At 52.3% G+C, this 268,940-nt stretch overlaps 41 protein-coding genes across 41 annotated transcripts in view; 21 read left to right on the top strand and 20 right to left on the bottom strand.

Annotated features, from left to right (window-relative positions):
• Nucleotides 1-2,839, bottom strand: part of TGME49_226890 (hypothetical protein) — a 7,804-nt gene extending 4,965 nt beyond the window's left edge. The window contains exon 1 of the mRNA XM_002366301.2: nt 1-2,839. This exon is cut by the window's left edge and continues 2,289 nt beyond it. Coding sequence (XP_002366342.1) covers nt 1-2,089 — 2,089 coding nt within the window. The 5' untranslated portion in view covers nt 2,090-2,839.
• A 2,734-nt stretch (nt 2,840-5,573) lies between these two features.
• On the top strand, nt 5,574-12,107 carry TGME49_226900 (hypothetical protein). Its single transcript, XM_002366302.2, has 5 exons — nt 5,574-8,280; nt 8,553-8,633; nt 9,002-9,149; nt 9,834-9,926; nt 10,345-12,107. Exons 1-5 carry the CDS (start codon nt 6,982-6,984, stop codon nt 11,202-11,204), a joined length of 2,481 nt encoding a protein of 826 aa, XP_002366343.1. The 5' UTR covers nt 5,574-6,981; the 3' UTR covers nt 11,205-12,107.
• A 498-nt stretch (nt 12,108-12,605) lies between these two features.
• Nucleotides 12,606-32,526, top strand: TGME49_226910 (Amylo-alpha-1,6-glucosidase). Its single transcript, XM_002366303.2, has 19 exons — nt 12,606-16,101; nt 16,369-16,521; nt 16,926-17,157; nt 17,851-17,946; nt 18,532-18,810; nt 19,346-19,664; nt 20,746-21,167; nt 21,915-22,044; nt 23,149-24,274; nt 24,814-25,025; nt 25,541-26,703; nt 27,127-27,259; nt 27,707-27,862; nt 28,511-28,675; nt 29,382-29,520; nt 29,915-30,147; nt 30,861-31,025; nt 31,450-31,673; nt 32,352-32,526. Exons 1-19 carry the CDS (start codon nt 15,942-15,944, stop codon nt 32,491-32,493), a joined length of 5,649 nt encoding a protein of 1,882 aa, XP_002366344.1. The 5' UTR covers nt 12,606-15,941; the 3' UTR covers nt 32,494-32,526.
• A 242-nt stretch (nt 32,527-32,768) lies between these two features.
• TGME49_226920 (hypothetical protein) lies at nt 32,769-37,974 on the bottom strand. Its single transcript, XM_002366304.2, has 2 exons — nt 34,998-37,974; nt 32,769-34,349 (listed from the first exon to the last, which is right to left on the bottom strand). The coding sequence occupies exons 1-2, from the start codon at nt 37,390-37,392 to the stop codon at nt 33,778-33,780; spliced, it is 2,967 nt and encodes a 988-aa protein (XP_002366345.1). The 5' UTR covers nt 37,393-37,974; the 3' UTR covers nt 32,769-33,777.
• A 27-nt stretch (nt 37,975-38,001) lies between these two features.
• On the bottom strand, nt 38,002-40,494 carry TGME49_226925 (hypothetical protein; the record flags this gene model as incomplete). Its single annotated transcript, XM_018780155.1, has 5 exons — nt 38,002-38,060; nt 38,597-38,638; nt 38,829-39,060; nt 39,834-39,923; nt 40,441-40,494. The coding sequence occupies 5 exons, from the start codon at nt 40,492-40,494 to the stop codon at nt 38,002-38,004; spliced, it is 477 nt and encodes a 158-aa protein (XP_018636050.1).
• A 936-nt stretch (nt 40,495-41,430) lies between these two features.
• TGME49_226930 (hypothetical protein) lies at nt 41,431-42,271 on the bottom strand (the record flags this gene model as incomplete). Its single annotated transcript, XM_002366305.2, has 1 exon — nt 41,431-42,271. The coding sequence occupies one exon, from the start codon at nt 42,269-42,271 to the stop codon at nt 41,798-41,800; it is 474 nt and encodes a 157-aa protein (XP_002366346.1). The 3' UTR covers nt 41,431-41,797.
• On the top strand, nt 41,988-47,830 carry TGME49_226940 (ubiquitin carboxyl-terminal hydrolase). The gene is made up of 3 exons (XM_002366306.2): nt 41,988-43,591; nt 44,309-46,038; nt 46,637-47,830. The coding sequence occupies exons 1-3, from the start codon at nt 42,429-42,431 to the stop codon at nt 46,840-46,842; spliced, it is 3,099 nt and encodes a 1,032-aa protein (XP_002366347.2). The 5' UTR covers nt 41,988-42,428; the 3' UTR covers nt 46,843-47,830.
• Nucleotides 47,831-48,781: 951 nt separating this feature from the next.
• Nucleotides 48,782-62,131, bottom strand: TGME49_226950 (IgA-specific metalloendopeptidase). Its single transcript, XM_018780156.1, has 9 exons — nt 61,384-62,131; nt 59,893-60,862; nt 58,680-59,416; nt 57,050-57,984; nt 55,990-56,765; nt 54,943-55,632; nt 51,230-54,425; nt 50,726-50,834; nt 48,782-49,873 (listed from the first exon to the last, which is right to left on the bottom strand). Exons 1-9 carry the CDS (start codon nt 61,559-61,561, stop codon nt 49,356-49,358), a joined length of 8,109 nt encoding a protein of 2,702 aa, XP_018636051.1. The 5' UTR covers nt 61,562-62,131; the 3' UTR covers nt 48,782-49,355.
• A 466-nt stretch (nt 62,132-62,597) lies between these two features.
• Nucleotides 62,598-75,332, top strand: PFKII (phosphofructokinase PFKII). Its single transcript, XM_002366308.2, has 19 exons — nt 62,598-63,231; nt 64,061-64,234; nt 64,693-64,794; nt 65,373-65,594; nt 66,129-66,398; nt 66,839-66,992; nt 67,167-67,262; nt 67,520-67,659; nt 68,044-68,199; nt 68,638-68,832; nt 69,391-69,576; nt 69,820-70,410; nt 70,701-70,941; nt 71,396-71,494; nt 71,944-72,104; nt 72,626-72,718; nt 73,037-73,285; nt 73,605-73,688; nt 74,012-75,332. Exons 2-19 carry the CDS (start codon nt 64,085-64,087, stop codon nt 74,498-74,500), a joined length of 3,678 nt encoding a protein of 1,225 aa, XP_002366349.1. The 5' UTR covers nt 62,598-63,231; nt 64,061-64,084; the 3' UTR covers nt 74,501-75,332.
• A 947-nt stretch (nt 75,333-76,279) lies between these two features.
• On the top strand, nt 76,280-81,035 carry RPS11 (ribosomal protein RPS11). The gene is made up of 4 exons (XM_002366309.2): nt 76,280-77,854; nt 78,771-78,863; nt 79,498-79,778; nt 80,619-81,035. The coding sequence occupies exons 1-4, from the start codon at nt 77,834-77,836 to the stop codon at nt 80,707-80,709; spliced, it is 486 nt and encodes a 161-aa protein (XP_002366350.1). The 5' UTR covers nt 76,280-77,833; the 3' UTR covers nt 80,710-81,035.
• A 2,667-nt stretch (nt 81,036-83,702) lies between these two features.
• Nucleotides 83,703-89,014, top strand: TGME49_226980 (hypothetical protein). The gene is made up of 8 exons (XM_002366310.2): nt 83,703-84,430; nt 85,148-85,246; nt 85,669-85,741; nt 86,521-86,657; nt 87,025-87,119; nt 87,514-87,585; nt 87,965-88,123; nt 88,621-89,014. The coding sequence occupies exons 1-8, from the start codon at nt 84,418-84,420 to the stop codon at nt 88,654-88,656; spliced, it is 684 nt and encodes a 227-aa protein (XP_002366351.1). The 5' UTR covers nt 83,703-84,417; the 3' UTR covers nt 88,657-89,014.
• Nucleotides 89,015-90,585: 1,571 nt separating this feature from the next.
• TGME49_226985 (hypothetical protein) lies at nt 90,586-92,041 on the bottom strand (the record flags this gene model as incomplete). Its single annotated transcript, XM_018780157.1, has 2 exons — nt 91,223-92,041; nt 90,586-90,749 (listed from the first exon to the last, which is right to left on the bottom strand). Exons 1-2 carry the CDS (start codon nt 91,449-91,451, stop codon nt 90,586-90,588), a joined length of 393 nt encoding a protein of 130 aa, XP_018636052.1. The 5' UTR covers nt 91,452-92,041.
• Nucleotides 92,042-98,088: 6,047 nt separating this feature from the next.
• TGME49_226990 (hypothetical protein) lies at nt 98,089-100,233 on the top strand (the record flags this gene model as incomplete). Its single annotated transcript, XM_018780158.1, has 1 exon — nt 98,089-100,233. The coding sequence occupies one exon, from the start codon at nt 98,089-98,091 to the stop codon at nt 100,117-100,119; it is 2,031 nt and encodes a 676-aa protein (XP_018636053.1). The 3' UTR covers nt 100,120-100,233.
• A 4,471-nt stretch (nt 100,234-104,704) lies between these two features.
• TGME49_227000 (hypothetical protein) lies at nt 104,705-117,604 on the bottom strand. Its single transcript, XM_018780159.1, has 16 exons — nt 116,046-117,604; nt 113,940-115,516; nt 113,547-113,734; nt 112,673-112,892; nt 111,898-111,990; nt 111,178-111,243; nt 110,513-110,607; nt 109,804-109,948; nt 109,148-109,456; nt 108,627-108,665; nt 107,920-108,009; nt 107,490-107,528; nt 107,127-107,252; nt 106,475-106,597; nt 106,118-106,156; nt 104,705-105,770 (listed from the first exon to the last, which is right to left on the bottom strand). The coding sequence occupies exons 1-16, from the start codon at nt 116,113-116,115 to the stop codon at nt 105,741-105,743; spliced, it is 3,249 nt and encodes a 1,082-aa protein (XP_018636054.1). The 5' UTR covers nt 116,116-117,604; the 3' UTR covers nt 104,705-105,740.
• A 1,382-nt stretch (nt 117,605-118,986) lies between these two features.
• ROP30 (rhoptry kinase family protein ROP30) lies at nt 118,987-122,837 on the bottom strand. Its single transcript, XM_018780160.1, has 3 exons — nt 121,909-122,837; nt 120,553-121,535; nt 118,987-120,434 (listed from the first exon to the last, which is right to left on the bottom strand). Exons 1-3 carry the CDS (start codon nt 122,306-122,308, stop codon nt 120,405-120,407), a joined length of 1,413 nt encoding a protein of 470 aa, XP_018636055.1. The 5' UTR covers nt 122,309-122,837; the 3' UTR covers nt 118,987-120,404.
• Nucleotides 122,838-122,904: 67 nt separating this feature from the next.
• On the bottom strand, nt 122,905-124,547 carry TGME49_227015 (hypothetical protein; the record flags this gene model as incomplete). Its single annotated transcript, XM_018780161.1, has 3 exons — nt 122,905-123,143; nt 123,819-123,912; nt 124,530-124,547. 3 exons carry the CDS (start codon nt 124,545-124,547, stop codon nt 122,905-122,907), a joined length of 351 nt encoding a protein of 116 aa, XP_018636056.1.
• Nucleotides 124,548-124,597: 50 nt separating this feature from the next.
• On the top strand, nt 124,598-129,845 carry SIR2 (histone deacetylase SIR2). Its single transcript, XM_002366314.2, has 7 exons — nt 124,598-126,181; nt 126,488-126,574; nt 127,053-127,290; nt 127,931-128,017; nt 128,325-128,516; nt 128,904-128,962; nt 129,460-129,845. Exons 1-7 carry the CDS (start codon nt 125,808-125,810, stop codon nt 129,503-129,505), a joined length of 1,083 nt encoding a protein of 360 aa, XP_002366355.1. The 5' UTR covers nt 124,598-125,807; the 3' UTR covers nt 129,506-129,845.
• On the bottom strand, nt 129,777-132,307 carry TGME49_227030 (hypothetical protein). The gene is made up of 3 exons (XM_002366315.1): nt 131,902-132,307; nt 131,085-131,244; nt 129,777-130,681 (listed from the first exon to the last, which is right to left on the bottom strand). The coding sequence occupies exons 1-3, from the start codon at nt 132,006-132,008 to the stop codon at nt 130,436-130,438; spliced, it is 513 nt and encodes a 170-aa protein (XP_002366356.1). The 5' UTR covers nt 132,009-132,307; the 3' UTR covers nt 129,777-130,435.
• TGME49_227050 (ATPase/histidine kinase/DNA gyrase B/HSP90 domain-containing protein) lies at nt 132,075-140,248 on the top strand. The gene is made up of 2 exons (XM_018780162.1): nt 132,075-132,773; nt 132,830-140,248. Exon 2 carries the CDS (start codon nt 136,290-136,292, stop codon nt 139,428-139,430), a length of 3,141 nt encoding a protein of 1,046 aa, XP_018636057.1. The 5' UTR covers nt 132,075-132,773; nt 132,830-136,289; the 3' UTR covers nt 139,431-140,248.
• TGME49_227040 (hypothetical protein) lies at nt 135,709-136,597 on the bottom strand (the record flags this gene model as incomplete). The annotated part of the gene is made up of 1 exon (XM_002366316.2): nt 135,709-136,597. Exon 1 carries the CDS (start codon nt 136,435-136,437, stop codon nt 135,709-135,711), a length of 729 nt encoding a protein of 242 aa, XP_002366357.1. The 5' UTR covers nt 136,438-136,597.
• Nucleotides 140,249-141,670: 1,422 nt separating the features above from the next.
• On the bottom strand, nt 141,671-155,238 carry TGME49_227060 (hypothetical protein). Its single transcript, XM_002366318.2, has 14 exons — nt 154,728-155,238; nt 153,478-153,975; nt 151,262-152,271; nt 150,159-150,535; nt 149,431-149,683; nt 148,383-148,585; nt 147,372-147,478; nt 146,706-146,810; nt 146,474-146,554; nt 145,532-145,623; nt 144,801-144,996; nt 144,351-144,442; nt 143,648-143,739; nt 141,671-142,985 (listed from the first exon to the last, which is right to left on the bottom strand). The coding sequence occupies exons 1-14, from the start codon at nt 154,970-154,972 to the stop codon at nt 142,515-142,517; spliced, it is 3,822 nt and encodes a 1,273-aa protein (XP_002366359.1). The 5' UTR covers nt 154,973-155,238; the 3' UTR covers nt 141,671-142,514.
• Nucleotides 155,239-155,999: 761 nt separating this feature from the next.
• Nucleotides 156,000-157,612, top strand: TGME49_227070 (hypothetical protein). The gene is made up of 7 exons (XM_018780163.1): nt 156,000-156,086; nt 156,140-156,233; nt 156,292-156,442; nt 156,494-156,643; nt 156,699-156,847; nt 156,904-157,035; nt 157,097-157,612. Exons 1-7 carry the CDS (start codon nt 156,037-156,039, stop codon nt 157,271-157,273), a joined length of 903 nt encoding a protein of 300 aa, XP_018636058.1. The 5' UTR covers nt 156,000-156,036; the 3' UTR covers nt 157,274-157,612.
• A 495-nt stretch (nt 157,613-158,107) lies between these two features.
• On the top strand, nt 158,108-161,086 carry TGME49_227080 (hypothetical protein). The gene has a single exon (XM_002366320.2). It carries the CDS (start codon nt 158,634-158,636, stop codon nt 160,800-160,802), a length of 2,169 nt encoding a protein of 722 aa, XP_002366361.1. The 5' UTR covers nt 158,108-158,633; the 3' UTR covers nt 160,803-161,086.
• A 1,243-nt stretch (nt 161,087-162,329) lies between these two features.
• Nucleotides 162,330-170,468, top strand: TGME49_227090 (aspartokinase). Its single transcript, XM_018780164.1, has 10 exons — nt 162,330-163,344; nt 163,975-164,178; nt 164,701-164,887; nt 165,389-165,574; nt 166,003-166,188; nt 166,501-166,614; nt 167,048-167,241; nt 167,928-168,041; nt 168,582-168,669; nt 169,109-170,468. The coding sequence occupies exons 1-10, from the start codon at nt 163,342-163,344 to the stop codon at nt 169,270-169,272; spliced, it is 1,440 nt and encodes a 479-aa protein (XP_018636059.1). The 5' UTR covers nt 162,330-163,341; the 3' UTR covers nt 169,273-170,468.
• A 1,021-nt stretch (nt 170,469-171,489) lies between these two features.
• On the bottom strand, nt 171,490-173,591 carry TGME49_227100 (hypothetical protein). The gene is made up of 4 exons (XM_002366322.2): nt 173,215-173,591; nt 173,034-173,094; nt 172,793-172,909; nt 171,490-172,431 (listed from the first exon to the last, which is right to left on the bottom strand). The coding sequence occupies exons 1-4, from the start codon at nt 173,301-173,303 to the stop codon at nt 172,360-172,362; spliced, it is 339 nt and encodes a 112-aa protein (XP_002366363.1). The 5' UTR covers nt 173,304-173,591; the 3' UTR covers nt 171,490-172,359.
• A 1,284-nt stretch (nt 173,592-174,875) lies between these two features.
• On the bottom strand, nt 174,876-180,904 carry TGME49_227115 (hypothetical protein). The gene is made up of 5 exons (XM_002366323.2): nt 178,030-180,904; nt 177,370-177,414; nt 176,809-176,934; nt 175,970-175,999; nt 174,876-175,403 (listed from the first exon to the last, which is right to left on the bottom strand). The coding sequence occupies exons 1-5, from the start codon at nt 180,283-180,285 to the stop codon at nt 175,281-175,283; spliced, it is 2,580 nt and encodes an 859-aa protein (XP_002366364.2). The 5' UTR covers nt 180,286-180,904; the 3' UTR covers nt 174,876-175,280.
• On the top strand, nt 180,905-181,471 carry TGME49_227130 (hypothetical protein; the record flags this gene model as incomplete). The annotated part of the gene is made up of 1 exon (XM_002366325.1): nt 180,905-181,471. One exon carries the CDS (start codon nt 180,905-180,907, stop codon nt 181,469-181,471), a length of 567 nt encoding a protein of 188 aa, XP_002366366.1.
• Nucleotides 181,472-181,516: 45 nt separating this feature from the next.
• TGME49_227140 (hypothetical protein) lies at nt 181,517-189,518 on the top strand. Its single transcript, XM_018780165.1, has 7 exons — nt 181,517-183,647; nt 184,543-185,222; nt 186,315-186,452; nt 186,928-187,048; nt 187,466-187,877; nt 188,312-188,593; nt 189,176-189,518. The coding sequence occupies exons 1-7, from the start codon at nt 182,057-182,059 to the stop codon at nt 189,234-189,236; spliced, it is 3,285 nt and encodes a 1,094-aa protein (XP_018636060.1). The 5' UTR covers nt 181,517-182,056; the 3' UTR covers nt 189,237-189,518.
• Nucleotides 189,519-190,322: 804 nt separating this feature from the next.
• On the bottom strand, nt 190,323-195,553 carry TGME49_227150 (glutaredoxin, putative). The gene is made up of 4 exons (XM_002366327.2): nt 194,009-195,553; nt 193,536-193,596; nt 192,936-193,064; nt 190,323-192,779 (listed from the first exon to the last, which is right to left on the bottom strand). The coding sequence occupies exons 1-4, from the start codon at nt 194,755-194,757 to the stop codon at nt 192,720-192,722; spliced, it is 999 nt and encodes a 332-aa protein (XP_002366368.1). The 5' UTR covers nt 194,758-195,553; the 3' UTR covers nt 190,323-192,719.
• A 140-nt stretch (nt 195,554-195,693) lies between these two features.
• On the top strand, nt 195,694-204,452 carry TGME49_227260 (RIO1 family protein). Its single transcript, XM_018780166.1, has 7 exons — nt 195,694-197,205; nt 198,008-198,219; nt 199,834-199,975; nt 200,855-200,975; nt 201,538-201,856; nt 202,004-203,243; nt 203,963-204,452. The coding sequence occupies exons 1-6, from the start codon at nt 196,830-196,832 to the stop codon at nt 202,352-202,354; spliced, it is 1,521 nt and encodes a 506-aa protein (XP_018636061.1). The 5' UTR covers nt 195,694-196,829; the 3' UTR covers nt 202,355-203,243; nt 203,963-204,452.
• Nucleotides 204,453-204,905: 453 nt separating this feature from the next.
• On the bottom strand, nt 204,906-207,944 carry TGME49_227270 (hypothetical protein; the record flags this gene model as incomplete). Its single annotated transcript, XM_002366329.2, has 4 exons — nt 204,906-205,408; nt 205,566-205,707; nt 206,048-206,112; nt 206,604-207,944. 4 exons carry the CDS (start codon nt 207,942-207,944, stop codon nt 205,301-205,303), a joined length of 1,656 nt encoding a protein of 551 aa, XP_002366370.1. The 3' UTR covers nt 204,906-205,300.
• A 9-nt stretch (nt 207,945-207,953) lies between these two features.
• Nucleotides 207,954-208,953, bottom strand: TGME49_227275 (hypothetical protein; the record flags this gene model as incomplete). Its single annotated transcript, XM_018780167.1, has 2 exons — nt 207,954-208,339; nt 208,885-208,953. 2 exons carry the CDS (start codon nt 208,951-208,953, stop codon nt 207,956-207,958), a joined length of 453 nt encoding a protein of 150 aa, XP_018636062.1. The 3' UTR covers nt 207,954-207,955.
• GRA3 (dense granule protein GRA3) lies at nt 208,772-213,827 on the top strand. The gene has a single exon (XM_002366330.2). It carries the CDS (start codon nt 211,206-211,208, stop codon nt 211,866-211,868), a length of 663 nt encoding a protein of 220 aa, XP_002366371.1. The 5' UTR covers nt 208,772-211,205; the 3' UTR covers nt 211,869-213,827.
• Nucleotides 213,828-213,862: 35 nt separating this feature from the next.
• HDAC3 (histone deacetylase HDAC3) lies at nt 213,863-219,364 on the top strand. Its single transcript, XM_002366331.2, has 3 exons — nt 213,863-214,678; nt 215,417-215,612; nt 216,045-219,364. Exons 1-3 carry the CDS (start codon nt 214,529-214,531, stop codon nt 217,052-217,054), a joined length of 1,356 nt encoding a protein of 451 aa, XP_002366372.1. The 5' UTR covers nt 213,863-214,528; the 3' UTR covers nt 217,055-219,364.
• A 60-nt stretch (nt 219,365-219,424) lies between these two features.
• TGME49_227300 (hypothetical protein) lies at nt 219,425-227,077 on the bottom strand. The gene has a single exon (XM_002366332.2). It carries the CDS (start codon nt 227,016-227,018, stop codon nt 219,645-219,647), a length of 7,374 nt encoding a protein of 2,457 aa, XP_002366373.1. The 5' UTR covers nt 227,019-227,077; the 3' UTR covers nt 219,425-219,644.
• Nucleotides 227,078-227,121: 44 nt separating this feature from the next.
• TGME49_227310 (hypothetical protein) lies at nt 227,122-230,243 on the top strand. The gene has a single exon (XM_002366333.2). It carries the CDS (start codon nt 228,567-228,569, stop codon nt 229,110-229,112), a length of 546 nt encoding a protein of 181 aa, XP_002366374.1. The 5' UTR covers nt 227,122-228,566; the 3' UTR covers nt 229,113-230,243.
• A 1,601-nt stretch (nt 230,244-231,844) lies between these two features.
• Nucleotides 231,845-241,408, top strand: TGME49_227320 (hypothetical protein). The gene is made up of 10 exons (XM_018780168.1): nt 231,845-232,744; nt 233,754-234,082; nt 234,576-235,158; nt 235,679-235,768; nt 236,006-236,128; nt 236,761-236,801; nt 237,299-237,841; nt 238,223-238,423; nt 239,244-239,417; nt 239,918-241,408. Exons 1-10 carry the CDS (start codon nt 232,427-232,429, stop codon nt 241,209-241,211), a joined length of 3,696 nt encoding a protein of 1,231 aa, XP_018636063.1. The 5' UTR covers nt 231,845-232,426; the 3' UTR covers nt 241,212-241,408.
• Nucleotides 241,409-243,804: 2,396 nt separating this feature from the next.
• Nucleotides 243,805-244,275, top strand: TGME49_227330 (hypothetical protein; the record flags this gene model as incomplete). Its single annotated transcript, XM_002366335.1, has 1 exon — nt 243,805-244,275. The coding sequence occupies one exon, from the start codon at nt 243,805-243,807 to the stop codon at nt 244,273-244,275; it is 471 nt and encodes a 156-aa protein (XP_002366376.1).
• A 320-nt stretch (nt 244,276-244,595) lies between these two features.
• TGME49_227335 (hypothetical protein) lies at nt 244,596-245,694 on the bottom strand. The gene is made up of 2 exons (XM_018780169.1): nt 245,440-245,694; nt 244,596-245,100 (listed from the first exon to the last, which is right to left on the bottom strand). The coding sequence occupies exons 1-2, from the start codon at nt 245,474-245,476 to the stop codon at nt 244,775-244,777; spliced, it is 363 nt and encodes a 120-aa protein (XP_018636064.1). The 5' UTR covers nt 245,477-245,694; the 3' UTR covers nt 244,596-244,774.
• A 2,996-nt stretch (nt 245,695-248,690) lies between these two features.
• Nucleotides 248,691-260,920, bottom strand: TGME49_227350 (hypothetical protein; the record flags this gene model as incomplete). The annotated part of the gene is made up of 10 exons (XM_018780170.1): nt 248,691-248,955; nt 249,453-249,711; nt 250,119-250,308; nt 250,983-251,158; nt 251,562-251,806; nt 252,449-252,518; nt 253,009-253,282; nt 253,637-257,207; nt 257,685-257,780; nt 258,493-260,920. 10 exons carry the CDS (start codon nt 260,918-260,920, stop codon nt 248,795-248,797), a joined length of 7,470 nt encoding a protein of 2,489 aa, XP_018636065.1. The 3' UTR covers nt 248,691-248,794.
• Nucleotides 260,921-263,264: 2,344 nt separating this feature from the next.
• Nucleotides 263,265-268,104, top strand: RPL3 (ribosomal protein RPL3). Its single transcript, XM_002366338.2, has 5 exons — nt 263,265-264,229; nt 264,935-265,045; nt 265,372-265,745; nt 265,947-266,028; nt 266,321-268,104. Exons 1-5 carry the CDS (start codon nt 264,145-264,147, stop codon nt 266,836-266,838), a joined length of 1,170 nt encoding a protein of 389 aa, XP_002366379.1. The 5' UTR covers nt 263,265-264,144; the 3' UTR covers nt 266,839-268,104.
• Nucleotides 268,105-268,940: the final 836 nt, after the last annotated feature.

Raw genomic sequence — 268,940 nt, 5'->3', positions numbered from 1 at the left:
CCTCGTCGCTGCTACCCCAGAGTTCCTTCATCTGTTTCTGTCTGCGAGTCTTGGCACGACGCAGACTGCCTTCCTCGAGCAAGGTGTCGACGCCAAGTTTGTCGCGGCGTCCCCGGGATTTCGTCATTCTCCCGTTTTCTGGAAAAATGTTCAGGCCCCGCCACCACACTTCCAGTTTCTCGCAAATTCCGTCGAAGCGCTTTGCAGCCAACAAGCTGCTGTCTCCTGGGAGACTTGAGCCGTCTCCTTCTTCTTCTCCTGTCCCCGCAGGAAACAGCGGAGCCTCGCCCTTGGGGTCGAGCCGCGGAAAGAGCAGACCTTCGAGCGACTTGCTGTACGTACACTGCGCCTTGGGCGAGACGCTCCACGCCCCCGCAGTCGAGATGTCTTCGTGGGATAGCGCCGCGGATAGGAGGGGGAAGAACGCTTCCTCCATCTGTTCACTGACAGTCGAAAAGAGCGAGTGAGCCGCCTCTGCGTCTGCGCGAGAGGCGCGGGAGCCGCGCTGCGAGTCGGGGGCGAAAGGCAGAACTAACGAGTTTTTTCCTGACTGCGAAAGCGCACAACAAGCCATGCTCGTCAGCTGCTGGTAAATGGACTGGACCGCGGCCGCCAGGCACGAACACTCAGAGGCGCGAAGGACGGCGGCCCGGAAGAAGAAGACGCCGTCCTGTCTTTCCGACGCGTCTTCGTCCCTGCGGCTTCTGCGAACCGTCTTCTCTCCAGCGCTGTCCTCGTCGCTTGCCTCCGAAGCCTTTCTCGAGAGCAACTGCCGCCTTCGCCATCTCCTCCAGCTGAGGCGGCTCCGGCGCATGCACTCAAAGTTCAGCAGCTGCACAGCAAGTCGGTGGTCTCCCGCGTCGACCCCGGCCGCCGCCACCACGACAGGAAGGAAGTCGAAGACATCGCCCCGCCGGCCTCGAAAGAAGACGTTCCCTCGTTGGCTCGTAAACGTCTCCGGTCTCGTCTTCTCCGCGAAAGGAGAGAGAGGACTCGCGCCGCCGCCTCCATCCAGTGAAAAGGGAGAAAAAGAGGAGGGGAAGGGAGAAGAAGAGGAAGAGAGAACAGGAGAAGAGAAGAGAGACGGAGAAGCACCATGTCCGTTCAGATCAAAACCGTGTAGACCGAAGGACTCAGGGAGGTCACCCGAGAGCCTGGCCTCTATTTCGTTGGAAGCGGAGGCGTGGAGATCCGCGGCTGCGGCGAGTGCATGCACTTGAATGATGCTCGCCAAGTTCGCTGCATGCGGTTGAACAGCTCGATACACCGCAGCCGCGAGAGCCCGTAGGAGGCGCCGGTGCTGCAGTTCTGCTGCACGACAGCGAAGGGCAGAAGACGCCAGCTCCGACTGAAGTGCCGTGGCTGACCGCTGCGGGGTCGCCGGAGAGGAGAAGAACGGCGGAATCAGAAGAGACGGCGGTTGCGGACTGCTCGCATACTGCAGCAGTGGAGCGAATCGGGCGGTGTTGTGATGAGAGACACCAGACGGAGGAGAAGAAGAGACACTTGACGAACATGTTGAAGAAGAAGGCGCGCCGGAAGACGATGTCCAGGAAGAAGACGCATTAGAAGAGGAGGTCAGTGCTGACTTCGAGACGCGAGGAGACACCGGAGTCTTCGCAGATCGGAGTCTCCTGCGAGTCTCTGTCGGGGTGTCGAGACACTTGGTGGGCGAGTCAGAGGCGGGCGCGCGAGCCCCACACGCTTCGCGTGCTCCCTCGGAAGCAGCGCATGCAGAGGAGCCTGGCAAGGCAGCCGCGGAGATCAGAGAAGAACTGTCGGACGCGGAGCTGTGTTCTTCCGGGGGAAGGAGAGAAGCCAGCTGCTGAGGCAGAGGGATGGAATTGTCGAGCAGGTGGCGAACGAGAGGAGGGTGGTGCCGAGAGGCGGCACAAGCTCCTTGGGAGACAACCGGATGTGGAGCGCGAGAAGAGAGCGGTGGAATCGTCGCAGACAGGGGAGGAAGAATGCGGTACGCTAGAAACGACGGGGCATTCTCCTTCGGTTCCCTCTCGCTCTGCGAGGCGTCCGGAAAACGCTCTTCGCCCGCGGAAGCGAAAAATACGCCAAACGGTGGAGCAGGCGCCATTTGCCCTCACGGGAATCAAACGCACAAAAAACAGGAAGGAAACATCAAGCTAGTCGTAACAATATAAACAGAGTTATGCACATACAAACATACATACATATACAAATGTGTGTGTGTGTACCGATGTAATACTTTTGTGTAACGCTGACGGACGGAGACCTTCAGGGAGGAACGCGACTTTCACTGTGACTCACTGAAGATCGCCGGAAAGCAGGCTGGAGACGGAGAGACGACAGCTGCGGGTGGGTGTACGTACACCCGAGAGGTGTTGAAGAGAGTGTCACTTCTGGCCCGGCGGGTGCGTTCTTTCTTCTCTCCTGAGGGTCTCTCTCCTCGAGTAGCCGTGAAAAATCTCTGGCAGAGCGAGTCCGCCCCTGGATGGATGGGGGAGGACTATCCCGGAACGCGGCGAAGAAGCCGCAGGCGTTGTTTTTAGCAAAGCAGAAACCGTGGAAGGGCAGAAGGCACTCACGGACGGACGGGGGCGGGTGATAACGCGTTGTGTGTGCGGCGAGAGAGCCTTGCGGAAACAGAGGGTTGCGTTTCCTTTTCCCTCGTCGGCAAGTTTTCACGATCACTCCGAAAAAAGGCAAGAGGGTCCAGAGAAAGTGCACAAACACAGCGCGGAGACACCGCTCTCAGCGCTTTTGCCTGCAGAAACAACGGTGACGCGAGAGAGACATGCAGCAGAGATCAAACGAAGAGCGAGCACACGGAGGGACCATGCCGTCTTCCTCCCCAGTATGCAAGTCTCTGCAGAAAGGCAGAAAGGCCTGGCGTTCCTCCCGAACCATAGAAAAATGCTTTCTTCAAAAGAAAATGCTCTTTTCAGGCAATCCCCCTCTCTGCGGAACAAGACAACGGAGACGTGGACTCCACGTCGCTCTCCCGCGGGGGGTGCATGCAGTCGAAGTGGTGGCTACCGCATCTCTCGCTTTTTTGCCGAAGTGCATGCAGAAAAACGCAGAATCAACAGGATACCTACACACAGTTGTACGAAGATGCAAGTTCCGAGAAGTGCGACCATCACTGTGGAGGACGGGGTCTTAGTTGTAGTAGGAGGAGTCGGGGATGTACACGAGGCAGGACTGCGCAAGCGCGAGCTCGAAGGGAGAAAAAAAGCGCTGCCCGAGGGACGAGCAAAGTGAGTGCAACTAGCCAAGGCAATGGACGACGTGAACCTTTCAACAAGTGACACACAGCAGAAGACACCCTTGTTCATCTGTTCTTCAAAAGTTCTTCAAAGCAAGCGAAGGAAGACTATAGATGCGTATACACGTGAGTGGGTACGTATACATGCGTATAGGCGTATGTAAGTCTCCAAAACTATATAAATATATATATATATATATATATATTATATATATATATAAACAGAGATGTGATTGTACATTACTATGTGGCGAAGCCGACTGATCAATCAATTTTTTTCAATTTTTTTGAAGGAGGGACATTTTCATGGAATTAATTTTCAAGCATGGATCGTTCAGTCTGCGACCAGGAGGGTGGCGTGTGGTTTCTGCTGGGGTTGTGCAATCCGAAAATGCTCCTGCTTGCCAGAGGAGACGAACTTGGTAGAGGATGTTTTGGGGACAGGAAACTCATCAGGTCTCGTTTCGGAGAACAAGCTACATCGGCGTTAGGATGGACGGTCTCCTGTGTGTCCCCCACGAGCAAAGGACTTCTCTCTCTTCGCACTTGCTGTCATCGCTTTTTCCTGTCAGCGCTTCATGTTTCGCCTCTTTTCGTCGGCACGAGGGTCAATTGTATGTCTCCCTTCTTTCTACGCAGCTGGATACGGACTTCGCGACTCACAGCATGGCCTTGGGCCGTCCTTGAAGTTCGTCTTTGTTTCTGGACACAGAACCGTTGCTTTCCCCAGCCGCGCTCTCCATGTTGCATGTTCTTCTGAACGGTCCTTCCTGAGATGTTCCACAGCTCTCCTTCCTTGCTGCGCAGAAACAACAGTCTGTCGGTCGTGTGTGTCAGGTGAGGTTCGAGATTGCATGTCAGGTGTGCGCTCTTGAGGTGTCCAGAGCAGCGGCGTTCGTCTCAGGGTTCAAACCCTGTCCCGAGAGCATGTAGCCTCTACTGTTTCGCTGATTTCTCACTTCCGGTCTTTCTGGCAACATCCGTTTCTGCCGACTTTCTTTGGATCCAGTGATTCACTCCTCCCCCTTTGAGAACAGGAAAGGAGAGCGACGGAAACAAACATACCCTCTGCTGACAGAACCATGAAAACGAGCTCCCAACCGCTTCCGTCGAGGACCCGAGAGTCCACAGTTGCTTTGGGACCTTCCCTCACGCACACGATTTGTCAGGAAAATGCTCGCTTTGTTCCTTTGGAAAGTCCAGGAAAGCTCGAAAAATGGTTTCTGACAGTCAGAAGAGTCGCAGGTGTGTGCGACGCATTCACAACGTCAACTGTCGGCGTCGAATGCCCGAATGTTTTCAGCGGAGGTCCGGTGTCCCCGACCTCTCAAGACTTTCCCTCAACACAGCAAACCCCAGCTGTCGATACACCAGACTGAAGGTTCGTTCGCAGTCACGTTGTTTTCTGTGTTTTCCGATCAACAAGTGTCGACGCAAAAGGCGAACCAGCGTCATTTACTTCCTACATCTTCTTGGAAAGTCTCCGCAAAACAGAAAGCTTCAGCTGCCTCTGTTTCCCCACCAAAACACTCTCGAAATACGGAAAACGACTCTCGCCGAGACTTCCACTGGGAAAGGTCCAGCCACATTGTCTTGCTTGCACCTCCACGCACTCCCCTCGGTGACGAGGTAACCTGTCCCTGCGACGTCGGGGTCACGACTCGCCGGAACGTCTTTTGTAGAATGACGGAACTTCATCCCAGGAAGAAACGCACGCGTTCGACTACTGGTTAAGAGCTCCCGGGTGTCCACCTGCCGGAGAAGGAATAGACGTTAAACTCGGTGACGCAGCAGCAGCGCTAGGTTTCAAGAGTTCTGCAGAAGAGACTTCCACACGCTGTTGGTCAGAGTGCCTTAAGAGACACCGCAGACCACATTCAAGGTGCAACGCTAGAGTGTCACAAAGAGCCGGATCCTCGCCTGCATTCTTGAGAACTGCTCGAGCTGTACCTGGTAGCTTAAACTTCTGAATCATCCGTTTCTCTCACTTCAGTGGGATGACGTTGAACCTTCCATTTGGTGGGTCTTGTTTGCTGGCTTCTATAAACGACCTCTGTCTGGTAAGCATGCACTGGGAGTAGTTGAACTCCCCGTTTACACCTTGAGTCTCTTTGTGTACAAGGTCCGCGTTTTATTCTGCGAGAACGCGTTTGAGAGCCTTCAGCATATCTATGAATCTACAAACTTCCGGCAAAGAACTCTTCGGCAACGCGAAAGCTACGTTTTCGGTGGAAGCTTGAAAGCTCTTGGAGAGAGTGAAGTGTTCCCAGTTTCGTTTCACTTGACGAACGCCAACGAGAACTCTGGCAACTAGCGAAACCAGATTCCAGAGCCGCTCAAAGTGGTGACAGATATGAAGCGCATGGACACAAGAGAGAATTGCACCGTAGTCTGTGTGTGCAGGTTTCACTTGAGTTGCATAAGTTTCACTTGAGAACTGTTAAGCAACTGCCGTCCCTGAAGCTGTTTAGCGACCAGCGAAGAAAGCACTTAACAAGAGATGCTCCATTAACAACGAAACTGAAGACATGCCCAGTTCGGAAAAGAGACGAGCGCGTTTTCCAGCACAGACTGTACAGAGCCAAACAAGCGGCGAAACTCCCTAAAAGTAAAACGATAGCGAAGCTTGCGTGTTCGATTGTGACTGAAATCCGAGTCTCAGCCACAGTGCGCGGAGAGAATTTTCGTTTTTCCTCTCTGCTCTGAAGCTGACGGTCAAGAACGTGCTGATCCACACACATGCAGGTGAACAGAAAGGGATTTCTGCCACGAAAAAACTCGAGAAGCGAACCTCGTCGCGAGGTTATCTGCCGCCGAAGCAGCGCGCGCGCGAGAGAGAGCACACTCGAGCACTCGAGCTCGGGAGAGAACACCCGGAAGAGCATGTTGTCGAGAAGTGATCGCATGCGCGCCCGTTTTGCGTTTTCGTCACTTGCTTCTTTTATCTTTGTCCTTCCAGACCCATCTTGCTCTGAATTTTCGCTTTCTCTGCATGCTCCTCTGAGGTCGAGAAAGCTCTTACTTGTTGAGGTGTCTGTACACCCCAGCTTCTCCGTTTCCGGCTCTCGCCTTCTTTTCCTGTTCTCGTGCTGCCGTCCGAGGGAGAGTCCACACGCATCTCTGTGAGTTCTCTCCCGCGGTTTTCCCATTTGGATTTCCCGCTCTCTTCTGCTCCAATTTCCTTCCTCTTCTCTGTCAGAGAACGGAGACTGCAGATAGTGCAGGTGCCATGAAAGACAGAGAAGAGAGCTCGACTTGCGCTGAATGAGCAGCGAATTCGAGAGGCTGTGTCTTCCTCCACTTTTTAAACGAGCTTTTGATGCTTACGTCAAATCACCCGGAACTCGCTGCGGACATCCCTTCCCCGCCGAAATTCTCCTCGCAAGCTGAATGCTCCGGCACACTTCCTCTCCCTCGCCATCCCCCCTCCTACTCTGACCGTGAAACTTCAAGTTTCGCTGACACCCGTCAACACCGCAAGGGTGCTCGTGGTCTCTAAAGGAGCTCTCTCTGCTGCGCAATGGGCGCTCAAGCTGCTCTTTTCAAAGGCTCTCTGTAGATGTATATCAAAATATTGGCAGACAGAGCAACTCGATTTTGTGGTGAAGTGTGTCAGGTATCTCCCTCACTGTTTGTGTACCGTGTCTGTACGCGAATTGATTTGCGTTTCTGGACACGATGGACTTCGCCTGAAACGGAACCGCTTAGCTTTACAGATCCCCCTTTTTTCGTCTGCAAGAATGGCGACACTGGAAGACATTGACGCCTTCTTCGATGCCCTCGTCGACGGCGGAGAAGAGCAGTCTTCAGCAGACGCTGCGGCATCCCCAGAAAGCAAATCAAAGACCGAGGGAGATGCAGCGGACTCCGTGGAAAGCGCTCTGGAAGCAACCGTGCGTGAGTCCTCAAAAGACCCCGATGGCAACTTTGTCGCTCAAGAGGCGCCAAATAGAAGGGAAACTCCGGTTCTCACCAACGACCTCTCTTTCTGCGCTGAGGAGGGAACTGCGGGGGTGCACCCAAGCTCGCGGTTGGGTTTACATACAGCCGGAAGCGAGGACGCGGCGCGTCTCAACGCGGCGCAGACAGATGAGCAGCTTGTCTGTCCTCCAGTCCCGACCTCCTTGTCCGCTCCTGCTTCTTCTGGGGGGTCGACGGCGTCGGTTGGGGTGTATGTACACGGAGTTAATACGGTGCGCCACCAAGAAACAGGCGTCCAGCCCGTGGTGTCTCTCCTTCCAACTTTGGCTGGTTCTGCCTCGAGAGGCGAAGGTGACGCCTCCCTTGGGGCTCCAAGCCTTCCCGCCAAGCGCGCCACAGACAAAGAACAGCCCAGGAGCCCAACTAGCGGTCGCGGCGGCACCACGGCGCTGGTGCCGGCTCCGCCGGTTTGCCCCGCTTCCGCCGCAGAGCCTGGGAAGCCAAGCGAGGCACCTAGTCACCACACACCAACTGGACCTTTTCTTTCCTCTGCTCCGTCTCTTTCCTCATCTTCTCTGGCTTCTTCGTCGCATCTGACTTCGTCTCCTTCTCTTCCTTCTCCCGCACATCTGCCTGCTCTCTGCTCGTCCACACACCCTTCTTCTCTCTCTTCTTCTCCACAGTCTTCTTCTCTCTCATCGGCTGTGCACCCACAGGGGGTTCCGGGTGTCTCTGCAGTTGCGGCACCGAGTTTCAGGTCTTCGCAGCCGCAGGCGCCTGGGCCACAGCACCCCGCGAGTGTCTCTGCCTCTTTGGAACTTCCGTCTGTTCCCCACTCGGCGACTCCGTCTCCACCCTTCCCTCTGCATGACCGGGCCTTTCCGGGCATCAGCGGCGCGCCTCAGTTTCTTCTTCAGAACTCAACTGCATGCGCGAAGGACATCCCCCGCATGTCTGCGTCGCCTCCGGAGTACTTTGTCGACCCGCCGCTGCACTCGGCTTCTGGAGATTCAGTGCAGGAGGAAATGGCATTCTGCGCGGAGACAGTGTCCAGGTTGATCGAAGCGAAGCTTCTGGAGAACGACCAGATGCTCTTCGCGGTCCATGAGAACCTCGCGGTGAGAAGACGAGAGGAAACGGGAAGAAGGGAGGAGAGGCGAAAGCGAGAGACCCTCGTTTTCTCGCTGCTAGAAGAGAGGGAGCGGCGGCGCGTCGGAACGCACCTGCATCCAGGGTCGGGGATCAGATCCGATTCTCTGCCTCGAGTTCTGGTGTTTTGCGCTTTGCTTCTTCGAGATGTTTGAATGGAATCAAGGCGCTGTGTTTGAGCCTTCTTTCGCGGCTGTGTGCCCATCGGTCGACTTGTCTTGGTGCTCTGACTTGGCCGCAGAGTGGACGGTACGACGAGGCTGTGTGTTTCTTCGAGAGGCTTCAGCAGAACCTGTTCTTTCTCGCAATGCTGGCAGACCAGGTGAGAGCAGAGTTTCCAAGAGAAACAGAGAAACGCGGTTTCGCTCTGCTCGGGTGTCTCCAGCTTTCAAATTCGTTCGCTCGTCGCCGGGTACTCCCTTCCGTTTCTTTGACCTGTCCTCCGGTGTCTCGTTTCTCGACACAGTCGTCGGCCGCGCATCTGCGCTCGCGTTTTGCGCTCTCTGCTACGGTGTCTATACTCCGGCAGGTGCATGTGGCGTCCCAGGTCGTTCCACCCCCGCGTACACACTTCGAACGCAGTGCACTCGAAAAAGTTCAAGAGATGTACGCGTCGCCTCTGGCTTGTTCTCTGCTTCTTTGTCTCCTCGTTCGCCTCATCTTGTGTCGTTGCCGCTTGTCGCTTTCTAGCAACCGGCTCCAAGTCGGCAAGCTGCGTTTGCGAAAGACACGGCGGAGGAGGTCTCTCAGGTTGAACAGAGATTTCGAAGCAATACCGACTTCTGGTCACACGAAGAACTGCAGCGTCTCCACCACGCTCTGAGGACGCCGAACTTAGGTCAGAACACAAACAGCTGGAGAACGCGGATGCAACCTGCAGACCCCAACACAACAGGGTGGAAAGAGCAGGGGAAAGACGTATGCGCTTTGGAGAGGAAACGACATGTAGCGTCTAATAGATGCGAATGGTGGAGTTTACGCGTGGTTTGATTTATTCTTGCGCTCAGACGTAAGGGGATCTAAGGGAGGAACAGTGCACCTGCGACGTCGAACGGCCTGTTAGCAGACGAGACCCGAACCGTCGAGCTCCGTGTCGGGCCTCGGTTGAAACTGTCATGAAACCTGGCTCTGTCGACGGCCATGCGATATCGTTCTCCATCTAACGCGGTTCACAGACATGTTCAACTGTGCCTGCAGCTGCTCCTTCACCCGCTCTCACAGTCGCGTGGTTCTCGGCTTATATGCGGGTCTTCTGGGCCGCTAGAAAGGGCCCAGGTCGACTCATTTCCCCACTCGCGTTTGTTTCACTGCCTCTCTATGTCGTCATGCGTATGCACATACATAATCATACAGATAAATATCTATATGTACAGACCTGTTGTTGTTTGCGTAGGTTCACGGATCTGCGTATCTTTACATCTCCCTGAGGAGCGCTAACGGAGGCGTTGCCTGCTTCTGACAAATGATAGCAGAAATGTTTGAGTGGTGCGTATGCCTCTTGTCTGTCATTTTGCCGCGCTAGATCTCCGGCAACTCTCGGCTGCGGTGTGCACAAAGACGCCTCAGCAGATTTTCGTGTACCTCACCAAGGTGGTGGATCGCCATGTGAAAGCGCGTAAGTCTCACGAAAGAAGATCTAAAATTGAATGTGTGTATACTTGTGCCTATGCATCAAGTGAGGCAACCATAAACATCCACGTTCATGTTTCTGCGTCGATGTATACCTACAGGTCTATAGTGTACATACACCTCAAGGCGTTTCGAGTCTCTTTAACAACGGAGCCTTTCGCCTGGATCATGCGCCCTCAACCCCCTTTTCCCCGTTCTTTGCGTATTTCTTCTCTCTGTTCTCCTGGCGTGTCTCACCCTGTTTCTCCCGTTCTCTCTCCCTGACTTTCTTGATAGACTAGATATCTCTCGAAACCTCTGATATTAGCTTTTTAGGATGGTGTTATGAACAAAGTTTCGAGACATTGGATTCTTTCCCCAGATCTGTCTATGCTCTGCGTTTCTGCCCTTTTTGCTTCCCTCAGCTCCACATCCACCGAAGCCTGCGCCGAAGAAGGAAAACGAGGAGGCCTCTGCGCCGCCCAGGAGCGGACCTGTCCATACACCGGGAGCAGCCTTAGAGACGACTGGCGCGCCGCCCCAATCTGGAAGGCCACCGGCAAGCGGACTTGCGCCTTTGCAGGCCTGTGCCGCTGTCCCCTCGACAGCAACTCCACCCACCGCTGCTTTGAATTCGTCTGCTGCTCCTTCCGGGTCTTGCCCAGTTCCAAGGATGCCACCAGCGTCAGCTGTGCGACCTCCCGGCGGACCCGGGCAACTGAGTTCAGAGACACCCCCGGAGCAACCTTGCCCTGTCGCATTTTTGCCTGGGTTTGCAGACCACAGCAAAGCATCTTCGTCTCGAGTAGATCCTGCCTTTCAGGCGCCCCAGGCGTTCTCTCACGGCCCGCCTTCGGGTGTACGTACACCCGGGGAGGGGGGTGATGCACTAAGTGCACTCAAGCCGTTGGCCGCCCAGAAGACCGCAGACACGCAGTTCAGCGCCAGTGCGGCTTATCCCTCCTCAGCTGCGCTGGCACCGCCCGTGCCTCCTCACTCTTCTGGCGCTCTTCTTTCCCTCGAGAATGCTTCGCTGCTTTCTACGCTGCCCTTGTCTCACGCCTCGCTTCCTCCGGCATCGCTTCCTGGGGTCTTGGGAGGTGTGCCTCAGCCGTCTCCCCAGACTGCACAGGGTCACGCGCCGCCCTTGGGAGTTTTGACTGAACAGCCTGCGCAGGCTGGCGGTCTCTCTCAACGTCTCGGCCAGACGCACGGAAACTTCATCCCCTTCACGCATGCATCCTTCAGCGGCGCTGCGGTGTCAGGGCCTTATCAAAGCCGATAGCTCGAGCAAGCAAGTGGAAAATCTCCTGGGTCACGAAAGGAGACACCCGGGACGGAGAACGAGACAGCAGGAAGGAAAGGGGGATCACGAAGAACTGGGGGAGAGAGTGGAGGAAAAAAAAGAACGAGTGCGGCGGCAGTTACGCGGAGACACGGAAGAGAGGAAGGCCGTTCCAGAGAAGGCGCATGAAACGATGAAGCAGAGACACGGCGAAAGCGGCGACAAGAGACAGAGAGGAGACAAGTCGGGGAGCCTGAGAGACGTGAACTAGTTTGTGCATGGGCGATGATGGGCGATGGCGGTCGGCACCACGAAGGGCCTTGCCGAGACAAAGAGAGACGCACACACGGGGAGGGCTTGTTCGGCCGAAATTGTGAAGTGTCTGTACAGTCTGCACACCACAAGTTGTTGTAGTTCTTGGCCCATTTGTCTTTGCTCCCGAAACCTCAACGTAAAAGAACTGGGAGCGCGTGCTGGTCGACGGAACACTGATATTTCCTGCGAAGACGCCTTACCTTCGTGCTTGGCCAAAAGAGGCTTGGCTGTTCCTCCTCGATCTTCAGCTGCTCTAACAGGCGACGCTTACAACTACTCAGCGTTGGACCACGAATTTCATAACGTTTGCAAACGAAAGAGACTGCTTATCGAATCTAGGAAAACGAGCCGGATGCTGAGATGACCTGCACTCGGCTCCTTACAATTCGCGTGCTTAACTTCGGGCTCCACCGAGGCGTTGAAACTAGATGTACAACTCCTGTTCCTGGCAAAAAGAAAACTTTCTAGATCTTCAGAGCAAAAACTTGCTTTTATGAGATCCCTGTTTTCGCGTGAAGACAAGGATACTCGTGCCGCCAATTGCACCTGCAGCCTATTGACCGCCCAGCTGCATAAAACGGCTCCTCACTAATGCTTCTTCGGAAGGACATATATATATATATATATATATATATATATATATATATATATATATATATATATATATATAACGATCACATAGGTATGCATCCATATACATATACGTGTACGTATGTATTTCAATATGAATTCCAAAGAATTCCAGGCGTCGACGTTGTTGCGACACACGACAGACTTAAGTTTCGGGATGCATGAGCCTCCAAGGGCTGTATAGTGCCCCTTGATGCACGTATGAAGTAGGTGGATATAGGAACCAGAAACCTTCAAACAACTGGATTCGTAAATGGGCATAGACAAAAAACATTATCGGGACGCTTGCAGGAACAACTGTCAAACCAAGAGGCCTACAGAAATACTCACGTGCATGCAAGCCTTTATCTGTACATATATATATATATATATGTATATATATATATATATATATGTAATATGGACAAATACATAAAAGTGAATATATTTACATGAATATATTTATATATGTAGAAAGGGTGCCACTACACAAGCGTACAGAGATTTGTTACCATGTCACTCGAAAAAGTGCAAAAGAGGCTTTGACGCTTGTCGTATTGTCAGCGAGACAGTTGGGAGGCGCGGTGCTCGCCGCCGGGATACGAGCTGTCAGGTCCCGCCACGTCCGCACAGTTCCCCTAGTGCCCGATGTGTGCATGCGCGTATGTACATCTGTAAGTACGTGGAAGCATGTGGACATGAATGCAGTTTCGAAATGATGGAAACCAATCGGTGTCTAAATGCATGCTCGTCTGTGTGTCTCTGGTCGCCACGGCCATGCCTACGGTGACGCGACTGTGGCTGAAATCGTCAGCATGACGACTCATGCAGCCTCGGCTTCGGTGCTAGAGTGTATATTACGAAGTATCTATAGGTCCCCATCGAGTCATTTGCGTTGCTACAGACAGATCGGCCTACGTATTCTCCCGCAGGAACTTATTAGCGCAGGGACGCGATATGAAGAGAGAGCCTTGGAGGGGCGCGAAGAGTGTTGAGAAGCACTTGTTTTTGCGTACACCTCAGTGCCTCGGGTGTTCCCTGCTGAGGGGATTCCTGTGAGGAAGTTTCATCGATCGGAGTCGTCTATTCTTCGCCGTTGTTGAGCACGCGAATTTTTGCTGTCACGTGACGGAACGCGCGTTGAAGACTCGGGGAAACGAATTCCTCGTTCAGCGTCTACAAGCCGTCATTCGTGCGTTGTCGTTTCTGGAGGGAGAGGGACCGTTTGCAGATGGTACTTTGACACACGACAGTACCGATATGGAACAAATCCTGCTCTCTACTTATCCCTCTACACCTCCCTCAATTCTTTGTACAGAGACCACCAATGTTCTGTGTCGCCAGAGCTTCCCCTCACCGAGCGAAATAGACTGTCTCTCAAAACCTCTGAGCTTACATGCAGATTTGAAACGCAGGGACACACAGAAACACGCGTGTATGTAGAGCTATGCAAATACAGTTTTACGTATATCGATTCATACCTCCTACGCAAGTCCATTTCTATCTCTCTGTGCGTCTCTGTATAGCTGTGCAAGGACGTCCACGTACAAATATCAATGCATGTCCCTACAACGACGTTTATACTTTTATGCAAATATTTATGTACTTGTGAACAGGCACATGGGCATATCCGTGACCGTGGGGGTGCGGACATGTGCACAGGGGACCCGCCGATCTTGATGCGGCGACAAAGTTCCAGAGAGGGGGGTTTCTCGTCATGGAGAAACGAACTAGAATCCAAAGGAAAGCAAGGCTTCGCGTCTCTCTTTGTCTGGACTTTCATTTTATAGGTCGTCGTCAGCGGCTTTTCACCTTGCAGAAACTGTGTTTTCCTCGACCTCCCTCTCTCAAGAGGCCTCCGCAAGCGAGTGCGACTCGCGAAGTCGGCCGGACTCTCTCGCAGAGCAAATGCACACTTTTTGACTCTGGCCCTGGTGGAAAGGGTCCGCTCGCGCGTTGCCGCCGTTTGTTCCTGCCAGCAGAACTGTCGAAAACGCATTTGCTCCTTTTTCTTTCATCAGAACGCACGGATTTGCAGAAACGCGATTTCTCGAGTGTACATCCACCTCGGGCGCCGCTTGCGGTTCGTCGCTAGCCCGCCCCTGATGTAGGAGAAGAGCGTTTTCTCGCTTGTTTGCGGTGAACCTCTTTATTTTTTGAAGAGTTCTTCTTCCGTTCGTCTTCTGACCTCGTCGAAACTCGAATCCGGCGAGAGTTCGCGGCTCTCCCGCCGTTTTTGCAGCTGGCCACACTCCTTGTCTCATGGTTGTGTGCGGCCTGGCAGCTGTGCGGGTCGTGCGCCTTCACACTTCCCAGACGGCACTCTGTCGGCTCCAGCGATTTCTCCGAGACTTCTGCAAGTCTGGATGCACACCGATCCACTCGCGAGCAAGTGCTTGCCGGCTTCTCCGCAAGAAACGCTCCGGAAAAGCGCCCTTCACCAGGCTAGCGGGACTCTGCGGCTCGCCTCTCGCGCCGAGGAAACGGTGTGCGTTCACGACTTCGAAAGTCCGCGTCACTTGCCGTCTCCAAAAAGCGGAAGAAAAAAACGGGTCAACTGTGCGTCTGTCCGTCTGCCATTCCACCCTTTCTGTCGGCACCACACAGTTTTCTCAGCTGTCGCGACACACGCGGCTTCCTGTGCTTCGAACTCAAAGGCTGCAGCCACAGGGCACTCTTTCCCGGACTTCATTTAACCTCAATTTTCAACCGAGTGCTTTCTCCTCGATCGACGCGCAACTGCCCCGCGACTTGTGGACGCCTCTCAGTGACACAAAGTGCGGTCAAACTTCTGCTTTCCTGGAGAGGCGACGGCGACCGGGGCCTCCCAGCTGACGGCGACTCCGACTCGAAGCGAGAGTGGTGGAGACGGCAGCGACTGTCTGTTCCGCACAGAAACGCGAAGAAGTTGAGGAGACGCGGCGTGCTTCCGATTATTTTAGAGCTGCACCCGTTTCCAGGCTCTTCTTTTGTCTCTCTCTCTCTCCCCAGGAAGAGAAGCGACGCGTTTGCCTCCCTCTTTCTCTACACAGCGAGAAGGGCGCTTTGCTCTCGCGACACTTGCCTTGCGTATACCTTCCCTCTGTTCTTTTGATCGACGACTGGAGAAAAAAGACGCTTTCTTCAGCTGCGCATCGAACCTTGGAAACTCCGGAGACGCCACAGGACTGCATAGATAGATGCATCTAGATTCACCTGTAGACATGCTTTCAAAAGAGGTCCACATTTGAAGCGATCCCTCCGTTTGAACACCGAAAGATCCACGTTTCCATGTCTGCATGCACCCTCGCGCCTTCTGTTTTTTTCTCTCGGGAGAGCTGCGGAGTCCCAAGCTACTGAAAAGGACTCTTTCACACGAGACAGTGCACGAAACGGCTACCGTGAAACGAACTGGAGTTGACCTCGCTTCCTCGCTGTGCTTTCTCTTCAGTCACTCAAACTGTGTCGCTGGAAGAGTTATCGTTTCATTTCCCTACTCTCTTCATCGACCTTCCTGTTCAGTAATTTTTTTTCTGCTCCTCCGACTTGATACCTCGGTTTCTTCCTTCGCTTGCCTCCAGTCGCGTCCAGACGCCACCCCCGGTTCTCGTTGACAATCGTGCTGTCTTTCCTCGCCTCTTCTCTCCTCTCTCTCCCGGGCCTCTCCTCTGTCTCCTGTCTCCCCTCTCTCTGCGGATTGTCGCTTGCCAGGAGCGTCTGGAGCCAGATTCTGTCTCGCTGCTCCGTCTGCGTCTCCCCCCTTCCGGAGACCGCGCAGCTGTTGCTGTGTCGCTTCGACTTTCATCTCTTTTCTACTTCTCGAACGCTTGAAACATGTCAGTCAAGGCGTTGAATCCGAGGCGTCTGCCTCCGCCTGGGCAGGCTGCGACGGAGTTCTTCGGGGAGACTGTCGAGAAGTTCATCTCTTATTTCGACTCCGCAGGAGAACTCGAAGCCCCCAACAAGAACGCTGGAAATTTCCGTGTCTCCAAAGGTGCGTCTCAATACACTTGCGAACTAAGTGGTGTGTCTCTTCTCCCTGAAGCGTTCTTTCATTTCCCTCACTTTGCCTTTCTCTCTCACTTCACTGTGCTCGTCTGTCTCTTCATCCTCGCTCTGCGTCGCATCATATGTCTTCTTCTGTCCGACTGTGCTTTGTGGTCTGGCTGTCGTCTTTTTCAACTCTTGTGCTTTCAGTCCGGCTCCAAGTTGCCATCGTTTTCCTCACAGGTGTGCTGTTCTCGCCTTCTCTGTGTCTCAGGCGTGACGGTCGATTTGGTGGTGTTGAACGGCTCGCAGCGTCGCCCGGTCGTTGCATGCGTTGTGGAGACGCCGTTGGGAGAGGAGGACAAGCTGCCGAAGCGCACTGCAGACTTTGGTCATCTCGTCTTCACATTCAAGGCCGCTCTCGCCGGTGCGTGTCTGGCTCTGTCTCCCCGAGAGTCACAGATCCCGCCAACAACAGAGCCTTGCGAACGCGACGGAGGAATAGAAGGAACACAACGCGTCTCTTCGGAGTATCCGGAGGCTCCCAAGACCCTGCGACGCCTCTCTAAAGCGCCGCCCTCACACATGCATATGTTTGTATACACGTAACATACACCCGCAGATTCACCTATCTTTCTCTCTCTATCTATCTATATAGATAGATAGATATATAGATATAGCTATAGATACAAATGTAAACAGATGTCCATCTCTATCTCTCCCTATATATATATATATATATATATATAAAGATGGATATAGGCATCGAGATGTAGATGCGTGCGACTATTGTTGTGCGTACTGAGGGACTATTTTTGCGTCTTTGTTCAGGTCCTTACCGCATTCAGCTGGAGTACGGCCCCGTGGTCGCTTCTCAGTCGGGAGCAGCGGCGAACAACGAGGACAGAGTAATTGGAGAAAAGGACGCCGAAGCTTCTGCCTCGAGGTCGCCTGCCTCGGTCATCATCGTCGAGCCTTCGCTTAGCATCAACGGCGTCGCTCTCAAACAAGAAAGCATTTCCCTGCAGACTGTCCTCTCCAGGTGTCTGGGACCGTTCAGCGGGTACGCAGAGAGCGAAGAGAGAAAACGAAGAAGAAAAGCAGATGTGGAGAGGGAGGAGAGAGCGAGAGAGAGGAAGACAGCAAGAGGACGAGAGATGAAGAAAGAGAACGAAGAAGAAACGCAGATGTGGAGAGGGAGGAGAGAGCGAGAGAGAGGAAGACAGCAAGAGGACGAGAGATGAAGAAAGAGAGCGACGGGCGAGAGCGACGAGAAAGATATATCTGGGCAGAGAGAGAGACAGACGGGCATAAAGAGGAACGGACAAATGGGTGAGGCAGAACAAGAGAGACGAAGAGTGAGAACGAACCGGGGGGAGAGAAAGGGACATAAGGCATAGAGAGAAACTGGCACTGCTAGACACAGAGGCCAGGATGTATCTGTATACAAGGCCAGTGAAGTCGCTGGCACAGATTTACAGATACACATCTATTCATAAATCCGTATACATATATATATATATATATATATTGGATCTGGAGAGGTAGAGAAAAGTAGATTTAGATAGCCAAATACAGTAAGGTGGATACAGACAGACGTAAATAGATGTAGATACACAGATACGTCGATAGAAGGAAGGATATGGAATTACATGTATGTTTTTCCGGAGAGATGAGAGGCAGAAAATGGCGGAACGAAGAGTGCGTCTTCAAAGTGGATTGAGACAGGAAGACATCCTGTGTCTCCGTGTTTCAGATGGAAGCGCATGTTTACGCAGACTGCAGAGTTGGGCTACAACGTCATTCACTTCACACCTCTGCAGGCTCTCGGCGAGTCCGGTTCTTGCTACAGGTGAGTTGGGTGTCTTTAGAAATCGTGAAGCCATTCAAATCTGAAAATCACCTGTACCCGTACCATATATATATTTATATATACATCTCTATATACTCTTATAATATAAATATACTTATTTATATTTATTTTTATTCATATTCATATTTTTTTTATTTATTTATATTTATATTTATGTCTATGCTTACATGTATGTATATGTTTTACACGCCTGGCCTGTGAGCCGAGATCTGCTGTTGTACCTGCTGTGCGCGCTGCAGCCATGGAGATGAGTTCGAGTTGCTTGAACACTGCGAGGCGTCTGTGCGTCTCTCTTTCCCTGAAGTCTTTCCGCGTCTCTGTCTGTGGCGCTTTGTGAGTATTTCGCGCAGTTTCAGCTCGACGTACCGCTGAGTTCACCTGCATGGCTCTGTCCTTCTGTCTTGGCTTGTTTCGCGTTTCCTCTCCTTCGGGTGTCTGTGCGTCCAGTCGCCGCCCTCTTGCGTTCTGCACAGATGCGGAGAGTTCCGGACCTTGCTTTGCCTGCAACCATGCAGCCTCACGTTTCTCGCTGGCTGAGTTCTGTCCTTCCTTCTGCGCCTTCAGCATTGCGGACCAGTTGCACATCAGCGACTTCTTTCTCGAGGACAAGTCGCTGACGGGAGAGAGGGGACTGGAAGGAGACAGTTCTGGCGCGGGTCAAGCGGCGCCAGGCGCTGTGATGGCGCTGAGGAGAGCTGCGAGCAGCGACATTGTTGGCTTGGAAGAGCTGCAGGCAATTATTCGCATGATGGAGACCGACCTCGGACTCCTTAGCACCATCGACCTCGTCCTCAATCACACAGCCAGCAACAGTCCGTGGCTCCAGGACCATCCCGACAGTGGGTACGTTCAGGGTGTATCGTGCGTTTTCCATTTTCATCCTTTACATACTTTGGATGTTCACAGTTGCAAACATTTAAATATATATATATATATATATATATATTTAGTTGTAGAGAGAGAAGTTAAAACGAACGTCATGTATATGTATATATATATGTTTATTTATAAAGATATAAGGATATATACTTTCATGAATATTATATATATGTGTGGATATAGGCATCTTTCACAGTATCCAAGGATGTACATATCTCTCCCAGTGAATAGTTCTGCTGTGCGTCTTCATTGAAAGTACGCGAAGCCGAAGAGCGGACGTGGAGGTCTGTCGCACCTGAGAGAGGCACTGAACTTGCGTTTGCTTTAGAGACGATTGTGTGCAGAAACAATGCACGAGTAGCGTTTTCTTTCCTTTTCATCTGCGTTCACGGGTCGCTTCGCGTCCACTGAGATCGGCATGTGCAGCGCCTCCGAGAAGTCTCAGTATCCGTTTCCGAGGCGCGCCTCTCGGTGTCTTCGGTCTCTCGGCGGTGTGCAGATACAGCCCAGCGAACTCGCCGTGGCTCCGCGGGGCGTACGAACTCGACTGGAAGCTCCAGGAGTTCAGCCGGAGGATCGTGCGAGGCGAGTTCGCTGAGAAGTACGGAGCGACGAAGGAGATCAACGACGAAGGCCAGCTGCAAAATGTGATGCGCGCCTTCGACGAAGAGCTCCTGAAACCGTTCCGCATGTCTGAGTGGTTTCTCCTCCACGTCGACGACACAGTGAAGACGTGGAAGGACGCCTGCGCAGAAAACGCCGAAGAAAACCCGCTGAAGCTCGCCGACGGCGAACTCCAAGACCGCCTGTTCAACGAGGTACTTCAAAACAAAGACACATGTGAAGCTGCCGCTTCCGAGAAATACACTTATACACGCCGACCCAAGGATGCATATGTTTCTTATACGCATTGAGTATACACATACATACACACACATACGTTCTTGCAGTCATGTATATATATATATATATATATATATATTTACATACATACGTTTTTCTGTAGATGCATTGAGATGTACACAGACATGTGTACTTACAATTAGATACATATATAAATATATATTTACATATGTATGTATATACATGTGTATAAATGCATTTGAAAGTCTATTTATGTGAATATTGAGGACCACGCGTTGATGCATAAAAGTATTTGGACGTCGGTGGGAAGCGAGGCCAGCAGAGGACCGAAGAGATTGCAGATTCTGCAAGAAAGAGGATCTGGAGACAACGCGTCTGCGTTGAGAGATCTGCCATAACTCGCTCCACCGTTCGCCTGTGGTCTGCGCAACCGGACGAGGAAATCGGTTCGCGCAAAACGCCTCTCGACTCCCTTTAGATTCCAGCGTACCACCATCAAGACAGATATATCTTTTCAGGTTCGATGTCTTGTCCCGGTCCACTGCACAAGTCACAGACGGCGTTTGGCACTCTGGGAGAGTCCCTACGGCGAGGAGGGCAGTGCGTTTGAAAGCGAAAGGTTGCTTGGTTGAGGGTGGTAATGGGCATCTACAGGGGTGACGCCTAGAACGCAACTGAGATGGACTGAGCTGTTCTGCCTGCGTTGCTGCGTCGGTGGGAGAATCGGTGCGGCGCCCAGTGACATTTCTTATTTCAAGACGAGAGAGACTCGAGAAACGAATTGTTGAATCTTCTGCCTCGTGTGTTATTTCTGTCCGTCTTTCTTCCTTATGCGTTCGGCCGTCTCTTTGTCTTCGCCGACGGTGTCGGCGACATTCCTTCTGCTGTTTTCTCCCTTTTTCGTCTGCAAGGGTTGCGTTTTCCTGTTTCCTCTCTGAGTTCCTTTCTCCTTGCGGGGCTCCCGCGTCTCTCTTCGTTTCGAACTCCGTCGTGCGTCCACCGTGGCTCTGCGCTGCGTTTGTCGTCTTCGTGTAGGCGCTGAAGCAAGTCGGTGTGAAGCGCGGCGCGACCATTGTGATCTCAGGATCCGTGACTCGCCGGCTGTTCGCGCCGTCTGAAGAGGGCCGTCTGAGACAGGTGCTGAACAACGTAAACGGTCGACTTGCAGAGAAAGCAGAAGAGTCTGCGCGATTTGTGAGACAAGCGATCGAGGGCAACGCGCGCTGGGAGCGCCTTCAGTGCAAGCGCGGCGCGCTTGGCGAGAAGCACTGGGAAGCGCTCGCGCCGCGATACTTCACACCGTTGAACGAAGACGAACACGAAGTGACCGACCGCACAGTGCTCGCAAACAACGGCTGGGTGATGGGCTGGAAAGCCACTGAGGACTTTGCTGCTGCCGGCGCACTGGTCTATCTGCGGAGAGAGCTGGTCGTCTGGTCTGACTGCGTAAAACTCAGGTGAGAAAAAGAGGGGGGAAGGCAGAAGCAGGGAGAGGCGAGGGGACAGGCGGCCGATGGGGAGCGAAGACGCGGCACTGAATGGGCGGGAGAACGGAAGACGAAGAAAGAAAAGGCGAACGCCTACCGAGGAGGACCTTGTCACCAGCGGGGCGAGTCTCGTAACAGCGTGACTCTGCGTCCGAAGAAAGAAGCTCCGTCGATGGACAGAGGCGCAGCTGAATGCGGCTCTGTGAGGAAGCGCTGGCAATCCGTGGAAGATTCAGGCTCGACCTCCGACGCTGTGATGGAAAGGCCGGTTTCCATCTTCCACCTCGCTGACGACTCGTGGAGAAGAACTGAAAATCAAGGGAAAGAGCGGGAAGTGTAACACCGACGAACACCGCACAGACTCCGACGCCGCATGTAACAAGTGACGGAGAAGGAGTCTAAAAAACGATCTCGGAACCGTCGACAGGGCCATATGCTTTTCTCATAGTCTCTACAGCACTATAGCTCCACTGGAAGGCCTGACAGTTGACACAGTGCAGTCTGTACATTCTCGTTAGAGCCCACAGGGCATATCCGCAAGCATATCAGCAAGACAGCTGCATGAGGGTGGCGGGGACGCGTTCGCGCGCTTCTGTATGTGCGTCTCTCTGTGGAGGTCTCTGTATGCGTATGGGCGAGGATAACGTTGCCGTTTCTGTGTCTTCTGCTGAGGGCGTTTTGAGCGAAGGACGAGCGTGGTGGAGCGTTGGTGTTCAGGTACGGTGATAAACCTGAAGATTCGCCTTTTCTCTGGCGTCACATGACCGAGTATTGCCGGATCGCGGCGAAAGTCTTTCACGGCGTTCGCCTTGACAACTGTCACTCCACGCCCATCCACGTTGCTCAGGTAGGAGAGGAAAAAAGACGCGTTTGCATGTGCGTCGTCTTTCGCTCGAAACAAGAGAGCGGCGGCTTAGTCTTGACTGATACGGAAGCGAGTTTTTGTGAAATCAGAATCCGTTGAACATTTCGCAGTGTTGTGAATAGTGTGCTAACCTTGGACCCTGACCTGTGACATATGCGCAAGGTGTCACTACGCCTGCCATGCATGGATAAACGCGTCGACTCTCGCGCTCAGTTTCTCCACTGCAAAGGACGCTGTGGTAATCTTCGCGCGTTCTCAAAAGACTCGTGTTTCGCACAAAAAGGGATCTTAAATTGGGTTCTGAAAAGAATGTGGACTTCTCCTTCTGCAAAAAAACTCGACTCTTTTTCATTCGAAATCGGTGGAAACGAGACACACACACATCTTTCTCATGGACTCGCGGTACGCCCACCTCGGCAAATCTCTCGCTTTCTTGTCCAGGGGATGCGTGATCCACAGAGTCACGCTCCAGCTTTTTTCGCCTTCGCCATACTCTCTCGTCGAAGCGTTTGCGCGGTTCCGGCAGCTCTTTGTGTCTTCCACCATCGTTGCTTTTGCGACTCGGGTGCTCGCCTCTCTTCTGTTTTCCATTCCCCTTCTTGCTGCATTCCTCTGCTTTCCTCTCATCTCATCATCCTGTTGACTACACCCGTCATTATTTACCTTCTGATCTTCTACTCCCCCTCTGAGTGCAGCTCGATTGTCTTCCAATCTTTCTCCCCGTTACTCACTCCCCGTTGGCTCCTCCCAGTCTTCCGTTTCCCCTGTAAACCATTCCTTCTGTTCTCTTCTTTCCATCCACCGCCCATTAGTATTTCTCTATATCTCTGAACAGCCTTCACGTAGATCAACATGGACAACTACAGATGTCTGTCTGCATGTGTGGAGACCTGCAAGTGGAGTAGCGGGGCATACGAAGAGAGGGATAGGTACCGGTTTTGGTCGATATATTCGGACAAGGATAGCTGCGGGTCTCGACAGATAGACATAGATCTCCACAGGCTGATATGCAGATATGAGTAGACAGATGGGGACATATATCGGAAGCTGCGTTTCTCTGTTTCTGTCTGTTTTTTTTTCTCTCAGCACATGCTTCGCGAGTGTCGTCGCATTCGTCCAGATTTCTGGATTTTCGCGGAGCTTTTTACTGGGAGTCAAGCAGTGGATCTGCACTTTGAGCGTTGCCTAGGAATCAATGCACTGGTGCGCGAGGCAATGCAGACGCACGACGCAGGCGACCTGGTGAACCATTTGAAAAGATTCGGCATGCAGAGCGGCCTCGGCCAGCTGTCGCCTGTCGCCGCGATCGATCGGCGAGAAGCGCCGATGCGCGCAGCACCGAACGCGTCCGGCAACCTCTCCAGCCAAGCCTCGAAACGCCCTGCAGACGCTGCGTGTGTACGCGGCGAATCGAAGCGCGAAGACGCCGCCTTCGACGCCGACTCCACCGTCGAGTTGAATCAAGTCGACGAGCGAGGGAAGGCGAAGTCCTCTCCTTCTTCGTCGGGAACTGACTGTCGCGGAACTGACTGTCGGGGGACCGAGTGTCGAGGAGTTCCTCTCCGTCCTGTGCTCTGTCCGGCGCTCTTCTACGACTGCACACACGACAACGAAACGCCCGCGCAGAAGTTCACACCGGGAGCGTCGCTGCCGCTCTCGGTTCTCCTCGCAGGTGCAGGCTGCGCTGTGGGGTCGACGCGAGGCTACGACGAGTCAGTTCCGAGCACCCTTTCTGTCGTCTCGGAAGACCGCCTGTACGAAGACTACCACCGCGAGGTGCCTCTCGTGAATCCACTGAATCTGGTCGCGGAGAAGCGTCGGGCTGCACACACTGGCTCCGACACAGAGCGCCCCGAGAACCGGGAGGCTGCTGCTGCGCATGCACGCGAGAAACGCGTCCCCAACGAGATCAAGATCTCCTGGCCTCACGGCGGAAAGCGTGTGATTGTGCGAGGAAGCTGGGATGGGTGGCAGGCCGACGTCGCGGGGACGCGAGACGACGCCAGCGGACGCGTTGAAATTACTCTGAAAAAGGGAGTTCACTACGCGATCGGCCAGCCTCCCGAGGAAGACCGGCCGGAGAAACTCCACTTCAAATTCGTCGTCGATGGACACTGGACTGTGAACAACGAGTTGCCTTGTGAAAACGACGGGGGAAATGTGAACAACGTTCTCTGTACAGACAGCCGGGCTCCCGGCGGATGGACACCCGGTGAGAGATGCACGCAGGCGCGACGGGCATGCGGGAGGGCGACTGAGCAGAAACGCAGATTCAAGAAACTGGAGCGACAGGGATTCTCTCACGCATCAACGCGCGAGTCGATGAGCCTGGTGGGCTCCTCGCCGTGGTGAAGAGGGAGGGTGGAAGGCGTGGAATGGCGGACTGTCGTTCCCTGTGGTTTAACGGGGAACCTTTCTCAGAGGTTGGGCATGAAGCGTCTTTCAAGACTGGAAGTTGTGAATGTCCTGATTGCCCGCTTGCGCATGTCGGGCGTCTTCTTGGTGTCATTGGATGCTTTCCTTCCTCGTCTTCTCTTCCTCGTTCTCCGACCTCGTCCTTCTTCCTCCGTTTCACTTCCTCGCCTCCGTCGGCATCTGTGTCTCTTCTTCTGCTGCCTCGACTGCGTATTTCGCCCCTCCGCGCAAAGGACTTCTTGCGTCCAGTCTTCTGTCGCCTTGGCTCGTCTTCGCGCGTCCCTCTCCCTCTCTCGCACCGCCTGTCTGTGGCGCGGTCTGTGCGTGTCTCTCCAGGCGATGGCTTGCCGGGCATTTTGACGATTCGCCCAATCTTGAATGCGATGCATGTGAAGGCCGGACAGGAAGAGTTCAACCAGCTGTCTGCGGAGTGCAAGACAGACGACCTCGTCGTCGTCGTTCGACATCACCCTGTGACGCATGAGTGCATTTACTTCATTGCGCGATGTGCGTACGGCTGGCAGCGCGGCGACCCGCCTCTCCCTGAGGTAGGTTTCGGCTGAACGGCTTCTCCTCCAAAGTCGCTAGACGCTGGAAAGGACGTTTACGTTGACGGCGGACGCACGCAGTCAGTCCGAGCAAACGCAGTGGAAACAACGCTACATATGGCCCTCTCTGTTTCATTCCCAACAAGGACATAGAACAGAGGAACGTCTCCTCGACTCGCTTTCTGCTCTGCGTTTCCTCTTGGCGACACTCAAGTACACATTTGGTGCTCTGCTCTTCTTCCTCGACTCAGCTTCATGTACCCCAGCTCGCTACCTCCTTTCCATTCCTCTTCTGGCTCCTCGGCTCTCTTTCCCGCCCTCTCTCCCTCTCTCTCTCCCTCTCTCCCTCTCTCCTCTCTCTCCTGCTCGTCTTTTTTTCTCTCTCCTCCTCTCATTCCTCTGCCCTGCTTTTCTCTCGCTCCCTCCCTCATGTTCCTCTCGTAGGCGTTCCTGCGTTCCTGCACTTTGTCTCGCCGCTGACCGGCGTCTGTCGCTTGCGCCGCTCTTGTCTTCAGATCGTCTTGAGCGGGAGGATCAAGGAGGTCCCTCTGGCGGCAACTTTGTTTATCCCTGGAGATGCGCGAGAAAAGTTCAAACCGGCTCCCAGTCGCATCAACGGGCTGCCGTTCTCCGCGCAAGTTTTTCCGGACTTGGCCCACTTCGCGCCCAACGCGAAGTTCGACGCGTCGACGAATTCGACGACCCTTCGTCTGCAGAACTTCCCTCGCGGCTCGGCGTTGATCATCTGCACAGCTCCGGCTTCTGCGTTTCTGGATGCCTCCGCGGTCGCGCATGCGCGCGTCAAACACCCTGGCTTCTCGCGCGCAGCCGCCGCGCATTCGGCGCTGCGCGCCCATGCCTCTCGGCTTTCTCCGCTGCTGCGCGAGGTGTCTCTTACCGCAATGTCTGAGCTTCTCTACTCATGCAATCAAGAGGAACGAGACCGGGGACATGGACCGTACACCGTGGGGGGTTACGGCGAGCTCGTGTACGCCGGGCTCTGCGGCCCCGCTGCGCTTCTCGACCAAATTCGAATTCTCGACTTCGACAAACAGACCCAGCATCCGCTCCTCGAGAACCTCCGCCAAGGCTATTGGCTGCTGAGGTACTCCGTCGACCGGCTGACGCACCCATCGCTCGCGCCCGTCAAGCAGTGGCTCAAGGAGGCAGTGGACATCGTTGAGTGCGAGTTCCCCGTCTACGCATGGCTGAGACCTTTCTACGCCGACGCCATTCTTGCCCATGCGTACGCAACCTGCTGCAGCTTCGTCCTCGACAAGATGCCGCTTACGCGAAAGTCGCAGCTGCCCGCAGGCGTTCCAGAAGTCGCGCCTCTCTGTATGAAGAAGGCGAAGGGTGACATGCGTCGTGGGGAGGCGCGCGGCGCGCATGCAGTGAACGGAAAGAACGCCTGCGCTCGAGACCAAGTCGCAGTCCAGCGAGTCGAACCCAGCGCGGAGACCTTCGGCGAACGTTGCGGAGTCGTCGCAGACAAGTTGCTGGCGGAACTGCAAGTCGCAACGCTCCAGTTCTACTCCTTTGTCCCCTCTGCTCCTCTGATCTCTGGCACGACGCGGCCCAGCCTCAGCGCGGGGCTCCCCTTCTTCTCCTCTGGGTTCATGCGCGCCTGGGGCAGAGACACCTTCATTGCTCTTCGCGGCATTCTCTTGACCACAGGGTACGCGCTGCGAGGCGACGCGGAAGGGAGAGGACGCAGACTCTCGACTGCGGAGACCGCGAACACAACCGCAAGAGAGAGCGAGCAACGCAGAGGCGGAGAAAACAGTGGCGCGGCAGAGGTGCAGAGTGCAGAGAGAAAAAAAAAGGGAACGCGAGGCAGAACCAGAGAGAGGAAATCGGGTGGGAGGTCAAAGGCGAGATGCGAAACTAGGAAATGCATGCGCGACTGGAGATGACGGAAAGACCGGTACAAACAATGATGTCGCAAGGAGTGCAGCTGTGAAAAAGGGTGAGACAGTTGAAAAAGTTGAAACTGCACGCGGAGGTTTGAGCGGGCAGAAGGAGAGAGAGGATGTGTGGCTGTCGGCCGCGGACAAGTACATTCCTTTGTCTCTCTTTGTTCTTTCACTTTCTTGGTCAGGCGATATGAAGCAGCGAAAGCAGAAATTCTCGGCTTCGCGCGGGTGATGAGACATGGCCTCATCCCGAATCTCCTCGACTCGGGCAACAACCCTCGGTATAACGCCCGTGATGCTACATGGTTCTTCTGTCAGGTGAACAGCAGAAACGCGTCTCCTTTTTTCTGTCCATTTCGTTTTTCGTTCCTCTTCCTCTTTCTTGTGGCTTCAGTTCTGTCTTCTGCGTTCCGCGCTCCACCCCCCCGTCTTCTTTTCTCTCTCTCCTTTCGCCTATTTCTCGTTTTTCGCTCTTCCTTCGCTGCGCCTTCTTCTTTCCTCTCCCGCCTTGCTTCCGGTGTGGGCGCCCCGTCACTTGAAGAGCTTCTTTTGGCTCTCGCACTTGGTATGCGTTCTGGATTGCTTGCAAAGACCGCGATTCTCTTTTCGCTGCAACTCGTCTCAGTTGTGCAGACCGGTCAAACCTCCGGCCGTCTCTCTCCCACAGATCTGGAGCGTCTTGTCGCTTCGTCTATTTGCTGTTCCTCTTCTTCCGGTTCTACTCTCTTCCTCTCCACCGCGAGCTTTCTGTGTTGCTGTTTCCAGGCGATTCAAGACTATTCCCTCTGCGCCCCAGATGGCTTGCAGATCTTGAAGGAGCCAGTGGAAATGAAGTACGAAGGCAACGCGACGCAAGCCCCCGATTTGCCGATCAAAAATCTCGCCGATGTCCTCCACCACATCCTCCTCTCGCATGCAAAGGTAAGACTCTCTTCGCTTTATCCGTAAGGCGTTCCTCTGTGCGGATCTTGCCCTCTCTCTTTCTCGTCGTTGTCGCTCTCCTTGTTTGTTTCGTCTCTTGCTCAGTTCGCTTTCCGCTCCGCCTCAACACTGTTCCTTCTTCATCTCTCGTTTACCTCTCCATATGTCGTTCGTCTCTCACTGCCTGGGTCGCCTTTCTCCGTTGTTGGTTGCCTTCTCCCTCCCTGCGTTCGGGTGCCTCCTTCTTCATTTGTGTTTTCTCGTTTTTGCTCGCATTGCCTCCTCAGCGTCTTTGTCTCCATGCGCTGATTTCCACCCGGTTGCGCTCTTTGCCTCTGAGCTGGTCAGACCGGTAGGGGTGAACTATCTGTTTCACTGACGTCTCGCGCTGCCATCGCGAGAGAACAGGGAGAGTGGTACACCCAGCAGACTTGAGGCATGGCGTAGAATGGGAACGACACAGGCGCGGGCAAGTCGCACCAGTCTCTTCGTGAAACGGATTGTTCAGATCCCGCTCCAACGCCAATCCGTTGCCCCGATGCGACACACAGTGTGGAGGAGGACCAGACTTCGGCGGACAGTGGAGACTTGCAGCCGGCAAACGAAACGCTGTCGTTCGCATCCCTTCTCCGGGTCTGCTTTTCGCAGGGAATCGAGTTCCGCGAATGGAATGCAGGCCGCCAAATCGACGAACAGATGCGCGACGAAGGATTCAACGTCCGCGTATTCATGGATCCCTGCAGCGGCCTTATATTCGGAGGCAACCAATTCAACTGCGGCACTTGGATGGATAAAATGGGGTCCAGTGAAAAGGTGACGCACCGCAGCAGAGACACGCAAGCAACGGCGGGTGGAATCGATTCAACTCCATATATACATACAGCTGCAGATCCGTTTGTACAGACGCATATCCGTGTATACATCGCACGCGCGAGAGAGAGATAGAGCGACGTAGAGCGCGCTATAGAGAGGTAGAGAGAGGGAGAGGGAGAGGGAGAGAGGCAACAAGGAGAACGGGAGAACGGAGACGAAAAAATGGGGTGGACTACGAAATGGAGAGGCTGGCCTATTGGTCTGACTGTAGAACAATCCCTGTTCCGTTTTTCTCTGCCTTCTTTTCTTTTATCTCCTTCCGTTCGCCTCTGCGCTCTCACCTGTCTTCACGTTTCGGTCTCGTGACCTGTCGCATTGTTCTCGTCTCGTCTCGCTCTCAGTTTCTTCGATTTTCCACGCGTCAAAAAAACCTTGCGACTCCGCGCCCCTCCTGTTTTACTGCTCTGCGCTGCGCGCGCGCGGCCGCTTCTCGCTTCCCCGAGTTGTTTTCTTTCTCTTTCTGTTCTTCCCCCGCGGCTCTCGCCACTACCTTTGCTGGTTTGCCAAGCCTCTGCGCCTCTCCGGGAGAGGTAACCAACCAGAGGAGCCTCGCGGCGAACCGCCGAGGACCAGGCGCCTTCCAGTTCGTTTTTCTCCCCGACTGCCTCAACTCCAGCGGCGTTCGTTTTTCCTTGGCTGTCTGCAGGCTGGAAATCGTGGGTTGCCAGCGACCCCTCGCGACGGCGCAGCCATCGAAATTGTTGGACTGCTAAAGTCCACCCTGCGGTTCGTCACTCGCCTGCCGGAGTCAGTCTTTCCCTACAAGACTGTCACCACCTCGTCAGGTACAGTTTGATCCAGGAGTTCGTTCCTCACGCGCGGTGCGAGTTGCGGCGGCAGAGAAACACACAGTGTACGCCGCTGAGGGCGTTTCGCGGCTCAAGGATTCGCGCGTCGTGGAAGAAGGAGTACAACTGTTTTCACCTCAGTACTCTGCTCCTTGATGTTCGCCTGTCGCGCCTGCCTCACAGAGAGCAACGGCGGAGACGCTGCAGGGATGTAATCGTTAGGGTCTACAGTTTTTCGCCTCAGGTGTGACGTTCGGCGTTAGACACAAACCGGAGGCCTCCACAGAGCCTCGATGCGTTTCGCAGTGTCGCGTTTGTCAACGGTGTCACCCGAGAAACGGCAAGCCGAATCTCCAGCAAGTTTGTGTCTCGTTGTTGTCGTCGCATGCAGGGCAGGAGATGACGTACGTCCGGTGGAACTCGCTGCTGGAGGCGCGCGTCGAAACCTGTTTCTACGTCCCCAAAGACCCTCAGCAAGACGCAGAGTACTTTCTGGATGGGAAGCTCATCAATCGTCGAGGAATTTACAAAGACACGTACAAGGCCTCGGAGGCCTGGAGGGACTATCAACTCCGGCCGAATGCATGCGTCGCTCTCGCAGTGGCGCCTGAGCTCTTTGACCGCGTAAGGCCACCGCAAGAGGGCGTCTCCATGTCTTTCGAGGTCTTGACGTCTCCTCTCTGACACTGCCGACGCGAATCGACGCGATCGGGAACTGCGGATCTGCCTGGGGTCGGAAACGCATGCATGCGAGTTGCACCAAGCAGGCCTTCCACGTTGAAAGCGAGCAAGACGCTGTGAGGGGGGGGGGAAGCGGTGGAATTGTGTGCTGCGGCTCGAGAAAAAGCCGCGAAAATTGGAGCTCAGCGGAGTCACTCTTGGCAAGAGCGACCTGGGCGTCCTCGCATCTGGGCAGCTGTCTCCCTTCTCGGTGTTCTTACGCGGGGCAGTGCGTTCCCACAGAGACAGAGACGGGGGCGGAGGTCCCCGTTCAGTGGATCCCGTTTGTCCAGTTCTCCCAGTTAAACCGAGTAGTGGAGCAGGAGGAGGACTGGTAGTAGTGGTGGAGGTACAGCGCGAGACGCCGCTGTATGTAGACCACAGACGCCGAGAAGCGCAGCAAAGGGGAGAGAAAGGCGAGGGTGAAGAGGAACGGGAGACGGGAGGAAAGGGTGAGAAACGAGTGACGCGAGGCCCACGAACAAGGAAAAAGAAAAGAGAAGGCTGGGGAAGCAGACAAGGGCAACTGAACACAAGCCAGAGAAGGCAAAGGGACCGCATGTGGAGATCTGTGTGTGAGCTAAGAGAAAGGCGAAGCGACTGTGTTTCCTTTTCAGACGCATGCACGCGAATATCTGGACGCTGTCGAGAAGGCGCTGTGGGGACCAAAGCAACTGGGACTGAAGACCCTCGACCCGTCAGACTGGAATTACAGACCGGACTACGACAATGCCAACGACTCGACAGACTTCCATGTGGCGCATGGATACAATTACCATCAGGTACTTCAAAAAAAGCGTCTCTTGTCACCCTTTCTCTCCACTTTTCGAACTCCTCACGCATGCACGCTCGCCTCCCCTGTATATATATATATATATGTATATATATATATATATATGTATATATATATATATATCTATATATATATATATATGTATTCGGTGTTTCATGCAACCCTGCGTTTCGCGTTTCATATCTGTTGACTCCACATCCATGTAAAAGTACATACGTGTGTATATCTATGTATAGATCTATGGTTATGGATCTGTGAATATGTGAATGAACAGAGGGGCGGAGTGGGAAGAGAAAAAAAGAAGAACCGAGAAGGCCGTTGGTGTTTGCGACTGCCTTTTCGAGTGTGAAGGTTGGTGTGTAAGCGTGACTGGAACTCGCGGTCTGTCTGCGAATTCTCGTTTTTGCATGCAGGGTCCGGAGTGGGTCTGGCCGTTAGGATACTTTCTTCGAGCGAAGCTGATTTTCGCCGAGGAGTTCGATGAGGAGCCAGGCGCCGGCGGGAAGTCCGCAGGGCCGACCAAGCGCGCAAGTCTCAAGGTGCAAGAAGACTGCATGCGTTTCCTGCAGAACCACCGACACCATCTGCAGACAGACGTCTGGAAGTCGCTTCCAGAGTTGACGAACTCCAACGGGTCGTAAGGCAGCGAAGGATGAAGAATAAAACAGAAAAACGAAACGCGAGAAGCATTAAAAAAAGCACTGAAACCAGGCGGCGTGGCGGAAGAAACGTATGGCTCTTCTCAGCGCGTTTTACTGGTGGTATAGAGAGACTAACTCTGTAGTTCTTGCACCGCGACTGTGGTATAGAGAGACTAACTCTGTAGTTCTTGCACCACGACTGTGGTATAGAGAGACTAACTCTGTAGTTCTTGCACCGCGACTGCTGGTCCTTGAGAAGACTCGCGTCCGGCAGTCCTCTCGAGTCTGTCCGTGAGGCGTCGGCGCCTACTCCCAGAGTGTGTCTCGTACAAAGACTTTGATAGCGTTCGCCGAGAAAATACGCTTCGCTGACTTCCTTGTGCCGTCGTATATAGATAAGTACATGTACATTTACGTAGATCAACTTAGTCAAACGCTTGTCCACGTCAGAGGTAGCCATGAAAGAGTGCCGGTGCAGGGTCGCACGCACATTAATATGTATATATAAATATACATATATATATATATATATACATATATACATATATGTATACATGTATATATTTCCACACACACGTGTATATATAGGTTTTTGTGGACACGCATGGAGGTGCATGGAGACGCATCACGTTAGCAAGATCGCTCGAGTGTCTGTTCAACTTTTTTTTGTGCAGCTTCTGCAAGGACAGTTGCCAGGCACAGGCTTGGTCCGTCGCCACGCTTCTCGCCTTTCTCGGCGACCTGGTCTCCGACCCTGTCGATCTCCGCAAAGTCGGCCTGAAGGCCTCCCCGAACGCTGTGGAAGACGACGCGTGAAAAGCACCTAAATCTCACCCGGCGCACCCCAATACAAATGCATATCTATCTATCTATATGTCTATATATATCTATATATATGTCCATATATGTCTATGTATGTCTATATATATCTATATATATGTCCATATATGTCTATGTATGTCTATATATATCTATATATATGTCCATATATGTCTATGTATGTCTATATATATCTATATATATGTCCATATATGTCTATATATGTCTATATATATGTATATATATGTCCATATATGTGTATGTCTATATATGTCTATATATGTACAATTGTTTGTAGTTGTTTATATCTAGAAATGTGTGGGTATGTGCGGTATGTATGGCCGATGCAACCGGCACCAATGCCAGGCGTTTCGAGAGAAGTTCAGTGAAGCATTTCGTCGAGTCTCCACACGCGCCTGCAGCGCATTTGTGCAGCGTAGGAAGGAGCTCTTTTTCCGAGCTGAAATCGGTGAGTTGATAGCGCCGATTTCTGCGTATGTATCCGGTGAAGCTGCGCCCTCCTTCCTAACGAAAACAAGTCTGCTTGGGCAGACACAGCGTCGAGAGAGTGTGAAGCACTCCAGGCGTCGCCGGCAGCTGTGACATGTTTAAGCTTTTTCTGAGGAACAGCGGGCATCGCTCTGTGCAGAAACCGCGCATGCACCCATGCGTCGTCTGTCCCGCATGCACAGAGTTCTTCCAAGCAACCGCCAGAGCTCCGGGGCTTGGGTATGCGATTCCACAGAAGGACTTTTGGCGCAGACTCTGACAGAAAACGCACGCGCAGTCCTTCGCACTGAAACAGAAGAACTGGTTTTAAAAAGGAACATGACAGTTGGCGGCATTTACACGTTTGGCAGAAATGCCCATCGCGTTGTCTCAAGAAAGAGACGCTCTGAAATCCCTGGAAGCAAATCTGGATTGACAACACTCAGCTGGGACTTGAGTTTTTCAAAAAAGGCACACACGGCCGACAAGAGCATTGTTCAAAGACGCATGCGTCGGTGCCTCCACGGCAGCGTGGTATTGCGAGCGCGGGCCTGCCCGTTTCTCCCGCGTTCCACGCATTCGCCTAGGCGTATGATCATACAATGAAGAGCAACGAAACTGAACTCATTCAGCAAGAGCCCGAGGCCTGCGTATACGAAGTAGAGGTATACACACAGAGAGAAAGACAGAAAGAGAAAGAGACAGAAGGAGACTCCCCCACACTCTCGCCTGTTGTGTGGAGTCTGGTGCACCGCTTTCCAGTTTCGGTGCCTCGCTCGCATTTACAGCGTCTTACGGTTCTTCGAGTAAATCGAAAAGGTAGAGACTGGGGATGCAGGCCTTCACGACCATTTGCAGTGTCCGGCTCTCGCATCCTTCACGTCGCTTACTTTTCACCTGGAGAGGGTTCCTCCGTTGGTCGCCCCCGTCGTTTTCGCCTCCTCCTCCTCTCTCCTTTTCCTCGCGTGTCTCTGTCTCACGCGCCCGCGAGTTCTTCACTTGTCCATTCTTCGTTTGCTTCTCCTGTTTCTTGCCTCTTCCACTCGCCCCTGGAGCTCGCGCGGCCTGTTCCGCGTCTGCGGAGCCTGGTTGCGGGCTGGCGCCTCGAGCTCGCGAAGCTCTCTGTTCTTCTCTTGCGCCTTCCGCGGACTTGTCGGAGGCCGAAGCTCGCGACTGGAACAGCGACGACGACCGCCGCTTCTCCAGCTTCTTCCCGGCTCCTTTTCGCGCCGCAGATTCCGTCTCCGCAGGCGAACAGTACAACGAAGAAGTGCTCTGCGCGATGCCCAGAAGCTCGCCTGAAGCTGCGTGCACCACAGGCGCCCCGCTCGACCCTCTGGCGAAGTCTGCAGTGACTGCCAAGACTGAGTCAGACGACAACAACAGGAGGGGGAAAGTCGAAAAATGGAAAACGTCGATTCTCCTCACAAAGGTCCGATTCTGAGCTGTCAGAGCAGTCACGTGAAATGAGACGCAAAATGCTGTCGACGACCTGCGGAACGACAGAGAGGTCGAGCGCACTCGCGGAACCACGACACAGTGACTAGAGCGAGACTGAGGAAGTGCAGGCGGATATATAAACATATATATATATATATATAAACATATATATATATATATAACCTGTTAGAAAAAAACGAAACTCGTGGCGGGTACTGAAAAAACCAATTTCTCAGCGGAAACGGAACGCGCACTCTGTTGAGAGTGTTCTCCCAGACCTCAGCCACAAACTCGTTTTCACGCTGTTTTTTCTGCCTTTCCGTGTCGTTTTGATGCTTCTGGTTGAATTTCCGCATATTTCTCTTCTCTGCGCGCCCTCCAGCTCAGTCCTCTGTCTTTCTCTCTCGTTTCGTCAGCCTCAACTGTCTCGCACACTGGGTGTCTATGCACATAAAGAGGATTCCGGCTCCGCGGAGAGACTCTCCCCCGCCTTCTCGCGGCTCAGCTTTCGAGGTCCTCTTTCTTGCAGGTCACGCCCCCAACCGTGCAGCGCTCTGCTCTCGAAGTCTCACCTACGCTCGGGACCGCATGCTCCTGCGGCCTTGAGCCTCTCGAGTGTCTCACAAAGTAACGAGAGACGACGCCCTGCGTGAGCGAAAAGAAGCGCCCTGCCGGGTGACTCGGAATGAAAATTGCAGCCCCCTCGGCTGCAGGCAGTTGGGAGATCGGAAGCCATGCGACGTCGTCACTCTCTCCAAGTCCTTCTGACCAGACGTTTTCTTCTGGGTCGCCCCTCTCGCCTGTCCTCGCTTCGCTTGTGCTGAGGCCGTGACTCTTAGGATCCGCGGCTCCTCGAGCTTCAACGGGAGCGTCCGGTGTGCTGTCGAAACGCGCCTGGGGCAGTGGAGAAGCGCCCAGGGCGCCTGTCTCGGCGTTCTTGGTGGTGTGTGCATCAAAGAGAGAAGGACTGACAGAGAGATGGCCGGTGTGACGCCTGACTTGCGACTGCCGGGAGGAAGAAAGCGGAGAGGGAGGGTGAGAGACAGAGAGGCCTGTGGGAGCAATGGCAGAGCCGGCGGACGGGAGGCAGTCGGGCGACAGGGAAAACCCATCGAGGAGACCATTCCAGTCCACTTGAAGAAGCGCTAAATCCGTTCTCTCGTCCGCTGCCAGAACTTCTTTGATCGGCCAGCATCGGCCACGGCGATCCATGACAACAAACAGTTCTGGGGTCCTTGCTCGTTTTCCCGTTGACTTTCGAGCAAGGTGCTCTGTCGCTCGTGAGGCCCTCTGCAACCTCCCGCGGTTTCCTCCGGATTTCTCTGCGTCATCTCGCCCCTGTCTCTTCTTCTCGTTTGCGTGCTCATGTCGCGCTTCCAGTGCCTCTGTATTGCCTTCATGTCGTCCACGCGTTTCCTCTCCTTCTCCCTCTTCGTCTCCCTCTTCTTCTCCCTCTTCGTCTCCCTCTTCTTCTCCCTCTTTTTCTCCCTCCTCTTCTCCGTCTCGTTCTTCTCTTTCGTCTTCGCGCTCTTCGGCTGCCTCGAGGACGTGGAAGTTGGTGGCGAGGAGGCCGGACGGGTGAATGAAGACGCCCGACGCGGGGAACGCATGCCATACCTCCCGCGACGAAGCGCCTCCCCCGCAGGCTTGGCATTTGACGAGACGCGCGACAATCGCCGTCGACGCAGCAGCTCTCTGCGCCCCGCGAGCCGCTTCCAGCGCCGCCCACGAGGGAGTCGCGGACGCAGGCGATTCAGAAGAAGCGGAAGAAGAAGAGGAGGTGGAGAATGGCGCGGAAGAAGACGCTGAAGAGATGGAAGAGGAAGAAGAAGAAGCAGGAGAGAAGTGAGTGGCAGGTGAATGGGCTCCTGCAGAAGCAAGTGCAGAACTCATTGAGAGTGCGTTCTGCTTTTCAAAGAGATGAGGCGACTCAAGGAGAGCGCGGACGTCGGCGGGAGGCTTCCATTTTCGTCTTTCCCGCAGTTGCCTCTGCATAGTGTCCGAGTCGAAACGCTGAAGAAACGACAGTGCGTCGTCCTCGTCTTCCTCGCTCTTGGTTGCCTCTCCCTCTGTTTCTCCTTCTTCTGGACTGTCTCCTCGCGGGTCCACGTCCGATGCTCTCGCAAACGGTCTAAGGTCCGGCGAGCGCGAGAAGCAGGCAGACGGGAGACGCGTCCCTGCTGGGCTTCCCTGGCTCGTCTCTGTCTTTTCTTTAGCTACGAAGAAGGGCAGGAACCTCAGGGAAGGCTTCGACGACCAGATGGACGCATCGCGTCGTCCTCCCCTCCTTGGCTTCTCCTGCTCACCTTGTCTCGCGTCGCGTTCCTCCCCCTTCGTCAGGGCGAAGAGAGGGACGTGCCGCGCGAACGCAGCATCGTCGCGGTTTGCGTTTCTTTCGCAGTCCGGAACTTCAGCCTCCCGCGCTGCTCGACTCTTTTGCTCTTTGCCAGCAGTTCGTCCTCTTCGCATGCTCTGTCTCTGTCGGTTTCTCTCTCGCAGCGACCGAGAACGCTCCGGACTCGCGTAGATCCGGGCCGCAGACTCCAGCAGCGAGTGAACTCTGGCGTCGTCCAGGGCGGCGGCTTGGAGCAGGAGCTCACGCATGCGTCTTCCGTGAGAGGCGAGCTTGCTCGCGGCTTCTTCATTCTCACGAGAAGGAAAAGAAGAACAGAGAAGAGGACCGGAAGACGTCGAGAGAGGCAGACGCGAAGCCCCACAGTCGACGGGAGAAGACGTCAGACCCGGCAAAGGCGCGGCGGGAGACAGTAACGAAGAACAGGAGTGAGCAGCCGCAAGCGACGCCTCGAGATGGAGCGTTCGGACGGCCGACGAACGCCGCAGAGCGAGGGAGAAGATGCACAGCGCAGCGCAGAGGAGAAGGAAGACAAGGGCAAAGAGAGGAGAGCGCGTTCGAGATGTCAGGGGGGACAGACGGGGAAGGCGAGTTGAGAAGATTCGCTTCTCCATCCTTGCGCAGAGGGGGAGCTGCCGAGTGAGAAACCTAGAACAAAGACAAGCAGCAAATGCGTAGACGGCCTCGAAGCGCGTGAGGTTTTCGTACTTCGCGTTTCCACCAGAGTTCGAGCCGTGGAGACCTCGACTCGAAGTTTCCGCTTGTTCAGCTCGTAAAGGAATCCACCCGCGTCGCCTCCTCAAGGTCCACAGAGCTCTGAATGCAGCGTCATCTTGTGCGATTCTTCTGCTTTCTCGTCGTCTTCGAGTTTCCCCGTCGAGGTCGAAATTCGCTGCAGGTCACCTGAAGGACCGAGAGCGTCGACGGACTCAGGGCCTCCCCTCTCTGGAAGGGGAGACCGGAGTTAATGCATGGACTGACGGCGAACGCATACAGAAAAAGGATTCATACGGGACTCACTCACTCGCTGTCTTCACTCAAAGGGGAGAAAGGAATTTGTTCAGCGAGTTTTGGCCAGCCTCGACGGTCCTTGCAGGCTGCACGGTCTCGGCTGTCTGGCGTTTCGTCGCATTTTCTCCTTCGACAGCGCCTCTTTCGAAGCCCCAGCCTGCATTCTCGAGCTCGGACGAATTTGGACTAAAGGCTTTTTAAATCTCTACATTTTAGCGTGTTTCCTCGTGCCGTCTCCTCGCCCCCGTCGCGTCTCGCGGGTGGAGGGCATCTGCGCATGCAGCCAGGAAGGCAGAGAAGAAAAAAGGAATCCCTGGAAATCAGACGACTGCGGACTTCCTGAAAACAGTTGGTGCGTATTCGCGAGGTGCCCAGTTTCTCTGATTTCTCTGAAAGAGCAGTTTTTCGAGGAGGTGCAGGAAAAATAGTTTTCCCCCAAAGACCGTCACTCCAGGGATAATAGGGACGGCAGACACTCGGGGGCGGGTCCTCCCGTTTCGCTTCTTCAACTTCGGCAGAGAGAGACAGAAAGAGAGAAAGGAGAATGAAAAAGAGTTCCGTTGCTGCACGCGTTCTTTTGTCCCCTGCGCGGACTTTTTTTTCTCTTAGAGGAAACCTCTAGAGCGACAAGTAGGCGGAAGTCGCGACAAAAAGGACGTATAGTGTGCCTCGCCGAGCCAAGGCCTGCTGAGGTGTATCGGTGCTCTTTCTACTCGAATATCTCTGTGGACGAATTGCCGGTGTGGTGAATTCAATATCCTTTTCATCGTTTTAACGGCACTGCGGTCAAGCTCTCCGTGTCCGTACCTTTTCTCAGGGCGTGCAAGACCAGCCAGACACCAACTGCAGCTAGACAACGAACACCACACGATTTGTTTACACAAGAAATCCAGAGTTCTGCCTTCGAGCGAATCTCTCCTTCCTGTTCTGCCTGAGCCGTTGCGAGACTCTCTCGTTGGAGAACGAGCGACCGTTTCTCGTCCATGTAAGCGTGCAGAATCGCTGGCGAGCTGGGTGTCGACATTCGTTTTCTCCACACCTGCATGGCAACGCAAGAAAGACGCTTCTTTCTGTCCTTCTTCACGGGATGCTGTCTCGCTTGCGTCGGCCATTCCCTGTCGAGCTTGGCACTCTTTGTTGCTTCCTCCTTTCTGCTGCGTCTGAGTGCTGAACCGCCTCCTGGCCTTGTGCTTCCTGAATTCCTCAAAGGGTGACGTCCCTGCTTCTGTGCGAGCCGAAATCTGCTCTGCCACTGCGCTGCCGGGGGCTGTCTGTAGACCGGAGCATCGGAGACAACCGACGAAGAAGCGAGCACTCTTCATTTTGAGGAACGGATGTCAACGTTACTCGCGCAAGAGCGAACTCGGCAGGGAACCAAGGAAACAGAAGAGAGAAGGGGGAGAGGGTTAGATCGACACCGATAGATACACGCGAGAGACTAGACACACAGATAGATACAGAAGGAGAGATAGACAGATGGATAGATCTAGAAAGATAGATACATGTGGAGACACAGGGATACTAGCAAGAATGTCCTCGACTCAGACAGATGCCTGTTGCTGTCTCGAGGAGTATAAGTAGGTCGAACAAAAACGCGGGACGCAAAAAGGGAGAGCCAGTGTCACCGCGTCGCTTGCATGCGTGATCCGGCATTGAGAGAGTAAACATCATAGCAACGCGAGACTGCGTGGAAAAGCAATACCAAGAGAATGTGTGGCGTAGTGTAACATGCCTCCCTGCATGGCGCATAACTATGAGTGTTGTACCTCCTAGACCGAGAGAACGGTTTTCGTTGTTCCCGTTCCACAGAGATCTTCTGCCTTGGAACAGGGGCAGTTTTACAAACGTGCATCAAACAAGTTGGCATTTTTGAGGCTTTCTCCAGAGAAGTGGAGTGGTAGCTGGGCGGATACGCAGGAAATCGACCTTTCCTCTTTCTTATCTTAGATCTAAGACGGGAGCGAATGCGTTCTGTCGGACTTTGCTTCCGCTGTGGGCTTCTTCCGTCGCCCGGTTATTATTTCTCCAGCAAACGCCAACGAACCTGAGAAGGGTGCAGCAGTGCTGAACCGTAAGAGAAGGTTTCTCTGCATGCAAGAACCGAAGTCCTCAATCCCTTTCTGCGTCGAGCTATCTGAAGCCAGCACTGACACACAAACGCTTGTTGCATGTAAACAACTGGGCTCCTTAGTCACGCGTTTTGCGTCGAACGCACTCCCCTCGATTTGGTGTGTCGCTTGCTGTTTTTCCTTTTCCCTTATCGCGCTTCTTTCTTCGCCTTGTTTCTGCAGTTGTTTTCGGGAGTCTCTTTGCTCCGCATTTCTGGTGCACTTTGCGACTGTAAGCTTTACCTGAATTGGGGGGTTTTCAGAGTTTTAAAAGTACCTCATCATCAACCAAATGCACTTTGCTTTGAGTCTGACTGTTTGCCTGCTGTAAAAAGAAGGGACCTCTCTAAGGTGTGGTTAAATCAAACGCGAAGCGACGGCGGAAGCGAGTTGTTACAGTTCGTAAAATCAGTTGTATACGGTGATAATCTACCGTTTACACGGCATATAAAATACAGGAAGATATCGTGCAGGTACGACCCCAGTATATGTGACGTTAATGAAAGCAGGATGCCCTTTCTTGTTTTCCTCTTCAGTGTTTACCACCCACGACAACTGAAAAGTGAGTTGCGTTTTCTTCCCGAATTGGTTGTGCATTCGAAAGAAACCGAGAGCTTCTTATTCATAAGCTGGCCCCGGCTGGCCTCCTTCGAGAGAGTGCGAATGCCGTGGATTAACCCTCCCATTTAAAAAACGCAGAGCCTCTGCTTTAGCATTCTCTAAAGTTTCCAGGTCTTAGTTTTCTGGTTGGTTTTCCGCCTCACGTCTCCACCAGGTGTTGAGCTCATTTGCGGTAAACGCGCCTTCACGACATGCGTTCTTGCTTGTGCAGGATCCAGGGTGCTTTCTGTTGAATGCTGTTTCTCACGTTCGGCTCGTCAAAAGCGAGTCGCCCTTTCTCAAGTTAGTATGTGTCTGCCCCCCTTTCTTCCCCTTCTCTGGAACCCACCGAATGTGCGTCCTTTCCTCTCTTCTCTCCCCTTCTGTCTCGACTCGAACTGACAAGAACATGCTTTAACTCTTCCTCAGAGGTGCACTGCAACAATGACGCAAGGAGAACGGAGACACAGACTCTGTCGAGGCACAACCACCAAAAAAGGAAAGCGCAGTATTCAGACGGAGAAGCTGGGCGTCTGAACAGATCGATCTCTATCTCTAGCTCTACATATATATATATATATATATATATATAAGCAATTGAAGAGAAGAGAGTAGCGAGAGACCATACCGAAAATTGGAGGAGACAGCAACATTACAGAGAGGCTGAAGAAGCGAGTCAGAAGAAGGCGCTACGAACTCGACGAGAGACAAGAGGTGTGGAAGACAACGGCGACGAAGAGGCAAAAACCAAGAGAAGGTGTATAGCTGCGGTGTCCTGTGTGAGGGGCAATGAGACAGGTCGACCGAGCGTGTATATGTCAGCAGGTGAGTAGCGTTTCTGCGCTGTTTCGAACTTTGGAACTGGTCTCCAGCAGCCGTTTCGTCGCTCGTCGCGTTCGCTGGGCTCTTTTCAGAGCTTGGAGGGAAGCCCCGTGGATGAAAGACTCGCGAGCTTCGACGTTCGCCCTCCTCTCTCTCTCGGTCACTTCGCTGACTGCGGTCTGACTGGAGCTGTTTTTGCACTCTGTTCTTTGCTCCTGACACCTCTGCGGCGTTTTGTAGAGACGATCAGGAAAGAGGACGAAGTTGCTGTGCTCGCCATGCTCCACCTGCTCTTGAGCCTGGAGCTCTGGCGGGCTCTCGCATCCCACAGAAGACTCGCCGCTCGACGTACGTACCACGCGCGCGGGGGCGCGCCCGGAGGCGCTGAGAGGAGATCCTTTGTGTCTCCTTTTCTGCTTTTTCTGCGCCGCCTGTCTCTGTGTGCATTTTCTGGAAACGAAAAAAGCGAGTTCTCCGTTTACTTCGCTCCCTTCTTCCGCGCGGTTCCCCTCAGCGGACAACCCCAGCGCTGTTGGGGAGACGCGCGCGTGCCCGGAGAGAAAGAGACTGTCCCGGCGGCTTCTTGACTTCTTTGCGACCCTCTCGATGTTTCCGCGACTTTTCGACTTCTTTGCGATTCAGACAGCGAAGCCCCAGAAGCTTTTTCGCGCGGAGTGGAGTTCGAAATTCGCGAAATCGGGACGTCGAACTGGCCTTCAACTCCCATCCTCTCGACTTTCGGGGTCTGAGTCAGCCTGCTGTTTCTCGGGTGACTCACTCTTCTCTCTCTGCTCTCTGGGGAGCTTCCGCAGTCACCTTGAACCTCAAGCTGCTGGCGTTTCTCCCCCACTATCTTTCTCCTCTTTTCGCGTACAAGTGCTTTCTTCTCTTCCTCTCTCTTGATGTTCCTTCTCCTCTCTCTCCAGTCCCCTCCCCTCCCCCCCGCATCCATCTACGTCTGTATTTGTGTGTAACTGCATGATTCTCCCTTCCCCGCTTCCAGGCCGTCTCTCTGTCTCTCCCCTCTCCTGCCCTGTCTCCTCTAGGTCTCCTCTAGGTCTCCTCCAGCTTTCTCCCTTCTCCTTCTGCTCCCTTCGTCCAGCTCTAGGATGGTGGCCGTCGCCGTATCGGGGCGGGAGGCTAGGGAGCCGCCTCCGGAGCTTGCGTCGAGAGTCTGCGCTGCGCCTTCTGCGCGCAAAGGGACGCGGACAGCGCAGACAACCTCGGACGCCGTCGTCGTGGCTTTAGCCGAGAGAAAAATCAACTTTGTGCCCTCGGCTGCGAACCTCGTCGCGGGGGGCGCGCTCCGCCAAGCCGTTCCGCGTCCACCGACGCTGCCGGTCTCCCAGTGGCTCTTCCCGCGCGAGGCCCTCCCGCCACCCTTCTGGACGCAAGCGCGGCAAGCCGGCGCAGGTCTGCGGAACCCAAGCTCTTTGTGCTTCATGAACTCGGTGCTTCAGGCTCTCGCGTACACCCCAGGCTTCGCCGAGCACCTGATCGAGGGGCGTCACTCGCGCGTCTGCCCTGTCGCGCAGGCGCGTCGCGCGGCCGCCAGACTCCGAAGACTGGACGACGCCCAGTCCGAGACAAAACAGACGCAAGCGAGGGCCGCCTTCGAGCAGGAGAGCCGCAATGCCCGCGAGGAGGACGCGCGCGGACCAACCACGCACAGCTCCCAGGGGCGCCAGCGCGAGCAGAGCTCCGGAGCTTCCGACTCGGACAAGGCGCGCGTCTCCTTCGCGTTTTGCGTCCTCTGTAAACTCGAGGAACAGATCCGCCTGCTGCATCGACATGGCGGCGGCCGCGTGGAGAACCGCTTCAGCGCATGCGTGAAGCAGTTCGTCTGGAAGTCGTTCCGCCCACAGCGACAAGAAGACGCCCACGAGTTCCTCCGCTTTCTCCTCGACGCACTGATTCGCGTCCGCGAGGCGGGCAGCGCACCCCTGTCGAGCCCAGCGAAGAAAGAAGCTCCGCCGGAGCTCTGGATGACCAGCCTCTGTGGCCAGCTCTTCGGCGGCTGGCTTCAGTCCTCGATTCGCTGCTCCAGGTGTCCGTACACCAGCGTCCGCTTCGACCCCTGCCTCGACGTCCCCCTGGACCTGGGCAGAAACAGAGACAACGCGGGCCCGCGGAGCAAAAAGGCCCAGAAGCGCGTGCAGAAACTAGGGGCCCACAGACGCCACGCGACAGCCGGAGAGGGTGTATGTACACTCGAAAAGGCCCTGTACAGATTCGTACAAAAAGAACACCTTGACGGAGACAACTGCTACAAGTGAGCTGTCTTCTTCTTTGACAGACTTGGTTGTCCTGCATAGTTTAACGCACAGCTACACCCACTCCCGTATGTCTGCATGTGTGTGCACTTGCGGCTGTATATCCATGCAGGGATGCTTATTTGGATGTTTTTCTACATGTTTTTCTAGATGTTTATTTGGAGGGTTTTCTAGATGTTTTTCTAGATGTTTATTTGGAGGGTTTTCTACATGTTTTTCTAGATGTTTATTTGGAGGGTTTTCTAGATGTTTTTCTAGATGTTTATTTGGATGTTTTTCTACATGTTTTTCTAGATGTTTATTTGGATGTTTTTCTACATGTTTTTCTAGTTGTTTATTTGGAGGGTTTTCTCCATGTTTTTCTACATGTTTATTTGGAGGGGTTTCTACATGTTTTTCTAGACGTTTATTTGGAGGGTTTTCTACATGTTTTTCTAGACGTTTATTTGGAGGGTTTTCTACATGTTTTTCTAGATGTTTATTTGTATTTTTTTCTAGATGTTTTTCTAGATGTGTGTGGGTGTGTGTCTGTGTACATATCCATGCATGAGCACAGGTGTCCTGTGGGCTCTCGCCTCCGTCAGTGAACGAGTGGCTCGACGTATCTGCTGTGTCTGGGCAGCGGGGGCTGTGTGTGTCGGTGCGACTCCGTTTGTCTGTTTTTCCATCTCTGGCTCTGCTCCCGCGCGTTTTCTTTTCGTCTCGACGTTTTCCAGTTGCCCGCAGTGCAAGCAGAAACAGCCCGCGACCAAGCAGCTGCAGATTCACACACCTCCTCAGATTTTGGTGCTCCCCATCAAGCGCTTCACGATCTGCGGGGCTCCTGGGTTTCCGTTCGGCCTTCTCGACAAGTCCTGTCTGGGCAAAAACAACACGTCGCTCGTGTATCCTTCTCTCCTGAATTTGACGCCCTTCATGACGCCGCCGCCTGAGCCGCCTCTGCACGAAGCCTCCGCTGCGTCGCTTTTCTCTCTCTCCTCTTCTGTCTCCGCGTCTGCCTCCTCGTCTGTCTCCTCGTCTGTCTCCTCCGCGTCCGTCTCGCTCTCGGCCCTCGTGTCCCCGCGGACCTGTTCAACGCGGGCGTCCTCGACGTCCTCCGCTTCGCTCGAAGCATCACCGGGCTCGTCAGGTTCGCCGACGCCTTCCTCGCCGTCCGCGCCGTCGCTCTACCAGCTGTACGCGGTCATCACGCACTACGGCAGTTCGTTGAGCTTCGGGCACTACAAGTGTTTCGCGAAGATGCCGACCCCGCCGTCGGTGTCTGCAGAGACGGGAGGGGCCTCCGGAGACGCCGCCGTCGCTTCGTCACCGTGGCTCATGCTCGACGACGAGAGTGTGCAGATGGTCAGCGAGTCCTTTGTCCTCCAGCGCCTCCAGAAAGAAGCGTATCTTCTGTTCTACTCGCGCGCGCCCTCGCCAGGCGACCTCACCCGGTCCTCGACGCCCAGCGAGGCTCCCCCCACAGACGCCGAGGCAACCGAGGAGACGGAAGAGACCGAGGAGACGGACGAGACCGAGGAGACGGACGAGACCGAGGAGACGGACGAGACCGAGGAGACGGACGAGAGGAGTGTCGCGAGCGACGAGACCTTGTCTTCAGAGATATCTGAGGAGACTTGGTCAGGCGCCTCTCCGCCCAGTTCGAGCGCGGGAGACAGCGACCTGGAGGAGGCATGGCTGAAAGAAGCCGCGGACGAGAGTGCGAGGCAGCAGCACGAACTCGCCAGCTTCGTCTTGACGCGCGAGCGCCAAGCGGCCAGGTGTCTCTCCCGCAGACTGCGAACCCATATTCGAGCGGCGACGTCTTCAGTCCTGCGCGCAGCGCCCGAAGGACTCGTGAAAGGCACACCACTGCTCACAGAAATGCGACGTCTGGAAGCCGTGCTTGAGACAGGTGAAGAAGACGAGGAAGACGAAGAAGAGGAAGACGAAGAAGAGGAAGACGAAGAAGAGGAAGAGGAGGACAGCGAAAAAGAGAAGGACGAGGAAGAGGCCGAGTATGGCGCTGGGTTGGGGGGGCCGACGAGGAGAAGGAAAAGAGAACGAAATGCTGCGTCTCGAGGAAGAGATGAGGAGGATGCAAAGTTGAGGGAAGAGACACCGACGAAGAGCGGAGGGGCGAACGGAACGAAGAGGAAAGAGACACGGAAGACGCAAGAGTCGAATTTCAAGAACTTCCATATCGTTACTCCCGAAGACATGGCCAACCGCATCGCCGCCGCCAGCAGCTACACTTCGCAGTACGGTGTGCATGCACCTGGGCTCTGGGGAGACGACAGCGATGGAGACGGGTCGCCGGCAGATGCGCCGCGCCGAGATGCCGTGTTTGAGAGGCTTCAGGAGCTTCAGCAGCCGAAGAGTGCGAAGCGCGAACGTCACGACCGAGAATACGATCGCGGAAAAGTGAAGAAAGTGAAAAGAAAAGGGCCGCAGCCCACTGTTGGAGGTGAGCGAGTCCCAACGTTCGCTGTCCCCGCTTGTGGGGGTTTCGCCTTCTCGATGTACATGCATGATGTGGAGAGACCATCCTGAATTGCGTCCTGTTCCTGCCTATCACTGGCTTGCCTATTTGTCCTTTGCTGCCTGGCTCTTTGTCTCCCCTCCTCTGGATCCTGCTTGTTCCGGTCACACATCGGTCTCCCGGTTCTTGGCACTCTGTCCTCCGCCTGGTGGTATCGCGTCTGCCCTGTCGGTAAACGCATGCTGCTGTGTCAGTCTGCATGCAAGCATCCGTCTTTATTATCTCCAGCACCATACACCACGCAGTCATCACTGAGTGAGTGCACTCTCCATATCTCTGTATCTATGTGTCTGCAAGGTGGCTCTCTCGTCACACAAATATATATGTTCATATATGTATAATTATATATATGTATATATATATGTATATATATATATATATATCCCTCTCTGTGATGAAGATATGCATTCGTACTCAAAAGGAGAGACACAGCTGTACGCGTTTGATGCACATAGCGACATGTCTTTAAAGTCTGACGTCTTTCTGTATTCTCACAGTGCCGCCTCTGCTTCTTCTTCTTCAGCTTCGGTTTCTCACGCGTCTGCCGATTCTTCGCTCGTGGTGCGCCAGCGCGCTGCGTTCGACAAGGTTTTGACTGAGAAGAAAAACAAAGGGCATCGCAGGCAGCGCTTGGGCCGCGCTTCGGGAGCCCAGGCGTCGAAGCGGAAGTTCGTAGACAAGCACAAGGGAAGGCACTGTCCAAAGAACAGAACATGGAGACACCCGTGACTCCAGAAACCACAGACGACGAAGTGGTAGAAGCGGGCAGCTGCAGGGAGACCGCGTCGGTGTCTAGACACCTGCTGCGCATGGCAAGTTGGCTACTCAGCTTCGGACGTGAGCTTCAGTTTCCGTTGAGACTCATCGAGCTGCTGAAGGGCGCCTGCAAAGATCTGAGGAAAACGACGCGAGAAGGGAAGGCGGGGGCAGGGAAAGAGCGACAGTGTTCGCGAGGAGACCAAGGAATCTTTCGTAGAGCCGTCGAGGCATGGGCGGCTTCATTTCGGATTGCATGCGCCCAAAACAAGAGTGAAGAGGCCGAGGGCCGCTTGATGGGGCAGATTCGTTCACCATTGCATGCACATGCGACCCGCTACTGCCCTCGGGTCTGCGAATCCAAGTGTCTGGCGTCTCTGCAGAGACAGGAGAAATTGTCACCAGGAAGAACTGGGAGAAGGCAGTGTGAGGAGACCAGGAGAGAAGGGCAAAGCAGAGGGGGAAGAAGCAGAAGACGAAACAGGAGAAGGAGAAGAAAAAGGAAACGAACAAGGAGAGGAACGAGAAGACAACGGAAACGAGGACACGACGAAGGCGTAACGAGGAAGGTAGTGGTGATTGGGGTGAGTATTCAGATGAGTATCTCGAGAGGAGAAGGTAGGCAAGGGGGATGCGACAGAGATGAAGGGTGATCGGACGTCCGGACAGAAATCGTATGTCTCCGAGGCTGTCGAGGCCGACGAACCTCGGCCATTTTTCCGGCTGATGTTGTCAGGGGTGTTCGAGTCAGTTGCTGTGCGCGAAGTAGTGGCTGTCGTCCGAAACGAGGCAAACCAATATGCAGGTCTTGGGTGTCAGGTGCCTGGCTGCACAGTGCCAGGTGTCTGTACACTTCAGTTGTTTTTCGTCTCCGTTTTGTGTCACTTTTTTCCGCCTCAGCGACAGAGCGGGGCAACGCCGCTCAATCCAACGAACGAAATGCAGACGCTTTCATCCGAAGTCGATTTCTTTGTTTTTCGCACGCTTCGCTGCTGCGGACAGCGGAATCCGCGTTTCTCATTAATGTTTAGGATTCAGAGCTGGTCTTCAGTGTTCTTTTCCGGAGCTCTCGCTCCGCAGGAACAAAGGTCAGAAAGGATTTGCGTGTCTGAAAAAGCAACAAGCCACGAAGATGTCTCTCGCGCCTCGCAGTGTTTCGCTCCTTCAAGAAAACGGACCTCGTCCAAGGAACCGGGTGTCGAGACATCCCAGACGCGTGCGACCGGCCGCACCAGCGCATGCAGTTCCAAGCAAATGGCCGTGACCTACGTATGTGCCTTGCGTTTCTGCACCCAGTCTGAAGTAGCTGCCTGACACAGCGACCGTCCTGCAGAGAGGAGAGAACCACGGCTTTCTGTGTAGCCTTCATTGTAGAGGATCCCTGAAGACAGTCGCCCCTTGCTTTCGTCCTCGATCTCTGAAAGTTACAGAGTTTCACCTCTTCCGTCACTGGAGCATCTGGACGGACTGTGGCAATATCTCTCGCACATGTCAAAGAGTCCTTGAAGAAACGAAGCGCATGCGAAACAGCCTCCGTTCTTCTCGTCCTCTTGCATGTTCGATGGAGAGAGAGAGCACACTCTAGGCGTGACGATGTGTCTCGTGGACTGCTACTCCACCAGTCTGCCGACTCTCCATTTACAGAGAATCGAGAGAGTGAAATGCTGAAATGCTTCTAAATCTCCACAGATCTCACTCTGTTTAGTGCTCTTTTACCTACGCAGCAGAGCATGAAAATCTCGTACAAAGACGCACGGTGAAACGCAGGCGCGCGACGTCTGGGTCGCTCGCTCGAGAAGCGGGGAGAAGCCCCCGGAGTCTCTTGAGAGCACTCGCGAATCGCTGCTTGTCTGCATACGGAAGGAGAGTCTACAAGGGTGGCTCGCGACTCTGAACATGTGGAGCGGGTGTGCCGGCAAGCTTTCAAGGAATCCATGGAAGGACCGGAAATCCAGAAAAGAAATGAAACGAGCACCCAGACTTGTTTGAAGGGAGAACGTGTGCGGGGTTCCTTTGAGGTTTCTTGTTTCGATCCGCAAACGCATACACAGAGAGGACCTGGATATCTTAGGTCGAGTCTCTGTCGGTTTCTGTTACGTTGTCAAGAAACTCATGAAGGCGAAAAGGATTGGAAACAGGGACTGTGAATGGTCAGAGAGAAGAAAAAAGCCTAGGAAAGAAAGGAAAATCAAGGCTCTGAGGAAGGAGGGCCTTTCTCCGGTACTTGTCTGGACTTCGCGCCTCCCGTGCTCACCACCAAGAAGTTCACAAAACGGCAAACGGCCTGTGGGATGGTAGGACTTTGAGAGTCGATCCGCCTATGTGTTTATAATTTAGATGGGCCGCGTCTGTCGCGTTCATTTTTTCGTGCTTCTCTGACAAGCGCAGAACTCTCGTTTTTCACTCTGCTTTCTCCAGAGCCCAAAAGACTCCGTCAAAACGCACTTTTTCAGAGACTCCGAATCCCTCGTCCACCTGCCCGTCGTTCAGTTGAGAGGATTGGACGTTCTCGGCCGACTCCAGAGAGAGCCACCCGCGGGCGCCGCGGCCCTGCCGGCGCTCGAGGCTGCTGGCCCTTGGCTAGCAAAGGCGGCGAAACCAGAAGGCGAGGCGCCGGTGGAGCCGAAGCCTGTCCCCGGCGCGGTCGAAGCACCGAAGCCGGAGAAGGAGGAGACAGCAGACGAAGGAAACGCGCCTCCAGCCGGGAACGCAGAGGGCGCGGCAGCAGCCCCTGACGCCCCCGCAGGAGTGAAGGAGAACGGGGAGGACGCAAAAGAAGATGACGAAGACGCAAACGAAGACGACGAAGAGGGGAACGAAGACGACGAAGAGGGGAACGAAGACGACGAAGACGCAAAAGAAGATGACGAAGACGCAAACGAAGACGACGAAGAGGAGAACGAAGAAGAAAAGAAGCCGGAGCCTGTCGAGTTCTGCGCAGCCAAAGCCGCGAAGCCGCCGCCCGTGGGTGCCGTGACCGTGGAGAACGCCGCGAAGCCCCCACCTAGGAAAACAAAGTCGAGGAAACGATAAAGTCTTGACCGGCAGAACTGAGACTTGGACAATCTTGTTCCTCGGCCGGACCGGCTGCGAAGATTTCGGAGTGTATACCAGTGGCGAAGCGCAATGTAGAAGAGAGATTTTCAGAAACGAAGAGTCAAAAAAGACAGTTCGCAAGAGAAAGTGCGTAGAATTTGTAATTTCGCGAGAAATGAGCAAATCGGGACACAAACCGAAAGAACAAGACGCAGACACACGGACGTAGAAAGCGGCCCACACAAACAGACGGGGAGACGACAAACGATCTGCACGCATGGAAAATTCGAGATAAACGGGTCAAGAGAAACCACGGCAAATATCAGGAGACCAAAGACACAGAAACAACACTCGACAACAGGTGCGAAAAGGCGCGAATACCTAGAGAACGATGAGGGCATAAAGCGCAAGCCGAAGCCAAAAGGTAAACAAACACTGGCCTTGACCTAGTACACATTTCGGTACAGGTCTACAAATAGTTCTCCTTATAAATCCATATTCTGTTACTATATATATTTATACATATATATATATATATATATGCTATCAGATTTATATATATACATGATACAATATATATATATATATATATACATAAAATATACATAAAATACAAATTTATATTTGTATAATATATAACAATATATAAGTGAAGACATAGAAGACACGGAGAGAAAATGAAGAGTGGAGGCGATCGTTTTAGGAAAAAAAGGATGCACGAGCGCTGTCAGAGGCCTTCGAGCACGAGGCGAGAGAGAGTCCGAGGGCCACAGAGGAACCAATTAGAGAGGAAACACACGTCACTTGAGTAATTGCTCACTTCCATTCCCGGCGAGATTCGCAAAGCCGGTGCGTTCTGGAGTCGGCCCTGAGTTTCCAAGCGAGCTACCACCGAGATTAACAGAAGAGAGGTTGCTGCTGTTATCCGCCTGGATGCAAAGAGTCGCGACAGACAGTTTTGACGTTTCTCGCTTTCAATCTATTTAAAGGTCCATCATCGACCCAGTGTGTCGCTTTCTTCCTTTCCAGCCATTCCTTCCCGAGTTTCAACCTATTCGGCCAAAGCTCCCCAGCAAACAATGGAGATATTTTGTCCTTCCGGCTCTGTCCCTCCTCTCCCTTGTTCTCTCCCTCCCTCTCTCTCTCCCCTTTGTCACACTTCGCTGTTGTTCTCTCTCTTGTTCCCTCCCTTTGTCTCCTCCCCTCGATGTTTCTCCTCGTCACGTCTTCTCCTTGGTGTTTGCCTTGTTTCTGCGTGTCACCTCGCAGCAGCTCGACTTCTCTTCTCCCACCGACGTTCCTCCCGCGCTACCTCCAGGCTCACCATGCCGAAGCTGTAGGTCTGTCTCTGTCCGATGCTGAGGTCGTCGACGGCAACGTCCCTGAAAGAGACAGAAGGCGCTGCGGCCGCGGCGTCTCCGCCAGCGCCTATTCCGCCGAAGGGCGCGGCTGTTACCCCGGAGAAAGGCGACGCGTTCGAGCCGAAGGCGGCGGAGAAAGGCGAAGCAAAGGAAGGCTGCTGGGTCGAGAGACCTAGGAGGCCGCCTCCGACCTGCGCACCAGAGTTCGCGCCTCCCGCGAGCTTCTCGCCAGGCTGCGCCGACGCGGAGAACGCGGGCGACGACCCAAAGAGGCCCCCGGAGAGAAAAGAATTTCCAGCGAAGCCGGAAGTCATCGGAGGAGGCGCGGCGAGCGACTCACTCAGGCTCTTCAGATCCAGTTTGGAGCCTCCAAACAGCGAAGAGCCTCCCGCGCTCGGCTTCGTGTCAAATGTCCCCGTGAAAAAGCTTCCGGCGGTCTGACTGGAGGCAGAGCCAAAGCTCGGCGCCTGAGACGAGAACGGAGACCCCGCCTGCGGCCCGACAGCGGCGAAGGATGAAGTCGTCGAGTCGCCGAAAGGTGAAGACGCAGGCGGCGCGGCGTTTGAGGCGCCAAGAGATGTGACGCCCAAGAGAGAAGATGCAATCTTCGGCTTGTCTTCGCCGGCCTCGGCCTTCTTCTCCACGTCCCCCGCCTTCTTCTCGGACGTCTGCAACTCCGGCTGACTCAATTCGCGCGCCTGGGCGTAGGAAGAAGAACCAGAAGAGAGACTAGTCTCCGACAGATCAGGAGACACCTCGGCAACCTTCTCTCCCAAGTCTGAGACGATTCTCTCTCCTTCTCCTGTCTCTTCTTCGCCTTTCTCCCTGCCGACAGCTCCAGGATCCAAAGGTTCTGGAGGACGAGGAGCTGAGGTAGAAGAAGAAGGCTTTGTGGGGTCCGGAGGAAGAGGAGCTGAGGGAGAAGACGAAGGCTTTGTGGGATCAGGAGGAAGAGGAGCTGAGGTAGAGGACGAAGGCTTTGTAGGATCCGGAGGAAGAGGAGCTGAGATAGAAGACGAAGGCTTTGTGGGGTTCGGAGGAAGAGGAGCTGACGTAGAAGACGAAGGCTTTGTGGGATCAGGAGGAAGAGGAGCTGAGGTAGAAGAAGAAGGCTTTGTGGGGTCCGGAGGAAGAGGAGCTGACGTAGAAGACGAAGGCTTTGTGGGATCAGGAGGAAGAGGAGCTGAGGTAGAAGACGAGGGCTTTGAGGGATCAGGAGGAAGAGGAGCGGAGGTAGAAGAAGAAGGCTTTGTGGGATCAGGAGGAAGAGGAGCTGAGGTAGAAAGCGAAGGCTTTGTGGGATCAGGAGGAAGAGGAGCTGAGGTAGAAAGCGAAGGCTTTGTCGGGTCCGGAGGAAGAGGAGCTGACGTAGAAGACGAAGGCTTTGTGGGATCAGGAGGAAGAGGAGCTGAGGTAGAAGAAGAAGGTTTTGTGGGGTCCGGCGGAAGAGGAGCTGACGTAGAAGACGAAGGCTTTGTGGGATCAGGAGGAAGAGGAGCTGAGGTAGAAGACGAAGGCTTTGTGGGGTCCGGAGGAAGACGAGCTGAGGTACAGGACGAAGGCTTTGTGGGATCAGGAGGAAGAGGAGCTGAGGTAGAGGACGAAGGCTTTGTGGGGTCAGGAGGAAGAGGAGCGGAGGTAGAAGAAGAAGGCTTTGTGGGATCAGGAGGAAGAGGAGCTGAGGTAGAAAGCGAAGGCTTTGTGGGATCAGGAGGAAGAGGAGCTGAGGTAGAAAGCGAAGGCTTTGTGGGATCAGGAGGAAGAGGAGCTGAAGTAAAAAGCGAAGGCTTTGTGGGATCAGGAGGAAGAGGAGCTGAAGTAAAAAGCGAAGGCTTTGTGGGATCATGAGGAAGAAGAGCTGAGGTAGAAGACGAAGGCTTCGTGGGATCAGGAGGAAGAAGAGCTGAGGAAGCAGACGAAGGCTTTGTGGGATCATGAGGAAGAAGAGCTGAGGTAGAAGACGAAGGCTTTGTGGGATCAGGAGGAAGAAGAGCTGAGGAAGCAGACGAAGGCTTTGTGGGATCAGGAGGAAGAAGAGCTGAGGAAGCAGACGAAGGCTTTGTGGGATCAGGAGGAAGAAGAGCTGAGGAAGCAGACGAAGGCTTTGTGGGGTCAGGAGGAAGCGAGGAAGAATTGGACGCGAATGAGAACAAAGTGTGTCCTAGACCGGACGCTCTGCGGGGGGCAAGAGAAGAGGCGAATTGGAAAGACGCAGACTGCGGAGGTTGGGTGACGTCCTCAGGTTTGATGGAAAAGAGAGACGAATGGGAGATACTGTGTGTTTCTCCCGGCACACCACATACAGGGAGACTCGCCGATTCGTCGTGTGAATTTGAGCAAGACGCTCCGTCTTCGGGAGCACCTTCCGAGTCGGATAGCTCTGCTCCAGGACGCCGCGGAGAGACATCGTCGGGGGAGGACGGCGACGAAGAACAAGCATTCTCAGACGAATCCTCGTCTCCTGAGAGAGGCGCGAACTTCGCTCTCTGTTTGCTCCTTGAGGTCCTTCTCCCGGATCTCAGCGAAGCTCCTAGTCTCCTAGAAACGACCGACTGACGAGGTGGAGTCTGTGGATTTTCAGGAGACGCGCTGCCTACAGGTTCCCATTCATCGCTTTCTTCGTCGTGACTCACTGAACTTGAATCCTCCAGAACTTCAAATGCATCACTCTCATCTTCTTCCTCCTCTTCCTCATCTTCTTCCTCCTCGTCCTCTTCTTCCTCCTCTTCCTCTTCTTCCTCCTCTTCCTCTTCTTCCTCCTCTTCCTCTTCTTCGTCTGCGTCAGTCTCTGTTTCCTCTTCCCCTTCCTGTTGAGGGTCTGTGCTCGTCGTCGCGCGCCACACCTCCAGCAGCTGCCTGCGCAGCTTGCGGCGTTCGTCAAACCGTTCTCTCTGCTCGCGGAGAGAAGACACAGGAAAACGTTGTTCTCCGTCCTTCGCTGGCTTCTCAGCACCCGCGACATCGGGGAGCCTTGAAGGTCCGGAAGGCGGCAACGGCTCTCCGAAGACACTTGAAGAAAGAAGCGACAGAGACGCAGCGAACGACGAAGTCGAAGAAGAAGACGATGGAGACTGGCGAGCAGGAGACTGAAGATCTGTCGCCTTCCATTCCAGCTTCGCGAGGTCGATTTCCAGTTGACGCACCGAAGAGAGGAACTCACTGCGGACACAGCCAGAAGAGGAAACAAGGAAGCACCGGGAATTCGAGACGCGCAGAGAAAGCCAGTCACGCGTCGCAGGCGACGATAGGGAACGGTCAAACACTAAGCAAGAAGAGCCGTGAGAAAAGAGAAGAGAACGAGTCTCCTCACGGAGGGAGACGCTGCGTTTCGCCACTCTGTGTTGTCCCCACAATTCCGCCTCGAATCTGCCGTCTTGCTTCGCTCTTCTTTCCCCAGCCTGAGTCCCCGTCTTCTTCCTCTCCCAGATTCCTTTGTCTCTTCCCTGACCGACCAGCAATCCTCTCCTCGCCACTCTCAGCCTGCCTTTCACTCCCCGGAGTGGACGGGCGTCTTCTTCCCTCTTTTTCTTGTCACAGTTTTGCGCGGGTCTCGCTTTCTCGTCGGATCTTTCCCCCAAAAAGGGAGCAACGGTGTCACCCCTTTCTCTCCACAGCTTCTTTCCTGTTCCTCCTTTCGAGTGGAGAGAGCCTTCTCGATCCGTGTTGCCCTCCTTACCTCACTGCAGCCTCGAGCTCGGCGACGAGGCCCGCTGCGCGATGCTCTGCATGCATGTCGAGAAGGAAATCCCCGCTCGCGGCTCCTGAGCGGCTGCCAGCTAATCCACCGTCTTTCACACTGCCGCCTGGACCCTGGGAGCAGGCGATCCGCGAGTCTCCCGCCCCTCTAGGAGACCCAAAGAGAGACAGGTGAAACGCGGAGGGCGGGGACGCAGAGAGAGAAAAAGCGAGAGAAGGTCGGGCGCCAGGAGTCCCCTCTGAGACAGGATGAGTTGTCGACGAGACACGACGGTGAGAATCGACTACAGATTCTTCTCTTTTGTCCGGAAACTCGTCTTCTTCAAGCCACTCAAATCGGAGCCCATAGCACCCTCCGGGTCGTCCTCGGCCACATGCCGTGTCGGGTGTATGTACACTCCCCCTCTTGGTGCGAGCGTCTCTGTCTGAGTCTTTTCCGTGGGCAAGCGGGAGGCTGGAGACACCCTTGTCACCGTACGAAGAGAGCGAAGAAAGACCACTGTTGATTTTCCACGAGCCCGGCCAGCCGCTGGCGGCAAGTCGACGCACAGAACTTCCAGATTCCGGATCAAGCGAGGAAGGAAATCGAGTCTGGAAGGAGGTGTAGAACCGGAACCGCTGCAGCAACAGAAGGAGACGACGTTCGGCCCTCAAGAGGCCAGACTCCAGGCTGAGAAGATTCACAGAAAAACAGAGAGAAAAAAATTAAAAATCCGCCATCGCGAAAAACCCACCAATCACGTGAGTCGAACAAGTGAGAAAACGACGTATGCAAAACGTTACATCGGGCAGCTACATCTCATATCTCCCATCGAAGCCTCTGTTGGTCAAGAATTCATATATATATATATATATATAAATATATATAGATAGATAATCATATACAAAGAAATGTAGGTAGAGAGACGTAGAGAGAGATCGTTGCCCAGCTTGTGGTCTCGCCTTGCACCTTCATGTGTGGGTTCAGAGAAGGAAGAGAACTGCGTCTTTCGTTCGAAGCCGAGGTTCCTGAAGATTCGTCTCTTACTGAGTCAAGACGCATTTTATGTGTGTATCGGTGTTCAGCTGCGCGTGCTCAGAATCGGCAGGAAGCAGCGTTTGCAATGCCTCGAACAGATTCCGTCTCGCTCCCGACTCCGACTGTATTTTCTGCATGCACGCGATCACGTCTTCTTCTGTGACGCTGTTGCCTCTCTCCGCCTGTCTCTCTCTCTTCTCTTCTCGTCCGTCTGCTTCTCGGTCTCTTCTTCCTTCTTCTCGGCCCGCGGCGTCCGTCTGTTCTCCATTTCTCTCGGTCGGGTTCTCGCTCTTCTCGGCGAACTGCATGCGCAGAAGCAACTCGTCCCTGACGGCCTCGAGACAGCTGCGCCACGCAACGAGGTGCTGCTGGGCTTCTTGGAGCGTCTCCACAACCTCCGTCTCCGTTTCCTGTTTTGTGCGAACGTTCCGTTGTTCGTCTTTCAACTTGTCCGCCAGCCGTCCAGTGCGCGCCAGACCCGCTGCCGCGGCGGGCAGCAGAGCCGCAGTCGGCTTCTCTTGCTCTGCCCCACAGTCCACCGGGGCATCCTTCTCCCCACAGCGACTGACGAAAAGCGACCCGGGGGAAGAGGAAGAAGAAGAGGAAGAAGAAGAGGCAGAAGAAGAGGCAGAAGAAGAAACGGGCGACGACTCGAGGAGGACGTCGCGCCGTTCTTCGTGTCGCAACGCATTCTCGAAGCAGCGCGCAGAAAGAAGAAGAGGCCGGAAGAGGGAGGAGGGGAGGAAGCGGGAGAAGGAGCAGAACGCATGTTTTTTCTCGTCGAACTGCGCACACACAACAGGCGAAGAAGCGCGAGCGAAAACGTCGTTTTTTTTCTGCGCTCTGAGGCACAAACGGTGTGACTCCCGGCAGGGCGAGGTGGACAGACGAAAGAGGAACCCACTGGAACAGACGCCACACGGAAAACGTGCAGGTTTGCGATGTTTCTGAGCGGACTTGCTGAAACACTTGAAGTCTGTAAGTTCGTCGACAAACTCGGAACGAGATTTCGAACGATGATGGAAATGCTCGTGCTGAACCCCACTCCACAGTGAAGAATATCAGTTACCTCGTCGAGGAGTGCCTTCACCTCCGACTGCTCCTCCGTCAGCAGAATGCGCTTCTTCGCGTTCTTCTCTCTCGCCGGCTCCGCCTTGGTCCCTCGAGCAGCTTGAAGGGTCGCCTCAATCACCTCATTTGCGGCCGCGGCTGCCTGCCGAAGAGACGCGTTCTTCGCTTCCACTCTGCGTCGCAGCTTCTTCTCTCTCCGCCTTCGCTCTGCTTCTCTTCCGCCGCGACGGTCGCCGACGTCCACTGCCCCACAATGCAAGCAGTGTCCTCTTCTCTGAGGGTCTCTGCTCGAAGACTTTGCAGGCAGTCTGCGCGTCGGCGCCTCCTCACGCGTCTCCTTCGCCGCCGGACGCGCCTGGTCCACACAGTCCTTACGACTGCTGCTGAGAGGACGAGGAGAAGAGCCGTCTAAAGCAGACAAGTTATTCGAAGCAGACGCGCCGTTTGAAGCAGACGGATCGTTTGCAGCAGACGAAGCAGAAGTGACTTTCAGGTGCGTAGTGGGAACCACCCACCCGGTCTTCCTCGCCTCCTCCTCGCTCTTCGCAGGTGTGAACAGAGAAGTCGAGGAAGCAGAAGAAGGGAACAACGAAGTCCCTGAGGAGGAAGAAAACAAAGGCGCTGAAGCAGCATTCGTCGACGGAGTTCCGAACAGAGAAGGCGTCGGCTTTCCCTGTTGAAGCGAAGCGAAGAGCGGCGAAGCAAGAGAACTCGAGGAAGGAGACAGGGCAGGTGGAGACACCTTGGGGACTGGAGTCGCAGGCTGTTCCCCGCAAGCGCGTCGCCGTGTTTCTGTCCACGATGTCAGCAGAAAAGAAGATGGCGGAGATACGGGAGTCCACTCTAGACGAGGCAGCAGCCTCTTCTCCTTTCCAATGCCCGCGTCATCCACATAGCATTCGCAGCAGTCCGCGAGATGGACGCAGACCTGACCTGGTAACCCAGAGAGAGAAGACATATTAAAGCAGGATTCTAGCAGCGTTTTTCTGTTGAGACAGTTTCACATGCAGAAGCAACAGACGCTCTGCCTCACAGAGTCTCAACTCGCTCCACGCATTCCATCCGCGAGTGTGTCCTGCGCAGATCAATCGAGCGCCGTTTGTCAAGTTCTCTTTGTCCCTATTCCGGAGGGAAGTTGCCCCTCGCTCAAACAGCGAGAGAAAGCGAAGGCCACCAAGACAAGGCGGGAGAGTGCATCGGCGTCGAAGATCTTGCCCAGAAGCGTAGGAACAAAGCAGACCGGAAAACGACACAGGCCTCGAGCCGAGAGCAGTTCATACGACGAGTAGGCCTTCCCTCCGAAGAAGAGAGAAGAGAGAAACGAAGAGTCACGGTGGGTTTCGGCATGCCTCGCAGCAGCTTAAAAAGCACGAGGTGGAGAACGACGGACGCAGAGCCGATGGAGACAGAACGACTGCAGCACCCCCCGGGAGGCGGATTCATTTCCGACACAAGTGGCTGCCATGACGGCACACAGAGACCAGTTTTTCAGATCTCCGCCTGTCGCTGAAGGGTACGTCCACACGCTGTGGAGCCTCCATCGCTTCACGCAAGGGGCTTAAATCTCCACCTCTGGATCGACGCACCGCGTCTTCTCTCAGGATGGCTTCGCCAAGCTCCTGGCTTACCGTCGGACTGAAGGAGGAAGAAGACAGGCGGATGCTCGAGCGGCGGCGTGTCTGTGGTGGAGTGCTCTCTGAACATGCTTTCCTTGAAGTTGAAGAAGAGCGCAAGACCTTGAGGAAAGGCGTCTTCGTCTGCCGTCTCCAGAGCGCGGCCTTCAGGCATCGTGAAGCAGCGCCAGGGGACCTCGCCAGAGCCGAGGAACGAGGAGCTGCGAGGAGACGGGAGAGGATCTCCGTTCCGGGAGAAGCTGTGGGGCAGCGCGAAGCAGATCACTTGCGTGCATGCGTTGCTGAAAACCCACAGGCAGTGCCACTGAGGAATCCACCGAAATCTGCAGACGGTCGAGGCCGCGACAGACCGCAGAAACATCTCGTTTCGACTCGCGGCGTAGACGCGGAAAACGAGCTCTTCCTTCTCGTCTGCGCTCTCTGCCTCGCCGATGTCTCCGGGGAGCGCCCGCGCGTCCGAGGGGGTGTATGGACGCCGGGCGAGGAAGCCGAAGAGGATGAAGCAGCTCCACGAATCGCCGCAGTCCTCGGCCGACGCGGGCGCCTGCCGCAGTGGGTCGAGGCGAGGTTCCGCAGAGTCGCTCTCCAGCTCCGGCTTCTCCCAATCGTCTTCTCCCGTGGACAGGTCCGCGTCGGGGACGAACCACGCGAGCGCCAGGGGCAGCGGACTCTCGCCCGCAGCAGAATCAAGAGAAGCGCCCAGGCAGTGCACACCTACGAAGCGGCCTCGCCTGAGCAGACGCCAGAAGGAAAGTGGAAAAAAGTTCAGAAAAAGCGAGGAGAAAGTGGATCGCAGCGACGGCCATGGGAGACACAGCGGAGAGCGACCGTCACAGAGGGCGGGGGAGCGAATTGACAAGGAGAGAGGTGAAGCAAAGAGGTCAGGAGAGAAGACACGGAAGAGAGAGGCTGCGAGAGAGAGAAAAAGAAGCAAAGGACGGGGAGAAAAAAGAGGAAAGAACAGAAACCAGACTGGGGGAAGAGGAAGAGGAGAAGGAAGAAGAGGAAGGGGAGAGAAACGAAGGAACGAGAGAGGGGAGAAAGGAGAGAGAGACGTCAAACGATGGACAGCAACGAGAAAATGAAGATAAGGAGAAAAGGAGGAACATCGAGAAGCACAGGGTGAGATAAACAAGAGCAAAGGACACCAGAGTGGTAAGTGAAAGCAAGAATGTGCGTGATCCGTCAGTCCAGTGAGATGACGTACCCTTTGTGCAAAGCCTGTGCCTCGTCTTCGTAGCCGGGAATGTCGGCCAGACCTTCAACTCGAATTTTTCTTCTCCCCTTCCTCTTCTCTTCATTCGCGGTCTCTCGGCTCACATCCGGTCGTCGGTGGCCGAAGTCGTACAGCGACTCGCCCTGCCCGCTGCCTTCCGGAAGCAGCGCAGTCTCCTGGAGCCCAACTAGCCAAAGGGACGCGGGCGCGCAGCAGCTCACGACCGCCGTCAGGGGTGCGAGACCCCCTGGCCCGGCCCCCTCGCTCTTCGCGGCCGCTGGGCTCCGTCGCGGCAGCGCGTGGATGGCGAGGCCGTGTGCAGGGAGAGGAAACGCCTGGGCGCCCCTCGGAGAGAGAATAAAAGCCTCTCCACTTTCTGTCAAGACAGCCAGCCCAATCAGGCGCTCTGCGTCGCCTTGTGTGTCGCCTTCGCACCATGTCTCCGTTCTGTCTCCAGACGGCCAGATCCACGAGATGTCTTTGACAGGCGAAGCGAAGCCAGCCAGAGAGAGGACTTGTGTCTTCTCAGAAATGCAACTATCTCCCCCCTGCTGTCCACCCAGACGCGCTTCTGCGTTCCCCTCCCTCGAAGCCTCGCCCGCGCTCTTCGAACACGAGGGTCCTCCACACCCGCCTAGCTGGACGAGCTTCACCTGGCAGTCGACGGCCACCGCGAGAAATCGCGCGTCCGGACTGAGGAGCAGGAGAGAAGGAAACGCATCTTTCGTCTCGCCTTCCTTCGACGCATGCAGGGGAAGACGGCCGCGAGAAATCGGCGATCCGCAAGCGGCTTCCGTTGCGTCGACCGCCAGGATGCTGTCGAGGCCCGGCAGCAGCAGCACGCCGCAACAGTGCAGAAGACACAGGCTGTCAGTACACCTCGCAGCCAGCAGACGCTCGGGAAGAGGAGCGGGAGACGAAGAAGCGTCGAAAAGCAGTGGAGAGAGAGGCAACTTGGAAGCTAAAAAAGCGAAAGAGCGGGGAAGACGCACAGCAACGAGAAGTCAGGAAGAAAGACTACACTCGAGCGTAGACAGAGATGCTATGAAAAAAGAGCAGAGAAACTCCAGGGGGGGACAAGAGGAGATATACGCGCATGCATGCATGCGATAGAGAGTTTCGAATCCTAAGGTTCTCTCTCCACCGCAACATAATGTCCTTCTACATGCATATACATGCATATCTACATATAGGGGTACGTATGTATATTTGTAGAAGTGCACACAAGTAGTATCAGTGCACGACGAGGGAACGCGTTCCTCGTCATGGTGACGAAACGTTTTTCGTCTCGACCTTTCGTTGCCGAATCGCTCCTCCGGTGACAGCACACCTCATAGACACCATATAAACAGGTGGATGTTTCGCCTGCGCATGCACAAGCGGCATTGCAATCGAACTGAGTAGGCGCGAGCGTCTGCGTCTGCATCTCCAGAGCTCGGAAAGACTTTTCTGCTTCTGCGTAGAGGACCGCCTCTGACTCACCGTGTTGGAATTTGATGTATGGACATTCGTCAACGCACTCCACTTCGTATCCTTCTTCGAAAGAGTTCGTCGGCGCGCGGGGAACCGAGCAAGCGATCGAATCCTGAAGATCTTCTTCCCCTTCGCCCAGAGGTGCCTCCGCACCCACGAGTCCTTCTCTCGTCCTTGCGCTCGTCATTTTTTGCAAGCTCCGCGATTCAGAGAGAGGGGGGCCTTTTCTGTCTCTCGACAGCCAAGAACACTACAGCGATCTACAGCTCGGGAAACAGCGAAACAGCGAATACATATGCATACATCTATGTGTGTAGCTGTGTGTACGTTGACGTGTACTGATGGGTTTCTATAGGCAGTTACGAGGCGAGAGACAGCGGAGGCAAGCAGAGAGGAGCGGAAGCGACGGAAGCTCGACGCAGCGAGAACGGGAGTTCAAGACAGAGTCCCGTCGGTCTCTCTGCGCTCTCACATTGTTGGTCATCGTCTGGGGGGGCGAATATCCTCTGTCTTGTCTTTTTAAAAAAATCCTTTTCCCCAGACCCACGATAGAAAACGACTACACGCGCGGTCGCAGGGGAGAGAACCGCCAGCGCTGGCCTCGCGTCCGTCCGAGCGATCTGGGGCCTGCAGAAAGAGGACTCTTTAAATGCGACTTAGAGAAAAAACGAAGGCAGAACGCCACGAAACACGTATCACATAGGCGTGCAAGCAGACAAGAGCGCGAAGCCAACGGAGGGGGAGCCGCGTTTCCCGGTGTCGATTCTGAATCTGAGACGAAGGAAAGAGCCAGCTGATCACGAAAGGCAGACTGGCCGGCAGTCGCGTCTCTGGCGTATGTGCAGCGTGCAGAGTCTCTTCTTACTGCGTTCCAACAGAACAAAGTGGAGGCTGTGTGTGTCCTCTACCTCGGCAAGCGCGTTCGAGAGTTGCGCGATTTTTCGGCGTTGCACCCGAATATACGCCGAATCGCGGATCCGGACGTGTAAAGAAGCGGCCAGTCGGAGAGACCCCACAAAACTGGACGAGTGAGGTTCCCGTCCTTGGAGGGAGATGACTGGGAGACGAGTCCATGTGCAGAAAAGGGAGAATTGAACAAGAATAGCGGGAAGGAAGGTGGTGAAAAGGCGGTAGGCGAAGCGGCCTGCGAACCGACAGTCAATCGACCCCTCAGATGTACGTACACCTGGTGCAGCAAGGCGAAGCGCTCGCCGCGACGCCGCTGCTGGCAACGGAAGCAGAGCGGACGGAGACGCAGAAGCGAGCAGAGAGGAGTCAGTGTCGGAATGTGCAAGAAGGCGCGGGTGGCGAGTCTCGCAGGACGCTTCCGTTCAGCGGTCGTGCGGCGGGTCGAGTAGGATTTTTTGCAGGAGGAAACGCAAGTCCAGCGTCGAGGCGAAAGAGACAGCGGCCTGGTGACCGAGGCCACTGCCGGCGCTCCAGAGAGGAAGCACGCCACGAGACAGACAAGCGAACAGCTCCCGGTTTTGCGCTTTGCGGGTGCGCGTCTCGCTTCCCCAGAAGGTCGCCGTCGACCGCCTGCACCCCTGGTGTATGTACACCGAAGCTTGACGCGCCAGCACCCGCCCGTGACCTGTGCGGCACTGAGGGACGGGGGGGACCAGGAAGCTTTTCAAATCAAATTCTTTTGAGACCAAAGCCAGCAACGCCCTGCGTTTAAGCAGCAATTGCTTGACGTTTTTATCGAGCTCCACGCTCCTTGACTTCCAGTCTTTTCCCCCGCGACCCGGCCTGCTTCCAGTTGCGTCGCCTTCGCCTGTTTGTCCTCTCGCAAACGGATTTCCTGCATTCCAACACGCAGAAGCTTCAGCTTCGCTCCGAACCTCAAACTCCACCGTAGGCGTCAACTCGGATCTGCGGAAAAGCGAAACTCGTAGAAAGACGTTTAGCGCCAGTCTCCCTTCCGAGCACCTGTGCCGGCTCGACCTTTCTTCCCCAGGGGCCCTCTGTCTCTCCTGTCTCTCCACTTGGTCCTCGTCCACTTGTCTCCATCCGTTATCTTTGTCTCGTCTCTTGTCTCTCTGGGGAAAATCCAGTCAGTCGTCTTCTCTCTTGTTTTCTTTTGTCGTCGCTCCTCCCCGGTGTCGCCTGTCACCGTTTGATTGCCAATGGTGGTCCCTCTGTCTGCGGTTCGACGCCCAACAGTGTCTGTGACGGCTCTTCGCAAGAGAGTGCACATCCCGGCAAACGATTTCTCTGTTTCGTGAACTTCTTTCCGCGTCTCGCGAAGGTCGACGCTGTCTCGTGACAGATGCTGGCCCGACCCACACACTGTCACCACACCGCAGCCGAGCGTCCTTCTCCTTCGCGTCGTCGTCGGAAGAAGCGCTTCTCTCTCTCTCTCGCTGTCTGTACAGCCGTGGGAGAATCTCTGCATGTGCAGTCATGTAAATGCACCGCATGTGTAGAGCTGGATGCATGCAGGCTGGGGAGACCGGCGTAGGCAAGTTGAAAACAGGTGCAGAGGTGCAGCTGCGACTGCAGGCTTCGTCTTCTCGCACTCAAAAGGCCTTGTCTTCTCCTCGCATCACTCTGCTCTTTCATCTGGTAGCAGATCGCTGAATCTGTCTGTGTGGGGCGTCTCTGTAAATCTCGCTGTCGACCGTCCGCTTGCTGGAGCGCTCACCTCTGTCTGTACACTCGGTCTCTCTGTGTGTGTCTGCAGAATCGCTTTTGTCCGCAGTTCAAGATGACTTTCTTGTCCTTCTTTAAGTGCGCCAAGGGCACCACCAGCGCCCACCCCGAAGCTGATGCTGTGGAGACTTTTTTCGAAAGTCAGGCAAGCAGTCAGTCTCACCTTTTCTCCCCTCAGCTCGCCGACGAAGCCACTCCCAACGAGGTCAGTTCCCCCTCTGCGTGCGCAGTCGACATATACTCACATGCATACACACATACATATTTGCATACATATATATACATATGTATACATATATATATACATATATGTATATATTGTTGTTAGGTAGGTGTATGTGGAGAAAAGTGAACGTCTGTGTGTTCTCTTCGTATACGTTCGTGTGTGTGCATAGTGCGTTTTGTTGAAATTCAAATTTGTTTGCATGCGCGGACGAGAACGAGACTGGAAGTGCGTCTCTGCACCGGACCCATGGCAGGTCCACGACGGCGTCTTCAACTCTCACACAAGCGCGCATAACTCTCTCGATCTGTGCATGTGCATGCAGAAGTGCAACTGTATATGTGTAATTGTAGGTAGGCCTGCGCCTGATTTTGCCATGTCGGACGGGGTCCTTCGGTCTCTCATCGCGAGTTTCTTTCGATTTCTCTTTCTTGCTTCAGGTGGCGCGTCGCCATTTCAAGCCTGTCCTTCCTCCTGTCTTCTCCTCGCCCACTGGCGTCGTCACCGTTCCTTGCAACGACACAGACCTCGTCAACAAGCAGGTCAGTCAGAGGTTGACAAGGATGCAGTCTGGTTTTGTGAAAAGTCTCTTCTTCTGCGTCCGCCTTTCCGCTTCGTAGTGTCTCCTAAGGCAGTCGGTCCACGCCGAGAAGGCGACTCTAACGACACGACGGGAGTGCCGCTTTTCTGTCCTCCCGCGGAGTCCCGAACACGCACAGACGTCTCTGCCTCTCCGACTCGCCTTCTCTGCCTTTACGCCCCGTACAAAGCACATGTAATCATATATACATATATAGATATAGATATATATAGATATATATATATATTTGTAACCATATAGGTGAATATATGTGGGTCAGTAGCAGTTCTGCCTCTTGATTTCTCGATGTGTGGGCCGAGAAAAGCCGATTCTCCTGTGCACAGGTTTGGGTGTTTCTGTGTGCATGTGGAAATGCGGTTCTACATTTCAACATGCGCAAATACACGACCTGCCCCAGGCCAGGGTGCATACGGTGACATGCCTACAAAACTTGCATCCATACGTACATATTTAAGTATATTTGTGTCTGTGAAGGGATGTCATTTCGTGTGCGTTGGATCTCTATCCCATGTCTTTCAGGATGAGGTGAACAACGCCCCTCACGTGCTGTCTGCACAAGATCAGGACATCTTGGCAAGTCTCTTCCCCAACACAATCAACACAAACTTCTGTCTGCTCGCGCCCGCTTCCGGCGACCGCCAGGCCTCCTCCGAGCCTCTTCGCGTCGGTGTCGTTCTCTCTGGCGGTCAAGCTGCCGGTGGCCACAATGTCATCTGCGGTATCTTCGACTACGTCAAACGCGTACGCAGTCCCGAAAAAGACGGTTCCTAGCTGGGAGAATCAGGCACAGATTTCCAGCTAATATATCTGTAGATATCAGTCTGTGCGTATGTACCGATGTACGTATGTATATCTGTCTTGATCTGAGTATCTGAGTATATGCTTCGTAATACACGTATATGTACATATATATATATATATGTATATGTAGGTATCACGGTTTCGAGCGTAGGAGTGTCGATGCCTGCGCTTTGAAGCTGTAGAGAAGCGCGCGTCGAGAGGTAATTGTTTGGAGAGGCGTTTATGCGAAGCTGCGCGCGGATTCGTGGACTGAGATGTACGCTCGGTGTGTGTTTCGATGTCCCAGTCGAGTGGGGAAACGTTTCTCCGCGTGAGACTGTGGTGCGACTTTGCGCGCGCGTGGGGGGGGGGGGAGAGGTCTCCGGATTTGCTGTTTCCTCAAAGAGTGCATGTGCCAGTATGCAGCGCGCATGCGTTTCGTGTCGAGTCGACGCAGCCCTTTGGACCGCGGTATCGCATGGCTTTTTCCTTCAGGTGAACCCGGCGAGCACCGTCTTTGGTTTTTTGGGGGGCCCTCACGGCGTCTTCAGCCACGAGTACGTCGAGCTGACGGAGGCGATCATCGACAAGTACAGGAACATGGGAGGCTTCGACATGATTCGCAGCGGTCGCCATAAAATCGAGACGGACGAGCAAAAACAGAAGAGTTTGGAAATTTGCGAAAAACTGCAGCTTAACGGCCTCGTCGTCATCGGCGGAGACGACTCGAACACCAACGCCGCCATCCTCGCGGAGTACTTCAAGGTAACCTCCGAGAAAAGAAGAAGAAGACCAAGAGCAGGAAGTCGATGGAAGAAGAGGGGAGAACAGGAGAGGAAGTCAGGGAAGACCAAAGATGGGAAGGCTTCCTTCTCTACTCGCTTCCTTGTTCTCTCTCTGTCTCGCCGCACAGTGCTCCTTTTCTTCTGTAGAGGTGCATCTGAGAGGGCGCCTTGAATTCTCTCGGAGTCTCGTCGCCGCCGTCGCGGCCTCGTTCGCTGTCGTGTGCGATGTTCGCGGAGACCGCGAATCCGACACAGAGGAAGAGACACGCATGGCCTTGCTTTTGAACTGCTTCTCGCTGACTTGCTTCCAGCGCGCTACGGCAACAGAGAATTTCTATCGCGTTCATGCGTTCTTTGTTCTTTTTCGGATGTTTCAAGGGAATCTGCGCATGTCTCGTGTTCTTTGTTTCCTGCCTTCAGTCCAAAGGTAGCTCGACCTCCGTTTGCGGATGCCCCAAGACGATCGATGGAGACCTGAAGAATCGCTTCGTCGAAATTTCGTTCGGCTTCGACACTGCGTGCAAGACGTACTGCCAGCAAATCGGAAACCTGATGCGGAACGCCATGACTGGAGGTGAGGTCTGGAAGCAAGTCTTTTCTCCGGGGGAACGAAAACGACGAAGGGACAACAGACAAGAGGATAGAATCAAGACTCGAAGAGACGCATCCAAATGAATCAAAGTCACGAACGCAACAAGACAGGAGAAACTCATACACCGGTGATTGATGTTTCGGTGATTCTGTGCAGGAAACACTTACCACTTTGTTCGCCTCATGGGTCGTAGCGCCTCGCTCATCACCCTCGAATGCGCTCTCCAAACGCACCCGAACTACACCTTCATTGGTAAGCGAAGTCTTGCGCTCTCTCCTTCGTTCTGCACCTTCGTTCTGCATGTGACCTCTTGTTCCCTTGGCACTCCCTCTGTTCGCTGCTTGTTCGCGTTGTTCCGTGGCGCGTTGCTCTCGGCCTTGCTCTCCCTCTTCCTCGTCTTTATGCGCGTCCCAGTCTCTCGCGCTCGATAGGCCTCTGCGTGCTTCTCGAGGGGCTGCGTTTATTCGAATTGTGCACCGGAGATAAGACCGTCGGCTTTGCTTCCTCAGGCGAAGAAGTCATGGCGAAGAAGCAGTCGCTGCGTCAGCTGGTGGAGGCGCTGGTCGACCTCGTCGAGGCGCGCTACGCCAAGGGGAAGCAGTATGGCGTCGTCCTTCTTCCTGAGGGGCTCATCGAGTTCATTCCCGAAGTAAGCGAAGGAAGAGATCCACATGCATGCAGATACGCAGAAGTATATCATATAAATACAAACATGTACTCGTATGTCTGTATGTCCCTCAGGACTTCCTGCTTTCTTCGAGTCCGTTTATGTGAGGATCTGTCTGCCGTGAGAGAACGCTCGTCTCTCTCTGCAGAGAAGGTTAAACGCCACACCTACATAAACATTCACACCACCTGCATTTCAACATACATGCACTTGTCTTTGTACACATGTATATATATATATGTATATATATATATATATGTATATATATGTATAATGTGTATGCATGCAAGTGTTTGGCGTCCCTTCTGTGTGTTTAGAGTTGCGACTTGAGGTCTGGCCGTTTTCCTCTGGCGTCTTGTGTCTCAGGTTGGCGTCCTGATCAACGAGATCAACCACATCGTGGCCGCGGGCGACTTCGAAGTCTCCAAGTTGACGCCTGAGAGCCGCTCCGTGTTCGAGGAGCTTCCTGAATCAACTCGTCGGCAACTGCTTCTCGACCGCGACCCTCACGGCAACGTTCAGGTTCGCAGGAGAAAGTCGTCCTCGGACTGCAAGCGCGTCTCAGAAATGTCGATGCGCTCTCTGTAGTCGGCGCATGCATGGCTCACGACGTTCCTCTTGGGCAGTCAAAGGGTCGGACATTTGTGTCTCTGCGTCGAGCAAAGAACGAAAGAGTTTGGTGAATTTCCGAACTGGACGGGGGCAAACACCCCGCAACACCGTCCAGGTTCCTCCGTTCCTGCACACACAGGAGACGGGGAAGTCCGTCGTCGTTCTCCAGATTTCCTACACGTTGCTTGATATCCACCTGGGCAGTTTACATATTTATAAATAAATGTGGATGTGTGGGTCAATGTCTTTATATGCATCTATGTATATATATACATATACATAAATACCAATATACATATATATATATATATAACTACGTGCATGTTTCGACTGTCTCTGTGTTTTTAGGTGGCGATGATTCACACTGAGAAGCTGTTGATGCAGATGACGGAGTCCGAGCTACAGAAGCGTGGGTTCCAGGGAACTTTCCTCGCGCAGTCGCACTACCTCGGCTACGAGGGCCGCAGTGGATACCCCTCGGACTTCGACGCCACGTACTGCTACGGCCTGGGCAATGTCGCCGGTGCTCTCATTCAAAACAAGGTAATTGTCGGACCATGATGCGGAACTAAGTATGGATACATGCTTGTCTGTCTGTGTAACCGCATGTGAAGCCGGCGACATAAATACCTAAATAAATGTATATATATGTATGTATATATATATATATTTATGTGTGTGTGTGTACGAAGGCATTTGCGCAACGTGCTGCATGCAGGGCCAGTGGGGAGTTGTGGCGAGGGAGGGGATAGAGAATTGCCTTCAAAACAATTGCGAGTTGAGGCCGTTTCCGGACACACACACCTTCACAAATTGTGTTGTTGGTGACTGAAGAGAAGGAGTCTCGGAAAGTCGCGAACGGGAAGAGGCGTGACTCTGGCGAACGAGACGTAGAGGTCGAGGAGTGGAGTGACTGCGCCTTCGTTTGTTTAGACACTACACACTGCATGAGAAACCGTAAATACACTGCGGGATGAGGCAAAGACATTGCTGTCGGCTGGAAAGGATGGAGGGCTGCAGTGAGTGCCGAAGCGGCGACAGGAAACTTTGATACGCACTTTGTGGATGCATGCGTCGTGTTTCGTTGCATGCGTCGTTCAGGTGACTGCATGCATGGCAGTTTTGAAGGACATGAGCTCGTCGTCGAACCCTCTCGACTGGAAAGCGGCTGGCATTCCTTTGACGAAGATGATGAATTTGGAGACTCGCAAAGGGAAGGCGAATGTTCCTGTTATCAAGAAGTTCCTTGTTGATATCGAGCGTCCGCTCTTCCAGGCGTTTGCCCAGGTACGAGCTTCCGTTTTTGCTGTCTCGGCTTTTCTCTCTCCTCTGTTCCTCTCGCTTTTCCTTCTTGCTCTCCTTCTCTCACTGTCATTTCGACCAACGAAGAGCCTGTTCCACCCGGTTCTTTCTCTGCTGTCTTCGGATACCGCTTTTCCGCGATCCTTTCTTTCTGCTTCTGTCCATCCCTGTCGTTCTTTCTGTCACTTTTCTTTTCTTGCATCTGCTGCCTGTCTCACTGTTTCTCAGGTACGCGACGCGATGCGCCTGGAGGACGTCTATCAGATCCCCGGACCCATGCAGCTGAATACGCCGACTCCGGTTCTCCCGTACACGTTGGTTGGCGCGCCGTCTACGGCGTCGCTGTTGTCGAGTTCCTCTCCCCAGAGTCTGGGTCACTCGCGACTCGAGTTCGAGCCTCTGCTGAATCCCCTGCTGCTCCAGAAGGAGACGGCGGTCGTCGCGGGCGCTGCTGCTCATCCCGGAGCCGAAGCATGCAACGCTCACATTCAGGCGCTCTTCCCCGCTCTCGGTGCAGAGGCGAAGGACTTCTTCGGGGGTGCATGCAAGCTCCAGAAGGCGCAGAAAATCAAGGAGAAATGCGCAGTGGGCGTTGTCCTCGTCGGTCCGGAACGCCCTGGCTACGCGAACGTCCTCTGCGGCCTCGTGCAGCGCGTCGCTCTCCTTGGCGGAACTGTCAAAGGTTTCAAGGGCGCGCGGGGTCTCCTCACAAACGACTGCGTGGTTATCGGAGAAAAGGAAGCTGCCGCGCAAAGGAACCAACCTGGATTCGTTCTTCTCGGCCGCACAGAACGCGAAGAAGCTGAGCTCTTCACCAAGGTGTGCAAGAAGAAAAGAAGGGCATCGCCAGACAGAAGGAGCGAACGAAGTGACAGGAGAAACGGAACGGAGGAAGTGACAAGAGAAGACAAAAGTTGGAGGCGACTGGGAAGCGGTGTCTTCTCTGTAGAGAATCGTTTTTCCTCCTAAGTTAGTCGAATGCGAACAGCATACGCTAGGCCAGACAACGCGTGGAGCCCCAGTCCCGTACGTCTTTCCCCTTTAAAAGACTTCCCGATGTCGGCCGTGATGTTTTTCGTTCCTTTGCGTCCTCTTTACTTTTTCTGCAGGAGGGCATGAAGCAGGCAGCTGCGACTCTCCAGGCAGCGGGGGTGGCTGCGCTGGTGATGATCGGAGGCACAACTTTGCATGCGGCGGTTCTCTCTGAACTCCTCGCCTCGCAGCGACAGCCCATTCGCGTCGTCTGCGTCGAGCCTTCTGGAGACTTGGGCAGGTTCCCTGCACACGGTGCTCTTCAGCTCCTGAAGGAACTGACTGGCAAAGACATCGTCGTCGGAAGCCCCGATGCCAGTAAGAAAACCTTTTTCTTCTTCACATGCTTCATGTGCTCTCCAGTGACAAAGTTCAGACACCAGTACCCATGCATGCATATCAACCTACATATAGCGAGACTGTGAGTGGAGGGGAATGTACGCGCTTTCTGCAGATGGATATAAGCCGACGCTTTTTGTAGACATACGTGTATGTGCAGGCTCGGTGTAGGACTCTAGTTTGTATGCTCTGCTTGATTATTACACTACACTTAATACACTTAACATGGTGGCCATGAAGAGCACAACAGAATTTGGATATGTTAATTCGTGAAGACTGTGTGCGTGTGTGTGTGAGGTGTAGCTCTTTGCGCAATTCTCGCGGGTGTCTGTACTGGTGACTGTGGTGCCTTGAACGTTCCGCGTGTATGTTCGTTGGTTCGTGGTCATGGGGCATTTCACTTTGTCTCGCGTTTCTTGGGATTTCTCTGCAGAAGCAATGTGCCCGGGCATCTCTTCGACTTTCCAGCAGCTCGCGGGCTGCCGGGGCCTGGGTTTCGACACCGAAACCAAGGTTGCGTCGGAAATGATCGGTAAGAGAACTTAAGCGTATCCACGCATGCGCTTGTTGTATGCATCTGTGCTCATTCATGCGTGAGTATGTTAAGTATTTCCTCGTGGCATGCGCTGGAAAACCAAATGCAGAAGAGTGGGAAGCCTGTCTGCGTTTTGCGGACGCGCGCATGGGAGCAAAACTCTTTTCTCTCGAAGATCCCTCGCTCCAGCTGTTCACCTAAATGCAGCAAGTCTGAGACCTTTAGATGCAAAAGCAGCGAGCAAGGCAATGTTCAGCTATACATGGACCACAGCATGCGCAAATACATACAAGGAGGCAAAGATGTGCATGCATGTATGTACATATATATATATATGTATATAGATGCGTCTCGTGTTCTACACAAGTCGTGCGAAAGAGAAGGCCTTTAGATGGGGCTGGTGTGAAGTGAGACCTGTAAACGTTTGTGTGTTTCGTTGCATGCAGCCAACCTTTTGACCGACAGCAACAGTGCAGCGAAGTACTTTTATTTCTGCCAAGTCTCCGGGGGGCTGGAAGCCGAGTGCGAGGTTGGACTGCAGACTCATCCGAACGTCGTCCTGTCGTCGCAGCAGTTCAAGACCAAGACGCTCGGCGAAATCGTCACGGTGAGCAAGCCGAACGCCTCTGTGGCTTTGTCATCGCTGTCCACCAAATTTAGAGATCCCCTTTGTCGAGAGAAACGCAGACGCGAAGCTGGGAAGTGATGCTCGCTCCTCGCAGGCAGCTTCCACGTGAAAGGACCTTGAAAACCCAAGTGTATGTTTGCGTACTGGAGAACGGCGAAGAAATCCTGCGTCTCTTGTTCCATGCGTCCCTGAACATCTCGCGTCTCTTGTTCTGCTGTGCTTTGGTGGATCTGTCGAGTCGAACATGCAACGCTGAAACAAATCGAGACGAAGCTGAGATCGAACAGCCTGCTGAGAGGCATCGCCTGTCGCTCCAGGGTGCCGATGCCTCTCGGTCGCCTCGCCGACGGGTGGTCGGGTTTGAAGAGGTCTGGCGTTTCTTTCAGCTTCAAATGAGACACTCGATTCGCGTTCTGTCTTCCGTTTTTCACCTATTCCGGTTGCTTCGTTGAAATGCTTGCCCTCACTCTTTCGGTGTGCTCTCTGTGGTGTTTGGACAGTTCGTCGCCGACGCCGTGAAGGCTCGCGCAGCTCTAAAGAAGAACTTCGGTGTTGCCGTCATCAACGAGAACCTCTTCGCTCTCAACAAGGAGGTTCGTCCAAAGGCCAAATGCTCAAGCACAGCCTTTGCGTGCTTGCATGGTTCTAGGAAAACGCCCCGCTCGACTCCCGTGAATCGCAATTCAGGATATGCATATGAAAGCATATACTACCTATATACACATATATATATGTATATATCGTTTTATGTATTTATCGAAACTGTGTGTATCTATCATAGTACAGGGAAGCATGCGTCTGCAGCGCGTATATGGTTGCATGCAATGGTTGCTGGCTTCGTTTTACTTCGCGGTGTTCGTTCTCCGACAGTCTTGCCCAAACTGTGCATTCCGTGCTTTTTGTCTTCTCAGTTGCGCGACTTGGCGGTCGAGATTCACCTCCACTTTTTGACGCATCCGCCGCAGCCCGCCTCAGGTGTCTGCCTAGCGCTGACTGCCGATGAAGAGGCAGCGCTGATGGCTGCTCTGTCGCCTGCGTCTCGGGAGCTCTTCACTTCGCTTCCCGTCACCTTCCAACACAAGCTGATACGCGACATCGAGGTCCACCAGTTCCCCAAGGCAATCCTCAGATTCCCCGCACATGAACTCATTGCCGCGATGGTAAGGAGAAGTCGTTAGGACTCTGTTTCGCGCATTTCCGCGCAGTGGCGCTGTTTCTGCGGTTCCTTCTCGTCTCTCTCTGTGTCTGTGTGACTCTGTGCATGTCTCCGTCTGACTATAGTTTCGCGGTTGGGTAAACCCTGTGTGTTACAGAAGAGCTTGTCTAGCCTTCATAGTATTTTTTAGGCTGCTTCCTCGTCGCAGTGAGGATGAGACTGTGTCAGCGTCGCTGGTCTCGGGTCTCTGCTCGCATTTTTCTTTTCTCCGCAGCTTCATTTCCGTGACCATTTTTGCGCACTTCTCTCTCTCTTCCCCACAGGTCGCTGCGGTTCTGAAAAAGGAGAAGGACGCAGGCACATTCTCGGGCAGCTTCTCGCCCCTCTGCTTTGAATTCAGTGACTCGGTAAGCTGTTCTTTCTTTTCTCTCCCTCGTTTGCTCTCTCTGCTGACCTCTATGAGCTGCATTACGTTTAAACTTTACACTGGATTTCCTTGTCGCTCTTGTTCTCTCTTTCCTTCTTTTGTCCTTTCTTCGCTTCCGCTCTCGCGGTCTCTCCTCACCTTTCTTGTTCTCTCCTGCTCTCCCGTGTCCTCTTCTGTTATTTTCTTTCCTCTGTCGTTTTTTCTTCTCGTTCCGTCTGTTGTTCTCCCCGTTCTTTCTCGTTCGCGTCTGTTGGGGCATCCCTCGTCACATCCACTCGGTCTGTCTCTCTGTCTCTCCCTCAGCTCCGGGCGTCTTATCCGTCGCTGTACGACTGCAGTTTGGGTTCGACGTTGGGTCACCTGAGTGCCATGTGCGCGACGATGCATGCGCTGCCGTCGCACGCAGTGCAGGTCTCTGTGGCGAATCCGACGAGCTGCCCCACAGTCTTCGAGCCTCTGGTCCTGCCGCTGGCAGCCTCTGCGGCGCAGCTGCACGGCCTGTGTGTCTCTTCCGCGGCTGTTTCGGAGACACCCGCAAACGGCGTCTTCTCTGTCGCCGAGGGCGACGCTCTCTTTGCTCTCTCGGAGAGTGCAAGCGAAGATGCAGTCTCCCAGCTCGTCGCTCAGGGCATGCAAAGCGGATGGGTCGAAGCGGAGAAGTACTGCAACCCGGGTCCTCTGCAGTTCGCCGAACCGGCGAAGGACTACTACTACTCTCGCTCGCTCTTCGAGGTCCTCAAGGGCGCCATGAAAAGCGAAGCGTGCGGCGCGGCTGCATGCAGAGACCAATAGAGAGGAGAGGCTGTGGAGGAGCGACCGGTGCTGAGTTGGAGTTTGGAATTCTCTGTCGCGGTGCCAGTCAGAGCACAACTGAGACGACACCAGAGGCTCTGGGACAGACGAGAAGAGTAGTTTTGGGGAACGGCGCTTTGAAGTCGTTGCTGAGGGTGTGTCGAGAGAAAAGGTTTTTATATTCTTGTTTGTGGGGGAGGCGCCGTTCTGTAATGTGTTTGTTCACCTCACGCCGAAGGTTGTTCCATAATGAGTAGTGAAGAGCTAGCGAGGAGAGAAGCGCGGGGAGTGAGAGACCGGCGCTTCCTTCTCGCTGTCTCCGTTCGCTGGTTCCCAAGAGAAAAGCTCCTCTGCCAGGTTTCCTTGAGGCGGGCTTGTAAAACACTCTCTGCTAGGAAACTTGTTCTGAGAAAGTCGGCTTTCAAGTGTGGCGAAATCTGGAACGGTGGGGGTCAGACCCTAAGCCGCCAGGACATGTCGCCGTAGGTCGGCGAGCCACAGCGAGACTCCGGCAGAAAAAAACCTCCGTTTGGCAGGAAGTAGAAAGTCGGAAGTACACACTCCACAGCCAGCGTCACACCTATAGAGAAGAGAGACAAAGGAAGTTTATTCATAGACATATCTGTGTGTGGCCGTGCAGTGTGTGTAGAAGACTGGAAACTCGCTTGTGGGTGGGAGTGTGGAGAGAGAGAGGACGCGAATCGTTCGCCAGCACGACGCAGGCGCAGGGATTCGTCATTTGCAGAAACGCAGGACAAAATAAAGCGACGGGAGAAGTTATCTTCAGTAGAAGAACCGTAGCGTCTCAAAGTTCCCAGTTGCCAGAGCAGCCTCAGGTGTACGTCCACCCCAATTCTTCTCCGCGGATGCCTCTGTGGAGTGTACGTACAGCCGCACCACTGCGGCGCAGAGTGCTCTTGTCTGGTTCTGCTCTCACGGAGCTCCACGCTTCTCCATTTATGTGTCTACTGCCTTCTGTCATCATTCTCCTGACGTGACGAGCGTCAGATGACGTTTCCCAGCTCTGCGGAGACGCGGAGACGAAAGGACCGAAACGAGAAGAGTGTTGCGCTTCCCCATCTTTCAGATGTGCACTTTACTGAAGCGCTAAGGAGTCACTTTCGCTCTCATAGAGATGCAGAAGAAAAGCCGTACTTAAAGCGGCTACCACGTGTAAAGCAACAAGTGTTACCGCGTACGCAGCCTGGAGGGTCTGGAGGGTCTATACCGGTTTGTGCGTAGAGACAAGAAACATCTGAGGTTGTGTGTGGGCGAACGTAATTGAACGCAGGCTTCTGCATTTATATACGCATGTATCGTTTACTCAGAGTGATCCATTTTAGAAGTACAATGTACCGGAGCAGCTAAGAACACGCTGTCAAACGAATCCGGACACACAGGACAGAGGTTGATCGTGTGCTGGAATTATCGCATTATAAGTAGACTTGTCTCTGTACAGAGGGTCCGCCCTCCAGCATTCTTCAACTCAAATCCGATAAACAGATATACTGTAGTTGCTGGAATACTTATGTGTGGCTCCAGTAATGCCGTGTGTCAACCTGCAAGGTTAGATGTGCACGCAGGGATGGGTTTGTGTGCGAAAATGTTCCCCTGTACATCAAGCTAAGCGAGCGGTGAACACCCGACTGTCAATACGAGCTCTGAAACTGAGGCCTACAGTTCAGCTGTGCGCTATCTACCTGCGTTAATTAGATCTAGGTTCAGCCTGTGGGGTCGACGGGCAGGGCAGGCAGCCTCCGAAGTCCACGCTGTTCGTCGTGGCAAAACGACTGAAGATCGAAGTCTCTGTCAAGAAAACCTGTCTTTCCCACACTGCCTCCAAGAAAAACTGAAATATTCTCGGGACAGAGCCGCAAGAGGACCCGCACTGGAAGGCATCGAGAAGGCCTTCTCGACGTCTCTCTCCGCACCTCATCTTTCACCTCACCCTATCTCAACCACAGTTCACGAGTTTTCTGTCTCGTCCTCCCACCATCTTTACTACCAGTGAATTTTCTGCCTTTTCCAGTTGTTCATCTCGAGCGTCTAAACCTTGAAACGAAGACGCTCTTGGAAAGATGTGCTGAACTCCACACATCAAAAAACACGCTGGTCACGAAGAACCCAGCAGCGCAACTCCTTTTGTGAGCGAAAAGTCCATCGGGAGCGTACGTCCACCAGGTGTCCATACACTCGAGAGAAAACTTCGGCGGGTCGGCACTCGCTTTCTCTTTAGCGATCGCGATCGCGTTATCAATCCCGTGGGTGTTCAATATGCAGAACAACTGTTGAGAAGCCGCGTTTCACGCTGCGTTCTTCTCCACTTGCTGTCGTCTCCGTTCTAAGAAGGCGAGGGCCTTCTGCGGATCGCTCTCGATGAAGATGTCCCCCTGCTGTACGTACACCGCGCGTCCAGGCTTCAGCGTCTTCACCTCGTGTGCTGCGACTCCCAGTTCACTGTTTAGTCCCCGCGCCGCCTCTCCGTGTTTTTCCCGTCTCTCGCCTCCGCCACACCCGCCGCACGCCGGGGTCTTCTCCATGAGAGAAGAAAAAGAAAAAAAGGCCCGTTTTCTCTAACAAAAACTACGAGGGGAAAACGCCGAAGGGGCGAATCAAACGGGGAAAGAGCGGTGAGAACACTGCCGGGACGGGAGCGGGACAGGCGACATCGGCAAGGGCAAGCGACGACAAAAGACGCACGTACAGTCAGAAACACAGAGACGGGGAAGAGAGGAAAAGTAGCAGGCGGCCGAGAGAGAGAAGGCGAAGGCAAAGAAGAGAGCAAACAAAGGCGGAGACAACTGCTTAAAAAAGCGTATGATGAAGGCTTTCTGTTCCCTGGAAAAAGAGAGGGTCCATTCAGGATCCACGCGTAGGCTTCGAGCAGAAAAAATCTGGCCGAAAAAATCGAAAAAGTGTGCGTTCCTCCAAGCAACTGAAAAGCGAACGCGCGGAGAAAAGAGAAATGGAGAGCGATAAGGGAAAAGCGAGTCCTGTCTCGCTTCCTTGCCGCCGCGAGATGCAGAAGTGACCTCTCTTTCTTTTTCTTGAGCGCTGAACGCATGCATGCCGTCTCTCTTGCGCGCAGGGCGCATGCACTTCCGGAAAAATCGAACCTCGCGATAAGACGAGGCCCGCGCGGCGTACTGCGGGTGGCCATCCCACACCTGTGTTTTCTCTCCCCCCCTGGATGGTCAGCAACTGAGTCGAGCAAACTGGGAGTTTTCTGACCACGAGGCCGTTGGGGATCGCCAAGCAAGTCGCAGATTGTGTTTCTTCTTGTTTTCCGTTTTCTGCTTCTTCGGTGGGTAGACACTGTAAAAATTCTCCACCATGGCGACCGCGGACGTTCAGGTGAGTCGGGCGCCTTCCTCTCTCGCGCCGATGCGCGTTCCTCGGCTGCATTTTCGTTTGTGTTTCTCAGAAGGAAGGGGGGAGTCTCTGCAGCCTTGAGTTCTTTCGATTCTTTTCCCTCAACAGAATCCGGGAAGGGCGGGGAACGCGAGAGAAGAATATCGGCCGTGTCAGCCCTAGCATGCCTTCTCCCCCCGCTGCGTGCCAGTCGAGTGAGGGCACTCTGAGAGACTCGGCTCTTCATTTTTGCGGGGCTTTCCTTTTCTTGTCCCTCTGTTCCTCGGTTGTTCACAATTTTTTCCTAAGATCCCGAAAATGAATACATGTCCTGTTCCCCGTGGGGAAATGGCGCACGGAAGGAGACGGCCGCCGTGCTCGCACACTCGCGTTTGACGGGGGGTGTATGTACACTGCGCACGAGGCGGTTTTCCGGGGTGGTCGAATTGAAGGACAGAGGTTTTATGGGGGATGTTGAGAAAATCCTGCATTCGCTTGTATACAGATACACACCTAGTTGTGGATGTACAGAAATGCATGTGCGCATGCGGCTCTCCAGTTAGTGACCAAAGTCGAGTTCGCCCTGTGTCTGGATTTCCATAACGAGTGTATGAACATGAAGCAGGTGGTGTATGTACACCACTTTGGCGCCTGGAGCCTCGAGGTTCAAATGGGGCTTTTGTGGCGGCGGCTGCTTCCCTTCTCGATCTTTTTTTCTCCTGGCGAGTCTCTGCGGGTCTTTGTTTTGCGAGTTTTCAAAAACGTCTAGAGGCAGCTGTTATTTCCACTATGTCACCTTAAAAGTGTGTAACTTGCTGCAACGGAACGACAGTCTTCACGTGGATTCAGTGTCCGGTCTCTGGCAGCTTCACCGACTGGGAAACTTTCAAGGGGCTCCGTGGTGCGTTTCTTTCTACAGACCGAGAGAGCCTTCCAGAAGCAGGATGGCGTCTCCTCCCTTGGCCGCCTCCACCTGACCGGCCAGAAGAAGAGGACTCAGCGCTACTGGAAGGTGAGGTTATTTCACAAAGGACTTTCAGAACAGGTTCCGCAAGGTGTTGTTCACCTCTTGTGGGATGTTTCTGCGTTTTAAGGGCTAAAGCATGCACCGTCCTTTCGTGGAGTTCTGTGCTCTCGTAGACGTGCGTCCCGCTGTTGATAGGACTCCGGAGACTTCGGATGAATGTACGCCTCCAGGTCCATCGACGTTAATCAACCCATATTTGCACCTCTGTATTTGTATGCGCCTGCATGCATCTTTGTGTGTTCGCTGCGAATAAACTGCGTTAAACTGGGAGTACTTCTGCACGGCATTTGCCTCGGTCGTTGTCTCAGGTGTCTCGACAGCTCCCGAACATGCACGTGCGATACTGGTGTCGTGAGGGTTGAAGATACGTCCTTGAGTAGTCACGTTGTGTGTCTCGCTGGCGTATAATTGCCCTCGCACATGTTCGCCTTGTGCTTTTGTGTCTTTCCTCGCGCTCTACTCAGTCACTCTCACCCAGAGACTGGCTGTCTGCTCTCCCCCCGTTGTCTCATCTTGCTGCATCTTCTCGGAGTCCTTGCTGTGTCTCCGGGTTGCCTTCTCGTTGTCTCTCCCCTGGGTTTTCTCTGCATTTCACGATGTTCTCTTCTTTCTTTCTCAGGATGTGGGCCTTGGATTCCAAACCCCGCGTCTGGCGAAGGAGTCCAAGTACGTCGACAAGAAGTGCCCCTTCACCGGCAACGTGAGCATTCGCGGCCGAGTCATCAAGGGCATGGTAATCAGCACCAAGATGAAGCGCGCCGTCGTCATCCGCAGAAACTACCTCCACTTCGTCCCCAAATACAGCAGATTCGAGAAACGCCACAAGAACGTCACTTGCCACTTGTCCCCCTGCTTCGAGCAGGTGAAGGAAGGAGACATCGTCACCGCTGGACAGTGCAGGTACGCCCAGTCGGCGCAGAAAAACAGAACGAGGAGATAGCAAGAAAAGGAAGAAGTGAAAATACCTGAAGAGGGAGAGGGGGGAAAGGAATGTTCATGATGTGCTGCTACAGGGGGCTAGACGGCGTAGACTGTGTTTGCAGAGGAGCCCGTGTGGAAGTTCACAGGTCGGGAGGCCAGCGCGCCTTTGGGGGTGACGAAAGTTTAGGATTTCTGGAGAAACTGAATTTGAGTTGCTTTCAGAGACAGAATATGTTTCACGAGGTGCTCTTCTGTGTATTCTTTGTCGAACAAACGATTCCGAAGATGACAACTTTCTTCTCGACGTGGGCAAGCATCGACGGCCGTAGCGCGTGCCGTGCAGGTGTACGTACACCTGCTAGAGGCCCTCGTCCCGGGTGTGTGCCTCGGCGTTTCTGGACTGTTCGTGACCTTGTCTGAAACTGTCGAGGAAACCTCGCAGATCCGGGACACTCGGCCTCTAGTGCGGTGTATGTACACCCCACGGACAGGCTCGGCGCCACAGGCTGTTGGTGTGAGCTAACGGCATGACAGCTTTGGATTATGAGAGCTGAGGAGTCACGACAAAGAAACAACATGCTGATGTTTGTCCATCTGAGCAAATGCCGATATAGATGTATATGTATATTTATATGATGACACCTGGAAGAAAAGCTGTGTTTTGGTAGTGTTCGTGTTGGCTGGTCTTGGGGGAGTTGAAAGGGCCGAGTAGTGTATCGACGCTTGAAGTGCCTGGACAAGGGAGGGAGGGAAAGCAGGTTCTCTACAAGTGCTAAGCAACAGCATGCGTACAAATGAGTTTTTTCGCTATGTTTCCAGGCCGCTCTCGAAGACGATCCGCTTCAACGTGTTGAAGGTGGAGAAGAACCAGGTTTTCGGCAACGTGCGCAAGCAGTTCCGTCTTTTCTGAGTTTCCTGTTGTTTTTTTTCTCCAACTGTCTGTTGACACAAAGTCGCTGCGCCAACTTTGTCGCCCTTGTTTCGAGTTTCCGCTCCTCGCGCGGTAGTCAATCGCGTCTTGAACGCCCTCAGTTTCGCTGTTGACGGTGGGAGTGAGAAGGGCTACGAACGGGGGGGAAGAGACTCAGAACGCGCTGTGTTTGCGTGTCCACTGCTGCCGTAAATTTCTCTGTCTGCAAATGCGTCGTCCACTGACGCCCACACCGTCGCTGGACTTGGACTGCGACTTGCGACTCGCGTCTCCCGTAGAAGGGGCTCTGAAGAGAACGCACCTTTCGGGTTTCGACTCAACACAAAATATGTCGGAGGTGCTCACAAAAAGTGTAGAGGCTCACGCAGATAATGCAGTGGACACGACTACGCGAAAGCGGCACGTGCGAAGAGGCTGCAGCCAGCTTCCGGGTGCTCCACGAAACACAGAATGTGTTGAAAGCATTCATGTACAGTGTTGCACTCTATGCAACGCACCGTACCGAAGTGTGGTATTTGCACCAGTCTCCACAGCTACCAGAAAGTGCGTGAAGCGAGCTTGAAAGAGCCTCTTTACACTGTTTTCGGAGCTGGGGAGACTTGTATCTCGTTTCTAAGTCGCATCGCAAGTCCCCAACTCTACAGCCTCGACCTCTCACAAGTAAAAGCCCCATACGAGCTTCATGGGTCTCACGTGTCGCTCTACACGTAACAAACATGAGGTAGAAGAGAACCGCAGTCCGATGTGGACTAACCTTAATATTGTAAGATGTTGAAATGCGATACGACCGCTACTGGAGTCATATCCCGTACACGAGGTACTACAATGTCAGCAACTATAAGAAACTTAATTGAGACTCTGTCCGTGGATGGTGCGTTTGCACGGGCCATAACACTTCAATGATATGCTCATGTCAGGGGTCTCGAACTATTTTTAGCTTGTCTGAAGCGGTGCGTGGGTCAGAAGCAGCACCTCCTTTTCTTGCAAAGTTCCCCTTAGTCTCCTAATCGTACTAGTATAGTCTTTTCTCAGAGTCGGACGAAGCACTCAGAGGCGAGCACGTCGAAACAGATCACGCAACGATCCAAAATGAAATCAGCCGGGATCCAGAACTATATAAGAATGGATATAAGCGTTCCGTCCAGTCTAACGATGTAAAGTAGACCACGAAGATGAATATCCCTCTATTTGTACAGCTTCTATTCACGTGGTCGTTCTCAGCTAAACACTAGAAACCCCCCCAAACTTGATGCGCTTGATATGATACGAGCGTCGGATTCCGAAACCTCACGACGGAAAGGATGAAACAACCACAAGCGTTTGAGAGCATTGCTGTTGGATGCAGTAACGAAGGAAAAACGATTTACGTCCAGGAACGCTGCTGCCGACATTCGTCGCATTGAAGCAACACAGCCGTATCGGTGTAAGCGCATAGTTTGCCTCCGACTCGGATCCACGATCTTTCATAGCACTACCAGCATTTCTCACGATACAGAGTCCAGCAGCCATCACGACTTCGTTCTGTCAACTGAAGGTTTCAACTATAATGTTCTTGTGTTTCTCTCTGCATCTGTGAATGGCATACCGGCAAATTTTGCTGGCGCCTTCTCACTTAATCCGGCCTTGCACGGTGTGCCTTGGCTACGTAACTGTTTCTCCCCAAGCAGCAGACAGGAGAGAACACTAGTAAAAGGAACAGTTGGGAGAAAGCTGCGTCTCAGACGATAGTACGATCACTAGCCATCGCTCTTTGTTAGCCCGCGGTGTTCAGTTCGTTCTACTTTCACAGGAAGTGCCCTATTCGCTACGCTCTGCGAACACAGGAGCACACACACAAGACAAAACGGGCCAGTTAGCCCCACCCTGTGAGGCAGAAAATACAAGAATCATCGTCAGTATCGATCATTCATGACGTCGAGGTTCACTCGAGTCCCACTGGGGAGTGTAACCGATAGTTGGAAGTAGTGGATATCAATATCGGTTACCACGACATTATGGTTACTCCACATCGGTGAGCCTATGACCATCTGTGGAATGTTGTTTTCATTCGTATTAACAGCTAGAGAAAACGATTACTCAGGTGCTGGTACGATCAGATTCCCTGGCACCAATAATTACCTCTCGGCACCCGCAGAGGAACCAGCAAAGCTGTTTTGTACAAAGCATTTGTCAGGTTAAAAAAGTGCAAGTTGAGGACGTCGAAAGTCTGCTTTTGCCAGAGTTGGGGGTGAGCTTGGTGCAGGGGAAGGCGAAGAAGCCCCCAAGGTGACTGATCACGACAGTCTTGCGAAGCAGTGGACAGAGGTGTTCTCATGGGAACATCTTAGCTTTTGTTCCGCCTTATCATGTTTCTGCATGCAAAAAAGTGTGTGGCAACGGCACATCCTACGTTAACAGGTGGACTAGATTTCTTCTACGTTCCATACAGTTGTAGGTAAAAGGTGTGCAACAGACTTAGACTAGCGCTGGAGCACATTGTTTCATTCGATAGTCCACGCTCAATCTTACCATACATAAATACTTCTATGATCTCAGGCTGGTTTAATAAGTCTAAGTTTAGCCGGGAAGTTTGCGTCTAACATATACAACCGAGTATCAACTTAGATGCACAGATGGACATAATTAATCCTTGTACGGTCTGTACCTGACTTTCATGTAAATACAGAAATCCCTGAATCTACTCTGGTAACAGTGTCAACACCGACGGTTTTACGAGACTGTGGCTCGTGGAAAGCTCAGCCCTCCCATTCCTTGTTTTAAAAAACTGCTTTGTGTAGAGGACACAACGGAGAGAATGCCTTTCCCCTCTCGTTCTGGGATCTAAATTTCCTTTCGTAGAACGATAGACGTTACGTTTCCCAGAACGCAAACTACGGGTCTTTCTTGCCAGTGAGGTGTTTCCCCGAATATTAGCCGAATTTCGCGATCCCGTGTGCGAGACTTCTTCCACGTGTCATAACGAAAAACCACCCGGGCAGTTCTTCTTGTCTTTAGTTGGCGATGTTCTCTGTCAAATTTGTTTCCCCTTTGTGGTTGTAAAGTTACCGGGTGTTTGTGTCGCTTTTCTGCAATCAAGAGAGTCCAGCTGCTGGAGACTGCTCTCACGTGCAGTGCTGAAACACAGAGCCCGGATCCGGACTGAGGCGAGTTTAGAGCTGCGATTCTCGCGTTGTTTGCGAACATCCGGTAGCTTTCCTTATTCCCCTTTTGCTCGCTCTCCGTGTGATTGGTTCCTCATTCCTCCCGTGTGTTTCGCAGAATCTGTTTCGGCTTCCTCCGTGAGTGAGAAACTTGTACTCGTGTGTCTCCCGCTGGACTTCCGTCCTTTCGCTGCGCGTTTTCGCAGCTTTTGCGGAAAAGGCGCAAGTTAGCTGCCGTCTGAGAGCTTCGTTTCACATTTCCCCTTTTCCGTGGAAGATAATCGCGCAAGAACCACCATTTGTCTCCACAGTCTTTTCTGCTGTTTTCCGTCGCGGTTTGCTGTCCCCGTCGCTACTTTTTCTCAGCGGTGGAGTGGGGCTCACTGCCGTCCTCTTCGATTTTCCTCTTCATTTTCTTCGAAACCGCGGGGGGAAACAACTTTCTCGGCATCTCAGTCACGGCCTGACTCGGAAAAGGACTGCTTTCTGGTCAGCGCAATCGGTTTTTCTGGAAAAACCATCCTCTGTCTGTCTAAGAGTCGCCAACATGTCGTCGTGGGGTAAGCCCTTTTTTTCTACTTGTCTAGCATACCGACTCTGTCACCCGGCCCCCCCTTAGCTCTGCTACATTCTTCCTCGCTTTCCTTTGAAAATTGACAAGAAATGGAGAGGTCTCCACTTTCCGTGAGAACTATAGGTCTGCGGGGAAAACGAAACTTTTGCAGGCGATATTCCTACGCTTGCCCTGCCAAGCCTCTCACCCAGGATGCTCACAAGGTGGTGAGGACCCGCCGCGGCTGCCTGTGGGATGTATGCACACTGCAGATACGGAGGTTCTGCCGACACCCCATTTTTTGTTGAAAAACGTAGTTGAGGGCGCATGTGCCTCTGCAGTTTAAGCAATATCCTGCACAGTCTCTCAAATCAGGAACGGTATAGGTGCTGCAAATTTCGTTTGTGTGACGGAACCATGTGTACAACTCGTATCCCCCGTACTGCCCTAAATCCTTTTTCTACGTGGACACAAGCGTCAAGATCCGTATACGCATTTATGGATATGAGCACATATGCAGATACATCTGAATACCAATGTGTGTAAATATATACACTTCCCACTGTAGGATGCGGATGTCTCCACGAGGGAATTATCTGCATTCATGCTGGTGGGTTCCAATCGAGTTAATGCCCCTTCTGCCACCTCAGTGTGTAGGTGCATGCACGGTTTCCTGTTTGCATGCGCGTCGTGTACGGCGCGGTCACTTTCTCTTTCCTTGCAGAGGACGAGGCTGACGAAATTTTGGAGGCGGAGGAGAGGAGGAAACAAGAGGAGCAGCAAAAGGCAGCGGCTGCTGCGGCCAAGAGGGTAGCAAATGACGGTGAGCAAACGCCTGAGGAAACCCGTCTGTCACTCTTTCACTCCACAAGGTGTATCTCTTCACAAAACACAACGTCGCCCAATTGCTTCGTTTCTCTCGAGCTCGCGGTTTCGTATTCCCTGGTCTTCAAAGTACAGCTATATGCACGTATCCCTATACATATATATATATATATATACTTTTATATATATATACATTTGCAACAGAGCATGTAAATGAAGGGGAACCTTTCACTTGTGTCCGTACAGCGTGTGTACTGACGCGGTGTGCTGTTCCGTAGGATTTGTGTCCAAGGTTTTCCTACTATGTTCTTGAGGCTCTTCTGAGTTCTCTGTCAGACAGTCGTTCGTGGCTCTCGTCCTTCCGCCAGATAGGCGTTTCCTTTCCACTTCTGTGCACGTCTCTTTCTCCCCTCTCTTCAGCAAGACGCGGATTTGCAGATGACTCCGACGCGCCTCTCTCTGACCCTCTCGCCGAGAAGATGCGGAGGCAAAAGTACGTGCTTTGTTTCCCCGCGCGCTGCGCCCTTTGAGGAAAAGCGCTATCTCTTGTTCAGGTGTTGACCATCTCCCAGCGCTATTTCGACGGTGCTCACTTGATTCTGTGTCGTCAACATTTTTTTCGTCTGAACTGTCTCCTGCTGATGCAACAGAACTTGAATGCTCTGTGCGTGCTTCTTGTCTGCATGCTTCTCGTCTGGGTGCGTCGTTTGTGTTTTGAGTCGCGTCGAGCTGTCGTTGTTGTCCTCGCTCCTCGCGCCTGTCTGCTTGCTGGCTCTCTTCCATTGCACTTCAAAAGGTCCCTGGACGCAAGACACGGAGAGAAGATGTTCCTCTCCCCGAAGCGGAGACTGTACTTTCTGGACACAGATACCACGAGACATTTGTGCGCACTCGCGGGGATGCCTGTGCATCTTGTGGGTACGAAGAACCCTGGAGAGTGACATCCAGTCACATACATAAATATCTACATAAATATCTACATATATATATATATATATATACATGTGTATATGTATCTTGTAGGTTTGCATACCCGTGGAGATTGAGTTCTATTATATACATATACATAAATATATATAATATTTCATAAATATATGTATAATATATATATATATATAGATATATACATATCTATGCGTATCTGTTCAATTTGAATAGCATTATTAGAGTCTCATGTCCAACCATATTATACAAACATATGTATATATATATATATATATTTGCTCCCAGAACTTTGTAGGCGCGTTTTTGTTGTTTTTCTGTGCGTTTCAGATTGGTTGAAGAGGCGGACAAGAGACTGATGGACGACTTGTTTTCTGGATGCGAAAGACCTGCAGATTACGTTCCACCCACAGCTGCTTCTGCAGTTGCTGCTGCGGCGCGGGCAAAGATGACGAAGGCTGCTGCGCGTAAGACGAGAAGTCGCGATTGTCTCACTTTCTCTCTGTGAAGCTGTGCCTGTTCTCCTCTCGTTGTTCATTCGACTCTCTCCTTTTTTGAGTTGTGTCCGCCTTGCTCTCCGCATGTGTGTTTCAACATCTCTCGCATCTCGGCTTGTCTCTCGTGTCTCTGTGTGTGCTCACTACGTCGTCTCTGGTCCAGTCTCGTGCAGCCTCTCTCTTCTCCCCGGTGGGCTTCTCCTCTCGCGTTTCCTCTTCTCTCCTCTTCAGTGTCGCATCGTCTCTCACCTTTCATTCGTCGTCCCCGCGCTTTGTTCACGTCGGTAATCCCCAAACACCTCCTCAAAACGCTTCACGAAGTTCTTCCCTTTTGCAGCTGTCGTCGACCCCGTTGACGCTGTCGCCCTTCGAAGTTACAAAGACTGCGAGCAGTTTGCGACGAAACTCGGCAAGAAAATTCGAGAGAGCCCCGTAAGTGCTGTGAGGAAAAGATGAACAAACCGTGCTGGTTTGGTATTCGCGTAGAACCAGCAAGGCATAAGACAGGAGCTGATTTACCAGGTACGAAGTTCGCTGCTCGTGGAGGGGCGCTACCCATAGAAGTCAAGAAGATCGCACTATATTCGGAACTCATCACCCGGTTTTCAATGACTACACGTTGAGGGGTCAATTGCTTCTGGCCTGGCTTAGTTTTTCCGCTGTAGACTTCGGGGAGTACTCACATGCAAGCTCCTCCAGAAAACAGGATATTATTTATCGCCTATTTATGTGGACTGTGCACACGAGTGAGCGTCTACGCGTTTCGATCCGAAGGCCTTTATTCACTAGATGCACAATTTGCGTCCTGCATGGTTTCCTTATCCAGGCGAAGAGCCCTGCGTGGCTCAGGCTTCTCGATCTCCTCATCAAGGACTGCAGTCCGAAAATGGACATGAAGGTACGGGTGTTCGCTTTCTCCGCTGTTCGACCGCGTTTCTTTTTGCCTTCTTTTTCTTCTTTCTGCTTGCAGTTTTTCGCGTTTCGGCGCGCGACCTCTTCCGCATTTCTCGGCTTCTTTCGCTGTGTCGTCTTCTGTTTCTTCGACTGCGTCTCTCTTGTGCATTTTGTTCGTTCTCGCATTTCGTCGGCTCACTCTTCGATCGGCTTCCCTCGTTTGCCTGTTCTTCGTTTTCTTTTGTCTTTTCATCTCTCTCGCATCGTCTGCGGTGTCCTTCCACCGTGTGCGCTTCTCTGTCTCGCGAGCTCGTCCTTCGTTTGTGCGGCTCTTGTGTCCGTGTCGCCGATTCGTGAAATCTCTGTTTTCCTTTCTTCTGCAGGACCTGGTGTCTCTCCAGAAAAAGCTGCAGAGCGCCGTGGCGGATCGCGAGAAAGAGTCCAAGCAAATCGTGGAGAAGAAGAAGAAGCCCAACGACGTCGGTTCCAAGATGAAGAACTACCAAGACGAAGTGGACATGCTGTACGGTGACCTTTCGCAGGTAGGCACCGGGTCACCTTGCATGCGTGTGGACTTTGCAGAGTCTCCGCGGCTGCTCTTCTCTTCGTCACTTATTCGTTGTTTCTTCTCTGCGTCAGCAGCTTCTGCATCTCCTCCTTCTCTGCTGCTCGAGACTCGTGGTTGTGTAGCACTCACCTCTTTGAGTAGACGCGGCTTCCGAACTTGCGCATCTGTCGGTTCACAGGCGGATGCATCTCCACTCAGCATGTGTCTCAGTCTGTGCATGCATCAACGTGTGTGTCTGCACGCGCATGCAGACGTGAGGACGTGCGCATGTTCAAATGAAAAAAGAAAGAGAAAGGTTTGTCTCCACTGTGGAGAAATGGTGTCTTCTAGCGCGCGATGGTTGCGCCCAGGCTTTGTTCTCGGGAGTAGCGAAAGAGAACACACATGGGAGGAGCACGCGTTTTTTCACAAGACGTTGGAGACTTTCGTCTTGCTGGTTTTCTGTCTTCGATGGTTGTTTCGGATGCTCAGGACGAGGAGGACGACGACGAAGAGGCGTTTTTGTAAGAAACTTGCTGAAACAAGGAACCATTATTTTCTCACCGCGACGTTCCGCACGTGGGTGGGTGCCCAGGACCTTCTGGAATTTCTGCTGTCGTATTGTACTAGGATCGCGGGACCCTTTTTTATCGTTCTCTTTTCTACCGTCTCTTTTCTCTCTAGCGCTCTCCCCGGCTTCATTGTTTTCCGTAACGCGCGAGTCTTTAAGTCGGCAAGTTCGTGCGTGCAGAGCGCTTCCAGAAAAGTGCTCGAAGCGACCGCCGCCACCGAGTTGAGAAAAATGCATGCTCTTTCTCTTCGCACATGGGAAGAACCTAGCCTCTCTCAAGACACATCCGAACTGTAGACTTGAGACCTAGCTCGCATTTTCTTGCGTAGTTCTTTGGATGCTGACAAACAAGATCGGTAGTGCGCGAGAGGCAGCTGTGACACGGATTCGGTGAGCTCATACGTGTACGGTAGTTTCCATCTTGACTAAGTAGCTGAGCTAGCACGACAGACCTTGGATCCAGGAAACAAAGCCTTTCAAGCCCGTGGACCTCTCTACCTGGTTGCGAACCGGTAAACAACTGTAAAACAGACGAACGGCTGTTCTGGCCACATCACTCCAAGCCGCAGTGGGGGCGGGTGTATCTCCAGAGCGTGCAGTTTGTCAGAGTTCGATTTTCGGCGAGAATTCGACGTGTCGCCAGATCATTGCTGAAACACGGGTTTTGGGAACTTTTCATTAATGCGAGGGGAACTACACGCTTTTAGAAAAACTAGAAACGTCCACACAAAGGGATGTGTAGAGACTCCGAGAAGAAAGGCGAAACGCAAACGTCAACGGTTACCAGAAAGAAAATTCGAGTTCTGCATGCAACGCCTGAGCTGCCTTTCTCCCAGGACCGCCACTATCTGCTCTGTTGTACTGTAGAACTCTTTTCCTCATCGCTGGACACCCACATGCACCATAAATAGGCTATGTATCTGTTGAGGTATATATTGGGGCCTGAGTGGGGATGGGGATGGTCGAGCGGAACTGATAACAGGCCTTTGCTTGCAAGGCAGCTATTCGAAATAGAACGATTCGGAGGTGCAGGGACAAACCGTTTTTACCGATGACGATGGTGGGCGGGGGAGAATGCCGGCGTTGCATGGATCGTATGGTAACTCTTACAAGACGCCTTTAGATAGGTTTGTCCTTGGCTCCTTAGTTTGGGCAGAATTGGAGTTTTTACCGGGACAAAAGTAAGCCAAATAACGATTCCGGCCTTCCACCGTCCAAATAAAGCAAACGTTGAACCGAGCGCATGCAAACGAGTTCTAAACACACCGCTCTTTGTACCAACATCTCCTGGGCGTCAAGATCTCATTTCCCCAAGAACTCACGCGACCTCTCATTTCCGAGTACCGTTAGTGAACGCTCGTGGTTCTCTCTGTGGTCCGTTAACAAGTAACCCACACTTCTTCCGCTAAAAATGGGTTCCTCAGACTTGCTGTTCATGTTTTTGTGTCTCTCTGAAAGTATGTGTCTTTCGCGGCTGTCCTCTGCACTGTCCCTGTCTTCGGAATGTTGTGGAACAAGTCTGCTCTTCCTAAGGACGTTGCCACACGGAACAGTTGGCAGTGCGCACACTACGGCAACAAGGGTTGCTCCCTGTTCCGCACAAATGCATGAGACACAAAACGCATATTTCTGCAACTGTTTCTAGAACACACATAAGGGAAGAAAACAAAGTCGCTTTCTCAAGGGTCGCACGTCCACTGGTGCATTTACCGAGAGTCCCGTTTCCTCTTTCCGAGATGTAAGTCCACGTACTTGGACAAGGAAGGATGTGACTCTAGGCATGCATCATATACTCATATACGTATAGATGTAGATAGATAAATACATGGATGTATATATATACATATAATATATAGAGAGAGAAATTTATGTCACTATATGTATATTTATGTAAAGACGATATGAATTGGCAGCAACGAAGCAACCAGTTGACATGTATGAAGAGATCTATAATTACAGGAGGTCTCTACATTTCCTCCGTCAAGTACATGCACTCGTGGTGCATTCTCTCGCAGCTCCAAAGCGCCTCGGCGAGGAAGGTGGCTTGATCCTGACAGAGGGGGCAGAACCAAAACGAAAACGGTAAAAAGCAAGAGAGAACAAAGACGAGATGAATGAAGAAGTGGGTTGCCTGCGAAAAGAGCCTTAACAGTGCGTCTTTCAGCTTCCAAATAAACTGAGTGCTTGAATCAGCGCATGCACATGAGTCTGGTAACCACACTATTCGTCCGCTTGTACCACGGCTGTAAAAGATGCACCGGAACGAAAAACGCAGGAATCGCTTGAATTTGATGACCCGGTGCAGTGGATACGAAAATAGGCAGATTGACAGTGTGAGACCAAGGGACAAACCAAGAAGATACAAGAAACCTGAGATTCAGAGTGCACCTAGATCGCCCGTTTTCCATACTGCCTTTGACGCACATCGAACGTGATTAAAGATGCATTTGCCAACGGTTTTTGTGGCTCGTGGTGGGATATTTTCCTCGTTTAGTTTTTCTTTTTCTGACGTGGAACTCGGACCTTTAGTGACATCCAGAGAGGAGGGGGCAGAGTCTGTTCTTCCTTGCATGCTCGTTCCCGCCGACCCCGGCGAATGCAGCGAATCAACAGAGAGGCGTTCATCGCCGCGTAAATCAGTGCAACGAAGACCAGCACTGTGACGACTGAGGAGCGAAGCACAACTCGAGCGAAACGGGGAAAGTCGCGAGAAAATAGCCAATGCAGACGACGCACAGAGTGACGTGTACATCCCTCAGTTCCGTCCTAGCCCCTTCGATGTGTCGTCCCCCATCGTGTTATTCCTCTCTCTCGTTTCGACACTGATCGTCTCTGCACGGGATTTCAGGGCGAAAGAGGCCAGACGCCGACTTTGTGTGGACTTCTGATCTCTCTTGCTTTTGTTCATGTCTCCACACGCACGTCATCGCCAACGCATATTCGTCGGTGTTGAGATCTTCACTTTCCACAGTTTTACGAAGACGGGAGAGTCGCCGTCACAAATCCATACATCCAAAGTCAAGGACATTCCACCGTTCGAATGTTCGTGTAGTTTTGTGACAGGCCACACAGGCACCTGTCCCACCACAGAGTTTAGTACCTGTAGGAATAAAGACAAAGACATGTATATCAGCGGGCGAGACGCGCAGGAACCCAAAACGTCTAGGCCTCTGTCGTGTCGATGTGAGGAGGGAAATGAAAAAATGAAGCCGTGTTGAAAGTGGGAGTCTCTTCTTTTGGCGGAAGCTTAGCCGATGTACGTCTCATTTCTGAGGCCCTGACACGCTTTCTTTGGCGTTATGGTCTTGGGTTGAGGGAATATCGACATAGGCTGCATCTTTTTCTGTTTTCATCGGTGCCAAGCGGACACAGAATGTTCTCTGTGTCGAAACTTGCCTGACGCTGCGGCCTCGTTGGCAACGTCGAGAACGTGCACAGGGACACCTAAAAGCCACAAGAGGCTGCGTACCAAACAAGAGACCAGGAAGGGGAACATTAAAATTGATATTGTTTTATTTCTATACTGTCTAGGAAGTACATGAAGACGTTTTGAAATTCTCTAGACGAAAAAAATCCAAACATCTAAGAACTGTCAACTTTCACGGTCATCGTTTTTCTTCTTCTACTAAACAAAACAACATTCAAGAACATGAGTGCGACTAAAAAGTCTTCTGGGAAAAAAGTGGAAACCAAATAAGTGCACAGGAACAGCGCGAGAAGGGCAGTTGTCAGCCAGAGTTGCAAATGAAAAGAAGCGGATCTCATTTTTCGGGGAAATCCCACTCGGCAAGAAAGCTAGGGTCGTTGAATGCAAAACAAAGTACGTAACTCACTGAAAAATAGACACAGTCACCTTTTGTCCTACGCCGAAAAGAGTCAATATTTGTTGAACTTTTTTACGTGGATATTTACGATCTTTTGAAAAAGTCGTCTTCCGGAGTCGTCGAACGGGCCAACCGATCTAGAAAAGGACGTTTGCTACCGTTTGCTGAACATCGCAAAGAAGCCATTCGTCTCTTCCGGGATTCAAGAAGCGGCTGTGTGAATCTGTGGCTTTTCCTAGGAAGAAATATACCACTATCAAATCCTTTGTCATGAGAGAAGATACGCAGACATACGTATTCTCCGTCCAGACTACCATTAGGAAGGAGACTACGGCAGTGAATACCTTGATATTTGTACACCTGGGATAAATTTGTTGGTTTCCTCCATATCCGTTAAAGACCACTACACCTAATTTAGTAGAATAGCCATACCCATAATAGTCGAGGAGATCACACTGCATGTCCCTATAATCGCCGACGCGATCTCGTATTTCCTACTACCACTAGCGAACTCTTTTGGTCCGATCCTAAGTATGCAACGAGTTAAGTAGATACAAGGAACTTGCCCAGAATAGCTGGATTCATGTAAACGAAAAAGTGTCATGTGACCGGGAAAGACGGCTGGAATATCCGAGATAAGTTCTCAAATATGTCGTCGTATGTGTTCGCTGCAGATGCTGAATTGTGTATCGCCTGTCGCTGAAAAGGATGGGGAGGTGATTCCATGTCGACAAACCTTCTCCTATTAAAAAGCACTACCCTCCCAGCAGATTTCAGAATACGAGTCCATCCTCTGCGCTACAAAATGACATGAAAATCTTCAACACATATACGTGTTTCCGTAGGTATGGAACATATAATATTTATACCAAGGGACACGTATATGGATACGCATAGGTAGTTGCTTCGTTTTGTACTTTCTCTCTTCTGTCATTCAATAAAGAACGGAACCAACAGGAAAAATACCTCGGTCTGTTCATTTTTCTCATCTAGGCAAGGGTAGTGAGTAATTCTGGCTCAAAAGCAACAGGTCTCGTCTGTTGTGTTCTCTCGGCCGCGTCTCCTTTTCTTCTCCCTCTCTGCATGTACTATCTCCTTCCTCGTCTCCCTTTGTATGCATCCTTTTCCTTTGTTCGTTTTCTTTAGGAAGTGAGGCGTGGAAGAAGGAAGCTAGAAACACGATATCTATGGACAATATTCGTGAGACATCCCAGGCAAGAACTGCAACTGTCGATGCTCCACGAGACAATTCAACTGAAAATGTGCAACGTCTTGGTGCGCTCTTGTGCAGGAGGCAAAGAGTGAATCACATATATGTGGAAGGTCGCCGTTACACGGTTCAGGCTGTCATTTACTTTGAAGTCTTGGCTGGACTTCCCAAATGTCATCGTGGTGACCTTGGAGGCGGTGCAGAAAGAGGCCGAGAAGAGCGGGAATGACGACGGCCAAGCAGATGCCGGCAAGCAGCCACTGAAGCGTGTCTGGAACACAGAGAGCTCCGTGTTATCTCAAATATGTCTTCGTTTGTGTATTGACATTTATGCATGTATTAGCACACCACACACAGATCCACTTTCCGGTGTACGTGTAGAACACAAGACCAGCATCAGCCCCTTTGGGGAGCAATCGCCTTTCAACCCCCGCACGTGGCACCCTGGGCTGCGTAAGACAGCTAACGGTGTTACATTTCAACATCTTCCGGCATTCAGGTTATTCCATATCAGTTAAGCTCCAGACGTCGTGGACTACGGCTACCACTTGTTTAAAAACGCTCCTGGCTTCTTCTCGGTGCTCAAAATGCTCAAAACAGGGGTTCGTGGTCCATACGCTTTTTTCTCCAACACAAACTACCTTTGGGTGCTGTCTTGAATCAGAGGAAGCCTGTGGAAAAGTATTCTACAACACACCTGGATCGCGCTTCCCCTAACCGCAAGCGCCCACTAGTCGCGATCGCAGTCTCACCTCTGAAGTGCCCCTGCTGTCGCTTTGTTTTAGCGGAACGAGTCCTTACATCAGTGCACGGTGTGTACCTGCTTTACTCCTCACTCGTATGTGCGGCGAGAGAAAACTGCTGCTCAGAAGCTAGTATAATTAGTATCATCTTTTGTAAAAGGACACCACACGCTTTGCCGTACTTACAACGGTAGGTAACCTCAATGAGCTCCGCACAGGCGTCTTCGTGGCGCTGCAGAAGCCTACTCAGAGGTAAAGAAGGAACTGAAGTGCCGGGGTGAAGCTTGCATCAGGCTAGAATCTGGAACTGGTCACCAAAGGCCGCTCGACGTGAAGACATAGATGGAGTCTGAGATACCACACGAAGCCCGCTAAGATAATGATGTACACCTCTGGCTGTTCAGATAACCAGTAAAGATGCAGATCGCATTCCTCGGCGATACTAACCGGCCCTGACTGATCTAATTTTAGAAGGTGAATTCAATTTCCAGAGTGCTATTACTAACAAATCTGATTGTATGTATGTGTATTCATGTGAAATCAGCGGCGGCACTACGAATGATGGATGCGTTTTCGGAGTGGAGTTTCTTAGGAAGCACCTAAGTGTAGCGAAAGATGTCATCTTTTTTCCCTTTCTCGTTTCCCCAACCGTGTGGATTCATCCTTTTCTACACCGTACCTTTCTGCCCTCTGAAGCAGGGAGACACAGTCCGTTTTCAGTTGAGGAAGTTTTTTTCTCACGGCAAAGAGAGCAGCTTCTTCTGCAACTTTTTCCCCCGTTTCCCTTCTTCCCTCTTCAGCGCTTCTTCTCTCTGACTCAGAGGGAGGGAGTGGAGAAGAGAGAGGGCCAGCGTCACCCGTTCTTTCTGCCTCGGCGGGCGTTTCACTAGCAAAAGACGGATAGTTGGACTCGAGGGCCTCACACCGAAGCATTCCTTCTGAGTCTTCGGTTTGTGCATTCAGTGGAGCATGCGCCGAAGAAGCGGACGTGTCCGACGCACAGAAGGGAACAAAATCGTAAGAAAGAATTTTAAACTTGTACGGGGGGCACGACGCCTTGGTTTCCTCATAGGTCGTCGCTACAACGCGGGACACGTACTCAATTTGCTCTTTCTTTGACTTTTCGGAGTAACCAGAGCGCCCGTCAGGGCGAACGGGGAAGGCAACGAGGAAAAACACCGTCGGCCAGGGTTCCTCATTCTTCCGTTTGAATTCTCCACGCAAGCTCATGGCTGTTTCTCCATTCTCCTTTGGGAGCGATTCGAAGAAACATCTCACGACCTCCGCGTGCTCAGAGTCACTACATGGGAAACGAAAAGAGCGGAGAAGGCGAAACACATGCAGCTGGCTCGCGTACGACCTCGCACAACACTCGACTGCGCGGCTTTAGGCAGCTTCAATTCGTTGTAAATGGAAATGGACAGAGGCAGGTACCACGCGGACAAGTTCGCTTTCTTTTTGGCACCTCGAACTTCCTCACATGCGGAACGAGTGCAGCGTCGACAAAGGCAAAGAATCTTGGTCCTGCTAGCTGATAGATGTGCGAGGATCGCGTGAAGGTGTCTAAAATCGGAATTGAGTCGTATGTGCAATGCCGGAGAATGCACTGTAATGCCTGCGTGTTGAACCTGTCAAAAAGCCCGTGTGTTTGCGACTGCCTCACAGAAAGCGGACAAGCAGATCCCGTAGGGAAAAGTGTTCGTGTCTTCTGTGTCTGATGCTAGGTGAAAATCCTTTTTTCCCCAGGTCGACGAGAGAGGCCAGATGAAAGGACCTGACGCGAGAGCTCCCTCTTGAACCTGTTTGTTGCCCCGCGCTCTCCCCTCATGTGCCTTTTCCCCATACACAGCAATGCAACAGACACCTCGTCAGTTGACGAACCTTCAAGCGTTCTCCCTCATGTCGTCACCTACCAAGGTAAACGCGTCACGACAACTGTGGGGAATTCCCTTTCTCCCGCTTATCCATCCTCGGCTGCTCGAGCTCCTACAGATATCTAGAGTGTGGCTGTTGAACATTTTACGGCGGTTACTTTTGCACGCCCACCAGTTCTACTCCACGCAGAAAGCTTCAATAAAGTAGAAAGTTTTGTTTCCAAACATTCATCTCATTTCTTGAGTTTCTGCTGCGATTCGCGCAGCGGCGGGTTGTGGTCTTTGGTGACAACACTTGCGAAGAGCGCCGTCCGTCCTCGAATCCTTACTCAACAAGTCGCCTTCCCTTTCTTCGTGAATGTTGCCACTCCCAATTTGGTGAGATAAATGTTCCAGCTAGTGGTTTTGCCTGTCTAAAATGCCGAAATTCTCTATAAGCGACGTCGCCTCGACAGGAGCATGCAGACACATCTTACACGTGCGTCGAAAATGCTAGCCGGGTGCTGGCTAGGTCGAGTGGCCGCGGGTCATGATGTGCTCGCGGGTGACGTACTTCGTCATTGATAAAACGGAGGTTTTTGCGGAGCATTGACTTCTGGTGAGGTGGCGGATAAATTGGCTTACCGGTAAACAGCGGTAGAACCTGGTTCTGACCCGTTGGTGTCGGGCTCCGCCGCGCGGACTATGCAGCAGACGGAACTGGATCCGCGCAAGACGCTAGGCCACATCGATGTTGAATCGTCTCTTTCTTTTTGTGCCTCTTCTTCGAGTACCACATTGACCCAACTCCGCAACTCAGACACATCCTCTGGCCCCGTCTGAAAGCCACAAGCGTTTGTGTTTAACGACGGGGTGAGGATAAGGCGTGACCTGGTAGAGGCGTCCCGTGTACTTGCGGCTAGAACGGACAGGCCCTTTCTAGAAAAGCTGTTTTTTGTGCAGTTGACTCTGTAAAAGCGAGTGTCTTCAGAAGTGGTAAACGTTAAGGAAGCGCCTGCATCTGCGTCTGCAGATTTGTTCAGTTCATCTAGCGAGGAAGGCAGTCCATCTCGTAGCAGATAACACGTGATTTTTGCACCGGCGGAAGAGGCCAGAAATCTCAGAGTTTCTTCCAAAAGCGTGGTCCCAGTTTGCAAGCAAACGCCATAATTCGTGTATACGTGGCAAATCCGTTTCTCGGCTTCCCTGAGTTTCAGCCTCACCGTCTTCAACTCTCCGTAGACCCCCCGAACCGCGTCTGGAGTGTTGCTGACGCCGCCGTTGATGAAGCAAAAACGGCTCTTCCTTTTGAGTTCTGCCTTTTGTCTCAGCTGCATGCGGAGCTCGTTCTCTAGCCAGTCGACGTACTGCGGCGCTGGCGGAATGGCTCCCGCCGAACATGCAGAGGTCAAGATTCGCGTCGCTCTGAACACAAAAACATACAGGGTAGAGGTGCCAGTGTCTGCAAGCTATCTAATGACAGCTCTACCAGGGCGTCTCAGGGAAGAGCCGGAGCCCTTCTGCCACCTCCAGCTTCTCTTCTCGCGTCAGAAAATCGAGACCTTGGAGATCTAAGAAGAAAGTGTCGTGGGCTTCAGAACCTCAGCAGGTCGATCCCGAACTTCCGTATAGCACCAGGACTTGAGCCACAGCGCAGCCAAGTCGTTTATCCATTTATCAACACCAGATTAGGTTTGTTCCACGGAAAGGAGTAAAAAGCAATAAAAGCAAAAACCCTGCGAGGAAGGCCAAGGTTCAAATGGCGTGGGCGCCAGGTCCCCAAAGACCCGGCGGGGTCCCTCCGGCCCACCGGTACGTTGCTGCGGGTCCAGGGCAGCAGAGCGTTCAGATGAAGAATCCGCGTAGCTCCGTTGCGGGGCATCGAGAGTTTGTGGATGTTCTACGGTCTCCTCATAGAGGAACTGTTTCTCAGATGCACCCTCTGTCTCCTGCTCTATCGCCGAGAAACTCTGCTTCCCAGGGCCAACAGTCTCTGCTGAATGTGGCACCGGGGATCGTGGTTTCCGGCCAGCTGCCTGCGCGCTCTGCTGCAGGACATGCGGTCGGATTTCCCAGTGTCCGCACGCCTAGACACCAAAATAGCATGAATTTAGGATTAGAGCACACCATTACCATACAGGGGATGCACGACAGGCAAGCTAGCGCAATGTCCGGCCCCAGCAGTTGGCAAGCTGCACCGGGGCGGCCGCCTCATGCGGCTGCATGGTTTCCTCCGCCGTCGACACGGCCTTCACCGTCGGTGGACACCGCGTCGCTGGAGCAGCTGAAGATGATGAAGCTCCAGTTGCTGGAGGAGCAAAAATGTCACCAGGAGAAGCTGGCGGGGCTGAATCGCGAAGCTCTGGAACTCCAGCAATCGCTCCGCAGCCAACAGGCGACCGTGCTGGAGCTTCAACAGAGGCTGGTTAGCCAGCAGAGAGCGTTTGAGGAAGAACTCGTGGCTCTGCGACTCTCTGCGCCTCTCACCTTCGTCTCGCCCTCCGCCCAAGGAACCTACGAGACGCGAGACCTGAAGGCCCTGCGCGATGTTGGAGTGGAAGAAACGACTGATCCTCACAGGCCATCGACAGGAGGCGAGAACCCCTCAGACAGTACCCTGCTCGCGAGAAAGAGACAGCTACAGGAGGCGGAGGCGGCCTTGACGGCGACACAGGAGAGGCTGGAGGCGACGCGACGCATGCTCCACAACGCGATCGAGGAGGAGGAGTCAGGCTCAGAGAAAAGACGATCTAGTCCCGAACGTGAGCGGAAAAGAGATGACGCTGCGCGTAGCAACAAGATAGCATCAGACGAGGCCGCGTCGTCGCAGAAGCCTCCAGATCGAGTTGAGGGCGCAAGCAGACAACTCCGCGTGGCCTCAGCCACAAAACAGGAAGAGGCGGGGCGTGACGAAGGGAAGAACAACCTGAAATCGATTTCGTCTCAGAATCTGGTGGTCTCGAAGGCGCTGTCAGGACAGACACCCATGGCGAACTCTGTTCTTTCTTCAGAGGACTCGGTGAAGAAAAGCAATGGACTCAGTCAAGGACGCATGGGAGCAGAGACCGCGAGTGTCTCAAAGGATCCAAGTTCAACCTTAACCTTTGGGGGTTCGTCTCCTGTCATAGTTCGCAGCCCCAGTCCCCGAGAGAGCTTGCGGAAAAGCACGCAAAATCCTACGCCCCAGAACGTGGACAAGGTCACCACATCGAAGGTGACTCCAGCCCTGAAAGAGTCCCGCACTTTCGGGTTGTCAAAGGGGTCCCCGCTTGAAGGCGGCAAGGCTCCAGGGTCCCCTCGTTCTCTGGATGTCCCCGCAGCCGGCCGTGCGACTCCAAAAGTGAACATATACGCCGCGCCGGAGATGTCCACGTCATCTTACATTGGGAAGCTGCTGAAGGGCGCCGACTCTGGAACCAAGACTTCGTCTGTGATACCTCCGTCTCAGGGATCTGGAAAGGTGAATTCGTCAAGAGTTTTAGGCCAGTCAGACGGTGCAGGGGTCTCCGTGCTTAAGCCGAGCACGCAGGCAACGACGCACCTGCAGGTACCGTCTTCTCTGACACGGCGTAGTATGCTTTTGCCATGCTCAGCTGGCACCTCTAGAGCCCCAGCGGGAAAGGGAGAAAAAGAGCAGACTTCGAGACCCGCGACAGATAAAGGCATGAGCAATGCCGGGAACAAACATCCCGCGGGCACAGTGCCAAAAGCTGTTGCGACACAGCATCTTAAAGCTGGAGAAACGACTCTTTTAGTACCGTCGCATACGCGTATAATTGTCCCGCGTTAATTCCTCGTTCTGTGCCCTTGTTCCGAGCGAATGCACACGTTTGCATCACTCCTGACGCTTCCTGCTTTCCAACTTTGAATGAGCTGGATGTCAAAATTTTGGTGGACATGTTGACGTCGAACGACGGTGAAAATCGCGCTTAAAATAACACCATCTACACGAGTCAAGGAACAGGAGTCTCTCGAGGGCTTCCGCTAACACAGTCGAGTGGCCAGCAGCCCGTCGGACCCGCATTTTCAAAAGAGCAGTCTCTTAAGAAGGTTCGTACCCAACAGCGACCAAGAATTTCACAGACGGGGCGAAATTGGGTAACGTTATAGTATATACTGTCAGTAAGAAAAAGGTGCTCCGATGTATCCTTTCGTAAATGATTTATCTTGGTGGCTCTTCTTCGGCCACATAGGAGGTGGTGATAAGCACCTCGCAGATGAATGCATTTCTTTTGGTGATCACTCGCACATGGAAAACATACTCATCCGACCTTTTGCGCGTAAACAATCTTCCCTCAGTAAAATTATATTCCTACACGGTTAATGCGTCTATAATTTCGGCGGCGTTCCGAATTCTTTTCGAAAGACTGCGAGCGAATCTCGCAGATTCGCATCAGTGCCCATACTTACACAGACAGTTTTGCGTCTTCGTCGTTTCCTACAATCAACACGAATGAGCCAGCGGCAGCTGCAGCGATTGATTCTGCGCCCGGCGAGGGAGCGTTGAGGGCTGCAAGAGGAAACTGTAACGCTGAACTGATAGACGAAAGGGAGAGACCTCTATTCGGTGGGGAAACGAATTTTCCCAAACGCTCAAATGCCGGCAAGCCTGATGCATCTGAACCGACAACTGACGGTCTGTACATACACTCGACCTGAGCAGTGGCAAGCACGCAGGCGCAATCGGTTGCGGGAGGGCGTGCGATTCCTTGGTAGCTGCTAATTCAGTTTCATTCAGCCGTGGTTTGGAATTCAACGCAACGGTTGATTGTGTCGATAGGGGCGACTAATCCTACATGATAAAAACTCTCTTATTCTCTGAGACGCGCGGCAGCGCACGTAGCAGTTGACTCAGGTTATTCTGGTCCGTGAACCTCGTCGGCATCTCTATATTGTGTATGAGTCTTATCGAAACTATCGTTGTGCCTTCTGCGTAAAGGTGGTATCCGCAGTTACACCTTCGGTTTTTCAAACCGGGCTATTCAACCGCAGATCTAGAAACCAGGGAACTTGTAACAGAGCTGTTGGATTTGGCGTTAGGCCATGTCGAGATACTGAGAAAAAACGTTTCAACAAAGCCTGTGGGTCACTCTCGTTCAAACGGAACCGAGGCCTGGAAAGCAGTAGAGAGCTGGCAAGTGTTTCATCGTTTTCGTCATAGACTCCACATTCACTCGACTCATGTACGATTGGCTGTGGGCTACAGTAAACTGGCGAACAAATTAGGGGCTCGCTCCACGTATTCAGGCGTCGTCTATTTAAAGTTGCTTTGAGCAGACTTTGTGTAAGCCTTTGCGATTTGCAGCAGGGTTGAGCTCAGATGATAAGGCTTGTGTGAAGTGGGAAAGCACTGGGTGTGACTAAGCAGACAAACTGACCTCGGCGAGCAAATGTAGCGCTCGTGGCGTCCTCGGGCGAACGCAGGATCCCATTGTTTTTCTTTGTTGGGTGCAAATTCAGAAACGCAGCAGATGTTTTCTGTGCTGGTGCCAGCGCAGTCAGCGTTTGTAAATGGCCGTATTTTCTTTCGATAAAAAGGAACGGGACGTACGGATACAAAGAGGTAGGTAACGACAAATACCTCACAAAAGTCGTCCAAAGACGTGTCTGCGCTAGTGTAGTCCGGATAAACCAACTGATAGGTACACCGCTATAGATACACAGTGAAGCACACCTCGTCAACCTTGTGGTGAGGCTCTCGCTTAAAAGGAAAAACATAACATTATTCCGCACCACCTGCCCACTTCTGATAATCCCACTGCTGAAGAAAAATTCCTGTCACAATCGTGGGGAGAAGGTGTCCAGGTAAAGTCGAACAGGCTTGAAAATGACAGGTTTATGCAGCAATCCGAGATTTTAGCCGTCACGATGTCCACTTCCTCTCCACATTAGACTTCCGTTTGAACACATTTTTCGGATTGAAGTAGGGGGCTCCCTGAGTCGGCTACGGAGGCTACAAAGAGAAAAAACAAATTCGACAGTCTGAGCGATGTTGACATAAAAACAGTTATAATTTGAGCGTGCCGCGTTTGTAGGCAACATGCCAGTCGCATGTTCTTATAAGTGGTTTTGTTCGGGCTCCATGTGATTTGGCGGCGCCTCGATCTATACATAAAGTGTACGAAAACTCGCTCGTGCAAACGATGGAGAAAAATTGGGCAATGACAAGGACACTGGAGACAGGATCAACGTTTTCAGATAACTTTTCGAGGAAAAAATAACTTTTTTGTCAGCGATTGAGTGTCAACAAATTGTAGCCAATATCAAACAAGCGTCTATTTCTAGATCCAAAAGCGAGGGCAGTCCTGGTAGCGGTTGGGTTGGATACATGCAAGCTTTGCCGCCGCATCTGTGACTCGTGCGAATGCACCAATGACACGAGTGAAAGTGCGCTTACTTGTTGTTATTTCCCTGGAGAAAGAAGAAGAACAACGCAAAAACAAGGGACCTCAACGATGACGCGTCGTTCCAATTAGCGTTGAGAAGCATCAATGAAAAACCAGTTGTACTCCGCTTCCGAGCTTCGCAGAACAACATATTACGGAACCAATCTAGGGTGATTCGTTGTAGGGGACCGCAGCTGTTGTGTTGCCTTCTTTCGATGTTCCGTAAACATGTCAACTGCGGGTCCCCACAGCCCCAGGAAGCAACTCGAGTTGCCTTTTTGAGAACGCATGTTCTGAACGAATTCCTCAGTCTATCTCCAACACTGGAATTGCGATGTCGGGGGAAACCCACAGGGCAAACTACTGTATCGTCCTCGTAGTTCACTAATAGAGAGAAGACGTATTTTCCTTGCAGCACACTGGCCCCCAGAAGTTCATTAATGAAGCGCCAGCGCGAAGCGTGTGGCTACCAAAAGGTTTCTGACTCCCGCTTGTAGCCTTTCGTCTTTCCTTCGGTTTTTTCTTCACCCAGCTCCTGAACACTGGAACTGCCTCCTGTGATTGGCGCAGCTTTCCAATATCTTCGTTGCGATAAAACTTCGCTGGATAACGTGGACTGGTATCGCAGAGCAGCTCTCTTTCTGGACGATCTCCAGCGAAGCACACTTCGTGCATCCGTACACATGTAACGATGACGACGCACTACGGGAAGCGTTTTGCAATTCCCCCCAAGTTTCCCGACATCCTCAGGGACTTTACGAGGGAAGTGCTCAGAAACCAACCTCAAGACATTGTTGCCTTCGCCGTTGAGTATTTCGACTGCAAACGAACGGTGAGTGACATCCTGATGTGGCAGCCGTTTTGTTCGTTTTTGTTTCATTCTTCTGAACTCCTCACACTTGCCGCGACATTCTCACATCCTTCTGCGAGCGAAAAACTCTTTAGAATGATGCGACAATGTTGATCTACGAAATTCCAGCAGCAGACTTGCAGCGCCCTGGGTGTGGGTCGATCGCGTAAGTTGTAATGCATGCATTACTAAAACAAAAGCAGCTAAAGCACTTCTTTAGTCCAACATTCACATTTTCGACACCGAGAGGTTCTGGCCAAAGATTTTATCAAGGGCCTCCTCGGGTTTTTCCTGAACTCCGCGTACAAGCTCCCCAAAACGGAGGTTTTGCAGCTGGATTTCGGGCGCACAGGAAACTAGCGAACAATCTCTTATCAAAAATACTCGCTTTGGTTAAGTGGCGGCTCTTAGGAGTCCCGTGGAGTTTCTGTTCTGACACATTCTCTCCAGAGGAATAAGACCAGTAAACAAGTGGTTTCTCCTGCAGCAGTCAGCGTTGAAACTGGGTTGGTTGACGATTGAGAGAGACGAAATTTCATTCTGCCCGTTACTTGCTACAGCTGCATCGATGTTAAACTTACGATGCCGCAATTTTATCCTTTATGAATATAACCGTCTATGTTTTTACATGCGAGAGCCAACGTGCCAACTGTGCTGCTTATCTCTGGTTTCTTTGCACAGGGGATGCCAACGAAAATGGTAGACAAGCGATTCGCCGTGGCCCCAATAAAAAGGCCACAGGAAACAGTAGCACCTATGGGCACGTGTGATGAAAGCAACTAGAGAGAAATCTCTTGCGCCACGCACAGACGCTCTTCCCAGCGGAACAGCTTGCCCCTTCACTAGGAATATTTCTGTAGATGATCCCTTTTATAATCCTTGAAAAATACAGCCGAACGCTTGGACGATTCGCGCAGAAGTCAGTGTGTCGGATAGAAGCATGCTTGTATCTTGGAGGTCGAGTGTCTAGAAGGAAGCAGTCTACGAAACGTTAGCACACTCGTATTTTGTGTTCGTGGAATTGTGTTACGCCTCTTTGAAGAAACTGTAGTGCAGCCAACTGAGACGCGCCAACGTGAGAGGTACCGAGCACTACGGGCTGCCACTAGACCTCGTTTGTTCAAATGCCGCACACTTAACGACAGTATATTAAGAGGTTAAGAGATTATCAAAAAGTCATTTTCGACAAAAAAATTGACACGCTTTTGTCCGCGAGTCGCGCCTTTCTTCGCTTCTATACATGTTTCTTGAAGAGACTAACTCAGCTTTGTGAACCCACTAGATTCAACAGAAACCGCGCAGCAGGGCTTGTTTCGCTCAGAGTGCCTTCCTTTGCCAGTCACTTCTCTAGACACGGAAAAATTCGTATCCCGCTGGAGAGTTTTTGCGCGAACAACCACAGTCTCTGGCTCAAGACGTGTCGGAAGGGCAACACGGACACTGTAGAGAGACCGAACATTTCCGGATGCCTGCGTCTTCCAAACTATAGTTTGGCTTTTCTAGGACAGACCCTCATGCCTTCCTGATTACTCGGGACGCCGGTGGAAACTGCAAGGCAACGCTTTGTTTGCTTCCTGGAACAACTAATGACTGACACGACTTCATCGTATCGATCTATGTTCACACAGACGCGGGTACTAGATGAAAAATAGCTTATCTCAATAAGATTGCCGCAGAAGTTCAAAAGGCTCATCACGCCGACCGCGCCGCCACAAGGCACCCAGCACTCACGTAGACAATTTTCTGTTCGGAACACGGATATCCTCCGCTGAAAAAGTTGGAGCGGCCAGACTCTGTTCCTTTTACTTAAACGACTAACGAACCTCGAAACTATAAATTCGCTGTCAAATCGATAAATACATGAACCTGGTACGGTCTGCTGAGTGCCCTTTCTGCACACTTTGGCACTAAATCGGCTAGCAACGTTGCTTAATGCGACGGACGACAAGTGGGAGATCCGCCGGCACTCTCGCAACCAGACAGGGGAATAAACCCGCTCAGGGATCCTCACAGGAAAATGGAGCAGAGACACGCAGGCCACAGTTTCTTTGCTGTTGCCAGAAACTGGCTGTGCCTCGATAACGCAATGTTACAAGTCGCATGGTGTTCTACAGGACATCGGAGGCGTTTTCGTCTGTCTCCACGAGTACCGAGAGTGTCGATCCTGCGATGTTTCTACGTGTGATCCGCCAACTCAGTGACCGTCTGCCCAGACATCAGAAAAAGGACAACTGCAGAGAGCGAGGAGGTACTTCACTGGAAATCTAGTGGAACAAGGCGCGACCCCATGATACCACTGTCTGCGGTGCTCGCCTTCCCACTCCCCTATTCAGCTGAAACCGTGGTTGGCACAGAACACGTCACTGTAGTGGATTTGTCATCAGAATCACAGAAACTACAAACAGGAGAGTCGCGAACGGGTAATCTGACGGATCTACAGGTGAGGCCGCAGCTAGGTTTGTCTCTGCGTTCTGCTTTGACTAAGAACCGCCACACCAAAGAAACTCCCACTGTAGACCCCTCTGGAGTAGCACACTTCGATTCAGGCCTACCTGGTGGATCTTCCGTAGCTGAGAGGCCTGACGGTTGATCTGCACTCCCAACCACAAAATAGACACTCGAGGAAAATATTGGAACACACACCGCAGAACAATAAGACGGTTCTTTTCACATCCGCAGGTAAAGAAATCGTGCTCTCAGCCGTCTGTCTGATGCACGTTGCGGTTGCCGATAGCTGCACGAACGATCTGTATGTCAACCGCAGCTCGAGCCGGCAAGAGTTCTCCAAGCTGCCTTTGCAGTATCGCCGTGCCTCCAAGCCGCTTATGTGAAGATAAATACAATTGAGTAGGATAGACATGGGTGATTTCTTAGCTTTATCTGAGGACTGAGCATGCTCTTCGACTCACCATATCCAGCAGTTCCTGTTCCTCTGGAGTCACGTCTCTCAGCCCATCGCGCTTTAGAGTTCTAAGCCGAGTGATCAGATTGTCAAACGCCTGAGGCTCCGGAGTTTGTCCTTCTCGGAGCGCCTGAAGGTAGCCACAGAAAACATAAAAAAAAAGCTGTCACCACAGGAAGCTCCAGTGGTTGTGTGCTGTGTATGGGGAAGCCCAAACCTCGTATATACAGAAGTTTCATTTCTTTAGTAAGGAAAAGGCATAAATAAGTTAAAATGGCAACGCTATTTTGGAAAATATCCATCAGACTCACCGAGGAACAGTCGTATGCGTCTGAACATCCTTTCAGTTCCAGTTAAGGAGCTGTTGTCTACGTCAGTTAGACATTATACATCACAAATATCTTTGCACTTTCGCTTTACATCACGAATAAGAAATGCCTCAAGCCCATCCTGTGCATGGGTCTGAAGAATATCCTTTTAAAGAGAGTGCTGTGGCGACCCAAAAAACCCAACCATATTGCTTTCTCATCCGTTTCCCCTGCGTAGGCTCTCGACAACTCGGGAGTTCTTTGCTTCTCTGGCAGTTCCGTCCAGTCTAGAGAGGTGAATCGACCCCGAAAGAAGGGCTACACATTCATCGTGAACAGTTTCAAACTCACTACCGAAGACTGACGTATCAGAGTCCTGCTTTCCTCGAGGTCCTCATGGAGTGCCTGACGTTGGGCAAGTTGAGTTGGCGACGTTGGTCCGGCCAGTGCATGCATGCAGTCTCTGTCCTCAATCATCTAAAAAACAAAGACATATGTTTCGCATGCATGTGATTACTGTCTTCGATTATCTGAAAAACACAAAAACTCTTTTCTCTCTTCTAGCCCCCCCTCACCAAAAGGACTGGTCGGAGAGCCTTTGTAAATCATGCGGAAAAACAGGTCTCCCGTCGTCTGTACGCCTCAGAGAATAGGCTGCTCGACACGTGGATGAAAGTGTTCTGTCGCGGATGCACACAAAGACCCCAGACGCACCTGCATGAGCCGTGCCAAGAGGCGATCTTGTTCAGCCAACTGATCACAAAACAGGAAAAGAGCTCAACGGAGCGAAATGAGTTTTATGCGCCGCCTGAACTTCCAGACCCGCTCCTGCAGCATTTTGACGACGCCTGCGAAACGCTTTAGCTTTTGCTCCAAGGGATGCTCGAACACTCGTAGCGACCACGAAAGGGTCGACGGCTCGGGTACACGCACAGCAATCCGTTTGGACGTTCAGGCAAAACTTCCCCGAATGCCCGACTGTGAAGCGAATGCCCCGACTCAGGAAATCTACGTTTCGGAGGACCTGAAAACCGACACGCTTATCTTTTGTGCCCCACACTTTTTGAATTCAATGAGGAAAGGAATGTTCCAGAAAATGCGGAGATCCAGCGCGTGTCTGAAAGAGATACAACCCGTTTCGTACCTTGTCCACAAGAATTTGATTTCTGTTGAAGACGCGAGAGACGAGGTGCTGCTCCCGCTCAGCAGCCTTCGTTCTGTCGAACTGGCGATCCTGAAAAGCATTAGAAAGCGAAAAATCCAAAAACGACTGAACTTTCCCCTTCCAATGCAGTTCATTCCCCGTCCGCATGCACTATTGCCAGTACGACCTTCCTCGCCGGAAGAACGAAAAAAACAGAAAGGCCAACGGAACTCTTCGTTGTAAAGAAAAATATCGAACACGCAATGTGAGTTCAAGAACTGTTCTTCTCGTGAAACCAAGAATTCCTCCGAGAGGACCTCCATTACGGGAGGCACCTCGCCGAGTGGATATACAGGCTGATTCGAGCAATTTAGAAACGTGGAAGCGAAATTGAATGCGATAAGTCTGATGGAAAATACGTATTTGAGCCACGCCAGCTTATCTGACGAAAGAGAAGCGACACACTGTTCGGTTGATCAAGCCTCTTCTTCCACACGGATGTCACGAAAAACCTATAATTCGCATTATTGACAGTTAGGTGAAGGGCAGGCATCTCCAACAAAGAAAGAGGAACGGTGGCGTTTCAGAGGAAGCCGACTCAAGCAGATCCTTGCATGCACCGATATCTCGGAGTATCGCTCTTGAGACAAAACACTTTGGACGCAGAATTTCAAGCTTTTTCCGTGAACATCCACTCGGAGACTCACGTCTTTCAGGCGATCAATCTCGTCCTGCAACCGTTTGATCTGGCAAAAAGTCGCGGAAAATGCGAAAAAAACGAAAATGCACTTCCACAAATCTCTCAAAAATATCTCCACTCTCACCACAAACCTCACCACCGTGCCGAACACACGCAGGCAACAGAAGAGTCCCCCATGGAAGTCAGAAAGCCGAGCAGTTGAACTCTGAGCACATCTTTAACCACGAAGTGATAATCGTGTCCTATTTCCTGAAAGAGTGTATGATCACTTTTACATGATTCAGATCACGAAAATCTACGCTGTAACCAAAACACTCCTTTACCTCAACAAAAGAGCGTGACCCGCACAAACCGCAGCGTGTAGATCTCCTTCAGATGCGTCTCGTTCAGTTTTTGGCGCTCCGTATATTTAGAAATTCCGTAAGATGGAGCCATGCTGAATGCTTCGCGCTGCACCGACCTCATTAGGAGACTTAAAAGCGAAAAAACCCTAGAAAACTCAACGCATGCAGGGACTCCAGTTCTTACCGTAGAGGCGAGCTGGTACGTAGAAAAGTCCTCTCTGACGGGGAAGACTTCTTGTCTCTTTCGCCAGACCTTCTTCCGACTTGCCGCAACTGCTCTCCTCATCACAGATCCGCTCCGATCACTGTCGTCGTCAGCGGCGGTCGTAGCACTCGCCGAGTCGTCCTTGCTTGAAATGTCTCTTCTGTCTCTTTTTTCTTTTTTGTCTTTTTTTGGAGAAGAGAGACGCTCTGTCTCCGTCGCCTTCACCTCCAGGCTCGCCGCCAGCGGAGACACCGGCCGCGCCTCCGAGGATCTCACAGGCTCATCGGGCTGTAGAAAAAAGAGGAGTTCTTAGGTTTCTGGCGGGTGGACACTCACCGGGTAGTAACACAAATGGAATCCTCAGCGAGAAGAATGATCACGCGTTCCGATCGAGGTCTCTTCGGTTACTGGATGTGAGGAAAAGGAACGAAACTACGAGCGTTCAAACCCCACCCTTGAGGCGAGGAACGAATGCAGCAGAAACCTCTGATATCCCTATGTTGGCCTGTGCACGCATAAGAAACGAGAAAGGAACAACGCGAGAGGGCCCTCCTGCAACGTTCTTTGAAGATAGTGACCGATTTTGCCACCACCACATGCGCTCTCGCCTCTTCACGTGTTGCACAAAAACTCACATGTTTGACATAAAACTTTAGGTTCTCCATTTCCAATTTGACTATGCGCGCCCGGAGCTGTCGCAGCTTCTCTGTCGCACCCTTGTTCTGGATACAAAGGTGCTTCAGATCGTCTTCGAGGACTTGACGTCGCGGTCTGCATGGGCTGTACACACACCCCATAAAAGCAGAGACTCTGCGTTGGACCACTGGTTCAGATCTTGAAGATCTTTGGTCACCGTCTCCAAGATCCATGTGATTTTCAGAACCACCATGTTAGGCTCACTGAATGTAGCGATATTCAGTGTGTACTTGGAAAAGCAACATGTGCATACAAGAGAAATTCCGCGAAAAGCCCGATACACAGAGGGCGGAACTTAACAGCATTGCCTACTGGAGGCCGACGACGTCTGTTTGATAACAGTGCGTCAGAAAAAACTGTATATGGGCAATTGCTGAACGGCAAAACGTGCATGAGTCAAGAGCTGCAGACGTCTTCGTGGAGTGTGTGCTATGTTGTACACTCTAACTCTTGAGAAGACTTTGACTATCGAACTAGGCAAAAACGTTTAGCCAGGCGCTTAGCGTGGGAGGAAGAGACAGCAGAGTGTCTCACAGCTGTGAAAGGATGAGGCTCCCAATTCAGCGAGGAAGAAAAGAAAGCAGAGAAGACAGAGTCTTGCGCGTCGATTTCTGAGAACCGTTCGTTTGAGAGGGAACTTCTTCTCACCAGTACGGGCTGTTTCGTTTAGGATCGAAAACCACCGCGCGAATCTGGTCGAATTTGTTGCATGTGGCGGCGAGTTCCTCGTAGGCATCGAGGGTCTGGAGCGAGAGCAGAGGAAGCATTTAATCCGTTAAGAAACAAACAGTGTCCTTATTTTTGAATCGACTTTCCTGGAATTCTCACTTAAATCATAAAGAATGTAGACTCGAGGAATAACTCGTCGCCGTGGTGTTGCGCGGCGATTACTCGGATTACCGAGACCACGGTTCACTCTAAAGAACTGACTCTCACGATCCGGTCTTTCTCCTGTTCGTTGTTCCACCTTCCCACTTATTGCTGCAAAATATTTGGAAGGATAAAAAACGTGAAAGAAGCCACATGGCGGAAGGGGAGGGATCGCAGGTAGCGAAAGGGGGTGAAGAGAGGAACGATCAAACGAGAAACGCAAGTAGAGAGAAGAGGGCAGAGACCTTGAAGAAGAGAACTACGTGAAAGTCAACAGGATGTAAAAAGCAAAATGTCAGGAGAGAGGATGAGATACCAACAGTTCTGAAGAGAAAAAGATCCGGCGACAGAGAGCCCCAGAGAGGGAAACCACAGAAAAACGAGTGGATGAACCAAGGGAAAACAAAGAAAATACACGAGAGACATCCACAAAACACGCTCACTTCGTCGAGACTGCTAACAACGAGCACATGGAGACCCTTCAGGTACTGGACTTTCTCCTTCATAGTCTGAACAGAAAAAAGCCGAGAAACACACCTCAACGATCTTTGATCTCTGCAGGGATGCCAGGATCTCTGAATTCACGACTACCTATCGCCATCTCTCATCCAGTTCATAAAAGTTACGTCTTGGCAGCCAGCAGACGAATACAAGAAAAGACACCCCGAATTCTGTTTTGCTCTACACGGGCCTGTATGCACGTCCTCAGAGATACACCGGAGTATCTAGTCATGTATATATGAGTATAGATACATGCATATATTCAATATAAATATATACATATATATTAAATATATATGTATATATATATATATATTTATATGTATAAACTTTTAATATAAATGTAATTACACATGCATATATATATATATATATATATATAATAAAAATTGCTGTGCCAAGAACAAAGTGGTTGCGTGTGACAGGATCGAATAGAAGCGTCGTGACTCTTTCGAATTCTGTAAGGGCGTTTGTTTTCACCAGAGAAAATTCCCGGAAATTCTCGACTGTTATGGGAAAGTCTTTCTCAGAGCCCCTGTCGCGAGAGGCTCACTCGAGGTTCCACAGGAACGAAGAAAGTGGTAACCCAGTGCATGCGTCTGAGGTTTCAGCGTGGATTGAATACTGCTTATTTCTCGTTCAGTGAGTTTCTCAAACCCTACGCAGGTGCTGGTCAGCAGTCGTGTCATGCGATCGAAAACTTGGTCCACTAGATCCTTCATGGAACTCAGAGCTTTCCAGACGTTCTCCCGACCCTGCAGAGAAAAGCCGGTGGAACACACACAGCGCGACAACGGCTGATGGCAATTTCAGAAGACAGACACATCGCAGACAAGGAGTCCCGGAGAAGAGGGAAACGAAAAAACTAAAAGGAGAACAACAGGGAGCGCCTTCACACCGCGAGCGGTTCCCAGAGACTTGTACTTTCACACAGCGCAGTAGCTTCTCTACGTCGGGACCCCGGTTTCAAACCAAAGAAGACCTTTCACAGTTTTACTAGTTGATGAAGATGAAAGAGTCCAGAAAGGTAGGAAAGGGGTGGTTAGCCGGAAAGTTAGCGTCCAACAGTTTTTGATGACTGAACGTCAGCTTAGATGCGCAGGTGGGTCCTTGTACGGCTTCTTTTATGCAACTTGTCAGTGCAAGTTGAGGAGTCCTTTCTTTGCAGCTGGTGACCAAATTGATATGAAGATTTGTCAGCCACAGACAAGAGAGGCAATAAAAGCACAAAGAATCACAGCTGCGGTGGAGACGACAGTGCCAGCGTTTGTTCGCCGGCCGCTCCCAATGGCGGATCACTTGTACAGGACAGTATCTACTCCAAATGCGGTGGTTACCATACAAGGTTTAGCTATGGTCTCTATGTTCTTGATGTCGGCACGCAAGCGTCGGTGTCTTCCCAGTTTCGACCTCAAATCAGCCTTGCTCAAAGCTCACCAAAGTTGTGACGCGCTTTCCTTGGCTGATCAGAGAATCGACAGCGGCTTCACGAACAGAAATGTCGTTCGCTCCCAGCGTCGCGTCGTCTGAGGTGTCTCGACACCGCGGTCCCTGCCTCCCACTGGAGTCGGATCTCATTGACTTTCGCAATGTGGCAATTTCCTGGTGGGCATCCGTCAGTTGCTGAGTCAGGGCCTCGGCCGCCAGTCGGAAATCTCTGAACAAAGCAACGCAAACAGTGGAAAGTTCTCTTGGCGCTGAGAACAAGACGAAAGAGACATCTACAGATCTTGTCGATTTCTCTTGGCATGATGGCACACAACTGCGATCCAGGGAACTGGACAAGGATGAATTCGAGACGCGCGCGCGAAAGCGAGAGTGGAACTCGGATGCCGCAGAAACGAAAACGAAACCATTCTGCAAAAACAGAGAATGCTTAAGCACAACTTGCATGTGGCGCATGGAGCTCTCGGTGGCTGGCCAAGCGAAGAGCCAGGTGCAACTCGCAAGTGGCATTTCAGCTCGAAGTTCTGTGGCAAACACGCCAAGCCCGGAAACCTGCTATCCCCTATCTCACTGTGTATCTTGCTTGACTCCACAAAAACTCGCGTCTCTTGTTGTCGACTCAGTCTGCATCCGCTACCTCTCCCTCGACCATGTGAAAATCGTTTTAATCTGACGTCGGCTACAGAGTATGCAGAGCATATTTCTGCGTCTCTGAGGACACGGAAACAGTATTGGAGAAAGTGGGGGTTCGTAGGGACTTCCCCACAGAAAAAACCGGCAAAGGACAGAGTCCCGCTACGAGCGCTCCCCTTGAAATTTGATATCTTCAAGGACAGAGTACCTACAGTCTGAGACCAGCCCTTACCCATCTTCCGCAGCCGCATACAGCGCGGCTCCGAGCTCCGCAATTTGACGACGGAGCTTTTCGTTTTCCACTTCCTGTCCCCAGAGAAGTCCATCCTCTCCGTACACATCAACCTGGGACCGGCGACTCAAATCGATGTTCGTAAGACGTCGGCGGACACCCTCGGCATGAGCCCGCTCCAGCTGTGCCTGGAGAAACGCGAAAAAAATCGAATTGTATTTGCGGAAAAATTCATCTAGACTCGAAAAGGGGTTCGAGCAGCCAGATTAAAAACTACATAGCGGCGAAGAGTACCGACTTGTCTCTTCCTTGAGAGCTGAGAACACACTTTTCACGCATCCTTCTAAATAGACCCGACTATCGTTCCGTCCTGCAGAGTGTCCCTATCCCCACCTTGAGCAGAGCGTTGTCCTGTCGGAGGGTGTCGTTTTCCTTCGCGAGTTCGACGATTCGCGGGTCTGTCTTCGGCGTTTCAGACGCTGAGGCAGAACTGACAAGGCTTGCCTGACTCTTCTTCCAATCCTCCTCCTTCTTCCCCAGAGAAGACCCAGTCTGCGACGGCACGACATCGACCTTCAGAACGAGGGGGTGAGAACGCACGCCTCCGCCCTTTCCGTCGGAACACGAAACCTCCACGGGTGCCACACACTGCAGCAATCCGGGGTTTTCCCAGAACCACCCTGGCACGGTTGCTGCATTGGTCTCGAAACTCGCCCCTGGAGCTGGAGGTGGGACCGTCTGGCCGCTGGGCGCAGTGGGGCGGACGTACACCCCGATGCGCCGGACGCGGCTGCCACTGCTTCGGCGGCGGCCACTTCTGGCGCATCGCGAGAAAATCGGACAGCTGCCGCTGCGCTCGCAGCTGCCTTTCCTGCTCTCTTTCGAGGGAATGATGGCGAGAGTGGCGAGGCGCGTGGAGTCCGGAGAAACGTTGCAGGGGACCAGCCACGGGCGAGCCATTTTCTGCTGGTACAGCTGCCGAGCCTGCTGCGTGACCAGTTGTTGCCGCTGCCGCAGAGCATCCATTTCCCGCTGCAGTCGCTCTTGTCTCTCCTGGAGAGTCTCCGTTCGACCACTGGAAAGCTGGCTACCTCGAATCTGCGCTTCCTGCGGCAATCGATCCTGGGGTGTATAAAGGCCAGAGGCTTCGCTCGGCCCATGCTGCGCGCCGGTCCTAGGCACGTCACCGCATTGGAAGGCGTCCGACGAACTCTGTTGATTTTCATAGTCCGAAACGAAAAACCCCCGCGACGCAGCACGGGAGAAGGCAAAGGCGCTCTCGTTTCCAGGGGTGTCGACGACCCCTTGCTGTTCTTTCGATCCGACAGCCGCTTCGGGTGCGGACTGCGCGGGACTCGTGAAGCTGCTCATCGTGGCGCCGCGAGAACCTGCCCGCGGGCTGGACCCGTGTTGCTTTTCGCCGGGACCAGACACGCCAAAGGAGGACATTCCAGCCATCCCCACAGGAACCACCCCGCGGACAACGTCGGAGCGGCCGACGGACCTCCCTTCCAAGGCGTGGCTGGTGGCGTATTTGTCCTGGGACAGCCTTGGAGAGGACAGGGAAAGAGAAGAAAGGCTTCGGTGCGGTGCCCGCGACAGCGAAATGCTTCGTTCCTTTGAAGTAGGACCTGTAACGGGCGCACGGAGACTTTGTCCCGCGCGCGCGAACTGACGGGAGAGGCTGGTGGCAGGACCGGGGAAGTCAAAGAGTCTTTCGGGGGCGAGCAACGGCGAAGGAGGTTCCGGTGTATCCGCAGGGGTCTCTGTCTGGCTGGATGGCGGAGGCGAGTAGTTCCGGTAGAACCTTTGAGACGCGAATCTAACGGCGCGGGCAGGGAGCGTTGGATGTTTGGACACATGCCTGGGAGAGTACGGTGCACTCATGGAAGCAGCATGATACGAACCACTGTCGATATTCCCCGCAGGGTAGAGTGGGGCTTGAGGGGGGACGGAAGGCGGCGTGTGCCCTGCGGACAGCCACAACGACATGCGAGAACCAGAGATTTCCTTCGAGGTACGAACACGTGATTGAAATGATTCCTTCATACTCGGGACAGGAGACACACCCGACACACGGCCACGGGAATGCTCCGATACACAGGGATGAATTTCAGCTCGAAAAAAAGCACGAAATGAACGTCATTTTTGTTTTCTCCCTCTAAAGCATTAGCGTCCGCTAAATAGGTCTACAGTAAATCCCTCGTCTTTCGTAGTCTCCAACCCCTTTTTGCGTTTTCGAATATTCCGCAGTGGCGCCGCACAAAGCACTTTGTTTGCAAGAGGGGACACGCTCTGTGTATTCAGAGCTTCTCAAGCCTGTGGGTAACTCTGAATGGCCTGCATGAAAGGGAACCGCATATTAAGGAAACTGTAAGAAGTCACGACCACACTTTGCCTCTGCACACGCTTCTCGTTGAGGAAGTGTAGTCACTGGGCAGACCTTTGCTTCACTGTTAGAGAACGGGGTTGAACAGTGGCGAAGGTGAAAATGCATACCTTCAACTTCACGAGGTGTCCCCGGATAGAGTAAGTTCCGCAACGTGGCGCCTGGTCGGGTGGACGCCATCTGACACCAGACACCTCCGGAGTGTTACCTGTAGAATTGGTCGAGAAACCGACGAATCAAGAAGAACGACTGTTCTGCAGCATGGAGTAGGAAAGCAGAGCTTTTTCACAGTTCGAATCACTGAAGAAAATGGCACACATGAGACGCGGCCGGCGTCGAATGAGGTGAAGCCGGTTTCAGTGCCAAAAAAGAACTCGACTGAGGAGGCGAGCTGAGGAACTCGCCGAAGAACTTTATAAAGCCCAAGAAGGCGAAGGAAAAGAGGGAAAGCGGCTGAGAAGTGCTCTTCCCCGTTAGTTTGTTGGCTAACTGGATGCCCGCAGTGCCAGAACCAGGGATTTTGTGCCAGAGGAGACTAGACGGATCTCGCATTTGGAAGCGAGCGGGTTTCGGCAAGACTCCAGAAAAGAAACAGCGAGGCAGAGATCTCACCGTATATCGAAACGCAGAAAGAGATTCGTTAACTGGGACAAAAGAAATGAACAGCAAGGTCCGACGGGAGCGAGACGTGTGTTGGCAAGCCGCAACCAACCAGAAGACTCGCTCATTTACCCATTTCATCCACGAATTAAAATGTCCTATTTTTAAGTGTCATCTCGATTTGCAGTGTGTCTGAAAAGCTGCGGAGTAGGAAAAAAAACCCAAGACACGGAGGCACGGATGAGGCTCGCAGACCCGCGATGCAGCTACTCCACATGCGGACACGTCTGTTGCCGCAGTTGGCAAACAGATTCAAGGGACAACAAATGATTTTTCACATCATAAAGACTGCTTTGTGGAAGGGTTTAAGGGGGCGCAAAACGGTAACGCTGGAACAACGCAACTTGCTGCCAGCATGGCGTTGCGCGTGTTTCTCACAGTGTCTTGAGGGAATTCGAGCGAGCGGGGTTGGGTGAAGAAGCTGAGAAGGAAACGACATGTACTGACTGGCAACCTGAACGCAGCCGGCGGAGTCCCCTTAGTTTGTTACGTTCCCTACGGTTCTCGGTGAAAGGCATGTTGGAGACTCAAACTAGCGTTGGAACGCACTGTTTCAGTCCACAGTCCACTCTCGAACCATTTCTTCACGGTCCCCTGCTGTTTCAGGAAGTCTAAGACCGAAGGAGATTCATGTTTGCACGACCTCCGCTGGTCGATGTTACGTGCCCCTATTTTTAAAAGAAAACTCGAACTTTTGCACAGCGGACGCAGGTCACCCGACAGCACCAGCTTCAAGCTGCAGACACGAGCCGTGTCCGGTAACGAGTTGTGAGGAGAACCCAGTTCCAATCAGATGACAGCTGAAACTGGAGTCCCTGTCACACATTGTGACAAGGGATTCAGAAGTTTACGCAATCTACCATTTTCTGGAAAGGACAAACAACGAATTGGACTACTGGTCTACGTCTCGAATCTCTTTATTTACCTGGGGGAACGGACGCAGCGTGGCCGTGCAGTACAAGAATGGGGCGAAAGAAATAGTATTGCAGAACAGTGAAGTGCCCTTGAGATGTGATGTTGCTTCCAGAGGATTCAGGTCCATTCTGTGCATCCATGCGCTCCATATTTTATTGGGTATACTAGATCAGAAACTGACTATGGATGGTAGCCCAAGGTCAGGTTCATGACCCGTGCTGGTCGAAAATATATTTGGGGATCATCGCGTTTTGGGGAGCTCCTGCTTTTACAGAGATCTTCTGTCTAACGATGTTTTTGAGACGCCGGGTGGGGGCTACCTCTACCACTCCCAGGATTATCGCTTCTATGATTTCCAGAATTACATGACTGTCTGTCATGTGGAGATCATACAAAGGTAAATGGACAGTGGTTCCTTCCTCTTCCTCTGAGAGAAGGCACAAAGCAACATCAGTTGATGTTGTGATCAGAATCAAGACTCAATGCTGGTGGTGATGTACAAGCTTTCTATAATCAATCCCTTAGCTGCTGAATAATTCCTGGATATTTCCAGTCTCAGCAACACCTACCCTGTTAGGTAGGTCACTTTTCCAGGTCTGTGGAGATAAGCTGAAGTTGGTCTGCTGGAGCGCGTCCGGCCCCAAGCTGCCACAGTACAAAAATTTTAGAGTTTGTCGAAGGTGGTTTTATTTTAAGGAACCTCTGTCTACTTGATATTGAATATGGCCGCGTCGTTCCATTTATTGTTGTTCAACGAGGTGGCCTTTTGACGCTACCGGGCGTCGATCATGACGCCATCATCCATCATGTTTAGAGAGTAACGCTGTCATGCCTCGGCAACTGGTAATAACACGATTTTTCTGTTCTGCATGACTTCCCTCAGCTGAATGTTTAGTGGCCGAAATTTTGTACATGTCTCACCCATCCAGATGGCCCCCGCGTCCTGTAGTTATACATTGCGCGGACAGGGCACCAAGTTGCGTGAGTCTCGCAGCATCCTCTTCCAGAATCAGAAGTGGTTTCACTCTATACTGGAATCGGCTGCAATTCTGCCACTACAGAATACTGATTAGAGGGACACCCAGCAGTGTCAAATTCTACGATGATGTGGCAACTGCTCCCATGCCTTTTTAGATATCTTTCGCTGTGGTCCACACGTGAACACTTCTTCGTCCCATTCGTCAGCACCACTAAGGGATAGTCTGCTGACACGAAGTCGGATTTAATTTCGACAGCGCGAGAAGCAAGCCTCTGGCCGCAGAGTGTCATTTAGCAAATGCCGGCTCGCTTGGGCGTTTGATGCACGGGTGCAGATTGGTGGTCCTATCTTCATGAAGTGCACTTGCGTTGAGAAACGCCCTACGACCTGTCGCTAACTACCGGCTTAGATCTTGAATGCCTGTTTACGGGAGCGAACTTCTATTGTGCTTGCCACGACCGTCACGGTAGGGGCAGTACATCTGGAGTAGAGTTTGCATTCGATTGGCAGCAACCGTCGTACACCATGGCTGCCTTCTTCAAAATCCCTCAAAAAGGAGGATGCAGTCTGTCTCACACGACCGCCATTACGGCTCAACGCTGTTTGAACCCTTGGACTTTGAGTGTCCACGTTTGGGTTCACAGAGTCATGAAAGCTCCATGGTGCACCAGCACCAGACAAGAAATACGTTTGTACCGCTCGTGGGAAGTGCGGCCGGAAAAACGTCCACTTTGACCATACGTAAAGACACTATCACCATGTCCCTTGTCCATGTTGTGATCCTGCATGCCCCTAGGAGGGAGATGAAGAATACACACCAACTCAGGGACCTGAACTGGGAAAGGCCCAATGGTTCAGCATTCTGAAGGAAATTCCCGAAAACTTCGTGCCAAATCCGGGAAACCACTCGAACCTTTTAAGACCTCGAGCCCATGAAAACTGCCACGTCACCTGTTCCTCAAACACTCAAGATAAACGAAAACACACTCATGCATGCTATTCACGCATTTGACGATTTGCCTGAGCACGCACGCCTATTTGCCACAAAAGCACCGGACGGACGCAAGCACATCTACGTTGACAGAACGCACCAAGCACTTCGCGTGAAAAGCTACGTAGAGCGATGTAACTTATGCGACACCTGACAGCGGTGTCCGTTGACGGAGAGTTTCGACACAAAGGCTTCCTTAAACCAGTTCTTTCAACTGTCCTACCCTGCGCAACCCGCGCCATTTACCCCTTGCTACCTGTATGCCGTCGGCGCGTAGGTATGCGCTCACTTGTGTGTGGGTTGTGAACTTGCCGGTCTGGGTCAAATACTCATTCCTTCACACTATCACTGCAAATGAAACACGAAGGTGAGCCAATCAAACACGATACGTTGAGTACAGAAAGGACTGTTCAACGATACACTGTGGCGTCTTTCGCGTGGACCGATCGAGACTGAGGAGATCCTTGATGATGCGACGGACTTCATTCGCTTCCGGACTCTTTTCGCTTGGACCGCATGTAAAAAGGAGCTTCTGCCCCGAAGTCGGCAAATCGGCAATAAACTCGAACATCTGTTTTCCCTCCACAGAGCGATTATATACCTGATTTAGATTGTACGGTAGTGCACCACTGCACCAGATGTAGTAGCAAACGATGCCCGCTGCCCACGCATCGCGAAGCGGAGAATAAACGACGGAAAAATCTTCGTCGTCCCTCAAAAAATCCGCCGCACTCTGGGGGTCGAGGTACACATCCGTTCCGATTCGCTGAAACTTGGTCGGTCGCCCAGAATTAGGCAGGATGGCGCCTAAGTCTCCGACGTATAGCTGGCCGTCCAAACCGATGAGCAAATTCTCGAGCTTGAGGTCGTTGTGAAGGACTCCGAGACAGTGCAGATTCGCGACCACCTGGATCAGTCGCAGAATCAAGTAGATTCGGTCCGCCACTCGTAGCGCTGTAGGAGAAACGGCCAGCAAGTCGCCAAGCATCATCGGCATTGCGGAGATGCGATTTAAAATTGCGAAGTGCGAGTCTCCAGAGATGACTAGGGGCATCCCCTCCACAGCACCTACCCAGGAAGGCGCGGCCACTCCCAGCTGACGCGAAAGCAGAACGTCCACGCAAGACGGAACGAGACGCCAGAATGCCATCTGGAGCCACTCCACAGCTTCTGCCTCCTCCGCTGCTTTGACTGGCTGGTCGAGCAAGTTCGCCTCGCACAGGTAGATCTTTATCGCCAATAGCCGGGGCAGATATTCGCCGGACGTCTCCCTGGACGCGTCGTCTGCGCCTATAAACACGTCACGCTTCTCCGGCAACTCGATCTCTTCAGCCGCGAAAACCATTGCCTCCGAACCTCCCCCGAGCAGACGCCCCGCGACCAGCGCCATAGTGGTAAACGGCGGGTTTCGCGCGAGACTCCGCACGACGAATTCGCGTCCTGGAGGGAAAAGACGCTCTCTGCGGAAACTCAGGGCTGGCGAAGCATGCTGGAAATCCCGCATACTCTTCTCCAAGTTGCGACGGACCTCTTTGATCAGCGCGCTCGCACATTCCGCCGTCGGGACCACCTGCTGCATGGATACAAGCGAGGGCAGCGGCTTTCTGGAACTGGCTCTTCGAGAGAGTCCGAATTTCTGGAGCTTTGCCTCCCGCGCCCGCTCCAGTCTCTGCGCGTGCTTCACTCGCCCACTTTGCCGGTAGATTTTACGCACCAGGCTCCACTCGCGCTGAAACGTCGCCGGCAGAGACTTCATTGCAACCATCACGGAATGGAATACAGAGGCGAGACTGTGCTCTCTCTGAGACTCGCCAAGGTGCCACCTCGACGACCGGCACTGTGGAGCACTTTCCTCGCCCTTCTCTCTCATGTTCTTCTCGTGTGTGCCCCCGTCAGCGCCATACGCACCCGGCTGTCCGGCTTTCACCGGATTCAGGTGCTGGGTCGTGTGCCTGCGACTTGCGTGCCTTTCTCGGTGGCCCCATCCGTGTGCCTTCGACCGAGCTGCTGCGCTACCTCCTTCGCTATGACTGCGCTTCGCGCAAAGACCTTCGGCTGTAAAAAAAGAAAAGCATACGCCGCGTTCAGTTCTGGAGTTGCTACAGTTTGCATAAATGGGTGTTACACGTATGATCACCTGCTCGAATGTTTGCAACACGGAATACCTGGGGTGCTGCAAGTAGCAGCTTGCCCGTGTGTGCCTCAGAATTAGGCGAGTTCCAAAATATTTCAACCGGCATAACTGGGATTGAGCAAGGACGCACAACACGGTATCTGCTCCTGGGTTCGTAAATACAAAGATGCGAATACCTCGTTAGTTCGTCAGCAGTTCATAACTCAAACTTTAGTCGATGGGGTATTAGTTGAGAATATCGGAAGATCTTATAAGGCCTATCCACAACCAACAGAGAAGTGACGGTACTCGTACGTGGTGGAGTCGAGGGCGATGGGTTGGAGTTGGGATCCACGGGGTTGGTAGATTTCGTCCGCCGAGGAATTTTCACCGACGCAGCTGAAGAGATGCACGAATGGGAGAAAATGTGATCTCGGGCATCTCGATGTGGTGAGAGACACCAACCACTGTGCGTCGACGAAGACTTTCCGGAGTCTGGCTTGGGCAACAGATATCCAGTGTCACCCGCGCGTGGCGGATGATCCTTGGCGTTCGCATTAGGCTCCGCGACTGGCGATGTCGATGGCGTCGCATTCTCTACGCTTTGGTGGGAGTGAAGATGCAGAAGCGAAAAAAACGACATATTTTCGAAGTGTGCGATGACATTGAAAATACGAGAAAATACAGTCCTCCCAAACCTTGAGGAGTCACGCATGCGACAATCGCATCCCACACTTGCACGGCATTTTATACGTGCGAAACCAAGGGGAAATCTGTGGATCGTAGTACCCACAAGGGCAACTGCCACGCGGCCGGTGTACCGGAGGATGAACTTAGGTGCACGGATGGACACAATTAAACCTTGTACCGTTTGCACCTACTCGATTCTTCACTGGAAGCAGAAATGTAGTTCATCCGGACTAAAGTCCGCTGCCGTGTGAGGAGGAGGGAAAGCAACACTGACACTAGAAGCACTGCCTGATAGATGACGCTGTTGTAACGCTCCGGACAGGTATTTGTGACCTGATGGGATTCTCCGGAGTCAACACTGGACAACTGTCTCCCCACTCAATCCCTGTCATCTGAATCACGAGAGCAATAGCACTCGAGGAGGACCCAGCCTCCTAAGCCTGAAACACGTAGTGTGTGGAGGCCGCGACGGCGCAGGCTCTGTAGCTGAGTTAGAGGGATTTATACACTGGTGCGCAAAAAAGACTAACGCGAGTCGATGGACTTCACGGCGGTGTAAGGAACGGCTCTGCATTTATGAGAAAATACGTGGTAGCATGCAAAACACCCTGTGGTTGCACATCAGCTGGCTGTACCAGGTGAACACGTGCTATCCACCTCAACGAGGGGCTGTTCTTTAAACTCGTGAAACTCTCCACAAAAAGGCACTTTCAGGTGCAAATCTACCACCCGAAAAGAAGTTTCACCTTTACACCCTCGAAATTGAAGCGAAGCTACTTGAGTTGGACTTGTTCGCTGATCCCTGTCCCGAGCGCTGGAGCCACCGTGCGCTACTACGGGAACGAAGTCGAGACGGGGGCCTAATGACGCAAAAACCAACGCACGCCACGAATACAGGTGCTTTCCCATCCATACAGAGAGGTAGTTCTTTAGATGGCAGGAATATCACGCGAAGTCTTTGCTTCGGGGGGCTGTCCGTCATTGCATGCGGCAGAGCTGGAAATGTGTGTGGCTTGCCCCTCGGAGGTTGCACTCCTACAGGTAATGCCCCAGTCCAAAGAACAGAAAGTAAATGCGTGATCGTTCGCAGGTGAAGGGCCGGGAAAATATACGTAAACGATGATAAACGACGCAGCAAACCCGAGTTGACTCTCAGCACTGCTCCTAACACCTACTATAGGAGGATTGGCTTCGCTCGCTGCTACCGCGTTGCAACCCAGGCGGGGGGAGACACAGGGGGACTGCGCTATTAACGCGAATGCCAAGTACGCAACCGAATTCCACGGCTCTCTTTGGAAGTCAACATGAGAAAATCCTCCAGAAGAGTTTTCCTTGCGTATGTGACTACAGGTGACTACACACCCGCTTTCTCGCAGCGGGCTCGCTCGTCCCGTGAGCTGCGCTGCAGAGGACCACGCTACCTGATCGTACGCTCCGTCTCTCCGCGGTAATCGAGAGGCACAAACACTTTACCAACCCCACACATGACGAACAAAAAAAATGTCATCTTCTATTCGGCTTGAATGCAGGCGTACCATCCACTCGATGTAAAGTGACCATCTTCGATAAAATTGATTGATTCGTGCCAGCCACAACTTCGCACACAGATTGCGACGGAGCGTGCGGTGACTGCAGAACAAAACCGTATTACAAGCAACGATGACCGGAGCAGGTGAGAACCGTTCCATCATCTGACTGGGCAACGACCCGTGATGACGATAGGTCTTACAACGCAGGATCACGAATAACACTCGCTTTGTTCTTCTTTTTCCTTCGCTGGTCCAGTACACAATAGAAGGATAGTAATCCTTCGACCCAATGCGCACCTGCCAGTTGGTACCTTTCTACAGGCTGACGATCGCCATCAGCAAATGGACGAACTAACAGATCTGCAGTATGAGCTACCACAAAATAGAGGGTATAACTTTACAGTATGTTTGTAACAACTCTTGGACGGGCTTTCTGTAGCTTGTTCACATATCGCTTTCGGCTTCAGAATGTCCTGTAGTATACAGCTGCCAAAACAAGCCACCACGTAAAGTTCAAGGGGGCCGGTTACTGGAGTGCAGGCGTGAGGGTGTTAGGACGGCACTTCCGCTACTTGAGCTAGGCAGTGACAAAGAAGAATTATATAAAAGAGAAAGAGCAAGGCATATCGTGATTGTTTCCAGGAGAATGACGCTGATAAGTAGCCCTTCTCCACAGAAACCCCAGGGAGCGAGCCACGGTGGATGTATTTCACCTACTTCGTTGACAGCGCTCATGCTCTCCTGAGGCGAATTTGCCTACACCGTCTGAGAAAAAGATTTTATTCCAGACGAAGAGTTTGTTGTACCGATGGACGTAGGCTGAAGGCTACTGCAGTTAAAGGCACTGTCATGAGGAAACAGCGTGCTGATTGTGTGTGCGTACAGTGCGAAGCCAACAAGTGTCATCTATGATACAGGATCCGTTGGTCATTGGGTCATTTCGCTTGGAAATGTGACCTGAGGCCGCAGTTTCCTTGTGAACGTAGCAGTTCTGGTTGATTTGTGTTGAAGTGCTGGGGAGAATGCCCAGAATCTTCCCTGCAACGTGGAGGACCACTCAGTGCCGATCGCCCACTAAACTGCCCGTCACTTGTGTGTGTAAGCCTGAAACCATTTGTCCTGAAAGAAGGTCATTTCACACATAAAGTAATAGGTTACTTAGAAAGGAAGGTCCTACCTCTTACCCTCAACCCTCTGAAGTGCCTCTGCAAACGTCGTGAACAGCAGGCGCGCACGCTGGACGCTTGCTGCACACGGAGCGGCGTGTGACCGTCAGGAAGGTATGTTTTTTCGACAGTAACTGTAACATTTCCTGTGTTTTTTATATTCGTGTCTGCCGTAATTTCTCCACGAATTTGGGGGGATGTACAGGCTTCTTCCCTCGGTCCTTGCAATCGCAGCATGCGCTTTGCCTAGACAGTTGTAGACTCGAGGTTCTTTTGGTCGGTCATCTGGCCGTTTTCTGTGCAAAGCGGAAGGGGGAACTGTGAGCAGGCAAATCAGTTTTTCACTAGTTTGTAGTAAGATGAACGCTGTTGAGACTGTTGGTGGCGTGCTTCAGGGTGACAAAGCGGGGTCTTCACCGCGAGAAAAGCGACCTGAAGGTGGGGCCAGCACGAATTTTGTGTCTATGCCGTTTTTCCTCTATGTGTTCATCACATTGATCGTTATTTGCCACGCTCTTGCATTTGCCGCTTGGCTGTTTTACTTCTTGAAAGATCTTGCAGCGAACAAAACAGCGTCCGTGAAATTGCCGTCCGTGAAATCGGCCCCAGTTAAGAGGCAGAAGCTCTACCCTGACACTCTTTCTGGGCAGTCTACGACAGCGCTTAAGGGAGGGGTGTCTCCACACGCGATATCGCCAGAATCGTTACGACTTCGGAAACCGCCTGTTTCGACGTCTGCAGGGTCTTCCGCGTCCCTGAAAGACGCTAATCTGCAGTCGCAGAGCGGCCCCTCTTCCTCTAGTAGCTCTCGTGAAAAAACCAACAACGAATGAACCTTTTGGTTATTTCGTGTTGTTTTCTGCTCACCCTTGCGTGCCTCTTTGAGCCTCATGAACAGTTTCTCGTCGCTGTACCTACGAGAGCGTCTACAACTCTACGCGTGCAGCCGATTCAAAAAGCGAGCTGTCACTTGAGAAAACAGAGAACGGCCACCTTCTCTCACTTCCATTCAGACGTTCGAATCGTCTGGATGCACTCAGTTTATGGGAGTGAAGTAGCTGATTCCCTCATGTCCGGAACAGAACCTGCGGGAAGTGACTACCACCAGAGAGACGACATGGGGCAAGCTGCAACATATTTCCAGAAGAAAAACACGACGTTCATCTCTTTTGAAGACCTCGCCGATGACGTTCGGAAGGCAAAGTAGGTCCACATGGACTTTTGTCGTTGCTCTCTCAAGTGAATTTATAGGCAAACCGTCTTTTCCTCCCCAAATAATGGGTTGAGCCTCTCTCCTCTACAGAGAACACGACTTTCGTCTGTGTCGCTGCGTCCTCCTACGACCTAGGGGAAGTCACTTGCCGCGGCAGTAGGCCAGTGTTTCATGCAGAGAGTTTCGCTGGGGGTTTGTTAATTTCACGGATCATGCTAGGGATGGTTGGCCTAAACAACGAAGACAAGCTGCAGAGACATTTGCGATCTTTTCTCTCCACTGTTTTTTCTCTTCAGATATGTCGTGGCTCTCACCGGCGCGGGGGTCTCTGCCGAAAGTGGCATTCCGACATTCCGCGATCCCTCTGACGGCTTGTGGAAGAAGTAAAGTGGCGCGTGGCACTGCGAAAGACTGTGTTGTTGGCATTCCGTGCGTTTCTACAACCTGCATACAATTTATACAAACGTACACTCTTAAGATTTTCAAGTGTCAGACAAAGCAACCTTCGGGAGATAACTCGCAGGATATGTGGGCAACTTAGTGAATAAAAGTGGTGTTGGCGTCGCAGAACCTAGTCGCAGAGTTATGGGCAGCTGTGCTGGAGTAAGGTCGAGTCCTAGCCATACATACTAGACGTAAATACTAACACGCGCCACGCCATTAAGAGTCTTATCCGTTTTCCAGGAAACGCATTCTACGCGGTTTTGTTTGTTTGCCTTCCTGAATTGCGTAATAAGACTGAATTCCGGCGCGGATTTAACTCAAGAGCAACTCCAGTGGTGACAAGCCCCGCTGGGGAAGGAAGTGAACAGAGACTGATGTTTTGAGGTGTCCGTGTTTTCTCGTCGCCCTACTTCTCAGATATGACCCGACGGTATACGCGACAATTTGGGGGTTCTGGCGATACCCTCACAAGATCTGGGAGCTTCTCCTCGATTTCCTGAGGACAAATGACCCGATGCCGAATGCGGCGCATGTGGCGTTAACAGATCTCCAGAGGCTTGGGTACCTGAAATTCATTGTAACGCAGAACGTTGACAATCTTCACCAGGACTCGGGATCCACCAACGTCATCGAGTACCACGGTAGTCTTCTCTCTGTAAGAACTCCAATTTTGCATTCGTTGCAGATACAGGAAAAGGGGCGCTTCTTTCGTGTTACATCGTCACTGCTCCTGTCCAAAGTCTGGACAATGTGGTGACGGAAGAGACCTAGGCTGTGTAATGCCGATGTCATTGCTAATTGATTCCTGATGCGGTTTCGGGTGTCTCGTTACACACTCGAAGACGTTCTTGCGCAGTCGCGAACGCCTGGCCATTGCTGCGAAAAACTTTCGAATCGTGTCAGATTCACGAAAATAAGAAAAGGTATGCCCAGTTTTGGAGACCCCCATGGCAACGACAGGTTTCGTACCCGAGTCGGTGCTAAGCATTTTAAGACCGTGGCTCCTTGCTGCTGCCTATGGCTTCTTGGAGCAAGGCGCCCCAACTGCAGGCGCAGCGCAATAGTAGAATGAGGACTGTTGTTACATCTCGTGTCCGTCCGTGACACAGTACGTACATCAGTAGACAAAAGGCTGCCCGTGCGTATATGCCAGTCGGGTCGATGTGTGACTTTTTCGCTTGCTCCCTGATTCATTGCGGCAACTACAAAAGGCATTCGCTGTGGCGTTTGTGTCGGACGTTTTTTGGCTGGCTATCAACATTTGTGATCGCTTTGTATTCGATCGTCATTCGCAGGCTACGTGCCGGCAATGTGGGAAGAAAATGCGTCTCTCCAAGTCTATGCTGCAAGATGAAAACTTCGCAAAGGACCTTCCCCCGAAGGTGAGGAATAATTCACTTCCGGAAGCGAAAGAAAGGCCTCTTTTCTAGGTTAGGCTCTGCAGCAACGGCAGCAGCAAGCATGCTGCCTACGAAGTTCGGCCCTGCTGGTGGCAAAACACTGTTGAAGAAGACAAGCAAATCTGCGGTGTACCGACAGTGCAGAAACATCTGACAGATACTGTGGTGGCTGCACCATTTAATACAAACATATGCGCAGATCTTCCTCTCTGTTTGGCTGTCGGCCAGGGCAAGTATTTCTGGCGTTCTGGCGTCACCTTGCTAGCATTCTTTCTGTTTTCCTTCTCAGTGCGCTTGTGGCGGAATCTTCAAACCCGATGTGATTCTGTTTGGAGAAGGCATTCCAGCGAACGCCGTGCGGGACGCGAATCGAGAAGTGGACAAGTGTGACCTGCTTTTGGTTGTTGGGACCAGCGCTTCTGTCAGCCCTGCCTCTGACTTGCCATATCGGGCGATGCGTGGTGGTGCGAAAGTTGTTGAGGTAAGGCAAGGCAACTGAACCACACGAGGTCAAGCTGACAGGAAGAACCCTTGACTCAAAACTGAAGAGTCAGAAAGGTACAAGCTGTACAACGATAGCAATTTCCGTTTCGTGATGAGTACGCTTCGCACCGTGCGCCGAGAACTTCCAGTCGGCGCTAGGGGAGCTGCACAATGCGCACGTTGTAAAAGTATATATGGCTTATATTTTTATGGCCGGCCTAAGGCGGCAGAGACTGACAAACTCGGAAGTCCCCGAAGTGGCTTTCTTTGAAGTGATGACGAAAACGATGAAATTTAATTGGAAGCAAAACGCGACCGAACACAGTAGAGGCGAGTCGGCGACGTGTCCGGATTCGATGTTTTTTTTGTGACTCCTGTGTGACAGGTTAACTTAGAGACAACAGGACTAACAAACCGTATCAGCGATAAGTTTGTTCAGGGGCGGTAAGCATCTTTCTCTGCGCTAAAACCGTGCGACCCCCCTAACCTGTTTTTCCGTTTTCAGGCAGGGGTGTGCACTCGGGATGGTGGAGAGCATTGTCATATAAACTACTTATTTGTTCCGTCCCTCCTGCCATGCCAGGAAGTGCGTCCTGAATTGCTCTACTAGGTTCATCTTGGTCTTCTTAATTTATTTGGACTTTCAGATTCGTGGGTTCCCCACACCCATTCGATCTCTCTGCTGTATGCCCTCTGTTGCAGCGCTCTGTTGTATCCCTTACTGTCTTAGTGTAGAACTGCTGTTACGCCTGGTCCGCTTCTAGTTATGTGTTCTCAACGTACCACAAGTACATTCTTTTTTTGACGTAGAGCGACACAAAAAATATATCCATCCTGAAGTGTTCAAGAATCTCGCTGCCTGTAAGCATTACTTGCACGCGTGCACGCTTCCCAGTGTAACTGTTTTCCTCCGTCCGCGTCTCATTTGCGTGCACATTCAGGGCGAGCCAGTTGGCTCAAACAGTGAAGGCGCTGCAAAGGAGATAGGGGCACCGTAACTGAAACGCAGTCTTCTGCTCCGACAGATAGTTGATTCTCTTCTGTAGCCTCTCTACCTGGATGAACGGTGACCAAATCGTGTTTCGTTTCAGGCCGAGAGACGGACACGAAATTCAGAACGCCATGGCGGGGGGCTAAATGGAAAGGCAGCTTCCTTGGCGGGGATCTGGGTTACGACCCACCCCTGATTTACGAGTTTACTCTTGGACTCTGTACTCCCGTGGTTCATTTCTTTCTCCAAGCGCAACGTGACTCCCTTTTCAATAGCGTGTTCTTCTGTTCCGCACCGGTGTGCGACGAAGTACAGCGACACGTCGATGTTAAAAGTCGGAATATACGGGCTACGCTACCCTGCCACGCGCGCATACTCATTAAAGAGCGGTCGCCCATTTAACACATAGAGCTGGCAAAAATCCAACGTTTTAGCATCTGCGTGTCAGCAGACTTCCTGGAAGGAACAAATGCTTGGTATCATCTCTCACCTCCGGCAGTTGACGGCTGGCAGCACTTTTTGTATACATCGGCGACACGTGCATGAAAGGACAAGCCTTGCCAATAAAAAATTCAGCCATCATATCGTTTCGCATCATTACCACGGGCACTGGCAAGTCGTGGGAAGGAATACCCTCTACATGATTCTTCACACGGAACCTTGCATCAGAAGGAACAACTTGTAGTGTCCACGTATAGATCGGGACAGATGGCAAATACTTGATCCCCGCCCGCTGTGGGTGCGAGAACAAAACAGCCTGAAACCTGGGCGATAGCCGACAGGGTCGGCCGCCTGTTAGTCGAAAATAATAGACAGCAGGAAAAAATTTTACGAGTCGTTGCTGGCAGATTTGACTACCCGAACCAAAAAATGCCGCTGTAACTGCAACTGTTGTCAGCATTTGTTCTGCGACGGTGCGAGGAACATCATAGGACCGTCAGCCCCGCTCCCACGCGATCAGCTTTTTCGCGAAATAGGACGGGTGACAGTGTTTTACAGTCGAATTCCGAACAATCCACTGGAATCACGCCGACGACATCGACTTTGGACAAGTCGTACGCCACGCCTCTCTCGCATTTGACAACGGCGTTCGTGCCGGCTACGTGAAGAACGACAGTGATTGGCTTCGGCCCCTGGTTCTGGCTTATCACAGTCAGCTCGCCATCAAATTGCTGAGGGTACACACGGACACCACAACTGTATACGGTAAGTGTAGTGACAGTGTGAATGAACGCATGCATTCGATTCACGAAATCGTCCTTGCTCACTGCTGAGGAGGGTTTATCATTCGTTTGCTGAGACGAAACTGCCCTATGCGCTGACCAATTTTGACTTGAACTGCAATTAACATCAACTTCAAAGTAGGATTCACTTGTACGGCAAAGAAACGGAAATGCCGTGCGATCTGGTTTAAGAAACTGTGTCTGCGTTTCAGCTGGAGTCGAGCCGCACTTCGATCATTTTGGCCAACCGTTTCACTCCTTATCGTGGCTACCACGTAAGCTCTATTAAGACACTATCATAAGACATACCAGGTAAACGAGAAACGATGAAAGAATCCCCAGTTCTGCTCACTTTGAGTGTTTTGAGGAACGCACAAATTCCCTGGAAATATCTGGGAGGATCCAGCTGGACGTTCGTCGACAGCTGCATCCGGCCGCCGTTCCCCGTGTACTTGAAATTGGGAACTGGCTTTCGTGGATTAAAATAGATGAACGCGTCAGGAATTGCTTTTCTGCGAAGGCGCACACACACACACACAAGCCGAAGCCGTTCTCCATGCCTCCGTGTTGACGCAAATGCTCAAGAGGACCACGTTCCAAAAGGCACCATACCGATCCAAAGAAGCATCCCTACTCACCCTCAGACGTTACGTGGAGTTCGCAGCAGCGCGACAGGAACTCATGTCTAAAAAAGTTGGCAATTTTTCACAACTGTCTCACCCGCGATTGTCCAGAGCAACCGCTCGTGCCCAGTCATTCGCTGTGCAGTACCAGCTGGTCCACATCTTCCACAGATTTGAAGCCTTCGAATCCTCTCTTCCGTCTAACCTTCCCCAAACGTTCGGTCAAGCGAACATCAAATCCATGAGCGAAAGTCGACGACAGTAGCCTTCGGAACTCATTTCTCGGCTGTAGCCGTTGAGTTACCAATCACGTGACACTACGCCATGCACCAGCTGTGGTAATCAGACTGCGTTTCTGATGCAAAACCCAGGAGGCAGTGCGTGGACTCCTGTTCTGGGATGGTGAACCAGAGCCACCACACACACTATTTTGTACAACTTTGCACCGCCGACCTCGTTCCGCACTTTGCACCGCCGATTTCGTTTAGCATCCGATACCTCCCGCTCCAACATCCTTTCCAACGAATCCTCCAGAAAAACACTTACTTGGACCACGTCAAAACAATTGTTCCGCGACAGGAGGGGTCGAAAGTCAAGTAGGCACCCTCGGCGTCCTCCACGATCGGGTGAGAGTCATGTCGTAGGATAGACATCTTGAATAGACGGATGTTTCGAACCGACGGACCAAAATCCTACGGGAAGCTTGCCCAGTGAGACGAGCGCTTTAAAAGTGAGAGGTCGCCCAGTCTCTCGGAACCAAAAATGAGGGAAAACGCCGCAAAATCACGACGCAAGAAAGGGCCGTTGCGCAAATGCGTGACGGACGAGGCAACAGCACGTCAAACAGGTTTTCGCTTCTCGTTTCCTGATCAACCACGTTAAAGCTTCAACTTTACACGAGAAAAACAGATAGTAGAATATGCTACTTCAGTTTTCTCGTAAGGAATGAACTGACGAAGCAGAAATCAGCATGAGACTCGTCTAAAATTCTCGCGGCTTTGAAAGCCCCGCGCTGTGCAACACGTCGAGCATACCACGGGCCAAGCGTAGAATTCACAGCAAGATTTTGTGCGTTACCCCATGTGCCGAAACGCCACTACACGAATAAGGGATCTCTTATGTGTAGACTGACGGTCGATTGTTTCTGCAAAAGGTGAGAGGACGCATGAATGAAAGCTACTGCTGCTGAACGCGTAGAGGAAGCGACCTCGAGACCTGCTTCCGTGAGTTCAGGGCGCCATCGGTACACACACACACACACAATCAAGAGGTAGTTGCAGGCGGATAACTTAGACCCGGTGATCCTGGCCCTTCCCAATGTCCATCAAACGCCTATTCATCAAACACAACTGCCATAGTGCACTGCGTTTACATGTGCGTGAAGCACAAAAACTCATGAACTTGCGGACGGACAACTAGTCAGTATGACTCTTCCCCCTTTCAATTCGGTGCCAACCCCAATGTTTCACTACAGTTACAACGCGAAATCGCAAAGCTTGCTATTAACTCATTAACCGTCGTGAACTCCCGACATCAGTATCTTTGCTGTCTCGGAAGAATGTCGGGTGCGAATTCAGCTGATGACGCAGGCGTGCATCCCTGTTGTCTTTCTTCAATATGAGGACTACTCACTCGCGCAAGTAGCCCGAGAACAACATGCGCCGCTTTGTGCTGGCGTCTAGTTGATATTAGCGTGGATACAGAAAGAGGGTGGCAAAATCGGTTGGTTCGGGAGTAAATCTTCCTCACTAGTTCCGTGAGTGTCACGAATTTTTGACCAGAAAACAGCTGCGAGTTACATGTGTGCTGATCTAGCCCCAGCAGCCACCTCCGTAGCGTCCATCATTTAAGGCAGATTGCGGCTCGTAGAACGTCACATTCACGAGTGCTGAAGGAAAGGTTCAGTCCGAATACGCGACTATCATCGTCGGATGTAACCTGACTGTCGTTTAAAGCTGAACCGCCATTCATTGTCAGAGTGCTCAATGGACACCGGTATATCCCTGGTGCACTGGTATTTCCGTGTTTAACAGCTTCTGCAGCACTCCAGTTCATCCTCGAGTTAGTAGGAACTTGATTTGTTCTAGATTCGGATCCGGGAATTTCGAGGGTGGGAGGCGATGCATCGATGTTACACCACCGTCCTCGATCAATGGAACAGCAAATGCTTGCAACACCTGTAGTAGGAAGAGGTACAATAGCTCTGATTATCGCTTCTCAAAAACAAGCAGCACATGCATAGCGCTCGCCAAATCCGTACTGAGGCCCCACAAGATTTAGGAACCATTCACATTTCTAGCAGTTGTCGCCGATTCGCACTTTCTGAAGTGCATAGATGGGCAGAACTAGGAGGAATATTCCTCTGTTTCATGCGACCCCCTGATCTTCTACACTGACGGTAATGTACATGGGTAGTGTGCATTTCTGCGAATCAACAGTTACAGGCAGCAGCCTCAGATTCCGTAGTGTGTAGCCTCTCAGGGAAGGTTACAGCAGTGACTCCACTGAAGTTGCGCACTTCCGCCAACATTTCACCATTGTGAGTGTTCTGCTTGCTTTTTCCTGTACGGTCTCAAAGAGGGGCAACTGGGATCGGATGATTCGCTCGAGGTGACCTCTGCTGAGGTCATTCCACTGGCTGAAGGCGGAAAAGAATAAGGCCGCTCTACACGGGTTACACACTAACACGGCAATGGCAACTAGCAAGCTAGTGACAACGAGTGACACCTTTATGTTGTGAACCGAGAGATCACACCAGCTAAAACCAAAAGGTTTTCCTCCTTTTGGAACGGCACGCACTCCTCGTCCCAGCGTAGCTGTCTTTCCTAGCAAAAGATACCCAAGCCTAGGATAACGCTTTCCAAACGAAGGAGACTTTTAAAAGGCATTCATACAACGCTTTCGCCTTCTGCGGTCTCAGATTCGTGCTTGCCGTTTCGGAACTCGCATTTGGACCCGGCCAACGAAGACATAAGTGAACAATCCAACTTGTACCTAATATTCTCCCGAAGACGGTGGTTCGTATACAGATGATGTTCTCCTGGTTCTATTTATACAGTAACTATCATCATCTGCACTACGCCGATTACTGACAGTCGTTCTATGCTGTGTGCTGTTGACACTGGACTACTGCTGTGCAAGAGCTGCGTCCTTTCACGGGCCTTCCGCGTCCAAATCTCTGTTCCGACAATAGAAACACCGCACTGGAGCCACACGGTTTGCATTGCTTTACCCGGAGAAGGATCTCGAAGATTCGGCTTTTCTGACAGCGACGTTCCTGCAGTGTGACTTTCGCGTTTCGTGTGACATCGCGGCGGGGTGTTGTTCCCCCGCGTTAAGATTCCCAACCTTCCGGCTGCGAAGCGACTTCTTTCCTTGGCGATTCGTAACTGTTTCACCGGGACTGTCACCATCTTCCCAAAGCGCATTTCGTGCCTTGCCGGGGATTTCTCTTAGTGGAACATCGACTTTGTGCTCTCGGGACACACATTTCTGTATTGTGACCGGGTGGCACTCGGAATCCGTAACTTTAGCTGTTGAGCCTCGACGCTGAGCGCAGTCAGCTGTCTCACATCAGCTTTTGAGACAGGCTTTACTCGAATGGGATTTGCCGCTTGTTTAGTTGTCACATTAGTCGCTTTCCACATACTACTGCTTTCTAACTGTCGCTGGGCTTAGTCGAACGTTCCAGTAAGCGACAGGACCGCATGATTCGAAATTTGCAACTTCCGCTCGTTGAAAAATCGAACGCGAAACATGGTCCGACACAGCGCCCTTCTGAGCCGGGCTGCTGCAACGTCTCTTCGTTTTGCGCTTACGTTTCTTTAGGCTGAACTTTTTCTTTCCTGGAAAAGTTCGATCCTTCACTTTTCCCCCGAGGCATTCGAGTTTTTCTTTCCGAAGAGCCGAAGGCCGAGCCTGGTGGGCCGACTCCGGTGTTGGAGAAGTCTGGGTGTTCAACTTTTCTTCTTTGCGTGAGACTGTGCCCTGAGACGTTTCTGTTCTTTCCTTCCTGGCTTCCTTGCCAAACATTTCCGGGGCAAAAAACCGCACTAGCAGCCATGGAGGGTGGCACACAGCGTCCCTCTGTTTCTTCGGGCGCCGTCCCCCCGGGGTTCCGAGTGTTCGTTTAGCTTGCTAGTCCGCTGGAGCAGCAACTTTCTTTGCCGTTGCTGCACCAGCGGACGTTTTCCTCTCACAATAGTTCGCATTTTTGCTTCGATCTGCACAACAGGCTGTTGTGGCCCGGAAGCAGCAGATTGCTGTACACGGTGTCACGCTCTACGAAACATGAGACGTGTCTGTTATGAGCGTTGATAATCCTGGCGCAGTCGCATGAACTGTGTCTGTGCTTCAGTTCAACTTTTTAAAGGACAGGAGGAAGAGCAGCCAGGAGAGACGGAAGGCGCTGCGACGGCTGTGGTCGACTTCATCCTCGTCGGTGTTGAGAGTCAGTTTTTCATGTATCGGATACGTGTATCGCACCCCTCTAGCTTTTTCCTTCGCACAAACGACATCGGACAGAATACTGAAGGTGGCTTCGCCGCAGCGTCGCTCGTGAAGCTTTTCTTTCCTTTCGTTGTTGTTCACCGTGCGTCGCTGGGGGTTGCAGCCTCCCTGTCTTCGTACTTCGAATTGCGACACACACGGTCCACTGTTCCGCTCCACCAAAAAACGGCGGAGGGGGGTGAGAAGGAATATCCAGGGTAGGTTTTGGCTGAAGTGCGCTTCGAACGTCGAGCTGTACTGACCATTACTGCCTGAAATCCGTTTCACACTTTTTTGCTTCTTTTCGCTTTCTGCTGTTTTTCTGACCTCTGCGGGCTCGCGTTTTCCCATGTCCTCTTTTTGAGGGAGGCAGGTGCTGTCAGAAGACCCTGGAACTTTTGATACTTCCCTCTTTTCGTCAACGGTTGCATGCGTTGGACTCAGCCATGCAGCTTTCTTGCGGCATGTCTCACCTTGCTTTTCGGGTGTTCTCGGCAGCGTGGCGCCAGGGTTGGAAGGTATCAAGACGGGCACCCGTTTCGTCTCGCGAATCAATCGCGAGTTCTCTGACGAAGACTGCATCAGAGATGCCATTTTTACGAGGTCAAAAGGGATTGGCGAATGCTTTTTTAGGAAGGAAGGCGTTCTTCGAGTTTCGACTCAACACGGATTCGATTGGCGTCTCAGCCTCTCGTTTGGAGGAACGTGTTCCGACGTGTCTTTCTCCGTGTTTTTTGTCCGCGTGGAAAGGACCTGATGCACTCTGGTCGGCGAGGAGTAGAGCGACCTGTGCGTCAAGCGTACCTGAATCTCCACCCAACAGCCTCGGGCTCTCTGAAGCAGTGGCATCCAAGTTCACAAGTGCCAGAGCGCTCGAAGAAGGGCGTCTTTCACTGCGAACGATTTGGCCTGCTAGTCTACCCTCTGGACTCGCACACGATGTTGGAGGGGCACCCTGGCAGGGGTCACAGAGAATCTTATGTACACTGGCGACCACGGGAGAGTCGGCGTTTCAATCTTACGCCGAGCGGGGGCGCTCGAGCACAGGCGAATCAAGCGAGGAGCATGTAATGAAGACGTTTTCCGAAAGCGTAACTCGTTCCGTTGCTTTAGAGGAAAAACGACCCGTCGTGTGTGAGTCTGTGACGTGCGCAGGGGATACCCCCGAGAAGCCACATGCCCAAGGTGCTGATCTGCGTCTCGGTGACTCACGTGTTTCACCGGCGCATCTGACGTCTGCCTTGTGGGAAATCGGTGTTCCATGGCAACGCGCAGCCGCCTGCCTACTAACTGCTTGTTTGGGGTTTCAACGTGCAGGTAGTCGCGTCGCACGGGCTCAGTCTGTTTTCTTGCCTGCGAACCGTGCCACCTTTTCGACTGGGCTTTTCGCTCCAGGCCGACACCCGCAGCTTCCTTTTTACCAGGCGCGCCGTTCCTTCTCTTCGAATTCACGGGGGCCTCGGACCACGAGCATGTCTTTCACCATCGATCGACCGTCTTCGTTCTCTTTCTCCTTCGACACACCGAACGGGTCGACGCCCACTGTACGTACACCCGGTGTCGCGCTGGCGGAGACGGCATCGCTTTCGCGGGATCAGCTCGTGGCGCTAGTGGCAGAAGAGTCGAGGCCCGGCGTGCTGCAGCGCCGCATGCGCTTCGGCTGGCTGTTGGCTCCCTTCCCTGAATCAGCCCAAGAGCAGTCGCGCATGACCGAGTTCCTGTTGCGCGAGCTCCGGCTGCGGTGTGCGGCTCAGCTCTCAACTCTGCAGGCTGTTGGAGCGTTGCTGCACGAGGCGCGCACCGCTGTTCAGAACATGCTCCACCCCGGCGAGTCTGTACGCACTCCTTTCCCGCGTTTTCTGTTCCCTTTCGAAACGCGCGCTCCGCAGCAGGGAGACGCAGCTGTCGCACTGCCGCTGGAGGGCATGCTGAAGTTCGCTCACGAGACGCTGCTCCAGCAGTACGCGATTCTGCTTCTAGAGTCGAAGGGTGAGGGGAGAGACCTCGAGGCCGAGGTGCCTCAGGAGCCTCGAAGGCAGCGTCGGGCCCTGCGGCTCCGCCAGGACTTTTTGGCCGTCATCCCCTCCCTCCGGAATCTGCATGCACGCGTCCTCGCGCAAGTCGTCGCGGGAGTGCGGCAGCAGTTTCAAGAGACCGCAAAAGTGCTGGCTCAGCTTCCAGCGGCCGACAGAGCCTCCATCCTTGCGCGGTACGAGAACCAGATCGAGACGACCATCCGAGACTTCCTCGTCCGCAACGTGAGCCTCGGTGTCCTGTTGTGCCACTTCGACCACCTCCACCATCAGCTGCAGGCGCGCGGGCCGGGCTCCCCGCTCTACTCCCACCGCTCCTTCTCGGATGCATGCGATCCAGGTACCTGCTTCAGACCCCACTTACCCTCTGTCTCCCCGCCCGCTGGTCCGAGCTTCCCCGCCCAAGGCCCAGACACCGGCCCATCTCGGCCGCCAGGTGATGCGCGCTTCACCCACAGCGCGGCGGAGGCGCTCAGGGGCTCTGGCTTCGGCGGATGCTTCGAAGAGAAGACAGAGACTGGAGGCGGATCGCTCCCCGAAATCGTCGGCGTGATGGATCGCTGCTGTCGACCGGAAGCGCAACTGCGTGCCGCCATCGATCAGGCCCAGAGTCTGTGCCGAGAGATCGCAGGAGATTCAGCAGGCGTGCGCGTGTTCGCCGTCGAAACTGTGGGAAACGGAAAAGCCAGCCAAGATATCCGAGAGACGTCGTCCTCGTCTTCTTTCTCGTCATCTTTTGAGATTCCCTGTGTTCAAAGAGCCCTTGAACACCACATCGTTTTCCCATCTCCGATTCTGCGATACGTGCTCGCAGAGCTGTTGAAGAACGCGCTGAAAGCGACACTGGACAAGGGCGAGGAGGCGGGAGGCATGCGTGGAGAGACGGGATGTCCCGAGAGCGAGGAGACGGTAGACTGCGTGGTACTGCCAGTGCCGGGAGGGGTCTGGATTCGCATTTCTGATCGAGGTGTGGGGATGAGCTCGGAGAAGAAACGCGGCATTTTCAACTGCTTGAACAAAGGCGACAAAGCGATGAACGACGCAGCCACGCTTTTCATGGGCGGCGAGGTGGGGACGAGCTGTGGCTGCTCGCCAGACACCGGCGAGAAGGGACAGAAGGCCGCCCCTACTTTGGAAAGAGACACCCTGCAGAAGCGTCTGGAAAGCGTGCGCGTGTCGGGCTGTGGGGTGGGCCTTCTTCTCTGCCGGGCCTACATGCAGTACTTTGGCGGCGAGCTCCTGCTCAGATCCAGCCCAGGAAAGGGCACAGACTGCTTTTTGTTTGTGCCTTCACTCGAGAAGCGAAGCGAAAACTTGCCGGCGACTCCGGTGCCCCCGCTCCGGGACGAAAAGGAAGAAAATGCAGACAGAGGAGCCGGAGAAGAAGACTTCGTGGGAACGACCTCACGCGATGGGGGAACGCACTCAATTCCCGAGGAACTCCTCGACATTGGAGACGCGACAGTCCGCCCAAACCCCCGACTCCATCAGGTGTATGTACACTGGGCTAAGGGAGAGGCGGGCGCTGTGACGACTGGATTCCGTGCACAGTAAAAAGGAAAAGGAGAAAAAATGGCGGAAGCTCATTTGGTGAGAGGGAACAGAGGGGCGGACATCAGCGTGTAGGCGATAGAGGCGATCGAGGATGGTCAAAAGGGAGAACTAGAGAATTTTGAGACACTGGAACTCAAACATGGATGGCAGGAAACGGGAACCCCCCATTTTTCTAGAGTCTAGAAGAGGGGAGAACAGGGATGAAGAATCACTATTCCACTTGAGGGAAGAATTCAATTTGGAGGAACCGAACAGAGGGAGATTTGCTGACTTGCAGGGGACCAGACGCCGAAGAAAGATGGAGAGCAAAGACGATGCATTCGAGCGTGTGACTTCTGTGACAGGTAAAGCAGCGAGACATGTCGGTTGATGCCTCAGACTGACACCGGTTGAGATTGGAGGAGGAATCAAGCAGCGAGGGATAAAGACGAAACACATGGATGTGCGGCACTGCTGCAAGGTCGGTCGAAGGGCGAAAGAAAATCCGTTTTCCTTCCCGCCGGGGCGCCAGGTGTCGCAGAATGCATCGGTTCTGGCGTCTGAAAAGTGGAGGAAGCACGCCTTCTTGTCACACGTGTTCATGTTGCATGCGTGTTTTTCTTAACGTAGAGAGGAAATTGTGTAGATCGATATCAGAGCAGTGTGTGCGTGCCTCCGTGTCGGCGCGCGCATGTTGAGTGTATGTTCACTGCGTGTTGAGCTGCGGCAGCGGCTTGATTTTTTCCGTGTAGTGTGGCGTGCGTAGGGACAAGGCAAGCGCTCTTTTTTTGTCGAGCAACTGTGTCAGGCGTTTGAAGAAACCAGTTTGGCCTTCGAAATTTGCGTCGGCGTGTCCGGCGCTCGCTGAGCGTCGCTGCGGGGGAGGGGGGGGGTGTAGATACCACTCTTACAGTTGTCATATATCCTGACATGTTAGTGACGGATACTCGATATTTATCATTCTAGATTGGATCACTCTTCTTACAAGGTTGATAGAATCCACTCTCTTCAGAGTACGTAGACGTAGGATTCTGTATTTACATGCTTATCTGGTAGGATCACAACTAGTCCTCGCTCTTGGTGTCTCTGAAGTGCCGCATGCGGTTCGTTCATGGGGGAACGGGGGCGCTCAGAAATGCGGCCGTCTTGTGGCGGCTGCGCCTTCAGGAGGACAAGGCGCAAACAGAAAATGAGCACGAGACAAACAGCAAAATGTCAACAGTTTCACGGAGGGACGCAAAAGCGACAAGGACGCCTCCGGGACTCCGAACTCAGGAAAAGTGACAGCCTCTCGTTTTTCTCTCGCATGACACTTGCAGTATCTCCGCTTTACAGATCACTTACTACGAGATAGTAGTTTAACTGATATATATATATATATATACATATATATATATGCATGCATACGTTTCCAGGTGTGCAGCTGTTTTTGAATGTAAATGCATACACGTATAGCTACATGAATGCATACAGACACATACATAGATACTGGCACGATGGATAATGTCATGACACGCCAACTCACTATTATGAGATTTCAGAATCGTTGACCATCTTTTTTGAGGCTGGGCGTGGCTGCCTTTTTGGGATGTCGAATGTCTAGGTCTACAGAGAAGCAGAAACACACAATAAAGACGGTCCAGCTAGAATGGCGAGCGCAGCTGTTATAAAGCTTTTTCGAATTTGGGTCCTCGTACATAGGTTAAAGCGAAAATCGAGATTTTGCGGAAGCTGTTTCCTTCCGGTGACTGATGGCTAGCGCTCTGTTGTCCACATGGATATGCGTTACTACGAAAATATAACGGTTTAGCAAAATCAAAAGAGATTGGCCGACTGCAGTTTCTAGACTACTATCAGCTGTTAAAACTAGTGCCTTCTCAAACCGATGGTTTATCAGTATGTCATTTAGCTACTTTCACGGGAGCTCCAACGTGGGGGGCACGTGTGTTCGTCCTTTTCGATCCCGATGGCGAGCTGCTCTCCAAGACAAAATCGCACTTGATGTTATTTATCGCTCGCCTGGTTTCGCTTCATAGCCACTGCCTTCCTGGTATACCAAAGACCATGAATTTGTTGCGCAGCTTACACTCAAATGGTGGCTTTTCAAATATTGCGGGATGCCACTATACGTACTGAGAACTGCAGAAAGAACCACAAACACTTGCGCACAGAGTCTCACCGCGAAACACCTTATTGACCTATTATTTCTTAAGATTTATGGTTTGAATACCTGACTGCTGATTCGTCAACGATTCATGCTGCGAAGTGTATTCACTGGATGGGTTATTCTTTGCGTATCTGCACGATCGTCTTTATAAATACACGTACCGTTATATTCGACAATCCTGTGTGTTCACGTTGGTATACCGCAAATCGGATAAGCAGACACATTACAATGCCTAGAATACTGAATATGACTTCTGTTGTGATGCCAGGCAATCGACCTGGGATGCCGTACAGACAAACATTGGGAAGGAGAAAAAGTGAAACCATGATAAACTGTCGTTGCGTATTGAAGTTTTGCATTGGTAGCTGTCTTAAGCAGTCCACTGGGGTGGCGATGTAGGCAGTCATGAAGAACTTGGTTGTTTGTATCTCGCAGTTGGAGCCGTAGTCAGTGTCTCCCGCTTTCTCTTCTCAACTTCCCTCCAACGCCTCTGTGTCTCTATTACCAAATTCATTTTCACGGATAAAAAGAGAATTCGGCCTTTCGCACAGACGGACATCAAGAGACTTGGAAACTGAATCCTGGACCATGAACAGCCAAGACACGGCAGAAAACGAAAAACACGCAAGGAAGGACGAACGAGACTTTTAGCCTTTCGTCCAACGCAGAGAGATCAAGAGCTTGCACGGCACGGATTTGTCTGGACCGGAATGCCGCTTGATCAGCGCTATCAGGAAAAGGTTGTAGAGAATTCCGTCTCAGAGACTCTCGTAGGAAAGGCTTAAGCTTCTGCGTTATCGTCAGAACGAGATGAACGCGATTCGTTGTAAAACACGCCCCCAGGAACGGCTTCTGCTTTTGTGTTTTCACGAGAAAACACCTGCGTTGTCAGAAAAAGAATGCGTCTCAGACATGCGCTGTGAGAGCACCTTGGTGAGCTACACTGGCTGGAAGAGGGGCACGGGAGCCGCGCTCGCAATTTCGTGTTGTTTCTCGACGTAGAAGGTGAGGAGAAGAAGAAGGAGGTCTCGCAAAGCGAGTTTTTTGTCTCTTCGCTTCTCGCCGGTCTCCGCGGACCCCCCGCTTCCACCTGGATCCGCAGGCAGAAGAGAAGGAGAGATGAAACTTCCCTTTTCTGTAGACAGAAGCGTCTGCAGCGCGGCGAACGCGTTCTCATCAGGAGGTGCGGCGTTGGGCTGCAGCGCGAGGAGACAGGGGCTGTATCGGCAGATTAATTCGTAGAAGAGCGTTTCCAAGAGAAGTCCCAGATCCGGGGCACTGAAAGCAGAGACCTCCTCGCGAGTCGCCTGCCTTCTCTCTCGCTCCTGACGCTTCTGTGGAGAGTCGAGCGCCTCCGAAAGAGAAAGAAACACAGCCGCGTCGACCTTGAAAACCAACGCCCAAAACTTCTGAAGAAGAGAAGACAAAGCACGAGCAAACGCACAAGCGAACCGACGTTTAAGAAGAAAGGTGGCGGCAATTCGAGAGACGAAAACAAAGGAAGGGAGGAGACGAGGAAGGAAGGAAGGGCGACTCGCAAGAAAGCGCGGGACAGTCATCGAAGAGAAGAAGGGAAAGCGAAGGAAAGGATGAGAAAGAACAGCGGAAGAAAGAAGCAGCAGACCTCTCCGCCTTTCCCCAGAATCCGGATCCACGTTCTACTGTGCTGCGCGCGCCATCACGTGATGCGCCTTGCGTTCAGCGGTAGCCAGGGTACGCTTGAAACACCAACACGATTTACCTGCCTACATCTAAGGTTTGTCAATGCAGTGTGGATAATGCTCCGCGTTACATTCTTTCTCTAATCCATATAACGGTCGTAAGGTACGCCAAGAGCACCGGAGACGAGGAACGAACGAGATCGCAAAGCCACAACAAGTGTGAACGATCGAAAGACAGAAGAAGGGAAAGATGGAGAAGAAAACCGGACATAAACGTTGTCTTCCCTCTCGCACTTTCACCTGGGGGCTTCCCTGTCTCTCTTGAGCTCTGGGAAACGAGCAAGAAGTCTCCATCCCCTCTGTTTCAAAGCAGCAAACACAAACACGAGAGTGAAACTTGAAACACTCACGATAAACGAAGGCCTCATGAGCGCCTCTGAAAGCAGCAATGACGGCAGAAGACGGGCGAGTTCGCGAAGCGTTCGAACGGCGAACAATCGACCTGCGGAAATCCAGGGAAACAGACGGTTCAAACAACATGCAAAATCCCATAGGACTGTTTAAGAGTTTTTCCACTAGAAGAAGGGAAACGTGGTGCTTCAAAAGTCGATCACCGCGCCAGAGTGAGACCTGCAATTATTTAGAATATGCTGGTCAAAAACCACATTTGCCAGAATCCTTTTCTCGTTACGCTCACCTCTTGTAGCCTCTGAATCTCACCGTGAACGCACAGACTCTACACCACCGTTCACATGACTACAGACACTGCCTCGGTATTACGTACTCTATCCCCGGTCATGTCCCCTTAGACGAGTTCAGGCTGCTAATCCACCTCTTTAGGGCAGTTGCGCGTCTCAAGGCCTCACCATATGACATAATATATATATATATATATTCGAAATATATATCTGCGCGGAGATACAGATTTTCACATGTGGCCCCAAGTGTGGAAGACTCTAGGTAGGAGCGCACAGAGAGGGCCTACGAATATATTTAACCATGTCGAGCTGCAGTGGGTCGGTGTTGTCTGTCTCTGTGGAGCGGGGGACGCACAAATGCGTTTCGCCGTATATTTGGAAGCAGAGTAAATCCCTTCGAAGGCTTTGAACCTACGTTTTGCGAAATCTTCGTTGAGCCGCTTCTCCACTAGCGACAGGACTTGCTCGAAAACTTCCACTTTGTCCATCACACCTCGACAGCGGCCCCTGTCAAAAAAACAATTCTCTCATCGAATTCGTGCATAGGCGTGCCAACATCACAGGGTTCTAACGCATATACACATGGATATACACACTGTGCGATTTCACGCAAATACATAGATACATGTAGAGATAGTTGCCATCATTTGTACGTATATATATATATATACATAGTAACGGCACCTCCAAATCGATTGGATTGTATATATGTAACCATATATATATATATATATATATGTATATACATACATACGTATACGAACATGCATGCATCTCTGTGTTTCTTCGCTATTTCCATTTGGAGACTTTTGCTGGGTTTCTGCTGCGGCTTTGGCGTTTTTATCGCCTTCCACGCGGCGCTTACAGGAGACAACACTGCATCTTTGCAGCGAGCATGTCGAGGGAGACGTCGTCGAGGAGGGAAGACGCAGGAAAGGTCCGAAGCTGCAAGTGTCGAAGCTGCTGCTGAAGATGAAGCGTTGTGTTCGGACTCGCCACGCGGGGGCCTGCAGCCAGCGATCGGGCGAGGCCCAGAAAAACCAAGCGCTGAGGCACGAAGTCTGAGAAAGAAAGAACAAGATGGAAAACGTGGAAGAATGAAAGGCGGGGATAGAGAAAAAAGCGTAGAATACTCACAGAAAAGCAATCAGAAAATGATGCGAACGGATGGGGAGTGTGGAAGATCCATTGAAGAACAATCCAAAAGGGCGCAAACGAGTCCGACGCGATGCGAAACAGATGCACTCTGAAGAAGGACGAGAAAACGCATGTCGATAAGAAGGCGTGAAGTAATCAGACGGAGACTCCCTGAAGAGAAGTCTTGCAACATGTCAGAAGACGACACACAAACAGCAGCTACCCCGAGTGCCACGGACGCGAGAATGCATGCATATTGAGGAAGGAGAAAGAGAGCTGGAGAGCATAGCGAAGGAGACGCGGAATCCTGGAACCGTGAAAAAAAGAAACAAGACAGCTTCAAGCTTCTACAGGCTTTCCTTCTGTCCCCCTGCGTTATTCCCTTGAACCTTCTCCACTTTCCCTGCCTCCCTTACTGCGAGATGGTTGCCTTTTTTTCTCGTGGCTTTCTTCTGTTACCTTCACATTCTGAGGCTGCTGCGAGAAGCTCCTTGTAGAGAGTCGCTGCCGAGAACGCGTCCAGTTCTTTGCTCGCTTCGTCGTTCCCTTGCCTGCATGCGCATGCAGAGAGACCAAATGCATTTCTCTCGAAGATGTCTGCTTTCTCTTTGTGGGCCTCGCCAAGGTCAAAGCCCTCCTCAAAACACAGGGACCCAGGGTCACTCTTTCTGTCTTTGACGAACATCAAAACGAACACTCTGGCATTCGTGAGGGAGCGGTAAAGCGCGCTCTTCTAAACAGGTAGCTTCTCTTCTCTCCGTCCCGGCTCCCCTGGATCTCGTTGTTTCCTTCAGCGCTCCTGCGTCTCCAAGCTTTCTCAGTATGGACTCTGCTTCTTTCTCTGTCGTTTCTGCAAATCGCGAAGCTCTCTTCGGCGCAATGCCGTTCTCCCCAGGCTTGGTTTCTTTTCCACATCTGCTTCACCGCGCTATTCTCAAACGCTATGTTTCACCTTCTCCCCTCTTCCTTGATCTCTTCTCCTCTCCTTTCGTCTGATGTCTTCCTCTCTCTGCACCTTCCTCCCTTCGCCTTTTCCTCTTGCATCCTCTCTCTACCTATTCTTTGGGTCTCGTCCCTTTTCTCCTGCTTCATCTGCCTTTTCTCTTTTTTCTTCTTCTTCCTCTAATTTCTTCCTCCTTTCGCCTGCTTTCCTACTCTCCTTCTTTCTCCCTCCTTTCTTTTTCTTCGCTCAATTTCTCTTCTTGCCCTTCCTCATTCCTTATCCGCCGCCGCAGAGTCCATGCGGCTCTTTGCCGTTGTGTGTGTCGCCTATATTCGTCGGGGTTTCGCCTCCTCCGTTTGCTCTCAGTCTCTCGACCCAGGTCTTCCCTTCTTGCCTTTTTAGCAGACGCTTGTCGAGAAAACTAAACAATTTCCTCGACAGCGTTTCGCTCTGCTCACCGGCTCGAGTAGAAGAGAAAGGAAGATGGCCGCGCAGAGGGCGCCTGTTGCACGAGCGCAGAAGCCACAGCAGCTTCGAGCCTGGAGAGAAAACACATAACGCCATTTCTAAAAACTGAGGAATCGAAGCGTCTAGTTCCGTACACAGAGGGACTGCAACAGTAGACGCAGACGACGCATATAGGCGGGGGTGTCAGGAAAAAAAGAGGAAAAACGAACTCTGAAGACTCACCAGGCACCGTCTTGTTTGTCTTCGTCAGCAGCTCGGACAGAGCCGATGAGTACGTATAGCGGCCACCTGCGTCGCGCCTCTTTCGGCGCATGCACGGAGAGGAATCTGAGAAAGCAGCGCAGGGCGGAAAAGACGAGATTCATCGTAGAGCAGGGAGCAGGTTCGACCGTCCAGAACAAAGAAACAGAAAGGAATGCAACACATGAAATGAAACCGCAAAATCCCGAGAAAACTCCACCTTTCTCTCTATCGAAAAGATGACATAAATATATATATATATATATATACGTTCGGTGTTTGTATTCATACGTAACTCTTTAATATGTCTGTGTAAGCATACGGATAGACATACAGGAAGAGCGCTAGAGTCACCTAGAGACGCGCATATCTAAATCTACAAACAGATCTATACCTATGCATGCATATGCACACATACGTATAGGTGTACTACGCATGCAGGGACGAATCGTTTGATCCCTTTTTCTGACAGAGAATGCCCAGACCCTTTCTTCATCTCCATGGCCAGTTGAAGAAGCTGAGTCAGGCTCTCAAAGGCTCTGTCTCTCGTTCGTAGACTGTTCGCGACTGCGCCTCAGAAAGGTGACACATGTGGAGAGAAGGCTCTCCTCTCAATTTCTTTCTCGCGTCTCTCTCTCGTTGTCTCACTCGAGAGCTCCCAGAGCGAGGGAGTAAGGGAGACGATACAGCAGAAACCGGAATTTCGGATCGAAGGCGCATACAGCGAAGACGTCCCGGCGAAAGGCTTCATCCGTCTGTGAACGAGAGAGAGAAACACACAAAGGGGCTATATCTAGCAGGTGATCCCATGCAATTGTGTCTTGCAGATATCTTGGTGGACAACAATGGCAAAGGTGATCACAGGAAACGAGACGTAGTTTCACACGAGAAAGTTGTCTGTATCTCGAAACTGGAGTCATGTTCTTGAGTCTGGAAACTATTTACTTGTTAAGCCATCGGTTTTGTTTGGAAATTTCAATCACTGAAAGATTATATCCTCATACATGTAAAACTCTGCACCAAAGGTGAAACTTGTAAAACGCTCTCTCCTGTCCGATTCCATAAGGAACTCGATTGTCCGTATCTCGTAATTGGGGTCATATTCAGTATCCTAGGTACTATAACGTCTCTCCTTACTCGAGTGGACTTATACGGCTCCGAAAGCCTTGTACAGTTTGTACCTGTTTCTGGAGAATATACATTACGGGTGGGAGTAGTCGTTTATATATTCAAGGTCTCAGTTTACCAGAATCTGAAGCTCTAGTGTGCGCCAACAGAGAAATCGGCACCAGTACAAACCGATTCAACTATATGTTCAGAGAAAAACTAACGCAACTGGCAGACTGGGAAGGATGAAAAGGAGAACGCAGGGTGGATGCGCAGAGGCTTGCGAACCGAGACAAGTACGAATAATAGCAGGCATGTTGAAGAACCGTGCACCTTGGCGTATATACGAACGTATACGAGATAGTGTGATGGAGAGAGGCGCCTTGATGCATACAGAAACAGAAGAGAGTCCTAATACAAGTATCGAAGAGACGAAGACCCCACGCATAAAACGCGCAAATGGGCATTGGTGTATCTGTATCAATATTTATCTCGATAAATATACATATATGCCAAAAGAGTAAGATTAAGGACAGCGTTGTTTTGGCCTACTTGCATAGCGGCAAAGAGAGATGTGAGCGAAAAAGGGTTCGCTGCCGTCTGCTCCGCTAGCTGATCTTCGACTGCTTCGTCTCGCAGCTCCTCGCCGTCGATGAGAAACCACCGCGGCTGGGTGCAGTGAACTGCAATGGAAACGAGGACCGGAGCGCACCGGAAACCCAGCGCGAGGCGCGTCGTTCGGGTGTATGTACAGACTGCGCAAAAAGAGCCACACATAGACATGTGGGAACAGGAAAGGCGATTAACACGCAACGAGACTCACGAGAAGAGGCAGTGAAAGCAGAAACAGAAAGGCGGCTCAGGAAAGGACCGGACAGTGCCATGTCCCTCATCCTTGTGTGACTGAGAGGTGTATGTACACCACAGTCGCCACAGGGAAGACCGCGAGAGACAGCATCATAACAGACAGCATGCAGGCACGACGCAGGCAGATAGAGCACGCAATTGAGTGTATTCTGTCTCGTCCTTTGTTTCCACAGCAGCCTAACAAATTCCAGTCTATCTACGTGTAAGCAATAGACGGTTCAAACAGGAACAGCGTGTATCCACAGAACCGCCAGCACACATAAAACGGTTTTAGACCTTCAGTTGAGGAGAATGGGGAAGAGTTCGGAAACATTTGGCACACCGCCGCTTTCACCCACGCTCCGTCTCGATCTACGGTTGGATGGCTGGGAGAATAAAGAGCTAACTCAATGGGGAAATTACCCCAGAACCAAGAAGGCATTCTTCTCTGGACGAGCCGTTTCAGCACAGACAAAGATGGCGAAAAGAGGAAAGTGCGTTTCTCGCAGTACCGGAGAAATTCCTTTTCTCTTCTCTACTTTTCATTTCATTCGCACTTCGTTCCCGTCATTTTCTCTCTTGTATCTGCCTTTCTGTGCATATTCCATGTCCCTCTCTCTCTTGCATCTGCCTCTTATTTCGCTCTTCTTCCACGTCTCTTTCTCTGTTTCGTTTGCCCCATTCGCTCTTCTTCTTGGTTTTTCCCCTTCTTCAGTTGCCGTTCCTTGCTCGTCTCTTCCACGCGAGGACGCACCCGCGTTCGAGGACCACAGGCGGGTCGCGAGCCACTCCAACTGCATGCACCGACGCAAACAGGCCCAGATCGCCTCCGCCACGAAACCTTCGACGCCCGAAACCTTGGAGAAGGCGGGTGCGGCAGAAAAGCGCGCGAGCGTCGGCGAGAAGGAAGGAGGCAGGGGCGACCCAAGATCCACGCAGAAGCGAAGCAGCTTCAGGAAGGAACCGCAGAGCGAAAACGCCAAAGGAATGCACGTCTGCAGAGACTCCTGAGGGGAAAGGAGACAGGCCGAGCGACACAGAGACACCGGAACTGAGGCCAAGAAGACGAAGGACAAGAAGGAACCAGAGACGCCGACGGGTGGAAGGAGAGAAAACGAAAAAAGGAAACGAAAGGTCGTGCGAGAGAAGACACGGTGCGACGCTCGATTTCGGGAGAAAGCGAATCTGGTTATGGGACACCGGAGCGGATCGACCAAAGCAACGAAAGAAAGCACGACAAGCACTTCAGAAGAAGAGGGAGGAAGCAACGCATACCGAGGCAAAGCTAAGAGACAGAGAGAAGAGGAGAAGCGGAAGACATTGCCATGTTGTGCTCTGGAATTTCATCTCTAGTGATCTCCACGTTGAGACAGAGCACGACGGTTCTTCGAGAAGCAAAAACGATTGAAGACAGAAGTCACGAAGGCACCCGGAAATCTCTCCTCTGCCGAGCCTGAAAGGCGCACAAAGTCGCATGCTCACTAGGTCTGTCGTTTCCCTTTCTTCAGTGGCTTCTCGCTCGCGTCTCTTGTTCCCCAGCTCTCGCGTCGGTCCTCCCTCTCTCTGCACACGTTCTGGGTTCCTGTCTGACAGAGAAGTAGAAACCGGCTGTGAGTTCGGCTCTGCCAGTTCCGTGGAGTGTATACACACTCCAGCCGCGCTGGGGGCTTCCCCGTGAGCATCGAGGGGCTCTCTCGGGGCGTTGGAGATGCAGAAAGGAGTCCGAACTTCTTTGGCCTCTCGCGACGCCCTGGTGTCACCGCAGGCAGGGCACTGCGCTGTACCGATACCGCTCCCTGCATGCGCGAGGAGGAGGTCGACGAGGCCGCAGACGAGATGCTGAAGGTTGGGCAGACTTGCTGGGAATAAAGAAAAGAAAGAGAAGATCTGGAGTGAAGAAGCTAATAATGTGGACAGAGAGACGAAGAGTCCACTCACAGTCATTCATACCTGAATGTGTCCACGCACTCCTGCTGAATCGCAAGAAATTCATGAAAAGAGGTAACCGAAGCACTGATGAGCGTGGACACGAAGCAGGCAGAAAAAGCCTTTGCATATTTCGATCTAAGCAGCTCTCTTGAAGAGCCTTGAACATACGGTCGCAACCATTCGAGGACTACTTGCTGATGCACGTGGTTTAGGAGTCGCCCTCTGCGCCGCAGCGTCTCCTTGTGACTCCGCTCTTCTTCTTGTCTTTGTTCCGTCGGTGCTTTTGTATAATTTCATTCACATCCCGCGAACTCTGTCTTCGTGATTGTCCGTGTTCCCATCCTTGCATGTGTCTGACTGGTACCTGTCTTTCGTCCTCCCACCTGGACCTCTCTGGTGATATTGTCGCTCGGAGTTCCATGGTCCACTCATCCTTTTTTCACCTCCCTTGTTTTAACATTTCACAGCATCCGAACCTCGGTGGTCTCTACAGCGCACAGGACGTCTAAAACAATAGCACATGCTTCAGAACCATTTTCGCAATCGGTGCAGTATTCTCCAGTCTCAAAGCGAAAGTTGAAGCGCACTGCACAGTCTTAAGATAGACCAAACTGGTCTTGCTCTTTGATTTCCGGCCTCACAGTCTAGACTCTCACCTCCTTCGGCCCGCTGTGACAAGAGCACGTTGGCGAGGCTCGGGTGACCCTCTCCAGGTCCGCTAAAGTGGAAAGGAAGGAACGGAGGAGTGTCCGCGCCTTCGTCGCTCTTGGGGCGGCCCTGCCTCTTCTTGTTGCTCCTTATCTCTTGACTCTTGTTCTCGCTGCATTCCACGAATGCTGAGAAGGAGGGACAGAGAGAAGCGGCCTCCACCAAGGCGACATAAAACGCTTCCTCATCCTCTGTTCGAGCCTCGTCTCGCAGCCGCCAAGACTTGTTTTCTGCGGCAGACCACGCGCTGTCGAGGGTGTGGAAAAGCGAAGTCAGAAAGTCTCTGGAGCACAGCAGAACCTCACGAAAGACTTCGAGACTTGCATGCGCGCCGACAGAAATCCCGCCTTCTGTGCGTCGTCGCTTCTGCGTCGTCTGCTCTCCGCGCGAATGCGCCTCTTGGCCTTCTTCCCCAGCTAACGCAGGCAGCGTTATGTCTTGCGGGAGACAAGACCGGAGGGGAGAGGAAACAGGGGAAAGAGAAGAAAGAGAACACAGAGAAGGAGGGAAAACAGGAGATTTTTCGGAAGCACAGAGCGCGAGGAACTGCTCGAGCAGTCGCGGAGCGAACTCGGTTGGGCTCAACCCGACAAACGCCAGGTCAACGAGACGCTGCTGCTCGTCCCCCGCGTCCGAGTGTACGTACACCCCGAGCGAGGTCTTGAGGAAGCGGCGAAGAGAAGACGTCCACAACATCAAGAGGTCCTCAGCAAGTCTATCTTCCTTTTCCATGTCCTCGTTCTCTGCGCTTGTGCCGCCTCGCTCTTTCGAAGCCGAAAGATCTTGAGAGGCGGTCCGCTGTCTAGCCATCGAAGAAGCGAAGGATTCCGAGACAGAAGAGGAACGCAGCGCCTCTCTCGCAGTGGCGTCTGCCAGTGCAGAAGCTGTGCGTCGCAGGGAGGGTAGAAGAGCCCGGACAGACGCATCAATTTTCAAGAGATTTAACGCTGCGAGATCTCTGGGGACACACGCACAGTGAAAAGGGAACCGCATTTCTGCTCGTGTTCAAAGAGACAGAGGCAACTCATCTTCACCAAGACGGAAGAAATTCGAACCGGAGAGACGAGAAGCAGAAAAACGCGACAAAAAACGGACACAAGAAGACACGCGATTGGCAATGAGAAGAACGGAGACCAACGGACCACGAGGAGTGATAGAGAAGGGCTCCAAGAGATAGTACAAAATGGAAATGTGCAACAATATATGTATCGTGTAGTGCAATATCTATACCTGCACTACCCATAACTACACCGATAGTACCTCCTAGAGTAAATAGAAGAATAAAATATAAGGCGGCCCCCCTAAATAATATAACGGTCGTAAGGTACGCCGGGGATAACAGGCCAGATAATATTGGGAGTTCTAATCCTCGGATTGTATCAGCACCTCCATATCGGCTCATTACTCCCTACGGACCGGTTGACTGGTATTGAGTTATCTGGATGTGATAGTTTCATCAAATCAAAAGCCGCTTGCAAAAGATTAACCCAATTAAATATGACAGGCATTTAGCATCTGCCATTACCATATGAAGATAAAAGTCATCTTTAAGCGCGGTATCAATACCTGCACGATTGCTAGAACCATTTAAATGTAAGTAGACGATATGTAAAACAGGTGTAATATATGGGTTACTGCTATCACTCGTATTAACAGCGAGAGAGAACTACTACTCAGATGCTACCACTCAGCTAGTTATTGAGAGACACTCACGAGGCCAAAACCATAACTTCGTAATCTCAACGGTTTGCGATAGAACCATAACACAATGATATTTACACAGTTCAACCCTGTATTATTTAACTCAGTTAATCTGTATTAAGTTTGATATTCTGTACCAACCGATCTAAAATCGTGATGTCTTTTCCGGAGAGGAAGGGAGAGGGAGACGGAGACACACAGATGAAAGAAAACAGGACACGGCAGAAACGAGAACAGTCCTAGTTTGTGTAAGCGAAGCCATGGGACAGACAGAAGGTGAAGAAGAGCCGAAGAAGGGAAAGGCAAACAGCGGCCAAGCCGAGTGAAATTGAAACAAGGAGAAATGAGAGAGAAAGACCGAGAACAGAAGGAAGGCAAGATCGCAAGAGACGCAGACAGAGATAAACTCCAAATAGCGATAGGATGACGCAGCTTGAGAATGCGTGTCTGCACAGAGACGTACGGGATGGACGGTGTGAGAAGGAGGGACTGAAGCTCGGAGTCATGGAGGAAGGAGAAGAGTTGCTCTATGGCTGCGCGCTTGGCCTTCAGAGACGCTTGTGCGGAGAGCAGCAGGGTATGGAGAGACGCTTGGGAAGACGAAGAAGAAGATTCCGGTTCCTCAGAGACTTTCAGAGACGGCAGAGGAGGGTAGCTGGCTAGAAGCGTGCGCTCCTCAGTGACATGCAAGAGCAGAGAGAAGCGGCGAACCTGATCGAAGAAAGAAGAACACTTTGAAGAGGACTGTGCTGTCGCAGTTGACGCAGGAGATGAGCAAGGAGAGACAGGAGACGCGGCCTCTTCGAACAGAGGCCTGTTCACAATTGAACGCAGAACGATGCGAATCAGAAAAGAAAAAAGACGAGAAGAAAGCTTCGCTTCGCCTGCCTCGACAGTCCCACGGTCGCTGATTCCTCCTGCTTCCAAGAAACGCCGCGACTCCTCGTCCAGCGCGCCGGCTCTGCGCAGAGAAGAACACAGTTCACAGATGATACACTGGAAATAGGATAACCAGCGCGCGAACGCTGTGGGAAAGCGATGTTCATTCAGAAGACATTCTAGAAGTGAAGGCACCAAACGAAAGGGATGTTTCGACACGCTTCTGAATGGTCTTTTGTGAAACGTGCGAATGTCATCAGGAATTCAGAACATAGGGAAATGTGTCCTGCGCATTAGACGTGGCAGTCGAGGAACCCAACGAAGTCTCCAGATCCAGAGACTTCGGAGCCAATTGGCTTTCTCGGGACCAGAATTTCATCTTTGCGAGGAATAGAGTAACTTGCTTTTGACTCACTGCTATTTTGGTAGTGAAGAGACGAAATGGAAAAAACGAAATGGATCAGAGCGGCGTAAAAGGGACTGGTGCGGGATGGCGTGTCAGCATGATTCACTGGTACCCGTATGCTTGACAGAATACGAAAACATTCAGCAAGAAATACTAAAGCTGATTAGGGATTGCTCTGAAGCTCCAATTTCCAAAATAGAGACACTTGGAAGATCGGAAAAGACCTTTCTGTGCCTGGGTTTTCACAGCCTGCTGTCGAGCTTCGGAAACTCCCGGACGGGTACGGAACCGCCACGCTTGGGCACAAAAAAGAGCCACATAGTGGATTGCTGGGCAACGTAGCAGTTCCTGGAAAACTCTAGCTCGGGATTACTATGATTTCATATTCGTTTTCAAAAGCAACAGCACACTGGGCGAACGAAGCTTACTGTTCTTGCAAAAACGAGTGAAATGCCGTTAGCTCCTGCTGAAACAAAAACAGCTGCTGTACTTGCCATGCGTTAGCTGTTCTATCAAGGCAGTGCAGAAGACTCTGCAGTGCAATTTCCAAGCGAGGGGGCAGCGGCAGAGGCTTTTCAGGACGCTCACACGGACACACACCGCCGGCAGCTACCGAAGAAGCAGGAGAGGACACCGCCTCTCCCTCGGTGGAGATCGAGTGCGAAGCCTCCATGACGAAACCAGAAAAACGTTAGGCTTTTGAGAAGAATGAAAGAGAGGAGTCCTGCCGTTATGAGCGCCCGGTACCCCCCGTCGCATGCCGAAGAGCTACCATCAGGGACAAGGCGTTTCTATCCTCGTAGTGTGGAACTGATCTCCGTAGATACGTGTAGAATGTTAAGAAGGAAGGCGCACATACAGTTCACCAAGCCATGCCTTCCTCCGTACCCCACTCGCCAAGAAGTTGCTTGACAGCGTCACAAACAATGAATCACCAACAATTTTCAACAATTTTCAAACCATGTCTAGTCTTCGGAGGCCCCGTGAAGCGTGCAATCGCAGTCGCATGCAGCGTGCGCATGCGATTCTTGTCCAGAAACCGCAGTTAGAACCACAAAAGTAGGCCGCAGCTGCTTTGGACACCTACAAGGAAATTACTACGTGCTATTCAATATGTAATTACCCTGCATATAGCATGGATACACGGCTGAAGCAGCTCTGGAAGGATTTTTCCGCTGCAGACACGATGGAGCAATCACCAGACGACACTCAGTGATAATGGTGCGAGCGGAGGCATTCTTGGACGGTAGCGAGGCTCGCAGTGAAAGAACCTGAATGCAGAATAGAGTAACTGGTTGGAGTCTCGGGTGACAGCCAGTGCTTGGCGTGATGTACCAAAGGTGTGGAATCAGTGGGTCACCGCTGCAGAAAAACTTAGAGCGCGACTGGTACACTCGAGAAAAACACAGCGCGGAGGGGGCACCGGTACAGAGTTCTGGCAGAGGAATCTGACGCTAGAACTGCCGTCAACTGAATAGCAAAGACCGACTGTTTACTACTCAAGTCTGTGGAGTATTCACAGATGGCTAACCTTCCACCATTAACCACAAAGAGTTCGAACAGGATCTTTAGATGATCAGAGGTAAGCGCAGAAACCCACCTTAGAGGCAGCACGGGGTGTATGTCCACCTCAAATTACCCGAACAAATGGGCGATCACCTTCAGTGGATATTTCAATCGAAAGTGCCACTCCCTCGCCTGGCACACCCTGCACGTTGCTGCTTGTTTTCTTTCAAGATGAGTGCCGATATGAGTCAAAGCGATGCGTTCAGAGAGATGCTTGCCAGGTAAGCGTCATACTCTCTCCGAAATTATGAGCTACAGCCACGGCAGACAACAGACTTAACGAGCTGGAGGCTGTCAAGCGGCTTCTCGACTATGACGTGCAGACCGAACTTTTACGGAAACGAGAAAACGAGGACCTATGTTCGTCCGTGAGTTTCTGTAGGACAGCTGCTGCGTTTGCACGGCATATAGCGTTGTTCTGTTTAGACTGAACAGGAAGTGGCTGATCTGGAGTCCAAGATTGCCGAGTGCGAAAAACGCCTCAGGCAAACATCGGAACAGATTAGGAATCACGAAGAAGCGCGTGCGGGCATCGAAAAGAGCATCGAACACGAAATGTTGGCACACGCGTCATTGAGTAAGCTACCACAAAACCACCGGAAAAGACCGACTCCCACTGCTTTTTCAGAACAAGAATTGGATGAGACTATGACAGCTAAGAAACATAAAACCGAAGATGCCGACCGCGAAACCTTCCGGCGCGTCTGCCACGTGAAGGAGCTCCTGCATCGCTTGGGAGCGGAAAGTGGCGAAACCACCGCGGGAACTACAGACGCGGGTACCGTTAGACACCGTCCTCATTATTACATCGTCTTCATCCAAGAATGTTACAGAGGCACGTTCTGGTGTTGACAAGGCCATCACCCTCGCGCATGCCCAAGTTGATTCAAAGAATCTAGCCGCCATGAAGGGCGACACCCTCATGAGCCTTCTTGGAGCAAAGGATGACGTCCTGCTAAGAACCGGTTATGCTTGTTTCAGAGTGAGATACTTACTGTTTCAACGAGAAGTCGAACCGCATTAGATTTGCTTCTGCAGCAAGCCAAGGATAGCATTGACAAGAACTCTGAACTCCTAGACGCAGCAGTCGTCAGGCTCCATAAAAAATGTGCCTGTGAATCTGTTCTTGAAGAGATGGATGTCGACGCCACAGTCTTCGAATTAACGCTTGTGAGTTTCTCGCTTAACTTCCTTTGCACAGAGCCTCTATACCGAAGCAATGGCTTGTCAGGTAGATGCTGTATTGAAGATGGAACTACCTGAGTCCCTGAGGGTCTCCGGTGAGCAATTGGGGAGGGCGGAGATTTTGAGACGATTGATTGGCACCGAAAACGAATGGCTCTGCGAGAATCCCGCTCGTCTTCTCGGGCAAGCATACCTGCAAAAAGTTCTGGAAGAAGACAGATGACTATGTTTAATCTCGTAGAAAACACGCTGAGGAAGATTCACGAGGTTGTGGAAACCTAGTAGTATACATATGAAATTCTGATGTGACACGGTATTCCTGAGGAAGCAACTCGATTTCCGCTGTTGAATTGGCTTTGTTGTCTATCTTTCCATCACTTGTATTACAACGCCCCTCTCGACCGAACGACGCGGGTGCCTCACTTCTGTGAATTAAGAGGACGAGGTCCTCACCAGCTGAAATAAGCGATGACACATCGCCGTTCCATCTCCCTGTGGGGACATACTCTTGTTCGTGATCACCTTTTTACTACACAAAGGGAGTTGGACCATCCAGATACTGCAAAAACTGTGGTAGCCACTGCTACCTTTCTCCCACTCAGTGGCTAGAACGAAGAAAGTGCGCTACCCGTCACTGAACCAAAGCAGATGAATAGGGGAGTTCGGAGGTGTTAAACCTCGTTTCAGTCAAGTTAGCTCTAATAAATCCCCATTTTCTCAACTCCGTGCGCTTCTAGCAATGGAAACAGGGAATAACAGGTTGGCTTTGTGCGACATAGTAGGGACCACATCGCGTGTTTCATAGTTGCCTAGCGCTCCTTACCGCTTCGACTGTAACAAACAGCCCCAGCGGAAGGCTAATGAATTATCGCTGCCGTCATTCGCTTGTATAGGCTTTGCCCGAGAACGCTTTGCCCCGTCGTTGTGTCACCAGTGCATACTGGCTGTGTTCTAAAGTCGTTTCAGGTCACGTTTCTACTCTTAAGTAAAATAGTAGAGCGTGATTCTCTCTCTTGGATGGCATGAATCCGTGCATGTCACAGAGATGCGAAAACCGCAGAGGCGGAGGGTCGGTAGTGACACTGCAGTAGGGAAGAGCCTGCATACATGCAGAACTACAAGCAGTGTCAGCAAAGGACATGCGCAAATTGATGGCCCAAAACGGACCTCCTGAGTTCAGTGCTTGCTTGCACGCCCCTTACTGACGTGCGTTCTTTTCTGCAGACCGGATCAGCGGTAGTTTGATACGAAGCCACGGAACACAGCACACTGCGGAAAGCACTTGAACTACTACACTCCCGAAGTTCTGGAGTAGTTATTTTTTTATTACCGTTACGGAGCTTCGTATATTTAAACTTGCCATTTGTAAGTGTAAAAATTTGAATGATTAGGCTGCGGGAGTGTCAGAAAACGACATTCCATCAAGTATCACGGGCATTAGATGCACACTGCCATTTGAACTAACAGTTGCCAGCTTGTTGCATGCGCCCGCACCGGCTTCCGCGGGACACATTGCTGCACTTGAGCGAGGCCGCACACGTTTCTTTCATTTGCATTTTCTCCGTATTCTCCTATAACTAGGAATGAGCTTTTTGAAAAACATGCCTGCCGCTGATTCCGTCGCAGTCCGTGGCGGGCCTCGTCCTGAAGCAACGTCCCAGACAGATACCGTCCCGGCTGATCACGGCGACATTTCCTCATCATATTCAGATGCATTTGTCTTCACAGAGGCCAAGGGTCCCATCCCGACAAAGGTCCTGGATTCATCAAATGATTGCCTCACTTGTGAAGCCCGTTTTGGGGCGTCAATGCGTCTCTGGGTCTGCAGCAAACCGTATACGAGCTGGCCGCTCATTGAGCTGGTCCGTCAATACGAGATCCTCGGGGTCCGCCTTCAGTACGAGCAACTTTGTCAGTCCTTGGTCAAGAACATCAGACAGAGTATGCCTGGCATGGACATATGTGGATGCGGGGATCGAAGCAGATGGTTTGCTCCTCGGGAGTCCTTCAACCGCTGGCTCATGGAGCGGCGGTCCATAGTGGCATGCCACGCCGATCCCCTTATTCCATCACCCATACAACCGTCTTTGTCCTCACGCGAAGGTGACATAGACGAAGAGAGTGAGTGTGTCTCAATCACCCGAGAGATCCTGGATGACTTGCCAATGAAAATTCACATCGGGGATACTAGTTTGGAGACACGAGAAAATGTCCTGCGATTCACCCAAATGCTTGCTTCGGAAATGCGCGTGAACCAGCAAATGGTTGCAGAACTTCCTCCCTCCGACGTTCAGCCCATTATGCAGTGGATAAGAGAGCTGGAGGATGGCGAAGGGGCTCGTCCCCTAATTGCTTCGCATACCGGACACAATGAAAGGCGCCGACTTGAAAATTCCGTCTCGAACGCTCTTCCGCAAGCCAACATGGTGAACAATGGCGCCACAGAGGCTCCAACAGAGAAACAAGACGAGGATACACTAGTGGAGATTTCTCAGAGCTCCATAAAGGAAGTTGTGTACAACACCATTCGACTGGCAAGGCCGGTCGTGGAGTGTCTGTATGCCGAGAAAGTGTCTCGTGTTGTGCGTCAACTCCAAGAAATTTCTCGGGATGCCGCCAGTCGAGTGCAAGAGTTCTGCAAGTCTTGCAACTCTTCGAAAAACGCTGGCGTGGCCGAAACTCTGGATGTATCCGCGACTCGCGAGACAGTCGCTCGGCATTTCAAGCGACGGTGTGTGCGACCAAGAGGCGGCGAAGTGCAGTTTGGGTGCATCAGATGGATGAGCGGGAGAAACAACGAGTTTTTCGAGTTCACAGGCGATCTGAGTGCTCGTTTTAAAGATGGCAGCCCTTTTTCTCCTAGTGGACAGCAAAGTTTGACAAGAAAGTATGCAATCAAGGGGTACAAACTCGCTCAGTTGTGGAGACGGTTTGTTATGAAGTCTGGACAGAAGGATATGTGTGATGGAACGGATGTCGAAGTGCTCTGCAAAAAGGCCCTGGATCCGGGGTGCGTTTGTGAAGGGCGGGGCTGGCGAGGAGGCGACTGGACCTGTGAGTGTGTGCGAGATCTGATTGACAGGATTCGAAGTGTGAAGTCGATCGGGTCGCTTTTTGCGTCAGCAGTCTTTGCTCTTTTGTGTAGATACCATTCCATTTGCGGATGCCAGAATCAAGGCAAGGGGCTGCAGTACGCGGTTCCTCCAAATGTCCTCGACGTCCTCCGCGATGACCTGAAAGTAAACTGCGAGCTTTTCGCCTCGCCCTTCAATGTGCATTTCGACAATTACTGTTCAATTTTCCCTGATGTGGATGTGATGTTTGGTAGCCGAGGATCTTTCTTTGACCCTTCTTTTCAGCTTTTGGAGGGTTCGTTCGAGGCGAATCCGCCGTTCGACGAGGTTCTCATGGCACGCATGGTTCAGCGGTTGCTTTCGTGGCTAAAAAAAAGTGAGGAAAGGCAGAGAGAGTCGCTACCTCTGTCTTTCTGTTTGTCTTTGCCAGACTGGTCGAACGGGCCCTCGGAATTCATGTACCTTCTGAAAAAGTCGGAATATCTGCGGTACTCTGAAGTAATCCCCGAAGGAAAGCACGTGTATCTGAATGGGTTTCAGCACTTTTGTCACACATGTGATCTAGAGGTCCCGGCTGTGTGCGGTACGTTTTTCGCTGTTCTTCAAAATGAGGCCGGAACAAAAGCGTGGCCAGTTACTGACACCTTCATAAATCGTCTCAAGGAGGCTTGGAGTTAATACGACACATCTTGAAATACTGGTATGTCACTCTAGGGGGGTGTGTCCAGAAAGGCGGGAGGCCGGACGCATTAATCCCAGTCACGCAGCCTATTGTGAAAGCATACGTGATTGTTGTTCCACTTCGAACTCTTTTTCGGTAATTCAACAACAGTGCTGCGGTCAAAGTGCCCTTGCCTTCTACTGACCAACTTCAGCGCGGTGAAGTGATTTCCTTTAGCACGGAAGGGAGCGTCTCACCCGTGCAGCCACACCGGCACGTGCGAATCACGTGGTGTGCCCGTCTGATTGCTAATAAACCGAACTGCGGACCTCTACTGCAGAAATACAAACGCTGACCTAAGCGTAGCATGCAAACAATGGAGATCTGCCTCTGGTCTGAGGCACATGTGCCTTATTTTTTGGTGAGTGTTGCTCCGTGCGCAGCACGTGAGACTCCTGGGTCTGGGTACCAGCAACTGCCACAAAGAGTGACAGCTTTGAGGACCACGACAATTAACCACGAAAATATTCTCTCAAGCAGATTCAGTCTGACATGGAAACAGTGCCAATAGGAGCGCGCTCTTCTAACCTTTGGCTGCTTTCCACAGAGCCACATCAGCTGCTCGCAGTTTGTTCCCGGGATCGGGAAAGCACGTGCAACCAGTGGTCCGCGTCCCCAAGAGGTCCTCAAAAGTGTGCACGCTGACGTCGTGCCCAGAGACGAGACACCAGATGCTTCTGCCCATAAGCTTTTCCTTGCGATCTTGATTTACTTGGAATACCTCGAGGTTCACCAATCTCCGTGCGACACCCCCACTCCTTCCATCATGGGTGTGTAATCGAAAGAGCTGCGTTGTTCACCATGCACTGCTTGTGGACGAGCTTGCGTTGCACGGACATCTTTTTCGTTGGACGCAACCGCCCGTAATAGACCAAGAGATATTTTTTCTCGAAAATGATTCTCCGGCATCCATTGTTCTGTTCCCTACAGCGCACATGCTAAGACCATCTGAAAAGGCATGATGTCACCGCTTGAGCGCTCCCGGTCACTTCTTATCCCCAGTGCAACGAGTGCAATGCCTGTGTACCGTTGCAAAACCATCAAGGCTTCTAGTCCCAAAGGCTGTCGACGGTGATAGTCGTCACATTCGAGAATTCGCCTCGAGAGGACTCTTTGCGGGTCTTAATCTTTTCTCAAGGAGTCAGTCCTCTGCTTTAGTTTGCCTAGGTTTCCCGCCCCCTCGGGGAGGCCAACACCAGCCTCGAGCGTTGGGAGCCCAAAAGGGGGGAGGGAGGTTAAAGCCTTTTCGCTAAAAAAGACCTTTTCTCCTTTTCCTAAGCTACTTCACGATCTCTCTTGTTCTCTGGCTATCGGCTCGCTAGCTCGTCAAAGACGACAGCCATCTTGATGCTCTCTCTAAGTTCATGATTTGCCGTATTTTCTTACAAAGCAACAGAGAAAAAAAGCTGCTTGTGAGGTTGTTTTTGTTGCTTGTACGCTGCTGGTATGCTTCTAGTCTTGTTTTTTGTTGCCTTTTCCCTCACCAGAATCTATGCTGTCAAGCTGGGTCTCAAGGAAGTCGAGCCTGTTCGGTTAACAGCCACCCGGGAGCAACACCGAAGAGGTCGGATACCGACTGTCTTGGAGGTAGACCCGCAAGTTTATGATATATCTGTGGCTGCTTTCTCGAAGCAACATATTTTCTCCATAAGACAAAAGTTCTTTTGCATGATGGAGATGGGCAACGGACGCCGCATACAGAAGAACGGGGTTTCCACAGCGCAAGCAAATGAAGGTAAATGACAGCCCGTCACTTACTCAGCTAGCATTTTCCCGTTCTATCAGTTCGAGGTCAGTTCAACAGTTTTCGTACACTTTTGGAAAATTCACTTTGGAAATGTCTGTGCAGTCGCGCACCGGGAAAACAGCTCCGATCACGCTATCTAGTATCTAGTATACCAGCAAGCCCTTGGAAAAATTTTGCACACGTACAGTGTGCAAATTCTGGCTGCGGACACACGTTTCGGATCCTATATATATATATATATATACATATATTTACCTGAGTATTGGCATGGGGATAGTAAGGCACGCCAACGCTAATGTGAGTCTGTAACCTAACCTTTAAGTTCAACATCACGGAACGTGGCAAGCCTAAAGGTAACTCACTTTGATTAAGTTCTAAAGCACCGTCACATGCACACAGACAAAGTGGCTCCTGGCATATGATTTATCTTTTCGAATACAACACTATTCCGCCGAGAACTGAAGACTGTGTGACCCCAGGACTGCGTTTTTCTTCTCACTGTAGAGACGTTTGCTGCACTTTATCGACGATGTGTCCTATTGGAATCCGAGAGTTGAATCACTGGAACCTCCAGACGCTAACGAAACGTCTACTGTGAATCCATTTCTTCGTGTAGATGCCTTTTTGCACTCGTATGGCTGTTGATTCGGCGAAGGGCTAGAATACGTCTACAGGTGGGCCTCTGGTGCTCTGTTTCCCCTTTGCGTTCAGGACCACCGCTACTTCAAAGCCAGTCCCCAGGGCAGCTCATGGTGAGAGGAGCGTGCAGAAATCTCTTGCTTTGAGTTATGTGACCTTCCACTTTGCAAACTCTGAGGTTTTTCGCAGCTGTCCAATTCGAGTTCAGAGTCTTTCGACACGTAGTGAACTTTTGTGTGGCCGTCCTTGTTTCCACGAGAGGACAAAACCACTGAAGAAGCGGCCTGTAGCACTCGTTCTCTTTCTCATCTCCGTTTCTCCATCCTTCCCTTCACTTCCTGCACTGGTTGACTATCGCCCTCTGCTTCCCGGTTCCTTTTATTCCCACCGCCTGCTACCACTTGCCTTATTCTGTGCCCTCAATGTGACAGCAGCCCCTTCCCGCCTCTTCTCACCTTCCAGGTGTTCGTCGGTTTCCTCTTTAAAATGAATTTTTGCTTCTACCTTTCTCTCTCTTGCAGCTGACGTCCTCTGTTGATATCTGTACCTGTTGTTCGTATCGTTTGCTGTTTGTATCTATCATTCATGCCATCGATTTCGTCCATTGTTTGTCTGTATGTGGTATGATTGCTATTTATTGTTGTACGTGTCCATCGTTTTGGCAAGCCTTCGGGGTTGTTTGGATTTTCGTATCTCGTGCGCCTTTACTTTTCCGCCGTCGTTTTGCCATGTTCGGGAGTTAGGTAATGAAGTTTGGTGGCAGCAGCCTGGCGGCTCCGGAGAACATCCGCCGCGTCGTGGGAATCATCGAACAGGAGTTGCCGTGTCGACCGATCGTCGTGCTCTCTGCCGTTGGAAAAACGACAGACCGTTTGGTGGAATTCGGAAAAATGGCACTTGAGGAGCAGCAAGTCAAAATCTCCGAGCTGCACGACTTTCACGATAAAGTGAGTCGTATACTCAAAAAAAACAGTGGCATTGCACTCGCTTTACTGTCCTCGCTGGGTCTCGCCCTTTCTCACAGTCATTGTTTCTGTCTTGATCCCTGCACCAAAAGCATTTTTGAGACGTTTGAGTGAACCTACGCAATCTGGTGACTGCCTCTTTTTCCAAAACGATCACAGCTGAATCGAGTTGTAGTTCCCTCACCGAGACAGAGAATATCACATTCACATTGCACGTGTGCATTTAGTCTTTTTGCGCCTCTCGAGCATGGTTCCTGAATTCCACGGGCAACCCTGTGCACTTACTAGAAAAGAGCCTTCCACGTTTAAAACCCCTTTACCAGATGCTGACTTGTGGGCGACGTGCTCTAGCAAATCGGTTCATTTTTAAAAAGAACAAATAAGGGACTGGAGTCGGTGCATGTTCTTCGAATTACGTATTTTACGTTATCGCCATTGCTGGAAGGGACAATGCGTCCCCGGCTGTTCACACGCGGGTTCAATGAGCCATTCCTGTCGTTGCAGCTGATCAAGGGCCTAGGCCTCTGTGAAGAAGACGTTCCAGAAGTCTGGAAAATCGAAGAAGAAATTGATCGACTCCTGACTGGGATTTCCCTTATTGGCGACATTTCGCATCGCACAGAAGATCTCCTAATGAGCTACGGAGAGAGATTGGCCGTGCGTATCATCGCCGCCTACATGACCAAAGCCCGTGAGAAGAAATTCGAAACCGGTTAAGCAGTAAAACAGCTTCTTTACGATGCGCCCGGAGCTTCCCACACGGGCAGCTGTATCCAGACACAGGAGAGAGAGGAAGGATCAACGCCGTGTCGTTTACTTACGGTCTGGCTGACCCTTCTCACTTTTGGTGTTCCTCGTCCCAGAAACGGAAGCAACACCACAGATCACATGCCCATATCTGTGGATTCATGCACACAGCTAGATAAGGATAAGTAGAGATGTGGCATTGACAATCTTGTACCTATCTGTCCATATATATATATATATATATATATATATATATATATATATATATATATATATATATGCGGTGCGTAAATGGTCCGTTGTGCTTGCTTCCTTAGGAAAGGAAGTTCTGTGTATGTCGGGGTTCTTCGATTCCGGGAATACGTACACACCGTTTCAAGTGAACTTAGCCAGGATAGAGTCCCCTGAATGGACAAACGTTTGTGCGTTTTTGTTTTCGGTGAAGGTGGACTGCCAGCGGTTGCATTGGACGCGTGGGATGTGGGCGTGAAAACGTCAACAGGGTCAGGCAGCAGCCAGTCCCTCAGAGGCGTTGCAGAAGTTTTGCCTTCTTCGTACGAAGCCATTGGCGAATTCTTTGCTCCGCTAAGCACCTCGTATTCCTACATCCCTGTCGTCACGGGCTTCATTGGTAAGGCAGCAAAACCGGCCGAAAAGAGATTCGCTCCACTTTTCTTCAGCTATCTTCGCGTCACACAAAACGACGACGCCGAACATGGGACCTGATGCGATGAAGATGAGCACAGACGAAAATATTGCCATGGACACACGGCTTGCGTTGAACCCAACAGTTGGCTCTATCCACGACAAAGAGAGTGTGAAACGACTCTACACATACACGGGTGTACCCGCCCTTTCCTCGTCGCACGCGTCATGTATCGTCCACGAAAACGTGTTTCTGTTTCTCGAGACTCGTTTCCTTCCTCCATTTCGTCTCCCTTTTCCACGATCCGACATGGCCTCTGTCTTCATCCCCGCTAACAGTCGGCTTGTCATACCTTGTTCTGCTTGCATTCCTTGTCTCTGTGCGCGTTCTTCGGCCTCTCTGGCTTTGCCCAGCCAAGGACAAACATGGACGTGTCACTACACTCGGCCGAAGCGGCAGCGACTTCACTGCAGCTGTTGTGGGCGCAGCTGTGAGGGCTTCAGAAGTTCAGATCTGGACAGATGTCGACGGACTTCTAACTGCCGATCCCAGGGTAGTCAAGGGTGCTCGCAGCGTGGAAACGATAAGCTTTGACCAAGGTAATGTCGAGAACAAAAACGGGAGGACAGCCACAGACAGTCCCCAGGCACTAACTGGATGTCACACTGTACGAATGTGTATTTTGTGCAGGCACATAAAGACATATAAATCCCTCCAAGATTTGCATACAATTTTTGCTTATATATATATATATATATATTTGTACCGAAAGAAACATACGGTCAGGGACCCATTACTCGATACGTATGTGTCTAATACAACAGGCACGCATTACAGGAAGGTTTGAGTCGCACCTGTTTTGTCGTCCTCTATTGACGTTTTTGGTTGCACGGGATCCCCTTCTCTGTCAGCGTCAGAACTCGCTTACTTCGGCGCGAAGGTCATCCACCCTAAGACGATGCTTCCCGCCATGAAACACAACATTCCTGTTCGCGTCAAAAATTCATACAACCCAGGACACCCGGGTATGACTTATTCGGTCCACGGCTGCGAGAGGTTCTATCGCTTCAGTTCAAACCGATTCTGTGTCACGTAGGATATGTTCAACGAAATCCTTGGAATAGACAGTGCTACGTCACATTCCCCTGTGCGGCTTCTCTGTCGCGCGTCTTTGTTTTTCTCACTTTGTCTCCATCTGTTTGTCGAATACACTCTCGCGCTCTGGTCCTCTTCTTCGCTCTTCTTCTCTCTTGTCTTTCTGTTTTCCTATCTCGTCGGCCATTTCTTTCTCTCTCCCCTCGTCTCCCTTCTTTCTCTTGTTCTCTTCGGCTTCTATTCTCCTTCTCTACCAGCTTCTCTCCCTTTTTTGTCCCCAGCATTCTCCTCTTTCTTCTTCGTTTCCAGTTCTCGACTTTCCGTGTAATCTGAGTCCTCCTGCCGTATTCGCGTGCTTCTCAGGTACTCGCATCGTGCAGGCAGTGCCCTCAGCTGGCGTTCCTGCTCAGCCGACGGCGGCGTCTGACGGAGTGACTGCTGTGACTTATCAGAGAGACATCACAGTGATCGAGGTGAACTCGACTCGAATGCTTGGAGCCCACGGATTCCTTGCGCGCCTCTTTTCCATTTGCGACCAACTGGACATTTCCATCGACGTAGGAAGGCCAGAAAAGCAGTCTGTGGCCTCACTCGGAAACCCCATTCTGTGGACTTACACGGCATGGCGGGAGCGGCGATCGGCACTTCTGTGTTGGCTCCTACCTCGGCCTGCAACATATAGACTCCGGAGGCAGCAGTCCTGTTTGAAAAATCCAGAGCAGCCGGCGTTAGTTTTGCAAAGTGGAGTCTTACCATCACGAGAATTCCCAAACATCTGCAGTTCTTTTGACTTGCGTTTGAAGTGGAGAGATAAAAACAGTGAAAACGGAAGATGGTAGAGAACCGACGACGCTGGTGGCGGGCCTCCGTCGAACACCCCGTGGATTCGGTGCAACCGCTCGTGCCAATGATTGATTTATTGTTGCCTCAAAGCTGCCGTCAAGAAAAACGAAGAAAAGGAAGGGACGGCAGTCTCTCCATCTTTGTCATACGGCCTGGAGAAGGGTGGTAGAGTGTCAATATATATATATATATATATATATATATATATATGTGATGAGCCTGAAGAGGAGAACGCAAAAGCCTCTAGCGATCTGACGATGCTTTTCTACCAAATTTGTATTTATATACATATATATTAGTATCCACATCGAGATCTAGAAATACGTATTCACAGGCGTAGACATGTGAATCAATAGGAGCCACGAATAGAGGCGCTTTTGCTCCTGTCTGTCTTGTCTAGGTCGTTGCGACATCCGAGGTTTCCGTTTCTCTTTCGCTAGAAAAGAACACATCGGAAAATAAAATCGAAAAACTGCAGGAGTGCCTATCCTCATTCTCAACCACGTCCGTTCGAGTGAGTGTTTCGGTGCAGAAAAAAGAGGGAAGTTACTTCCTCGGGCAACGCTGATAGAACTAAAGAGGAGACTTCACTGAAAGAGTATCGCCAGTGACGATTTTTCCTGCATCGACTGTCAACCCCATTTCGGGTGTCTTCGCAGATACAGCTGCCGACTCCGCTCTCTTCGATTCTGTATTGCCAAACGGTCTGCTAGGCATATTTATCCGAGGCAGAATCTTCGATGAATGAATCTGTGTACCTTGCTCATCTGTTTTTAGCTCGTGATAGCGAGTCCAACCTTCCATGTTGCTCAGCGTTAACGAGAAAAGACAATGTTTCTTAATTCTGAAGTCTGCGTAGCTTCGCAAGACGCACAGACAGGTTTAGGTTCTCAACAGTCGCGTGTCGTAACCATAATGATGCGCCTGTGTAAGTCTGCAACGAAACAACAACGGAAGAGAGGAAACAAGCTTTGAAGGAAGAATACCTTCTTATTCTCCGAAATGAAAACGTGCCCAAGCCTGAGGTATATCGGTTCCATTTCTGCGTCTGCAGAGAGGAAAGGCTCTCGTCAGCATTGTGGGGAATCTGGAACGGTGCAACGAGATTGTCGCGCGGACCTGCATTGCTCTCACGAAGATAGGTGAGAGTTCGTCTACGCATCCCTTCAATACGAAGTGCTCGTCCCAGGTATACATGACGATAGACACATATAGAGTTCTTTATGCATGTATTTTCTTATATATACATATATATACATATGTATACGAATGCATAGAAGTGCGCATTTGTGTGCTCGCGGCTGCCAGCCTTTGCCTTTGTAATTTTTCTCATGGATGCATGTATACACAATGTTAGAACTGATTCAGCTAGAACATGAATGATAGGGGAACGCGAATGCATGCATCCTGCCTCATCATCTTCGTGTGTTCTAGATGGCTGGAGAGGCAGGAGGAATTGCGCTCCATCACGAGAACCTGACAGCCTTAACCTCCACTTGCTTCACTATGCTACCGCCTGTTTCGCGGCTCCCTTGCGGAAACATATTTCCACTTGCAATCTTCACTTCCTTTCTGCTTTAGGGGTCACAGTACAGCTCATCTCGTGCGGCACATCCAAGGTTAACTTCACATTCTGCGTGGAGGACGCCGATGTGTACAGAGTCGTTCAGGCCGTTCATGACGCCCTGTTTGCTGAGACTCCCACGACTGCTTCTACTCCTTCCCTGGAGTCGCTGACCTTGTGAAGAAGAGACGCGTGACAATGACGAAGCACACAAAGCAGAACACCCTCTCTCCGTCCATCTTCTCAATAGCCTGTGCCTGACCATCTGCTCTACCAGCGTCGCAGTCACAGGCCTCCACTCTTCCCAGAAATCTTCTCTTAGGGTCTCCTGATTTCTGTCTTGGCGAAGAAGCCAAATGGAGAGAGTAGAGGTGCAGAAAGCAAGTGCTGCGAACCACGGATGTAGAACGAATCCACGTCCGGAGTAGGGAGCTGCCGAAGGAAGAAAATGATTGTTTTTCAACTGTTTTCTACACATATCTTCCGCTGACACGAACAGCGGTTGTTCAACACCGAAAGCGCTTTCCACTGAAAAACCGTGAGAGAAGTAGTTTGGCACGTTCACGGTTGTTCTGCAAGCGTGTGTAACCTGGGCGTCCTTGTTTATTTTAGAAAATCAAAGGGGTTTCGTCACTGGTTCAGCCCAAGTGGGCACAGAAAATACACGCTAAAGAGCTGAAACAACGAAGGCGCAGGTTCGGTCACTAGGGAAAGCAGAAGATTCGAACGGATCTGTGTAGCTGCGGGCGTGTACATAATTACGATAATGTTCTTTTTCTGCGAGCGGGGTTTATGGAACGTGATAAAAGTTTTCTGGCCGGTGGGAAAGTGAAGAGAGCGCCTGACTTGGGGTTACTGGCGTTTGTTCGCCTGGCTGTTTAAGATGTCTTGGTCGGATGCACCATGTCGTGGACGTTTGCAACGTCCCGTATACAGCGAGTGGCATGACGGTGTTGCATTTTAGGGGTTTAAGCAGGAGCCACAACCTCGCTAGTCTGATTCCTGTCGAGTCGCATATGCATCGTATCATTTGACTGATGCAGCGTTTCTGACGCTTGACGCTTGGTTGTGCTGCGGTATCTCAGTTCTTGGGGGAAGAGGAAAAAACAAGTGGGAGGTGAATTCTGGCGACAACATTCTATCGCAGCAGTGTATGGCCGATGGTGCTGAAGTGCCCATCTGTGTCACGCTATTTGTTACGCGAATTTGATAGTTGAAAGGAGCCCCAAGGGGGCTACGTTTCTGCCCCTTTTGCGTCTGTTGCTCGTTCCTGTTTCCCGCACGTTTTGCCCGACGTAAAGCCACAGAACTGGTTCCGCAATGAAGAAAAACAGGTAATGGTTAACTGAGAGATGTCACTCCGAACACTTTTCCCTCCGGCAAATATCCTACTGCGGTGAATCGTTTCTATCGAAGGTTCGGATTCGGCCTGGTTCGCAGTGTTGTCCAAATTTACGGGGTAAAAGGCACGTGGTAGAACGCATTGCTACGAACCAGAAAGTAAAAGACATGGTGAAATGGCCCCTGTTCCGCAGATGTACAGTTCGTCCGACAACACGGCCAGAACGCCGGCGGTGTGTGGCAGTAGAAAGCTGAGCTCTCAGTTGAACATGCACATATGATACGGTTTCGCTCCGGCACTAGATAAAGTGTTTTGCTGCTGGTATAGGCGAGGTCACTGCTTTCTAGGAGCCACATGGGGCGTGTTTAAATGCCTAGGGCTTCCTCTCCGAATCTTGCACGTAGAACCCCATGTGCGTTTGTGACTCGCTCGTGCTCCGGTGGGTCAGTAGGCGAAGATATATCACCAACAGTATCGAACTGGCACTCTATGGATGCACATGAGTCGGCTCTCCGCCATAGATATCGGTTGATGTCACTGCTTGAACATGCACGTGACACCACTGGATGTGCCGATGACACACCGGATTTTAGAGCAACAGATTAACGACTGGCTGCCCGGAGCTTAAGCAAGCTTCGGGACTGTCTATTTTACAGCACGAGTGGCACTGGAGCGAGGCCCGTGTCTACATATTCACACGTATAAAGAGCGACAGAAAACTGCTGCTCAATACTAGTATGATAAGCGAACATTTTACTGAAAATACTCACCGCTCAGACAGGATAAGCGGCAAAATGTCAACCAAGCATGCGACTTCTAGGTTTTCTGTAAACTCTGTTCTGAAGAGGCCTGGGAGTACTCTTGTGTCACTACACGTGCGTTCACGGTACTAAAAAGGATTACTCTGAATTGCGCTTAAACTTTACCCTATATACGTTTCAGTGTCAACTTCCTGCATACCGAGGGAGGGACCATGCTTCGCATTTCTACATTCCTCGTTGCTGCAAGATTCTGGATCCCCCAGCAACTTTTGAGGCAATAGGTAAAATGAACAAGGGCGACGCAGGTGCTTTATGATGCTCTGTCGCTTCCACGGATGCGTCACCTCTTCTGCGTCGCCGAAAAGGGCAAGCGGTTCACTGGCGGTGATGCTATTTGCCACGGGAGTCACGCACACGCTGGTGTTTGGCCAAGCGCTAACACCAGCTCACGATACTGGCCGAATGTCCGCTTTTTCTTAGCTTAAAACGTTATCACAGATCACCTCTGGATGGTCCAATCGTCGACACACGCTTGCCCGAATACAATCGGGGCAAAGAAAACAGGTGTAACGATCAAAATGCTCGAATGCCGAAACAAGATATCAGATGAACACAGAAGAATAACATACCACACCAAACTTTATTCCTTCTGCCTTGCACAGTTCCCGAGATGTACTTCTTATAAGCTCAGGTAGTATATAACAAATAATAGTACAGATTCAGCAAGTACAATATGTAGTCGGTGAATAGTGAGTACGGCCGCAATGCCCGGGTGTAAGAACATCACGACGGACAAGCACAGACAGGCGCCTCATGACACCAGACAATATATCCCCTTTCCTGCGCAGGGCCCCAGATGTACCAGGTTCCGTGTCTACATTATACATAGTATAAGTCCAGGTAGTATCTTATATGCTAGTATTGATTAGGGATGGGCACAGTGCCCGAATGCAATGGCATCATAGACGACCAACACAGAAATACGCGTTACCACACCAGAAGGCTTCCATCATCTGCGCGGTTTGGAATAAATACAATTATATGCAGATATATATATATATATATATTCACATCGATATCAGGGTCGTTGTACATGGTATGAAGATACGCACACCATATAGACAGGGCCCCGCTCGAATAGAGCCGTTGAAGCAGATAGACCTGCTTATAAAGCACCTGCATCCTTGCACTTCTTCTCTAGGACTTCTCGAAGATCCATATCTTTCAGAGACGTTTCCTGATGCCAACGCAGTTGCACAAAGGAGTAGCGACGGGAACGTCAAAGGTGCTACTGACATTATCACGAAGACTTTTCCTTGACTAAATGTATCTCGGCCCTTTACTGGACGCTCGCAACACAATACAGCATGATCTCTCTGCGACGCCGAACAAGATGTTGGCCCCTATTGGCAGCAGGCATAAATCGTACAGGATGGGTCGTGGTAGCCATTACAGAAGTTCTGCTCTGCAAGAAATGATCTTCCGTCACCGACAATAAGCGGGATGTACAGCTGACTCAGCGACAAAGTCGGCTTGTGGTGTATACATGAGACAAATTCACCGCAAACCAGACTTGCGTGCGTAATTCCTTCACCTACCAAGTCGTCGACGAACTTCCCGTCGATGAAAACACGCGGTCCCGGCCGATCACCCGTTTTTTCCTTAAGAAGGCCCTCAGCTTGCGTGCACCCGCATTTGTCAAGATTAACGATGTGCTGCAGAAACAAAGCACTCGAGACAAGCAGGCTGTCAGTGAGTTCACTACGCCGTGAATGTTCTCGTTTGATTTTCACCATTATTCTCAATAACTCGCTTCTCACGTGGAAACTAACGACGTACTAGGTCTTTCGGATTAATTTGCTTGAGCGTCTCAACCACCTCGAAACTCAGAGGATCGTGCCTGCATAGACAAACCCACAAAATACACTTCGTCGGTGAGAGGTATGGGTAGCCGAGCGCAAGTGTACAGCTGGTGCTCGCAACACCAAGTAATCAAATGCAGAGGCCGAGACCCGCTCACTCTTTAGTGAATACCACAACCTTGTGGCTTTTGATGACGGAGCAGAGTTTCTCCCCTGCTTCGCCGGAGCATTTCGACTTGTCCGACATCTTGAAAAGAGGAAGGCAAATTATAAGGAAAAGGCGTTCTTGTCGTATCCGGGGGGGCGGGGTTCGTGAAGTCAAAGGCGCTTGTGGAAGCCAGGGTCAGAGGAGGATTCGCGGATGCCAGCCAAGAAGAAAAGACGTGATGCTGTTCCTGAGGCTCAGCAGGTGTGACGGGCTTCCGCTTCAGCACCACGGTTCAAACCCCTTTGCGCAACGAGTTTTCTCGACCTGTTTTTTGGGAGCCCGCGCTGACTCGTGTCGATGCGTGAACGTGCGCCAGCTAGCGAACAAGTTATGTAAGGCAATGTATGACCACCGGGACGGTTCATCTAGAGACGCCAAAAGCCCGACGCTCCGTAATAGCGACCTTAGCGGAACGAACGCATTCTGTGTGTATCAGGTCTACTCCATGTGGCTAGTTACTTGTCAGCGCGTCTCATTTCAAAACCGATTTGTCTGAATACAAGTACCGTGCTGGCTGAATCCTGGTACATAGAAGCTTGCGGCAGGGAACCACCTGGTTACCCCCTTTCGCCCCTATAGCAGGAATAACCTCGTGAGAATAGAAGCTCTAAGTAAACACATAGACAAAGACGGATGGTGTAATGCGGTGTTTGGATAGTGGGCCACCAGATAAACGCCTGAGCTATTGACAGCAGTGAGAGTGCCTAGCGCACAGTCTCCTCGCCGGTAATGAAAAGAGGGAGGAGACTGTCGTGACCACGCGTTTGGTGGAATGGATGTGATAGGAAACAGTACTCTATCAGTTTTGATTGTCTCCCATTCGTTCACTGGAGGTCGTGCCGTGCAGCTGTTAGTTTTAGTTTCCATGTTAGCCGGTACAGTTACTCGCTCATACTGCCGGACAGTGGAAAATCCGAACAACGTAACGTTGAGTTGCTATGAAGAGGCACTGCTTTGCGGACGGGGGTCACGAAACGAATCTCCGTTCGCGTACTAATGGCGTTCACGTCTGGGAGCCGTGCCACGAAGAGAATAAACGATTTGTTAGCAAAGACGGCACATGTGTCTTGCTTGCAGATACGCTTTTGAACACACACAAAGACTGAACCCGAGAGGACCTTGCGGCCAACGAAGCGTCCGTTTGTTCATGACCAGCTCCAGATGCCTTGTTGACTGAGGTGTAGAAGAGAGAAGCTTCTTTGGTTTGTCGTATTTGTGGTCTGTATTTCTGGAATCGTTTACGGTAGTATTGTGGGTAATAGCAGGAGCATTGGATGGCAATGACGAGCGTCCGTGTTCGACGAAAACATGCCAAAGTGACGCTTTCTTCCGCACTAAGCATTCACCTATCTCTGTTTAGCATCCATCCACAGCTTTTTGCACCGGAACGCCCTAAGCAAAAGAAGGTTAGTACCGTGTGTTCTTTTTTTGTGGACAGAACCACGAAGCGATGAATGACAACACGGGCGACCGAGGAACGACTGTACCAGAACTCACGGGATTTGGATGAGTATACTTCTAACACCGCAGAGCATGCTAGAAAACACCATTCCGTTTGTGAAACAGAATGTCTATCTTTCAGAGCGAGACAGAGACTCTCAAGATGGCGAGCGCCACTTTGCTGAGATTAGCCGAAGCAAGATTGGGTTCCTTCCCAAGAGTCGTTCTGCTTCCACGAGAATTAACACAACGGGGAAGTGACACACGAAACACAGAGAGAGTGGTGAATAGCATACACATACGTTGGTGCAGAGACCCCCGAAGGTAAAGGGAACAGCGGAAGCAGACGCCACACGAGAGGAGCTTCCCGAACGAGGAACCCGGAGAACCACGGACGAAAAACATAACGAAGACCAACAACACCGCGAGGGGAAACGAGAAAAGTAGAAAGGATTAGCAGTGTTACAAATGAGTAGAAGCACATACACGAACTTGACAAGAAAACGGTGATTTACGACTACAAGCGACGGAGAGACAGCGAGCAGACTCCCGTCGGTTCTTCCTCCTTGTGGCCATCTACGGAACGATCGATCCGTCGTCGAGGACGAGTGGCTGCCGGCCGCGCTTCGGAAGCGCGAAGTGGTTGTTCCATATTTCTCTCATATGCTTAGGAGTGAACATCTCAGGCACGTCTCCAACCTAAGCAGAAAATGACGCAGACGAAAAGCGCCTTCTGTACAGACACCGCATTCGCCCACACCTCCGCTGTGAGCGTTCCCGGGAGGTTTTCCAAGTCCATACCCAAGCACGGAAGGGAGAAAAACCAAAATCGCTTTGACAAGTTGCATAATGCTTCTGAAGTGCATCTAAACGGTAGACTGATACCTATAATTATTTGAGTATTGATGGCACTGCAACAAAGAAGCGTAACGAGATGTCCCTGTCCCGTGCTCTCAGTGCCAGAGTAAAGAGGTGGAAAACAGTGCGCGACTTGGCCCCTCAAACGGAAAAAGCAATGTGAGCGAAGGGGCAGACGACAGTGCGGCAACAGCAAAGCGAGAGGAAACTCGTGGAGGGGAGAAACGACGTCAGTGGAAGAGTCGAAGAGACTCACGGTGCGTAGAAACCGAAACGGTAATTACAGCAGAGTATCTTGGAATGCGAGAAACGACACTCACAAAAAACCTTACACCAGAGCCCCTCTCGTTAGCAGGGTCATCGGCTTAATTCACGTTCTCCCCTGTAAACACAAATCCTCTCCTCACCTTAAGCTTCTTCTCCTCGATGTAGCCGAGCTGGGGACACCGTGAACACCAGACAAGAAAAGAGGCATCCGTGTGCGGACAAATCGCTTCATTTCCCTGAAAGTGCGTCTGCGCCCAGCCGGCTTCCGGCACATAGAATGCCTCTTCACTTGTCATTTATTTAGAAACTGGAACATAACATTCGCTCGAAGCGGTAGCCACATGCGTAGCTTACATCGCGTGACACACGAGGCGCTTTCCCGCCCTTGTCACGACTGATTACCAAAGAAAACGAATTTACGCATTCACTTACCCAACAGCAGGGGCAACAGTCCAACACCCCACTAAACCCTGAGTCCTTAACATGTTTCGTGGCGTCTACCACCGACTCTGCACAACTTGCCGCAGGCCCACAGAAATGCCGATGTGCTCGTACGGCACTGATCTTCTCTTGAAACAGTGGAAAGCCCCTCAGAGGGAAACTCCACATCACGTGAAGCCCACAGCTACATGAACGCGTGTATCCGCAGATTTCGATCTAAACTTGATGCCTTCAACAAATAGACTTGGAAAGCACTGTTTTTAAAATCTCCATGAGGCGATCCCACAAGGGGTCTGTGCACCCGGCCTCTTATCACTTCCGTTCCTCGATTTCGAACTTATCCCAGACTACTGAGGAAATCGACACAGACGGAAGACAATACGCACGGAGGAGCACCGCGTTTCGCTCTCGTTTTTCTGCGTTTCCTCGCTCTGGATTCCTGGTGTTTCTTACCCGTTATGCCGTGTGAAAATGACTTGCATTCGTTCGTGTTTTCTCTCTCTTTTCAGTGTCTACGGGAATTTGTTTCCGGACTCACGTGGGTTGTGACAACGAATCTCCACTGTGGCTCAGGGTTGGGGAGCTTCGCCAGCAGCGCTTGCCGCTCTCGAGTGACGGGTGGAGGATTCGAGGCACTCCGAAGTTCGCTGATGTGGACATTTGCCTGGGAGAAGAAAAAACCAAGGAGATGCATGCAGATATCCCACGGTCGAAGACTCTTCTCTCAAACGAAGCCAAGAAAGGCACGTCAATTCCATACATCCCATACCCACGTCCTCCTATCGACCATCGCACTGTTCACTGCGCGTGTCTACTTAGTGGTTTCCCATGGATAAATTTACATATATGTGTATATCGCATGGGCCACCACATCCCAACGCCATGTTACATATATATATATATATATATAGACGTATATATCTTGAAAGGGTATTGATTATACGAATACATGCATATGCATTGCTATGAATGTGTATGTATTCGTGTCAAGCGGATTACTGGAATGTTAAGTTTGGAACGTATTCGCGAGGCTGTGTGGATGCGAGATCTTGCGAGAAAGCGGTTTTCCTTCTTTTCGTTGTCTCAACAGACGCCTTACCTTCAGCTTCACGATTCGACCCTCGTCATCGGCCCACAGAGCATCCTGTGTAGCAGAGAAAGTGCGAGAGATGCAGCAGCGAAAAACTAAATTGCAGCTCGCCAGGCTTGTCTGAAGACCACGACTCGCACTGGGAAGGCAATCAACGAAGAAACCGGGCACGGCAGGAAACGTGAGACGCGTTATTCTAGTAACCCATATCCTCAATGGAGGGTGAGCCACTGGCGGACTTCAGCTGCAAGCTTCAGACTTGTTTTCTGCATGCAGACACACGACGTTTTCGTCGAGCCGTCAATCCACGCCGAACTCTCTCCATGCCTCTCCTAATCCAGCTCCCATCGTACTGACATCAAAAACCTCCCTAATTAAACATATGTATATATATATATATGTATATGTAGCTACACATCCAACAATATATATATATATATATATGTATATATATATAACTGCAGGTGACTGCGGAATGACATGGAATTCTACTTAGTGAGGCAATATTTGTAATTTGGAAGCCTCTTGCTAGAGCAGCGTGAAGTGCACCAAAGATCTCCAGAGGAGGATATCTTGCCGGCGAAGAGCGTAGAGAGTCTCCTCTCGGACATGGACACCGGAAACGCGAGAGAGGACCTGACAGTCCTTCCACTGTCGCCTCTCGCTTACGCATCTGAGCTCGTCTTCATTGATGACTTGGTCTAGCTTTCCCTCTTTGATCATCTCTTCGTTGTGCTGCTGAATGTAGGGTAGCGCATCGCCCGGAAAGCATGGCCGATCGAAAATACTTTTGGTGGGGTGGAGATCTTCGCGCCACGGTTTCTTTCCCTTGTACATTTGTTTCCTCTTCTCGGAAATCTTGGCAATCTCCTCGAAGAACACGCGATACTCTGAGTGCTCCTTCTCCCGGCCTTCCGCGTCTGAGGGTACCTCGCCGTCGTCGATTTCGGGACGCGTGTTCTCACGGTCGACTCTTTGTTTGCCTCCGGATGCGCTCCGACTTTCGCCTGCCTCGTTCCGTCTCTCCGCTGACTCGCCAGGCGCACCAGTTTCGTCTCGGCGCTTGAGGAAGGCGAGGAGATGGGCGTACTCGGTCCAGACCCGTCGATCGGGTGTCTGTACGCGGGGGGGCGCGGGCCGAGACGCCCGCCCTTTCAGCTCGCGTCTCGCAGACACGAGCGTCTCTTCAGCTCGCGGGAGGGCCTCCATCGCGTCTCTCGTCTCTGCAGAGATGGGCAGGATCTCTCCCTGTCTCCCCTGTCGCTCTTCGTCGAGGCTTCTGTTCTCTTCTTCGCTTCTTCTGCGGGCCTCTGAGAGGTCCCGAAGAAGCGAAAAGTACGGCTGACTCTCGTCGCTGATTTCGATGCCTCCCGGCCCGCGCAAGTAGTGCCGGATGCGCGTGCTTGGCGGGAAGAAGGCCGCGAGACGAGGCGCGGTGAGAAGCGAGAAAAAATCGGCAGACGGCAACACCGGCAAACGCACATGCTGGCCAACATACGCGGGATTCACTGCAGTGATGTTCAGAGGCGGCAGAGTCAGAAGCAGCGCTGGAAACGCCGAGGGCGACGACAAGACGCAAGGCGGCTTCTTGTTGATCCGGTTCGACTGCGTGGGGTACGGATACTTCGGCCCGTACGCAAAGAGCGGCGACCCCAAAGGCGAAGCGAAAGACGAAGGGGAGAAGGACGAAGAGAAGAAAGAGGAGAGGCTCCAAGTCGGAGACACAGAGGCTGACGAAGAACGAAGTGGGAGAGAAAACGAAGGAGACAATGCCGATTCAGCTGGCAGAGAAGAAGCGAGAGAGCCACGAAGAGACGAGGCATCAGCCGGAGGGACCACAGCTTCACTATGAGGGGGGGATAGAGGGAAAAGAAAGAAGGCCGAGGCGGACGAAAAGGATGTCACGTCAACCACGGTGGATACGAGACGGCCGCTGCTCTCTCTGGTACGTTCTCTTGCTTCCTCCTTTCTCCCGATCGGCCGCGCCGCTCCCAGACTGCAAGGGACAGCGTGGGGTGGCCTTCTGCGTTTGTAAGCACCGTCGTCGAGACCCGACGCAGCCGCCGTGTGGAGAGAAGGGTGACACGCATGCAGGCTTTCCTTCGCGTCTCTTCTCGACAGATCGCGGGGCCGAGCTGCGTAGACACCTGGAGGCTCGTCGGTCTTCGGAGACGCCCAGCTCGGCTGCCGGCGAGTCCACGAAAAGAAGCGAGACGAGGTCGAGAGAGAAGAGGAGGGGAAGGGACCGCGAGGAGGACGCGAGAAAGACTTTGACGACACGCTGACAGCGCTCAAAGCCGGGATGAAGAGAAGGAACAGGAAGAGGACCAAGACTGGAAGAGACGAAACCGAGAAGGAAACGGGTGACGCGAGGAGCGGGAAGCGCGCGCAGGTCGCTTCAGGCCTCTCCCCGAAGCCGTCAGGTGTACATTCTTCTGAGGGAAGGCGAGGCCTTGACTGGAATAAGATCGGCGCTGGCTGACATGCCGAGGGTGGACGCCTGAGGCTGGCAAAGCAAACCCAACGCGGGTCTGCTGGAGAAGGCAGAGAGCAGGAAGAGAACTCACACGAGGGGCGCGGACGACGCCGAAACAGAGGAAAAGGCTGATCTGGAAAACGGGTGGAGGACGAACTGGTAGAACGCTTCGACAAAGCGCGGGCCGGCGAAGAGATGCAGCTACATGTTGACAGTGTGCCTTGCGGTTCAGATGAGAGAGAGTCAGAGCACGCTGCAATGGGGACAGCTGTCGCAGTTGAAGAAGAGGACGAAGATGGAGAAGAGGAAAACTCAGATGACGAGAAAGTTGCAGGTGAGAAAACACATGAGCAGACAGCGCGAGTTCCCGCTACCCGCGAAAGAAACCGCTTGCCTGCTGCCATTGCATGCGAGAAGCCAAAAGAAAAGCTACGTTCCCTACGGTGCATGCGTTTTGACAAACTCCTCAGATTCAAAGTCACGAGCGGCCACAGCCCTGAGTTTGTACACCTGCTGAACAACCGAGCAGGCGCTGTTCGAGACCTTTGCTCGCAGTGGATACGGAAAACGACTGCGGATGGCAGAAAACGGTGGTGGGGATTCACAATGGAAGTCAAATGCGCTTGATGTGGCTAAGAACAAAGGTCCTGGCGGACAGGATCTGAGACCCTACTGTAGTGTCAGACACCACAGGACACGCGCAAGTCGAGCGGTTCCGGTTGGAGTGAGAGGGTCTTCTTTGCAACATCTGGAACATGAAAAGCGACGAAACGAGGAGATCCAGGGAACAGACCGACGGAAAACTGTTATTCCAGGTTATTGGCTAGACACGAAACCGCTTCTCTGCAAGCCAGGCTCTCCTGTCAGGAGCAGCGCACTGGAAAAGAACGCCATATCGCGAGACGGCCGAACAGCTTTTCACGGCCCGATTTGTGGCGGTGGAATCGGAAGCAAGTGGAGAACCCAGAATCTCGGGAACGCAGAAAACTACCGCCTGGAGAAATTGGCCCAGAAACTCGCTCGAAGAATCAGCTCGTGCAGACGTTCCTGCGTTTTCAGGAATCGGCGATGAATGTCCAGGCAGAGCCACTCGCGCTGAAGTGCATACATACACACAGCATGGTCTGCTGTCACGACGAGGTTCCTGCAGTGCTGTGGCGTCACGCAAAGCGCGAATCGGCTTTGTACTGCTCTTGCCCTAATCCTGGAGATTGTTCTTCCAACCTCGTTTCTTCTTACGCTCCGGAAAACGTTCTGTTGGATCTCTCAGCTGCAACGTGTCTCCAGGGAAGCGCATGCAGCCTGCACATTGTTCGCAAAAGGGGGCAGCGAACGGACGGCTTTGCTCTTCGCTCCTCTGCAGTCTGCGTCTTACTGCCCTCGCTATTCACCGTTAGAATCCCTCTCCTCTTCGATTTCGGACCCCGGTTGATTCTGCTGTGTCTTTTCTGCCTTGTGGCAACAAAACGAAATCGAGAACCCGCGAGTCCAGGCGCTTTCTTCCGCCTTCCCGCCGTTGAGGCTCAGCCCCAAACAGCGCGGAGACCGGCCGGGCGACTTTGCACTGCTCGAGTGTGTTCCGTGCACCTCGATTTTCTCTCCATCGTCAAAGGCAAGTGCCTTGTCACCTTCTGAATCGAGTGCTACTGTTGTTTTTCTGTCTTCTTCTTAAGAGGGGGACCCAACCCATGCTTTCTCATCTAATACCCGTCGCTGCGAAGCACCGCGTTTCTTCGCGCGCGGCCTCTCCTGCGCTATTTCATTCGCTTCTCTTGACTGTCGATTGACTTTTCCTCTTCGTGAACAAGTGCACATACAACGTTCCAAGTGGCATGCATGCGAAAATAGTCACTCCATCGTGTTTGAACTCTCTCACCTACAGCGTCGACCTGCCTCGCATTATTTTCTCCTCCACCCGCTTCATCTACTATGTTGATACGTTCACCGAAGAGCTTTCATCGTTACTGATATTTCACTGAATGTATCTTCAGTCTTTCTACGCCTCTTGTTCTGTTGTTTCCTCTTTCGCCTCGTGGCATCGCCGGCTTTTCCACTTCGTGTGGCGTCCCCAACCTCCCCACCCATTCTTCAAGTCTTGCAGCACTACGTTCACCCCCGCGTTTTTTCAGAGTCTGTCCACCATTAAGTTCCTTTCTAGTTGTTTCCACCTCCATTTTTTCTGTCCTTCTGTTCCCCCATTCCCTCACTAGCGTCTCCCCCATGGCGCATACCGTCGCGCGTACACCCGGCACTCGCGTCGATTTGTGGCGTCGGCCGAGACGACGGAAGTCTTTGTCTCAGTCGACGGCTGCCTCATTCTCCGTTTCTCCGCCCAAAGATTCTCCTCTCGTCTTGCTGGCGTTCCCTCCTGGAAGAAGCAATTCTCGCATGCCTTCTGCGGAGACGAGAGCGGCGAGCTCCCGCAAACAGGTCTTGGAGTCCCCTCTCGGTCTTCTTCTTCGTCGCCACTCCATCTCACTCTCCCCCTCTCTCCTTGGCTCTGCGTGCGTTTCGCTCTGCTCTGCCTGCGACTGTCCTGCAGAGAGAGACGGGGAGAGACGCCAAGAGAAGAAGGACGAGAACCGGAACTTCCCTGAGTCTCTCGTCCCCGGAAGCGAACCGCTCGGACGCTCGGCCCATGCCGGTCGCTCTGCTTTGTCGTCGTGCTCCAATCGTGGGCGTCTGGGGTGTTCTTCTCATTCGGTAGCGGTCTGCTATCCCTTCACTGTAAGCGGAGAACCGTTTCCAGCTTCGTCCAGTCGTGTAAGCGATCTGTTTTCGTTTGCATCATTTCTGTCGGCTCGCTGTCTCCGTCAGCAGGCCTGTAGGTCACTTTCATCTTCAGCTTCTCTGCCTTCTGCCTCTGTTCCTCTCCCTTCGACATTTGCGCTCTCACCCCCCATCCGCGGAGACTCAGGCGCATGTCCCTCTGGACGAAGGGAGCACTGGAATGCTTCTTCTCTTGGCTCTTGCTCGCCCTCGGTAGGCGCCTTCTCTCCTGCCTCTGCTTCTTCAAGCTCCTCTCTGGGCCTCCTCGCCTTCTCTCGCGCGTTCGCTAGGGTGAGAGCGACACGTGGATTCTCCCCCCACTCGCAGGAACTGTCTCCCTTCAACACCGACTCTCGGCCTCCACTCACAGAAGCGCCAGAGACAGAAGGACCCGAGAGACCCGCAGATGAGTGGAGAGGAGGCAGGCGCCGGTCGCGCGGGTCGCCTCAGCAGACAAAGCAGAGAGAGGACGAGGAGTTAGAGCGGGAAGCCGCCGGAGCAAGCGAATGGCTAGGCGACCGGAATCCGGTATGGGGCGCCGCAGCGAAGGGCGAGGAAAGAGGTGAGAGGAGACGCCCGTGCAACGCAACAACAGATGACGTCAAGGATGCGTTCCCCGCTCCCTCATCCTCTTCCAGCGTCTCTTCTGAGACCTCACGGGTCCCGGGGAAAGCGAGGAAAAAGACGAATAAAACGCATGCAGCCCCGTCGGTGCTTGCGGTCACGTGGACTGCCAAGGCAGCTCTGGAGGCGCGGAACGAGGTCCGCGAAACTCCGCAGGGAACCGGGGCAAATCGGGAAGAAGAAGTGGAAGAACAAAAGGAAGAGGAGTTCGAAAAAGAGTCGCAAGAAGGAAGGACAGCATGCAGCCGAGAGGTGACGCGAGTGCGGCTTCTCCCCGCTCCTTCTTGCCATGGCGGTGCACGACGACGCGAGAAACTCTTTGGAGGTCATCCCTGGGTGTTTCAGCACGAAATTGCAAATCTCGAAGAACTGCGACAAGTCCGAACAGGCGCACTCGTCGAAGTTGGAGAAGACGACGGTGAGTGCTGCGGTGTACGTACACCAGCAAGCATTGTTGCGTAGCCGCGGCAACAGAGGCACTAATGAACAACTACGCTCTTGGATCCATGCATCTCAAGATGAGACAGAGATGCGAAGTCGTGTCTATGGCGGAGACGTTCTGAAGCGCTAGAGAAATGAGTGAATAGACCGCTCTTTGTCTCTGAATTTTCAGGAAGCTTGGTATGCTTCTTCAGCTTGAAAATGCAGCTTCAAGGGACAGAGTCTCCGAGGCGGTGCTGGCATAATGCCGTAGCTACAGAGACCAACACAGTTGCCTAGCGGCACATCGACATAAACACACACAGTTGCATGTGTATATAAGCATGTGAGAAATCACATTTGTACATACATGTGAGCACTCATATATATATATATATAAAAGTAAATGCGTATATATATTTATGAATAGAGGTAGAGAACGGCGCATGTATATATACCTGTACATCAGAATACGAGTATACAGTTTGTATCCGGGGACACACTGGCTCTGCATGTAGACTCTAGCACTCGCAAAAGGGCAGACGCTTCCCCGAGCATGCCAGACGATGGAGAGAGCGAAACAACGACTTTAACTCATGTCACGAGGCAGCTGGAAAACTCTTCAGTTTTTCAACCCCCTCTGTGGAACGACACTTCGTTCTTGGGACTGACGGAAATGTTCGGCGGTGGATGTACATCTCATGCCTGTCTCTCGCAGTAAACGGGTTCACCAGGGCAGCGTCTCTTCTTTGCTTGTTTTCCGCTTTTTCCGTGTCGACGTGTTTCGACTTTGTGGGGACGAAAACGCCACGAGTCACGTACGCTTTTCCGTTTTTATTTTCTAGTTGCCCTTTCTGTTTTTGCCTGGTTTTTTGCTTCTCCACTTTTTCCAGGCCGACTCCTCGGTGTGGGTCTCCTCAACCGCTCGGCATCCATCTCAGTTCGCCTTTTGCGCCACGCTCGCCTTCAAGGAAGAAGGCTTCGTCTCGCGCAGCCTCACGCGTCCTCGTTGTCCACTTCTACTCCAGATTCCGCAAACGCACACTCTTCTTCACTTCCCTCACCTGGCGTTTCCTCGTGTTCTCCTTCTCTGCCTTCGATTTCTGCTGCATCTTCTTTCTCTGACAAGTCCTTCCCTGGTCTCGGTTTCCTTCTGCCGCCTACGCCCCTGCTGCCTTGCCCCATCGCCGAGGTGGCCTCTCGCCTTCTTCGAGCGATTCGCCGTCGGCGAGAACTGGTTCTCAGTGAATCCACTCCTCTCTCTTCTGCGTTTTCGTCTTCTTCCTCTTATTCCGTTTCTTCGTCTGGATCTTCATCAGCGGTTTCGGCGGATGCAGAGGAGGGGCGAAACCGCTTTTCTCCGTCTGTTCTCCGGTCGCTCAAGGCGTCGTCTCGGGTGCGAGGGCGAATGGAGGGAGAGCGGGAGAGGCCTGGAGAGCAAGGAGACTCAAAGATGGAGACAGCTTTACAGAGAACGCTGTTCTACCGCGCGGTTGCCGGCGAAGCAGATGGCCTCCCTGGGGTTGAAGTTGACGTTTTCGAGTCTCTCCCAGAAGGGGGGAAAACCGCTCAGGTGAGGCAGTGTAACTACACTCGCAGGGGCGTGGAGACGCGGGGATGCAAAGGGGAAGAAACCGGATGTTTTGCTGGGGAGGACGCGTCTAACAAGCGTATCTGCGCAATCGCTTGGGTGTACACAAGGATCGAAAATATCGATCATTTATTTTTTGCACTTACTTTACCCCACAGCTGTGGCTGCCCGTGACAGCGCGCGAAACGTAGATCGGTGGGATGCTCTTGGTTTGATACCCATATATATATATATATATATATATATATATATATTTATATGTATTTCTTTCGGTATATAAGTATGTATCTTTGAGGTACGGAGGCTTTTTGGTGTTAGGCTGGAAACCACTTCAAGGGAGTTGGGAATGCGGGAACATTTGATAGAGCGAGGAAGGGCGATGGAGGAGAGATGCAAGAAGCATAAGGATAGAAAATGAGAAGACAGAGGTGATTAGGCGGCATTTGGAGACACGAGGAAGTGTACCGGAAACAGATGGAAAACTGCGTGAGGGACGAGGCGAGATGGTGGTCGAATACGCTAATCGCAACCGTGCCTTTTTTTTCCTCGGTTCCTCTCAGTGGGCCTGTTCTTACTTGCGTGCTTTTTTGCCGAAACACCGTGTTGTGACAGCTGCTTTGCGTCTTGCATTTCGCTTTTTCCCGTTTCTCCATCGCATTTCGGTCTCCTACAATTGCCCTGTCGCAGCGAAGCCTTGATGTGCCTTCGTCGCGCAGCAGGGGAGCAGGTCGTTCCACTGTCCTCTCTACACTGCCTGCCTCTCTCTGTGCTCATCAAAGAGCAACCAAACGACGATAGCTCGCCTTACCCTCGTCACGCTTTCTTCTCTGCCGTGGTGTCCTGCTTCCCTGTTCTCGCGCTGTGTCTGTTTCACTTTTGCCTTCTCGCTGTTCTTTCTTCCCCGCATTCCTGGTTTCAGTTTGTCTTTGTCTCTGTTCCTCCCTCTCCCTCGTGTCCATCGTTTCACGCCTTCTTTCTGTCTCTTCTTTTTCTCACACTGTTTGTCTTGTACAGCTCACTACTTTGCACTTTCTTTCCTTCTTTGCTCCACCGTTTTTCCTCTTCATTTCGCAGACGATCCAGCTGGTGCGACTGCTCTCCGTGTCTGCGCGGCCGCTACTGCCTCTCGTGGTCGAGGCGCTTGAGGCGCTGCCACCCTCGACATGCCTTGCCGTTCAGAGCCTCCACTCAAACAAAGAAAAGCTTGCGCAAGTGGGCTGAGTTCTCTCTTTACTTTGTTCTTCAGCGTATTCACGAACGCCTTGTTCAATTTACCTCACAATGTCCTGTTTGACTCTCTCTCCGCGCGAATCGATGGTAGCGAACACAGTGCTTCCGGTGGTATCTGTCTATTTTTCACGCATTGCCACAGAAAGGGTTTGAAAGGCGAGATGTTTGCAAATGCTTCTTCATCGAGTATATGAGACAATCGTTTTAACGGCATGCACAAAACTGGAGTAAGACACGGACAGCGAGGAAGCACTTGGATTCGGAAAGCAGTGCCACTCGAGGTCTGCGCCAGGAGTGGAATGCGTAGGATTGGCGCAACAAAAGACGTTTCAAGAAGCCTACGAATCCGATGTTGAGTGGGACACGGAATCCAGCTTGATATCGAGAAAACAAACGTTTCGTTTGGGCATAAACATAGAAAAGAAAGGAACGAACAGCTTTCTGGATATGTTCTCAGGGAGGAGCGGAGTTTGTAACAGAGCTCGTCAAGGGCAAAAACCCGTGTGTCTGGTTCGAACCTCTCGGCCTCCCAGTGCGGCCTCAACTTTCGACCAATCTCCTTCTCCCCCCCTTCGCGGGTGAGAGGCGAATGACAGGAACTCGATGGACGTGTCACAGAAACATATCGTACCTAATACTTTGTTTTCTTCCCAATTTCTCTCTAAATTTGCGGCAGTCGCTTCGGCGTACTCTGGTGTCTGCCAGGCTTTGAGAGAGGCCTTCGCTGCTCTGTCGTTCACTCTGACTCTCGACCTTCTTTGTTAAATTGCGTCTGAGCTCGATCTCGCATATGTCGCCATGTCTTCGTTTTACCCTTTCCGTGTTCTGTCGGCCTTGTTGGGTTCCGTCTGTTTGTATCCCCGTGCATACATGGACGCCTCACACAACTCTAGGGTTCTCGAGGTCTATATTTTTTTCCATTTGCATCCACGCTTTCGATGAATATAAAACTGTTCTGTCAATCTCTCCTCACTGCCTTGTCCTTTGACTTTCAGCGTATTCCCCAGCTTGTCAGCATCTCCAGAGCTTGTGCTGGAGTTTGACGGAGACACTCGCCTTGCAGGTTGCGGCTCCCCTGAGCCTTTTGAGTGTACGCGCAGGTCCTCGCGCTGTCGCTGTCGTGTCGGCTCTGTCTCGGGCGGCGCCACGCGAACAGGGACCAAAACCGGAAAGCGGGACAAAGGGCGACGGCGGTTTCTCGAGGGCACACTGTGGGGGTCGAAACGCGAAAGTGGGAGAGCGGAGGGGGGCGAAAATCGAGAGCTTAGTCATGCTGGAGGAGGCAGCGACGCTTGCGGACCTCGCCGAAGAAACTGCCAAACGAAATGGGCTTTCTGAGAAGGCATCCATCCTCTTCCGGCTCGACATCGATGTGGAGTTGGAGAAAATGGCTCGCAGTCATCTCAAGTGAGAACTGCAAAATAGCCAAGAGCGCGTGCAGAGGAGAGAATAAGACATGCGGGCTGTGTGTTCTGAAGTTTGGGTTGGTTGGGACGTTTTCGGGCGCCGAGTTCGGGGCGATTCCTCTGCGAGAGTCGTTGCTCTGAAGCGTGTCAACTGCGAGAGATGTTCGTACGGTGCAAGTGGCTAACAACATTGTTTTACGTTTCCTCGTGTGTTCCCGTGTGGTGAGAAACCGTTCTACAGATGCGGCAACTAGGAGCTTCGATCCTGGCTCCAATATAATTACCAACTGGGGAAACTCTTGTCGACCCTTCTGTTGCTTCGGGTACAGCGAGAGACGCATAGGAGTCTGGCGCATGTTTTTGGCTGTCTGCATAGATGGTGTGGGACCTATGTTGGGCGATTTCTAGTGGATGTGTGTTTGAATTTCGTCGTAGGTTCCACCTTGCATACCTCCACTTTCCGCCGGTGATCAAGCCGTGCCCAACGCAGCGGCATGGCCAGTTCGGCTCAGGCTACCGTCCGTCCTTTCGAGGCGTTTGTCGCGCTCTGCGCACAAGCCTGGATCTCTTGCATCACAACGGCATCCTCGTTTACTCGATGCTCCTCTCCAAAGAAGAAAACCGGGACGTTGGATTCGACTTGCTGCGCTCAGCCGTGCATGCAGCTGGAAAAAAGGCAATGCTGCTCGGTGCCTGGGGAGCCAACTTTGACCAGCGGTAAGACCAGAGTGCGAGTAGCGAGTTAGGTGGGCTTTGGGGAGAAAGGAGTGGTGTCCAGCTGGAAGATGCGGTCGTAGTGCTTTTAGGAATTAAACAAGAGGTAAGGCGGTTGCTGCGTGGCGCGGAAGAACGCGGGATGCAAGTCTGTCTCTGTGGTGTTACACCGAATGACGGGTTGCGGGCGTGGTGAATTGATTGTTAGCGCAAGACGAGGGGTACTGGCGAAACAAAGGGTGGAAAGAAAGCAGACAGACAGCAGGATGCGAGAGACGGAGAAGGGATAGAGGGTGTCAGAGAAGTTACCCTACCGGGATGGTACGCAAAGGCAATGTCGCGGTGATGCAAGCACTCATTGGAAGGCAGGACACGGTCAGAAGCTGGGAATACACGCACACCGTCACAGAGGGTGAGTGTCGATCGCGCAATGCTTGTGGAGGAGAGAAATGAAGAAGCAAGTAGCAAGACAGAACGCAGAGCGCCAATGGAAGGTGCTCTCAAGGCGTCTCGCTCTTAATTTAAATTGTGGTAACTACCGCGGTTTCACACGTTTTCTTGTGCTTGTCGCCTGCTGTTCTACAGAATCCTCCTGAGTCACGACGATCTGTGGTACGAGCACGTTTACGCGGTGCGGGTTCAGTAAGCGACGAGCAGGGAACGTAATGAGTGTCATAACCGGAGAGGTGAAACGAAAATTACGTCACGTTTCAATGTTAAGTGGTAGTGAGTGCTGAGATGCGGAACGCTCACGCCGCTACATCAAAGGGGCAATCTGTATTTCACAGTTCCCGTTCAATGTCGCATCGATATACAAATTTGACAATCTAGGCCAGACTCGTTTGGCTTTTTGTCGTGTCACAAGCTTGCTTCGTATTGTTGTTTTTTTAACTGAATAGGAGAAACTCCCTTTCAATGGCCATTTGCTAGAGTCAATTCCAAGACTCCCAACGAAAAAGAACAGAGAGATCGCGCAGAAAACCACGGAAGATCGCTAGGGTCAAAATACCCTATTTGATCGTTGTCACCCTCCATGTGAACAAAACGCGTGTGATTAAGAACGGCAATGCCTTAAATCTAGCAAACGAAAATGTTAAACAAATCGACCACGTAACACGTCGTACGTTTACGATTTGTCTGAGCAACTTACGTATTCATATGCAATTTGCCTATGGTACTGTCGTAGGCAAACATCTTTGTCATAGGCCAGCCACCGGAGTGAGGAGCACGTCTGCCGAGGGTTGGGACCGCAACCACGATGTACGCTTAAGACAGCGAACAGTCTTGTCTGTCATGAGCCTACGCCACTGATGTTCTTCCACATCGGTTATGTTGTAGGTGTGTCTGATTAGCAGTTTGCTCGCGCTGCTAAACCGAGTGACAGCAGCAATCCATATAATACGCCTAACACTGTGAAGTTTATGATTATTCCGCATTTACGGCAAACTGCACACCATGCAATTTCCTACCAGAAATTCTAAGGGGACACTGGATTCCCATTTCCCCAAGGAGTTTCTGGTCTAGAGCGGAGCCACCAGTGAGCTCGGGATTTAAAGTAAAACAAGTCACTTGCTTAGGATGGTGAGATGGCGAGCCCTTTTGAGGCTGCAGACTAACTGTCAATACCTGAATGTCAAGTCCTGAACAGGACCGCTCACGACCGTCAGTCCCCCGTGCAGACCACACACGCAGAAGAGGTTCGTCAATGGTCGGAGTTTTTGCTATCCGATAGCGGTAGGTGAAAATAAGATTGAAGGCGTAGCCAAAGATTAACACAGTTCCGATGATCAAAGTAACAGGGTCGAGATAAGCATTCTGCTTCGATCCGTTTCAGGATCACCCACGTGGATGGTACACATACGGATTCTTTGATAGTGATTTGTCGCCGACAACGAAAAACTCTCTTAAACAATCGTTTGAAATCTTTTTCGTCGCTTCCACTCGCAAGTACAACTCGTGTGTCATTCCGATGCAGACGCGAAATCGATGTTTCCGTGAAATTGTTAGAGGACAGGCACTTTTATCGTACGTGCATCGCACCATTTTCCAGAATCACCGATTGACGTTTTGAGAGTTTCTTGTATAGATTACCACACGCACGCAGTCTCGGCTCCCCCCCATAGGCTCACACCAGTTAGCCGTCGCGTATGTCCTTCTGTGTTCCGTTCGCACGTGGAACTGTCACGTCTGAGTACGTAGAGTTGACTCCTTGCGGCTGAGAGTCTTGGCTGGGAGGGGGGCGGTTTCAGACGCATTCCAGGTCACGGCAGAGCGAATCCCAAATCGTAGCACTCGGTAGGTCCCCATACACGGCAGCCGGGAAATGAGGTAGACAGCACGTCAGAAACGTATACCTCTCTTGTTAACATCTGAGGTGAAATGAAGGAAAACTCGCGCTTGGCGTCAACACACGCCTGCTTTGTCGAAATTATATGACCGATGTCATGGCTCTTCTATCGACATTGGCATGTAGCCGACAAACGACGACCCCGCGACATTCTCTGCGTTTTTGCGGTGTATGTCGCATATGGTAGTGGCAATGCATTCGCTGCACTACAAGCCTGACGCGGGAGACATCATTCGCCATCGAATTTGACACATAAAAAATGGGAAGCTCGCGGCGGTGGGACGGTCTGGCCCCCTGTCACAATCTGTTTTGCTTGCTCTTCAGTCCGTGACAGTGTCAAACTGAATAATTACGAAGTTCCCTCCCGGGCACCAGAACTACGGGCGTCCATAACGCTAAATTCGGACACGTAATTGGGGGTTTAGAGGCCAGCACAGTGTCCCATTTCCCTTCCACTACTGTCAGTTGCTAAGTCAGACCCGGTCAGATGAATACAGGGGTTTCTTTTAGACTGCACGCAGTCTCTGTACCCACAAGTGCATCCTAGGTGGATTCGATTCCAGTGTCCAAGCGTCTAATTGACCCGTGTCTGTGTGTCCTATTCCGACGCGTATGTTGCGTTAAAAAAGGTACGCGCACAGTCTGCCTCCTGCTCACTCCCACGAGCACGCCTGTTGGGAGAGAACAGCATCACCTTCTCGGGGTCGTCCCTTTGACGTAGCAGCTCCCAGCGCTTCGTTACGCTGTCTTCCCTCAACACTTCCTCGCGCAACAGGCGGTCACGATACCGAGAAGTGCTCTCTGTCACACAGTGTTTTCAACTGTTGCGTGACCGCCGCATGTAGATTTGCACACAAACCAAAGTGCCGACAGTGCCTGAACCTCAAGGCAGGACGGCAAGTGGCTTTCGTTTTTAGCAGGAACCACAGATACTAAGGTAGAGGGGGAACAACCACACCGATTGAGAGAGACAGGACCTAAAATGGAACACTCGTCCCCACCATGCGCTCCGTTAGGATTGTTTCGGTTACTTCCAAGTCCGTAAAGTGCCGTCACAGTTTCCGGCTTCTCTTGCGGCACTGATACATAAGAGGTGACAGGAAACGAACGGTTTCAAGCTCCATGACAAGAGTGAAAACCTCAGAAGAGACGTCGCACACCCCTAGAAACGCGACGCGTTTCAAACATGCGGCACGGATCGCGGCATACAGAGACAGTTTACGGTTCCTCAGTCTTCAGAGCAGACCTTGACATTCGGCGTCCTCTGCAGCATAAAACCAGCGTGCAGGCGCCACGGATTTCTTGCGTCTTCACAGTAAACAAATGCTTCCTTCTCTAAGCATACTCACCTGCCATGTGCACTGTATAAGCGCCCCTTGAGAAACTTTCCCCCACGGTAATGACTGCCAACAAGGGAGCTACCGAATGAGCGGAACCCTACGAGCAGACAACTAGTCAAGACAGACAACGGAAACCGGAGGAAGGCCGCGGACTCACACACGACATGTTTAGCTCAGTGACCAAGCGTACACGCGAAGGGCTGTACCTCGCTGTCTAGCTCGGGTCGCAGACCCAAGTCCCATTTCGACTATGCTTCCGCTCACGTAGTCTGTAAGTTAACGCCTTGCGCTCCATGCAAGCTCAACTCGACCGGGCTCAAATAGAGCCGGAGATTTCGAGCTGCGTTACAAATCGGTCCACGCTCTCTTCTGGTTTGCCGCTATGTTCGCGGAAGCTGAGCGAAGCATGGAACAACTCCTCCCTTCACAGACGCCGTCCTCCTCAAATCGCTCCAGCAGCCGATAAGATTTCCTTGAGTTTCCCACTGGCCTCTGCCTCCTCCTGACACAGTGACACATGCACACACAGAGAGAATCTCTCACAGATGTGACACTGCTGAGGCGCCGACCACGCTTGGAAACACGAAACCAACCCCCCCGGAAAAACTCGGGGTGTTCCTCCTGTCAACGGCCGATGACTGAAAAACTGTCTTCATACCAGGTCTGAACAGCCGCCAAAAAATATCCCGTCAATGAAAACCCGTGGCACCGTCCGGGCGCCAGTCATTTCTTCGAGAATATCTTGGATCTGCGGCGTGTAGTCCATCCGATCGATCATCACGTCGCCCTGAAATATGGACAGAACACACAAACAGTATTCCTCTTCGAATTCTACTCGAATACAGTAAACGCCGCCGTCGGCGCCTCGCATAAAAGAAAACCAGAGATGGAAAACCATGCACAGACGTCTCCGATTATTCACCCGTCTGCTGGTGGGGATCTACGTAGCGACGGCGCTAAATGCCACGGTGTTTCGCCACATCATCACACCTCAAACGCTTCCATAAAACATGGTGGGTGGTTCCCTCTTCTGTCTGGTCAGGCGCCCGCCTCTCAGAGTGATTCTGCAATCCCCGTCAACGTTTCCCCGTGCAACGCCTCGTGCATAACTGCCTTTTCAGTCTCCCCCCCCCCCCCCCCCCCGCCCCCCGAGGGAAAACGCTCGATCCGCAGACGTATATAATCCGAAACGAACAGCAAAGACCCGACACGCCGCACAAACGAGCGCCACGGTAGAGCCGCACACCTCAGAACGTACCAGATCCTTCACTCCCGCGTTCCTGAGAATCTCCAGCGCGGTGTCGCAGTACGGGCAGTAGCTGCACCAACAGTTGCGAAACAACAAAGCGTGATGCGTGTGATGCGACTGGGCTGAAACATCTGCAAGGACACATGTACAGGCCCATTTATATTCATGCCCGTACACAGGATCGGGGACAGAATCACATGCGTGCTGAAACTTCCATGCAAACCACCAAGACAGCACAACCACTGTGAATTTGCTTGGATAGCTTGGAGTCCACACGCGGACGTAGCGAAGAAGGCTCTCTGATCACTGGACTGTGGCCCCTCGAGCGCCCGCGTCCGGCAAGACATTTCACTCAGGTTAAATCCGCCCGTTGCAAGCTACAGTTCACGTGGAAAAAAACGCTCATCCCTCCGCCGGGTGTCCTGCTTGTGCCTTCGACAGCTAACGTTATGATTGCTGTCTGCGGTCTCCACGTCCCTTACCTCATGGCGAAGACGACAACCTTGTGTTTGGCGATTTTTTCTTTGATCCAGGCTCGGATGACGCGGTCGTCTGGGTGGTCGGGGTCCTGGAACATGCTGCCCTGTGTCCGGTCGGGTGTTTGACCTCCTTTCTGTGGTGAGGTGCTGAGCATCTTTTTCTGTGCACCCATCCGGGAACACACTATGGAGCAGTAAATCCCTTGGGGAGCCCGACGCGGGGGACAGTGGCACTTATCGTTTCGATCCCTCCCAGCAGAGTCGACTCCCTGCTGACGTGGCTGGCCACAGCGGAAGCTGGCCGCCCAGGACAACGCTGCAGCGCTGAGAAAGCCACCGAAAAAAGCATCGGTAGGTCCTCGATGGGGACGGTTGCCCGGTTGCTCCTGCGCTGCGGAAGCTCTGGATGGTTCAGCGTGTGCGGAACGGTCACCTGACGAGACTCTGTCGGGGGCCAGGCGTCGAAACGCATGGATTAACGGCCGTAGAACGCATGGCGCTGCACTCTGTAGCCGATTCCACACGGGCCACCCGGCTTCTTTTGGCTCAGTGGACGCTGCAGAGAGGCGCCTAGCAGAAAGAACTGCAAATGTTTCAGGGAAAAGAAGCGAGTGACTGCCACCCCTCCCTGGTTGCGCCACAGCGGCGCCGCGACAGAAGACAAGGGTGCGCAAAACGCACCCGCCAACGAGAAACTGATGCAGAAACGAGAGCAGGAAGACCGCCCTGCGAGCGCCGCCACTCACACGCATTTTTGTCAGAGTACGGGGACATGCGGTCGCTCTACCAAGCAAAAGCTCTTCGGTGCAGGTTCCCTGAACTCGTCCACGGCCGCCGAAACGAAACTGTTGCCATGGCTGCGGCAGCAAGAGGCGGGGTGTCCATATACACGAGACACAAAGCGCCGCTATTGTACGCACCCTGCGTGTCGCGGCAGTCGAATTATTTCCGCCGATGCACCCTCGAAACGAACAAGAAACAATCCATGCATTCGCACCGTGGGGGTCGATGCTGACGCAATCGAAATCCCATGTCTCCCTCCGCACACCCTCCCCTCGCGGTGCCTAACAACCGTTTTGTCTTTCTGTCGGCACGCTCGACCTTTGTGCTGGGAGATTGCAAGAACAAAGCAGACATGGCCGGACTGCAGGCAGAGTCGAGACACGGTGGCGTCCGTTCCAGTCGACTGCCGCCCGTCACGCGTGTCTCAGTGCAGCTTTGCACCCCGCCACTGCATGTCGACAGCGTCGCGACTCAAACGCATTCGTGCAAGGGCAGGGGTGGGGCCACTAGCAGCTCGAAGGAGACAAGCCTACCCTTTTGTTGCAGCCAGGCAGTGGCAAGAACGCGTGAGGTTCAGGCATCGCAATGAGAGAGTGCGCGCGGCGCGGTCCGACCCCGACACGGAGACCTGCGCAGAAAGCTGTCAGGTTTCCAAAATTTCACTCTTGCCACAATGTTGGGAATGGCCTTGGAATAGACTTGCTACGCAGTACGATGTCGCTACTGAGACATCCTGTCCGTTTGCCTCGAGTATGTTTAACAAAGGGAACCGACTTGTATCTGGCCAGAGTCTCGCGATGTTCACAGACCCCGTCAGATGCTCGAAGCCTTCCGCATGCGTCGAGACGTCTACACGGTGGACCTGCATGCGCGACGTTGGTCTCATTTTAAAAAAAAGCTGCCAAACATGTTTCCTCCCGTTTTGCTAACGGTACATTTCATCACAATTTCGCAGTTTTCCGCTGGCTAACGCCCTTCGGTGCGACCCTCGCCCGCACACCGTGGCGATTACGGCCTAGCTGGGGACGCGACCCTCTCTTTGCCCAATATCTCTCATCGTCGTTCTTCCGTTTTCGTGTAGTTAGCTTTGTTAGAACTCCTGATTTGACAAGAACGTCCCCGATTCCGCTGCGTTCACTTCGCCTTCCCGGCGAGAGGCGAAATACGTCTCTGTGGGGTATGCGGCAGTCTGCGTTGCTAGGTCGGAGCGTGATAAATGAAAGCGATTAGACCTTCCATGTATTTTCTCTCGGGCACTTTCTCGTCCCGGGTCTTTTTTCAGTTCCTGGCTGCCACTTACCGTGAAGAGTCGATGGTCGTGTTGGGGGAACATTGTCCGTTCTCTTACTCCGACCCATACCCCTTCCCTCCTGCAGAGTTTATGCCATTTTTCCTTCCAATCGATGCACAAGTGCTACCAAAGTGACTCTCATGATATCTGTACAGCCTGAGAGAGTTGCCGACCCATCCTCGAATCCTTCTCCGGTGGTCGCGAGACTTTTTTAGGTCACTCCCTGTTCCTTACATCTACCTCTGCAGCCAAGTCTCTCAGACCTCAGCAGAGTCTTGGCGAGAGCACAAATTGTTTTCCTCTTCCTCTTCTCCCTTGCTTTGGTCCCCTGCACTCGTTCTGTTTCCCTTTCATCGGCATAAAACGAACCTCTGTCCGTGTCGCGGAGGCGGAAACGCTTTCGTCTGCATCGTGGGCAGGCAGTGTGGTTACCCTCTGTAGTGGTCTTCTCACTCTCTCCTGCTGTTTCTTTCCGTTTCTTCACTTGCTCCCGAGTTACGTGTCTCCCTTTCTTTCGCACTTCCCTTCCTCGGCGTCGTGGTCTCCAGCTCTCTCTGTCTCTCCTGTGGAGTTCCCGTTTCCCCTGTGTTCCTTCTGCCGCATTCGCCTCCCTGCGGCCGCGCTCGGTGTGCCTTCCTTTACCGGTCTGTTTTTCGCGAGACCTGCGCAGCGTGTTTTGCCTCGCATCCGGGTCTCTCCACGCCCGCGGGCGCGTCTAGTTCCTTTCTTTTTCCCCTTCTCGCTGCCAAGATGAAGCTGGATCCGGAGGTGCTGCGTTACATGACGAAGGAGGAGTTTCGCATCCTGACGGCGGTCGAGATGGGTCACAAGAACCACGAGTTCGTCCCCTTTCCTCTCGTCGAGTCGATTGCGGCCTTGAAGCGGCACTCGATTCGCGACGTGATCTCGACGCTGTGCAAGAACAAGTTGCTCTATCGCTCGAACCAAAAGTACGAAGGCTTCAAGCTCACCTACCTCGGCTACGATTTTCTCGCTCTGCATGCACTCGTGAAACGAGGTGCCATCACTGGAGTTGGAGGACGCATGGGCGTCGGAAAAGAAAGTGATATTCACCTTTGTCGAAACGCAGATGGCCGCGTTTTCGTTCTCAAGCTTCATCGCCTGGGTGAGAGCGCAGACCGAGACGTCCAGGCGCAGTTCAAAGTTTCTGCAACTGAACGTGATTCGTCTCCCATGCAATTCCAAGCAGACATCCGAGCTTGCCGCATTCCAGAGATCTGTAGACACAGATTCCGGCACTGGGTATTGACGAAAAGTTTCCCTACTCTCCAGTTCAGAGCTTTATTGGAAATTCAGGTTCTATGTTCCAAGGATTTACTGTTCTATCCTTGGAATTCCGCACTCACGAGTAGCCTACCTGAGTCGTTTGTTCAAGTTAACTGTACCGTTAGAATCAGGTGCATGGCTCTAGTGTTTGTTTTTGCTCTTGTTTCCACATCGACGTGGCTCAGCTCGAACACACAGAAACGTCTTCACCCGGTGGTGTCCTGCAGAAATCACAGACTGCCGGCGAGACTGAATGCAAAAGTTCTGGTCGGCATGCATCCGAACTCAAATGTTGAAAAGGGAACTTCAGCACTGTCGGACCTACAGTTCAGACGAGGGATTTGTGCTCACCTGTGCTGCATTTCGTTACCTATATATATATATATATATATAGGTAACGAAATGATCGACTCGTGTACACGTATATGCATAAATACAGCTCTAGTATAACTATATGATATGTATAGATTCAAGTACATTTAGCAGAGGAAGTCGAGCGCTTCGTGCATAAACGTATGTACAAACTAAAGGTGCATTCTTTTATATATATATATATATATATATCAGTCTATGCGTCAATGTATGTGGGATGTATGGTCCTGATTGTTTGAGTTGCTATTATTAGCGTGGATCTCTTTCAGGACGGATTTCCTTCCGGTCGATCAAGAGAAATAGAGATTATCTCCAGCACCGGCAACACGCAAGTTGGCTGTATCTCGCACGACTCGCGGCGTTGAAAGAATTCTCTTACTTGAAGACCCTGCATGCACACAAATTTCCTGTACCGGAGCCAGTCGATGTGAATCGACATGCCGTGCTCATGGAGCACATCGATGCCATTCCCTTTCGAGAGGTGAGGCATTGAAAAAAGAGACCATCAGACTCGAGGCGGACTATGTTTCTCTTCGAATCATGGAACTGAGAGCCATTGTCGATTGACTCTCATGTGACCTGGTGTCCTTTCCTTCGCCGCGTTCTAGGTTCTTTAAATCGAGACAGATCTGCAGGTGTGGATGCACCAGTGCTTCAGCTTTTTCAGTGAAAATTGTCGGGCGTCATCTCCCTTCAAAGACATGTTCGGGTCCGAGTAAAAACTATTCAAGTCGTAGCAATCGTGGTTTCCGACCTGGCCTGTAGTTCGCAATTTCAGCAAAATAAGTGACTAATTATAGAAACGTGATTCAGGAGCAAGAGTGTTATATGAAGCATCGAATGCATGCGTTTCTTGCCTCACTCACACACTCAGCATTTTCCATCCATTTGATGAGCAGAGAGGAAACGCGGCAGCTTCGCTGCTCTCGCCTTGAACAGACCGAGGCTTCCAAGTGTAATGAGAAAACGCCTTCCTCGCTTCCTGTGTTCTCTTTCCATTTTCTCGCCCATTCGTCGCTGTTCTTCTTTTTCCTTCTTCTTTTGCCTGTCTGTCTCTCCTGCCTCTCTTCCCGTCTCTTCGTCCCTGCTTGCTCACCTTCTACTGTTTCACTCTTCCTTGTTCATCTTCACTCTAGGGTTCTTCTTACGTCTAGTGTGTGTGACGCTTGCGTGACAGCCAGCACCAGTGCATGCGTATCCCTTTCTCTTTCGTTTTCTCTTTGATGCTTCTCCGCGAGTGCCGTCACTTGCTGTGCAGAGAAAGCAACGATACGCGAACGTTTCAGGCGCAGACTGCAGCAGGCCACAAACGCGAGAGACGTGACTGGATGTTGGAGAGTAGAACGTTCTACATATATATACATATATACATATATATATGTACATGTGTATATATGTGTAAATACTGCTGGCTAAAAGGAACACGCATTTCCATACATGCGTGTTTGGTGGTGCAATCTGGTAAGACAGGATTCTATAAGTCGCATCTCTCTTTTCTGCTGCAGATACACTGTGAGTTGGACTCTCGCGAGTGCCATCCTCTCGTGGCGTGCATTTGCCCTTCGATGGCTTTCCTCTCGAAAACAATCCTGTAGACAATCTCAGAGTCCCGACTCTGAAAAGAAAGGATGGCGTTTTAGAGAAACAATGGACAAAGACGGGTCTCGTGGCGTGGTCTTTAGCTTAACGCCAGTGGCTAAAAAGTGAAAGAGTCGAGGATCGTTCCTGTATACTCGGGGTAAAAAGCGGCCATCAAAGGCACTAACCATGTGCCAGGCGAAGCCGTTGCGTCGGCGGTGAAACGTCCGCAAATCACAGTCTCGTCTCACAGTTGGTGACCTTTTCGGCAATCCATTTCTTTCCACTGAGGCGACTGCATGAAAGCCTTACATTTCTTCGTACATCGTGCTGCCTCTGGAATAGGTCAAGCTCTGATGGCTTTTTCTACCATATGATCCCTTTGCGCAACAGACACACGTCAGTGTCGGTGCTCTCCGTGCATATTGGGTTTTCTACGTGATGATGTGCTTGTACGAGAACTCGACTTTCGCGTTTTGCTGCATGCACGCCCTGTGTTTCCTCGCGCATATCTCAGGTCCGGGAGCTTGCAAATCCCCTCAGTGTGCTGGAGAAGCTGATGCGGCTCATCGTGCGCCTCCTAAAGGCTGGTCTCATCCACGGAGACTTCAACGAATTCAACTTGCTGATTGATGACGCAGAGCATGTTACTGTTATCGGTAAGTAGAAAACGATCGACGCGCGCATGCAGTGTTTCTCTGAATCTCTGACGCTCAGCTCCTCTTGCGGGTCTCTAAGGCTACAAAAGGGAGGTTGGCTTTGCGCGCCGCTACGCTTCATGTGCCGGTCGCATCGGGAGACGAAAGCGAAGAGCGGTGGGGAGACAGAAGTCGCGGTTCTTCCGCCAGGACAGACAGAGGCGCAGACGAAGAGTCAGTGGAGAAGACGAAACCCAAGTCTTCACGGATGTGGCTGTATCCATATACGCATGTGCATGTAGAGAGAACAAGAAATCGATCGCTATATATAGAGAGATAGAGATATATAAACGAGTGTGAGCGTGTGATGTACCGATTCTTTTGCGAATTGAGGAAAGAGAAAGGAAAGGGCACGTCTCAGTCCTGGGGACGGATTTATGGTTCTGCTGGTTCTTTCCGTGCGAGGATAAACCAGCTGGCAAGTGGCAAAGTGTCACCCTGCTGGTTGGAGACGATTTTATTGGTCTAGATCGGTTCTGGTGTCGCTCACTGCTTGTCTCCCTCTAGAGGCGTCAGGAGGTTCGTACCCTTCTCCGTCATGCTTTATCCGAAACGTTCCCTTTTCCTTACAATTTGTTACACACGCGAGAACAGAGAATTGAGAGTCCTGGTCCATTCAGAGAAGTATGAGGAGTTGCTTCGGAGTGCCTTTGTGTCGGCAGGAAACCAGTCCTTTAGCCACGAGGTCCCATCGAAGGTGGCTTCGCTAGGGCAAGACGAGCTTCCCGATGTACGTTCCCTTTTTCGTGCATTTTAAAGGCTGCATTTTCACAGGCTAGGTACATCGCGGAACATATGTACTTGCATTCAAACGCTCTGTGCATGCATGTCGGTCATCAGATCTGCCACAGGTGGTGTCTATACACCACCCGAATGCGCGGCTTTACTTTGAACGCGACGTGGAATGCGTCAGAAGACTCTTTGAGAGAAAATTCTCGATCAAGGTCACCTGCGCCCCGAGGTACGTTTCTTATCAACTCAACAGCGTGAACGAAATCAGCAATATTAAAGACCGAGTCGCTGTTCGACGTGTAGACGCACAAGAGGGCGAGCGACCGATCCCAGAGAGAAGCGTAACCAATTAATGTTCGAACCTCAAAATCCTTCCTGGGTGGTTCACGGTTCGCGTTCCGCCCCCCCCAGGTTAAGGGACATGACTCGTGCAAACCATGTCACACTTTTCACTTTATCCAAGGCACACAGATCTCTCTACTTCATCAATCTGTGTGCATATATATATATATATATACATATATATATACATATATATATATATATCTGGATATGCCTGTGTCTCTCTATTTGTGTAAATCTACCTTTGGGTAGTTTTCTGTCCATTTACATCTGTGCGTAGCTATCTATAGAAAAGTGTGGAGATGGACTTATTGAGGTATTTGTCTGCATCGTGTGTTGTGTCTAAGACTGCTTGCGTGTCGTGGCATACCGTCGTCTCGTATCTCTAATTGCCGGGCGAGAAGCACTTCGTTCGAAAAACGTTTCTCATTTCTGTTATTCTTCTTCAGTTTTGATGATGTGCTTCACGACGTTGCCCAAGCGGCGAAAGCTGCGAAGGCAGGTGGAGAGGCCCTTGAGGCCGAGACAGTTTCTCTCGGAGATGTTTTAAAGAAAGACGAACTTCGCGCGCTCGACGACGCCCTCGAGATGATGCGACAGCAGCGAGATGAACAGCAAAGTGGAGAAGACGAAGAAGAGGGGGACGCAGAGGAGGACGAGGGGGAAGAAGAAGAAGGCGAGGAGGAAGAAGAGGAAGGAAAAAGTGGAGCATCTGATGAGGAAGGGGAACTCAAGCACGAAGGCGAATGCCGCGTGTGTCGGAAAAAGGTGAGGCGTGCTCTCTGGGGTTTTCATTATTGGTGGGGTGCCGCGTGGCATCGTTTGCTTGGCTGTGAGTTTTGCCCGAATACAGGGCGACTGCCTCTGGCCTCAAATGTTCTTTCGACCTCAATGTTCTTAATCGCTTCTTTCTAGGACACACACAACAGGCTGTCGAGTGACGAATCAGGAGCTGAAGACGAAAGTGAAGAGGAAAGTGGATCTGAAACTGAGAGAAGGACGAGAAGATCGAGAGTCGAGCGACGAAGGCCGGGAGGTCGAAGCAGCGGCACATCCTCAGGTAGGGTCACCACGAGTGTCTCTTCTCTTTTATTTGAAGCAGAGGAACGTTGTCCTAGCTCACCAGTCGAACAGAGCTGGATACACCAACGTCAAGTTTTAGGATCGTTCATTCCTTACATTCCGACATGGAAGCGGTTTTTTGTTGTTTGTTACAAGGATGTCAACATGGAAACTAAAAATAGCTTTTTATTTTTATTTAATTAGCTGGGTTTGTACATGGAAACAAAGTTCAGTCGTTTGATTCTACTTTTAGTTCATTTGACGTAAACGCTCAAATGTATTTTATACTTTCATCACATTTTTCTGGATCGTTGCTGCGTCCCGGGTGGCCATCGCGAATTCCATGTCTTTCGGCCGCCTTTCGTCTTATTCACTGTGGTGGTTTTGTGACCTTGAGAGGAAAGAAAACTCCACAGAGAGGCTATGCTGCGGCTAGCTTCCATGAGGAGACAGAAACGTCTTGCTGGCCATTTCTTCACCGAATCCAAGAGATGTACACCTGGGAACCGAGAAGGAAATATGTGATTGCAAATGGGTGTTTGATTTATGCATCGCTATCCATTGTTGAACAAGCAACAGACTGTCTACGAGCTTGCTGCGTCACATTTCGATTCAAAGTCTCTTCGTCCAAGTCGATTTCATGTCAAACCTAAAAATTCGCATGTTTGATTGGCATTGAGCCGCTTACAAAACACCTTTATTCGTTAGACGCATCCATTCAAATGGGTGAAGAAGTGCTTTCGGTGATCGATGCGCAGACGGACACAAATCGTGTGTGTGTGTGTGTATGTGAACCTCGCTCTTTGCTCCAACGTCTGCGGAGAGAGCTGTGTGTCCACTTCTCGGGTGCATACAGGGTTTTGTCCTGCCGCTTTCGTATCGGCGGTCGCTCCCGTCTTTTGTGTGTTTTCTTTGTCCGATTCTCCCATTGCATGTCGCGGAGGTATCCGCGCGGCTTCTTGGTCTCTTCGTCTCTTTCAGCTGAAAACGAAACAGAGTCTGAGAGTGAACAGAGTGAGGCTGCAGGCGAACGGAGTTCTGAGGAAGAGGAAGAGCCTCAGCAGATTCCCTGTTACCGGCCTAAACTTCGAAGGTAGGTTTCTTTTTCTGTCTTGCTTCCGGACCGCACGCGTCGCCAGCTAGTTCAGTTGCTCACGTTTCTCTCGGCGAATCGTCGGCTTACGTGCCACGCCTGGGAGTCCAGGAAGCGTGTGTGGGTGACGCGAGTGGTCGCAAACTTCCATTATTTTTGTGCTAGAAACAACGCAGACGCGCCCGTTCAGCAGTAGACATCTCTGCTGACCTGGCGCTCGAAGTGCTACGCAGCCGCGAAGACCCTCTGTTGTGTATCTTCTGTCAACACTAACCCTCTCTTCGAAGCGCTTCAAGAAACCGGGTCTGCAGCTGTGGCGAGACGGAAACATCGAGATAATACCTCCGATGACAGACCGAATCTCGACTTCAGCGAGCTGTAGACCCACCCTGGGAAGGAAACCGACTGTGTTAATCGGCGCACGCGCATATAACTGAATGATTAAATGGCGGATGGTTTCTACCCCAGATCCGCGGTCCTTCGTGTTGTTGTTCGTGACCGCCACGCGTTCTCCACATGCGCAGAAGAGGTTGTCCCCTAGCCGTCCCACCGCGCCCCTTTGGGGTGCACGCGGACTCAAGAAAAGAAGTTCCAGGAAGTGTGGGCTTGTGAAGTGGGGCGAGTGGGTCGGCGAGTTGCCTTCGACTGCATGCACGGAGGTGAAGTTTCCGTTTTAGTCGCCACTTCCCCGTTTCTCGGTCGTTTTGTGTGCTGCGCAGACACGATCCCGCGACGGTTCGCAAGCGCGTGCACCAGAGCAGGAAGAAGAAGGCAAGGCAAATGAGGAATGCAGGACGGAACAAGAATCCAGAACGGATGAAAGCAAAGATGGAAGTGAAGAGTTACTGCTAACGCGGTGTCAAGCTGTGCATGTGCACCGAAGCGTCGAGCCCCTCCCCCTCCCGAATCTTTCCACTCTTCGGTGCAGCGCCGTGACGACTGTGTGGACGTTCTCTAAGCAGGTGTGTGTGACTTCGGCATCTCAAAACAGAAACAGTTCATCGAAGTGTAATAACGCTACACCGCCGCGCTGCTTTTCAAAGCTTTGGTCAGTGGTACTTTTTTTGAACACCCGAGACTGCCCTTTGTCTAGCGACGGACGAACACCAACCCGAAAGCTGCCCGAAATGCACTGAACACTTCTGCAGAGAAAGGGTGGTTGAACGAGTGTCGGAAGGACATGTGTGTCGTTGAAGAATTGATGATCGGAGAAATCGAGTTCCCGTATCTCCCCATGTCTCAAACCCTAAGTGTTCCCCGCGACGCGCCTCCCACGAATCCAGACAGCTTAGACCAGTGCAGCGAACGCAGCTAGACAGCGCAAGCCGAACGTGAGGGGACAGACAAGGCTCATTAAAGTTCTTATTTTCGAGTAAATCGGGGTATGAGAGCATTCAGAGCTCTGAAAATACTCGCGGCAATTCCCTGCAGCCGACTTTCCATGGGATACCTCTAGCGCTGTAGGTACACTCCAGAGCCAACGGACCCTTATCGAATTGTCCAAGACAACGCCATATCCGTGAGATCGCGATCCCAGTTTGGGGCACCACCGCGTCTGCGAAATCCCCAGGGAAATGAACTCCCTCGAGTCTTCTGATAGGTTTTCTCTCACGCTAGATGTTACGCTGGCTTTCTCTGAGAGTTCCTGCGTTGCTCCCTCGAATGCGTGCACACACGCTTCCCGGCCTAACCTGTCTGCCAAGCCTGCTGACATTTCTTACAGCGCCCAGGGTCCGCTTGACTATAGCGCCCCCATACAGCCTAACTCATCTCAAGGACTCAGGGACACTGCAGTAGCTATGATACTGAAAAAAAGGCACCCGTCACGAGGTACTGACAACTAAGGTCTGTTTGACAGCTGTCCACCACCGCCTCATTGGACAGCTTTAAATCGTTCGGCGTGTGGTCCCGCGAAACGCGAAATCTCACAAAAAGGATTGTCGCTTCGTTATTTTTGTCCCGGTTTTTGGAAAAGCAACTCGACCGAAACCAGAAGATGCTTCGGAGCAGAAAAGTAGGGCTTGAATGGAGAGAGTCGGTGTGTTTTGCGTGGACATCTACCACCCGTATTTCATTGCAGTTTGGTATTTGTTCTGCCTGTTTTTTGAAAGCATCTCCCACATCTCCAACTCCTTTTCCGCGGCCTCCGCCGCCAGCCAGTTGATCTGCAGACACCCACAGCGCATGCACCAGAGACTCGCGAGCACTTAAGAGGCGAGATTCCACAAGCTAACCTCACACAAGAGCTTCGTTCGCCTTCCTCGAAAACCTATCCGTCCTGCTCGCAAACCCCGCACGCGGGGCACGTGGAAAAAAACTCACTTGATGTTTCCGCTTCTGCATGCCTCGCGGCTCTTGGGTCTGAACGACGCCCTTGTCCTTCGCACTCCATACATTCGTCGTGATAACCAGCTTCTCCCGCTTCTTCTGTGCAGTCGATCCGTACAACTGCGCGTTCATTTGCCTGAAAAACATTCACCGATCAGATGAAAGAGCGATAATCGAGAACTTAAATCCAGAACCAGTACGGAGAGAAAAAACCTGTGTCGCCAATGCATCACCTGCAGTGCCGCAGATCTGCCCCCACCTACGGCCAGAAGTGAACATTTTCATGTTAAGAAGCCTTAGAGGACAGACCAACTCAGCAGAGTAAAATGCGCCGCCCTCTCCAGATGCGGCAGTCTGAATCCGATTGTCTAAGAAGATAGATGAACGGTGTCCAGACACCCCAGGAAAGAACTGCGTTGACACCCGATTGCTTTCTTCGGTGCTTTGGCCCCGAGTCTTCAATTTCGATTCCCTACCAGTTTGGGTCTATCAAAGTGTCTCCTGAAAGCACTCCGACGCTCGCTTGTTGCATTTCTCGATACTGAAAAACACCGAAAGGAGGCAACACGCACACGCTCTCCTCGCGCAAATCACCGTTACACCCACGACAGGCGTAGCGTTTTGCTTGTCACCTCACTTACACCGTACAGGCGCGTGGACACACCTCCTGCTACTTCAGTTTCTGTGTGCTGCTCCAACTCTGATGCTTCCAAATTCCAGAGAACCCACAGCCCCGCCATTTGCGGCGGAAGTTATCGTCTGGCAAGTGACAGTTTCAGAAGGAAGAATGCGAAGCAGACATCGGGTTACACCCGCTTACAGTTCATTTCAACAAATCTGTGTGTACAAAGCCGTTTCTGACTAAAGCGCATGAATCTGCCCAAGTGCTCCCAACTGGACGACCCAGCTGCTGGGATACGGCCTTGCCCGAGTAACGCCACCCTCTCTGGCGATGTCGCCTAAGTACACTCCCACTGCATGCACGATTTGAACTCCCAAGTGGTCAGCTTGTTTTCGAAAACATTTCCTCACCTCTCTAAGAGACATGCCTTGCATCATGTGGGGCTGGGCTGGGTCCCCGTCGGCTCGGTCTGCCCCTGTCTCCCCGCCGCCCCAGACGTCCGCGGCGCTCGCGGCATCGCCAGGGTCCTCAGGGCCGTATAGAGGAGCTGCAGCTTGCGCAAGGTCAGCGACTGCGTGAACTTGTAACTTCTTTTCTAACGGCGACAGAGAAGGTGTGGCTGGCGCCTCAGACGTTGCCGCGAACGCAGAAGTCGCCGCGGTCGCTTCTCGTTTCACAGGTGCAGCCGCTGGCGCTTCCGCCTCTTCATTTTCTTCGTCGTACGCTGAAAAAAGAGAGAAGAGAGGCCCCGAGCCGCTGTCGGCGTCATCGCCTTCATCCTCCCCCTTGCTACTCTCCGGCGCCTCAGGCGCCGTTCGCCTTCGCTTCTGTGGCTGGGCAGACCCGACACCCGAGGCACCTTCGGAGTCGCTTGCTTCTGCAGACTCGTCAACGACTGGCTCTTCCGATTTGACGCATTTTGCACGGAGGTCAGCTCCTGCAAAGCTTCCCAAAGCCTCCTCGGGGGGTTTTCCTCCACCGATTTTACCTTCACCGGTTGGATTTCCATCTGTTTTGTTTCCTTCAGTTAGACAGATACTGGCTTCGCTGCGGCCACGACGCAGGGTGGGTAAGCTCCAGCCATCTGCATGAGGGCTGGCGGCAGTCGCGCTTTGGGGCTTCGGTAGCCTCCGCAGAAGGGCCTGGCTGCGAGTGCTCTGCGGCGGGAGACCGTCTGCGTCGGGCGACAGTTTCTGTTGATTTTCTCTGGCTTCTTTTCGGAGGCGATGCTGCCGGAGTTTTTCCAGGCGAAACTCCTCCACATCTTCCTCTTCTGCATTCGCGAACACTCCGCGGCCGTACTGGAGCAGAGGAACGTTGTCGGGGCCGATGATGACATCGGGCGAAGCCAGGAGGTTGCTGCCTGCGCCTGGCGCGCTAGAAACAGTCTTCCCCTTTCCATTTCCTGTCGCGGTCGAGACAGACGCAGGGGAACCCCGGCTCAACTCATGTTTTCCGTTTTTCGGGACTGGGAAGGCTGCTCGTGAGGAAACGGAAGAAGTGGCTGTCGCAAAGAGGCCGTGTGCGCTCAGCGCGGAGCCACGGTCGGCACCAGCCCCGATGATGGCGGGACAACACATCTGCAGGCGCAGGAGGTTTACGGGGACGTTCTTGCGCGGCACCGAGACCTCCGCGTGGTAGCTCCAACCCGAAAGTGCCGCGTTGGCGGAGGCATTCTTCGGCCCTGACTTGGACGACGTCGACGTACTCTCGTCCTCATCGGCGTAGGACGACAGAATGTCTCCCAGCATGTTGGAAAGTCTCAGGAATTCAGCCACAGACGAAAACGGATCCCAGGTTTGTTTGCCGAAGAGCGGCGAAGAGTAAGCTGCTGCCAAAAGTGTCCGTTAGGAAAGGGGTTTCCGCAGGCACGCTGACAAAAACACCGAGTTTGGCGAGGCAGCTCAACAGACGCCAGACACTCTCTAAGTGCGAAACGTCTCAGTCGTGCTCCTGTGCTCCCCTTAAGCCACCTCAAGTTTAGAATGGACGCAAATGCAAGGGTAACTGCAAGGGCAAATGCGGCGCACCAAGGAAGAACCGGTCCGTCCGTGATGTCAGCGCCGGAAGGCGACTTCGGATTCGGTCGGAGATCGTGGAGGAGCGGTCTTTGATGCAAAACGAACAAGTCCTGCAAAAGCGACTGCTGGAGAGAGATTCGCGGGCGAAAAAAGAAAAGGAAAGAGGGCGAAAAATGAAGAGCCGCTTCGACAAAAAGTGAGCCAGAACCAATTTTCCTAAAGACTTCCTTGGCTCGCGGACGGCCACGCGACAGTTAGGACGTCAGCGAAGCTCTGTCGTTTGCTCCTCACAACCCACCGTATGAAGACGTTCCGCGAGATAAACTAATGCGGTGTTCTGAGCAAAGACTCTAAGGACATGTTGTTTTTGTGAAAAAATGACCACGAGTTTGTGTCCAATGCTGCATGCAAAAGTGTCGTACACGGCGGAAGGGATCGCGCTCTCGCATGCAAAATGGACTCTAATCCTGTTACAACAGATCGAATGTCATCCTGGGAGAGTGGCCGCACGCTTGAAAGTGCGCGGCCTGTAACCAAGGCCAAATGAAGCATTTACAGGCCTGCAAAAGACCAGTGGGACACTTCCTAGCGCCGCGCATCAGCAGAACATTGTGATTCCCCGTGGCCGGCACTACGCTCTTAAATTGCCAACGCTGTTTAATTGGCTTACCGCTTCAACCTTGGAAGTACACGAACACCCTAGTTTGCGTCGATGAATGTGTTCCAGCCAACACCCCATATTTGAGGAGAGTGATGGGTATACCCCTGCAGGTTGCTGCGCAGGAACTATGTGGAACGTGCCATTGGAACGTCAGCTGTGGTCGTTGTACGACAACCAGCATGGATAAGTTGACCTTGGAAACACACGTAGAGAAGCGTGCCCAGTATGTTTACGCCTTGTTTATTCAGACTAAACAGGTGCCAGGCCAGCAAAAATCCGATCCGTGTATTCCGTACAGACTAACATTAGGAAGAAGACTACCAAGGTGAATACCATGATAATTGTACAGCTTGTATATAAATGTTGGTTTTTCAAATATACGCCCATAAATCTACTGTTCGTGTAGTATTATGACTAGCCATATAGGTACCTAACCATTTAAAGATTTTAGTACCTATAGGAATAGCAATCATAATTGTCATAGCTGAGAAGTATGCTCGTGTATCTTCGTGTAGACCGACAGTCATCAGTTGATGTGCCCATACTGGCCTTCTTCGTTAACTGCGCTGCAGTGCTGAAACATCGCTCTACTGTGTACTCTCTCAATGCTGACGAATGTGACCCGAACCTGTCGCTTTCACTCATGCTGTTACGTCCACCCGCACTTAGTTTCCGCTGGCTTTGGACGCGTTACGTTGAAAAGGAGACTACAACCCTGCATGCCGAGCTTCAACCATTTCGAGCGTTCCACTTGTTTCTTGTTAGGGTTCCTCCGTTTTGGGCAGATGTGGCGTGCAGAACGTTTTGATTGTTCTGGAGAACCCCCGTTACGCTGCGGTGTGGTTCACTCTGGTAAGATAAGCATGCGCAGTTCACACAGGGAGAAGGAGTTGGTCGTTTCGTTTGTGCCGATAGCTGCAAAGATTGTGACCCCCTCACGCATGGACTTTCCGCGAAAACGCCTGCCACTACGGTCTCCTAGCTCCTTTGTTTGAGGTTTGTCTCGCCTTTCTTCCCCCGTTGGTGTCCATAATCACTCTTCTTCCCGCTGCAAGGTCAACAGGGGTGCTTCTGCTGGCTCGCCACCGTCATATTATTCGTAGACACGTATTTATGCATAACAACCCAGGTCTCGCGTCGCTTTTCCCGCTGAGACGTTCTCGGAATATTCAACTAAACAGTTCTACACGGGCAGCTTCCGAGCCGGTGTATCCAGCCGTAACACACTCTACACAGTTCATCTGCGTAGGCAGTATTCAGCGGCGAAGAAGCACTCGTGTGTTTGAACACGACTATTCATTGCTCACCAACGAATTGTAGGGGCACGTGCTAACTTCAGTCGCATTTTGGTGCATGATTCTTTGGCAAATTGCCTTTACTGCTCCTCCAGAAGCATAAAACACATTTCATGTGTCAAGCCTGCGTTCTTTAAGAGGATCTCCGCGAACGCCGTTGCGTTGCACCGGAACTCCGCGGCCCCTTCCTCACTTCATGGATTAATTTCCCGGAAGAAACACATCTGGGAAAAGAGATATCAGTGTGGCACAATAAAATTGAGAATATGTGCGAGCTGCGACGCGCTGGCCATCATGTTGTTCTTGCTAGTTGGATGGAGCAGACTGTCAACACACCCGCAGGCGCTGCTGACCAAACACACAGAAGCCTCCTGCATCTGTTCGTTGTGAAGAAATTCACGACGGTACACAAATGACGGCAAACTGCTGAGTGCTTCGACAGGGCGAGTGGCTGCGACTGTCTACCAACCGTACTTTTACGGCAGTTCTGGTGAACCATGCTTGAGAGAGGTTCATTTCAAACATCCTAATGGCGGGTTGTTGCCTGTAGTCGAAGAGGGGAGCGTGGCCCTTCAGGTGACGCATCGCCTCACAGAGATAGCCGGCCACGGGGGCTGCAAGGTTTCGGCACGCAGTACTAAGGCGGAGCTCTGCTTGCCAGTATGTACCTTCAATTGTGCGCCGTAGTACAATTACACTAGAACGCTCTTGGGATCCGTAATGCGACGCAGCGGAGAAGATTCCATATGACGAGATGTCCTGCAAGGATCGGAAAACCCCATTCGTCTTCGCGTCTCCCGTTTGAGACGCAGGCGTTTCTGAAGAAGGCCGACGACAGTGGGACACCTGCACCTACGATTCTCGCCTACGAGAGTGTCGCAGCCGCGCCACAATTATAATATCACCTTATTTAATGTTAGATCATCCCGAACGCTCACGCAGAGGCAATACTGTGCAAGGTACGCGTCGAGTAACCAGTGAGGATCCTCTGCAAATCTTGGAACCCGCAGGCTTGGTCACTTGCGCTGAGTAACAATGGACCGTACCATATGTCCCTTTTTTATACAGAGTTTCACAATGTCAACTGCTTTGAAGCGGCTCATTCCATTTCTAGTTCCCTTTGTGGTTTTCCTGGTCGCTGCTGCCTTGGGAGGCCTTGCGGCGGATCAGCCTGGAAATCATCAGGCTCTTGCAGAACCAGTTACGGGTGTGGGGGAAGCAGGAGTGTCCCCCGTCAACGAAGCTGGTGAGTCATACAGTTCTGCAACTTCGGGTGTCCAAGAAGCTACCGCCCCAGGTGCAGTGCTCCTGGAAGCAATCGATGCCGAGTCGGATAAGGTGGACAATCAGGCGGAGGGAGGTGAGCGTATGAAGAAGGTCGAAGAGGAGTTGTCGTTATTGAGGCGGGAATTATATGATCGCACAGATCGCCCTGGTTTGAAGCGTGCTGTGATTTTATCTCTTGGGACAAGTGCATTGATAGCTGGGAGGATGTTTTCCAGTACGTTGCGAGCCGCTGTACCGTGGTATGCAGTTGCGTTCAATGCGATTGTCGCCGCCTACTACATTCGCAAAGTTCTTACCTATCGTCGTCGAGTGATGACAAAGAGGCAACCCTTCATGAGTTCGGTAAAGAACTTTTTTCGCCGCAGGCCAAAGGATGGGGGTGCTGGGGTGGACAAAGCCTCCAAGAAATAAACCTGAAACATTCGTTGACGCAGATTGGACACAGAGCGGCTATTGCTACGCAACACGGTCCCCAAAGCATCGTGCCAGTCTCTCTCGGGAAGACGCCTTTATTGAATCCCTATACGGACGCCTTTTAACCTGGCTGGGGGCTGAGTGTACTGCTTGTTTTTAAGCACGTGAACGCTTGCTACCGGGTGCGAGAGGCGTTTTGTTAATTCCCGACACCAGACGCGTTCTGCGAGAAACATCGTCAACAATGAGATGGATGTGGGGCTTGTACCACGTAAATGCCTGAATGACGATATCTGGAAGGGCATTGAAGATCCCCCGTTCGTTTTTAGTCCAAAACATCGGCCGAACGTTGAAGCCTAGGAGTTGAACACAAGCATCTACAGAAGAGAGGAAAAAGGTGGATAAAATGAAGAGGAGCGATAACAGAGGTAGAACTTGAAAGACCCCTCAACAGCCCCGGACGGGACGCAGGCCCACCTTGATGGTTTCTGTGACCTGAAATGCAGCGGCTATATCAAGTAAAAACGAGTAGTATACCACACGTCTGGGAGATTAAGTGTCTTTTCGTTCGCATGATGGGCATCTTGAAATTGAAGTGCGTACGATAAAGTGTGGAGGATGCTCTATGGGATCTAGTGAGCGAAGCTGACGGATCACCGTCTGCCGGTTTCTCCCCAGTCAGTGCATTGTGATGTCAGAACATGGCTATTCGACAGTGGACTATTGCTCGATATAAAGTGATGGATCGTGAACTACATCGCTGCTCGCTCTCAGGACACACGTCCGGAAGGCACCTGCGCATCTGCCTTGTGTTTGACATTGAACTGTATGACAAGGAAACCCAGCGAACGTATAAGTGTTTGGTAGACCAGAGCAGTATCGACATCTGCACCCTTCATTTGTCTCGCTCGTTTCTTCACCCACTGCGGGGGAAAAAAGCCATCTCCCACACGTGTTGCCAGACAACGCCCTGACTTTGGGGGGGGAGGGGAGGTTGGGCAGCATAGTTCTCTTCGACTGTGTCCCCCCTTTGAGGTACACGAACGAAGACAGGAGTGCGGGATACAACATTTCTCCTTTCCAGTCTTCATGCTTTTCAGGATTGTTCTCCACGACCACCATTGCTTATTGTATTCACAGTTGCTGTGGGGCTTCTGATGAAAAGAAACTGCCCCGGTGCAATGCTGCTTTTCGCGAACAATACTGTGACGCTGAGGATCACAGACAGAGTACATCGACATCGCGCAAATGTCCGGGCATCAGTGAAAAGAACGCACTAACTATTCAGAATTATATCGTGTCGGCTCAACGTAATTTCAAACTGAAGCTGCACTTGGGAGCACACGACACCGAGCTAGACCTTGCAGGACTTTGCAACCATGCATGCACGGTACATTACGTGCGATTCTTCCACATTTCACACACAAAGAAGACACGTCGGAGTGGCAACTCGCATAAGCAGATAGCGTAACTGCTTCAACGTAGACTGACAGGACCGGCCGCCATTTCGCGACAAGCAAACGAAGAAAGAAAAACTGCACGGCAACTTCAGCGGTTGCTGCGGCTTCAGAGACATCGAACAAGACCAGTGTGTGCGGCCGCCTCCATCAGTGTGAGTTATAGCTCTGTCTCGAAAGCGCCGTCTAGGTCACCTACACAAAAAGGAGTTTGCTCGCAGCGAGAAAGCTGCTTTCAGGCGAGAAGGCAACTGATGGGCTCGGCAAATGTGCGGAATCTCAGGCAGTACCGCCAGACACCACGACTGATTTCCCGTAAAATTCCTTTATCATTCTAGCAGTTGCTACAGCGGCTGTTTTTGTTCACGAAAATGGTGCTCATTACACAGGTTCTTTGAGAACCTGTGCTTTCTTTCACTGGGGCAGTGTGCAGCTACGACACTCAGCGCCTGACCCACCACGCGTTATGTCTCCTTCGTGGTATCCGCGTTTACCCCGGTGGAACGAATCTGTCGAAGTGCTTGTTCATTCACGAGGGTTTTGTGTCAGAGAGAGGACTGCCATCGTTAAATAGTTTCCATAGTTATTCTGCAACTTGTCTCCGGTGCACCACATAATTATGACACGTGGCGGGTTGTTGCAACCAGAACGCATGCACTTTGGGTAGGCAGGCGCGTGGCCAACCTCTCGCGCGGCAGCTGACAGAGGGCGGTGGCTTCTGCCCTTGCCTCCCCTCTCATGCTTCTCCTAGAGCTGTTCCTGTCTCTCCAGATGCACAACCGGACTGTCGGAACGAAAAAGAATACCATCACCACGTGCCATTCCTGGTCTGCGTGTCGTGTACATTGCAGGGCCTCGACGCGGCATTCGCTGCGGGTTCTCATCCATTGGTCGGCGTGTGCCCGAAAGGCACAGATTCGCGCGAGTCCGTCCGAGTTTCTGACCATTTTTCTTGCAGCCCTTCTGCGCCGTTCTGACCTAAACGATCCCTGGCAGTCTCACTAGGTTTTGATGCGACATCGTTTCTGCGGTGGAGTGACATCCCCTGTGTTGAGCTGGCCCTCCGACAGTTTCGCCTGTTTCCAGATCGTGTCTTTTTGCGCGTGGGCCCGCTTACTCGTTTCCACCTTTTGACTCTCGCGTCGCGTTTCAAGTGCTGATCCCTACCGTTATCCCATTTCAATTTTTCGTGTTCCAGCAATGGCGCTCAGTGCGCTGCGCAAGCGCGTAGCTTACTTCTATGACCCGGATATCGGAAGTTACTACTATGGCCCGGGACATCCTATGAAACCTCAGCGAATTCGCATGGCTCATGCCCTTGTGCTCTCGTACGACCTCTACAAACATATGGTGAGTGTTAGAGCGGATCGGCGATTCATGGCAGAGGCGGTCAGAAGGTCTCTTTCCACGCTGCGTTCTTCGGCCCGCCAGCCGTCACCGTTCCGCCACTCCCCTCGTGCCACACGACTGCCTTGCTTGTGTATCCATCGGCTAATGGAATAAAGTGCAAAAGCTCCACTGTGAAGGTAAAGCCTCGCCGTTGTGCCGTTCCTTCCTATCAAGAAGGACTGTTGGTGACTCCGCGAGGCCTCTTCGCGTAGACCTGGCCGCATGTGCCAGCTTCGGTGATTGTGCGTTTTTTCCACTGCTTTCCGGAGTATCGACACGTCAGATAGCCTGCAACGTTTGACCACATGGCCTGTCCGTGTGTCATTTCTGATGTTTTGCCTTTCCGCGCCGTCCATATTTCGCTGAAAAAGCGGGCACTGAGATTCGAGATGCTCAGAGTGACATCTCAACATGCGTTGTCGAGGAGCGAATAACCCGCCTTTTGCAGTCTTCCGGGAGATTCTCGACTTCGCTGTTGAACCGTCGTTGCCGAACGGCTTTCCTGCGTGACACAACTAGGCCTAACCCTAGAGACTGGAACTTTTCCACGCAAGGACGTGGTTCGGTGCGCTGCAGGAGCGGCTGTGTCTGTTTGCTTCGTTTCGCTTGAGGTACATTTTGAGAGAGCCGCCGTACAAATCATGCTTGCGCCGAATGAAGTGTCTCTTTCTCGTGCCCTCACGTTCTGTGTATCTGCAGGAAGTGTACAGACCACACAAATCGATCGAGCCGGAGCTGTGCCTGTTTCACTCCAGCGACTACATCTCGTTTCTCTCCTCTGTCTCTCCCGAGAACTATAAGGAATTTTCTCTCCAGCTCAAGAACTTCAATGTGGGCGAAGCAACCGACTGCCCCGTTTTTGACGGCCTCTTCACCTTCCAGCAAGCTTGTGCAGGTATGTCCGCTCTTTGTCCGCCTTGCGTTGCCCTGACTCTGGTCAAACGGGGCTGTTGTGCCGCACCGTACGTCCGAAAAAGGAGTCGCTTCCGATCGAAGTGTCTCTATGCAGCGACCAGCGACGGCACAGCGCCTGCCACCGGCTTGCACTGACGAAATCCACGCTCCTTCCTTGACGGAGGGCCATCCGAGTTTCCGTGCAGGAGCCCGGTGTGCGCACAGTTAACGGACTTCGTCGAACGTACTCCAGAGCGTCCTAAGCAGGCCTTTTACCGCAGCGCCACTGGAGAGCGTGTCTGTGCATGTCCTTTGCTTTTCGCATGCCCTCTGTGTTTCGCATGTCTGTTCTTTTCCGTGTCTCCTTTGTCGTTCACGTGCCTGTTTTCTCTCTGCATTTGTGTGATTTCTCTGCATGCGTCTGTGCATCCAGGGGCGTCAATCGACGCGGCGAAGAAGCTGAATCACCACCAAGCAGACATTTGCGTGAACTGGTCTGGCGGGCTGCACCACGCGAAGCGTTCAGAGGCGTCGGGTTTCTGCTACATCAACGACATTGTGTTGGGGATTCTGGAGTTGCTCAAGTACCACGCGCGCGTGATGTACATCGACATCGACATCCACCACGGCGACGGCGTCGAGGAGGCCTTCTACGTGTCGCACCGCGTGATGACGGTTTCCTTCCACAAGTTCGGCGACTTCTTTCCGGGCACCGGCGACGTAACGGACGTGGGCGCGAGTCAGGGGAAGTACTACGCAGTGAACGTTCCGCTGAACGACGGCATGGACGACGACTCTTTTGTGGCGCTCTTCAAACCGGTCATCACCAAGTGCGTGGACGTGTATCGGCCCGGCGCAATCGTGCTTCAGTGCGGCGCAGACAGTTTGACGGGCGACCGGCTGGGGAAGTTCAACTTAACAATCAAGGGGCACGCTGCATGCGTCGCCTTCGTCAAATCCTTGGACATCCCGCTTCTCGTCCTCGGCGGCGGTGGGTACACGATTCGGAACGTGGCGCGCTGCTGGGCGTACGAAACGGGTGTGGTGCTCGACCGCCACCGCGAGATGTCGCCGCACGTGCCCCTGAATGACTACTACGACTACTACGCGCCCGACTTCCAGCTCCATCTCACACCGTCGTCGATCCCGAACTCGAACTCGCCGGAGCACCTGGAGAAAATCAAGACGCGCGTCCTCTCCAACCTCAGCTACCTCGAACACGCACCCGGCGTCCAGTTCGCCTACGTGCCTCCCGACTTCTTCGGCGAAGACAACGACGACGAAGACGAGTTCATGCAGAACCAAGTCGATAACGAGGGCGGCGGGCGAGCCGCCGGCGCGACAGCCCACACCGCCGCGAACGCGCCGTACAGAATCCGCAGAAAGGACTACGCAAACGACTTCGAAGACATGGCAGACAGAGACCAAAAGGTTCCGATCTAGAGACACCGAGTGGAGCCCAATACGCCCGACGCGCGGAAGCGGTGTTTCAAAGAAGGCAAGCCGCGCGAGAGAGGAGAGAGACTACGTGTGCTACTATCGAGGACGGACACCAGGCGTTCAGAGGGACGGAAGGGGAATGTGGACTTCGTTACAGAAGGCAAGAGCCGAGGAGACCTGTGAAAGGAGGAAAGAGCGCGGCTTGTCTCTAGACGGTATGCAGACGTCGAGGAGAAGTCAAGTCATTTTATCGGCGCCTTTGGAGGGTGTATCGTTCGAATGTTTGAACATAAGGAGGACGGAGGAGATGAGTGGATGGCACATCTCTTGCACGCTGACGCACGGTGGCGTTCTGCCAGGACTTATATCTTTTTATTTTGACTTTTCGCTTCAGACTCAAAGGGAGAAGCCGTCCGCCTGTGTATGGTGGACGCTTCGGCCGAAGCGTTTTGGAGTTCGTGGAAAAGACAGGAACGCGAAACCGAGAGGAGGTGGAACAGTTTGTGCGACAGCCTCAGTGGTTTGAGGGAAGATGGACGCTCGTTGGTTTCGCTGCCTGGCGTCTCGGAATATCTCGGGGGGTACACACAACAAATGTTGAATCGTCTGTGTTACTCTGAGAGTGATCAAAGGGAAACAGACAATATGTGGGGCCCGCGAGTGGCATGTGCATGGCAGCGGATGCAGAGCCAGAGATGTAAACAAATCCTGCTTATTCGTATATATATATATATATATATATATATATATATGGAAATATTTGGGAGAGAGGGCGGAAGGTGAGATAGGGGAAGCACAGTGTTCGGTTTTGTTGAGAAGTGGACGAAAGAAAAAAGGATATAGCAATCGTGAAAACTATACATACGAAAGTGATACGATAGGTAGCGAACTACCGAAACCATAAGCTTGTGAGCAATATACACTCATCGTCAATCCTGGCTGATTTTTGCTCACAAGCATTTAGGAAACTTCAGTCTCAGGCACAGTGCCGACCAGACCAAAGTGTAACCCAACAGTATCTGTAAAACGCCAGACGCCTCGATGTTGGTTCATTTGGCAGATGTCTCTATTCGCTCAAGCAAATCTTGAAAGGGAATGACTTTTTTGACCGAAGTGGAAGACGATACCGCCAAGCGGACTGACTTCGCTGAGCTGGTTAGCCATCGAGGTTCACTGCTATTGGCTTGTGTCAAAAAGCTGGGGACCGCTTGCCGTTTTGGGGGATGGAAGTGAGGAGGGGGAGAGGACTGAAGACGAATGATAGCGATGGCAAGGAGGGTGAGGAAAGGGCAAGTGTCTCTCTGCGGAAGGAGGGCGACTGAGAAAGGTGAAGAGCGCAGCGATGAGACGCGCTCGGTGGAGAAAGAGTGAGAAAACAGGCTTCGTCCGCTGCACATCGGGTTTTCTAGAGAGACTTCTGATTGTCATTTTCCACGTAATTTTGACACTCCCGCCGGGAGGGTGAAGCGTGGGTTTTTCAGGTGTATGCACACTGGATAGTGCTGAGCATGGACAGAATCCCACGCCCCGCATTCTTTTTCACCCTTTTCAGTTTTACGCTTTCGTGTAGGTTCTTGGCTGAGGCAGTTTTCTGTGGAGAAACGCAGGCCAGCAAAAGATTCTCCATCCAGTGCTGAATGGTATCTGGCTGCGTGCTCAGAGAGAAACGTCTTTATCTGTGGAGCTTGGGCACAGTTAACCTGTGGAGATTTTGTCTCTTTTCTGTCCTGTGGATCCCTTCTTAAGCCGTCATTTCCGCGTAAGACACAGGCTCTCGTGTTTTCGGGAGGCACGGCGGCTTCTCCGTCCAGTGGGAAACGAGAGAAAGTTGAAACGCCTCGTTTGCAGGCTTGATAATGCAGAAGCTACGTTGGCTTCTTTCCACAGCTGCATCCGGCTTGGTGCGTCTGCGTATCTATGCGTTCTCTTGTGACTGACTGAATGCAAGGTGAACGTACACAGGGTGCGGTGTACGTACACCCGCAAGCTGTGTGCTTCAAGCCCGGCGCTTGGGAATGGTGAAGGACGCGGCGTTCGGCGCACAGAGGCCTTTTTGGATGGCCGTGACTTTGCGTTTCACAAAATTCCTCTCGGTCGGTTTCTGCACCACACTGCCGTCTCTTGTCTTCCAAGTGGGGCGTGAGAAACCAGACACGGTCTCTTACCGCACCTTCTGTGGCGGACGAAGTGAATTAAGACCACTGCCACGAACGCCAAACTCTACACTGTTTAATCGTGCTCATTTGTGATGCTTACAGTCCCTAAACGGAGTTGGCACGAACCCAAAAAACACTACCATTCGTCACCACATATATATTCAGACACATACGCATACAGTTGTAGAGATATGTATGTATATGTGTATCCACAGGAGCTGCGTGCATGCACAGATACACATCGCACCAAGACTGGTCCAGGCATAGATTGCAGAACGTCGACCGATTATCTACGTTCGCACCATCAAGTGTGAACCACCTTTCGCCATTTGAAACGCTGCTCTCTCAGCTGTGGAGGCACTTGACGTTGGACCAACAGCTGCCGCTCTTTTCGTCATCACGGTGTACGCACACCACATCGGGTTTCACTCCCGCGCCTAGAGAGGCGCGTCGGAAGGCTTTCGCGGAGTGAGGAGAATGTCAATGGTAAAGAGCATGCTGTGAACCTCCTCGTGAACGACAAAGTCGGTGTTACACTTCCAGCCGAGAAGCGCAATTTTCTCGACGGTCTCGACGATGCTGGTCTGCGTCTTCAGCGGGGGGTTTCGGGCCTCTTCCTTCTCGTCGTGGAACTGTAGAGAAGCCACTTGTTTGCGTTCTTCTTCCTCTCGTTTCTCGTCTTTGATGAGACTGATCTCTTCCTCTCTCCTCTCGTTTTCTGCGCTTCGGCGGCCCGTTTGACAGAAACTCGCATTGATGACGCGCGCGGTTGGGGCACCGACGAGAGCGCCTTCGCTTCCTCTTCTGAGGCCGCAAGCTCCATGCTGCACCTCTGGGGTGTCTCTCCGCCGCGCGTCTCCTTCGCAAGCGGCTCGCCGCCTCGTCTCGCTTTCATCAACGGCTTTGGCCGCCACGCGGAGACATTCCAAAACGAGAACTTCGTTCTTCTCCATCAGTGCCAGAAGCTGCGCGACGCGGCGAGAGGAACTCGCAGAGGACGAAGACACAGAAGAGGCAGAAGACGGAGAAGACGACGGAGAAGCGGAAGCAGACTGAGGAAAGGCAGAGCACGACAGAGAGTTGGTGGACCCGTCGGGTGACTCTGAGGCACCATTCGAGGGAAGCAAACCGTCGAAGATGCCGACGACAATGCAACAGAGGAACCGCGCAGTGCGAACATGATCCACCTCTCTCAGAGGAAACGCTGAAGGGACAGAAGAAATTGAGGTCCAAGAACGGGGACCAGCTACAGGGCCAACAGAAGACGAAGTCGACGGAGAATCGGCAGCTGCTGACAACGAGGAAGCGGAGGAAGAAGCGGATACCACCGCTGGAACACCAGCTGAAGACAGCCGAGTCGCATTCACATTCGTAGGCGTCTGACAGGCTGTCACCATGCCGTCCTCGCGCCTATTCTTTCTTGCATGTAGTTCTTCTTCCCCATCCTCTCCAACCTCGATGACGACCTGACCCGTCGCTAGCACTGGCATTTCCCTTTGTGTTTCCGTCGCCCTCTTGGCTTCGGCCTCTACCCCTGGCGCCTTCTCCGAATCCAGCCCTGCCTCCTTTAATGTCGCCTTTGCTGTCTGCTCAGCTTCCGTTCTGCTGCTTCTCAGGCTCGGCGTTTCGTTGCTCTCGGTCTGCTGCTTAACAGCCGATGAGTCTGGGTGCGAGGAACTTGAATCAGGTGAACAAAGAGCTTCAAGATGTAAACCGTCCGTCGAACTCGTACTCGTCAGTCTCTCAAGAGCCCGCAGGTTGCGCCACCACTTGAACGCCGAGAAGAAGACGGGAGGATAGAGCAACAGCGTCGCGCAGGAGGCCGCGTCCCCGATTGTATTGACACCGTGCGGGTGCCAGACAGTCCGTAGGCGGTCGAGGTTCCACTGTGCCGAGACAGGCCTGTCTGCTTCTTGGGACGAAGAGCGAGAGCAGACGGAGGAGGCCGGGCCGACGGAACTGTCAGCCTTCGCTGCAGACCTAGTGCTGAGAGAAAACGGAGACGTGAGGGAGCAGTGCAGAGGCAGTGCAGCCGATGACGAAGGAGAGAAAGGAAGATCGCGCGAAGAAGAGAGAGAGAGAGTACCGAAAGTCGCAGAACCCGGGGCGGCTGCAGTCGCCGCGTCGCCACCCGCAGTGGACGTGGAGCCTGGAAGTGTTTCGCTTCTCTGCACATCGGGTGTACGTACAACTGAAGGTCGTGGGGGGCTGATGAAGGGAAGCGACAGGAGCTTCATGAACGCAGTCAGCGTGTGTTCCGTCAGCTTCCAGAATGGATCTTCCTCCAAAGAGTACGTGAGGTTGGGACGCCCTTGGTCGGCTAAACATTTCTCTCCACTGTCGCCCTCGAACTCCACAGACAGCTTCCGCGGCACTCCGCGCGTCTGCGAGTCCAGTCGGACGAGACTCTCGAGGGTCTTTCGGGTGTTCATGCACACCATTTCGAGCGACGTCTCCGCAGCCTCTGCACCCGCGTCCCCCAAAGACTCCAACATGCGTGTTTCGTCGTTGGCGCCTCCCCTCGACTCTCCTAGAGAGTCGCATCCTTCTGCCCGGCCTTGCTCTCCACCGGCTCTCGACCGCTTCCCCTGCTTTCCCTCTGTGTCTCCTCTTGCCTCTTCTTCTTCTTTGATCGGTGCGTCTGCGTTGCCCGCTTGAGTCGTCGAGTAGCCGTCCTTCTCCCTCATTGGGGATTGGCTGCTTTGCGCGTCGCTTACGTTGCCCGACAACCCGCCTTCTCTCTCCTCTTCCGTCCTCGCCCCGATTGTCCCTTCTCGTGTCTCTTCTAGATTCTCTGCCGCTGGTTTCGCGAAAACCTGTGCCACTTGCGGGCCCAGGACGGGCGGCACCGCGGCCAAGAGCGCGACAGGCGGCTCTCTGAGGGCGAAGGCGAACGTCTGCACAGCGCGTGTCAAGTCGCCGAGCGAAAGAAGTGAAGGCCCGCCTGAGGCAGCAGAAACTGCGAGGTCGGCGGAAGCAGCAGTAGCAAGCGCAGGAGAAGAAGAGAGAGGAGAAGGAGGACAAGAAGGAAAAGGAGAAGAATGAACACACGACGGCGACGACTGTTCAAGGTGGAAGATGAGAGCCTGTTCAAGAGCCTCCCACTGGGGAGAGAATCGTCGTCTGAACGGAAGACGAGAGAGCGCAGAAAGCGCCGTTAACACATGACTGAGAGGAACTGTCGGGGGGGCGAGGGAGCGGACGATCGCACGGCGAGCAGCGGCGACATGCTGCACCGAATCGCCTTGGGTCCGAACAAAACGCAGCCCCTGGGGGCGTCCGGCGGCGGGCGGCCGCGGCACAGGCGCCGCGAAGCCCGTGAGTTCTCTGTTTATCGCGCAAACGAGCTCGACAGGCACTTTCCCGAAACGCGTGCATGCAGCTAAAAGCGCATGCAAACAGTCAGGTGAGAGGCCAGAAGCGGAGGCCAGCGAAGCCTCGCGAGCAGCCGGCTGAAGAGAAGAACCTCTCAGAGACGAAGTCCGCAGAGAAACGGTCGCGTCCACAGACAGGAAGGCCGCCCTGAGGCGCGTGTTGCATGCACGCTGAAAAAGCCCCAAGAGGGCGGCCTGAAGCCCAGGCAGATGCGCCGAACTCACCCCAGTCTCAGACGGAGACAGGCGGGAAGACGCAGGGAAACAGGACGAGACGGAAGAAGCAGGAGACAGCGAAGAAGGAGAGAGAGAAGGAGACACAGGCGAAGAACAGAGCTGGGGAGAGCCGAGGGTCACATACACATTGGAGAAGGCACGAAGAATGTAGACGAGAATGTCCAAGGGGACCACCTCGAGAGAGTTGTCGACTCGCGCGCAGAGGAGGTAGAAGAGGTGGGGAAGCCCCGCATTGGTTAAAAAGAAAGAGGACGAAGAAGGGGAGCTTGCAAACACCGCGGCGAACGCATCCGCTAGGAGCTTTTCTGGGAGTCCCGCAGCCGTCGCGTTCTTTGTGTTTTTTCTCTTTTTCTCAGCGTGTATCTGTCGCCTTCTTTCCTCGTTCGCTTCGCGGTCCAGACACCGCAACGCAGGGTCCAGAAGTTCCTCGAACACCCGCGTCCTCTCGCTCTCACGCAAGGCCCTGCAACGCGCCGCCGCCGCAGCCATCAACGCCAGCGACCGCAAAAGAATCTCCTGGGACGCCACGCGCAACACTGCAGGGCTCAGCAACTCGCGCCAGACGAGCCCAAGCAGCTCCGACGAAGAAGAAACAGACACGAGATCGCGAGCAGAAGAGAAACTATGGGGAGCAGAAGAGGTCGAAGAAGCGGTAAACGCAGATGAAGGATGCGGAGAACAAGAGACAGAAGAGGCAGAAAAAGAGGCTTCAGAAGGCAGAGAATGGAAAGACAAGTCGGAAGAAGAGGACGAAGCGGAAGCAGAGAAAGAAGTAACAGATGGATGCGAGGGTGAAGGGAGACAGGGAGAGAAGGGGCAGAAGGTGAGAGCGTTAGCGACCATGCCCAGGTACGTTGCGGAGAAAGGAAGCGGCTGCAGAGCCGCCGAAGTTGCAAGAGAAGAACTGGGGGTGCATGCGCCACCTGAAAAAGGGACGCGAGCGGGAGTTCGAGGTACACGTTTCCGCTCGTGGATTTGAAGCAACAGGCGCGCCAGGCTCTGCTGCTCGGCCAGAGCAGCTCGCAAGTGGGGAAGAAGCCAGATGTGGAGAAAATGCCTCCAGAAGCGTCTGGTCGCTTCCACTGTCTCTCCATCTTCTCGTCCTTGACGGCGGGCTCGTGTCTCAGCCTCACTCGCTCGCTTTTCCGCGGCGTAGGCGAGTCGGCAAAACACATGCGCAGCCTTCGCGTACGTTTCGCCGTCTACAGGTCGAAGCGCGGAGGCGTCCGGCGTTGCGTTCGCTTCGCCATCGCCGCTGGGTCTGCTTCGCCCTCTTCCTCCTGTCTCCCATGCGCCTTCGGAACTGCTGTGGACCTTGGGAGGCGCGTTGAAGGCAAAGGCCTCAGGATCGGAACGCCCTTTCCTACGGGGCTGGCTCGCGTCTTCTGTGGGGACTCTGAGAAGACTCGAAGGAGGCAGTGGCGATATCGTCGCGGCTCCGAGGCCGACGCTCATCTCCCCTGTCTTCTGCTCCTTCCCGTCCTCGCCTCTCGGCGGCTGCGCCGCGGAGGCCTCCAGGAGCCGGCGAGCTACCAGCGTCCCCACAGCCATCGCGAGCTCTGCAAGCGAAGAAGAAGAGGAAAGTGATGCGAAGGAGGCAGCGACAGAAGATGCAGAGGACCAGGAAGAAGAGGGATCTGGACAGGGAGACGAATGAGAGAGGTCTTCAGACAGAACAGAGGACAAAGAAGGAGAAAGGGGTGGGAAGCGCGTTGGAAAGGTCGCTGCGGCGGGGAGAGACATCGAGTAGGTTTTGCCTCGGGAGGAGAGAGTGAAGAAGAAAAAGGCGGTTTCGCACAGCGCCGCCGGAGAAAGAAGGTGGGCGCGAGCTGCCACTTCCCTTGCGAGTTGAAACGGAAGGGAAACGCCCGGAGAAGAAGAAGAGCAAGGTGTCTGATCAGAGACCCCCGCTGTGAACGAGCAGCTACCGGGAGGCTTCTCCCGTCTCTGATTGGGATCTACAGACGTCGATGCAGCTCTGGCGAGGCGGATAAGAGTTCGTGAATTCATCCGACCCTTCTCGTCGGCCTCGCTTTGCTCCAGCGTCTCCATCTCCTGTCTGCCGCGCTCCCCCGGCGGCGACGCCAGTCTCCGAGTCCTGCCGTCAGATGCAGGTACACCTGAGGCTTCTCGATCCGCGTCGAGGGCTTCTGGGGCGAGAAGCGCCTCGTGAGCGATGAAGACATCGAACAGGTTTCGGAGGTGGCGCGGCCGATACGCGGGCAAGTGAGCCAGGAGGTGTTGAAACCCCGCAGTGAAGAGCAGACGACCGGCACGCACCGCAGCGGGCGCTTCGCCCTCCTCTCCACACAGCGAGGAAGAACAGAGAGGCGAAGCCGATGAACAAGGAGACGAAGCGATAGAATAAGATGCATGAGACACCGACGCAGAAGGACGAGACGCAGGCGCAGAAACCACGTGAGGGGACGACTGCGGTAGCTCTGCGCTCACACCCGCTTCCACGGTGGATGCTGCGACTGCCTCTTCATCTCTGGAGCGATTCGCGTTTGTCTGAAGCGTCTGTCTACGTCTTCTCTTCTCCCACCCACCTTCCTCTCCTCGCTCGCCTCCCTCGCCTCCCTGTCCTTCCTCTTCTGGCCCTGCTGCCCCTCCGCCGTGAAGCCGTTTATCCCCTTCTTGCAGGCCATGCGCAGCCACGAATCGGTCGACCGCAAGAAGCAGTGTCTGCACATCTCGGGCAGGCCACAGGGGGAGCTGAGGCGCCGCGATTTCTGCGACTTTCAGAAAAAGTGGAAGCGAGAAAAACCCACCGCGAGCGCACCAACTGAGGAGTAGCGAGAGTTCAGACGGCGCGAGGAACTGGAGTGGCAGCAGCCCCTCGCCGAGCACCTGCTGCTCCAACTGTCTCCATAACAGAGACACCTCGAGTTCGCGCTGCTGACGCGCCGCGCCGGACAGACGGCCCACAGACGCCGCCTCCGTCGCCGCTTTCCTCGCGAGCTTCACGACCCCGCAGAACTCTTGAGGCTGTGCAAAGCACGACGACACTCGGCGAGAAGTTGACTCAGCTATCGAAGATGAGAGAGACGGAAAACCGGGCGAGGGAGAGGAAGGAGAAGCAACGCAAGAAGGAGAGGCAGAAGCGGAAGCAGGAGACGAGACAGGAGGGGAGGAGGATGGAGAAGAAGGCGAGGACGAAGAGGTGTGAACTGAAGTGGAAGACGCTGAATAGGAGCCCCGAGGAGGACGAAAAGTGGACGCAGACCCGTCGGCGGCCGAGGAACGTCCTGATGCATCCTCCAAAGGCGCCTGGGGATACGGGGAACCGTGTAAGTCTTCGTGAGGCTGAGACGTCACCGCTGGGTGTCGCGCAGCGAATGTGCCTCGCTCCCAACACCTGCTGGCCTCTCTGTTTCCTCGCGCGGTCTCCGGAGAGACGGGGAGCCTTCCTCGTCCTTCTCTCTGATTTTCAGAGCTGTCTCTATGGTTGGCTCTGTCCGCCGGACTGCTCCTTCTCCCCGCGTTGTCGTCCGCCGCGATTTCCTCAAAGCAAGACGCAGGCGGAGGCTTCGCAGGCGCGAAGCTGTCTCGCGCCCGTCGGCCAGCAGGCCCGCCGGGAAGGATGGGAGAAGACGACCGCAGCTCCCGTCGCCGGATTTGTCGAAACTCAGCGTGAGAACTTGAACTGAGACTCCGGCACCCCCGGCAGGCTGTCAAACGGTGGCGAGGAAGAGGCGTACAGGGAAAAACGAAGTCGGCGAAACCCGCGCTGCTCGCAGAAGCGCCGCGGCAAAACTCAAGCGAAGTCCTGTAAAGGATGTGGATGTGGCAAAACGCAGGGAAAACGCTTTCGTCGCGGCGGACAAAACCGCGGCTTCTGGAGGCAGTCTGCGGGACGTCCGGAAACCGCAGAGTCGCGGGACAGTTCGCAGGAGGAGTCAGCGCGTCCGCTGGAGGTGCAGCCGTTCGACTTCGGAGCAAAGAGGAGCGACTGGACCGCGAGCTTTCATCCATTTTAGGAACGCCTTCCTGCACCTCTGTCCGTGATTGCCTCCCTGACACATTGGCGGAGAAGGAACGCGACAGCGAACTGCCCTCGATCCCGCTTCTCTGTCTCCTTCGCTGGTTCCTGACGTCACCCCACACAAAAAACGGCCCGGCGCCGCTCCGCCTCTGCGCCCGCCGCGGCTGTGCGCCCCCGGCGGGCAGAGACAGGAGCGACCAAGCCTTCCGCCGCATCTTCGCTTCTCACGGCTGGCGCCCAGAGACTGCAGAGACTCGACACAACGACAACGCAGCCTCTCAGCTCAGGCGAAAGAGACACAGACGAAAGCGAAGGCCGCAGTGGATGCGCGGCGGCCGCATGCGCCGGCCGACCCGCCGTGGCGGCGCCCCAGCGGCCTCGAGAAGCAGCGAGCAGACGCAGAGGACGTATGGGATGGAGACGACGGAGGAGGAGAACGAGGAAAAGCGGAGAGAAGAAGGAAAAAGGGAGGGCCGTTCAGGGGAGAGCCTCCTGCTCGGAGCTGGCGGGCAGCGAGACTGCAAGGATGAAGGAAGAAAGGAAGTGGAGGAGACAGGATGAGACAAGAAGGGAGTCCTCAGGCGAGGAGAGACAGAGCGGAAAAAGGAAAAAGACGAGAGCGAGAGAGAACCAAGAGAGAGGTTCCTGCTGTGGAGACCACCCGTTTGTATCGCCCCGAGGCCTCAGTGCCAGCACCAGGTGTTCGCATGCGCACGGTGCTGCTCCAAGAGCGACTGGGCGCGTGAATAGTCGGTCCTTGGTGGCCACACAAAAAGAAGAAAGCAATGAGCCTTCTTTAGTACGAAAAGAGATGCTTTTTTCCTTCCACTGTCAACGCGCCGTGTGTTCAAACGTGGCCTGAACTGTGGAGGTGGAGGAAAGTTGCTCGGGAGGACCGTCTCTCTGCATGCAACGAAAAAAAGATGATGGACGGGAGAATAGACAAGGAAAGAAGGAAATCCCAAAGAAATCGTTCCTCTGTGTTTCACATGCTAAGGCTGGTCTCGCATAGGAGACTCGCTGTCTCCTTTTTCGGTGGAAGGACCCAGTGTCTGGAGCCAGACACAGGGCCGCTGCTCAACTAAGCCGGATTGATGCTCTGTTCGTCAGGTTGCTGAACTCTGAGATTCCTGCGACGGTCTACGCTTCATCCCCTGTATTCCTCTAAGAACTCCAAATCGCCGTCTCCCTTTGGCTTCGCTTGTACACACCTGCTTCCACGTAAAGCCGCCGAGAGCTCGTCTTCGTCTTCAGTTTGTTCATCGCTCCTTCTTCTCCACTCCGTGCTCTGTTCTTCTTCTGCATCTCGTCGTATCCCGCGCTTCCTTTTTCCTTTTTCGTCTTTATCTCTTGTTCATCTCGTTGTCTTCCTTCTCCTCATCGCTTCGTCTCTTCCTTCATCGTCGGTCCCGTTTCTATCTCTCTCCTCCCTATCGTCTCCGTCTTCTCCGACGCATCCTCTTCTCCCTCTCTTCTCTCTGCTCTTCTGATTCGTCTTCCTTTTTCGCGTCCGCCCAGCTCCTTCGCTTCACCTCTCCGTTCTTCTTTCTTTGTTATTCTTCGTCTCCCTGCCCTTCTTCCCCTTGTCTTCATCGTTTCCTCTCCTCCTCCCCTCTTGTTCGCGTGGCCGCCCTTCTCCTTTCCGTCTCCCTTTGCGTCTTCGCCCTCTCCTATTACCTCCCTCCTCTTCGCCTCCGTGTCGCGTCTTCGCTTTTTTCCTTCGTTGCCTTCGTCTCCTTCTCCTTCGTCTCGTCTTTTCCACCATGGCAGCACGTCGAGTCGGCGGCATCGGGAGGCGGTGCTTCCTGACGCTCCACTGTTCGGCTTGCTCGTTCTTCTTTCAGACAAGCGACGCCATTAAACTCATCCTCACCCAGCAGCATCACATCCTCCGCAAAAAGGGGGAGACTCGCTTCCTTTCGGGCGCCTCCGGAGACGCTGTGCACCTGGAAAGTGTCGGGGCATCTAACGAAGCCCAAGGAAACCGTCCTTCTTCCTCTTCGTCTCCCTCTTCTTCTGGAGGAACTAGGGATAAGGGTGTCTCGCGCCGGGTCGTCGCTGCCGCAGCTTCTTCGGCTGCTTCCAAGTTCTCTCTCCTGCCTCTTGCAGACGCGAGTTTGCTGCTCAAACGCAGGGGCGCCCTCGTCCTCCGTTCGCTGCACGGAGACCCGCTTGTGGGGTCGCGGAGACAGAGGGGCGAGTTCGCGCCGCAGGCCCCGACGGCGGAGATGGCCAAGATGCTCAACAAGAGCTGCGTTCCTTGCCCCCGTTGCAAACGCGAAGGACGATGGGAGGAAGGAAAAAAGTGAAGAAACGCGGGAAGCGCACGCGGTTCGCGCGACCACGAGAGAGGCCGTCCGACAGGCGAAGCCGCGGAGAAGGCACTCACGAACTCCCTGTGTCTCGAGATGTACATGCACCTCTCGTGGGTGGACTGGGAAGGAGAGCGCGAAGGCGAAATAGACTGTGGGGAGAAAGAGTTCCAAGAATGGCTTCTCTTAGTGTTTTTCAGAATCAGGTCTTCGACCGCCGTTCCCGTTTATCCCCGGTTCTTGTGAGCATGTGGCGCTGCCCGTGCCGAAGGCTCTTTGACATCTCACAGTTGATCTTCTATAAACACCTGGGGAATCTCTCGTTCCTCGCCCTCAGAGCAACCGTCCATTTCTCGCATCTCAATCCTGCTGTCGCCGTACCCGTCCACGTCTATACATAGAAATGCATGTATATATATGTACGGGCCTCTCTGTAACTCCGTTTCTTTCTATATCTATGAAGTAGGCAAACGGGCATGAAGAGGAAAGAGAGCTGAAGAGCCGGAGGACAGTGTAAAGGGAGAGAGAGATCCATTCGAGACTCCTCTGGGTGAACGTAGGCCTGCGTGCAGGGGCATAGTAAATCGGAAAACCGAACGCAAAGTGCATCTTGTTTCGTCAGCCCTCTAGGATACGTTCGTACGCGTTTCACGTGAATGTAAAGCAGGCGGACCTTGCGCGCTGCGGCGAACTCGAAAATTGAAGAAATCAAAGGACCCGTTATAGGAAACCCCCAACGGCAGAGGGACGACGATGGATTAACTTACGAAGCCCAGTGTCGACATGCACAGGAAGTTTTTAAAGCGTACACAGCCTTTGCTCCTATGTATACCCTTCCCTATTTCCATGCGGTGTATGTACACCCGAGACTGACCTCACGGAGATGCATCGAGCGACGCCGAGTGTACGTACACCCGAGGCGTGCTCAGAAGGCGCACGTGTCCTGTTTCGGACGTAGACAATTAAGAGAGGCAGGAAGGCGGAGGAGGGCGAAAGCACGGTGAGGTGTGTTGTAGAAGCATCTTGTCTGACGCGAGATCTACTCTGTCGTTTTTCTCGTTCATGGAGACCCAACGGAGGGCGCAGCTCGTAGCTTGGAATCCTGAGACACTCAAGCATGAAAGCGTGCCCAAATGTCAAAGACCTTTTTTTTCAGTCAGATTTTGCGGCCTCAGCGATTCTCTGGTCAACTCTCATTGCCTCCGCAGAAGAGCTCAACGTGTCATCCCTCGGGTGTATGTCTTCGCAAAAAACACACAATGAAAAATGGTGAACTACAGACGCAAATAATGCATGCATTCCCCTTTTTTCAGACGGGGGCAAGCGACTTTTTCCCCAGAGTCACTCGCATAAGGTGCATGCAGTGGATTAGTGTCCTCTTACCTACAGCCAACTTGGTAAATTGAGGGGAAGGAAGGAAACTACGGTGTCCACCTGCGACTATCGCAGCCTCTCCACATATTCATTTATGTGGATATATATATATATATATATATATATATATATGCATATGAATAATACTTACATCAAGCACATTTAGGAATGCAAATGTGTATCGTATGTATATATATACATATATAAATAAATGTATCTGAGTACATATTGACAGCATGCTTATTTCGGAGTGCACATGTATAATATATACATATATATATATATATATATATATATATATGACATACACATTTAATGGTGGAGAACTGTGGAGATGAAGAGGCGAGCCTCAACCGATGAACGGGTGCATTTATGTTTCTCTACATGTAGAGATTAAAGCAAAGTTACTTGAGAAAAGGGGACTGAGGCTCAGCGGGGCTCCACTGCGCGGGGCGGGGTGTAAGGCCGCCCGTCTCTGGTCGTGAAATCGGAGAAGAATGTGTGAAAAGGGAGTCATCTCCCACGGTATATATGTTGTCAAGTCCTTCAAAGCTCCAAAAAGGTCTCTATTATTCTGGAGAAAGAAGAACATGCAAAGGAAGAGCTTCTTGTGTCTCTTGAAAGCCGTAAACCCGAACTACTTTTTGCGCCACATGACCGAGAATCTGGACCTCAAGCTCTCACGACTCATCGCTACGAAGAAAACTAATCGCAAGACAATAGTAGAAAGAAGCATATATATCTATATATATGTGTATAGATATATGAAGAAATGCGTGTTTGTGTATGCATATGTTCTGGCAAGATGATGCGTACGAGAGAGTGTATACACACTGCGTTTCAGAACACGAGAGGAAGCAGACGAATTCAGGTAATGCGGACCTTCTCAAACAATAGGAGACTTCCGAGACAGGCATACTCAGTGTCTCGAAAGGCGGTAACAACTTGCACACCCATCTTTCCTTTCTCCTCGCTCTTTTCTCATCGCTCTTCTTTTCTTCTTCTCTCGCTCTTTTCTTCCACCTTCGTGTGTGGTCAGCTGGTACCTCTTTGCAAAGTGAGCAAGGTCAAGAGTGAGAGAGCTTTAGATTTCCGGTGCCTTCACATGTCAAGGATCTTTGTCGCCTTTCTGGGGAAGATCTTTTGGAAAGCGACTCTGGTTTCCATCGAAACGAGCTGTCTTGTCTGCCCGTGTGTGTTGCATGCTGAGAAAAGCACATCATTCTTCGCTGGTGGCTAGTGGTGTTTCTCGGGTTCGATTTCCTCCTATTCTCCTGCTTTTCTTTTTCAGGGGACGACAACCTTTCTTATTTCGCTCTTCTTCGTTTCAGCGTGTTAATAGAAAGACAAAGACGCAGAGAAAAGAGCCTCGTGACTCTTTTCCCGGCTGGTACACGAGGCCCGCCCTCTCTCCTGGTGTCTTGCGGAAAGCCGGTTCGAACACTGGAGAACTTTTCTCTCGAGCAATTTCATTCCTTGTGTTGTCTCTCCTTCTCTCTAGCTCTTCATTTACACGAATCCATTCTCACCTGTCACTCTTTCGCGCGACCTCTCTGTTTCAAGCTTCCTCTGCACCATTTAGGGTCTACCACTCTCCTTCAATTTCTCCATTTCTTTCCCCTTCTGAGACCTTCTGTCGACGGTACCCTGAATATCCCTCTCCATTCTCTCTTTTTCTCCTTCTTCTTCTCTGTTTCTACCTGCGTCTTACTCCACCTCTCTGTCTATTTCCCCCTCTCTCTGTCGCGTTGCCTCTCTACCTCTCCCTTACTCCATCTCATCCCCTGTGTACCTCAAACACACTCTCTCTCTTTCTCTCTATCTCTTTACCTCTCGACTTCTTCCTCTCTCTCCTTTTCTCGCTGCCTCCAACGCCTGTGTATGTTGTTCTTCCTGTCTGGTTGCTACGGCTGAGATGACGTTCGTTCCACCCTCGCATGCGCCTCCGAGTTCCAAATCGAAAACGAATTCTCTCTTCGCAGAGACGTTCGTCTCCCCCAGCTTCCTTCTTGCCAACAGCAATGAGGCAGAGTTCTCCCAGAGACCGTCCAGGCTGTGGGCAGGCTTCTGTCTCTCCTTCCCGCTCTCCTTCTTCCTCTCTCTCATGTGAAGAGGACGAACGGGCAGCCTCTGTTTCGAGAAAGGGTCGCTGCCATACGGGCGGAAATGACGATGACACGGAGGAGACGGCGGGCGCTCTCTCGTTCGTCCGGGAAGAGCCTCTGCGAATTTCGGCGAGACTGGTTCTCAGACAGGTAATGCAGAACGACGAACAAAACGTGACGCAAAAGACAAGAAAAAAGACACAGAAAGACAGGAAAAAAGACCCAAAAAGGCAAGATAAAAAGAAAAAGATGGGCAGAGTAAATTAAGACAAAGTGGACAAGAAGGAAAAAGACGAGAACGAGAAGAGAGAGAAAAAGCACACGCAGCGTGCTGAGGAGAACAGTGCCGTATGCAGACTTTGTCGAAAGATGCGCGAGTTCTCGGGTCGCGAGTCTGGTCGTCTCTGTCTTCTCTCCTGTCTCCGTCTTCTCTGTCTCCTTTGCTCTTCTTTCTTCCCTCTTCTCTCTTCTCGCGCCTTTTCGCTGTCTTCACTGTCCTCGTCTAGCGAGGCCTGCGGCAGGTTGAGGGTTCAGCACTCCTATGTGTCGGAGATCTGCGTTTCTTTTTCGGGGATCGGAGAGTCGAGCAGAGAGAAAGAGACAGATTCGCAAGAACGACTGTAAAGCGGACAAGTGGAGGACTGTTCCTATTTATGTCATCAGTGTGGCAGCGAAATGTCAGTAACGATGAGACTTTCTGATTGACTCAACGGTACAGACGGTCAAGCTGTATTTGATGCCGACGCAAATCTCACTGGAAGTGGCGCTTCTTCGTCACCTGCATTGTTTCTTTCACGATTGTGTCTTTCTTCACCAGACAGGGACGACCAGCTGGCTGTAACGTCGTGCAGTGGGGAGACACCGCAGCCTCTCTGTCTCCACTTTCTGTTTTTGTGGATGTGCTCACGCCTCCAGAGAAGCGCGAGTTTTTACTTTATCTCTTCAGCGTTGTCTCTCTGTTCTTCTCTCGGCCTCAGTGCTGCTACGAATTGCGTATCTCTCTTTGAACAGTTTGTGCGTCCCCACTCCGTTACGAATTTCAGTCTCCCTTTAGTTGCCTTTTTCCTTCTCCCTTCCCCCAACTGCCCCTCTGCCGCGCTCCCACCAACTCTTCTTCTTTTCTCTACATTTTCACTGCTCCCGTTTTTCTTCTCTGCAGTGCTACTACGTCTTGACGTGTCAGCTCTCTTCGCCTCCCCCCACTTCGCCCGGTCCCCGGCCTCCTCCTTCTTCTTCTTCTTCTTCCTTTTCTTCTTCCTCTGCTGCGCCTCGCTGTTTCTTGTCTGTCTCGGCGAGGCAAGAGGCCTCTGGAGCTGTTTACTTCGGGCGTTTTCCTCACTCCTTCATTGAGGAAATGACGAGACGGACCGGACGCTTCGCCTCCATGAAGGCGTTCTGGGAACTGCTGCTTCAGGCTCTTCGACGGCGCGCCGGGCAGACACAGAGTTCCGAGAAAAACGAACAGGACGTGACAGTCAACCTCTGGGAGTAAGCGAACACCTACGCGAGGGAAGCGGTTTGAAACCCCCCGAAACATCCGACCCGTCGAGGTGGTTGGCGACTCACAAATATCTAACCTGAAGGCGGGGGACGTCGATGTCGCAGCACACACCCATGTACAGACGTATTTGCGTATGTCTACGCATATGTATATATATATATATATATATATGCAGCTATAGAGACAGACGTATACGTACATGTAGAGATACTCGTATACACGGTTCTATATTCTCGTATATATAGTCACGCGTTCAAACTAAAACATACATACATACATACATACATACATACATACATATACGCGTACATATATATATATATATATATATATATATATCTTTGTAAAGATGTGTCAGCGAAGACCTCAAATTGGAGCGGATTCATCAAACAGAACGTATCGTTGCACCGGTGTTTCGAGGATAGTTCGTTTTTATACCTTCACAGAGACCTCCTTGAGGCGCCTTTCTGTCAATTTCAGCGTGACCGACTTGGAGGCCCTGCGGCGCTCTGCTGGGGGAGAAAGTTCGTCTTCTCTCTCTTCAGAAGACAAGCACTTCCTCATCATCACCCACCGCGTCGAGGCCCGCAAAGTGCACTACCCGCTCGCGTTGCAGAGACAAGGCGAGAAACACGAGGGCGCTGAGGCGTCGAAAGAGAAGCTCCGAGGAGGCGAGAGAAACCCAGAGGTGCCAAGTCCCCGCGACTCACCGCCTGTCTGTACACTCCAACGAGACTATGCACAAGCGAGCAGACAAGAAAAATCCGATCCAGTGCGCTCTCTGTCTCTCCCGGAAACGGGGCACGGAATTCCCAGAAGACTCTCGACATCGCAAGAGAGAGGCTCTGTCTCCTCTGCTTCCGAGTCTCCCTTGGCTGGATCCTTGCCGCGCCTCTCAGCGCCACCTCCTGTAGCTGCCGTTGAAATCTCTTCTGTTCGCTCTGTCTGTTCGCTGTCTCCGAAGCCTGTTTCTTCCTCGCTGTCTCCAAGCAATCCCAGCTGCGTCTGTAGAGGAGAGACACTTTCCCGGGCGACGTCGGCCAAGCGAAGCGAACGCCCGAAGGCAAGTCTCAGGGCACAAGACCTCGGAAACCAGCTTTCTTGCGCAGAGGAACAGGGGAGGCTTTCCTTCGCGAAACAGGAGGGGACACTTGCTGAGAGACACGTTAGAGGTCCAAAACACACAGAAAGACTCGTCTAAATCGATGCTCAAAACGCTTTTGTTTTCTCTGTGTGCTTGTCTGTGCCAAAACATCCTTGTTTCTATATTCACATGTGTAGGGATACGTACGAGTGCATGTATGTCCATATATATATATATATATATACATATACATATATATATATATATATCCCTTTAAATACATAGAGATAGATGTATGTATGTCTATATGTGTGTAGTTGCGTATGCGATAGAGTCTACTTGCGACGGTTTCGTCTGTGAACCTCTTTGAATTTTCCCGCGCTGCTCACAGCTCTCGCGTTTCTCGCACAGGTTGCAGTGGACAAATGTGCGTAGACTCGGCCGCCCGTATGTTCATTTTCTGCCTTTCTGCGTTTCGCCTGGCTTCTGTGTCCTGCAGGACGCGAGCCGCGATCCTTCCGCGAGGTGCCACGAGGGCGGAGCTGCTGAGGAAACGCGCCGCCTCACCATGAGACTCAACCACGCCGAGGTGAAAGAAGCTCTTGGAATTTTTGTGAAGCGAAAAGAGGGCCGAGCGAGAGCCTCGAACGGTACTCTCTGGTTCCATTTTCATTTCGACCTCTCGACCTGCTCGGTTTCTCTCCACGCCCGGCCTATCCTTAGAGTGCTCGCTTCCGATTTCTTTTTCAGTTTTCTCAGTTTTCGATGGGCGTTAAGTTGACGTCTTTCTAGTTTCGCGGCGTTTGCCATTTTCGTTTTTCTTCAGAGGGAACTGCATGTGACAACTCGACAGCTGGATGCAGAGAGACACCTCCGAGCGCGCGAGACGGCGCGCCTGAAGGAGGAACTTGACAAGGCCCGACGAACAGAAAGCGCGCTGAGAAATCGGGTAAGACGGTGGAAATTCGGCACACTTTCACGTCGCTTCTCTCTCGATGGTCTTCCTGTCTTCTTGCAGTATAATCCCCGCAAACGCTTCTTTCTCGTCCGTTTGTCTGTCCGACGTACTTCCTGCTTTCATTGATACTCGCATGTTCATTCTATAAGTTTCTCTGCCCTTTCTTTTCTACTCTACCGTTTTTCGCCTCCCTCTTCTCTTCACTCCCGAGTTTGTTTCCCCTGTTTTAGTTTCTTGCTTTCACTTTTCCCCGCCGGTCTCGGTGCCGCGGCGGATTGAAGGCGGATGTGAGACTGGACGCCAGCCTCAAGGACTCGTGTCTGTGTCGGTATCCGGCGATCGCTCTCTCGTCGCGCTTGCTAGAAGACTTGTCTGTCTGATCGCAAAAGGCACCACAGTTTCTCTGTTCCCTCGATTCGCCCTATGCGACTGTGAATGTGTGCGACCGTCGACTACCACAGCACGGTCCAGAAACTGTCATGTACGTTCGACGTAGAGAACTGCGATGTTAAGGAGCAACGGAAGGACCACATGCCTTAACTGGTGATGCAGCGATCGAGTTATCGGAGTCGAATGCCAGTCTTCTAAAAAATGCAACTCTTCTTCTCCGTCGTCTTTCTCAGATTCGGGAGTTGGAAGCAACGCTCAGACTCACTACCTTTCGGTACGCCGCAAATGGGTACATGCAACCACATAATCGAAGAAACGAAGTATTAACGAGCGCTTGGGGAACTCGCAGGACTTCGACCTCTCACGGATTCGAGAGAGAGTCTTCTTCTCCGCTCACGTTCCCCTCTTTCCTCTCTTTTCCCTTCCTCTGCTTTCTATGCCTTTGTTTGCGTGTCTCTCTTGTTCTCGTCGCGATGTCTCTCCTCTGTTGATCGTTCCTCTGTTCGTCAGTGTCTATTTCATTTGGACTTTCTGGCTTCCAGAGTTCTCTTTCCCGACCTTCTCTCCTTTTCCTGATCCCGTCCATTCGTCGCGGCGTCTCTGTGACTTTCCTCCCAATTCTAGTATCCTAAAGTCTGTCGTTTTCTAAATTAGCTCATTCATTAAAGCCTCTAGTTATCTAAATCATCTTCTCTAATGTCACTCGTTTTCCAAAGTCTCTCATTCTCTAAAGTTTCTCGTCCTCTTCCCTCTTCTCGTTTCCTCTGGCAGACCCTTTCGCTCTTCAAGTGCCTCCTCTCTGCTGCCTCAGTCGGGCGGTCGTTCGCTCATGCCCTCTCCTCGTGTCTCCTCGGCGGCTTCGTCCCGGCGGGGCAGCGCCGCGACTGCTCCGGGTGTCTTTGCTTCGGGCTCGAAGGCCGCTAGCTGCCCCCCGCCGTGGCTACCGGGTTCGTCCGCTAGTCGGGCTCCGTCGGACTCGGCCGCCGCCTCCAGTCAGCGCGCCCTGTCGGCTGGCCGCTTCGACGCCCTTCGCCGCAGGTCGCCTTCCGCTTCGCGCTCCGTTGCGGCCTTCGGCGCCAGTGCCTCAGGTGTACATACACCTGGAGTCGCAGTACGCTACGTCCGGCGCGGTGGCGGTGCCCTGGTGCCTGTTCCTATCGACGATTCTCCAGACCTTTTGACTCGCGGCCGAGAGAGACGAAGAAGTTCGACCACCAGTTTCGCAAGCAGCGACGCAAGCACCGCAGGAAGAGAGAGACCAAACAGTTGCTCCCTGTCTGTAGACGGTGGAACGTCCCGCGGAAGAACTAGCAGGTGAAGCAGCAGCAGTCGCGAGGGAGTCGTGGAAAACCGAATAATCCAGCTCCATCTTTATATATATATATATATATATGCCTGTGTACAGTTGGGAGTGTGCATGTAACGACTGCATCACGCATATCATCTCTGTAGATACGTGTACCTATGCATATGTACTTTTATATATCGAAGAAACTATATTTTTCGGTTCCGCGTGAAGGGGGGATGTCATTTTTGTCTACTGGGGATCACGAGAATGGGTCCCCTTCCCCCCCCCCCCCGGGAACCGGTTGTTTTGCCACAGTTCCCTTGTCTTCTGAGTCGTCACTTCTGCAAGATGCTCTCTTCTTTCTGCACATTCCTTTTTTCTCTCCGAGTCTCTGTTGATTTCTGTAGGTTTTCGCGCCCGCCGCTAAGTCGCTCCGCCTCCCTGCGACTCACCTCTTCCGGCCTCTCGCCGCAGTCGTCGCTCTACGGCGCTTCTCCTCGCCCTGACTTCTCCTCTGTCTCTTCTCGTGGAGGTCCTGCGCTTGGCGCGTCTCTGGAGCGAGGCCCGATCCGCCGTCCCTCCCCGGTTCGCTCTTTTTCTTCTCCTCGGTAGGCAGTCGCGCGAGTGAGAAATGCGAAGAACGCAGACATCATCCGAACGAACACATGCATAAATGCGTGAACATCTCTTTCTTGTTAACTTTCAAGTCTGTAAACCTGAAACAAAGGGAGTTGGTTTCGTCTGCATGCCCCCTCCGTGGAGATCGGGATTCTCTTGCGAGAGCGAAGCGCCTTTCGGATGACTGCAGAATCAAGAGCAATCATTTGCATGCACAGCCAACGGGGCACGAGGTATTCGGGGGGTCGGCTAGGCGTATCGATACTTCTATGATGGCACTTCTGGGAGACTCGAGGCCCTCAATCTTCTGTGTTCTGATGTGAGTCGAAATACTTCTCATCGTTACTGATATTTCAGTCACATGATGACAAATCCACCGTATGTAAATGTATGAGAGGGAGAGATCTGTGACGAGATCTCTAAGCACAAAAAGGAAGCATTGACTTTTCTCTTTTCGTTGTTGCTACCGGATTCCCGTGTCTTCAGCGTCACGGTTTTCGTGCTGCTCTGTCATTTGTCTCCCGTAGTCCTTCATCTGCTCTCGCACTCGGTTACGGCTTCTTCGCTGTCGGCCATCTTCTTCCACTTTCTGTCGTGTTCCCTTGAATATGAGATCTCCTTCTCTTTCCTTTCTGTACTTTTCTCCCCTTTTCTCGTGTCTCCCCTTCATTCCTCCATCTCGATTCGTCTCTCTCTTCACTGTGCTCCACGTCTTTTCTTCTTTCAGTTCTCGTCTCTCCATCTCTTTTTCCCTCTATGCTCTCTCTGTCTGCGTCGCTTTTCTTCTGTCTGTTCTTGCCTCTGTTTCAGACCCACGTCTCGGCCTGTTGGAGCCCAGGCTCTCCCTGGGTCTCCTTCTCGAGTGTGGGGCAAGAGAGACAGCGCACTTCCTCACGTCGGAGATAACCACAGAAGCAGCCGCCAGCAACTTCTGCGAGGCGTCGACTGCAAGTCGACTGGAGCCGCCGGCGGCTTCCAGGGCCAGTAAGAAATGCGTGCAAGACTCGTTTTTCAGTAACACTCTTTAACTTTCCATGCAATCCGGAGACGGTCGCCATCGTTTAGATTCGTCTCCGCGTGCCAAGGTCACTCTTTATTGCATGTGAATCTTTTGTTTTTCGGAAAAAAGAAGCTGCTTTTCTCATTCAAGCCGCGTACCCACAGACAGGGCAGGAAGGTCGGATGCACTGCGATGGTGACTGAGCACCCATCTCCTTATCGCTGTACTTGCAGTTGATAGACTAAAAGAGCTGAAAGGAGAATGCACTCTGCGTGTGTTGAATGCAAGAGGAAGAGTTCGAGATCAGCTTCCATGCAGTCGAGTCTTCCCTACACGCGTGATCGATGATGTTCGGAGATGCGGATGTCTCTCCCCTCAAGAAGCAGCCGACCTCTCTACTCGAATTCTCCCTGGATTCCTGACGTGTGTTTTGCCTCCTTTCTCCAAATCGGATTCTCTTCTCTTCTTTCGTGTCCCCGTGCAGGCGTCTCCGTGCTTCTCTTCAGGAGCCTGCATCCTCTGTCTCCTCCTCTAGAGGTGTCTCCGCGTCCCAAAAAGACTCCCCGTGGGCTCTCCCGCGGCGCGCAGCCAGAGGCCCTCTTCTCCCCCCAGGCCCGCCCTACACAGACGACGAAGACGGGATCTCTCTTTCCAATCAAGGCTGTCATCACCCAAGAAGCGAAGGTGACCGTCGAGGCGCCGAGTGTCTGCACGCCCCCCACCAAGCCCCGCCTGTACCTTTGCCAGAGACAGGAAACAGCCGCGGAGACAGCGCCTACGTGATGATTCCTGTCGCGGAGCTCAAGCGGCTGCTGCGGAGTGCACCGGACCGCGAACCGGAGGAACAAAGAAGGCACCTCGGCGGGTCTTCTTCTCTTCCTCTCGAGGCCTCTGCTGACAGAACTCTTTCGGGCGGAAGCGCTGAGCATGCAAGCCGCTCAGAGCCTGCAAGCCGCTCAGAGCCTAGAAAGGGAGAGACGGGTCTCCCTTGTGAGATGGCGCACGATTTCCTGGCACACCCGAGAGATTCTTGCGGGGGGCTTTTGTCTGTCGACTCGCAGGACCTGTCTAGTGAGTTTCATGCCAGTCCATCCGGCCAAGATGGAGGCTGTCTGTCTAAGGGCGACGCCTCGCTCGCGATCTCAGAGGCACGGCTTCCCGTTTTCCAAGGCCCCCAGGGGGGGGCTGCGACTCCGGAGAGGCTTGTGGAGTCGAAAACTCGGCTGAGGCCGGTGGTTTTGCGCGAGGAGACAGAAGGACCTATGGAGCTGGTAGAGGGTCCTGCGTATGTCGCGCGCTATCCACGGGGTGTGGCGAAAGTGTCTCTGCCTTATCTGTTGATGGATTGCAGAGGAGAAGAACCAGGCAGCCTCAGTTCCGCAGGATGTCAGCTGAGAAAGAGGGCAGCGGCGAGAGAAAGAGGAGAGAAGGACGAGAGGGAAGCAGGGCAAAGGTCGACTGGCAGACTCGCCGACTGTCCTTGCGTGAGTCTGAGTCCATACCCCGGAGAAAGTGAAGATGCGCGAGAGACAGAGAGGCTCCAGAAAGAGCCTTTCTCCCCACAAACGCTGGGATGCCTGAGGGTCGGTGAGGGCGAAAACTCGGAACAATCAGAAGACACGAAAGGTTTCGTGCCTTTTTCAGAAAAGATGAAGACCGACAGTGGGCACAGCGCATACTCGGAAATCGATCGCAGACTGTCTGCGCTCCAGGAATTCCTCAAATCCACAAGACACACCTTCAAGATGCTCGAGAGAGCAGAGAGTTCTGCTCCCTAATCGAAGTGTGGTTGGCGGGACTTTGAGTGCTTGTTGGGGTGTTCACAACTCTCTTGGCTAGTATCCATGCGTGATCACTTGACTCGTGGTGCGCTTTCTTCTGTTCCGACTGGTGAACAGACACCCCAGACAGACGGCTCTTGTCAACTGACATGTGCATTTCGAGATTCGGGAAACACTCAAGGAAATATAGAAGCAAAGTGCATTTTTTGCGCGTCTCTCGGCGACTGCAGAATCGGCCGGCGATTTGTTTCAGCAACGCGTGGACATCGAGATGGACGACGACTCAGATGCTAGTGTGTTTCTGGCGTCGTCGAGGGGGAGGCATGCGTGCCCATGTGCGGCATTTTGCCGCAAAGACACCTAGGCCCCCCAGATGTATTTTGCACAGGGTCTACGATCGGCGGTCGCGAACACTTCAGTGGACCCTTCAAGGCATTTGCAAGTGCTAGATTTCATTTTTTTAGAGAGAACTGTGTAGATGGTTCATCCACGCTTTTGGACAGTCGCCTAGCGAGGGCACTCCGCAGCATGAATGTAGAACAGGAGTACAGAAGCGAAGCACGTGCAAAGCAGGAAACGTTCTTGCAGGTTGGACCGTTCCGACTCGGTCTGAAGCGCACATCTCCACGTCCACACTTTTACACGTTTTTCGGGATTAAGAACGGTGGCAGCTTCATGCTTTCCTGCAAGTTATGCTTCTCAGCGAATCCACGCGCGCAGGGAGAAGTGGCATGGGGACCAAATCTTGAACTTTCGTAGACCGTAATTCGAACGCATCGGACAAAACAGCAGAGATAATAAAGGTACATCTCCATCAACATACTTAACTATAGGTGTAGAAGTGTATTCGGTGAGACGCAAGGGTGTGTGGAAGAGCCTGCTCCAACTGTCCTTTAACTCGAGAAACGAAATGTTCCTTGGAACACCAGTGCGCCGACTTATTGGCTGGGGTTGCATATGTTATATATTGGTCACAGCACACGTTCAGAAAAATCAATTTATATTCTGTTTTAGCGTAGCTGGTTCGAACTCCTTCTATAATGTTCGAGCTTCTCCGTATAGCTGCTGCGTCACACAGCTGAGACTACAGACAGCCAAACCTGTGCAGGCAAAGAATCCTGAACCGTGGGAGACGAAACATCCACACATTCAAGTGCCAGTACAAACACATCGCACATCGAAAGGCTTGGATTTCCACAAGTGTCTCCGGGAAAAATCCAACAGTGCTACGCTAAGCAGGAGTGTTGAGGAATCATCCACGGTCAAAAGAGTACCCAGTCTCTCCGACAAACGGAGTCACACGAATTCCAAAATGGAGCTCATGCGCGCAGTCGCGTAGCCCGACGTGCCACCACACACATATATCTATGTACGCATAGGAACATTCGCTGCAGTCACATTCGGTATCCCACGTAATCCAATGTCTCTGGTTATACTATTATGGACGGCTGATCATTTGAAGAGCCAACAGCTGCTGTAAAAATGCTCATATTCATATGTACATAGAGGTATATATATGTATAGATTTGTGTGTGCGTAATCTTTTCGAGTGGGCGTTGGAGGGTGGTGGATGAAACGCAACTCTGGGAGGGTGAAGGAATTGATCCGTGTTTTCAATTTTGTGCATATATCGAGCAAAGAAGCCGAAACCGCGTTCGTCTGAGGCATGTCCGAGACATCGTCGAGCCCCCCGGGTAACTGTGTCCTGTTCTCTGTCAATTAAGTTTGTCTCTCCCTCTAAAAGAAGCGAGAAAGAGGCTGATCACATGACAGAGAGGCACAGCTAACAGGAACGCACGCCGATGAGCCACAGCCGGACTTCCGCCTTGTCACAACTCGCCAGAGAGGCACGCACGCAAGATGCACACAGTGAGAAAACTCCTCCCTTCCTCCTTTCTCTCCGTTTGCCAGTATGGTCAGTACCATCGTAATGGGGAAAATCTTCCCTGAGAGACTGGATTACTTACAGGCGCGGAATACACGGTCGGACTCTTGGTGGACTGGCACCTGCTTAGGAACCGGATGAACACCTTTTACCCCTGATGTCACAATTTTATGTCACGCGACACGCAGACAGCCGACGCACCCTTCTTCAGAATCTGCCCTTTTCTTTTCGCTTTTGTCGTTCTCCGCACAGGCTGTTTTCTCGAGGGGACTTGCGTAGACACAGTCGGCGAAATGTTTCTCCATTTTTCGACTCTCTTGCGATGGGTCCCGCATTTCCACGAACAGCGATTCTCCAAGACAGCTGATTTGCTGGCATGCACCGGCCGTCTAAACATGGTCACGGACATCCTCACGCGCCAACGCCACCATTCCTCAGAATTCCGTCCCCTCGTGCTCGCTGCCCATCGTTTATATATATATATATATATATATATTATTGAATATTCGATATGGCATGCATGTGTGCAGAACTATGTTTTTAGTTATATGCATATATATGCATTAAGTTCATACCGGCAACATATCTACCGAAGCTCAGTATGCAACATGTGCGAGTCGATCCAGGCTTGGCACGGACGTCATGCACTACAGGAGACCACGTACGCGATATATACATCTGTAGGTTAGGTATGTACCGACCCACATGCATTCATACGTCGGTGTCCACATGTCTACACATGTATGCATTTCCGTCGTAGTGTCGATTTTTCTATCGTGCGTGCACTTTGTAGGAATTCAGATGGAAACAGCATGTGGACTTGGAGCGCCTAAGGCCAGGGTGGCCTCGCGTGCGCCTTTTTCTTGCCAAGCTCCCACCACGAGAGTTGACACGAAAAGCGAGACAAACCAGATAGCACTGGCGCAACACAGGAAGCCAACAACACTCATTTTGGTCGTGTGTCCTCGCCACGGTTTCGATGTTCCCAGTCTCCAAAAATGCCAGCTCGTCTGCGCCGTGCTCCAACCAGGAAAGCTACACCGATGTCTCACGCCTTTCCTCCAACGGAGAAGCGACGACACGTTCTCCTTTTCTTCTCCTCTGTTGAGTTGCTCGTCTCTCTGTTTCCGTTTATATCCGCGACGAATGTCCCTTTCCTCGTCGTCGTCGTTCTGACTCCCGTCCTTGTATTCCCTTTTCGCTCGTCCGGGCGCGCGTGTTCTCTGCCCCAAGAGTCTCGTTAATCGCTTTCCTAGTTCTCCAAAGAAATGCTTTTCTCTGGTCCGGTAAACGGACTTCACCTAGAAGCCGAGCCTGAACGAAAGCGCCATGCAGAGGTAACAGACTCAAGCAAACAGCATGCGACAATGAAATTGGAGACGATCCCGGAAGTAGTATGGCAGAACGCAGAAAAAGTGGGTAAGACGTCTTCGTAATTACGCAGACGAGGTTTTCTGAATTAGGAGTACAACTCTCAATTCGACTGGTTTGTTCTGCAGCTGGGAAAACGAAACAGGTAGCATCTCCCGTTCGTTGTTCCTTTGTAGAATGTGATGCTGGAAGTCAACACAAATGCGGGTGTTACCGATGCCGAGAAACCACCGCATTGTACATTTCCGGTATATCTATTTATATGCACGTTTAAATGTAAGCGGGACACTTGTTCAACAGCTGTTCACACGCTTGTCGGTACAGATGTCCACGAGCGTTCGTCGCTGGCGCTGCTTGTGGCCTGGATCTGTTTTACACGAGAAAACACCTGTGTGAAACAAACATACCCCGATAAACAGCGTGACACAAATTCGTGGCGAAACGCTGGCTGCGACTGTGATTGCACAGGAACAGACGTGTGAACACATCCGAAAAACGAGGGTTGTTGAGCCGTCCTAAAAGCCTTGGGAGATGCCGCATCTACCGTCAGCCAGGAGTTTGAATTTGACAGCAGCATATACAGCAGAGAGCTTGCACTCTTCGCAGCCATTTCTCCGCGACAGTAATCCGCTAAAAACCCAAATAAGCAATTCCAGAAGGCAATGTCTAAGAAGAGAGGCAAAGTGTACCGATCCTTCTCTTTTCCGAGCCTCGCCGCCGTTCGCGTTCAGCAAGCGAGGGGTTTTTTGGAGGGAGGGCTAGACCTACCGATGAAGAAAAGAGCTAAGAGGGTTCCAACACATGTGACGAAAAAAATGCCCCAGTCGATCATTTTGCGATTCGCGTAAGAAAAACTCGACGCGTGAAAACAAGAACCCCAACTTCCAGTTTCCGCTTGACACCGAACAGTGGAACACGTCTAATGGGAACTTGTGTCTAGGTTTCTCAACCAGGTCGCCAGACTCTCACCACGGTACGATGACGGGAGTGTAGCATGCATTTGCATCGCCAAAAAGATGGCTGGAATTGGAAAAACACGTCTGCCGGTATAGGGGGCAGCTTCTTCGAGAGAAAAGAAGCGCGTAGGAAGTGAAAGATTGCCAGTGTTTTTCAGACAAGATGAACATGGGGTAAACGGGGTTTCTGGCTACGAGACATAAGCAACCTTCCACTGGAAGGATTCCATCAGGGGTGCAGTCGCGTCGTCATTCGGTCGTTTCACGGGTTCTGCTCTCTTCTCGGACAGATGGTTGGTGTCTCGCAGTGCCTTCCCGTCTAAGGAAGATCTGTGAACATGTTTCGTGTGTTTTGTGAGTGTCAGTTAATAAAAGGATCGCTACATCGTAGATCGGTACGGAGACCTCGGTTTGTGCTTCACACCCAAGACGCTTGGGAATTCCAGTTCAAAGTTTCCAGCAACAAAAGAGTTATGGTCTCATGCGCATTACTTTTAGACTCTGTCTGCGCGCTATAACAGTCGCTTTCGCATACACACAGAACCGCAGTGCCCGAAGTGATTCCACCCCTATCGAGATAAGCCTTCCCTTTAAAACAGTGGACGTCTTGTCAAGGAAATACGTGCAAGAAGAAAAGAGCTCGTTGTGGGGGATCGGTGTTGGTATTCGTTCTGGTCAGAACACTATTTGCAACGTTCCCTTTTTCGCTTGGTCTACTGTTTCTCGCCTGTTTGGGATCCCGATCACCAAGCGCCTGTTCGCTTGCGGGTATTCTGTCGGGTTTCGGATACCTTTTTGCAATGTCGCCTCTCATTTAAGCCGGGAAAAAAGGAGAAGCATAACGGATGTCAATCGACCACACGTCTTTAGGGCTCGTCACACGCTGATCACTTGCAAGCCTTTCCTTCTGGTTTATGTAAGGATGATGTCTCCAGGGGAAGATACAGGTGAATACCAAGATTGCCTCACTCTGGTCTCTCATTTGCGGATTCTAGTGTTGCTCATTTACAACAACGGATTCAAGTCCCTTTTCTCGTCTCTATTTTTCTCATTTTTCTTCGGGCCCCCCCCACCGATCACCAACCACAAACCGCATGTCACCACCATTGCAACGGCAACAGATACTGGCAGAGCAACAATTGATCGCTGTTTGGAAGCGCTCTCACCGTCTCACATTTCTGCCTACCTTCACTCGATTTCAAAATTTTTTACGAGCGAGCAGTTTTCTGGCGTCAACACGAGTGGCATATCCATTTCCCGATTCCTTCTCCGCACTCACGAGCAAGTTCTGAACGGTAGCATTGTTGAGGGAAGAGGCAAAACCAAAATAATGGGTTATTTGAATAGGTTGCCGTTTTATTGGCTTCTAATAGCAGGGGGAATCCTGCTCGTTGTGATTCTTGAATTTCAGAGGAGGAGCCTGCCTGTTGGACAAAGACAAGACACGAACCTTGGTTTCCGTACTCCCCAAACCGACCGGAAAAGCCAGGATCGTCGGATGCTGTCTCCTTGGATTCAGACGAAGTATGGTGGCTTCTATCGTGACACAGAGTCCAGTGCGACGAAGAATAGAAACAGATGGCAACGGATAAAGTGGATCTTCTTCCCGTCACTTAGGAGGAGAGATATAAAAAGCATCTTTGAGCGTTTTCTAGACTGTAGATACCTCAAACGTTTTTGCAGACGACCCAGGCGGGGAAAATGGTAAGAGGACCGAGCAGTTTCCGGAACACTCTGGTGAACAAGCTTTCGTCAGAATCTGATGTCACGATGAGCCAAACTTCCCCCTTACCGTCCCTCCCCAACTCCAGAAATATCCAGTGTTTGATTTGTTTTTATTTGGTAGCTCATGAAAGGCCTTTTCTCAGCCCTGCTTGTGTTTGCCTGTCTCCACGTGCACTTTGCCGCATCCAACCAGATCGTAGTGCACGTCAGGACTCATCTACTCTCCCCGGTATGTCAATAAGACTAAGTTGACTACTGACACCAACCACCGCTTTCCACTGGCCTAAACACTAAAAGCATGCGAATCAAACATGTGCAAAGCCCGAAACGCATGTAGTAGCTCATCCACTTTTTACAACCGAGGTCAGACGGTAAACAACCCGTTATACGTTTTCTGAGTTAGTCCACAGTCACTAAGCTGAACTTGTAAAGGACGTTGACGCTAAAGAACGGAATAGACGCTTGACGCTTATCGGCGTTTGTCGCGAGGCATCCTTGCAACCGAAAGAGCCTGTTCCTGTTCCTCTCTTGCAAAGACAAGGTACGCCTGCTGAAACGTTCTGTCGCCGGCTTCTCCCCAACAATAACAAACTCAATAACAACGCAGAAATTGCGTTGGCAAACACTGTTAGGCATCTCGCATGATCTGTACGTGTACAGTTATTTCACTTGTTTGCTCAAACGTGCATTCCTTAGGGATTCTAGTCAAGTTAGCACAGTGAACGTATTTCGAGGTTACCACGGACTTCGTTGTTCCATAAGGATAGCACCAGCCATTGCACTTGTAGGCGTCTAGCAAGCAAAAAACAGCCAAGGAGTCAAGGAGATCCAAACCGTAAAATGACTAAATATATCGACGTTTTTCATCTACGTGGATACATGATTGTGTATGTTGCACGCTGACTTCCCAGCTAAGCATCCCAGCCGGTTTTAGCGAATTTGAACAGTAGGAAACTGGAACCCAACCAATGTTAGCTGTCGAAAACGGTCGGGTGGCGTGGTGGTATATCGCAGCCAAAAAGAATTTTGTTGTGTGTTTTTCATAACTGGAGTGGGAAAGCCGCAAGTGCGAACATCTCGGATCCCAGCAGTCTTTGCTGAGTCTGACCTCGACAGCAACCGCTTTGTCTTGGGCGTGGCTACATACGGCTTTTTCGAGAGCCAGCGCTTAACCATCACGGGCAACTGTGGTCTATAAACAGATTTGTGTATTCGTATTAACAACGATAACTTTCGCCACGGTCTATTTTCACTACCAGTGGTGCGATTCCCGCTCGAACACAAGCTATTGACACTTGTGTCACTGACTCGTGCAAGCGCAAATGACATACGGTGTCCAACGGTGAGCTTGTCCGCATCTGTACAAGTGCACATATTTGCACGTGAGAACAACAAAAAACTCTGTTCATAAGAAAAAATTCACAAAGCGCATAACGCTAACTTTGTTCCACTTTAGAAGATCCGCCGAGCGAAGAAGAGGTGGAACGTCCATCTCAATACAGCACACAAACATCGATGCCAATATCTTGATCCAGAAAACATATATGTCTCAACAAATAGATGTTCAGCTGACACGTCCAGTAATCTTTGAGCGTTTAGCACAGACACTGTATGCCTTAGTGGACAGCCCCAACGCTTGCTTGTCATCCTTGTCGCGAGACGGACGGCAAGAAAGGCTCGAGGTAATAGAGCAACACAGGAGCAACGACAGCTGCAATCGTTGCCGATAAGAAAAGAACGAGGCCGGTCAGCAGACAGAAGGCTCGGAACGCAAAGCTGTGGGCGAATGTTAAGAGAAACACTCCTGCACAAAACAGGACAGAAACCACGCAGATAAGCACAGCCAGTGTAGGTAAAGAGAACGCGATTCACGAAGTTGAGTTACCCGTTTATGGTAATCCGGAACTTTGTTGTGTCCATCAGATCGTTAAGAACTTCAGTTTCCCTCTCTAATGAGACTGTTACCGCACCATGCGAATGGGCTTCGGGATAGGACACACTACGAGAAACGTTACACAACGCGTCCTCTCCTCACATACGTATATACGCATTCATTTTTTCTATACTTATCTAAATGCCTATACATATATATTTTGTGAACAAAGACCTCTAGTGCGCCCGTGCTTGAGTGACAATCCGATACACAGCTATCTGTGCGAACGTGCACTTGGAAAAACCGTAGAGACAAAAAGTTTTATGTAAAACATGAATCTAGAATACTGGTTGTCACCCCAGTGTTTGTGATAATCTTGATGCCTACTAACTGCTTCGTGTCCACACCTAATATTTTCGTCTTCTCACCAAGGAAGCTGGCGGTGGCTGACAATGCGATGCTGGGAAGGCCCTTGCGCGCACACTTCCAGACACGGATCGCAGCTCGGCGGCTAGCGGTCGTGTTTTTGGAGGATGGTAACCTCGATTGTCTTCGCCAGTGTTCCCCGTCCCAGGCAAGCGACGAGACCCGCGAGTCGACGCGATGGTGCTTGTCACCAGTGTGCAGAAAAAGGTAGATAATGTGGGTGCCGTACTCGACCGTGAAGGTGACGCACATGAAAAGAGCCTGCGGCGTACGTGCATCCCACCCGAGACGCCACGCAAACCGAGATGACACACATAGGAGCAAAGGACTGAACGGAAACAGATACCACCGCAAAAAACGGGGGCCCTGCCCGCGCAGCGGTCGCGGAAGAAATCGGTTTGTTTGGTTGCTTCGTTTGCCGCTTTTCCCTCCGCCGCCACTCAACCCTAAATATATATATATATATATATATATATATATATATATATATTGTTAGACACCAAGGCCCGGCGCGCTGGCGTGCGCACTCCGTTCTACATGTGCTCCTTTCCTGCATCACAGTTCCCAACTATCTATCTGTGGCTTCTCACTGCGCCCTGCTCTCTTTTATTTCGACTCCCCAAACTCTCCGCTGTTCTGTTTTTGCAACCGCAAAGCTATGCACTCACGAGCAGAGAAATAACATCGATCGAGGCGCCGAAGACGACCAGGCAGCTTGCCACGATAAGGGATATCGTCAACAGGAGCCCAGCAACCAGCAGGCCTCCAATGGGAGACAGAAGAAAGGCAATGAAGACGCCGAGACCGCATGTGACGATAAGTACCTGCTTGACTACCATACTGTAGATTCGCTCATCGCTGCGTACAAAAAAGCAGACACGCCGGCTATTCTGCTCACATATATGCACACGCGAAGCAACAAGCGGGCATAATATACATATCACTCAATGCACATATTAAGACACATATACATATATATAGACATACACATACCCACATACGAATCATCTTACATGTGCATGTGTATCAGCTCACAGTTATACGTAGCAGACCATGTATATGTATACGAATCGTAACATATATGCAGTTGTATCAGCACGCCTTTATACATGTATGGTCACTGTATGTGTTCTATGTGATACAGGGAGTCAACGCCACTACAATCCAAACGAACTCCACTGCGACGCTGTGCGCTGCCATTCCCGAAAAAGAACTTGTCACTTTTGGAAGAAAGAGTCAACTGAAACAAAGAAAAGCCCACAGGAACGTCATAGCACTCGCATGAGGAAGAAATGTACACACACGAGTAAGAGGCTCTTCATGCTCAGGAACCCTCTTCGAACTCCTTGCAGAAGTACGCACCCGTCACCTTCTCCGTGGCGTTTGTTCCGCAACCACGGGTTTTCCTATGGTTTTTCTCATTCTCTCTTCCGTTTCGGAGACGGCTTTCTCTGCTCTCCTCTTTTCTCTGCTCTCCTCTTGTGTCTTTCGCTTGCGTTTCCTGGCCTTTTCTGGTTTCTTTTTGGCCTCACCGTTCGGCTTCTTCAAACCAATCGGCGTGCACAAAGGCGCCCTCGATTCCGAGTTTCTCTTTCGTCAAAGTCTCCAACTTTCTTTTCGTCTCGACATTTGCGCGAGGATCGTCTGGTCGGTAAAGTCCCATGAGCAGGACTCGACTCGCCTCGATGCGGCTGTCATTCTGTGAAAACTGAGACATACAAAAAGAAGCAGCCGACCGAATCTCTTGTGCATGTTTTTGTCTCTTGAAATCTCTCTTCTTCCTCCTCCTTTCCGCCTCTATGCTTCAGCGTTGTTGCTCCTCCTGCTTCTGTGTCTCTTCCTTGCTGCTTCCCCTTCATGCCCACCTCCGCGTTTTATCCCTGTCTTTTCTTCTTCATTTCCGCCACTGAAGTACGCCACCGGTTTTGTTATCCCAATGTGGGCTACTTCTCCTCTCCCCCCCTCTCACGCTTCCTCATTCGAGTCGTCGGGTCTCGCACGCGCAGCGTCCTCTCGTCCACGCTTGTGCAGCTGGCGATGCCAAAACCCCTTTCACCTACCCACCTTCTCTCTCCGTCCGACAGAACGTGCCGCCACCCTCTGGGTCTTACTCGAATATAGGCCGAATCGTACCGCGGCGGGATGACGTTCTGGAGCCACGGCGCCTTCTCGCCGGCTGTCTTGCTTGTATCGTTCTGACGAAGCGAACTGATGGTGCAGAGAGTATCGTCTCCATCTTTCGTCCACTCGCGGACGCGTGAAGTGAATCTCGCAGCATCAAAAGGAAACGGCTCAGGCTGTGTGGAATCTGGCGGGATGTATGGACACTCGGGAGTGATCATCGGAGGCACATGGCCTGAACACACGAACCAGGAGGACCGGGAAGGAGCGTGCGAGGTGAGGCAGGGGAAAATCAGAAAACAAACGCTTGTACGAGTCCAAACAAGACGGACTCGACACTTGTTTTTCTTAGTTGCACATTGTAGTGTACTCGAACAGCCGCCATAGAGAGACTTCAATTTCTGGATGCACCGAATTAGTATCCTTCTTTTCCACAGACAAGCAAAATCACACAGTCAGTGGATCCATATTCATGATGTACACGTAGCCATACATAGGTAGTTGCGGTGTATGCAGATATAATATACACACATGCATGTAGGCAGCTAGGATGTATACAGACATAGTGTCTATACATGGGTGTGTACGCTCCCGCGCTGTAGACGAAAAAGATATATATATATATATACAAATATACATATACATACTTGTGGGAATGTGAACGAAGCCAGGGAACACAACATCTTCTTTTTGGTGTTTGATGAGCATGAACGAGCCTGGGCAGACCGAAGAGCCGCCGCCCCTTTCTATTAGGCAACTGTCGTGCGACGACACCTGACCTGGCTACTATGGCGTGTGGCCATGCGCCTTTGGACGCGCGGAAGATCACCAAACCGGGAGATCGTTTGCTTTCTCGTTTCATGGAAACGTGGCTTACCAGGCGCAGTTGCAGAACTCGTCCCATTCACGTGCGCCTCCAAGTCGGTAATCCACGAAAGAATCGGACCCTGCCGTGGACGAAGGAAAACGAGGGAAGCCAAGCATGGAAACGACTTTTCCACAGACGCAAATGCGCCGGCAGGGGCACATGACCCTGGAGGTGGATTTTCACTTCTCTCCACGTCTAAAAACATGCGCGTACACAACAGTACGCGAGTACACATACACATATTCTTACGGGTACACAGTATATATATATATATATATATATATATATATACACATATACATATGCACATATGTAGATATATACTCTGAGGTACGCACTCGGGAAAAAAGACCAGTCATGCACGTCTCCACCTGTATAACCCGCATGCACAGGTATTCAAGAATATGGATAAATCTGTATGTGTGTATACCTCCGCGTTTCTGTATATGTATGATGCGTGGTTGCTTGTGTATGTGCACTGGAGTCCGCATGGGAATGCCCTTTTCTTGGCACCGCCCCTGCGTCCTGTGTCCTCCGGCTGAACTGCGAATCCGGCACAAAGTCCTGACCTGCACTTCGTGTAGAGTCTCGAGCTCTTCCAAGAAACTGATGATTTTCCGTCGCTGTCTGACGTCGTGGTATTGCACCTCGTCTTCGCCGGGCAGGTAAAGGTAAAGCTTCGAAGGGAGTCCCGATGGCCAGAAGAACACGACGGCATTGAAGAAGGACAGAAGGGGTGAGTCACGACTCAGGTAGGTCAGGAGGTCAAAGGACGTGCCCAGCTGCCTAGACAGCAGACCGCTTGTCACCGTCAATAAGAAGAACGCGGCCAACACGACGCGACTGAGCAGAGAAGAAACAGTTGTTGCCTCAGTCGTCGGAGGACGGAATGCTCCAAGTGCGTGAGTCGAGTCACCACGCTTCAGGGATCACATGCAGTCCCCACCCATACTGGGGTGTATACGAATCATGTGGACGCTTGTTGGAAAAGGTGAAGCATAGATGCACACGAACAGATGGAGGTACGCTTTTGTAACTGTATGTCGTCACACGCAATGGACGCATTAGACACGCAGTACGGATGAACAGATATGCATGCGTGTATCTCCCTTCTTGGGTATTTCTGATGGTTCGTGTGTGCTGGGCGTCACGTACACACAACCACTTCACGCTTTGGAATTTGGGGGCAACTCTTACCGATTTCTTCTTCTTGTGAAGAAGTCCCACACGCGAAATCCTTTGTTCGCTTTCCGTCTTGGTTTCTTTCGCCGCGGTTCCTCCGCTTGATCCCCCTCTGGCGTGGCGCTGGCTTCTAGATAACGACCCCCGGGCACATTTCGATGTTCCGCGTTACACGAACTTGTCTCTTCTCTTGGTTCGTGTATCGAGTCTGCAAACAGGTCTTCTGGTCTGCCGACGTCTCTCGCTCTGGAGCGTCCGGTTCTCTCACCCTCCCGATATCTCCCTTCATCTTCTCTCCTCGAGTGTACATACACCAGGAGCTCTCCACTCGTGGTGCCGTCGCTTCGCGGAGTTCGGTACTCGCTTCTTTCCTCCTCTTTGCCGCCATTAGAGCCTCTAGGAGTTAAGCACGTTCTCTGAAAACCACGTGATTCTTGTGTGTTTTCTTCTTCTATCATGTGAGCCGGAGAGGCCTCGTGAGAAACACGCCCACTTCCTGAAAACAGCATGTCTCGTCTGTTTTGAATTTTTCTTTCCCTGGTCGCGTGTCCGTCTGGATCTGTGAAAAAGTGTGGCTGCGAGCAGCCCAGGTCCGCCTCCTCATCATCCCTTGCGAGCGCAAAAAAATCATCAGAGTCTTCGCTCAACACTTCTTCTTCTCCTCCTGCGCCCACAACGATCTGTGCCTGTCGCGCGTGCAGCATGGCTTCCCGCTCAATCTCCCGAGCGCTGCCCTCCCCTGGCCGACTTTCTCGGCGATACTCTTCGTCTCTGCCCTTGCCGGTGCTCTCGTCCCACGTCCTCGCGCCTTCTGGGAAAGGCCGCGCCACGACCGTCCCGCTCACAAAGGCCGGTGGAGGCGCGACCCCGGCGGAGACGCAGTCGGAGGCGGCGTCTCTGGAGCTCAAAGGTGTCTCCGGGTGTCCCCCGGGCTTCCCGAGCTCCCTGCCTCGTCCACCGCATCCACAAAGCCGGTAGGAGGCCGGACGCGGAGAGGAGACCGAATTTGGATTTTCGTGGAAATAATCAAATCCGCTTGCGTGGAACGCCGCCTCTCGGCGAGACGCGGAACTCGTAGAAAACACAAGGGTGGTGTCGACATGCAGAGGGCGACTCTTGAAAGCGATAGAGACACCTTCAGGCTGGGGCGGGGGCATTCCTTCGGGTCCAAGAGGAGACAGGTCTGCATCGATGGGACAGATGGATTCTCTTGGGCCGTCGCTGCAGCACGGTTCACGAAACAGCGTGTCCTGTCTGTCTCCAACACTTTTGTCGCTGTCGCCAACGGCATGGGAGTCCAAACCACACTCACTCCTACCTCCCCTCGCATGCCGCACTGTCCCAGCAACGAAATGCGCCGTGTCTGCACTTTCACCTGTAATCTGTGTCGACCGCCCAATCGACAAACAGCATGACTGTTCTCTCTCCTCTGCCTCTGCTGCGGTCGCTGCACTCGGCATCGCCTGTCTGTCTCCACGGGCTCGTCGCCCTTCTTCTCCATCTTCCGCGTCTCGCCCCCAGGCGCCCTCGCGAGCCTCGCCTTTTTCAACGCCTCGGCCTCGTCCCTCCCCACTTCCCTCGCGAGCGTCCAGCGGTCTGGGCACAGCCGGCGGGAGTGTCCGTACACCTGAGAAAGACTCGGGAGTGCCCACAGCTAGCGAGGGCTGTTCGAGTCGCACGAGAAGGGGACAGAAGAAGAAGATATGGAAGAAGAACAGCGCGACGACGGCGGAGGCGGCTGCCTGCGAGAAGAAGGCGACAGCAGGCAAGTCGATCGTCGAAGTGAGGAGGAGCGCGGCGACGCACGTGAGAGAGGTGAGGAGAAGTCCAGAGAACGAGGCCGCGATGACTCGTCGCAACATGCGGAGTCTGCTGTCGCTGCGCAGCACCAGCTGCTGCCAAGGCGTTCTGCTGGTCGCATGCAGTGCATGTATTCGAAAGTGCGAAGTCCCTGACCCCCGTTCGAGCCTGCCAGTCTCTTGGACGCACCCGTCCTCGCGAGCGCCAGAAGGACACGAACGACGCCGTGCCTCGTTCCGAACAAACGCAGGAAAACTGGTCGGAAACGCCGCTGACGGAAGCTGCAGCGGCAGCGACATCCGCGCCACCAGCGACGCCCGGGGTCCCTCGACTCCGGCGTAAGTACACCCGGGATTCCGCGAGGTTGGAAAGAGGGGCGAAGCGCAGGGGTGGGGCGATTCGTCTCCAGCTGTTTCAAACCGCACAACATCCCTCGCAGATTCTCCCAAAAACTCTTCGGTGCCGTGGAACTTCCCTTGGTCAGGCATCCAGTCACTCACTAGCTCTTCTTCGTGGTGTCTCGGAGACACGCAGAAGCCACGAGACTCAAAGACCTGGCGCTGCAGAGGCCGCTGAAACCTCTGAGATCTCTGAAGTTTCTGATGGGCGAGCGAGTGTTGGTCGCTTGCGTCACGTTTCTTCGTCTCCCGCTCGCGGGCGCGCCGCAGCTGCAGAAGCGTCGAGAGAGAGAACTGCGAGACGAAGCCCAGCAGCAGGTGCAGCACGAGAGGCGCGAGCGGCGTGACAGGCAAGCGCCAGAGCAGGTGGGCGAGACAGAAGCCGCCCGCGACGGAAAACAGAGTCACCACATGCGCGCCGAGAGTTAGCCACAGACAGACCCGAAGCGAAAGTCGTCCCAGAAGACCAAACACGAGAAGCAGAAACAGAGACACGAGCCCAAACGTGTACAACAACAAAGGCGTCTCCCGCGCCACTGTAAAGACACTCTCGCGAGAAGCCACTTGAGAATTGAAGGCGTGCACCGACCACGGAACGCCAGACTCACCCGCGGTAAAGCGGGAAGAAGACGACCCACCCTCAAACGAAGAAGTAGAGGCAAAAGAAGTGGATGACGCAAGTGACGGCATGAATTGAGATAGAAGTGAGATAAGCCCAGTGTCTCCGTTCGAATCACTGCTTCGCCCGTTCCTCGCCGTCCGTCTCTGGGAGGCTTCTCGCAGATCTGTGGGATCCGCCTCCGCTTCGGATCCACTCTCTTCGCGCTGCTTTGCTTTCTGGAACAGACCCACAGTTTGTTTCTCTCGCCTGCGTTCTTCCCGCGTCTTCCGCACACTGACGGCCCAGCTGGATGCCGCAGATTCCCAAGCGTCAAAGTCGGCGGCGTCGCCTCGGGAGCTGTCGAGTTCGTAGACGAACAAAAGCGCATCGGCTGATGCCAAACGAAAGTCGAAAGGAGTCCTGACTTTCCTATGACTTCCACCATCTCTCTGGCGCGCATGAACGTTGGCCGGTGCCTCTACTGTCCGCTTCCTGTCTCCTTGCGCACTCGCCATCCGTCTGTCTACAGCCAGGCCCTTCGTGTCACCTCCTCTGTCGGTGTGGGGTGTCTCGGTCCCCTCTTGGGTTCTCGTTTTCTCCGAGGTATCTCCTTCGTTTTCTCGTCTGGTGTCTCCGTTTGACACGGGGGGTCTTCCGTCCTTGACTGCCTCCTTGCGATTCCTCTTGAGCAGAGGAGAATCGTAGACCAGGCTCACCGGTGTGTAGAAGGACGAGGGGACATACGCTGCCGCATAATGCATCAACGTCACGTTCCCTGTCTGGGCACCTAAGTTACAAATACACGAAAGCAATGACGAGATGTGCCACGCAGTTAGACACGAGACAAGATCACCTTTTCCGCATCGCGAAATACACAAAATACACACATACATACATGTGTACAGGCACGTACATATACATGGACATACGTATATATATATATATATATGTACATATATGTGTGTATATATATGAATGCATATATATATATATATATATATATGTACAAAGATACCATTACATGCATGCATGTACCAAAATAAGTAAGTGAAGTTATGTGTTGGCGGGCGAGCTTGTATAGGTGTGCATCTGCAATGTGTACATAGTCCAGAATTTCGTCTCCTCTTTTTTGAAGACTGTTGGTTTCTTGCTTTTCTGTGGAGATTAGAGAGCAGGCTGAGGAGCCGCCCGACTCTACGCGAAAGGTGAGTGCAACAGTGAGACAGCACTTGCAGGGATTTGAAAGCTGTTTAGAACGACTGACCATCGAATGCATCTTCAAACGCTTCGACCGAGTCCAGAGGCACCCCGGCGGCGACTTCGTAAATACCAAAGAGTCCGACGGCGACGCACGGAGAGCCTGCGATGCGTAGGAAAACATTCACAGTTGGTGGAAGCATAAGCCCCGAATCGGCTCGGCACTGCAGTGTATGTACACCGGGGCCCTCTGCTTTTTAGGCATGCTCTGGGAGTACGTGCGGAGCGTATGTTGACCGTTATTATCCTCACCACCCGATTTGCCATGAGGTGGCGGAACCAGGAGAGCGTTTCCGCGCCAGAACACAATATTGGATTCGCCCTTCTGCGCGGTCGAGCTCGTCCCCTTGTGCGTCGCTTATCGTGTGACCTCTCCCCGGCTTTGCAGATACCGCAAGAGTTTCGTTCGTCTGAAACATGAAACGTTCAACTCTCAAAAGTCTTCGCCTTCCGCTGCCACTTTTGGAAGGCTTGTCACTCTCTTCCAATAATGGTTGTGATCTTCTCTCCAATATTCTCTGAGTGCACTATCAGCTTATCTCGCCACCCCATGCCTCTGTCGCCTCTCCAAGATCTGCCTCCCTCGCCTCTCTCCTTCCGCCGCTACCATGCCTGTGTTCTTGTGTACGCAAATATGCACACAAATGTATATATGTGTGTATGTGCATATACATATGTCGAGTCGTGTATGTCGCGATATACGGGCATCTATCCATGCGTTTAGTGGAGTTTTACGTCGTTTGTTCCTCTCTTTTGCATCTGGTCGTTATCCCTTTCTCGGATGCATTTTCTGTGGCTAAAAAGAGAATGCGGACCGGCGGCAGTGGTGGCAGTCGGCGTGGAGGCGCAGAGGTCGCGCCAGGTCTTGTTTCGGGCCTTCACCTCGTCTTGAAAAGCTTTCTGGGAAGCCCAGATCTCCCGCAAAACCTCGCGAGACAAAAGGCCCTCAGTCGGCACAGGTCTAGGCGCCAACTCAGAAACAGACGCAGACGAAAGAGAACACGGAGAAGAAGCAGAGGAAGAAGAAGGAGGAAATGACGGAGACGCAGAATGGTGGAGTTGGTTGAAGAGCTCCTTTCCCGAGGACAGGGAAGAATTGCTAGCAGGCGGAGCACGAAGGTCAGCCCCACTTGAAAATGCTTCTCCGTCCTCTCCTGACTCAAAAGAGAAGACAACAGGTTCGCCCGACAAACGCCGCCTTCTTGCCTCTTGTGTATGTACAGCGAGGGCCTGCTGCCTCCGCGGTGGCGTTGGGAAAGAGGGCGTAGCTCTCGCTGCTGTGTCGTCGTTGCTCCCCGCCTCCTCCCCAGCTCCGGCTAGTGTCCGCGAGTCAGATATGTCGACAGGTGTCTCCGTGTTCGGAGGAGAAAGCGGATAAGCCACAGAAGACACGTCGGGGGCCACCTCTGGTAGAGACGCGTTCACTGCTCCTTCTGTGCCCCTGCCACGCTGGCCCGATCCACTCATCGCATTCTGAGACTCGCCGACGAGAGACCATGAGGCAGATTCACTATCACGTCTCCTCTCTCTGCGACTAGCGACATCAGTGGCTTTCCCTGTCTCGACAACAACCTTTCTCGTCCTTCTGGAAACCGGGAGAGAAGTCCCCTGCCTCACGTCCTCGCGGGTTCCAGCATCCTCTTCGTCTCTCGCTTTCTCGAGTCTCCCCCCGATCTCAGCTCTCTCCTCTCGGCGTCTGTGCATTGCCTCTTCATTCACATAAAGCAGAGTCGTCAAGCGTCGGTCCTCTCCAAACAGTTGTTTCATCTTCTCGCCTTTCTGTCGAGCCTCCCCTGTCTGCGGGAGAAAAAGAGAGGCGCCTGCGACATACCGGACCTGCAGCGCCTCTGCTAGCCACTCCAAGACACGACGTCCCCACGAGTCTCCGCTAGCTGGTCCGCCAGTGTCTCTGCAGCTAGCCGGTGTCCTTATGTCTCCGCAGCAGCCAGGCTCTGCGGCGTCTACGCTCAGAGCGCTAGCTTGGGCTTCCCTGTCTACGCCACCAGAGGCGGCAGGAGAGACACCCTGAGCTGGAAAGACAGAGGGAAGAGAGGAGGTGACAGCGGAGGAAGGAAGCGGGGTGGTTGTGTTGACAAGTCGAACATCCGGTTCAGCTGTTCCTGTATTGTCTGAAGACGCCCATGGAGGAAAGAGCTGCAACGCGCCAAGAGACGAAGACGGAGAAAAGAATGCAGCAAGGAGGTTCGCATGACCGCCAGAGTCGTGAGAAGAAGAAGCAGAAGAAGGACGCAGGGAAGCGGCAGGGGAGAGAGGCGCGAGAGTCGTTCCAGAGCCTGAGAGACTAGATGAGGCGTCTGACAGGGGTAACGCAGTCTCTGTTACAAGAGCGTTTTGTGTGTGGAGTGCTTCGGGAAGGACCGAGTGAGGCGCGGATTGGTCAGCAGCATCTTGACGAGAACCTGTCTCCGACAGCAACCGATCGACACCGCCGAGTCGCCCAACGTGGCCTGGAAGCGCGGTGGTGTTCCCCTCAAAGAACACCGACAGCGAAGATGGTGTTGTCGCGGACGCGCAACCAGCTTTTTCCAGGTCTACGCGGAGCGTCTCGTTGGGGTCGAGGTACGGCACTCCGAACGAGATTCCTGCAGACACAAGAGTGAGGAGAAAAAGAAGAACTCCGCAAACCCCGGCGCGCTTGAGGAAGAAGTCAGGGTGTTCAACGATGTAAAAGGCGACGCGGTCGCCGAGACGGGACAGCCACACATTCAGGCGTCGCGACGGCCAGGCGCACTCTGAGTGGGTCTTCAAGGTGCAGAAGAAGACGCGTCTTCGAATGCGCTTCAGACAGCTGCAGAAACCGCGAAGCGGAGAGGGAAAAGGAGAAGAAGACGACGGATGTGACGCATTCCCACCGAGAGTGGACATCCGAGGAGACGCGAGCTGCGGGCGAGTCCAGACGACCGAAGAAAAGTCCAAGTCGCTCCAGTTTCCACACGACGCAACATACGAGCTTCGCGGTTGCTGAGATGTATGTACACCCGAGGCGTCCGCCTGGGTGGGGCCTCGGGCTGGGGATGCGCTCGGCACTGCTGTCTGCTGAGAAAAGAGGCATGCGTCGCTTTGCTCCGCAGGTAGTGAACGATAGAAGCGCCTCATAACACTGCTGTCTGCAGCTCTTCTTTCCTGTGGAGACGGAGAAGCGAAAGCAGCCTGGCGAGAGTGACCTCGAATCCCTGAAGAGTCGCTACCTCCGACACCGTCGGCGTCGGATGCGGCGGCCATCCTGGCGACCAAGCGAGCACATGAGACACGGCAGAGAGACGGGGAAGAAGGGGAAAATCAGAGAAATCCGAAGAGGGGAGGACGAGATATTTCACAAGATGTACGCAGAGTTCGCAAAGAACAAAACTGAAGACACAAACAGAGGCTTTCTTCTTTCCTCAGTCTCTTTGACAGTGCTCCAGCTGTGTGGCAACAAGGTACGTGTGGTCAGACCGAGCGAAGGAACTGATACAAAACTGGAGGATTTCTCGCATCTTTCTCAAGGTGAGAAATTCGAAATTGAGCGGGTGAGATGCTGAAAAATTCTTTCTTCTCAACTGGTCGAGATTCCTCAAAATTGTGCAGGAAGGCCAACGGTGTCTCCACATCTCAGCGCTGGTGTGTGGCTGCCGACTTGCTCACCACCAAGGGCCAAAGCGAGAGACCTACGAGGAGGAGAAATAGCGTCCAGGTTTTTTCTTTGGCTTAGCAACGAAGGCAAAATACGCCTTGATTGTCTAGAAAAACCTGTCGTTTCTTGGCACTGCACTTTCCAGCCTTTATAGGTGCTCGCAGAGAGACAGGGAGACGAGACAGTTGAGACCCGTGTGTGTGGATCCGAGCGTTCAGCGCGAAGTGTTTTAACAGTTTTTCCTCTTTTTTCTCCCAACAATTGCACGGAGGATAAGTCAACTCTCTTGAAATATAGAGTCCATGGAAGACCTAAAATTCGCAGGGGCCATGCGGTACATTTAGGATGACAGCTGAAGCTAGTGCCGCTCTAAACGGATTTTGAAACAGCTTCCTCGGTTTCTAAAACCGACTTTTTTCTCCGAAGTCTAACCTACGCGTTCGACTACCCATCCAAATTTTGAAGGGCTTTGTTAGCGAATCGGGTGTTTCCTTTCTCTGCAAGCTCCATGATAAAGAAGGGTTTAAAGACGCAAAGTCACCTGCTCTTTCCTCGTGTGGCTTTAGGATATTTGGAACCCGGAGATACCGGTGGAACAGCGCATGGCTTTGCAACCTTCCCTCCACTCGATTCAAGAGCAGATTTGGAGAGCTTGTCTCTCCTTCCAAACAGCAAGGATTGTTATTCTCATTCAACTTTCCAAGCTCGCCTATCTCTGCGTTCTTTCCAAGTTGTCGGTCGGAGCGAGCACCTGGTCTTGGTGGAGAGTGAGGCACATACGGAAAAAAGGGAACAGCAGCGTTCAATCATCTGTCCTCGAAGACTTTACGGCCAACAGAAATAGGTATCTTTACCCGATTCACAATGCACTATTTCCTCGTTAAATCCCGGAACTGTTGTGGGGAACGGTGAAAGGTGGGACTGCTACCTACCGAGTCACAGCATAGCGAATACGGAGGAAAAACAAAACCGGAGACGTCTGCCCGGCAAAAAATCAAACATCGCAAACCATCGAGAAGAAGGATGTTTGCGGCTAAGCAAACAATATGTCTCGGATAGTTATTTAATGCGGAATGCCCACTATTCAGCAAAGGCAACAATTTCTCCCTGCTGCTGACTCAACATTTCGAGTGAACTGTCCAGGAAGTATCGCCGCCCATATCTGTGTCCACACAAAAAGACATCTATCTATAATATGGAGAGATGTGCGGGTTGTCTTCTGTGGGCCATTTACAGCTGCTAGAACACGAAGAGTCGGCATCTCGTGTGGGGAAAAGAAGGAATTTCACGATTCGCCGAGACACAACGCAAAGTGAATTCCGTTTTTTCTTGCAGTGGATCGATCCTGGGTCAGCCCCATGGCAGGTACAGAGAGTCAGAGCAACCACTACCATTTGCGGAGATGCTTTTGCGATTTTTCCTCATTGTTGCGACGAACGGTATCTTAAACGCGTGGAAATTGTCAGTGAACGCGGTCGTTAAGCCGGGGTGTATCTTCGCGGCAGACGATCCAGAGAAGGAAGTGTTCGGTGTAGGATAACGAACTTTTGAAATACAAAGCAGCACCCCAGAAGTCCCCTGCCCTCACAGAAGCGATATTTCCCGTCTTCGTTCGTGAAAGAACTGCATGAACCAAGGAAATGGAACATGTGTACCGCTTGTTCTCCCGGAAGTTCTGCAAACTTTGGACAAGTAAGGGTTCTGTGTGGTTAAAACGTTTCTACATATGCGGAAACGACAAAAAGCACCTTTCGCCCGTATCGACAAGCATAGGTAGTAAAATACAGGTTTCTGTTATCTGTATATAGGGGATTTGGCATTCGTCGCTTGACACACCATCGGTTTCAAAGGTGCTGGGCAGGTAGAAAGAGAGGAAGAGGGACAAAAGGGGGAAGCAGATCCCTGAGGGGCTTTTCTCTTTTGTTTTGAAGTGCCAAGGAGAGTGTCTTGCATGATTGGCTGTGCCTCAGTTCCCAACACTCCTAGGATGAAGCGTTTGGCAAGTGTCAAAGAACCAAAAATTAAAGAGAATCAACTCGTTTCTCTCTCCACGCATGTGACTGCCCGCACTTCCCTGTGTTTTCCCTAAAAGGCGAGAAATCTTGCATTAGGTCGCAACGCGGCAGAGGCGTCGGTTTCGTCCTGCCTCCCAGCGGTGTCTTTGTTCCAAAGGATCTGTGCAAAACTCCCTGTTCGGGTTACGTCAACCAATTTCTTTCCCTTGGTCTCCGAACAGAAGGCAATTCGACTGCCTCTCCTCCTGTTACATCAAAGTGGAAAATTAATGTCCTTCCTCCCTGGGAGCACATACTCCATAGGTGGGAGGTGTGAGTTGGGCCGCTCTCCCAATCGCATTTTTGCTTGGGGAAAGGATGATATTTCTGGTCACCACTTAACACAGCTTCATGTGTTGCGTTCGTTCCTAATGCTACCAGCATCGGCAAACTTCCCCAGTCCCTCCTGCGTTTTTCGAGATGCAAGTTGGTGTTGTTGTAACAGCGCCTTTTTGGGGTTCCAGCTGCAAGATCAGGGTCTGCGATTGAGGCAAACAGGTGTTTAGCCTACGCTTGTTCTATCGTCAACTTTGTGTTCCGAATAAGAGCCGACGCTGAGTGGGGTTTGGCCATAACCCGTCGCGGTGTAGGGTCCTGCAGACGTGGGGGGACCGCGCATGCAGACGCCGCGAAACGAAAATTGCGGGGTGATCGTGGATCCCGTGATTTTTCCTCTCCGCACGACCGCCTCGACGGACTTTTTCAGAACATTCTTCTGAAAGAGGGAGGGGCTGGACTCTACAGAACCTCAAGTTCTTGGTTTTTTCTGGGTAAAAAAGATGTCCCACCGGAAGTTTGAGCGCCCTCGCCACGGCTCCCTGGGTTTCCTGCCCAGGAAGCGATGCAAGCGTCATAGAGGAAAAGGTGAGAGTCGCGTTCCCGAGGAAGAATGGAGAGACCGATGTCCACAATTCTCCTCGCAGGGGGAACGTATATAGTTCCTAACTCTTGTTGTAACTTGGTCTGTCTGTTTTCTTCAATTCTACTGGCTCCGGTGTGTACGCGAAAGCGCCACGTACCCCGCGTGGGGCCTTTGTTCGCCGGTTTCGTACGTGGCACTTCCTCCAAATTTTCATGGAGAATTGTGGCCGAAAGGCCCTGATTTCCTGAAGCAAACTCACCTAAGGGTGATCAATCATTCGTCCGTCTCCATTCCGTTTTGACGCCTTCGTTTTTTTGCGATGATTCCGCACGTGCCTACTGTGCGTGATAACCGCGACCGCATGGGTTCCAACGGAGGCGACTGCCACAGGGGTTACGGAGGGGTGAAGGTATTCTTTTTCGCCTTTGTTGTTCAAGTTCCGGTGTCTTATTCAGTGCTTTTCACTGACCTTTCTGGTTTCCTTTTAAAGATCTTCCTGCAGAAGCGCCAACTCCACCCCATCATATCAAACCCAGCCCCGCCGTCGATCCGCATCGGCGGCAAGCTTGCAAGTGTGTGTTGAGGCCACGTGGCGTTTCTATGCGAAAAGTTCGGGTTCCAAGTGGTGGCCTTTTTTTTATGTGTTTTATGTTTATCTGGTGCATTGTTTGTGACGTTGTTTTTGCTTTTTTCCCTGCTTGCTGCAGTAAAGGCCTTCCCTAAGGATGACCCGTCCAAGCCCCCCCACCTCACAGCCTTCATGGGCTATAAGGCTGGCATGACCCACGTCGTCCGCGAGCTCGACAAACCCGGCTCAAGTGAGTTTGCCGGAAACGTTTCCGATTTCCTTTATCGAGTCCTCTCTTTTATCCGATTGTTCAAGTGTCCTTCGCCGTCATGAACACCCTCAGGAAGCGACTGTGTGGCGAAGATAACCAGACACGTGTCCCAGTGTGACTCCTGCCACCACAGATACGTTTCACGTTTTCTGTGTCTGCGTCCCCGTTATAACGCCGCTCTTCCCAGTATACGTATGTGCGTCTTCCTCTCTAGTGCATGCACATGGAGATCTGACTGCCTAGGTTGTTGGTACTCTCTTCCATTGCATTTCTTTCGTGCCACGCAATTGCGGTTTTGTTTGCAGAGCTCCACAAGAAGGAGATCGTCGAGGCCGTGACTGTCGTGGACACGCCGCCCATGGTTTGCGTCGGTGTCGTTGGCTACATCGAGACGCCGCGTGGCCTGCGTGCGCTCGTCACTGTCTGGGCAGGACACTTGTCAGATGAGTGCAAGCGCCGCTTCTACAAGAACTGGTACAAAAGCAAGAGAAAGGCGTTCACCAAATACGCCAAACGCTACGGAGACAACAACAAGATGGAGGCGGAGCTGACCCGCATGAAGAACTACTGCTCGGTCATTCGTGCCATCTGCCACACCCAGCCGTCCAAGACCCCCATAGGCTCCAAGAAGGCCCACGTTATGGAGATCCAGGTCAATGGAGGATCCATTGCGGAGAAAGTAAGCGACAGTCGGTTTTGACAGGAGCAGATTCTCAAGGTGGGCATGTTTTTCAGTACGGGCTTTTAGGGTGCACGCAAGTGCAGCGCTTGACGGTAGTCGTCCATGTGCTTTTTCTTGGATGGTGTATCTTTTTCAGTCACGTCTGTATTATTTCTGTGCGTCAACGGATAGTTCGGCTCTGCGTCTGCGGTTCCCCAGGTTGACTTCTGCACAAAGATGTTCGAGACAGCCGTGCCCGTCAAGGCCGTCTTCACTGAGGGCGAGATGATCGACGTTATTGGTAAGCTATGTCGATTGTTGTCTCCAGGATCCTCGGGCAGTCGGCGAACAAACAGGCATTTCTCTATCCATTTGGGGGATGGAGATGTCGGGTGTCGGGGCATAGTTTTTAGCTTGCTCGCTTTGTCTTTCTGATATGTGCACGCAAGTCCCCCTGTGTGCAACCCCGCAAAGGCGCTTCGCCTTTCAGGTTTTGTCCTTCGAATTGATACGGAAGGGTCCAAGTGTCTCCCTGTTTTATTGCCATTTTCATTCACCTGGCGAGCTTGGTATCTGTCCCTGTTTCCCTGCAGGTGTCACTAAGGGTCACGGAGTGAAGGGTGTCGTGTCTCGTTGGGGTGTGACGCGTCTGCCGCGCAAGACCCATCGTGGTCTTCGCAAGATCGCGTGTATCGGAGCGTGGCATCCGGCGCGTGTCCAGTTCCAAGTGCCGCGTCACGGTCAGAAGGGTTACTTCCACCGCACGGAGATGAACAAGAAGGTGTACCGCGTCGGCAACGGAGCAGACCCGCGGAATGCAACCACGGAGTCGGATCTCACGGAGAAGCGCATTACGCCCATGGGCGGCTTCCCGCACTACGGCACGGTCAACAACGACTTTTTGCTCCTCAAGGGCTGCATCGTCGGCTGCAAGAAGCGCCCGATCACGTTCAGAAAGACCCTGGTCCCGCGCACGACACGTCGGGCGCTCGAGCCGGTCAACCTCAAGTTCATCGACACCTCCGCCAAGTGGGGCCACGGCCGCTTCCAGACTTCGGAGGAGAAGGCCAAGTTCTACGGTCCGCTCAAGAGCCGTGCCGCCGCCATGTAAGCGTTTCTTGGTGGAAATGTGGGCTGGGATATGTGCGCGGCATTTCGCTTCTCGGAGCGCCGTTCTGGTGCCGCTTTGCGGCTGCAGGGGGCGTTCGGTTGGGTGGCTGACTGCTGGACCGCCTAGCGACATGCGGGGGGAGCGTGGCTCTGCGTCGTGGACATATGAGTGATTGGGGAGAGAAGGACGGAGCTCACAGCCGCGGCTCTGACTCCCCTGTTCTGTGTCACGAAAAGAACTACAGAGGTTTTGGTGGAGTGGAAATGAAGACTCTGGTGGACAACACACTGAGACTTCTGCGAGTGCTCACCAGCGCGACGCACTTCCGTAGGCGCCTACGGGAATTGCATGTCTGCACAAACTCCCGAAACTTCGATCCAACCTGTGCTGATAGGTCGGCCCTGTCTCACCGCACAAAAATCTGCGTATACGCATGAGGAATATTTTTTTCACGTTGCTTCATTAATAGGAACAGACAGCAGTCTTCACGTTGATAGATTATTTAGCGTGGTTTGGGATTCAACAAGTCACGTATACGGCTCCGCTTTTGCATGAACGCGTGTTGTGATATCAGTGCATCTTTATGTCCGTTACCGTTTATGAGACTGATCTGTATACGTTGTGTTGGCGGTGTGATGGTGGTATTGTTGGAAGACGCTCGCATGTGATGAAACCACAGATAAAAGAGCTCTCCGAACAACTTGTGTGGAGACAACTCTAACATGCACTACCATCTGAGGGCGAGCTTCCTTCAGTGTGTTGGTCGTGAAGATCACTAGAAAACAGTTCCCCTGGTTTAGCGGCTGTTTGTTCACATGTTTCTCATGGACACCGTTTGTGGCGTTGCCGTGTTTCGGTTTGTTTACTAGTGTGTGTGTTCCATTGTGTGGCGTGCGTCTCCCACGTTATTCATGGTGTGGTGCCCATTAGTAGAGGTGAGAAACGCGGCCAGCTGTCACGGTCTTCGTTTCCTTCCGTATCCTTCCGTGATGATACCACCCAGCTCGCCGACTATCGTTGACGAGAACTAGTAACCGACACAAACTTGGCTGATTGGAAGGATGACTGATATCACCAAAGCCGCCTCTGCTGCTTATGTGGTGTCTGGTAGTGCGTAAAATGTGAACCGCTGGACACCAAATTTATCCTGTCAAATCAGCTTAGTCATGGGAACGTCCAATGCATGCACGCCGTGTTCTCAATGTCCAGTATCCATATAACTTGCATTTGGACGCTGGGCTCTTCAATCGCTCTTCGCCGGTCAAGCCGGTCTCAGCCTGCGAAGACCCATCTGCCGCCCTCGAGCACCACAACTCATGTCACGGAAGATGGCATTGAGTCTCATGGTGTGTAGCCGAAAACGGCAGCGTCCCAGATCAGTTGGATCTGGTCGAGTTGAACCGCTTCGGCGCTGCTCCTGGATACAGTCTTCCATATTCCTAGTCTCGGGGGAGTGGACTCGTCGAGGGATCCGTTTCTCTCGAGGATCGACTCACGCTTGTGGGGGTGACCCTGAGAAAAACCATGGAAGTATCAGTTCGATTTCTTTTCATCATTGTGAAGATGGAAGCGGATTTGGTGTTTCGCCGCGGTTGGTGTGCGTTTGAGCGAGAAGTGGTTATGGGAGCCACGAAGAAACCCATTGTACCGCGCGACAACCTCTGTATTGTTTGCTACTATCTGTCACTGGAGGGACACGACTGTAGCTTAGATAATAGGCAGGTTAGGCTATAAGGTTTACACTTTCGCCAATAAATTATGTCTGGACGCTGGGTTCTATATGACCCGTCTGCCGCCCTCGAGCACCACAACTCATGTCACGGAAGATGACATTGAGTCTCATGGTGTGTAGCCGAAAACGGCAGCGTCCCAGATCAGTTGGATTTGGTCGAGTTGAACCGCTTCGGCGCTGCTCCTGGATACAGTCTTCCATATTCCTAGTCTCGGGGGAGTGGACTCGTCGAGGGATCCGTTTCTCTCGAGGATCGACTCACGCTTGTGGGGGTGACCCTGAGAAAAACCATGGAAGTATCAGTTCGATTTCTTTTCATCATTGTGAAGATGGAAGCGGATTTGGTGTTTCGCCGCGGTTGGTGTGCGTT

The sequence above is a fragment of the Toxoplasma gondii genome, chromosome X (genome assembly GCF_000006565.2).
Source record: "Toxoplasma gondii ME49 chromosome X, whole genome shotgun sequence".
Taxonomy (NCBI): domain Eukaryota; phylum Apicomplexa; class Conoidasida; order Eucoccidiorida; family Sarcocystidae; genus Toxoplasma; species Toxoplasma gondii.
The sequence above is the reverse complement of the archived record's forward strand: the minus strand, read 5'-3'. Positions and strand labels throughout refer to the sequence as shown.

Coding starts and splice junctions, on each gene's coding strand:
- PFKII (XM_002366308.2), top strand. CDS start 64,085: ATGACTTTCTTGTCCTTCTTTAAGTGCGCCAAGGGCACCACCAGCGCC. Junction 65,595..66,128: donor TCTTCGACTACGTCAAACGC/GTACGCAGTCCC, acceptor TTTTTCCTTCAG/GTGAACCCGGCGAGCACCGT. Junction 66,993..67,166: donor GCGGAACGCCATGACTGGAG/GTGAGGTCTGGA, acceptor GATTCTGTGCAG/GAAACACTTACCACTTTGTT.
- TGME49_226900 (XM_002366302.2), top strand. CDS start 6,982: ATGGCGACACTGGAAGACATTGACGCCTTCTTCGATGCCCTCGTCGAC. Junction 8,281..8,552: donor CGGTCCATGAGAACCTCGCG/GTGAGAAGACGA, acceptor ACTTGGCCGCAG/AGTGGACGGTACGACGAGGC. Junction 9,150..9,833: donor TCTGAGGACGCCGAACTTAG/GTCAGAACACAA, acceptor TTGCCGCGCTAG/ATCTCCGGCAACTCTCGGCT.
- TGME49_227030 (XM_002366315.1), bottom strand. CDS start 132,008: ATGTCTATCCTACGACATGACTCTCACCCGATCGTGGAGGACGCCGAG. Junction 131,245..131,901: donor ATTGTTTTGACGTGGTCCAA/GTAAGTGTTTTT, acceptor GCGCCTTCGCAG/AAAAGCAATTCCTGACGCGT. Junction 130,682..131,084: donor CGTTCCTCAAAACACTCAAA/GTGAGCAGAACT, acceptor GTGTACCCTCAG/CAATTTGATGGCGAGCTGAC.
- TGME49_226910 (XM_002366303.2), top strand. CDS start 15,942: ATGTCAGTCAAGGCGTTGAATCCGAGGCGTCTGCCTCCGCCTGGGCAG. Junction 18,811..19,345: donor CAGGACCATCCCGACAGTGG/GTACGTTCAGGG, acceptor GGCGGTGTGCAG/ATACAGCCCAGCGAACTCGC. Junction 31,026..31,449: donor ATGGATACAATTACCATCAG/GTACTTCAAAAA, acceptor TTTTGCATGCAG/GGTCCGGAGTGGGTCTGGCC.
- RPL3 (XM_002366338.2), top strand. CDS start 264,145: ATGTCCCACCGGAAGTTTGAGCGCCCTCGCCACGGCTCCCTGGGTTTC. Junction 265,746..265,946: donor GAGGATCCATTGCGGAGAAA/GTAAGCGACAGT, acceptor GCGGTTCCCCAG/GTTGACTTCTGCACAAAGAT. Junction 266,029..266,320: donor CGAGATGATCGACGTTATTG/GTAAGCTATGTC, acceptor GTTTCCCTGCAG/GTGTCACTAAGGGTCACGGA.
- TGME49_226940 (XM_002366306.2), top strand. CDS start 42,429: ATGGTGGCCGTCGCCGTATCGGGGCGGGAGGCTAGGGAGCCGCCTCCG. Junction 43,592..44,308: donor GACGGAGACAACTGCTACAA/GTGAGCTGTCTT, acceptor GACGTTTTCCAG/TTGCCCGCAGTGCAAGCAGA. Junction 46,039..46,636: donor GCCGCAGCCCACTGTTGGAG/GTGAGCGAGTCC, acceptor CTTCTTCTTCAG/CTTCGGTTTCTCACGCGTCT.
- TGME49_227150 (XM_002366327.2), bottom strand. CDS start 194,757: ATGCGTGTGAGTGGCGGCGCTCGCAGGGCGGTCTTCCTGCTCTCGTTT. Junction 193,597..194,008: donor GTTGTCGTCTTCGCCATGAG/GTAAGGGACGTG, acceptor CTGTTGGTGCAG/CTACTGCCCGTACTGCGACA. Junction 193,065..193,535: donor ACGCGGGAGTGAAGGATCTG/GTACGTTCTGAG, acceptor TCCATATTTCAG/GGCGACGTGATGATCGATCG.
- TGME49_227310 (XM_002366333.2), top strand. CDS start 228,567: ATGGCAGCACGTCGAGTCGGCGGCATCGGGAGGCGGTGCTTCCTGACG.
- TGME49_227060 (XM_002366318.2), bottom strand. CDS start 154,972: ATGGAGGCTTCGCACTCGATCTCCACCGAGGGAGAGGCGGTGTCCTCT. Junction 153,976..154,727: donor CACTCGTTTTTGCAAGAACA/GTAAGCTTCGTT, acceptor TTCTCTGCGCAG/AGCCGGCGCGCTGGACGAGG. Junction 152,272..153,477: donor CTTCTCACACCGTCCATCCC/GTACGTCTCTGT, acceptor GTGTGTCCCCAG/AGATCTCGCAGCGTTAAATC.
- TGME49_227260 (XM_018780166.1), top strand. CDS start 196,830: ATGAAGCTGGATCCGGAGGTGCTGCGTTACATGACGAAGGAGGAGTTT. Junction 198,220..199,833: donor ATGCCATTCCCTTTCGAGAG/GTGAGGCATTGA, acceptor CGCATATCTCAG/GTCCGGGAGCTTGCAAATCC. Junction 199,976..200,854: donor AGAGCATGTTACTGTTATCG/GTAAGTAGAAAA, acceptor GTCGGTCATCAG/ATCTGCCACAGGTGGTGTCT.
- TGME49_227000 (XM_018780159.1), bottom strand. CDS start 116,115: ATGGCGTCCACCCGACCAGGCGCCACGTTGCGGAACTTACTCTATCCG. Junction 113,735..113,939: donor AGGACAACGCTCTGCTCAAG/GTGGGGATAGGG, acceptor GCGTTTCTCCAG/GCACAGCTGGAGCGGGCTCA. Junction 109,457..109,803: donor TAAAGTTTTATGTCAAACAT/GTGAGTTTTTGT, acceptor TTTTTTCTACAG/CCCGATGAGCCTGTGAGATC.
- TGME49_227070 (XM_018780163.1), top strand. CDS start 156,037: ATGAGTGCCGATATGAGTCAAAGCGATGCGTTCAGAGAGATGCTTGCC. Junction 156,644..156,698: donor CGCGGGAACTACAGACGCGG/GTACCGTTAGAC, acceptor AGAATGTTACAG/AGGCACGTTCTGGTGTTGAC. Junction 156,848..156,903: donor CCGGTTATGCTTGTTTCAGA/GTGAGATACTTA, acceptor TTGCTTCTGCAG/CAAGCCAAGGATAGCATTGA.
- TGME49_227100 (XM_002366322.2), bottom strand. CDS start 173,303: ATGTCGGACAAGTCGAAATGCTCCGGCGAAGCAGGGGAGAAACTCTGC. Junction 172,910..173,033: donor AAATTAATCCGAAAGACCTA/GTACGTCGTTAG, acceptor TTGTTTCTGCAG/CACATCGTTAATCTTGACAA. Junction 172,432..172,792: donor GGAAGTTCGTCGACGACTTG/GTAGGTGAAGGA, acceptor CGTTGGCATCAG/GAAACGTCTCTGAAAGATAT.
- TGME49_227080 (XM_002366320.2), top strand. CDS start 158,634: ATGAGCTTTTTGAAAAACATGCCTGCCGCTGATTCCGTCGCAGTCCGT.
- SIR2 (XM_002366314.2), top strand. CDS start 125,808: ATGAACCTTTTGGTTATTTCGTGTTGTTTTCTGCTCACCCTTGCGTGC. Junction 126,182..126,487: donor GATGACGTTCGGAAGGCAAA/GTAGGTCCACAT, acceptor TTTTCTCTTCAG/ATATGTCGTGGCTCTCACCG. Junction 126,575..127,052: donor TCTGACGGCTTGTGGAAGAA/GTAAAGTGGCGC, acceptor CCTACTTCTCAG/ATATGACCCGACGGTATACG.
- TGME49_226950 (XM_018780156.1), bottom strand. CDS start 61,561: ATGACGAGCGCAAGGACGAGAGAAGGACTCGTGGGTGCGGAGGCACCT. Junction 57,985..58,679: donor CTTCCTCCTTCAGTCCGACG/GTAAGCCAGGAG, acceptor CTGGGTTACCAG/GTCAGGTCTGCGTCCATCTC. Junction 54,426..54,942: donor GAGCTCGAGGCTGCAGTGAG/GTAAGGAGGGCA, acceptor CTGTGTCCGCAG/TGAGTTCCTCTCTTCGGTGC.
- GRA3 (XM_002366330.2), top strand. CDS start 211,206: ATGGACCGTACCATATGTCCCTTTTTTATACAGAGTTTCACAATGTCA.
- TGME49_227300 (XM_002366332.2), bottom strand. CDS start 227,018: ATGCGGCGGAAGGCTTGGTCGCTCCTGTCTCTGCCCGCCGGGGGCGCA.
- TGME49_226980 (XM_002366310.2), top strand. Junction 85,742..86,520: donor GAGAAGATGCGGAGGCAAAA/GTACGTGCTTTG, acceptor TGTGCGTTTCAG/ATTGGTTGAAGAGGCGGACA. Junction 87,120..87,513: donor AGAAAATTCGAGAGAGCCCC/GTAAGTGCTGTG, acceptor TTCCTTATCCAG/GCGAAGAGCCCTGCGTGGCT.
- TGME49_227090 (XM_018780164.1), top strand. Junction 166,189..166,500: donor AACGATAAGCTTTGACCAAG/GTAATGTCGAGA, acceptor CTTCTCTGTCAG/CGTCAGAACTCGCTTACTTC. Junction 168,670..169,108: donor CATTGCTCTCACGAAGATAG/GTGAGAGTTCGT, acceptor TTTCTGCTTTAG/GGGTCACAGTACAGCTCATC.
- TGME49_227115 (XM_002366323.2), bottom strand. CDS start 180,285: ATGCACCGTAGGGAACGTAGCTTTTCTTTTGGCTTCTCGCATGCAATG. Junction 176,000..176,808: donor GATTCGTTGTCACAACCCAC/GTGAGTCCGGAA, acceptor CGGTGTCCCCAG/CTCGGCTACATCGAGGAGAA. Junction 175,404..175,969: donor TCGAGGAGAAGAAGCTTAAG/GTGAGGAGAGGA, acceptor TTTTCTGCTTAG/GTTGGAGACGTGCCTGAGAT.
- TGME49_227140 (XM_018780165.1), top strand. CDS start 182,057: ATGGCGCATACCGTCGCGCGTACACCCGGCACTCGCGTCGATTTGTGG. Junction 187,049..187,465: donor CCTTCTCCCCCCCTTCGCGG/GTGAGAGGCGAA, acceptor TTTGACTTTCAG/CGTATTCCCCAGCTTGTCAG. Junction 187,878..188,311: donor ATGGCTCGCAGTCATCTCAA/GTGAGAACTGCA, acceptor ATTTCGTCGTAG/GTTCCACCTTGCATACCTCC.
- TGME49_227320 (XM_018780168.1), top strand. CDS start 232,427: ATGCGCCTCCGAGTTCCAAATCGAAAACGAATTCTCTCTTCGCAGAGA. Junction 235,159..235,678: donor AGCGAAGCGAACGCCCGAAG/GCAAGTCTCAGG, acceptor TGTGTCCTGCAG/GACGCGAGCCGCGATCCTTC. Junction 236,129..236,760: donor AAAGCGCGCTGAGAAATCGG/GTAAGACGGTGG, acceptor CGTCTTTCTCAG/ATTCGGGAGTTGGAAGCAAC.
- TGME49_227050 (XM_018780162.1), top strand. CDS start 136,290: ATGCAGCTTTCTTGCGGCATGTCTCACCTTGCTTTTCGGGTGTTCTCG.
- RPS11 (XM_002366309.2), top strand. CDS start 77,834: ATGGCGACCGCGGACGTTCAG. Junction 77,855..78,770: donor TGGCGACCGCGGACGTTCAG/GTGAGTCGGGCG, acceptor TTCTTTCTACAG/ACCGAGAGAGCCTTCCAGAA. Junction 78,864..79,497: donor GGACTCAGCGCTACTGGAAG/GTGAGGTTATTT, acceptor TTTCTTTCTCAG/GATGTGGGCCTTGGATTCCA.
- TGME49_226920 (XM_002366304.2), bottom strand. CDS start 37,392: ATGGAGAAGCGAATCTTCTCAACTCGCCTTCCCCGTCTGTCCCCCCTG. Junction 34,350..34,997: donor GCATGCGGTCCCGAGCGTAG/GTGAGACTTCGA, acceptor CGTCTGACTCAG/TCTTGGCAGTCACTGCAGAC.
- ROP30 (XM_018780160.1), bottom strand. CDS start 122,308: ATGCGTGACTCCTCAAGGTTTGGGAGGACTGTATTTTCTCGTATTTTC. Junction 121,536..121,908: donor ATCGCCCTCGACTCCACCAC/GTACGAGTACCG, acceptor CTTTTTTTACAG/CCGAAGGTCTTTGCGCGAAG. Junction 120,435..120,552: donor GAGTGGCCGCGCCTTCCTGG/GTAGGTGCTGTG, acceptor TTTCTCCTACAG/CGCTACGAGTGGCGGACCGA.
- TGME49_227335 (XM_018780169.1), bottom strand. CDS start 245,476: ATGCAAATGCATGCTACACTCCCGTCATCGTACCGTG. Junction 245,101..245,439: donor ACTCCCGTCATCGTACCGTG/GTGAGAGTCTGG, acceptor TTGGGTTTTTAG/CGGATTACTGTCGCGGAGAA.
- HDAC3 (XM_002366331.2), top strand. CDS start 214,529: ATGGCGCTCAGTGCGCTGCGCAAGCGCGTAGCTTACTTCTATGACCCG. Junction 214,679..215,416: donor ACGACCTCTACAAACATATG/GTGAGTGTTAGA, acceptor GTGTATCTGCAG/GAAGTGTACAGACCACACAA. Junction 215,613..216,044: donor CTTCCAGCAAGCTTGTGCAG/GTATGTCCGCTC, acceptor CTGTGCATCCAG/GGGCGTCAATCGACGCGGCG.